The sequence below is a fragment of the Pyrgilauda ruficollis genome, unplaced genomic scaffold (genome assembly GCF_017590135.1).
Source record: "Pyrgilauda ruficollis isolate IOZ18807 unplaced genomic scaffold, ASM1759013v1 scaffold72, whole genome shotgun sequence".
NCBI lineage: Eukaryota > Metazoa > Chordata > Aves > Passeriformes > Passeridae > Pyrgilauda > Pyrgilauda ruficollis.
Genome location: NW_024529044.1, coordinates 3,833,837 through 4,103,791, shown reverse-complemented (window position 1 = coordinate 4,103,791; position 269,955 = coordinate 3,833,837). Strand labels below are relative to the sequence as shown.

At 44.1% G+C, this 269,955-nt stretch overlaps 8 protein-coding genes and 1 non-coding gene across 9 annotated transcripts; 6 read left to right on the top strand and 3 right to left on the bottom strand.

The window, feature by feature from the left end:
* Positions 1-23: 23 nt before the first annotated feature.
* On the top strand, positions 24-695 carry NOG (noggin). Its single transcript, XM_041485810.1, has one exon. The coding sequence runs from the start codon at positions 24-26 to the stop codon at positions 693-695; it is 672 nt and encodes a 223-aa protein (XP_041341744.1).
* Positions 696-69,557: 68,862 nt separating this feature from the next.
* CUNH17orf67 (chromosome unknown C17orf67 homolog) lies at positions 69,558-75,447 on the bottom strand. Its single transcript, XM_041485706.1, has 4 exons — positions 75,140-75,447; positions 74,355-74,455; positions 71,044-71,183; positions 69,558-70,053 (listed from the first exon to the last, which is right to left on the bottom strand). Exons 1-3 carry the CDS (start codon positions 75,192-75,194, stop codon positions 71,067-71,069), a joined length of 273 nt encoding a protein of 90 aa, XP_041341640.1. The 5' UTR covers positions 75,195-75,447; the 3' UTR covers positions 69,558-70,053; positions 71,044-71,066.
* Positions 75,448-77,177: 1,730 nt separating this feature from the next.
* DGKE (diacylglycerol kinase epsilon) lies at positions 77,178-88,420 on the top strand. Its single transcript, XM_041485705.1, has 11 exons — positions 77,178-77,772; positions 79,333-79,492; positions 79,964-80,083; positions 81,004-81,147; positions 82,883-83,040; positions 83,331-83,382; positions 83,516-83,629; positions 84,119-84,190; positions 84,717-84,844; positions 85,745-85,856; positions 86,197-88,420. Exons 1-11 carry the CDS (start codon positions 77,327-77,329, stop codon positions 86,353-86,355), a joined length of 1,665 nt encoding a protein of 554 aa, XP_041341639.1. The 5' UTR covers positions 77,178-77,326; the 3' UTR covers positions 86,356-88,420.
* A 3,721-nt stretch (positions 88,421-92,141) lies between these two features.
* On the top strand, positions 92,142-94,406 carry LOC121363395 (meteorin-like protein). The gene is made up of 3 exons (XM_041485680.1): positions 92,142-92,152; positions 92,575-92,685; positions 93,031-94,406. Exons 1-3 carry the CDS (start codon positions 92,142-92,144, stop codon positions 93,401-93,403), a joined length of 495 nt encoding a protein of 164 aa, XP_041341614.1. The 3' UTR covers positions 93,404-94,406.
* Positions 94,407-95,570: 1,164 nt separating this feature from the next.
* On the bottom strand, positions 95,571-105,946 carry TRIM25 (tripartite motif containing 25). The gene is made up of 9 exons (XM_041485771.1): positions 105,267-105,946; positions 104,014-104,109; positions 103,346-103,579; positions 102,709-102,865; positions 102,143-102,220; positions 101,685-101,753; positions 101,009-101,035; positions 100,587-100,679; positions 95,571-99,918 (listed from the first exon to the last, which is right to left on the bottom strand). Exons 1-9 carry the CDS (start codon positions 105,891-105,893, stop codon positions 99,386-99,388), a joined length of 1,914 nt encoding a protein of 637 aa, XP_041341705.1. The 5' UTR covers positions 105,894-105,946; the 3' UTR covers positions 95,571-99,385.
* A 3,166-nt stretch (positions 105,947-109,112) lies between these two features.
* COIL (coilin) lies at positions 109,113-115,456 on the bottom strand. The gene is made up of 7 exons (XM_041485823.1): positions 115,202-115,456; positions 113,205-114,375; positions 112,797-112,883; positions 112,200-112,247; positions 111,426-111,501; positions 110,649-110,737; positions 109,113-110,150 (listed from the first exon to the last, which is right to left on the bottom strand). Exons 1-7 carry the CDS (start codon positions 115,450-115,452, stop codon positions 110,055-110,057), a joined length of 1,818 nt encoding a protein of 605 aa, XP_041341757.1. The 5' UTR covers positions 115,453-115,456; the 3' UTR covers positions 109,113-110,054.
* A 75-nt stretch (positions 115,457-115,531) lies between these two features.
* SCPEP1 (serine carboxypeptidase 1) lies at positions 115,532-127,072 on the top strand. Its single transcript, XM_041485824.1, has 13 exons — positions 115,532-115,613; positions 116,578-116,723; positions 117,602-117,691; positions 118,392-118,547; positions 119,009-119,083; positions 119,282-119,354; positions 120,277-120,314; positions 120,491-120,619; positions 122,068-122,152; positions 122,916-123,029; positions 123,682-123,819; positions 125,144-125,307; positions 125,417-127,072. The coding sequence occupies exons 1-13, from the start codon at positions 115,562-115,564 to the stop codon at positions 125,480-125,482; spliced, it is 1,326 nt and encodes a 441-aa protein (XP_041341758.1). The 5' UTR covers positions 115,532-115,561; the 3' UTR covers positions 125,483-127,072.
* An 8,481-nt stretch (positions 127,073-135,553) lies between these two features.
* On the top strand, positions 135,554-253,799 carry RAB11FIP4 (RAB11 family interacting protein 4). Its single transcript, XM_041485820.1, has 15 exons — positions 135,554-135,697; positions 171,853-171,940; positions 181,436-181,524; positions 233,102-233,325; positions 236,618-236,809; positions 238,328-238,462; positions 239,882-239,917; positions 240,806-240,905; positions 241,322-241,425; positions 241,994-242,134; positions 242,674-242,755; positions 243,016-243,153; positions 243,619-243,777; positions 244,096-244,239; positions 246,035-253,799. Exons 1-15 carry the CDS (start codon positions 135,554-135,556, stop codon positions 246,149-246,151), a joined length of 1,893 nt encoding a protein of 630 aa, XP_041341754.1. The 3' UTR covers positions 246,152-253,799.
* A 4,961-nt stretch (positions 253,800-258,760) lies between these two features.
* Positions 258,761-258,832, top strand: TRNAT-CGU. The gene has a single exon. It is a non-coding gene; the product is annotated as a tRNA-Thr (tRNA).
* Positions 258,833-269,955: the final 11,123 nt, after the last annotated feature.

The following is a 269,955-nucleotide window of genomic DNA, read 5'->3' as shown; positions in this document are numbered from 1 at the left end:
CCCCCCCCACCGGTCTCCCAAGGATGGATCATTCCCAGTGCCTTGTGACTATATACGCCTTGGTGGTTCTGCTGGGTCTCCGGCTACAGCAGGGCGCCTGCCAGCACTATCTGCACATCCGACCGGCTCCCAGCGACAACTTGCCCTTGGTGGATCTAATCGAGCACCCGGATCCTATATTTGACCCCAAGGAGAAGGATCTTAACGAGACCTTGCTAAGGAACCTCATGGGCGGACACTTCGACCCCAACTTTATGGCTGTTTCTTTGCCCGAGGACCGGCTCGGAGTGGACGATCTAGCTGAGCTGGATTTGCTGCTCAGGCAGAGACCCTCGGGAGCGATGCCCAGCGAAATCAAAGGGCTGGAGTTTTACGACGGGCTGCAGCCGGGCAAGAAGCACAGGCTGAGCAAGAAGCTGCGCAGGAAGCTGCAGATGTGGCTTTGGTCCCAGACCTTCTGCCCGGTCCTATACACGTGGAACGATCTCGGCAGCCGCTTTTGGCCCCGGTATGTCAAAGTGGGCAGCTGCTACAGTAAAAGGTCTTGTTCAGTCCCCGAAGGCATGGTTTGCAAACCTGCCAAGTCCGTGCATTTAACGATCCTGAGGTGGAGGTGCCAGCGCCGGGGCGGGCAGAGATGCACATGGATACCCATCCAGTACCCCATCATTTCGGAGTGTAAGTGCTCCTGCTAGGGCTGGCACTTCACTTCGCGCCCTTCTCCAGCGGACTCACGTGGACCTTTGCTGCAACAGAAATAAAAGACATTTGCTTTCTGGTTAACGTTGTAATGCACTGTAACGTGTAGGAGAATGTATATTATGTGTATATATGGCACCGGTTTAATATACTATTAAAAGGTCAGTATTATACGTGAAATAATCAGCGTCTACTGTATTTTCAAGACTATTACCCTGATCGTTGCTAATGTATTCTTTTTTTTTTTTTTTTTTTTTTTTTTTTTTTTTTTTTTTTTTTAATTTATATTCCAGAGAGAAGTTGCTTCGCTTTGGCGAAGTAGGTTTTTTGTTGGGTGTTTTTTTTTTTAATAAAAGGATTAAAAAATAAAAACCAAACTTTTTTGATAAGAAAACTTTGATAATATTTTCCATTATTCGGAAAGCGTGTGTGTGAGAGTTGTTTTTTTTTTCCTTACGGACTTCAGATTTAAAATAAAAATGAATAAACGCCTAGAGCACAATGTTATTGTAAATAGAGAGAACAGTTCGAATGACTTAATCCTATGTAAATGAAGAGTATCTGCTATTTATTCTTTATATCCTTGTAGTAAAAGTGCAGTGCAGAATTAAAGTCAACCACTAAAACATGAGCCGTTTGGATTCTGTTTGCTTTTTGGTTTGGCCGCCGTCGGGGGGGCTTTCTTCTCTCTCCTCCTCGTTCTCCACGCTCAGCAGGACGTTTCGTGGTGTCAGGGGGAGGTGGGAACCTGCTCACGACTCTGTTAGAGGAGCTCTGCGGCACCTACACCGCCGGAGTGCCGCGGGCTGGGGGCGGCCGGCGGGGGGGTCCCTCTGTCCCTCCTCTCCGCGCCGCGCTGTCCCCCGCGGCCGCGCAGCCCCGGCGAGCTCGGTGGCAGCTGCTCGGGGATTTTTCTTTTAACCGCTTGACATTTCATTTACAACGGGACACGTGTCTTTCACACCTACCATTGTGGTGGGACACTGCTGAAACTTGACCCCTGGGCTTTGGGGGGTTTCAGCGCAGACACGTTATTAGCCTGATCCTGTGACAGCCCCGCACACCGCCCGCACCGGCCCGGTTAACTCTTTGGGCTCCCACCAGCGCCGGGCCATCGCCACCCTGACGGGCTGCCCGGGGCTGCGGGGCTCGGGGACTGCACCCCCTCCCTCGAGCCTCCTGTCTCCAGGCAGCCCGGGGAGCACCGTGCCCCGCGGCCGCGGAACAGCGAGCTCTGCAGCCCGTGCTGCCGCGGGTGCCCCAGCCCGCCCGCTGCCCGCTGCCCGCTGCCCTCGGCGCTGCGGAACCGCCCGGCCCGGCCCGGCCCGCGGGGCTCCGCGGACACGCAGCTGTCCCGCGGCTCCGGCGGGACCCGGCCCAATTAGGGACGTGTTTGACTTTTACGTGCTGGGAGAGCCGACGGTTCGTATCTCATAGATACCAACTGCGAAAACAAACTCTCCACGTGTTCTTCAAAGGCTCCCTGACAGTGCGGAAAGCCTTTTCCTTATTTATCTTGGAGCCAAAAAGCTCTTTTTTTTTTTTTTTTTTTTTTTTTTTTTTTTTTTTTTTTTTTTTAATTTCTCCTCGAAAACTCGGAGGGAATCTACGGTAATCATTTTAAACCCGTGGGTCTTTCAGTGAGACGAGCCAGCCGTGCTTTCTCTAACGCTCGGTTCGGTATCTCCGAATGCATATTCATTCCCTCGCTCAGTCTCTCGGTGCGTTTTACCGCCCGTCTCTTTGCTCTAATTTCAATAGTTTTGGGAGGGGGGAAGAAAATCAGATCTTGGGACATTTAGGGTATTCATTAACCTAGTGAAGAGGAACAGAGGCATTATTACTCACATAGAAGGCACCCTGCCCCCATGTCTATCTAAGGGTTCATTGTAAAAGGATTAAAAGTTAAAGACCTTCATCTTATGATTCTTTCATTTAATCTTCGTGGCGCCTGAAAGACATGCTGGATGGATGATCACATTTAAAATATTCCTAATGTCGGCTACCTTAGGACTCCAGGCAGGGCAAACAAACGTAATTTATTTCCAGAAGAAAGGGTATATTGAGATGTTTAAGTTTATGAACCACCATTACCATGTATATTTGTTAGGTTCTGACAAATACCCAAATAACATTAAAATCAGCCATTCATCACATATGAATTTATGCAAAACCTTGTATGCCTGGGGCCAATATTTTTTTAGACAGAGTTTCACTTGCAAAAAAAAAAAAAAAAAAAAAAAAAGTTTATTTAAAAAAAAAAAAGCAAGAGTTTTTCATGACTGGTAAACATGAGAATTATGTGAACAGAAACTATTTCATGCTGGGATGGCAGCCAGGGACTCGGGAATGTCAACAAAAGTTCTCCGAAGGTTGAAAATGTCACTGGATTACAATACAAGGTCCTTTGCCCCATTAGCAAACTTTGCTAAAGTCATATTCCCACTACTTAGCGAGGGGGCTCACCCAGTGATTTATCTGCCTGTGATCCCAGCAATGGGGCAAACAGGGACTTCATCTGGAAACCACCTCTGACTGCTGCCTTCAAGATTTAAAAATTTTTATGCGTGCAGAGCTGAGTGTGTATCGGTGACTGTTATGTGAGTGTAAAAGAAGTATGCTGTTAATGTAGCCTAAATATTTATCACCATATCTGTCTTAATATTAATCCGAGGGTCATTGTCATCAGAGAGTCGTGTATGTACATGCTTTCTCAACCAATAACACCCTGTTAAAAAATTTATGAGAATATTTTGCGTTTTAAAAAAATCAAGTTTCACCATCCATTTTGTCAGCTGGTAGATCAAAAGTAAACTAGTAGTCTTCACTGTTGTTTCTGGTCAGGTCCACTTTCTGGTCCTCCTGCCCTAGTGTTGAAATGTTTGGCTTGTAGTGGAAGAGTTTCAAGCCAAACAAATAAAATATCTTTCTGATGAATGTTTCTATGCAAATCTATTTAATATTAGATTTTGTAATATGTTTTTATAGCAAAATTGAATTATAGCTCTTTTAAATAGAAATCAGTTCATAACACAGCCAGTTTTCCTTTGCTGATCTTTGTAGTGGCATCAAAAGACTGCACAAAGACCACTGTAGGGAAGAATTAAGGGAAAAGTTTAAAGTTTGCTTTTAGATACTCTGCACTTTCTTATTTTGCAATTTTAGTGTCTTAAAGCATAATAGTGGAAATGCCAATTCATTTCTGTGTCTGCTGTAGGCTCAGCTGAGTCTTTTAACCTGTGTGCTGCAGTTCCTTGTGAGGAGCACAGGACTTTGTCTTCTTTGCCAGTGTAGTCAGTCGTTGTCAGAATAATCTGTTCTCTCACACCACGTGTTTATTCAAAATCTAATGAAGCTGAGGCCTGGTGTTCAAGAGAGGTTCCTCTATGACATTGCATTTAGCATCCAAGCCATTGTTTTTGTCAGTGCAGAGCAGTATTCTGTGTATCATTCTCCAATGCTTTATACTTCTGATTATCAGGGGAAAACATGTGGCTTTTAATCAAAGTTGTGATGATGGCTACTTTGAAAGTGCCAAGAGGAACACAGGCAATAAAAGCACAAAAAAGTCAACCAGAGTAACTTGTCCAAATTAACTCATTCAAAATTAGTTCAGATAGTGTGAAGAAAATAAACCAGTTGGGAAACATTACACATTAAAGTGTTGTCTCCTCACATACATACTTAATTGAAAAATCTGTTTGATTTCATTTATAATTTTCAAAATACCACCACAAAGATGAGTTCTTGAGATTGCATGAGGGCACTGTGGAGTCATCACCAAAATAACCACAGGTAGAAATTGCAGCGGTAGTATTTGGGTAAATACTGACAAGGTTTTCTTCTTCCATAGTTTTATTAGAGAAATAATCTTAATTTAGTTACATCAACACCTGGAAAAAAATTCCCAGCAGTTCAATTTACTGGGCTGTGTAATATAAATGTAATTTGCACCACATTGGCTGGATCTTGGACACATTAAAGAGAAGATATTCCAGCTTGGAGATTCGCCAGGAATCTTCATTGAAAGCTGAAATAAATATAATGACGTCATCATATAATGTAACATCATAGCTTTCAAGGTGAGCCAAACCAAAGGTATGCTGGCAGGGGAATGTTACCACCTGGTAGATCCATGCTAGGAATAGATATGATACTCTCATCCAGCAGGGAGGAGAACAGCCACGCTCTTCCTGGAGTGCCCACAAGGATCCTGCAGTCTCTCTGTGCCTGCAGGTCCAGTGGGAGCCTTGCTGCACGTGGGAGCTGCAGGATCTGTGTCAATGCTCTCTTTTAAGAGAGCAGCTCCAGCAAATTTGAAGAGACCTTTTCATTCCCTCTTCCCTGCTCCCAGACCAAGCAAGAAGCTCCAATGGTTAAAAGGAAGGGAATGAATACAGTCACTTGAAACAACTGTTGGAATGGTTCAGACGGGAACAGAAATATTCAGCAATCAACATTAAAGACTCTAAATCCTTGAGGTGTTATTGCAGGATCAGCAGCTTACAGCCCTCTTCATGAAGCCTGGGTACCAGTGTATTACTGCTAAGTCCCCTGCAGCCTGTTCCCTGGGGGGAAAGCAGCTGCCCTGTGTGATGTGCTTTTGAAGAGTCTGGGAGAAAAGCTACTGCAGAGAAATCTTCACGGGTGTAACGTCACAGTGAGTCCTTTTTCCCTGCTGATCTGTGGGACAGCAGTGCAGAGATGTCACAATTTAGCTTCTCACTCTGTTGGGTGGATGTCTTAATGGAAACCAGCTGAGAGCTGATGCCATGGGAGCTCACTGGTTGTAGTTCTGCCCTCTCCAGGGGTATATTCATGTGCCTTCAAGCATCCTTCTGAGTCAGCACTCAACGGCAGACCAACTTGTGCATGCACTGAGGTCCTGTCAGCCTGTAGATGTCCTGGAAAGCTTTGGAGCCATCCCTGTGGGGGCCTCTGGCTGTGTGTGGATGCTCCCATCCCAGAGCCCAGCTGAAGGCAGAGGCACATAGATCCTGGCACTGACTGGTCTGGAGTCTGCTCTTCGCTCAGGACAGACATCACCCAGCACTCAGGTCTCTCCCCTGGAGAATCCCAGAGTAGTCACTGCATCAGATAATCATAACAGAGTTTGAAAATAGGTTTCACACTCCCTCCTCGTTGTTTTCTTTCCCTCATGAGAGGGGGAGTGGCAAGGCTCCCATCACAAAGAACGTTACTCAGAACCAGAACAGATCTTAAGGCACAACACTAAAAACCTGTATGCAATGGAGAAGGACTGGGTGGCTCGAGGGATTGGTAATGGTATAAAGAGCTTTTCACCACTAGGCTTCTGGCTCTGATCCAGAGGTAGTAACTGAAAGCCACAGTCATCTGATGCCTGCAGAGTGGGCTCTGTAGAATGAGTTGTTGGTCTCAGCATAGATCCTACCAAGCAGGATCCAGATCAGAAAGCCACCACCAGAACTGTCATGTTTGCAGGGATTCTCAATCCAAAGTGCAAAATGAAACAGAAATGAAGATGTTTGATCTGTGTTTGTGGTTAGTAGCTTAGCAGTTTGTTATTTTGATTGTGATTGTGATTGTGAAGAGTATATTGTTGGGTATTTTTTGTATTGTGGGGGAGGGATTAAATTAGGATCATGTAACCAATATAGCCCCTTGTATTGATACAACCCTGACAGCATTTTCCTTCTGGTATAGCAATGCCTTTATTTTTGGCCAACACCTGGTAACTTATACCTGGCTTGGATGCAAACGCGTGGTCCAGAGGAAGACAGAGCAAACAGAAGGGCCAGGCACTGCTGCATTAATTGAAGTGCCTCCTGCACTGGGTGGTGTAAATAACTTCATAATAAGTGCATCTTACACCTACGGGTGCAAATACCTTATTTACAGCAGTGCAGCTTTCCAGGGCTCAGGTTAGAGGTTACCCTTCCATAGGATTCCAAATCACACAGCTCTGAGCACACACTTCACTCTGAACAATTTCAGAATATCCTTGCCAGGCCGCTGTGTTTTACCTCTGCAATAAAAAAAAATCCAGTACCTTTCTCAGCAATAAATAAGCTGAGTTTAACTTGAAGTATTAGGAAAAACAAGTACATAAAACCAATATATATTTATATAAGGGCCAGTGTAAACATAAGTCCTCTGTTTTAAAATGAACCTTCTGGTATTTCAGGCACTTCATAATATTGTCTGGGAGTGAAAAATGGACAAAAAATAATTTTCCCTCATTCCCTCTCCTAGTTTGCTTTGGACATTTAGGCACTGCATATCTAGCCAGGTTTATTTTGCTTTTTGCGTGGATTTGGTCCTCTAAGGGCATTCCATTTTTCACACAGCAACAGAATGTTGAATAATATTGAACAGATATTATTGTAAACATGCATAAATTACTAGAGAGATTTTATAGCCCAGCGAGACGAGCTGAAATACTATCTTTTAAAATCCACTTGGAGTGGACTTCCAAGTTCATCATGTCCTTTTGGAATAAGTGGGTAAATTTTTGTTTTGTAGGTAATATTTGCACAATAAATGAGGTCATTGACCTGAACCTTGAAGCTCTTGTAAATAAGCCTCAGTTAGAACCAATGCTAAATTAAGTCTCAGTGCTACATCCCCTGGCCTTAGAAACACCCAGGTATCTCTCATTGTATCTGCTCCTGGCTTCATGAGGGTGTGAAGAGCCCTTTGCACCCAGCAATTTACTGGGTCTGTGGGGGGTTCACCCTGGCAGGACTCCAGGTGCCCACCAACGCTGCTCTATCATTCCTCATCTGGACAGGGATAGGGGGGAGAAAATACAAGTGATTTTGGGGTCAAAATAAAGGCAGGGGAAAATCCCTCACCAATTACCATAACAGGCAAAACAGACTTAGCTTGGGGAAATTTATTTATTACCAGTCAAATCAGAGTACTGAGAAACAAAACCAAATCTTAAAAACACCTCCCCTCCACCCCTCCCTTCTTTCCAGGCTTAAATGCACTCCTGATTTTCTCTGCTTCCTTCTCACCAGCAGCACAGACTTGGAAATGGGGGCTGGGGTCAGATCATCATGTGCCATTGTGTTGTTCCTCCCTGCAGAGCGAGAGAATTCCTCACACTCTTCCCTGCTCCAGGGTGAGCTCCTCTCTCCATGGGGCCACAGGTCCTGCCAGCTCCAGCATAGGCTTCCCATAGGGTGACTTGGAGTGGCTCCTCCAGGGCTGCAGGTGGATGTCTGCTCCACAGGGGACCCAGGGACAGCCTTCCTGACCAGAGTCTTCTCCAGGGGCTGCAGGGAATTCTCTGCTCCTGGACGTGCCTGGAGCAACTCCTCCTCCTCCTCCTCCTTCTGCACTGACCTGCTGTCTGCAGCGTTGTTTCTCTCCAGTGTTGTCACTCCTCTCTGTGGCTGAAGTAGCTGGATTTTTTGTTTCCATTTCTAAATACCTTTGCCCAGAGGCTCTCCCGGCACGGCTGATGGGCTCAGCCTTGGTCCACCTTGGAGCAGGCTGGAATGGGCTCTGTGGGACACGGGGGAAGCTCTTCAGTGAGGGCATCCCTGTAGCCCCCCAAAGCTGGCCACACAAAGCCAGCACCGTTGTGTGTGTGCACCGTGGAGTTTCTGGTGAGCTGGGAAGTCTAATAAAGCTCCCTGAGCACTACATGAAGAAGGCATTAAAGCTGGACCACCAGGTTGGGAATAGTTACACTGTATTTAAGCTGTCTTCAGAAGCGCACAGCATTCTGCTCTGAGCCAGCAAAACCTCGAGCACAACTCAGCCAAGGTTTCACGAGCACATCCGCAGAAGAACTCACTGCTCGACTCACAAGTCCAAACGTTCTCCCTTGGAGCGGCTGAAACCTCAGCACCCCGTGGTGGAGTCCCGAGGGAACCGGGAGCAGCTTGGGTGTTCAGGGGAGGGCTGTTCTACCTAACCAGGAACAGCTGAGTGTTGTGGTTTGTATAAACTGTTTGCCATGTATGTGTGGCATGTGGCAGTAAATGAAACACTTACTTTAGAACTTATTGAAGTTCTTTCAGCAAAAAAATTAATGTGGGGTTGGCTTTTATGCGTTGTTTCAAATGAAGCAGAGATTTATACACCTTATTATCCTAATTTTTTTCCAGACACTGCCCTGAATATCTCTCATATCTTATGGGAAATCAAATATCAGAGATCACTGTTAATTTCCCATCTATGGTAAGAACAAAAAAATGAGTAAGTCTAATGAAGTGGCATGTAGTCAAATGTTCAGACTGTAATCATCCACGAAATGTTTAAAGCAATCTGAAAGAAACTTTTCCGACCAGGCAGACTAGGTTCCTCTTATTCCTAAGCTTCTGAGAGATGCCAACACAATTTAAGGTTAACATTTTCAGTCCTGGGTGCCTGAGATTAGGTATCTTGTTCAATAAGATGACATCTATGGCAGGAAAAACCTTTGGTTTGAATTTTTGGATGCAGAAATTCACCACTCTCAGTAGGGCACAACAGTAATACACCACACTGTGAAAAAACAGCAGATGTTGCTTTACTGCTATGTACAGGACTCTGTCTGATATGGTGAATTTTGTAATTTGTTATAGTAAGCTGTTTTGTTTTGTTTTGTTTTCAAAAGAGCTAATAGATGCACATGTTTTAAAATGGGGCATTTAGGTATATAACGTTCTTAGGAGCTGCAGAAAACCCCATTTCCAAATCTTCTCACTCTAAAGTAATGAGAAAAAGAGGTGGACTTGGAGTTTCTCACAGACAAGAGAAATCCTAAAGCAAAATAATTGGATTCTAATCCGTATCTTCTGCCAGGGTGGATTTATAGGGGCAAAGGGGGGATGGGGGAAGAAGAGCTAAAGCAGCATTACCCTCTTTTCACTTTTTTCCCTCCTCCTGCTTTCCACCAACGTGGGTGATGGTGTCACATGCTGAAGGAGTGGTTGAGTCCCCTCCCTCCTTGATTTCAGCTCTAAAACAGCCCCTGAAGATGTGATGGATAAATATACTGATTCAATACAGTTATTTTATGCCAATCAAAGATCTTCATCTGCTTTTAAAAAATACGAAGTATTTTCAGAGATCTCTTTTCTATTTCTTATTGCCTAGAATCTTTCTGTCTTTGGTACAGTAATTACTTGTCACTGAAGTTTCTCTTTGCCACTTATATTTTCCCTGAAGGTTATCGTAATATTGTGATTAAATTTATTTTTTTTAACAAATAGTAGGTGTTCTGTGAAATTGCACATTTTGTCTTGCAAGTTTAGCTTGTGGAATTTCTTTCACTTTCTGTAAAACCAGAGCAAAACATGGACTTTAATATTCATAACTGGGAGACCATAGAGATTAATACAGTCTACCATATAGACAGCATGCTCCAACCACCCTTATTTCAATTGAAAACAAAATATGTTTAAAAAATTGCTGTGGCACTGAATGATAGATCTGACTCATGAGTAGCTCTACTGTAAGTATTAAATAGCCCCATTACAAATCATCCCCAAATCTCCTCCTTCCTCAGATGCTCTTGAGCATCATTTCTGCGATGCCACTTGAAATGTGTGAGTCAATATGTTATTTATTTCAAAGTATGCCTTCCAGCCTTACTGAGCAATTCTAGCATTTGTTCTGTAACCCTTGTCCTCTTCTTAGTATTTTGGATTCATATGAATATCTCTGCTGTAAATTGCTCAAAATAGTTTAGGTTCTGTAAGACACTAAATGTTCCTGGTCCTACCTGTGCAAATTGTCTTACTCAGGTAAATAAATTTTGCCACTGGTACAGTCTGAAGAAAATATTTTAACAGTTTTTCTGGGGCAAAAATGGTGACTCATTGGCAGCGTAACATTTTATAGATTCCCACCAGCTGAAAAATCTGGCCACTTTGATCTTTGAAAACAACAAACTATTTTTTTTATTTAAAAAAAAAAATTGGTTCTGATCTTTTCAGGGTAATACTTGTTGATTTTTTTAACTTAGTGTGTTTTTTCATTTTAGAAGTCCTCAATCAATTCTGTTACAAAAATCCATTCCTTTTTAGCCTGCATAAACTGAAATCCCATTTCAATCAAAATTATACTCAGTAAGATGGAACATGGGGTGAAGATGGAACAGAGCATTCCATGTGATTCTGAGACAGTATTTCTTATTTTTCAGCTCACCAAAAAAATTGAAAATGTATTATTTTTGAGCTCAAAGCATGTATTTAAATTATTCACCAGAGCTGTGAGGAATGGAAAATTTAGATTGTCTCAGAGCTCAAACCAGATGCCAGATCCATGGCTGCAGTAAATCAGCATAGCTGTGCTGATGTCGGGTGAGCTGGGTGGTTTTATGCCAGCAAGGAATCCATCTCCATTTAAATATTTGGCTCAGTAGGAATGTGTAGATGGACTCTTCAGGTGGCTATGGCTTGGAGCTGAGATCTTGAGAGGAAAGACTTGCAAGATAAAAGTGCTGTCTGACTTCTCTGTGGCAGTAACGTGTGATGTTTGAGTACTAAGTGTGTGCGTGGCCAGTATCACATGAATTCCCTTCCACGCTCCTCCACTAGGAATATTAAAAGTTGCATAACTTCCAAGTCTTTCTGTGAGCTGTTGATTAGCATTCCACCAGGATCACTAACCTATTGGAGTGTCTGTCACTACTGGTGGAAAAGAGTCTTTTATTTCCTTCTCAAATGATTTTGCTTTTCTTCAGTGGTGTCCATAGCAACCCATACTGGTAGTGATGAGCCCCTGATTCTGTTGCAGGCTTTCCACAGCAGTGCCTTGCCAGGAACAGCAGCTGAGCCGGCCTTGTGAGGCTGCTGGGGGACGAAGCCACACTGGTTCTCCTGAGCAATGGGAGGGGTCTTCCCACACGTGGCAGGTCAGTTCCAGTAAGTGGCATGGCCGACTTCTGGTCACACTGCCATCTTCCCTTATTCTGAACACAGTGATGGGAATCTTACCCTGGAAGGTCTTTTGCCTGAAATGCCTTTTCTGAATGTGTCAATGCACAGATGTTTCTCTGCGTGTCTGTAACTATTTCCATGAGTATGAGTTTGCTGAAAGTTAGTTCTGGTAGCAAATAGTCTGTGGAAGAGGTTGTCCAGAATATGGCCAGGGGACCAGGAAAGCAGTTTGTCCCTTAATCTTTTCAGTCATCTCTCCTTGTTTTAACCTTTTTATCTAAGCAAAAGACATCTCAAGAAACGAGTAATCTGCAATACAGACTATTTCTGCTGCAGACTTCAAATCAGAACCAACAATCTAATGTCCTGCTCAAATAAGAATTACTTCATTACCTAGACTGAAACTGGCAAGGAAGACAAAATGCTCTGTTGTGCTCTCTTGTGCCTTAACCTAACAAGTCTTGGACTTAGTAAGAATTGGCTTTATATCACAGCATGCATAAAGCAGGGACTAGATCCAGTGACCTTTCTTCATGCGAGCAATTCTTGCTCACATATGCAATCAATAGGATGGTTTGCTTAGGTAAAGTTTCTCTGCATGTGTAAAAGTGGAAAGGACCTGGACAAAATTCCACAGTTTTTCTTTCTCTGACTCATACTTGTCTCTGGATTTGCTTTGTGTGTGTATTGGCACTGCCATTGCATCCAAGCCCCAAGTACATCTCTGCAGCTCTTTAGGTTGGGTTTTGAGTGCCAAACAGACATCCTGCATTTCTCATGCACCCATAGAAGGATCTGCCTTTTGGAAGCAAGAAGTCCTGACCAAATGCCTGTTGCATGAAAGGAAAATGATTTGTGCCGTCTGAAATGCCCCTGGCATCTCCATTTGTGCTGGTGGTGTGTCAGTTCTGGTGTTCAGAGTAATTTCTTCCAGGCCAGCTTCGCCCCGAAGCCCTGGAGCGAGGGTCCCAGCTGAGCTGGGGCCAAGCACAAGGAAGGTTGTGTGAACAGATGGACAGCCAGCAGTCAATAGAGCGTGCCTGAGTGTGAGAGCAGAGCTCACAGGTGGGAAGGGCCAAATGTCTGTATGTACTGTGGTTAGGGGGACATACCATTGCTAATTCTGCTCTGGGCTGACTTAACTGCAAAAAGGAATTCTTCCCTCACCACATGAGGAGAGGTTTTGGCCTGTTGGAATTGCCTGGGTGGTGCAAAGGAAGGTGGGGTGTAGAGAGACATTCTAATTAAGTCTCTATCCCCTTTTGTTCATATCTTTTTAGGAGAGCCCCCGTGGAATAGACCAAAATAAGCTCCTACCCCTAGCTGAATAAGTTGTCAGGGTGCAGAACTATATTCTGCAGACTTATGCATGTGTAAGGGGTGTGTAACATTTTTGTCTGAATGGAGCCCTATGTTCTCATAATTTATAGTAAGTAATCTTATTTGCAAAGCATGCCCTTACAGTTTTAAAAAACAGGTTAATTGACTTGCATAAAAATCAAACATGTCAAAGTTTTCCATCTCAACACAAACACCACATTGAGCAGCACATTGCTACAATAGCCATGATGCAGTCTGAGCTACCTATTGAGATATTTCATAAACCAAAATGGAATCTTAAAAAGTTTGTCAGTTTTGCGTACCTCTGAGTTTCTGAATTTAGGAGTCCATTACTTGACTAATTATACAATGTTTTATTTTTTTCCTTGTGTAAATAAACAAACTTGTGTCTGAATTTTGGCAAGGGGCACTAGAAGCCAATTAGAAGGTGTTCCCAATGTATTACAGTATTACAAACAAGATGCCTTTTCTTAGAAAGGCGAACACACCATGTTTCTTTTAATGAGTGTGAAAATATACCAGTTGCTTAATCACTAGCAACTTATAGTTATAAGCATAAGTGAGTCCTTTCTCAGGAATGAAAAACATAGCTTAGGTTCTTTACTAACAGATGACATTTTAATTTAAGGCTCCAGTTTTTGTCTGGAAGGGCTAAAATATCTGAATTATTTGAGAGAGAAATAGGGGGTAGAGGGGAGGTATGGAAGAGCAGGCAGGATTTTCTTTGAGTAGACTTCACCCCATGCTCCTTTGAGTGGTGAGAGGAGTGTGTGTCCCCTCAGGCTGTGTCTGCAATGCCATCTGAGGTACTGTGCCATGTCTAGCATGAAACTGGATCCAAAACTAAAGCACCGTGACTTACTTAAGAGTAAAATATTCTTTCTACATGTTTTAGGTCTGGGTTGAAGCAGCATCCCCAGCAGTACGAGCCCTAGGAAGGATGGTGGCTCAGCTATAGTTTCTTCCCATGGTCCTCTTCTGGGTGAAAAACAGGAATACAGCCTGGAGTTACTTTGAAAGGATAAAGCATCCTCCTGTGCAGCCCAGGCAAGTCACAATATGCTCGTTGTGAAGCAACAAAAATATTAAGCTGGATAAGAGGCTGGATAGAACAAATAGCTCCATATAGAGACCCTTTATCCTTGTTTTCCTTGAAATGTTTGTCTAGAAACATAAAGATCGCTTGATTTATGACTTGTTCAACAAGCTCCAAATCAGATGGTGTTGCATTCAGAGCAGTGAATCTGTCAGCCTGGCACTGCTCCACTGCAGCCAGTGGAGTGCTGAAAATTCCACACGAGACATCCCCAGCTGCTGCTCACTGGGGTTGTGGCAGGAGTGTGGTGCTTGTCAGCACATAGAAGTGTGGAAGGATCTGGACCATCACAATTTTTAATCTTTCTCAGAAAAATAAAATAAGCCTTGGGAAAGCTCTCCAGTGTTACTTAAAAATAGGAGAAAGAGTGTTAGTGGTCTTATATGGATTATATAAATTACTAGTTTATTAGAAAAAGGGATCATTTTGAAAAGAAAAAAATTCCCTTGAAGGGAATGTTTAACCTCTTTGCATTACTTTATGGGTATTTTATTTTACATTTTAAAATAATTAAATCTTTTAAAGCAGAAATTTTCCCTTTCCTTTTTTGTTCTTTTTTTTTTTTTTCTTTTTGCCAAATAACACTGTCCTTGCCTCAGAGCACCCCAGCTTCTTGTGTGCCATCCTCAGTGCTGCTCAGCCCTGAGGCATGAGCTGGAGCTCAGTGAGTTACAGTGCCTGGCTTCAGCCAGGGTCTGTGCAGGTACTCTTAATTCAAGGCAGGGCAATGCTGACTTAGCCGGAAAACCAAGCACAGGAGGTTTAATCCAAAGCCAGCTACACTGCCCAGCTTTAGTTGTGCCAGGTACATGAGTTAGATTCCTAAGTTAGCAGTTTGTATCCCGGGTTCCAGTGGAGAGGCAGAGCACAGTTCTCAGCCTGTTTACTGCCTTATTTACTCTAAAGCACCATCAGAATTTTCACACAGGCATTATAGTAACAGCAAAAGCAGCTCAGGAGTCCTTGAAAGATAAGGAAGATGAAGAGAAAGAAAATGTAGAAAATTGCTTCTTGCGCTGCGTTTTTTTAGTGGAAAGTCGGTCTTGTAAAAAAAAATGGGTTATTTTTTCCTTTTGCTAATGCATCTCAAAATGTTCAGGTTCTGAAAAAATTGTGAGGCTTTGATTGGGTAGAAAGCCTTCTGTTAAAACCAGGAAGAAAATCAGGTTTGCTTGTAAAAATTCTTTGGATTTCAGTACTCAAAAGTAGAGGGGAAGAACTTCGTTCAAAACTAAAACATTTCAGCTTTCTGTCACTGAAAACCAAAAAGTTGTCATTGAATTTTTTGTGGTGAAAGTAATAGTTTCTAATCTAGTTCTGAGATTTTCCAGGACATTTAGGGAATAGCAAGCTATGCTCTGGATACAGAAAGTCAGTTCTCAGCTTTGTCAGAGCTTTCTGACAATCTCTTTGGGTATGTCCACATGCCCTGATAGAGGTGACTCAGGGCTCTGCTGGAGTCAGTTATGTCTAGTTTGATACAAAATAGTCAATGCTTTTCTGCCTCAGTTTTTCTTCTGTAAAATGGGAATAATATTCTTGACCTCTTTTCTCTCCTCATTGTGTTGGTGCTCTCTGACAGGGTCTGTGTCTCTTGGCAAATGAGGTCCTGTTTGTGGCTGCAGAGACATGGCTGTTAAAGGCTCCTGGTAGTACTGCTAAGGAAAGAATATATGTCTAAATACTCCCTTTTATTCAAATTTTTATAAGCATTTTGCTTTACTGGGAAAGATCCTCAACCATTTTAAATTTGGAAGGTGTCCACCAAAGTGAGAGCAGCTCTACCAAGTTACACCAACTGAAGAGCTTGGCCCCTAAGTGTGCTTGGGGGGGAAAAGTAAACTTTTGGTGTAGGAATCCTTTTGTTAATACGATTAGCATATTTTGTGTTTACAGCATTTTTAAAAGTTCTGTTAAAAATAAATTCTAGAAATCCTGGATAAATAAATACTGTACAGAAGAGTCCTCTGTAGCCACAAAGGTGCCAAAAATTATCAGTAATCCTCAGTCAGATGGAATGTACAGTTGGCAAGGGGATGGCAGGAAAAAGTCCTCACCAGTTCTGCCTCATATTCCCATACAATGAGACGTGCCAAGTTTTTCTGTTAGTGTCTGTGATGCAGTTGAAGATGGGAATGTTTGTCATTACAGAGACCTTGTTTTGGTTAAATAACCAGTGAAAGGTTCAGTTCAGTTGCATATTTTTCCATCACTAGACGTCAATTTCACATGAGCCGCTTTATTTTGTTAATGAAATTTGACCTTCATTTCTTCTCCCTCTGCATTTAACTCAGTTTAGGTCAAAACATATACTATGCAAATGAAGAACCACAAGTCCAGCCCACTAGTGATGTGGTTTTAAAGTCATGAATAAAAATAAAAATTATTTACAGGCTAGTCTGGGGCAATATACGCCTTGAAAACTGTCATCCAGGATCCTGGCAGCTGACGTATGTATTTATTTAGGCTTTTACACTGCCAGGATTTATAACTGGGGGGCTGGGGGGGTGGGGGTGTTTTTTTGGAAAGTGACTGGTGATTTTAAAGGCCTTTATTCTGAGTGACGAAATTCAGACAAATGAAACTGGCATGTGCTCCCTGCTGTCTGAAATACAGCTTTGTTTGAGCCCTGTGTAGTAAAGCTTCAAGCTCTTGAGGAACCCCCCAATCACTTGTCAATGCTGTGTATCTTGGCCCCTGGGCACCGTGCATGTAAGTGGATAATGGGCCAAGAGCTGTTTTTATTTAAAACTGTGGAATTCCCACTTGGTTCAACAGGAATTACACCTGTTCAGCCAAAGGCAAACTTTGGCCCAGGCACTGAAATGTAAAGATGCTGCTGCATCAGGGCACAGCCACCCCAAGCAATCACAGTCTCAACACTGTCTTGTCTCAGAAGTACTGCACCAACACCAGGCACACCACGAAGATGGAATCACAAATAGTAAGAAAATGGGAAATCTGCTCAATCTGAGGTTCTCCAGTCAGTTTGACTGGCTCCAGCCCTAATAAATACCCTCCCTAAATGTTCCACCATTAGATCTGTGATGGCATTGCTCTGTGCCAACAGAAAAGTTAGAAACACTTTGCTGCTGCTATGAAAAAACATCTGCTGAAAAGTTTAGTAGCTTAATTGCAAAGTGTGTAGAAATGTTTAATAGCCAGAACAGTAGAGCTGTAGGAGTGACTGTGCCTGCATAGCACTTGAATCTTTTCAATTAGCCCTGAAGGTAGACGTCTGACAACAGAAAAATTAAGAGACTGAAAAGATTTGCCATCAATGCCGTGATTAAGCCCCATTCATACTCAATTTCTCAGTGTTTTCCAGACCCCAAAAACATAAAGGCAAAGTCTGAACTATTTAAGGACTGATGCAGCACCAGATTAAATTAATATCTACATTATAGCAGCTACTACTGTGACTGTCAAAAATTAGTTTTACCCCAGAGAGAAGGTACAAAGGAAACAATGGAAGGTCTTCTGCATGAAACCCTGAAACCAGATCCTAATAGGCACACAGAGCTGTGCAGATGTAACACAATCTAACCTTTTCATGTTTAGACTAAAGCACTTTCATTTAACATTACACTTAACGGAACAGCTTTAAACCAGCCACAAAGAAGTGACCTGGCATGTTTTGACTATAATAAGCATTGATTCCATGCCTATAAATTTTATAGTTGAATCAATTATACTCTTTCTTTATAGGATTAAGGAAAATGTTCCATTTCAAATGGAATTTTTCTTTTTTATTCTCATGACAGAGAGGAATTGAAGAGAGAAAAAAGAAAAATGAGTGAGCAATGCTAAAATTATTAAGAAAATGTCTATAGAGTATTTTCTGCTAGAATAAAAACTGTCTAGATAGACTAGCTCAGCCTGTGGAAAGATCTACAAGCACTTAAAATATTTCTTGTTTCCCATAAAAAGAGAAAATCATCAGCTGTGGTCTATCAGTTCCCAGAGCAGTGAGGAGCTGACACTCAGATCCCAGAGCAGATGGGCTTGTGCTATCAGACTCAGCACTGATGAGAAGGGACACGCTTTTCCATCAGAAATAGGACCTGGGCTTTGGGGAGAGCCCAGTTAAATTTTCATCTCTGCCAGAAGCTTCCTTGGGCAACTCTTCCTTCATTGGAAATGGTCAGGCCTGGTACTGTGTTTCCATAAAGTGCCCAGTCAAATGGGACTTTGAGTCTTTGGTGGGTACTGAACACAGAGCCTATTGATCACTAACTCATATAATTAAATTATCTCTATGGAATGCAGCGTTCTCAATACTTGTGGCATGTTGAGTGGTGAAGTTGCAAAGTCAAGTAGCAGGGAAAAGCTCTGAAAATCTTTGGTTGAACTTGTATGGAGGTTTTGAAGCACTTTTCAAACTCCTGATCATGTTGCTATTATAAAGCAGACATAATTCTAGACATTTGCAGAAGATTCACTAAGATACCAAAGCCTGTTGTTAGTCAGAGGTCACAGAGCAAGGAAAGGCCAGAATAGAAGCTCTTCCCATTGAGCCACATCCCAGTCTGGAGTGGAAATATCCACTTCACCATGCTGAAGAGAGATTATGAAGCAGTTTGTGACAGATTATCAACAACACAAACCAGAACTCTTCAGTGTCTCCAAAACTCAGACAAACTTGTGTATTGCAAGTCTTTATTTACAAGAACTCTGAGTGAGGTGCCAATCCAGAAGTGCTAAAAACTACATCATATGGAAGGATTGAAATCATATCCTTAATTTTTTAAAAAGCAACTAGGACAAAAGTTTGGGATACATGTTACAATATGTGTTCCTATGTATCCACACAGAACTTTGCTGCAAGCCAGTAAAATGTAATGTGTGATCCAAAAAAAGCAGCACAGTGAGCTGTAAATTTTCTGGGTAAATCCTGATCTGGGGAGACACCTCAGAAAAGCTGTACCAAGAGCAGAGAAACCCTTGGCTTTGCCATGTAGGATGCAGTGCAGCGCAACATTGTCCAGTGAAAACGGGGGTGGCACAGACCCTGCTGTCAAAGGACAGCAAAGCATCCTGACCCAGAGCACATCACCACCATGGGAGGGATCCTCTGGATCAACAGGGATCACACAGGGAAAGAGAAGAGTCTCTGGCTGTTCCTTTGCACTTCCTGAAGGCCAAAGCCTGGAGCAAATGGCTTTGTTTGCCATTTGCAAATACTAAGTGATGAAATGCAGATCAAGGTGTACTAATTTATGATATTTGATTTTATAGCTCTAAATTGCACCTTTTTTCTCATCACAATTACTCTAAGTACCTGACAAAACAGTGCCCAAGCAAATTTCCTTAAAATGGGGATGGGGGGAGGGGGTTGGGTAGCCAGCTTCCCTTGAAGGATACACCAGGACTTCTACATCAGAAGCAGTAAAATATCCTTGAGGCTTCTACAAACATTGCTAATGTCTTTCCAGTCAGCTGGACTGTGGTTTAAAATAGATGAGATTTTTAATAATCTTCTGCCCTAAAAATCTGAAAAAAATACTGATCTCTCTTTGCTTCCTTTGTTGGGGAAGGTATAGTGCAGACATTACTGAAAAATAGCAGATATTCCATTTAGTCAGTGAATTTTTGCAAATGTATAACCTTTAAGACCTGTTGATACAACCAGCATGTATTTAAAGATGCCCTTCAAAGACTTCCTATACTCAGGTAGGTAGTTCTGAGCAGGTAAGGATGGATTCTTTTTTTAAAAGAAGATTATTTCACCCATGAATAGCCTGCCCTGGTTTGCCATCATTAGTAGCCTGATATGGGGAGTGATAATGTAACATTTCCCTGATTATTTGGGGGGTTATTTTTAGAATAGTAGCATTTATATAACAGTCTTGGTAGAGATTTAGGGTACAAAAACCCCCTAACCCAGGCTACAGCTATTAACCTCATGTGTTGTGTTTATAAAAAGCCACTTTAATACAGTGCTGTATAAAGTACGTATAAAAAGAAAAATCCATTACAACCAAGGGGATTTTCAATTAAGTATTAGGCTGGTAAGAGGGTTAACAATTTTGGTGCTTTGCTTCCCTTCCTTTCTTTTTTTTTTTTTTTTTTTTTTAATCAAGGCACAGGTTGTTATAAGCAGTTAATGTGCAATTTTGGTGCCACAGATTAAATTGTGCAGGCACAAGTACTGCGGGTTTTGTAAAGACATATATTCAGTACATTGATACATATAAATAAGATTATAGCCTTTCCCCTGTATTTGCATTAGCCAAGACAAGTATTAGACATCATAATACAGAATGGTTATTCAGAGCTCACTAATTATCGCTTCGTATCTTTAAATGAGATTATAATATGGCCAGCTCTGGATCCTGGTACAGCCTGACTGAGTTATGCTGTGACACTTAGAGGCAGCAGAAAAACAGCCTGGAAAAAAAAAAAAACTTCACAAAATATTTCATATCAAGTTGGTAAAAGTGTGTGTGTGTGTGTGCATGTGCAGGGTAGGAAAGAAAATGGACCTTCACGTCCAGGTTACAAAGGGCTGTTCCAGAGCTGGGATTCCTGACAGTCCAGCTGGCTCTGCAGGTGCTCAGGGGAAATCTCAGCAGGCTGCACTAAACCTGTGGTGACCATCAGGGGTAGCTGCCTCCCAAACACTCCCACGCTGCTCCCATAACAAGGAGCTTCCAAGGACTATCCCAGAGATTTCCAGTCCAGCTGAAGATGGGGCTGTGCAGTTGTTGCATTTGCTCTGGGGTCAGTAGACCTTTCCCAGTTCTGGCCTTCAGATGTTTGAAAAAGAGGATGCAGGCTGGGTGAATTTTTATTTTGTATGGGACTTTGTGATACTGATATCTATGTTCCATCTTTTTTTTGGGAGCCTGTTAAGTCACTGCTGCTCTCCCCCTCTTCCACCTCTTACAGTTTCTAATGCAGTCACATCCCTGGCTTTCAGGATGGCAAGGGGGGCAGGTGGCTGAGTTTTCCTTCTGCTCTCTATTGAGCTACAGCCTAGAATGCTTAGCATCATGTGTAAATCACAAATGACCATACAGAATTCCCGGTAACTGCAGTAAGATAGGGAGGAAAATAATCAGGCTCTGCATGCTCCCTACTGGAAGCTGCTCTATGGTGTTGCTCTGGGCTGCTGCTGCTGCTGAACACACTTCACCCAGGGCTGGCCACATTTCCCTGATGAATGAAACCACCCTGTGTCCAACATGTCTGTTTTGTTTTAATTCTGCAGAGCTTTTTGGAATCTTCTAGGAAGAAAGGCACAATATAAGTGTGACAACAATATAAGTTGTTTTTATTTGAATTGGGAAATAGCCTTTCTGAAAATAGTAAGTTGTAGATTAAATGCCAAACCAGGATGAGGCAATGCAGCTTTGTACACAGAGAGGATTATTAGAAATATTTCTTTAGAATGATACCCAGAATGTGAATTACTCAACTTGCCAGGTTACTTATGAAACAGAAAAAGTTACAGAAGTGCTTATGTAACATTGTTTTTCCAGAAAAAATAGGTGATTTTTCTCAGCAGTTCCATCTGCTAAATGGACTAACATCTTGCAAAACCCCCTGACTGCTTTCCCTCCCAGAACTCCTGCAAGGGGACACACACAAAAGCAGATCTATGCGTTACAAAGAGCAATCTCAGATGGTTTAAGTAGGCAATCGGATACAAGAACAAGCTTGGACTATTTGATGGGTGAGAAAGGTCAGTTTGTTTTTAGCTTCTCTGCATATAAATCATCTATGAAAAAGTTTATTTTGCAAACGTCTTGAGCAGTACAAACAAGCAATACAAAGTTCAGTGATTTGGGGGTGGGCAGCAAGTTGGCCAAAAAGGTCTCTTAACGTGCTTCATCCTTGTCACAGCAGCACTCCGTTACACCCCTGTGACACAATCCCAAATTATTCCCTTTCTGCCAGCAGTGATTTGCAGAGGGTTGGCATCAATGCAGAGTGACTCTTGCAGGGCTCACCTCTGCTGAGTGCAGCAGTATTTATAGATTAACAACTGCTCCCTCTGCTTTTGGAATGACTGGCAGGAATGCTTAATATTTGGGGCTGAATTCTTCTAGAAATGTAATTATTGTTTAGCACAGAAGGAAAAAGGCTAAGTCAATGCAGAGTATTCCCTTCTAGGCAAATGTATGGGAGGTCTCCAGTGATCCAAAGTTATGTTGTGCTACTGTTTTATCTGCTAATAGCATGTGCAATTTTGGGTACTGAGTTGACAGAGATCTCGTCCAGAGGGTGTATAATGCACCCCCTTCAAAACAATGCTTCTTGATGCTTATTTTTTTATTGTATTTTAAAACTTACTACAGAACAAAAACAACAAGAAAGAAACCATCCTCCATGTCTCCCCAGTAAAGCACCAAGTGGGTGTCCATGTCACTCCTTTAATGGGCATTTCTATTTTATGCCATATTTTAAAAATGCATTTACAGATCTATTTCTAATTAAATTTTGTGGATTAATTTACTGCTCATGAAAGTGAATGATTAATAATAGTGGCTCAGGCCAGACATAGTGGGGTAGGCATTGTGCAAACTTCCCTGCATGGCTCTGCCAGAGCATCTGTGGACCACTTTTCCCCTGGAGAGTGGGGCTGGCCAGTTGTGTGATAGTTGGGGCACATGGTGTGGCTTTTTCATCACGTGCCACCAAGGAAGAATTTCCTTCTAGAGTATCAGTGGCTGGCATGGTCCTGCAGTTTCTGCTGCTGCCATCCATGGTGCTAGCACTGCTAACTGCAGGAGAACCTGGCTTTGTGCTTGGCTCCCATGGAAGCACAGAGGAAATCAAAATCCCTGTCCCTTGCAGAGGGGCTGAAACTTCAGGACCTGAATAATGTCAAGGATGTAAATATTTAGTGTCTTTAAGGGAGAGTCATCTTTTTGAAGTCAAGCACATGCTGAAGCCATTTCTTGCCTGTGGAGGTCTAAAAGCAGCAGAAGCCGTAAGACGGGGGAGGTAAGCATGACAAAGGCTTGAGTTCAAGTCATTACAAACCAGAAATCAGCATGTCACTAATCTGTCTATATTAAAGCATAACTGAGAAAGGCAGTTAATAAACAATATTCCCTTGTTAGTCCTTACCTGCTGTTCCTTGAGAGTCCCATATTTTTTGTGTGTTCAGAGCAACTCAAGCAAGTGTTAGGCATTTATGGCCACACAGCCTGAAGTAACTACAGGAATTGCTCCATTTCCAAAAGCTTGTGGTGCCTAGTGGGTTTCCCAGAGAATCCTCCCCAGTCCTGAAATGCACATTGATTTTCACGGCTGTAATACAATTCTGAGTTCACACTTTGGCATCTCCACAAATCCTGTTGATGCTGAAACATGAAGTTATACCAGCTTTGAAAGGTACAGGTCTGAGCTTTACTCAGCAGGATTTTTGAGAACATAGTCTTGAGTATAACTTGTGCTTTGACACTTGCTGTCTCACAGAAATCCCTTTTATTCCTCTGGAAAGGAATCTTATCTTTACAATGACTGTCACAACAGAGCACTTCTAGAAAGCAGAATTCCCTGTGACAGCTGTTCCAGGCTTTCTCTTCCTATTTTTAGACAGTGGGTACATCCCTCATCTGATATAATCCAAGTAGCACTGTGAGTTAAATGTAAATTTTCAGTAGCAAGAGTTTAGTCCCAATGCTTTAAACATTTCTTTCACATACACTTTAACTCTGACAGTCTTTACCATATTCTCTTTACATTTGTATGGAATAGACCCTCTCTTCACCACATACTTTCTATTAACAGTTTTCCCAGCCCACTGAATACTTAGAATAACAGAAGACATTGGAATAACAATTTTCAAGTTTTATACTTAAAAATATCTCTCTCACTGCTGTGGGTATGAAGCTTGGACACTTTTTTTAGGACAAGAAGGCAAACAGAGCAAAATAAATATTTAAAAACTGTATTAAGAGGTTATTTGTTTCCTAAAAAAAAAAAATATATATATATATATATAATTCTGAGTCTGCTACATCATTTCTTCAAACACTTTGTAATGTTGTAATAGATATGAATTACCATCTGGAGGCAACAAGGGCTCTGCACAGAATGAAATGATGCTACAGTTATATGAAGAGTAATTCACTGCAGTGTGTAAATAATATGTGTGCTGCTTGACCAGAATTAGCCCAGCCTCACACAACTCATCTGATAATGCTATTTGTGGTTTTAATTTTTCTCCCAGAGAGAGTTCTGGCAGTCCAGAAGAGTCCAATGAAAAGTCTAATGTAAGACTAATGAGAGTCAGTGGAGATTTAAAGTAATACTGGTTAATGCTGTGGGGTGAGACCAAGGATGGTTGCTGAGAAGTTTTTAGAAAACAGCAGTTGACCCAATAACATTGGAATAATTGATAGGTATTCCCTGGACAAAGAATCAAGCTGGAGGTTGCACATGGAATCAGGTTCTGCAGGGTGATAATGGAATCTGACATATGGACCACACCTACACTCCTAAAACTGAGCAGAGGCTCTTGGATTGCAAGACCCCATTGGGCCCCTGGTGCACTCTGGGATCTGCTTCCTGCATTATTTTCAGCACAGATTTTAGGTTATTTCATAGGTTAGTGGCTACTTAAATGTGGAAAATCCAGCAATGTCTTCCTGACCATAAACAGTTTATGTTAGGTCAAGTAGGTATCTACAGTAAGGAGTGGCAGAGTGGCTACCAAAACTGCATATTTTATAAATAAATAAATATTTATACATTGCACATTTTCTTTCCCCTTTCAAAAATTTAGCCATATAAACCCAGGATGCCAAGCAGGATTTTTATTTCTAGGACCTTATATAAATTATTTTCATATACTGCTTCAAATAACCTATCTCATTATGATGAAACTTCATTACACATTGTCTTTAATTTATTCACACCATGTTCTGCAAGACTGTCATTATGGAAATTGCTTATGAAGAATGTTCCATTAGGAAAACAAAATGCTACTTGAATATATTATGTAAAAAGTCTGATCAAATCAAATCAAATCTTGATTGATCATAGAATGGGGTTTTTCCTGGTTAAAATCACACTGTCTCCATTGAATTGTAGGTACACTTTTTGCAGCGCTCCATAAAGAACTTTCCATCTCTCCTCCTCCTGGCTTTCACTGCTGTAAATCCAATCTAAAACCTGGTAAATGAAGAAGGATCTTCACAAAGGAATTTAACACTTGTTCCTTGGGAAAGTGTAAAGAGAGACCATCAGATAGGACTTTGCAGAGAAAATATTTACCTGCATTGATGTCTCAGTAACTGTGAAGAGCATTTTCCAATGAATAGTCAATGTTTGGCTTAAACTCAAGTGGCCCAACACCTAATTCAAGCTGGCAGGTTTTGTTGACCTGCAGACCTAATTATTTACACTCTCCAGGTATTGTGACCTTTAAGAAGCACATTTTAGATTGAAGTGAATGGGTTTATGCCAATTTACGCCAGCTGTAGAACCAGTTCTTAGTTTTACACCCTGTTCTTAAATATTCTGAGTCAGAACCAAAGTAGAAGGGTTCATGGAATTTAAGTAATTTCTGGATGTGCTTCTGGATCCATATCCAAGATATCCTTGTTTTAGCCTTGCCTTCCATCATTATGAGCTCCAGAACATGTGTTCAGTATGATACTTCATGCATCAGAAAGGAGTCATTGCTGTTTCAGTAACTCCTGTTTACGTACAGCATTTTTTGTCAAGGCCCAGTCTGCTGCTGGTTAACACCAGGGAAAACCAGGAGCAATGTCACCCACCTGGCTACAGAAAAATGAGAATCTTTGCTGAAGACCACATCTAAGGAAGAAAGAGGAGGAAGTAAGGAATACAGCAGCACAGAGCAAGTAAACTCTAAAGCCAGAAATAGTACTTAGGTTTTCCAGTGTTCTCGTAGTGTCCACTGGACTAAACGGATGTGTAATTCAGAGGCTGAATTCAGTTGTAAACTAAATCCATGGAAACACAGCAGAGGAGAGATAGCCAGAATATCAGGAGCAAAACTTTCCTGTTGGAATTGGAAGGGGTCTTGCACCAAATTCACAGAGCAGTTCTGGAGTCCTTTGCATGTAGAGCACCTAACTTTGAAGTGAACTGGCTCCAGCCTCCAGATACAAACAGACAATTCCTTTTTATCCCTTGAGCAATTGTGCACCTACAGAGAAAAACTCTAGACAAATACACAGCTATTAGTGTAAAGAACTGCAGCTGTCCAACACACAGCAACTGGAAGTATTCGAGAGTTGTGGTGACTGTTGGTGACTTTGTTGTTGAACGTCACCAGATTCTGGTCAGGAGAATTTAATCCATCTTCTTACAAGTAGTTGCAGTGGGGCAGATGAGAGCATTCCAAATCTGCTTATTTTAAAACCAAATTTCGAGAGTTCAGTTCTTAACTTTGCCCAAGCATTGCTATGATAAGGATCTCTATCTACACTTAAGGTGTGTTTAGCCCATGGAAAGGGACACAACCACAGAGTGAGCTACAGTCAGTGGAAAGATTTCAGGGGTTCCTGACTTAGAGTGTGACACTGGTGCTTTGAAAAATAGCCAATGATGAGCACAAACTGCAACTGTCCTATTATTTTTCCACAGAAAAATACCAGCTTATCATAACAGATTTTGAATTTTAATTCAACACTCTGATATTAAGGAAGAAATTTGGATCAAAATCAGAGAAAAATGAAGAGTGAAAGGAACTGCTACTTCCACCCATTTCAAAATAGAGAAGAAGGTGGTAACTGGGACAGTTACTTAGAACATGAGTTGACTGGCTTCTAATCCCTCTGATTCAGAAATTTAAAGCTTATACAGCAACTGTACACTAATTATTACTGTGGAATTTTTACCTTTTTGGCTTCTTCTCTGATTTTTGGGCATGAGAATTCAGACAAAAGGTTTTTTGTTCTTTTGGAAAGGCTTGAGACTAAGTGCTAAAATTTAGCAATTCCTACAAAGTACAGTTCTTATTTCCTAGCCTGGATTTATCTCTGAAGCTCTCACAAAGCTGTCAAGGAGGATTTCTGCACTCTGCCATCCCAGTTTCAGCTTTGAGTCTGTGTCGGGCCAGGGAGCTCTACTCCTATGGACTGAGATTTCTTAGCAAACACAGACGTTACACTGTACAGGAAAGACTAGACAATATATAAACGTTCTTACTCTTTCAAAGTCTTATTTTATCTGTTGACTTTAAACTCACAACCATGTGTATGAGGAATTGGGTGTGCCAATCCCATTAAGAATAATGGGAGCAGAAGGCTTAATTCTCCACCGACTATGCTGAAAATGTGCCCCCTAAAGAATGCTGCGTGTGTAATTGATTTGGGCTATTTGTTTGAACTTGCCAAATGGATTTCTTGAATATTTGTAGCTAGTTTTGAAAGCACTCCCATCCTCAACCAGACACACAGGTTATTAAAGGATTTGATTTGACATTTAACAATTTTGTATATTAATATTCCCCACTTTTTCCTGGATCGACATAATCCTTCTAAATCCCAGCATCAACAGTCATTACACCAAAAGAACAAGATGTTGCTGCTGTCGCTGTGTTCCAGTATTGAATTCTATAGGAGCTTGGTTAATTTGGACAGATTTATATTCTGCCATTTCCTGAACTGTGAGCAGGACCTTGCAGGTTCAGCTCTTTGAAAACATTCACATAAACAATCTCACTTCATTACTTTGAAGGAAATAGATTCAGTGGCATCTGCTAAAGTGATGATGTTCTGTGACATAGAAAGATGTATTTTTGCTCTCAGTCCTGGCTGAATAAGACTAAATCCTAGGTACCAAGAGACTGGTACCTGATGGAGATCTGATCTCAGATCTAGTGACGATTCCTGTCATTCTGAACTACTCTGGATTTCAGCTGTTTTAGGAGAGAATGACAGCAGGAAGCTTATTTTCAATTGATGTAATGATTGATAGTTCTTTCTATAGCCAATGTGAACTGCAAACAAAGGCTTCAACGGGTTTTTTTACCCAACTCTTCCTAGGACTATTTCTGTGATAGGCCCTCATTCTGTCTGGCAACACTAAAGTGCTTTTCCTGTCATCTCATTCCATGATCCCAAGCTATAAACTGTGTTTTGCCAACCTGCCTCAGACTGGGTATTGCATCACTCAACAGATAATTCCATTGCAGTGAATTGGGCTACTCAGAAAATTTACCCTTCAGCTTCAGATCTGGGTGTGATGGGATGAAGAGTCACTCATCAAGTGACTTCCTTATTCCAGCAGGTGGAGTGAGGAAGGAATGTTGGCTCTGTTTGAAGGGTCAGGACCCAAAACAGCAAGGTCAGCATAGCAGGAAGATGTAGTTTGCTGCTGGTGTAAACCAGCAGTAACTTTCTACCCCCAAGAGAAAGTAATGAGAGTAGTGACTCAGAAGTGTGTCTGTCAGTCACAAGCAGCCTGGGGTTTATCTTCAAGACACTGTGATTAACACTCAACCCCTCGTTGGGGGCTGTGCCTAAGGGTACAATATTCCCTACGTGATGAGCATGGATCTGAGCTGGGATTGGTGCTGGATTGAGTAACATCAGTGTTGATCCCAGAGTCTGGATGGTGAATGAGAGTAGTACAAGTCAGCCTTTAGCAGAGGACACTTTTGAGAAATAAAGATACCTGAAACTTTTGGTGGAAGATGCTTAATTTATTTTTTTTTTTAACTCTTGTCAGACATGCTTCAAACCCAGGCTAAGGAGCTTGGTTATGTTAATTTAGGTACAGCTGAGTGCAAGCTATGGCAGAAACCCCCAATGAGTGAATGAAGAGCTATGTTTAGTGCCATCCCTTTATCAGCAGAGGTTTGTTCCCATGTATCAGCCTAACGCTGACACTGTTGTGTTCTCCAGGCCTGACTTCATCCCTCCAGGCTGGATGTATGGCAAAAGGGAGAGAACAGCTCTCACTCTAGAGAAAGACCTGTCTGACAACCCCTTCCTGTGGTCCTGCTGCTCCATGCACCACACTGAGCACCACAGGAAATCTTTCTGACCCCTTTTGCCTTTAGGTGTTAGTTCTGGATTGAGACATTGGGACCTTCTAAAGTTTATTTGTCATATAAACCAGCAGTAACTAAAAATATACCTCTTCTTTTATATACCTCTTCTTTTTCTTTTTTTGTTCTAATATGTGATCTCACTCTTCATATTTCTGTTGTGATTCATGGAAAGACCTTGAGTCTATGATTCATGTATTTTAAAAATCACCAATGTTATGACCTTTATTTCCTAATGTGCTGACAGAAGTTGTGATCTTGGTTGTATTTTGTAGTTTCCCCCTGGTAAAACATCTTGAGAGAAGTTGTGGTTGATGTTGTTATGCAAAAGAGGACTCTCACAATGAGGATGATGAGGTGTAGCTTATTTGCTGGGCTCAGCAGGACTGAAGGGCTGCATTAGCAGCACAGGCATTGGCTTTTCTAAGCCTGCTTAGGACACACAATCCAAGTCTCAGTAGCATCTCCTTAACCTTTTCTGCTTTCAAAGCAAATTAAGTAGCAGAGAGAAATGGGGTGAGAGCTTAAAATCTTCTCTAGCTGTTCAACAGCATATTATACTTGGTCAACAACACGTACTTTTAACAAAACAGATATATTTTTTTAGTAAAATGCTCTTGCTCATGTGTTGGCTGCTTGCTGTTAGTGTTGGAACCTCGTGGATCCCTAAAAGAATGAGAATGGCAATCTAGCCATTGACTGTGAGCCCTCGGCATTGCCTTGCCCATGGTGGAGGGGCTGAAATGGTGCAGTGCCTCCAGCCTTCATCTTCACAGCACAGTTACCTAATCCATTTTCTGCCCTCAGCAGCTACAGCTCAGCATAAAAATCACATTACCAACTTCAGGAGGAATCCAGAGAATGGCTCCAGTGTTGTTCTTAGGTAGGTCCCTGCCCCTGTTTCTGTCAGCTGCCACTGGCTCAGCCACTGCTGTGGAGAAAAAGGATTTCCCCTGAAAGCTGCTTCTCCCGAGGCCAAAGCATTTTTGTGACACTGCTGGACTGTGAAAGACTGATGCACAGCCATCATATTTGTGCCTTACTGAGAAGACCATTTGGGGGTTCCTGTACTGTAAATGTTGAAGAGACAGAACTTCTGGGGAGGTGACATTCCGTGATCTTGTCATATTCCACTCCACCCTCTCCAGGTTAAGATGCAGAATTGCAGTCTCAAAGGAAATTATTTCCCCTCCACAGTCTTAAACTTTTCATCTGGGCTTGCATGTTTGACTTACAAAAATCTTGAATTAGGCAGGAAAATAAAAAACTCCAAAACAAGGAGTCCATAGCTCATCTTTATTTGAGCTGAGCTTATTTACTCTGATAACAGCCAGTCTTTGGCAACAGCACTAAAAACCTGTCCCAGCTCCTGGGAGAACAGGCATTCACCCACCCAAACCCACCTCATCTCGAGCTCTGGCTGTGCAGTCCTACAGCAACACATCCAGCTCGGACTCACCTCCTGGAGCAGGAGATGTGCACAGGGAAGGGGTCCAGCCCTCTGCCTCCTGGCCCCACAGGGCTGCTCCTGCTGCCCCAAAACCTGATACAATCCCACCCCAGGAAGGAGAGACACCTTGCTCACACAGCAGGAAGAGAAACTGCCGGGGTCAGGCCCATTGTGTGAAAAGGGGTGAGTAGAGCAGCAACATTGATGTTTGTGCTTTTGATCAGTGGGGTTATTTTAAGATTTTCATGTCCCTAAAACCAGTATATATGTTCTGTAATAAATGGCACAACAGCCCACGACTTAGGTCTGTCAGCTCCACTGAGCTCCATGCATGTTCCATAAATATGAATCATATAGTGAAAAAAAAAAGGGGGGGTGATTTATGCTTATTTCCTCTGTACAACTACAAACATCTGTGTAGAAAACAAATATGGACACTGAAGGAAAAAAAAAATTCCACCCTTTTCCTTTCTCCCCCCCTTATTTTGAAGCCTTACAAAGACAAGCCATGTGGTCAACATCTGGAATGTATGTGGGAATTATTCAAATGAGCCTTAGTGGTAGTTGCCTTGTGCCAGGCTCCTGAAGTGGCAAGGAGGAGTGACAGCCACCACACTGTGTACATGCCACAGTCTTGTGCACCACATCCACATTCCAGTCATCTTCTGGCTGGGTTTGCCAGTGGTGGCCAACAGGGCTGGTGGAACATGACCCCACCTATTTCATGTCAAGTATATTTTGCATGTGTCTGGCCATGTCTGTTCCAGGATCTGTTTCACAGTGCCTTTCTTTGGGAGGGAGGGAATGGATGTTACTGGCTTTAGTTTGGCAGGATAACCTTGAGCCACCTGAGCAGGCAGAGGACGGTCAGTCACATGCTCTGTGCTGGAGCATACAATGAATTGAATTCTCATTAACTGAATTTAGGGATCAGCACCGGGAGAGAACATGGGCCACAGCAGAGACACAGTCCAGTCACTGCTACAGCTCCCTAGGCAGTGTCTGGGAGACTGGCACTGCACGGCCACCAGGTGAGGTCTGTGGCCCTTGTGCTTGGGCTCAGGCTCTGCTTGCCTAAAGTGCACAGCCCTGGCTCCAGGCTGCCCTTTGCTGTGCAGCCAAGTTTGTAACAGCCCACCATGCTCTGACTGGCTTCGCTGAACTTGAATATGCATTTGTGAATATATGGATCTAAAATACTGCACTTAGTATCAGATAGTTTGGGGTTGGTTTTTCTTTTCTCTTGACTATCAGCTAAAAGTCACTGACGATACTAGGGAAGATTGGCAAAATCTTTGTCTTCTTTGCCACTCTGTGAAGAATGGCAGAAAACACCCTGGAAGTAAGGACTTTCCCTGCTGACCAGACAAATCATCTTTGTCTTCTTTGCCACTCTGTGAGGAATGGCAGAAAACACCCTGGAAGTAAGCAGACTTTCCCTGCTGACCAGACAAATCTTGCTCCTTTTCTTCCCAAGTAACCAAGCATCTTCTAATTCGACGCTGGATCGTGAATGCCTTATTCACATCAGCGGCTCAGTACATCAGTCATCCCGGCACTTACGCCGGCTGCGGGCTGATTCTCTCCGAGTTATCTCCGATGGGATAGGCGTGCGTAAGCGGCCAGGAGCCAGCGGGAGCGTAGCGATTCCTTCCGTGAGATCAGCAGTGACCGAAGCGCTGCGCTTTCATCCGCGGAGCTCGGGGGTGGGAAGGAGGCGCTGAGCCCGCACCGCCACCGCGACAGCAGCGGCAGCGCGGGACTCGCCGACACCGCGCGGTGTCCCGCGGCAGCGGAGCCCTCGGACAGCCCGTGGGCGAGGCGCTCCGTGGCAGCCCGGGGCTGAGCCGTGCCGTGCCGTGACGAACCAACCCGAGCCGGGCTGGTCTGGTCCCACCAGAGCCGGGCCGAGCAGGGCAGCCCTTCTTTGGTTAGAGCCAATGAGTGGAAGTGCCTAACCTGTATTTCCAGTCTGGGTACGTTCATAATGTCTTAAAACTGGTTAAATCATAGTGTTCCAACTCAAGCCATTGTACAACTCTGTTTTCCTCACACCTCAGTTCTCATATATGCTTATAAAGTGTTTCCTAGCCTTGTGAGGGATCAAGGTCTTGCTAAAAGGAATGGTATTTAGCTGGGCAGGAGCTTCAGTCAGCCATGCTGGGGGTTTTGTGTATTCTCCATAGTTGCAAGAGGCAAGATAACCTCCCACTTGTGCTCTGAGTGTGCACATGGAACTCCAGAGACCACACCCAAAGTGAGGTTCCCACTGTGGTGAGGCAGCAGACTCTGCAGTGACGTGTTTTTAGTGATTTCCACTGACGTGTCTCTTCTCAGATGTTTGGGATACTGAATCACTTTGTATATTGACTGAGTATCTCACAGAGCAGCCAAGATGGAAAATGTTACTTGAATTCTTTTGCACACTGAAAAACACAACATTCATTCTTGGATGGTTCAGATCTTCTCACTCTTCATATTCTGTGTGTGTTGATGTTTTTACATTGAAGCTTTATTATCTTCATTCACAATTTCTCTGTTTTAGGACTTGTTATGCCTTCACTTCATGCTCTTCTCTTATTCTCAACCAGTTTTTTGAGGAACCAGTTGAGGAACTGAACTGTAAATTCAGGACAATTCCCAATCTTGCAGGAGCTACACAAGAAGCCCCACATCAAGTTCAGAGGCCACTGACCAAAGCATGCCTTTTATCACAGGAGCTGGTACAATTCTCCTTTCTCACTTCAGAAAGAGATTGTTTTAAAAATACAGTTTCAGTGATGTTAGTGATTTATTTTTAATTCTGAATAATTGGTTATGCAGTCCTTACCACTTTAATACCAGGAGGTTTTTTATGAGCAACTTGAGGTTTTGTTGTTTTGGGTTTTTTTTTCTGTTCTGTAGCCACTTGTGGAGTTGAAAAATATCACTAAATTTTAAGGGAAAAAAAAAACCATACCTTTTTTTCACCAACACAAAACTTCTGGTATTGTTTTTCTTTGATCTCTAATTTGTGTTTCTTCCCACAGCAAAAAAAAAAAATGACAGATGTTCCTTGTTTTAGGGCCCTGTGGGCACTAATGGCCTTGACTGCCTTCACCTGCGGCCTCCCCACGCTGCGCCCATGGCTCCAGGAGCTCTGTTTAAGCTCAGTCTGGGCTCTGAGCTCTTGTTTGGTCAAAGCTGTTGAGGTGCCTCTTTGCAGCTCTGTTGTGGCTCTCTTTGGCTGTGGCTCCCACACTGCAGCCTTGCCTTGCAGACTGTTCTCTCTGCTTGGTCTAGGACTTGCTGCCATGGGCAGGACAGCGCCTGGCCCTGGTTACTGTCACCAGAGCTGACCCTGACATGACTCCTCAACTCGACCTTGTCAGCAGGGACTCCCCTGATGTGGGTGCTTGGTGCTGCCTGAGGCCTGCTCTGCTCTCCTGGCTCAGGCAGGACAAGGACAAGGGCAGTGCCTGTTGAGGTCACAGCCCCATATTCCTTGTGGAGCAGCCAGCCCAGTTGTTTCAAACACATGGAAGCTGGGCAAGTGTTCATCTGGCTCTTCTACTGCACAGTTCTTTTTTCTTCACAGTGGGGAGATAGAAAGAGTGATCAGCTAATGCTGATCTTGTTCTTTTCCTCCTCTGTCTGAAACATAGGCTGTTGGAATGTTCAGAATTAAATCTATATCAGTGGGAGATTTGGAGACATACAGACAGAAGCTAGTTATGCAGTAGCCTGACAGAAAGCCTAAAAATTAAACTCACTTCTTGAAACAGTGATCTCCTCCCCAGTGAACTAAATTAAAACTTTTTAAATGCATATTCCCTTATGTGGAAAAGGGATTAGTAATTCAGTTTTTATGGCCTTCCTCTACTCTGTTAAGGAGTAGCCAGATAAATTGACTCCTCCTAGTCCCTGGTGCTTATGCTGTTTTGAATCACAGAGTTCATGTTGGTGCCACCTACTTTGCCCCTCATATGAGAGGTTTGTGAGATTTTATTGTACTGAAATCGCTTTTATTACTAAGTCAGTTCAAATTCAGTAATTTGCAGTTCTAGTTGAGACCCAGAATTGAAAACTGGAACCATTGGATCTTCCTGAATGGTGACAGCACAGCATTATACCATCAGCCCCAAGAGGTGATGGCCCAAAATAAAAGATTTAATAGCTGAAAGGGGACTGAAGGGCTCATCTCAGCCCTTCTTTGGTTAGAGCCAATGAGTGGAAGTGCCTAACCTGTATTTCCAGTTTGGGTACTTCCATAGTGTCTAAAACTGGTTAAATCATACCATTTCAACTCAAGCCATTCTACAACTCTGTTTTTCCTCATACCTCAGTTCAAATTTTTCTATTTTGCAACTCAGACAGCAGGTGACCATCTTAGTCTAGATACACCTGTAGATGAACCTGTGACAGGTATCTAACCATCCACTTTAGTGATGTTTAGGCAGTGTAATATGTGTCCTATACATAATGTAACAATTCCTAGAAAAGCCCATGCCATTCCTTTCATTAATTGTTAAAAATTAACATAATCAGCCAAGAAGCATAGGGTTTCTGCCTAAAACTGAGGAAACACAGGCACCTGGAGTCACAGCAGTGTGAAGTGGTGAGTTGGTGGAAAGTCACACATCGTGTACTAGTGTCCATCACTGAAATACTCCATGAACATTAGTCCTCATAATCCCTCTTTCAAAGGCACACAGAGACAGAGCTGGTTTAAAATAGCCTGTGCTGTGCCTTGTCCAAGAGCCTGTATTAAGCCACTGGCAGATGCAACATGAGGCCAGGCTCTTGAGTCCTGTTACTGTGCACCCAGTTCCCCCTCTGGCATGGTGACCCTGTCCTGTGCTCCTCGTCCTGGGCAGGTGCTGCCAGCTTGACCTGGAAACCTCCATACGGAGAGGAACTGGGAAAAAAAACCCTAAATTGGGAATTGGTGACCTGGATTGTTCCCATTCTTTGACATATGATTTCTTCAATCCCTGATAAAATGACTCTTGACATCTCACACCAACACAAATAGAAGGAAAATTATGTTCAGTGTATTTGAGGGAGAGGGCAATGAGGAGCACTTCCCCAAAATATTGCTTCAGAAGTTTTATGGGAGTTCAGGCTCTGGAGTCAGGAAAAAACAATTCAGCTAGGCTTTCAATTTCCTTTTTTTGTTGTTGTTTTTTTGTTTTTAGCATGCTTTATCATAATTTATTATTGCTGAGGTCTAAAATGAAGTTGTGTAAGTGGCCAGGACTTTCTCTGGTGAAAACTGCTAAAATTCCCTGTAATCTGAGCAGTGCATTGGCATGGCCTGGGCATGGTCTCTCTGGAATTCAGTGGACTTCTACTAGTATCCAAAGCAATTTTGGTTGGAGATGCACTCTGATTTGTGTATGAGGTGCCTGGCAACATGGTAATGAGCAGCTTTATAAATAACTCTGTATTATTATCTTTATGTCTTAGTACTAGTATTGTTATTTTTATGGTACTGTAATGTTTATTATGGCTATTTTATGGTGTAATTTGATTAGTGTGTTACCGTAATATCACATAGAAAAGGGGAGGGCATTCCTGTCATACTTCTGAACACTACCCCTTCTGTTTCCATCTGAGGAACCCAGAGCCCTTTGGTGATCATTAATTGTCCCACACCATATAAGTGAACTCAAGCACAGAGAACTTAAATAATTCCCCCAAGCCCACACAACAAGTCCATGGCAAAGCTGAGAGTTAGACCTCAAGAATCCTGACTCCCTGATGTCTGTGTTAACCACTAGGAAACAATCCCATCACAGGAACAGCAGGTATAATAGAAATGAAGATTGCCACGATTCAGGGTTTTTTTAGGTTAGTTGTAATTAGAACACTCAACGTTTTACAAACCCTTTAGGTTTCCTGTTTAGGACTTGATCAAACCATAAACTGCTCGTTTAAATAAGCTCCAAAAACAAAACGTACTAGGAAGCTGAGGAGCAAGAAGACAACATTTAACAGCAAACTTATGTTTATTGCTCATTTGCTTTCCTTGCTGGGATGATGCCGTGTACTCAGATTAAATATGCAGAGCCAAATTTATCCCTAGGGTGTAGTTTTTTTGGACTCTGAATGACACCAGGGTGAATTTGGCACATTTACACTTAAAATTATTACGGGTTTTACGAATATTTGGAATGGTGTCAAAATGTTGTGGGTTAAATTCTGTTCTCAGTTCCACCAGTGCTAACACAGGTTAACACCGTTCTGATCTGACGCTGGATTTACAGCAATGTAATTCCACTGGCCCAGCCTTCAGCTGGTGTGAATTAGTTTATCTGCACTGGAATGCAGGCAGCTCAGCTGCTTTACACCAGCTAAGAATCTGACCCACATTTAAACAGAATTACTCCTAAAATACACAATAGCAAATGCAATGTGAATTAGGTCCCCTGTGCCCCTGATTTGCTGTGGGGAAACACAGCTGAAGCTGGTTCTGCTGCTCTGGTGTGCAACAAGCCAAGCTGGTGTCACAAACCTGAACCTGACCCCCACTCGCTCTTGTGATGCTTTGTAAGTTTTAAAATAACACTGGAGTGTTACACATGCTGTGTGTGTGTAAATCATCTCAAACTGCTGCAAATCATTGTCCGTTCTCCTGTTTCAAAGCAGAGATTGGGAAGTGCTTGGTGATATTTGGGCTCGGTTCAGATATTCCAAAGCTTGGATGGATGGATTGTTTTGATTCTTTCTTTGAACTCCTTTCCCACCCCTGCTAAAAGAAACAGATCCACTCAGTTTAGCGACAGACAAGTTGGAGACAACACGCCAGTGCCCTCCCAGTACCAGCCCCCACATGCCAAATTTGCAGACATCTGCGAGCTGGAGCACGGCGCTGCGGCAGGAAAGAAGGGCTGGTATTCCTGGGATGTGCTGCCTTTAGCAGTCACAAATGACTGAAATTAACCTCTCTTCTATGGGCCTTAACTCGCTTTATGACTGGGGGTCTTTGGTTTTATACCACTCTACAGAGGTGCCTTTGCCATGCTAAAGATTTAACTAAATTATAATGAATGATCCTCACCAGCACTGTGCCCCTAATTAGAACAAGTCGCACAGACATATTGTCTCCTTGATTTCCTCTGTTACATTTCTCTCACTCTCTTTCTCTGCCTGAGACACATGGGTCCCATTAAACATTTAGCATTTAATGTGGTTCCCTTAAATGACTTCTCAAGTTTTCAAGTTCCATTTAGAATTGTATGTTACTCTCCTGACTGTGGTTTTGATTTTGTTATGTTTCATGCATTTAGCCAAAGCAACTGCTCTTCTCTCCCCTCTAGTGGGGAGCAGCTTGGGTCAGTGGAAGCTTGTGTTTTAGTGCATTTCATAGTCATCCATACAAATCTTTATGTTTGTATATACAATGAGATTGGGGAAAACAGCTCCTCATGGTTGGTAAACACGAGTGTGGTGATTGTGTGATGCTCTTTCAGTGCAGCGCAGTTGATTTGTCAATGACAACAAAGCATCTTTTAGTTTACTGTTGTATTTCTATCAAGCTCTGCTTGTAAGTGGTTCTGCAATACACAGAGTTTCTTATTAATCTTTATATATTTCCAGTCTAAATCAGAACTATTGACAAAAAGCTTTCATAACACATGGTGAGATGTACAATGTGTGTTATCCCCACTGAGTACCCCTGTTGTACATCTGGAGTGCTGAAGGACAGAGATTTTGTTATTGACTGCATTGTCTCTGATATACTTCCTCAGTAGCTGTTACAATGAGAATTCCAAATTGTCCTTTCCAAGAATATTGAGTCAAGTTCAAGGTCTGGACCCTATTCCTCAAGGTATTTTGTGGCCTGTGCCCAAGGTGTTTCATAAATCTTGTCTGTGCTTGACTTAAAGCTTGTCTGTACCACTGTAGTCATCCCGATTCAGATCTATGCCTGGATAATTATTTTGGAATAAGAATTCCTTATTTCCCCCACTCTTTCCCCATTTACCTTATGCTTCTCTGAAAATGGGACATACTTATTTGAGGGAAAAGGGCAAGATAATCCAAGATAAGCATCTCTTTCCAAACAGTGTCATTAACAGTAAAGAATACTATAATAGCATAACTTTGCAACAGATTTCTGTGCTTCTGGTTACGTAAGTGGTGCTGTATGAAGGACCCATGTCTCTAAAGCTGTTGACTTTCTCAGCACTAGATTAATCCTGGCTGCTGTGCTGGGGTTGTGAATCCAGAATCATATTCCTTCTCATTAAAGGCATTGATACCCTAGTCCTGATCCCATTGTTGCAGTATTTTAATGGTGAATTGTGAGAAGCTGCAACAAAAACACAAGATGTAGTTTCAATGACCATGTCTTGCTGCTTAGAGACCTCAGATGAAAAATCAGCTAAGATTTACTTATGGTGATTTACCAACACTGCTTGTTCTTTTGGTAACTCTTAAAAGTTTCTGTGATGTATTGGGTTCCAGGGTTAAGCCACAAGAAGTTTGAAATTTATCTCTGCTGCTGAGGTTTAGGTTTCATTAACAGTTAAGCCTCCGTCTGGACTGCTGATAGGTTCTGCAGTGGGGAACTCGGCTTGTTAGTAACATTAGCAGATTTGTGAGTCCTCCAACATGTCCATGGATAATTGTGTTTCAGCCTTGTGTTCTTTACTATAATCTGCTGTCTGATAATGGATGAGAGGGGAGATAAGAGGAAGAAACGTGCCAGGAAGATTTCATTCAGTCTTGTACACTCTACCTGCAGCTGCTGTTTCCTCTGGGGTGATGGCTGGCTTGGCATCTTCTGCTTTAAAGCAGAGAAAGCCAGGACTGATGACAGGTTCTTTAAGGCCTTTCTTACCAGCCCCTCATGGAAACTTTGCTGCAATGAGATATCACAGGTCTAGGGGCTGTTTCTGGAATCATTCTTCTTGCCATAATGCAAATGGGCAGCTTTTGTTTCTATCACAGCAAAGATCACTGTTTATATTAAATAGAGCTCTTTGAAATTCTTTTTGACAGAGCAGTTTTCTATTGATAAATGCAGTTCAACTAAAATTGAAGTGTTTCTCCAGGGAGAGCATCAGTTTTGGAAAAATTTTCTATGGGAAAGTTAAAAAGAAGCATCTTGGCTTTTTTGAGAGGAATGTTATGAAGTTGAAGTAGTTTGGTTTGACTCCATAATTTTAATTGCTGTCTAGATTTCCATTTTTATACTAAGCTTACAAAGATAGGTATTTAATACCATAAAGTTGCATTGGTAGATTTCCTTGTTTCTACATGATTATAATAAAAAGGTTCAGCTAATTCTGAAACTTGGAAAGTCTTAGAAATGCTGGGTTGTGGGGGAAAACTGAAATTTCAATTCAGAATGAAAACAGATTCTAAATGCTGACATTTCCTATTAGAAGAAATGCTGATTTCCGAATAGTTTGTGTAGTAATGCAGACATTAATTTCTCTAGCTGTTCTTTTAATTCTTCATAGCTCCGCAGCCTCTGAAAAAGCTTGTATTACATGAGAGCAGTTCCTCAGAAAACATTATGATAAATATTTGCCTTTCTAAACAATAGAGTTGCATTTCTTCATCTTCCCAGAAAGGTAGCCCTGTTTCCTACAGGTCTTTTCTCACAATACCGATCCCTTAATTTATATAAATACCTCATGACTCCTGCTACTGTCTTTGCAATATATCATAATCACAGCTGTGATTATAAGCACTGATGTTGGGGTAGAGATCAGTTTTCTTCTATGAATTAAAAGAGGTGACTTTTTAATTTATTAATTTTACAAGGTGAGAAGCCAATATCCAGGCTCTCAAAGACTCTCACACTGTTTTGGTTCTGACTTGCTCTGTCATGGTACTCCTGTATGATCTCTAGTGAGGAATTAACAGTCCTAATTTCCCTGAGCTCTTTGTGGTGGCTTTCTAGCAGAAGCTCTGTGCCTCTCACCAACAACAGCCAGTGCTGAAAAATCCTGACATGTGTAATTTAAAGGGTTAAAAATCAAGGAGGCAAAGCACAACCAACAAAATGCCATGCCTTTGATTTAATAAAGAGATAATCCTCTTTCTATTAGCTACGATAATAATGACTCACCAGTAGTAAATGAAGGAATATACACAGAATGACATCATGTGAACAGCACAGTGTCTGTGGGACTTAAAACGAAAAGGATTATTCCAATATATCAGTTCTGAGCCTAAGACTGGCAAGGATGGATCTGGAGTAAAATTTAACATAAGAAATGTTTATTGAAGCACTAACATGAGAAAGGAATTACATAACTGAAGTTATTAAAAACAATAAGCTCCTATTTCAAAAGCTTTAATTTCGGTAGAATAATATACACCCAGCTCGACATAAGGCTGTAATTCTATTGAGTCATTCCAATGACATCAGGAACCACAAGAGGGGATGTGCTGTGGCTCATTGATGTCTGCAAACCACACCCCATCCCCCGGATGGAATTACAACCTCCATCTTTCCATCTTATGCTGGAGACCGGAGTCTCATCTGGCTCTTCATGCAGAAGAAATTGCCCTGAAGGCCATGAAGTTGTTCTGGACTGGCACTGTGGAAGAAAGAGGAGTTACAGCACTGGTGGCTCATAGTTTTCAATTTCCAGGCCTCCTGCCTCTAGGCAGCCCATCGATGTGCTTTATCACACAATAGTTTCCAAGTCCTTCACACAGATCACAGATTATTCAAAACAAATTGCAAACTGGAGCAAAATAATATTTTGCTTATAAGGCCTTCATCTGATTTTTACAGACAAATATCTTGTTTAAGTTGATTTTTTTGGTCTGGATTGTCCTTGATCATCCCAAAGATTGCCTTGCTTGCGTGGAGAGGGAGCTGGGGAGTGGCTGGAAGTAACCACTTTGTCTAACTTAGGACTAAAATGGTTGTTTAACTGTACTCTGAGCAGAGAGAGGTTCCTAAAGAGAACAATACAGAACAAAAGCTGAGTAAAATGCAGATGAGATGGTCAAGCTATGAGCTGCATACCAGGAACAGGCTACACAACTGGCTCCTGTGCCCCTGGTGCAGCTGTGGGGAGGTTTCTCTGCAGCTCTGGTGGCCCCTTGGGGGTACAGCTATGTAGGATGCACACCTGAACCTGGGCCCACAAAACGCTTCTGCAGAATCTTGTAACCCACCTATTCCTCTGTCGGAAAGTGCAGATGGTGTCACTTGTGTGTTCCTTAGATAACTGCACTAGATACCACTTAAGGGTTTACTCATGCTAGGCTTAGATTTAATATTTTATTATAACAAGTAAGGAAACACCATTTAGATCTAACAGGCCAAAGCTCCTTCTATTTATTATTCTGGTATTTGGATACTAAATCCTGAATATCTGTTTCTGATGAACTGAATTGCAGTGGCGAGCAGAAGAATAACTGGGAGGTCAATGGGATTCACAGTGGTGCCACCAGGGACGTGTCCAGTGAGCCCTGCTGTTGTCACAGCACTGCTGGGGGAAGGACCTGCCCTGCTCCATGACACAGAGGGTGCTAGTAGGGTGTCTTTTGTGAGGCATTGGAAATATTCTGGAATCTGCTTCACACCCCAGTCCAAAGGAGCCCAGATTTGGTGACTTTCCAGGCACGTTGCAGAAGATATCCATTGTCAGATCCCCAGAGGGGGCAAGGACACAGCTCTGCTGCTCTGCCCTGGAGTGGGGTTCAAATGCTGGGGAGTTGATTTCTGGTTATTTAGTCTGTGCTGGTACTCCTGGGCAGAAAACTTCATTACCTGAAAACTAAATAGCAAATGTATATAGACCCATTAGGGAAACTGTAATAGGGACTTCTGTCTATGGTTTGGGATAGGAACAATTTTTACACTTGGGACAGAAGGAATTGTTTTTAAAATCTTATGTAAAATATAAGAGTCTGTATTTTCCCTTTGTTTCTCTTGTCTTCTCATTGACTATAGAAATTTTTTTTTTATCATTCAAAGAGCTGATTTCTTGGTTTGGATGTTGGTCTTTGATAACAAATTTCTAAATGCCTGCTTAAATTTACTCTGCTGCAGATTGCAGGAGAAAGGCAGTTACTAGATGAAGCCACATCAGTAAAAAGGTGGATAAATAAATGGACAGGGAAGATGATGTTTTGGAGCAGAGCTGTAAAACTTCTAAGTAGGGTCATTTTTCTAATTATAGGATAGTGAGGCCGAAGACTCCAGTGCCCAGGCAAAGGATGAAAAAAACTATCCAACTGAATAAATAAATCTCTTAAAGAAAAAGATAGTTGTCTGCCAAGAAACCTAATATGAAATGTTGAGAGTGCAGTTCTGAAAAAGATTTAATTGGAAATATACTCCTAAGAATATGTAAATAGTCTTTCCATTTCTTAACTAAAAGGAGAAACAGATGCCAGTTCTAAGATCTGAGATCAAATATGAAAAGTACTGAGGCCTCTAAATGTCACTTTAAAAGTATATAATTAGATTCTTATCTTGCTAAGAGGTTGGCCAGTAGTTTTTCAGTGAAAGGTATAAACTCTTTGGATATATTTTACAGCAAATGGTTCAGTCGTCTGCTCTAAGTGCAGTGAAATTCAAACATCTAGATTTTAAAATGTAATTTAAAATTTTAAGTGGCCTTATGACAAAACAGTGATGTGTCAGTTTTGACTAGCCAGTGTTCTGGTGCTCTTTAGTTGGGACCTGCTGATTTGGGATCCAGTGTCTTTTTAGTGTTTGGCTGCCCCAACAATAAAAATTTCAGTGATGGTTTGTGGACTTGATTATGATGTCAGTTGCAGATAGATCAGTGAATTTGGGCAAAATAAGTAAACCCATTTTTATTCATCCAAAGGTCTGTTACTCAACAGAATGTTAGCCTTACAAACAATGGACAACAGTTCCATAGGACTGGGGGTCAGTCATTCAATTCCATCTGGTTTTCCCCTCCCTGACTTTGGTAAGGACCACCCAGGAAAACAATGAACCACAGAGTAGGAATTAATGTAGACAGAAGGGATGGCTCAGTCACTGCCTGACATTGCAATTTTTCATTCGCATGAGGATATTATATAATTTTTTAAAAATTAATAGAGTGTACTATGCCTTCCTGAGCCACCAACAGACTGAGACACAGGGGTTTATTTTGTTTGTCTGGGGCAACCACTCTGATTGCAATTCTACTGAAAGCCAAGACATAAAATGATTGTGACATTTCTGATCCAGCAGGAATTTGTAAGTACCAGAAAATTCAAGCAACTTTCATTCCACAAGTCACAGGTTCAGGTAGGAGACTTGGTCCTGGGCTGATTTTGTTCAGTTTTGATTACTGCAATAAATCTGAAATTAAACTGAGCTTTCCAACACTGAGTTTCCAGTGATGCCAGGCCAGATTTATGGTTCTGGGAACAAACCATACAGTTTTGTAGAGATTGTGGTGTTGCCATAGAATCATAGACCTAAAGGGTCTGGTTCAGTCCCTCTGCTTGCTCTAAACAAAATGAACTCCACCTAAATCCCTTCTAATCAGATGCTTGTCTGGCTTGTTTTAGAGACCAATAATGGTGAATTTCCCTCAATGTTCATAGAAAAATACCTAGAAAATGGAAACTCCTCAGACCAGCTCCTTTGGTTCACCCATATGTAGCTCATGTGTACACCACAGTGTCTGTGGCCCATGCACAATGAAACCAGATCTTTCTTGGATTAAATGTTTCCATTTTGCTGTTCAAAAAAACTTAAATGAAAGAGTTTATACAAAATGATGGAGGTAAAAAATGGTTTCAATAAGCTTCTTTCCCTTATCTTGGGGAAAATCTTGGTTTAAAGCTCGGAAAAGTCAGTACTTTCTAGTTTTTCCAAAGAAATGTCCTTCAGTTATTAAATTGTGACAAAATGCAGAATTCCTCAAAACTGAAGTTATCCAAGCATTCCTAGCAGGAGGTCAGCATGGTGCTAGAAGGGAATTTTATACAGTTTCTTCTGCCCATCCCTGTTCTACTTGATGTGCTTCTGTTTCAAAGCTGCTTCAGAAGGACAAGGAAAGAAATGGTGAGCGAATGTCACTGTCAGTAAAGCTGGCAGGAAACCTTCCCATGGCCTTCCGTTCACTCTGTAGCAGACACGAACAGAAAAATCTACGGAAGATTAGGGGTGCTTCATTCTCATGGGTTCTCCTTTGTGGCCTTGTTACCCCCAAAGCCAGACTGAAGCCTTGCCCTGAGCCACTCTTGCCTCCACTCACCCCCCTCTGTGCTGAACTTCTGTAAATCCTCACCATCATCCCAGCGTGGTGCTCCGCTGCTGACTGTCCTCTTTGGAATTAACAACAAATGCTTAGCCTGGCCAGGAGAATATCTGGGAGGGGTTTTTATTTCTGTGGGGACAGTAGCCCTGGCCCTGCTTCGGCGGCGCCGGGGCCAGCACAGACGGGTTGGCATCCCTGCAAAAGCATCACCTTTGCCTTTGCTGTCTGCCTCCACACTCAGATCTCCCACACGGTCCTGGAATGTGCCTCTTGTCTGCTACTCTGCTGGCTTGGGAGGTTTTGAAAAGGTTTAATTTAGCTCTCATTTGAGTCTCTTTGCACTGCCAAAAACTCTGAACTTTGGTTCCAAGCAGAGTTTGAGAATCCTGATTCCCAGGAGAAAAGAAGAGGGGAGGACGGGGAGAAGTTGAGCATTAGAAAAGGGCAAGAAAGAGATGATGATGATACCACACTGATTTTTTTTTTCTTTTTTCTTTTTTTTTTTTTCCTCTCTCCTCCTGTTTAAAGGGACGGGGTGTTTGTGTTCCCACCCTCGTCGCGCCGTGACGGAAGGTGCGTGCCCCGCTCCAAAGTTGGGGTAACAGCGGCACCCCGTGGCCAGGCCTCGCTGCCTCCTGTGCCGCGTGGGTGACAGTGGTCTGGCTTGTGCCGTGTAGGTGACAATGCTCTGGCTTGTCCCTCTCTGCCGTGTGGGATGTGTCAGGCTGAGCTCTGAGGAGCCCCTGTGTGAGGCTCACAGCGGCCTCTGCTTCGCGGCGTCCCCGAGAGCTCTGGCTCTGGCCGGGCATGGAGGATTCCCAGGTTATTCCCAGAGCTGGCACAGTGTCTGTGTTACACTGCAGCCTCGCCCCGGGAGCACAGGCTGTGACACTGGGAGAGAGAGCTGGCACAGGTGGGATCCCGAGGCCCAGGTGGGCAGTGAGGGCCTGAGGCCATCAGGAGAGTGAGGGCCGTTCCCCTGTGCCACAGCAGCTGTGGGCGCACTCGAACAGAGCAGCGGTGAGCGGGGCCTGGCCTGCGCGACTGCAGAGCAGAACCAAACTTACAGACACAGCAGGGAGCACTGTCCGGCCTGGTGTAAATCACCATCACTCAGCCGAAATCAATACAGTGCTGGGATATCTTGTGGTGCTATTGGAAGTCTGGCAATATTTGGTGCATTGCTTAGAGCCCCGAGTCTTATCTCATGTGGACGCATAAAAATCTCAGTTTTCGTTTCCAAAAAGCTTTGTAGTTGTGGGGGAAAGCTTGATAATGTGACCCAGCACTCTGTGAGGACCTAAATATCTGGAGGCAGATGGAACAAAAAAAAATAATGTAAAAAGAGGAAGAAATCCACATGAGTTCTCTGCTATACTTTCAAACTTTCAAAATAGCCTCATTATTCTGGAGACCCTGGTGGCTTCTCTATTAGCTCGGTTGAAATGAAATTTAACCATCTTCAGTGTCTTAGGATTTGACCTAAATTTCCTTAATTCAATAGCATGAGTATGGCAATAAATTCTTCCCATTTCCTATTAATCATCCCTTTTAGACTCTTTTCCCCCTTTCCAGTGATGTTAATGTATTTCCAACTAAAACACAGCAGCTATGATCTCACTAGCTCAGAAAGAGTCAAGGTTTGTAAGTTTGTAGCTATTGATAGTTTTTCATGCCATCCCAATAATTAGACAAACAAGGCTCTTCATGTTCATATGTAAGGAACAATTACACAAAGTGGCAGTCACAGGAACCACCTTTTTGGGAAGATGTTTCTTTCCTGTCTGGTTATGGCATCTGTGGCAGGCACTTTAGCAGCTGTCAGAGAGAACTCAGAGGATCCTCAGAAGATCAGCAATGGGGCATTTCCGATGATCTTGTTGACCTCACATGTCAAACACAATCAGGCTGACACACCAAGCAGTGAGCTGCAGGGAGCTGTCAGCTTGTTCCAAACTAACAGCCACAGGGTGAGTTCTGCAGCCTGTTCAGCAGCCAGCAGGACTCCTGAGACAGGAGTGGCTGCTAGGGACGATGCACAGGAGGATTTCTCCTAAAAGAGTTCTGTATTGCTGCTCATGAGTCTACTCAGCTGCAGGCCAAGTTATGTTGGAAAGAGCAAGAATAAAGGCATTTGTGTTCTAGAGAGAGAAGTGGCTTCACTGTGAAGTTATTCAGGGACAGCAGTGGCCAGGACTGTCAGGTTTTCAAGCTGACTGCACTGAAAGATGTGGAGGTGTCATTCATGCTTAGCCTGGAGATGTCAAAAGATCTTGGGCAGCTGGGGACCCAAATGCCAGGCACATCTGAACGGTGGTTGAGTAGAAAATGCAAAAATCTCAACTTGCCCCAGAGAGCTGTTAATTATCATGAAGATCTCTCCCACCATGCAATGTAGATTGCAAGGATCCAATTTACAGATGAATATTGGAACTGTACTTCAAATTTTAGACTATCTGATATAAACCATACTATGCAAAATTTAAGTTTATGCTTTCCTGAGAATTGTATCCCTGTCATTGACCATTTCCAGATGTGAGAAATGTTACTGATCTTTTGCAAGTGGTATAAACTCAGACTATGTGACATATACTGTAGGAAGGTGAAGTGCTGCAACAATCTGGATGAAAAAGGGAGCGGAGCAAATATCTGGGGGGGAAGGGAAAAGGGGTGCAATAACCAGCCAAGGAAACACCCTGTGTGTTTAAGCTAAAATTGAGCTATCCTCAAAGATCTTTACTTGGTTCTGAAATACCTCAGCCTGAATCTGTTCTATTACAACAATGTAAATAATTACTTTGGAGACCTGTAGTGATATAAGGTGGAAGTAATTAAAAGGAGAATTGGACCTGCTTGATGGATAAAGAAGAGCCCCGAAGTTTCAAAGGAACAGGCAACAATACTTTGTATTTCCATGTCACTTTTCATTTGAAATTCTTGTGTGCTTAAAAATAGTAATTAAGCTTCAGAATCACTCCTTTACAGATTACCAGAATAAGGTGTAAAGAGATTGAACATTTTTTCTGGATTGACAGAGTGAATGAAAGCAGAAGGAAAAGCAGGAAAATGTCCTGCAGGAATGCAGGGACCAAAGTGCTGCTCAACACTGAAAATCCATTAGTTGTTGAAGCAGCATCCCACGGGATTGACAGACTGGTACTATTTCTGCATATATCTTATGCATTAAATTAGTTATAGATTTCATCTTCAAGGACTTTATTAAGATTGGCAAATAGGCCATTAGAGACTTGAAATGCTTGCATTGTTACACTCAGCTGTTGCACATCCCTAACAGCTCTCAACAGTGCCCAGTGCCTTCAGCTGGGTGACCTCAATTCATGTTTTATGAAGAGGAGAGTAGGAAAAGAATATTCTGAGAAGGGGGCCAAGCTACCACAGTTTTAGCTCCATAGCCCTGATGCTGCATAAATACCACTCACAGCTCATGCTTCACTAACTTTTGTAGATGAATCCATGTTTGTGTGGAATGCTTTAAGCCTGTCCACACTGATCCCGTGGATTCCCCACACACCGTGCAGCTGAGGGCTGCATGATCCCATCCCATCAGCAGTTCTGGGACCCATAGGATGGGAGCTGGCCAGCAGGTTCATGCACATGGATGTGGAAAGGGCACAGATGTGACTTCCCTGTTGCCTTATTCATGAGAGATCAATTTCTGCAAAGTCATTGTAAATCACCATCATTCTGCTCTGGTTTGATATCCCACTTCATTCCTGCTGCCCTGAACATCCTGACCTGGAGTGCTGTCACACCTAATTAAAGCTATGTGGGTAAAAAAAGATTGGGCTTCAAGGGTAGCTAAACATCTTAAATGCATGCTGGGGCCAGATCTTGAGCTGCTGTATTTCAGCAAGGATGTTATTCTATATCTGCTGAAGACATAGCTTCTGCTTTCTGATTAGCCAGAAAATAGCTTCCAAAAAAGCCTGGGAATATAATATGCTGGGAATTCTTCACAGACTGTTTTTCCATTAGAACTGGCTGCCAGCCTGCTTAGGAGGCTGTCTGACATCAGGTATATCTTTCCTAGGAAGTCTCTATTATCTGATACTGCTATTATTTTTGTGCCAATTAAACTATTCTGTTCTTATTTCAAAATGAAACCATTCTAATGTAAAAGCCCTAGATGGATAATATCCTTTAATTCAACTGGCCCAAGGCACTCTTTTGTTTTAAACAAATTAACCTAAAATGGAAACAAAACTTTTGACAGTCAAGAAAGCATAGTCTAAAATAGCTCACAATTTACAGAGAGCTAATCAGGCAGATGTCTGAGACAGTGGAAGTAAATACTGATCTCATTCACACTGCTCTGCACTGAGAGCTACATGATGAAAGTCCTAGGAACCCCTTCGATCAGCTCCAGGCTGAGCTCATAACCACCAGTTATGGAACAGAAGCATTTGGCTGCAAATTAAATTTCACATCTTCCCTGCAAGAAAGCACCCTGTCCAACTGCAGCAAGGACTTCAGCAGCAAGGAGTATTTGGGGATTGTTTTCTGTCACTGACCAAAGTTGAGGGGAGAGTGATGAGGTGTTAGGCTGAGACACCTCAAAGGAACTGATTTTTGGAAATCCTCAAACTATCAGGCTGTTCTCAGGGCTGGCTCGAGTCAGGCACCCCAGAACAGGCATGCAAAATCACTAGCCTCTTTTAAAAACCATCGGTCTTCATCTGCCTAGCAGGCAGATTGAAAAATCAGGCTAATGTGGAAATATTAACTATGGAAAGCCTTGAAAGTTCTGCAAATCTGAAGAAAGTACTTATTAGTGGTTGTAAAATCTGTGTGTATAGTGCAGGATTTCTTCTTCCACTGAGCAGTAGAACATGCTGTCCTTAGCTCCCATGCCCATGAAACTGTTAATATGCTGTATTTATGAATAGCCATTAGAAAAAGCGAACTGTCTTTGCAGTTTTGGTGCTCAGCCAGCCTGCCCACTTGCCCTTCTTCTCCTAGAACTGCTGCTGGCTGTGCTGTGTTGAGGATGAATTAAGGCAGAGAAGGAAATATTTCTGATAATGATGCAAACTGAAAGGGGCTTGGTTTGCTTTAGAACTCTAGTCTAGGTTGTTTGGGAACCAGCCCAAATGGGCTACAGCCACTCACACAGATCAGTTTACACACTTTGCTCTCAGTGGCACCTCCTAACAGGCCTAATTAACATCAGAGAGATAATTTATTAGATATTTGACTTCACTTTGCAGTTACAGACCATGTAAATAAGAGTTACCCTGGAAACATGTTAAGAATGACTGTGGCATGTTAATACGACCCCACTGTACTTTCAGATGGATTCTAGGAACGTGTAAAAAGGTGTTGGAAAATCCAGTGCTGGAACTGAATACACTGTGATACATTTATTCAGGAGTTGGATTTTGTTCATTTCGGGCTCTTTTACCTCCTCCCACTCGTTCTACCTGTGACTCTCATCCTGGCATTCTGGTGAGCACTGTAAAAATTCATGTGTTGGCTTTGAAAGGCAAAATGATTCTACCCATCTGTGATGATATTAACATCTACCAGAAGCTAATGAAATGGGTGGCATTATGATGTCAGGAGGAACAGAGCCAAAGGTGGTTTTCTGAACGGAGACTCTGCATGAATCTCCCCAGACTGCCCAGCAGTCAAGGAGATTATATTCTCAACTGTTAAAGCTGTTTACACATACCAACCAGCACTGACTGCCTCTTTGTGGCAAGTTGTTTACATGAATTTATTTTGGGAAAATTCCATTAGACGGGACCAAGATTTCTTCATAAATCATTGAATTTAACTTGTGTACTGATAAAATCTGGTTAGTCATTTATTCTTCTGAGCAGCATTTAGTTATGAGTGTTCGTTATTTGTAAGGAGCAGCTTACATGGGTAATATAAAAATAATGGATTGCCTATGGCTGTTTTCACTGGTGGATATTTTACTCTGCTGGGAAAGATGTATTAGAAAATCACCCTCCTTACCAATTCAGCTAATAAAACAAAGGACTCATTAACTGGAGTCACAGACCTAATGTATGCTCTGAATTTTGCAAATTTAGCCAGCAAAAATCTCCCAGCGAGACACTGAAACTGCTTTGAAAGTGGTCCTGCAGATCTGTTTGCTGTAGTCTGTGGCTGTGTCCTCTGGAGCAGTGGGGATCTGGGGGGGATACTGCTGCTGCTGCTGCAGTGCTTTGAGTCAAAGGAGTCAGTGCTGTTGGATGGGGCTGCAGCACCCTAATTTCATGCACCAGCACAGAGTTTTCACAAAGTACTATTTACCACATCGCAGGCATATACAGGGTTTGGGAGAACACAAAATCCATTCCTTAGTTTTGAACAGAAACTTGCTCTGCAATTTCAGGTGAATCCACAAAATGTCTGAAAAAACAACTCTCTCAAAATTCTGTAATTCACAAAGCATCTTTTCTGCTGATTTAAAACTTCTTTACTAGCATTTGCTGCTTTTATAGCCATAGATCATCACTACGCCTTTTAAAAAGGCCCAAAAAGCAAAGTCAGGATCTAGACATCAGTTTTCATACAAACTTATGGCAGGACCTGCCAGGATTCTGATTTCTTCATTTCAAGCAAAGGGACCAAGGTCAGATTCTTTGTCAGTACAACTGGAATAACTTTTTTATAACTGTCTGCATCAGTTTACACTAACATGGAATTTGACACATTGCCATCAAATGGAAGGTGACTTTTCATCCTCCAAATTCACACAGACATATTAATCCAACACTGAGGTTTGGCATAATCTTTAATTTTATATAGCACATTTCTTCTCCAAGTGCCTGACAAATATCACCCAAACACAGCCATGTCTGGTAGGGAAGTTAGAAGCATTCCTCACTGCTCACCAAAGAAGGCAACTTAACGCCTCCTTTTATTAAAAATAACATTAATTACCAGAACCACAGTTTCAATTGTGTTGGAAATATTCAGTCACTCAGACTGAACGGCATGAAGCTCAGTTAATGAGGTGTTTAGCTGCTCCTTCCAGAGCAGTTCCTTCTTTACCTTTGCTTCAGGCAGTCTCTGTGTCTCTTGGATGATTCTAGATCTTTACCTTGAGTTAATAATTTGCAGGTCATCTCCAGAAGTTTGCTTATTGTAATGTCCATTTTCCATAAGGACAAATGAGTTACACCTCCTGCAAACAAGGCTGTTGCCACTAAATGATAGTAAACTATTGGCAGTAATGCCCAAGGGCAAGTAATATTTTGTTATGGAAGAAATATTTCTTGTGAATATTTGATATTTTCTATATCATCCAGAGAATGTCTTCTTCCATAAATTTGTATCTTCACCTTCACCAGGAAACCTGATAGGCAAGTTATTGTGTCCACTTGTATGTCTGAGTCCTAAAGCAGGACCTCTGAGATCTTTCTGTGTGCACATAACTCAGGTGGAGGTTCAAGTCATCCTGAGACACAGGAATAAACACAAAATCTTGCTGTCTAGACAAAAGGAAAAGGTTAGGACAACACAAGTGGTTTATAAGTTAGTCTCTGGACTACTTCAGCCAAATAAGGGGAATTAAGACAGACTAGCAGAGCTGGAGTCTGGATGTTTGTTGCCTGTGCACGTGAGGGAAAAATGCATGAACAACCCCTGAGTTCCCATAAGCTCCTTCCTCACACGTTAGGCTGTGGATGCTGATTTTGGAGTTGCACTTTTCCTTTGCAGAGGCAGTGGCATCAGTGGCTATTAGGAAATGGAACATGAGTGAAGACATTCCCCTTGCTGGACTGCAAGCTGCTGATGTTCAGAAGGACTTTCCATTGCAAACAACAGCTTTATTTACCAGCTTGGGGTCCTGAAGGACTCTCTTAGCAACCTTTCCCTAAGAAATACACAGGATCAGCATATCTCCCAGCCAGCTCAGCCCTAAACTCTGCTTGTTTGGACCAACCAACTTTTGGAGCTCACCAGCCACACGTTGGAGCATCCCTGGAAAAACAGATGTGGCTGAGGCTGAGCTTGGGTGTGAATTGGACTCCAAAGGAGAAACTTCTCACTTGTGAGAGCACAGTGTGGGAAGTCCTTGAACAGCAACAAACTTCAGGCCAAGCAGTTACTTAATTTTTTTTAAATCCCCTTATTGATTCTTTGCTTTTTAAAAAAGAGTCTCTGACCCAGTCCTCCTGAAAGCACTGGAGGGATCCAGGGCAGTGTGGGCAGGATTTACATGAGTGCCTCCACAGAGCTTTGCCAATGCACTTTTGTCCTGGCCAATGCCTTCTCTTCCAAGCCTTGGCCTCTCCAAGTCAGACACTACCAAGTCAGGAGGAACTGAGACCTATTATTAGGTGGTTTGGAGCTGTGGATCCTGGCCTGCAGAAAATGCTGTGCTTGCCTTCTCCCTGACCTGAGGCAGCACTTCCTGCTGGGCTTCCAGAGGCAGAAAGTGGAGTGAGGCTAAGTGTGACTAATAGGGAAAGGAAATGGTGAGGAAGGGCCGTGTTCACACCCCTCACCAAAATCCACCCTGTGGCAAGGATCCTGCCTATGACTTCCAAGGGATGTTCTGCTTTCTGCAGTGTTAGGAAATTACGTGGCTCCAGCCTGTCGTGGGGATAAGGATTCCCCTTGCTCGCTGAACGTGGGGACCTGTGTCTTTATTTCAGTTGCTGTGCTGTGCTCTGCAGTGCCCAAACCCATCCCAAAGGGCAAGAAGGAGCACTGTGACCTTCCCTAGGGCTGAAAGGTCGAGGAGGTCCTGGCTGTTCTTCCCGTGGCGATGCAGATGTGCAAGGGCCTGCTCTCTCCAGGTGCTGGGCAGGGGCCCAGAGGCAGCATGTCCAGTGACCCCAAATGGAGAACTCTGGGTTCTGCCTGATTTTCTGTATGACTTTGGGAAAACTCCTTGGCATGTCCACTTCTCTTCACCTTTTTTGCCTTTTACACAATCCTTAGGGATATAATTGTTTGTACTAGAGAGGGGCTACATCGTTAGGAATGCTGAGGCATTAAACGTCATGTTCTTCAAGCTGGAAAATCTCACACTGAAATGAGTAAATCCAGAAACTGGGACAGTTTGACGTTTCACTCAATAGATCACTTTTAACTGATTAAAATTATAAGATTAGGGAAAACAGATTAGGGAAAACTTCAGCTTCCTATAAAACAACCAGAGTAAAGATAAGTAACTAGAGAAATTTGTGATAAATAGAAAAAAAAAAAAAAAAAAAAAGACATTACCAAACCAGAACTCAGAGAAACACAGTTTCCCCTATGGCTAAAGGCACATGCTATAAAATAGATTTTTTTTTTTCCCCCTTCACAAATCATTTAAACATAAGTAAGAAATCAGTAGCTCCCTCTTCAGAGGCACCCTAAGGAATAAAAGTGCAGTGAATCATGGGTATTTTATTACTAGTCTGTGTGTCTATCTGATGGCAAGCATCAATGGCTTCCCTTACACAGGGTGCCCAGGGGGATAGAAGAATGCAGGGAATAGCTTACTAGTTTCTGTGTCTGTCTGGTGGCAGAAATCCATGTTTTCTTATAGAAGACACTGTGGTAATGCACGGGCAGCCTTTCAGTGTGTCTGTGTGTGCCTGGCTTTCTGGTGGCCAGGCACAAAGTGGGATTGAAATGTTGCCATTCAGTCATGGCTGCTGTGCCAGCAAGGCACAATTTTGGGCTCAGCCCCTTGCAGCAGAGGCAGAAATGTTTGCCAGGCAGATCTGTAAGGGGAGCCAAGGACAAGCAATAGGAGAATGCTGGGGGCAATATCCAGAGTTTAATAATAGAAACAGATATTGATACAGGAGTTTGTTCTGAGGTGTGGGATGGGAATACAGGTAGAAAGAATCTTCTCAGGCACTGGTGGATGCTCTGGGTTTGAGTGGCAGTGCAATAAAGCACCAAACACCTGTGTTAGTGCAGCTTACTGGTTTCTAAGCTGCTTCTGGGTGAATGTTGACAGCATTGCAAACCAGCAGGTCCCAATATTTGACTCCCCATGTAGCTTGAACCTCACAGACAAGAACAGGGGGTCAGAGAGGGCCAGAGCCAGCCAATCCCAGAGGAATAAATTTTTTATCCATAAAGCTGAGCGATCTGTTAAAGGACTTATCTCTGAAAATGGGTTTATTTTATCTGAACACGCTTTCAAGAGGGGCTGTCTGCCAGGCCATGAGCATCATCCTGGGATCGCTCCATAAATTCTATATCAGCTTTAATGCTTTGTACAGAAAGGTAACCATGTTATATCTACACTGAGGTGTAAATATACACACCTGAGTATCTACACAGTGAAGGGTAATGATATACAGGGTAATTTTAAATAGCTGGGGAGGGGCAGAAATCAGTCCAGCTACACTCAGCATGGGATCATTTGCCCTACCAGCATTACTTTGCCTTTTTCCTGCTGGAATCCTGTTGCTCTGTGAGCTCAGTGATTTCCAAAGGGGGCTCCTGTCTCTGCTTTACATCTCAGTGCAACACCCAGACATGCACCAAGTCTTGATTTAAAGACTGTAAGCAACAGGAATCTTGTTCAGTCCTAGATAAGATACCACAGTGATGAACTGCCCTCATTGTTAAATTTGTGCCTGTTATGTCTTGGTATAGATACAGTCCCTAATGTTGACATTCTGATCTTAAAGGAAGGGGTTTCTAAAGACCGTGGCTGGTGCTCTTAAACCTCTTGCCTGTTCTGCCAAAGACTGATGATTTTTTCTGATAATAGCAGCAGTCCAAAGTCTAGGCAAGAATAGCTTTTTTTCTCCTTTTTTTGCATGCTTCTATTCATCACTTCCTTATAATTAAAAAAAACCAAGCCATATACAATTTTGTTTCTCTAGTGATTTATTTTATTTTCATGGTGTCTGGAGACATGATGTACCCTCATCCTCTCAAAGTGGTTATTAGCATCTGGCCTGGCTGTTTCTTATGGAAAATTATAAAAATGTTTGGTGAGCAAAAGAGAGATGCTAAGTGCTTTGGTGGTCTGATCAGGGAGGGTATTTAGGAAAACTGCATATTTGGTTTTGAATGAAATGACTGAGCTGTAGCCTTTTCTGGTGGCAGAGACACATAAACTGCAGCAGAGTTTTGTATTTTTCTTCTCAATCATTCTTTTCACTTATAATGTCCGAATGTTTTGCATGAAACTCCTCACTGGAATGTTTTCAGTTTTAAACAACTTGTGGTGTTTTGGTGAAGGGTAAATAAGCATCCTGACAAGGCAACCATTGGAGCAGCCAAGGGCAGCTGAAATTTCATAAGAGTTGGAGGGTAAATAATTTCCAGTATCACAGAAGATCAGGAGACATGGATAGTGGGTCTGAGTCAAAGGACTGGAAATCAGCCTCAGCAGGCTCTGGATCAGGCAAGTAAGAGAAGAACTGGCCAGCTGGGAGAGGACAGCTTTCCACAGGACATTGTAATGCTTCACATGTAATTTCTTGGGCAAAAAAACAGCTGTAATCAAACCCTATTAGTACCAGAAATGTTCTTTTTTCCCAGTGTAATAATAAACATTGAGCTTATAGTGAATTAGAGGTACCACTTTAGTGAAAACATGCTTCATTCATTCAGTTTTAACAAGAAAACCACATTTTCCTCTTTTTTTCAGTGGTTTTTGTTTATGCAATTTTTGAAAGAAAAACAGCTTAGAATTTTCATGAATGCATTGGAATTAGTAAATGTGAAAAAACAAACTCAAGTTACCACTGAAATTATACTAATGTAAGACAATTGAAGCCTGAAGTATTCAGTTGTTCAATATCAAATTAACACTTATAAATTAAACCCAGGAATTATAACAGATTATTAGAAAAACAAAATAATTTCATTGAACCTGCAGATAAACTATACAAATTCTAAAAAAATATTTAAGAAAATGGCAAAAAATAATGCTCACTGTAAACACTCTGGGACGTGATTATTTTCGTGGTTGTGTATGGAGAGTTTTATAAATAGCCATAAATCACTTGTGGACCAGACATGGAATTACTATCACCAGCACTGGAATTGGTGTTGTTATTGCAGTGGCCTAAAATAACATGATGCAGCTCTTGGACACCCTGTAAGAGACATTGGATCTCAACATACCCTGATTTATTCTGCCTCTATAATTTCTGCAATGATATTGGCTGAAGAGCTCAATTCTTGAACTGCAGGCTTTCAGCTGATTCAGGGTAGCACTGGCTCACAATTTTGTGACTCTTTCCCTAGCTCTGTGCAGGGAATTGCTAAGGGAAGATGAAATTCCATGTTGGAGGCTCAGACCTTCCTGTATCTTCCAGTTGTAACCCAGAGAGAAGATACCTCAGAGAGACTACAAAACTTGCAGCACGCAGTCAATATTTTGTGCATATTGTGTATCAGACAATATTTTGTTCATATTCTGTATTTGTCCATGTTCTGCATCAGTCAATGTTCCACATCAACCCCTTTCCACTGCAGTCCCCATTTTCTATCTGTAACTAATGTATATGCATACACATGCATGTTTTGATTTGCCACTTCATTTAACTCCTCTGTGCTAAGAGAAACACTAATATTTATTTCAGAGCACTGTAAAGCTTTTTTTTCCTACAGTGTCTGCTCTCTGATTCCAGGAGAACACTGTCATGTGAAAGAACCTATTCAAAATCCATTGCATTCCCGTCCTTTTAATTTATGCAGTCAGATTTATACTCTGACTTCACATATCAGTTCTTGTCTGCTCTTGAGTTCATTTGCTTTCACAGCAGACAGAGCTGCTAAAGTAGCTGCACACATACCAGCCTTCTTACACTGGAATGATATTGTCCCTAGGTGGGTTTCCCTATAATTGCCACCGATCGTCCCAGAAATTCTGGCAGAGCACATCACAAGTTCAGCAAATGTGAGAGGATTGGATGATAAAAGCCTGTTTGTGCTGCTCTTAACTCAGTAGGAGCAAAAGCTGATTCTTCACGTGCCCAAAATGAAATTAAGGGGTCTACTCAAAGAGGTCGTGGTTGCACGGTCACTTTAATCTGGCATAAATCTGACTGCTGCTGGAAGGGGCTGTTCCACCCCTCTCCCCCTTCCTCTGCACCCAGTCACTTCTTTCACCCACTCCTGTCTGGCACCAGTGCCTGCCTGGCTGTGCAATGTGCTGGACCCCTAGATCCAGCTGAGTATTAACTCAATTACTTGAATACTTTTTTTAAAGTCAGTTTCTTGGGGTAGTAGAGGCACATGAATGCTCGTGTGCATTCACGAAGGAACAGCTTCTCCATTTGATACCTCAGGTTCAGCTTTTCTATTTTTCAGATTCTGTGCTGCTTTAGTGTGTGGGTCTGGGCTTCATATGAGGGGATGGTGAGCTCTCTGCACAGAGCAGGGAGACAAAACAATTCCTTCTCCAGCTGGGGACCAAGAACAAATGATCCAAATCTCTGGCCCAAGAGCACAAACAATGTGGGCTGAAGAGAGAAAAACAAGAAGGATGGGACTGCATGGGCTAAAGCTGTAAGTGGACAATGAGCTCCAATATGCAAATGGACCAGAACTTATAAAAGTGTGAGACCACATGACATGTTGTCCATTTTTGTGACCATTTTGGAGTGTGCTGCCCAAGGTGGATCTATTGAGCCTCTTAATAAATCCCTGCTTTATTCTTTAGCTCCATTCTCTGTTCTAAGTCAGCCTTCACATGGCATCACAGTAGCAGCCCAAAAAGCCATTGAATGATGGCCTGATTAGACCAGCAGCATCCAACCCACAAAAATTAAACTACCCAGGCAAGGCTGTGAACTTCCCACACTTCTTGGCAACTCCTCGTCTCTTTTCTCATAAGCACCTTCCCATTTCTCAGTAGCCACTGGGCACTGAGGTTTGCAAGCACTTTTTGTCCTTGGAATCTCTTTAGCAGTAAACACAGTTATCTGTGTTGCCTTCTTTTTTCCATTTGTAATGTCTACTATCCCCCACCAGCACTACTCCCAGCATGTCAAATGAATTCAAATTTCTTGTTGTTCTCTTTTTTATTTTCCTTTTACCACAATGTGCATGCCATCCTAAACTTTTCCAGAGACCGGTCAACCAAAGAAAAACAAGGTATTTTTCCAAATTATCCAAACAATGAGCATTTCATTTCTGAGACACATCCCAAAGCTCATTTCCCAGTTCAGTGAAATACTGTCCTAGTTCTGTTGGACTCAGGGGCAGCGCACAGTTGAGTTGTCCCAAGAGCAAAGCAGTGCTTTGGTTGTGGCTCCTGGGTTTCCTCCTTTCCAAAAGCAGCAATCCATGTTGGCACTGTGCTCGGCTGCAGCCTCGTTCCCCTCCTAGCTGCCTCGCTGTGCGAGGGGAGCCAAACCAAAATTCCTCAGCTCCCCTTCCCAGCCCACCCCGGCCCCACCCGTCTGTGTGGGAACAGGCAGGCCACTGCTGGACCTGCCACACCAGCAGCCACGGCAGGAGAAGAGAGGGGAAATTCCCACTGCCAAACTCTGCCACAAGAGAGAAATTCCTGCATCCACTGCTGGGGCTGGGCAGGTTCAAACCTGCAATGGGAACCCTTGTAGCATCTGTGGCTTTTTTTTACCGTGATGGAAAAAGTCCCTGTGTGTGGCACATTTGCACAAGACTTGACACCAGAATGTGCTGGAAAAGGGAAGCATTAAACCTAGTAACAGAACAAGAAAAAATCTAGGATCATCCTGGAAAGAGAGAAATCTTCCAGGTCAGTGTTTTGCATTTCTCCATCCTTGTTTCAGTTTTATCACAAAGCTGGTGGTAATTAGTGCTGGTTGCACCTTCTGAATCAAGTTGTCTGGTGCAAAAACACCCTAAACTCCACAAGCTTCATCCTGTGCCACTGTTTCAATTGTACTGGGGAGAGTCTGGGACTTGTATCCCACAAAATCTGCCCATTCCAAAGAGTAGCAGGATTTGGGTGTGAATTGTTACACTGGTGTGTCACAGTTTTTCCCCTGCCACAGTGCAGGGTGCTATGCAGTGATTTCCATGGAGTCAGTGATCTGTCCAGCTTACAACAAATGAGGGTCTGCCCATTAAAATCCTTTGCTGGAGGAAAAAAACTGCTGAAACAAGGTTTTATTTTTAGGTGGAACCTGCAAAGTCTGCTTGCCACGAGGAGTTCTGCTACTTGTTTGAAATACTTGCACTGTGAGGATAAAACTGAAAATGACAGTAAGGCTTAAAGCTTTATGTAACTATCCTCTGAGATGAATTATATACAATTTAACAAGAGGTTCGATGAAACAAACTGGAGTTTTCTGCAGAGAATTGTATTTGTTGTTTTAGTAAAAACACAAGGGAAACATTCTTAGCTTCATTTTTATTTTACAACTTCTGGCATTTGTATGTAACCCTGAGAGACTCATTTTAGGGACAGAAAAAAAAAAGTTTCTATTGAGAGAGAATTTTCATTGGTCTCTCATTTTTCATGATATGGACTAAAGCAGGGGTTGCTACATTACCTGTTATTTGTAGGTCATTTCTCAGGGACCCTTGAACCTGGGACTTCAGGAGAGGGACAACATGTCCTGTAGGTGACAGAGGCAGTGGAGATGCCTTCAGCATCCTCTGCCCCTTCTCTGTCAGTTCATCTCTCCTCTTGGGAGATGGGAGAGTCTTTCTCGGTCAGCACAGAACAATAGCTCTGGATCAGAGTGAAAGGACTGAGCCAACAATCATCCCTGAGGCACCACCACTACAGGGCAGGAGATGCTCAGAGCAAGGGAGAAAGAAGCACTTTATGCTGCCTTGGGCTCCTCTGGCTCTGGCAGAGTCTCACTGCAGAAAGTGTTTGTCCCATAGGCAGGTTTGGTTTGGCTGGCAGCAGCAGCTGCAGCTTTCTAGGGGTTCATCTGCAAGTTTGAACAGATCTACTCAGACCTGCTCAGTGTTTCAGACTTCTGCAGCAGCACAAGCCAGGCAGGGCTGCGGCCACGGCTGGCTGAGGTGAGCTGACACATTTCTGGGGCGGGCAGGCAATGCTGGGGGACTGACGGACTGGCTGACAGCCCGAGGGATGGGCTGCCTGGCTGACAGCCAGCAGACCCTGCTGGGCAGCTCCAGAGCAAGCAGCTTCCTGAGGGACTGCAGTGTGCAGCCCCTTGTGAGTCTGCAACCTCACAAGGTGATCTGGCAGCCCAAAGATCAGCTCTTGTAACTGAAATTTCTGCTTCTATAAACTCTTGGGTTTAGGGGAAAAATAAAAAACAAAAAAAAAGGCCCTCTGAGTGTCAGACCTGGGCCCTGGAAAGGGATGACAGGAATGGGAGCTCGTCCAGGTGCTGCAGGGATGGTACATGCTGGGAAGGGCAGCACCAATTGCCCATTGTCTCCATCCTTCCACCCTCCATCCCCCAAACCTACGTGCACACCTGCATCTCACACACCCAGTTCTGCTCTGATCTGCCCCTGGATTGAATTAAGCTGAAGGATCAAAGAGCAAAGCTGGGACAGTTTCCACACAGGATGTAGACTGGGGCTCCCTGCTCTGGGAGACCAGTCCTGTGTTTGTCCCTGCTGGCCTCACCTGATTCAATCAAAACACAGCCCAAGGTCTGCTGTCCCAGCCCCAGAGCGCTCCCGTCACACCCCCCATCAGCTTTATTCCCACTCAGACTTCTTCCAACTTTGCCCAATATGCTCCAAAATGCCAGGAATTTCAATTTATTTTTTTCCCCCTCTGGAATTGGCATTAAAGCTGGAAGGAAAGACATTTCTGTCTGGTCAGAGAGAGGGAATATCTGTTCCAAATGCTTTTAAAATAGGCACATCAAACTTTATGATACTGCCTCTAAAACAGTGGATTCTATTTTCCTTATATAAAATTTGGAGCAATTTTCCATGCCCACATCCATGCAGCCTGTCTTATTCCTGGGATTGGGGAAGCTGGGTCTCCATTAACCAAGCAATGCACAGTTTCTTAAGGCAATCTTGTATTTTTGCAACCATTAAATCTTCAGTTTTAGAGTGAGATTCTATTGAAAGTGTGGCTCTTAGTAAATAATACACAGTTACAGAGTTAAATGCAAATTCTTAAGCAGAATTAAGCTACTTTATTTAAAGATTTCCTCAGAGCATGCAGTCCATTATTCCACCTCAAAATTTTTAGGACAGTCAAGGTGATGTATTTATTGTTCCTAAGTGCCCCACCCTAATACCAATCAATTTGGGCAGTGGCTGCATTGTCCATGTGATGGAGACCAGGAGGTGAGGTCTGTAGGCAGTAAACTCTGCTCATGAGGCAAATGAAGTGAACAATGTCTGAGTGATAGCGTTATGCTAAATGCTGATCTCCCTGATTTTCTGTAACCACTACAGCTCTTTTCAACATCAATCAGCTCTGTCACCACGGGGTGGACACAGCCATTGCAGCCCAACTTTAGTGAGTTTGTCTACATAACATCCACAACGCTGTATGGGGAGGTGTTTGCACTCTGTGTGCCATGGGAGTCGAGTTTTGACAGGGAACACTAGGCATTCTGTAACCGAATTCCAAAATTAAAAGGAAGCTACCAAAAAGCGCATAGGCTAATAAAAACTTGGTATCTTTTGTAGTCCTTCTTCACTGATAATGCCTGTATCCATCTCCTGCAGGATAGAGATAGCAGACAAGCACAGCTGAAAACAAATGAGACACATGTGTGGGAATAAATTGGGGCAACAGTTAAGGAAAAAGTGACCTTGCTGTCATTTCGTATATTTTCTTGTCTTGTTTAATTTAAGGAGTTATGTTCTAAAAAAGCACGTTTTGGTGTTTCTGTTGTCCCTGAGCTTCTCTCTGTGTGCTGGTGATTTACTGTGTGCAGCCCAGAGCTGGAATCCACTTTTCCTTCTGCCCAGGCAAATCCTTCTGGGCACACGTGTGTCCATCAGACCTGCTCGTGTGGGAGTGTGGCTTGTGATTTAGCAGCAAAGATGCTGATGAACATGGAGGAGAATTTAAAGTTTGGGAATAAATTAGCTAGGTGGCTTGAACATTTGTCCTCCCTGGTAATCAGGAAATAGATGGGCAATTGAATTGATGGAAGTAGCATCCTCCTAGCCCCTGGCAGCCATCAATTTCACACCATGCAGGATGATTCCTTTCCTAAGCAGAGCTGAAGATGTTTCAGCAGTCTCAGGGTGTAAATAATGCTGCAGGCCTCAGTTAGCCCAGTCAATTCATCATCCATGCTCCTGGGGATGGATCCCAGCCAGAGTTACAGCAATGCCCTCTGTTCAGGGCATTCTGAAATCCACTGTCAGACCAGTTGGTTTGAGGGAAATTCCTCTTTGTTTCCTGGGTGGGTGTGCTGCCATGAGCTCCTTTGGGGTGAGTCAGCCCTAGGTGCTGCTGGAATGATGAATTTGGGGCTGGCCAGGGGCAGAGCTAAATGAGACAGCCACAATATTCACCCACAGACACATCAGTGGCAGTGGGTAAGAAAGCTTTAACCTCCCCGGGCAGCTTGGGCACAGCTGCTGGGGGGGCTGTGCAGCTGAGAAAAGCAGCCTAAAGTGCACAGAATTATCCTCAGTTCACCAAAGCTGGTGGGGAGAAGACCTGAGCAGGTCCAATTTCCACTGAAAGCCTGGGGTGGGAAAAGGAAGACTTGTGACTCCAGAGGTCATGGTCTCTCACATCCATGAGCAATTCTTTCCTGAGTCTGGGCTGGAAAGCTGTAGCTGGTGCAATCACACAGATGAGTTCTGTAAGCACACACCAATAAATAAATAAATTGGCTTCTTATCAGCTGATAAGGGATTTTGGTCTTTGACTCTATTTTTGTGATTGTTCACTTGACTGAAATTCATTGCATCGAAATGTCTCTTAAGAAAAGCTTTTAGCCCCAAAGTCATATTAATATTTAAACTGTTGTTCTCAAGCAGTGCAACAGCTGTGTGATGTGAAATAAAGACATTTTTCTGTCTTTCAAATGTCTCTTAAGAAAAGCTTTTAGCCCCAAAGTCATATTAATATTTAAACTGTGTTCTCAAGCAGTGCAACAGCTATGTGATGTGAAATAAAGGCATTTTTCTGTCTTTTCCTGAGCAGCTCTAAAGTATCAAATGGTAAATGAAGAGGAAGGGGATATTTCTTTTTCTGCTATGACTCTTATATAAAATACTAAATACTAACAACTCACCCCCAACCCTCCTCTGGTGCTATAGATTTGATCTTAGCAAAACTTTGTGTATCACTGAAATGCACTCAAATATTAAGAACTTAAAAATAAATTACTCTGGGCAGAAATTGTTTCTCAAAACCTTAATTTCTGCAGTTGGAATGCTGAAATGCAGTTCAGATCCATCCACGGTTGAAACCCAAGCTACATTTTTATAACTTAGAGCACTTTAAAATATTCATAAATATATATGCATGTAAAAATAAATAGAGACACAGATCCACTTCATTTATTTGTTTTCCTTGTGTGTATAAATGAGCCTAAAATCATGGTTTTCACAAGTGGGAAATGAATAAATGTATTTGCATGGTTGGCAGAGCTGAATGAAGGCACAGCTATGGCTCTGCCATGAGGCTCCTGCTCAGACTTGAACTTGGCCCACCTGAGAATGGCCAGTAAATGTCAGAATTGGGAAGAACAAGATGTCACACACCTTAGAACTGCTCCCTCCCTAAATGGCATAGAATCTGCTGTACACAATTTGTATTTCAAGCTTTTCTTCATACCCAGTGGAGTAGAACCACATTTTCTAAGAGAAAAATGAAATTCCAGTTCCTTCATGGGACTCTAGGAGGTGACCAGTAGCAATTCAGCCTGGATCCATCCCTGCTTCCAGGATGAATTTGCTCTGTGAACATGAAATTTGAAAAAGATGCATTTTATCTCTTTTAAGTCATTGTAGTTGCATTTTTGGCAAGGTGAGGAATCAACACACCCTACTCTGAGTAGGACTCTGACAGGTTGGGATGGTCCATGAAAGGTAACTACATCTGCAGCCTCAGGGCAGATGTTGAGCAGCAAGCAACTAAGAAATGAAGGAGTCAATTTTATACAGGTTGGCCTCAGATGCGTTGTCATTTCCCAGTAAATTAAAGTCTTCCACTGGACCTTTGAATTTACTGTCCCAGTATTATTCTATGATTGCAGAAGCAGCCTGACCCTGTTTTGCTGGAGTGTTCCATTCCCTACAGGGGAGAGCCCAGTGCTGCTCCTGTGTGGACCGTGGCACCAATAAATTGAGCACAAACCCCTTTTTGTGGCTTTTCCTGGGGCTGCCACTCAGTGTTGCTCTTTCTTTTTTACTGTTGCTTTACTTTTTTACTGTTTTTTGGGGGTTTTATTCCCAGAATCTTAATCAAAGTATTTTTCCCAGAATCTTAATCAAAGTATTTCCCAGAATCTTAATCAGGGAAGAGAGGGGGGAAAAAAAAAAAAAAAGTGCTCTGCTAATTAGTTGTGTGCTTATAAACCTTATTTTGGTAATAGAAGCACAGGAGTTTATTACTGATGCTGGAACTAATCCTGTACAGGGCATGGGAAGTAGATAGAAGTGTATCCTGCCCTGATGGAATATTGAGCTCTGTTGGTATCTGAACAGGAGAAGTGCTGTGAATCAGATATTCCAGTCCATTTTGAGGTCTCATTTTTGTGGACACTACAGGCACGTATTCAGAGTCACACCAAAGGTTCTTTGCAAACTCTAAGCCAGGTACATTCTGAACATCTGAACACCAGCATTTTGCTGAATTCATTTCCTGAAATCATTTAGTAGTTGCTGTTTATTCTGACAAATACAAAATACAAAATGAAGCAATGTTCTGCCTCACTTTGGTCTAAGATCTCCTGTATTCAAGGTTGGCTCACTCAATTTAATAAATGTATGTGCATGATGCTTGTGTTGTATAGAAAGATGCCCAAATGGATCTTTAGATCCAAATCTCCCCAGATGTGGAAACTGCACTTCAGCTGATCATCTCCTACTGAAAAAAAACCCAAAATATAAAGATGAGCTTGAGATTTGGAATAACACTAGTGCTCCAAACTTTTGGTTTCATGTTGAGCTGACACTGGCCCTGCTGCTTTGATAGAATAAGGAGAATTTTATTAACTCAGGGTTCATTGAACATTTTCTGCTTTTTAATGTTTTTCATTTTAGTGCACATCTCTACCCCCAGATCTGAAAAAGGATTAAAATGCCAGCTAGGAGACAGACCACTCAGCATTTCTAATCACACATCAGAAATCTCAAGGTACATCATTCTCACAAGATTTTCTACTCTTTGTAGACCATAAAAGGCTCAGATAACCTTCTAAAATCCACTCTGATCTCTTTAGTCATTAAAAAATAAGTTCTCACTGAGAATCTAAAGTAGGCTCCTACTGCAGTGATCACATTCAATCAATCCAATTTCACTCCACTGCTTCTGAAATTATTTATGCATTCATTCACTGGGAGTAAGAGAAGTCTTCATTCAAAACAATATTCTGACAATTGAAACAGGGCTGGAACTATTGAAAAAGGGGATGGGGAAAAGCCCTGGAGTACTGCAGGAAAATATTTTCATACACATTATATCATAATTTCAGACGGTTACAGGCATTTTCTTTGTAACTCTTTTTCATATTCATGTTTCAGTAACGTTCCAGAGCAGCTGTCCTCTTATTGAGTGGAACAATGTGCTCACCTGCTCAGCCTCCCTGAGAAGCAGACAAATACTGAATCATCTAAACTGCAAATTGGTAAGTTTAGTTTTGCATTTTCCATTACCTTCATCACTGTGAAAGTGAATTTCAAATAAAGCAAGTGACTGACTTGCTTTCAGGGAGCTTTCTGGACATTCCAGTCTTGGTAAATAAGAACTTCTGGTGCATGTTTTCCTGCAAGGTAAGTCTGGTAGAAAGAGCCAATTAATTGAACTGCCAAAGTGCTTAGTGGCATTAGTGTAACTATTTCATGTCCTGTTTATCTGTCTGTGATAAAATCTTTTGGCCTTGCTGAAGAAGTTGATGCTTTCAAAAATCCCAGCCTTTGCCTTTTTTCAATGCATTCTTGTGTATTTAAAATTAGAGCAGATGTTGTGTATCTGCTCTTTATAGAGAGACACTACATTTCTGGCCCTGGACACAGTCTGCCTTTTCAGTACACTTTGTACAGCACTAACACATAGCTCCCTATGCTGCTGAAGATAATAAATGTAGGAAGATAATGTCATGCCTCGAAGAGTGATGCTTTTACCAATTGATCCGTCTGCAGCTTAATTTGGGGAAACTGAACAGGGATCAAATTATCTACTTTGAGAGGGAACAGCTTCTGCAAAGACACAAAATCTTCTGTTAGCATCTGTGTGTGCATAGCAGGCAGTAAAATGCCACAAACCACTACAATGTGCTTGTAGGAACTTTCAACCATTTCTTGCTGTGGCATAAAGAAACAACCAAACCTACACCCACACCCAGAGCAGTCTGCAACCCAGAGGGGGAAAATCAGCCATTTGCTGAAGGTCTTTATTTTATGGGATAGAGGTGACTTTTGATTTTGATCATTTGAGCTGAACATTTTAAGAAAAGGAGTAAAAAAACAAGCAGCAGGAAGAGGGATGTGGTGCCTTCAGTCCTTGTGGGCTGGACCCTGGTTGAATGCAGAAACAGTGGCATCTAGTGGGCAGCTGCTCAGCTCGGGACAGGCACTGGATGTAAAACAGGTCAATGATTGGAGCTTATGATCTTGCTTATCATGGATGAAAGGTTTTCCCAGGTCTGTTTTAATCCTTCTCTTTAAAAGCATTTGGAAAATAACTATTTTTCCAGCTTTCCCACCTTCAGTATACAACTTTCAGAATGCTTGTTCTTCTGGTTGGCAGGCATGTAGGAAAGTCCAGCATTTTTCCCCAAGATATTAGACATGGAAAAAAACAAACTTGCAACTAATCCTTGAACACATTTGATCTAGTTTAACTATAGAGGAATTCAAGCTCAGCAGAGCTTTGAAGGAAAGATCTGTGTAGAGGAAGAGAATTAAAAGAAACCTGAAGGACTCTGAAAAAAAAAGCTTAATTACATAATTCTATAGTATAAGTGAGTATATTTATGCAGTGTTTATTTTTTACGCTAATTATAAGTTTTTTCACTACTGAGTCACAATAAATGCTTGAGCTAATTTATTTATACCTGATCCTCAGATCTTGTTCTCTTGTTAGTTCACTGGATTCTGTGTAAAACATTGTGCATATTTTATGGACATACAGAAAAACACAATTAGCAGGATGAGGGGTTGCTGCATCCATGGCAATAGTCTAAAGCAGTCACATGCCTTCACTCTCCCTTCAGCTTTCAGTGTTCACCAGTGATGAGCAAACTTATGAAAGTCTGCTGTGCTGTGCTGGCCTCCTCTTCTCTGGCTGCCTCTCCCATAGGCTGGAGGGTGTTTCTGTGTTTACTTGCAAAATTAATTTGTATAAAGGGATGACTTGGCTTCTTAAATCTGGCAGAAGAGCTGAATGTCTTAAAAAGCAGTAACTTGGCTATATTCTTCATGATCACAGGATTCTAGAGACACTCATAGGCTTTAGTCTAGGCTTCTTTTGTTATTTTTAACTTCAACGTTTTTAGTTCTTTCTCCTTTCCTTCATTTTTTTCCCCTCCCTTTATTCCCTATGTTTCAAACTTTCCTATATGGTGTCTGCTGCTTTTCTTGCCTTGAGGGACCAGGATGTTCTTCAGTGGTCAGTTCTAGCCCAGAACAGAGGTGTAGATACTTATAAGAGAGATGGGTTTGGTATGAACACGAGTGCAAATAAGAGTTGGCTCCTTTGCCCATCAGCCTGACACCAACGTGGGCTACAGGCTCTTGGCACTACACCATAATTCCTTCCCTTATGAAGTGGGAGGGAATGTGGATCAGTGAGCAGGAAGTACTTCACCTTTCTATGTTTCTAGATTTCTCCTTGTTAATTAGACTGAATAATACTTCACTTTTGTTTGGAGATACCTACATGAGATCCTTCGGCCCTCATGTGGAAAAGCAAACTGCAAAGCAATGAACAATATTCCATGTTTGCCTTAGGATTAGCTCAGTGTTACTGAGAACTGAGCAGAACCCTCTGCTTAACCTTCTCCTTAACCTTCAAAATGACAGACTATAACCATGTGGGAGTTCTTTCATTTCAAAAAAGTATTTGAAAAACGACTTTCACAGGGTGACAGTTGACATAATTGTCATTAAATGAATTTTTCACTGTGCAAATAAAAACAGAGCCAAGATTTCACCTAGTGACTTTAGCTCAAAGAGATATGCAAATTTAGATGTCTGTATTGAGAGGGTTATGAATGAAGCACACAATAGCAGCCTGATTATACTTTTTCACACTCCCAGATTTAATCTGTGATTTATCTTGGCAGTAGGGGAAAGCAAGCCTTTGATGCTTTGAGATTTAAATTATTTCCTTGGAGTCATCTAGGAGAGCTGTTTTACTGGAAGAAAAGTATACCAGAAAAACTGTTGATCTAGTCCAGCCTGTCAAGAGCTCTGTAGCACTAATTACCTTATAGATATTGATAAAATTGTGTTTTATTTTGCTCCCAGTCCTCAGGCTTCCAGTGTGACAGCAGTGAGGAGCTCGGAAAGTTACCATTCATAACTAATTCTGTTGCCATTACAGATCACAGCAGTCATTTAAGAGCCATCAAGCAATTTTTTATGTTGTTTTACAGGTATCATATGTTCCCCATCTGACTGTACAAGATATTATTTTCCAAGGTATAAGTCATAAAGGCACACAGGCAGGAAAGGGCTGGCTGGATTCATTTGCCCCTCCTGGCAGAATTACAAGGGAAAGGGATAATTGTGCAGAGAAACTACACAATTATTAGTCTGCACCACAGGGCTTCCCAGCTGCTGCTCCTAGAAAGTCTTCTGATGTTGCCTTAGTACTTCACAACACTGAGCATCACTTCCAGTGAGTTTTGTCAGAATATAGTATGGGAGACTAAGGGAACAAAATCATCTGCAAATGGAATTAAGTCAAGCTTTTATTATGAAACAATACATGAAATACTCATCAGGCAGTAGGAAATAGTGTTACATAAATGTTGTGTCCTCATGAAATATTGTTATTTAACCTAGAAAACTGTAATTAAGGATTCCTCCAAAGCCCAGAAAGCTGGCCTTCTGTTCATGTTGGTATTCTGCAATTTTCTATTGACCTCTCCCTCCAAGTTCCTTTTGCTTCAGACAGTCTAAACCTGTGCCTTTGAAAGGACACTCTAGGACTAACAAGTTGCCCATAGCTCAGAAACTGTGGAAACCCTCAATTCAGTTATTTATGCATACAATCATTGCTGGTAGAAAATACATGGTGGTCTAGAACTCATCAAGCCACTTAGAGCTGGAAGTTCTGCTGTACCACGAGGATTGCACTGTACTGCAGAGAGGTTCTGCTCTACAGGGAGCATGTAGCCAATGCAGGAATAATCTTGTCTTCCTTAACACAATCATGTATAAATCCATGTGGAGATCTGCAGAAAAAAGAACCCCAAATATCAAAATCCATGCTGACATTGACCACTAATAACATTTTAAGGGCTTCAAATCATTTAAACACTTTTATAACATTAATTCTTCACAGTGGCCTGGGAGCAGCTGTTGGAAAGAATTCCTGTAGCTAAGTGAGCCAGCTTTCAACTGTGTCTCAGCTGGAAGATTTTTTTGAAAATTGCCAACTTACCTCCTAAGGCTGAAGTTTGGGAATGTTATGTTTTTGTTTTTAAATGAGTTTCAGACCTTTGCTTTATTGTGGATTAATAGAGCCCCACTGAAGTCTACCACAATGTCCCAATTTTTAAAGGTATTCAGAGATGTACAAATAGATAAAAGAATGTTAAGCAGATGAAGCTTCTGTCTTTTGAAACAGATCAGCTGTGACAGATACCATCTCTGTATTCTACTGCTTAAAACTTTTGAAAATATGAAGCTAAATCTGCAACTCTTATACTGAAAAGTTAAGTGGGAGTGATATAGCTTCACTTTTATGGTGATTATTCAAACTTATCTCAGTTGGCAAATTTCATGTCTGTTTAAAAAACCTCCTTGCAGGTCAGCCTGCATACTGAGTATCTCCAGGATGACAACTGAGTTTAATCCTGCCCCAGTCCCACTGAGAGCTAAGAGAACAAGTATAAGACTTAAACACAACAGCTGGGAAAAGAATAGAAGCAGACAGGAGAGAAACAGGAGCAATTAATAAGAATGTTCTGCACTCACCAGCTTACACCCACACAGCAGAGAAATGCATAACCAGATTTTTATTAATGTGAACAGAACAGAGTGACAGAGTTGATGCCTGGACACTTCTGTTCCCTGCCCCTGCTCAGCTGCCCGACACCTTTCAGCACAAGGTGCTTCCCCCAGCCTTTGGTAATTCCCTTCTCTCCCAGTATGTGGCTCTGCCTTTCATTATAGAGAAAAAATATGCATTGTAGAAGAAATACATATATATGTATATATACCAGTTGCAGGGTAGGCAAACCCATTAGATTGGATGCACCAGATCCCTGTTGCAGTGTGGCAGGCAATGAGGATTCAGCCAGTGTTCAAGGAATTGCTCTTCTGATCTCTGCTCCAAGCGCTGGAGGTAAAGCATATACTCCTATTTAAAGAAAAGCAAAAGTAATTTAATTGTGTAATCACTCAATTCTAGTGTCAGGCCAGGGACCCAGGATAATTTCACAGCTGATGTAAGAGCCATTAATTTATCCCTTAAAATAATCAACTATAGTGAAATGGTGTTGCTGGTCAGCTTGCCCCAGCCTAGCAATATTTAGTGAATGACATCATCTGCAGACCAGCAAAGGTCTTGAGCAAGAATTATACAACAATATTCATAAATTAGGAACTCTGTATACACATTTCTTATTTGCATATCAACACAGGAGCCTTTCTTGTGCCTGAGGGTACAAAGGATTCTCACAAATAGATTTGTTATAGCCCCTTTTGAAAACTGGTTCCTGCTGCTTAAAGAACATTAACCCCTTGCAGGATCATGTGGCAGGACTGAAGGGTTCAGTAGGTAGCTCACACTACCTACACATTTCCCAAGGCACAAGCTATTCTAGTGCTGCAGACGGTTTATTTCCATTACTCTAAAAATTTATAAATCTAAAAATATTTGCAGCAATCAAATTTAAGCTCTTATTTATGCCAAATCTACATCTTATAAAATTCCAACAGCTTTATCAAACCCCATTTGTAATTCCTTCAACAAAATCATTCTGGTTTTATTTGAAGCACAGGTAGTTTGAATTTTCAATACCTTTTGTGCTCATAATATCAAAATAAGTTAAAATGTTTATATTTATTTTATTTATCACCAGTGCTGACTGGTGATAAATAAAATAATGTGAATTTCCTACACCAATTGATAGAGAGAGGCTTTGGTCTCAGCAAAAAATGTATTGAAATAAAGCAGGCTGTGTACCAAAAACTTGACCTCCATCAGGGACAAAATTTACTTTTAAAAAGTGCCAATCCTAGTGGGCTTATAAGCTTTGTGAACACCAAATACATTCATTCAAAATAATCCCCCACTGCTTTGCAGAGTGGGCACTGCTGGAATGGAAGCTGTAGCCTAAACCCTTTGCACTGGCCAAGTATTGCAGCACCAGGATCCTGCCTTTCACTGGGCTCTCTGCTCACAGCACCAGGAGACTTGGCTGAGATCTCTGGGGAGAGACTGCTTGAGGAACTGGCAGGGAACAGAACTATGTGACTGAGAAGATGCCACATTATCAAAAGGAGGATCTCAATCAAATTAAGTTTAAAACATGCTGATAAGATAAATTACATTTTCTTTTAATAATGAAATGGGGCTGATCTTTCTTTCTGTAACTGAAAAGGTTTTTGACTCAGGCAGCACTGTGGAAGTCAAAGAGTATCACAAAGAATTGCAAATTACATTCCCCAGCTCAGCATGATCTGGCCCAGTACAAACAGCTTTTGCTTCAAACAGATGAACAGAGGTGGGTTCACCCCAGCATTCATTTCATTCTGCTACAAAGCATCCATACAAAATCAGTTTTCCTCCTTGAGTCCATGTGCACAAGCTGTGCACAGGGATGCAGCAGCCATGCACCTTCATTCACATGGAAAATCTCCACGTCCCACAGGGCAATGAGGGTTAGGGTTTTTTTGTTTTTTTAAACCTTAGCTTTAGGGAGCAAAACAAATACTCTTATGTTTGGATTTTCTTGCAGAGGGTCAGCCTTGCTTTCTAGATAAAAAAAATACAAAAGAAAATAAATAAGACAGTAGGAATTTCTCAAAAGTATTTGTTCCTAATCAGGACAGAAAGTGGCAAGGACAGAGCAGCAGAGTCAGAAATCCAATATTTCTTTAGCCCTGGATCCCTCCCCTCCCCATACAGAGTCATAGAATTCATGAGGATCACCAAGTCCAAGTCCTGCTCCTCACAGGACCAGCTAAAACTAAACCATAGGTTAAATGTTGCATGCATGCATGTAGCTTCTTGCCATACAGGAATTACCTCAATCCACCTGTTCTGCTGCTTCATTTATTCTGTATTCAATATTTGTTGCATTTACCACATAACCTTAATCGTGGTTATACAGCAGATGGGAGCTGTATTCCTGCTCATTTGCAAAAACTACAAGGCTCATTTAACAACTCAGAAATAACCCAGTCCTGAGTGCTGTGGGCAGCAGTGCAGCCTTCTGGGTTTTGGCTGTGCTGTGCAATTTTCAGTGTACGAGGCTGTCAACAAGCACAGAGCAATATCTGTGCCAGCTTTGGTTTGTTGTGCGTCCCCCTTGACAAGCAGTGAGTTCACCCAGGGTTGGGCAGGTGGATTCTTTCTGGCTGGTGTACATTACCCACTGGAAAGGGAAAACCAGAAGCTGTTTCTACAATCCTGCAAGAGGATTGTAGAAACGTAGTGCTCTTCATGTCCTGTGGAGTCCAGAAGTGTTCAGCACCTCGCTGAACTGAGCCCCCGTGCTCATCATGTGCACAATCCCTTGTGTGCTCCTGGCTTCTCTGGGCTTTGCCTCTTCAGAACCATGTGATTTTAGCTCCGTTTATTTACTTTGGAAAGAAATAGGCAGTATTTTAAAATACCTTAAGTACCCTTGATGAGTGCAGGATTAGGTGTTAGGTCTTCTCAAAGCAAGGAAAACAGAAGGCTCTTTAATTCTTTTACTTTGTCTTTTGTTGTAATAGGGTTTAGAAAGAAATAAATTTAGATATTGCATGAAAACCCAAAACTGTTGCATTAAGCCAGCAACTAAAAACTCTTACAATATCATAAAAAAAACCATTCTATCTGTAGCATCCATAAATAAGTGAATGAAAGTGATTTTACCTCAGCCTCCACACTGACCACTGACACCTCCATCTCCTCTCTCCCTGCACAATGCAGGCAGAATGTACTGCAAGCAGAAGACCTTTCCTGTTACTTAGTTTTTCAGGAACAAGCTGATGAAATCCACATCTCTATAAATTAAAAGCCACTTTCTTTTCAATAATTTGACTGGTAGTTTTGAAGCATGATAAATAATCTCCTCATTCTGCAAGTGAACATTTCGTGAGCAATACTCAGCAGTTACAGAATGTTTTTAACTGTAATTAAAGAATTTAAAGGGTTTTTTTTAATATTTCATTGAAGAACTCAGCTGCTTTAAACAGTGATAATCATAACATATTGCCTGGAAGCAATAGAAATTTAATACTAAGCACAAACATTTTGGGGGATTTGGTGTTGGGTTTTTTCAGTTAGTGTAATTTAATAGTAAATGTTATAAATCACCCTCATTGGTTCATCAGGGAAACCAGCTTTTCTTGGCCTGTCTTCACGACGAGTCCTCAGCATCTGCTTGGCATCTTTTTCAGACAAAATTGGTGAAGTGTCTAAAGACAGAAGAGCAGAAATTAATTCTGAAATTATCAAAAGTTAGTATTTTATCTATCAGTTGTGAAATGAAATGTCTCCAAACCTGATTTTTTTCCTATAAACAAAGTGTTCTTTCATTACAGCCCCTTCCCAGGAGTTATTGCATTCCCAGAGATAGGAATGGAATTTTAAACCATTTTTATACTTGTGTTTTCTCTTGTCCTACTAGTATGAAGCAAAGCCCACATATTCATGGTACTATAAAATGAGCAAATACAACAGCACCTTCAAACCACTGGCATTAGTTGCTCTTCAACTTTTTGTTCTTTTCTGTGTTGCTTTATAGGATTTTTTTCAAAGTAATGAGTTAGATACATTGCAAAGAAGAGATTGCATTGAACATTCCACTTGCAGGACCTTGGTAAAATAATATTAAAATAGTAAGCAAGTAAAACTAAAATTTTGGGGTTTACAACAAATGACTACAGTGTGGTAATGCAGAGAGTTAAATATCAAATACAACATCACAATTGTTAAAAATCAAATCATGGAAAGCCTGCAATATAAAAATAGTTGAGTGTTAAAAATTAAATATATTAAAATATATGAAAAATTAATACTAAAGTAGAAGATTGACAGACTAATACTACTTATATGCTCTGCAGATCTACACACATATGCAGGTTTGTTGATATCCCTACCTGTAACAGCGGTCAGCAGGACCAAAAAGGAGACAACCACAAGAAACTTCTTCATTTTGATTCTGCTTTCCCTCAGTCTGTTCCAAAATGAGCAACCCTGACCGAGGCAATCGCCTATTTGAAGGAGCTACGTCAGTCCCAAATGTTTGTTTATGCTTTAATTTGAGTGATAGTATGATTCTGAAGACATCTGGTCTGAAGGTTTGAATCAGTCTATTATCTGCTCACACATTCTCTGCATAACTCTTTTCCTGAGGGAAAGAAAATAGAAGGCCTTTTTTTCCACCTCAGGCTTCAGAGGTACACTGGGTATTTTAAACTTGTGAAAATAAAGCCTATCCCCTTATATTTAGCATGGCAAGCAAAGGTTTTTGGTGCCCAAGGTAAACTATTGTTTTTTAAAAGAAACAACTGCCCAGTACTGTTAATCTCAGAGGCAGCTGCGAAGGCGCCCGTTTTTCAAAGATTGTCTCTAACTTTGCTCCAGCAGAGAAGTACTTACTGATGGGGTTTAACTCTAGCAAAGCCAAACTATGACTACTGAGAAACACAGCAGAGTTTTCTATCAAATTAATGGAACCATACAAATGAAAACCCACATCATTCTCCTCCTTTCAGGACAAGTTAGTAGAAAACAGGATTATAAAGCATATTAAGCATAGTGTTAAGTAAGGACGTAGGTTAGCAAATGTCACTGCAAACAGGTAGTTTTGGCCTTGAGAAATGTCTAGAGCTCTTCTGGGCAGTGCCATGCTGAACACATGGTACCAGCATCACCAATTTGTAGGGCAGGAAATGCATGCCTTCAACTACAATATATAAAATAGGTAGTCGTAGTTCATCATTGCCTCTTACACGAGGGAAGTGAGGAATTTCCTTGGAAATCTGGGTGTTGCCCAATTGTGCAGTATGTGCATTTTTCAGTGTTTTCTTAAAGATACCAAGACCCTAGAATCCAATCAATTTTGTATACGCTGTATGGACTTACATCAGAGCTCACTATACTGTTTTGAAACTGCAAAAACCTGTAGGTTCTAATGGCAGCCACTATTTTTAGAACTACTCCAGGGAAACAATTGGACACGTAATGACAGAATGAAATTATGAGGGGAAGGCATTTATGGTTGGGCAATATAGCAAAACCACGGGGAGGACAAAAACAGGCACAGAGGTGCGACTTGGGGGAACCTCCCTGCTCTCCACATCCACCTGGAATGTTGTAGGGAGGCGGGGACTGGGCTTTTCTGCTGGGCCTACAGAGGACCAGGGGAAATGGCCTCAAGCTGGGACGGGGGAGATTCAGATTGAAGGTTATCATCACTCGGTGTGGTCAGGCTTTGGGAAGGGCTGCCCAGGGAGGTGGAGCAGTCTCCATCGCTGGAGCTGCTCCAGAGGATCTGGACCTGGTGCTGCGGTTTAGTGGTTACAGTGGCAGTGCCAGTCGGACCGAGTGATCCTAAAGGCCTCTTCCAACTCTGATGACTCCATGATTCTAGGGCAGAACGAAATTATGGGGGAAAACATTTATGGTTGGGCAATAAAGACACAAACAACGCCATCACTCGGCCCCAAGCCAGCGCGGCCTTCTCCTCGGGTCTGGGCCCGGCGGAGCTGGAGCCGGAGCTGGAGCCGGAGCTGGAGCCGGAGCCGGAGCCGGAGCGGAGCCGCTCCGCCAGGCACTGTCGCGGCCGCTGAGCGCCGCTGGCGACATCCCGGCTGTCGCGACAGACGGGGGCGGGCGGCGCCCGTGTCCTGGCAACGGCCCCGGGCCGCTTCCGCTTCCGCCGCCCCGCGCATCCCGCGGCGCCGCTCCGAGCCCGCCGTGCGCCCCGGCCCCGGCTCCGCCGGCAGCTCCGGCCGGGCCGAGGGCCGGAGCTCGCTGTCCGCTCCGCGTGCCCCGCGGAGGGGCCCGGGGCAGCGGCGAGGGGCACACGGGGCCGTGCGGCCGCGTCCGCCCGGCGCCGGGGACAGCGGCAGGAGGAGCCCGGGGGCGGCCGGGCAGCGGAGGAGCCCCGGCCGGAACCCTGCCGTCGGCCCGATGTGGCGCAGGTCGGTGCCGAGCCCTGAGGAGGGATTAGGAGATGGTGCGTGAAGCTGCGCCTTGGCTCCCTGAGCGAAGGGGCCGTTCCGGGGCTCGCCCCGCCGCCTGCCCGAGAGGTGCGAGGGCTTAGGCCGGGAGGCGCAGGGATGGAGGGCTCGGGCGATGCCTCCCGGGCCGGGGCCGACTGGCGCCTGGCCGTGTGGACCCTGTGCTCCGTGCTGCTGCCCGTGCTCATCACGGCGTGGTGCAGCTTCCAGCGGTCGCGGCGGCAGCTGCTGATCCGGGACATCTTCCGCAAGAGCAAACACGACTGGCGCTACACGGACCTCTTCGGGCAGCCCTCGTACTGCTGCGTGTGCGCCCAGCACATCCTCCGCGGCGCCTTCTGCGGCTGCTGCGGGCTGCGCGTCTGCGAGGCCTGCCTGAAGAAGGCGGACCAGCGCTTCCTCTGCAAGGAGATCATGATGAGGGGCACCGCGGGAGCCCCCAGCTCCATGCCGCACCACTGGATCAGGGGCAATGTCCCTCTCTGCAGCTGCTGCATGGTCTGCAAACAACAGTGCGGCACGCAGCCCAAGCTCTGCGACTACAGGTACTGCAAGGCGGTCTGACTGTAGGAGCACTACAGTGCCATGGCAGTGTTGTGTTTTCCACAGGGTTGTTGGGAGACCACACCCCAAAAGAGATCCTGCAGTAGTCAGATAAGATACTGTTAAACCAACTTCAAAGAACCTGAAATTAAAATGGATGCTTGTGAGTCATAGATTAAGTGTGGTGTTGCATCTCACGTCCACTCGTTCTCTTAATTGCATTGCTCCAGCATGATGTGCAGGCTCCTGTATAATTATATGTAAGAGACTCTCATTGTCCAAGGGAGTTTGTATTTCAGGGGATGATATTAGGAAGTTTCTAATGAATTTATTGGTTGTACAGTGGATAGCCTGAGCAGTTTGACTGGCACAGCTTACAGTTCAGAGAACCAAAGTGCATCTCAAAATTGGCATCTGCTCAGTGTAAGTAGAGCAAACAATGTTCTGTAGAGGTTTCAGGTTCATTTTTAAGGATGCTCAAAAAAGCTAAAGAGAAGTATTGTAAGCTGATGCAATATATTGGTAAAGATTGCGATTGAGAGTGTTTTAAAAATACAGTGAACCATTAAATGGATTTGCACTGTCATTAGTAAGGCTGCTTGCAAAGTTATCAGTGCCAAAATGCAATGGCAGGTACCCCAGTGTGTTTCTTCAGACTACTTAGAGGATCTTCTCAGCCTAGATTCTGCCAGCTTTTGCTTTGCTTCTATGTGATACTGCTTGATAAGTAAGCAGAGTTACAGAGAAAAAGAGCACATTATCAGAAACAAAACCTTGAGAGTGTGTGTAGGAGAGGGAGGGGCAGGAATTCGGAGGCAAAGGGGAGAGGAAGGAAGAAAAGGAAAGGAGAGAGTATAGGGCAAGTGTCATTGATACTCTAGTTGTGTTTTGGATTAGTCAGGAGGACTCCAAAAATAGCTTTCCCAGCTGCTTAAATCAAGGCTTTGGATGTAGTAAATGAGGATTAACATTCTGCAGAGGCTGGAAGTGGATATTGCAGTATTTCCTCTTGTTCTGGTCTTGTTTTCCAGGACAGCTTTTAGAATAGGTCATACAGCAGAGCAGTTTTGCATAACTAAATCCCATCAGCCTTGTACAGTTCTGTGTAACCTTTTAGATTTCAGGCTTAAAGGAGTATTATCAATCTTAAGGAATGCATTAATTCATTACTTGTCTCACTGTATTGAGTTGAGCTCCAGTGTTTTATCTGTGCTCTTGAAGGATGGACAGGGGTTCAGGTTCTTTTACAGGCTTTCAGTGTAACTGTTAATATTACAAACAGGAGCATATTTATAGCACATATTTTTTTAATTAAAAAGAACTGAATTAATTTAAAACTGTTGGATTTTTTTCCCAGCAGAATTCAAATGCTTTCCTAGACCTGCAAGCACATGACCACTTTATGTAATTTTCTATAGCCAATACATAAGCTTCCAGGGAATGAAAATATTGCTTATAATGGTGCATGTAAGCATAAATATTTTGACAAAAGTCTAAAATAAATGAGCAAAATCAATGTGCCTGTTTGAAGATTGTTCTCACGTGTTTTGGTCTTTTTTCAGGTGTGTGTGGTGTCAGTACACTGTGCATGATGAATGCATGGTGGATTGTTTGAGGACTGAGGATTGTACATTTGGAGAATTCAGAGATTTAATTATTCCACCCTACTATTTGTCTGCAATCAACCAGATGCGTAAAGAGAAAAGAACCAACTATGAAAAGGTAATGGCCTGCTGCTTCTTGGGTTTAGGATATACCAAAAAAACCACCAAACAAGCCCACAGACAGACCTTGAAATTTGAACCCAATACATTGTGACAGTAGTAACTGTCAGGTAAATGTTTCAAGATCTATTAAGTACTTGCTGTGTTAATCCAGAGGTGTTTGTCATTTTACTAATGTCGTTGTTGAAATATAGGCAGATGTGGATTTTTTTATTCCAAAATACTGAGATTTGTCTGCCTTACTTCCTTGAATTTTTGTGAGTTTTTTTAGTGCATTGTAGTATTCATTGTCCTGAGCACTGCAGAATCTTCAGCCTTTATGTGTCAGAAGTATTTGTGTGTTGTCTCCTTCAGACTGACTGGTAACTTTCTCATTTCAGCCCTTGCAGGGGCTGGGGCTCGGAGCAGGGCTGTAAGCAATTTCAAACGTGCAGTATTTGTGTGACGGGCTGGTTTTTACCTTTTGCAGGTGGGCCCTTACTGCAGGAAACACTGGATGCCAGTAATGGTGCTGGCCAATACTCGTAGTGGAAACAACATGGGTGAAACTTTACTGGGAGAATTTAAAATGCTGCTGAACCCCGTTCAGGTATTTACAGTGCAAAGCCACCATAATAAAACCAAGGTTTAGATCAGAATAGATAGCATCTTGCTTACACAATGGCAATAGGGTCTTGTGGAAGATCAGCAAAGAGAACAAATTCATGCAGTTTGTTCTTTTAGCAAGGTACAGCTTCACAGAGGGCAACAAAATGTGCAGAGGCTTCTCCCAGCCCCAAGTTTGTTAGGATTCTAGTACCAGTCCATTTTTTTTGCTTACAGTAATACATGCATTCGTAATAATTCGGTCAGAAGTATCTGACTTTTGAAATAGTGTACACTTTTTAGAAAGTGAACCATTTAAATCTTCTTTATAGGAAACCTGTATTTGAATCCTCACTTTATTTGTGGAAATGTCAGCCTTGACAGTTTTGCTTTGTGTAGTTGCTTTCCCCTTAAAATCCACTGGGATGGCTCAGGATGTTGCGTAAGGCAGGCAGTTGTTCTTGGATTTCCTGGCTGCACCTTAATACTCTTCCTTTGAAGTTCAAAACCCAGCTGTAAAATACAGCCCAAGAGAAATCACTGTGTTTTTGTTTCAAATGCATCCCAATAAGGCTTTAAAGAATAAACCTCTTTGTGTGCTGAGTATTTTAAAATTACTTTTATCTGAAGCCTTTCATCTTTACAGAATTCATCATCATGCTTCTAGATAGAGACTTTTCCAAGGGTTCTGTCAGCTCAGTTTATCAATGCAATTTAATCCTAGGGAGGCAGCTGGTGCTCTGTTGTGAATTTGGGAAACAAATTGCTCATGAAAGTCAAGACAACTCATTTGCTAGCGTAATATTACAAATGGAGAATCTTTGTTTTGCATTAGAGTTAACTTCTTGAAATTGTTTATCTGTGAGACAAATCCTGAGTCCTGTTCTGTGAACTTACAGAATTCCTTATTTTCCTTTTTTCTAGGTTTTTGATCTCAGCAAAATTGCACCTGCTAAAGCTCTCCAGCTCTGCACTTGGCTGCCTTGCAATGCTGTCAGGGTTCTGGTCTGTGGTGGGGATGGCACAGTGGGCTGGGTCCTGGATGCAATTGATGAAATGAAGATAAAGGTATTGTGTTTTAAATTAAAAGGTGAAATGCGTTTTGATGTTGCCAAAGATCTATCTCTCATCTCTTACCTGCATTTTTTGCCTTCATCTTCCTGAATAGGCTTACAGAAGAATATTTGCCTAATTGCTTATTCATATTGGGAAAGGGTATGGGAAATGCATCTTATTATTCCGTGTAGTTCAGGGAAAATATTAACACTTTAGATTTTAAATTATATTGATAGTAGTTCTTTACTGCAAAACAAGGAGAGAACAAGCTGCTGGATATTTTCTGCCTTGTTATTTCCTCTTTGTCTGAACAGATTTATATTGTCCTAAATGGTATTGCTGATATTGGCTAGTGTGCTCTGAGTGCTCCCTTCTCTCCCAGCACACTCAATCTTTGATAATAACCTCGTAATTTTGCCAGCTGTTCTGGTTATGTTGCCAGTGCATGAGTGAGTGCAGCCATTTGCTTCTGCTCCTTGCCATATGTTCTGAAGAGTCTGTCTGTCTGCAGCCTTGCCTATTAGCTGCAAGTAGAGGAGAAAAAAATTAATTCTGTTTATTGTGGATTTGAAATGGAAGATATTCTCATTTATGGGATGCTCCTAAGAACTCCTGCGAAAATTAAGAATGGAAAATAATTTTAATAAGCTTTAGTGCTTTACCTAATAAACTGTTCCTCTAGTTTTGAAAGAAAGTTTTTAAAGTTTTTTATTGCAGCTTTCTTGTTAATACATAAAATGTTGTAGCTGAAGGCCATGATTACAACTTCATGCATAGTCCAACAACCTCTTTGAGAATTACTGTGTGCTGATAAAGTAGAAATAAAGTACCTATTAAGGTTAATGAATATGAGTATATGGTTGTGTGGTCCTGCACACTTGATATATTGTCGCTCAGTGCTGATACAGTTGATGAAATCTGGGTTTTTCTTTGTTCTGTTCAAATTGAGTCATTGGTGTTAGGTAAACTGTAGAGATTTATCAGCAAAACCTTTTTTCTTATCAGCAGTAGGTTATTTTCTCCCTTCATTTATCTTGACTCTCAAATACAGGTTGATACCTGGCTGATAACCTTTCTGGATAAAACAGTAACCAAAATGCCAGTTTACTACAAGTGCTTTTCACAGCTGAATTGCAGAGGCCATAGTACAGCTGAAATAGTTGTTCACTCTTCTGTGGTCAGGAGAGCCAAGTCTTTTGCTGAGGTGGCTGTTCAGAACAGCTCCTGTCACTGTGCTCTGCAGAGCTGATCATCACCTGCTCCATCTGTGGGTGACAGTCTGAAACTGAGACACTGACTTTGCTCCTTTGAGCATCTGTATTTCTGTATGTGCTTGAACACTGGTACTCTGTGCATCTGTTGTTTAGACCTAACCTCACCTCAGTCTTGTAGGAGCCTTTTGGTGTCTTGTTGCAGTTCACAGCCCTGTGTGTTACATCTCTCAGTGTTCGTGTCACTTCCCAGATCCAAAGCATCATTCCTGGGAAGGAATACTCTGCTCAGTATTCATAATGTGTTGTTCCCGTATTGTGTTTGTATTCTCTTTCCTTCAAAGCTTTAACATTTCCTTCCTTCACCTTATGTCTGGGTAAGTAGCTCAGTGTGCCACCTGCTCTGCCAGCCCCAGAGCTCTGCTCTGTGTAACAGGCTGCTGGGAAGGTGAACTGATCTAATCTGAGCTTTGGGGATGGAAGGGAGACAATGAGTGCTGAAGCAGGAGCTAATATGCAGTGGTTTTGTATCCTAGGGGCAAGAACGATATATTCCACAAGTTGCAATTTTACCTCTGGGAACAGGGAATGACCTGTCTAATACACTGGGCTGGGGTGCAGGTTATGCTGGAGAAGTCCCTGTAGAGCAGATCTTACGAAATGTCATGGAGGCAGATGGAATCAAACTAGACAGGTAAGGAACAGTGAAAAGACAAAATGCATAGCACCAAACACTGCTGTAGCTCTACTGATAGTCCATGGCAGCAGTTTCTTTACATAAACACAAGTGTTGCCAGAAGGAACTACAACCTAACTGAGGTCTGAATTTAGTCTTTTAGTTGTTCTACAGGGCTTAACTCTTTCATAATTTAACTAAATTTGAGTATTTTGCCTTAATCCCAGTATAGATGTGAGATTCCTAGCTACAGCTTTGATAGTGAGGACTGTCTGTCTCAAGTCTAAGTACCAACTGTTGTTTTTCAGATGGAAGGTTCAAGTAACAAACAAAGGATACTACAACTTAAGGAAACCAAAGGTATGGTTTGCAAGTGTGAATATGAATTCTATGGAATACCTGTATGTAATTTTGTTGTTGTTATCAACTTGCCATTAAACACTCTGAATTTTAAACCTTAATAACGTTTTTTAATGGAAGTTCTGTCTTACAGGTATTCACAATGAACAACTACTTCTCTGTAGGACCTGATGCTCTTATGGCTTTGAATTTCCATGCCCATCGTGAGAAAACTCCCTCTCTGTTTTCCAGCAGAATCATCAATAAGGTGTGTTTGCTAAAGGGACATTTCCTCCTTGGAGTTGTTGATTTGACTTCAGGCTATTTTTAGGTTCACGTTCCTTTACCACTACTTCCTTCTTGCCATTTTAATAAGAGTTTGAATTAACTTCTTAGGGAAGGGGATTCCATGGTAAAACATGTTGGCAAGCCTACTCATGAGTGTTCTGCCTGGCTGTGTTTGCTTACGAAATTTGCTGTTTGCTCACTTTTTGCTCAGAATTTCTCATTTGCTTTGAAACTTCATGAGTTAAGTGCTTATTCCCTTTTCAAGTGGAAATCTAGTTTCTTATGCAAGTTGTAGCTCATCTCATGGGGAAGGCTTAGTTCAAGGATGTGCAAATATATTATGTGTATGTTTTAGATAAGGTTTGCACGGCCCTAACTATACATAAATATTTCAAATAGTCTTCCTATGTATTATCTTTTTCTAAAAATATTTTCCTTTCTCCCTGTTTTGTTTGGGTTTTTTTTGTAGGCTGTTTATTTTTTTTATGGAACCAAAGACTGCTTGGTACAACAATGTAAAGATCTTAACAAAAAGGTTGAGGTAAGTTTTTTAACTTGCTTATTCTCTGGACAGTCAGTGAAGTGTAAAATCTTACCTTGTGAAAGAAAAGGAGAGAAGCTTTGCTCTTCACAATATTTGCACTTAATGATATTTGTGTGAGGGTGGCTGTGACCTTGGAGTATTTTTGTATTTCTTTTGCTATCTGCAGCTTACTTCATGGAATTCATGTCTTTGGGTTTACTGAAAATTCCTGATTGTTTTTTTTTTTACTGGCGTTGACTCAGTTCAATGAGTACAAGCACTGATATTCAGCTATAATTTGCCATAGCACTCGAGGCTTACATAAGTGAGAGTTCCTTTTTTCTTTTCTCTACTAATAGAAATTTATTATCTGATTTCTTGTGAAATCAGAAGGATTTTTTTCAAAGAAAAAAGAAAACACATTTTCTTAGTGCAGGGCCAATTTTTATTTTAAGTGGAAGCCTATTAAATGCATAAAGTGAATAAGTTCTATTTAAGTACTGAATTTGATCCACAGTAATTAACTTCTGCTTGTCTTTTAAAGCTAGAGTTGGATGGTGAGAGGATTGAGTTGCCCAATTTGGAAGGCATCATTGTGCTGAATATTGGATACTGGGGAGGTGGCTGCAGGCTCTGGGAAGGAATGGGGGATGAACCTTATCCTTTGGCAAGGTACAGAGGGCATTTTTTGCTTTGTTTTTTCCTTTAACAGTTCTTGCAGTGTAAGGAGTTCCCTCAGCAGGCTGTGCTTATCTGCAGGCTGGAAGGGTTCCTTGGGACAGGCTATCTCACATTTGTTTATTTTCCTTGAATTGGAGACTTGGTGTAAAGGCATCCTACACATCAAGGGGGTTTTAAGACTTACTCAAAATGTCTGGCATGACAGACAGCAGAAACATTGGAGAGGCTCTTAACAATAAAGTGAGCCTTCAAAAAGTAGAAGGTAGATCCATTTCAGAATCTAAAATACCACATCTCATTAGAAGTTAAAATGGAAAGTAAAAACAAAACACGTCCAAAATGTTGACTCCCATGTTGGGAGCAATACCAAAGAGAAAAAGAATTTCAAACATTGATTATTCCCTGTTGTGACTTCCTTCTTCAGAAGGCATCTATATAAATATACCCATAGTTTTGTTACAAGGCTTACAGTCCTGAATTTCTAAAAAATACTTGGGCAAGGTACTTTACCCAGACCTAAAAAATTAAGCCATTAAAAAATTTTCCTTTTCATGAATATCTGAGTAAAAAGACAGAATATTGTACAAGTTTATGGAAGAGAAATCCACTGTGAGCCTTAAATGTGCACAATGAGCCTTGGAAAGTCATATATCCATGATTTCCAGAGGCCAGCTCGGTTGTGCTGACTGGTGAATTGCTCCATAGCTGTGGGGTTTGATGGCTTTCTTTGCTGTTCAGTGGGATTTGTTCTCCAGCACAAATACATAAATGTGTTGGCAGCACAACATTTGCCTTCTCTCTGGGAATAGCAACAAGAGGATGTAATATTTGGGCAGATATGCTGGAGCTCATCAGCATCACTGAAAGAAGTCTCATTTTTTTATTTCATAGACATGATGATGGACTTCTGGAAGTTGTTGGTGTTCATGGTTCTTTCCACTGTGCCCAGATCCAGGTGAAACTGGCAAATCCTGTTCGCCTGGGGCAGGCACACACAGTGAGGGTAAGTGCTGCTTAGAGACCTGTTCTCCTAAATTGTTTTTAACACACAATACAGAATCTCAAGCACTCAGCTGCTTGAATCAGATCTGAAGTTGCTGTTTGCAGTTGAGATGTATATTTCTCTTGCTTAGTTAAAATTTATTATGTTATAATACACAGACCTCTGTTGCTGTGGTTGGTGGCCTGTGAGTGCCGCTCACAGTTTCTCCCTGGCCAGGCTGTGAATGTGTATTGCAGTTGTAAAAGGTGATTTCAGTCCCTTTGAGCTGCTGTGATTGTTTTGCTGTGTTTGGTAGCAGCTGTTTTGATTGCTGTGGTTGTGTTGTTGTGTTTGGCACCAGCTGATCCTGAAGAGCTCCAAGATGCCGATGCAGGTGGATGGGGAGCCCTGGGCGCAGGGGCCCTGCACTGTCACCATCACTCACAAGACCCATGCTCTGATGTTGTACCACTCTGGGGAGCAGACAGATGATGATGATGCCTCCAGCCTGTCAGAGTGACACCAGGGCAGGGAGCAGGTGGATCCAGACCTGGAGATTTTGTGGAATTGGAATTTCACGTGCGGCAGCGAGGAACTTCAGCTCGTTAAAACATCAATGTCTGATCTGGACTGAGGTTTATGAACTAAGGTTCATACTTGTGAATGAACTAGACCTGACGAAAAAGCCATGCTTCTGCACTCATGGAAACTTTCACAGCTGAATTACTACAACTGGTTTGCTTTTAGGTTGGTGGGGATGCCCTCCAGCCTTTCCAGCTGGAGCGTGTTCCTCTAATGGCTGGAAAGGGACAGATGCTGCAACCCTTCCTTGCTGTGCAGTCAGGTCTTCTGCACATCACAGCACCGTGTTTCAGAGAGATGTTTCATACCCTTGGAAAGGGGAACAGCTGGGGGTTTGACCTGCTTCCACCTGCCCCAGAGCAGTTCCAGAGAAGAAAAACCAGACCAAGCAGAATATGGGTTGATGTTCTGACAGCAGCCTGCTCCTGGCTGCCATCTCTGCTTGGGAGCAAGAGCAGTAACTCTATGCACCTGCTTGTGCAGTCATTTCTAATAAGCTTCACTGGGAGAGTAGAGGATCTGGGAGCTCTGGGGAAGGTACTCAGCAAGAAAATTGCTTTTGGACCAAAGGTTTCTGGAAATGTTATTTAAGACATGACTTTTTTTCAGTGGCTTTGTAAGCCAAAGAGTCCCCAACATACAATTCAAAATACTTGTACCATGACTTGCACTGATTGATCCTGTAACTTGACTTTGCTTCAGTTCAGTGAGAGACTAATTCTAGTTTTTGTTAATAGCAACATCACAGTTTTTGGGCAGGCTTTTTGGAGGAAAACTTGGACAAAGGAGCATCTTTTTTAGCTGTTTAGAGAGAAGGGTTTAAAAGAAATAATGATGATTGGCACATGTGGGGTGTTTTTTAAAAACTTGTTGAAGAATGTGGCTCATAATTACCTGGGAATGATCAGTAGTAAGTCAGTCTGTTAACTTTCAATTCTAAGTGTGGAGGTTGAGAGCTAAGTTTGTATAGGTGACATTTATGTGTATGATTTGATTGTGGGAAAAAAACATGGAATCATTTTTTCTGACTGGCTCCTAGGGGGTAAAAGATACCTTGCTGGTTACCCTCATTTCCCTTATGGATATAAAGTGGGGAAAAAGATGAGTGGTTGATCCTGGTAGTGGAGGTTCAGAACACCTACAGCAGTACACAGGGACTGTCAGCTTGGCCTGTCTGAAGCTTCTCAGGTTAAAAGCTTCTCAGGTGAAAACATCTTCATGGTTAACAAAAGTAAAAGGTCTTATTCCTGCTCTTTTTATTGTAAGAATTTTAAGCCTGCAGCAGGTGAGGACTGAGTTGAGGTTTAAAATATCTCACTGAATAAATTCAGTTTAGTTACTGAAGGTGCTCTTCCAAGTAGGAAGAGAATTTATCCTGTGTAAGCCAAGATTATAAGAAGGTGAGAGCTTTGGTCTAAACTTGGAATGTTGCTGCTTTTGTCATGATCCCCCAGTTTTTAATTTCTTTTTCTTTATGCTTACTGAAAATGAGACCATTGGGTAAAGTAGGCTGTGTTTCTAGGGTTTTTTAGATGAAACCGTTTTTCTGAAATCTGTAAAATGATGTTTGCATTAACAGTGAACAATCTATTTATATTTTAAAATAATTTATTGAAACTTGGCAAAGTCAGTATTTTTAAAACCTTCAACTGTAATCCTCTTTGGAAAGCATTTTTAACTTGATGGTATTCCTTGTAGAAAGTGTATGTACTAGAACTTCAATACTACTGATTCTCAGTGAACTTATAGCAGTCTGAAAATGTGATTAGAGTGTAATGAACTGTAAAGCAGAAGCCATTTGTAAATTCCATATTCATTAGCCTTGTACACATAACTTTAATTATTTTATTGTATGTAAATATAGATGAAAAATAATAGTAAAATATATGTAAAAAGTGTTTAAAATACCCTAAGTATGCTATGCTAGATGAATCCATTACCTTTTTTTTAGTTATGAGCTTCAATTTGTATTAGCTTCAAAAATCTTACCAGTTAAGTTATTATTTTTTTAATAACTTGTAACCATCAGGACCCTAAAAGTATTTAAGTTCTACACTGTACTTCTTATGTGACTGTTGTTTACAAACAAATGAGGAATCTCTGGAAAAGCAGGGTATGTGCTCTGAAAAGCAGTATCTGAAATGACACCACTGGCTACTTTAAACTATTCATAATGCAGTTTAGACTTCCCTGAAGTCGATCAGATGACTGTTCAAATTGGTTTATAGCCCAAGAACCTTTAACTGTTGAAAAACTTTACTCTTTTGACTCCTGACGTCTAGAAAAGAAATAATTGATGCCAAGGTTGGAAGTTCCCTGTGTTCCCACAGGGAATGGGCTTCTCCACCTGTGCCCCAGTGGGGGCTGTGTGTGCTCCCCACTGCAGCTTGCCATGAGTTCAGTCCAACATGTGTGAAATCCTCTGGAAAGGGTAAATCCATCGTTCCTGCTGGAGAAACAAAGTGAAAGTAGTGTCTAACGGGGTGCTTGTTTAGGAAAACCCCTGCTAAATGATCCTGGTTTTGGAGGTGAAGAAGTTTGTGTCTCACCAATGGACTGAAAGTGATGGCAGCAAATGTGGCTGTGGGGAAGCCTCTTGTGAAGCTGTACTCATGGTTTAGAGAGCATTCTGTGGGGCTGAAGTGTCCATTGTGACTCTGTAGCTGTCATTTGTGTGGCAAAAATGGTCTTGTAAAAAACAGTTAGTTAGCCCTGGAGCCTGTGGGAAGCCTTGCTGTTTCCAGCTGTTCTTTGGTTTCAATGTTTCCTCCTTTCTGGTGTGTTGCAAATTGGGTTAAAGCCTGTCTGGAATGACTTCGTGGAGCCGTTTCCAGTTTTAGCCCCAGTTTGGCCTCAGAGTGGGCTCCCAGATTGTCTGGCAGCAGCAGTGGGCTTGGCTGATTTGTAACAGAGCTGGAGCTGCCCAGAGCTGTGGTGTGCGTTGTGACTGTGAACTGCTCCATGCTTTCTGAACGTTGTAGGTGCACAGAGCCCCATTTCAAACAGCTCCTCCATCCAAGGAGTTACTCCTTGTAGGCTGGGACCCTGGGAATCCCTGCAGCATATTCTGTCTGGGAGAGGGGGCTCTGCAGCTGGAGCTCCTGTCCTGCACTGGAGAGTTTTCCCTTCTCCCGTTAATCATAAACGTTGGAAAAATAGAGAAAACGATATTTTAAAAAGCCAAATAACAAACTGTTTCTTCTGCCAGTCTGTATTTTATAGCTTTGTGTAAAATGTAGGGGGTAAACAATAACACTGATTGTCAAGCAGTTTGAAGTGAGTTCATGAAGTTTAAGTTGTATTGATGCATCCAGTAGCAAGTTTGGAAAAAAAATTAAGTTTTCAGTTGGAATTAAATTAGACTGTCTTCTAAAATGCTAGGACGTAACTGATTCTTTTGAATGTCAACCTCTTCATTAAAAATGCTGGTTTCTTCTGAGAAATGAGAGGTGCTTCTTGAACACAGGCAGCAGAAACCACTTCTTCCTGTGCTAATTAAGAACATGGAGAGAATTTACACATTCTTTATTTCAGCAATGTTGAGGCCACAGTTCTCAAGCACGACATGATCATGATTTATCATCTAAGAGTGCTGAATACCCAATTCAGGCTTTGGGCATCTCAGGGAGATACTTCAAGCTGGAATAAAGCCACATGCCTTGACTAAACCTGGTTGTGTTGTGCAGACTGACCTTAGCTGACGATCTGGCCCTTAACTGTTCAAAAGTGTGAATGTGCTCAAAATTGTACTTTTTAATACTGCCCTGTGTCCTGTGCTGTGTCCCCCTACTGCTGTATGTAATTAATTCTTTGCATTGTTTAATTTGCAACTTGTTTGTAGATTTCAGCATAAAAATAGTTTTCTTTTTAAGATTATGTAGGAACTTATATTGTATATGAGTTTATTGCATTCTGTACCTTCAGGGTTTACATCCCTCAAAAGCCATTTTGTCTGCTACAAACTGCTGTAATCCTTTGAGTACCTCCAGCCATCCTCTCTTTCTAGGATTTTTGTAGTTAAACAGAATGGATTTTTATTTTTGTAGCTTGTAACTTCAGTATGTATAGTAATTGTTTAGTAAGTAGTGATCAGAATACTGTAAAATGTTGCTTTTAAGAGCTGTAACTTTTAATTAGTAATTGCTACTTACAAGGAAATGTCAGCATGTTAACAGTTTAAAAAATATATTCTTTAGCTACAAATGCTGTGATGCTGCCACATGGGATTTATATTGAGTGTTTGTCTATATGTTATAAAGTGGCACTAAACAAGGAAAATATGAGCCTAAAGTGCAAGACATAGCTCAAAAAATAGAATTCATAACATTTTAGGCAGTTTTCAATTGAGAAAGGTGACATCTGGGATTCAGTATTTTATTTCCCACAGAGCAGTGAGGAGTGATCCGTGGACTCTTGGCAGATCAGTTGTTTCCTTATGGTGTAGTTGGAGATCTGTATTTATCTGTGCCCAGATGGGAGCAGACACTGCACCATTCCTGCCCCTCAGAGAGCAGAACCCCAGAGCAACCCCAGGGCTTGCAGCTGTACTGGGTGTGAGGCTTGCTTGCCATGAAAGAACCAGTTAGCATGATCTTGGACCTCCAGAATAAATGTTTAAATCAAAATTGGCAGGTTTTTCCTTGGCATCAAGCCACGTTTTCAAACCTCAAACTGGTTTTCCTTTGGTTTTGAAGAGAGGGCAGGCTGAAATGGAAGGATAAGGAGGTAATAATCCCTTAAAAGCCAGTTATAAAAGCAGAGGCAGTGAGTGTGCTTTTGTCTCATACAAATCTGTGATTTGTGCAGTGGTTAGATGGGCACAGTGTGTGGTTTGGGCCAGCTTCAGCCTGACAAGCTGCAGCTTCAGTGGAGCCACAGAGCTGCCCCGTTCTGTGGGTTCTGCACATTATGGGGGAAACTGAAAACTTCAGTTGGTTGTACCATGGCCTCTCTCTGTGACTTACACTCCCTAAATTTCTCTGTGGAGAAACATCTGCTCCATGTTCTTCATAAAAATTTGTAAATACAGATTTTTCACAGCACTGGCTCTGTTACTGATTTTCCTAATGCATCTGTTTGTCTTGTTATTTGTACTGTATTTCTCTGTAGATTTAAGGGCGTGGATTAAAGTATTTAAACTCAGCTTTTCCTTTTCCTTGTTATGCATAAAAACAAATGTGAGTCTTCAACTCTGCAGCAGCCCCGGGATGAGGATGACTGCCTGGCTCTGGGAGGGCTGCAGCCGCATGAGCTTAGGCTTATTTCTGAGAACAAAGTTGTATTTTGTTTAACTCTGTGGCCGTGCTACTGCCCGAAATTCCTGCTGCAAAATTTGAGCATCTCAAACCTCAACACATGGGAAAAATTCTAGACAGCACAGTAATGTGTCTGGAGGTAAAACTAACACCGGTAACCTGCAAAGATCTCTCAGCAGCTGTTTGCCTGCTCCTGGTTCATTCTGCTCCAGCTCGGGGAGGAGCTGAGGTTGGGTGGCTTTTCAGTAGGTGTGGTTGAAGTGGTTTGAATTCCCAGGCTTCAACAGTAATGTGAAATGTCCATATTGCTCCTTCTTACCTCTGTTGCCACTTGGGGATCTTAAAACAGCTTCTGCTGCTGCACATTATTTACTCGAAGAGGGGAAGGAGCCCTACAAATGCCTTACCTGTGACGAGCAGTTTCAAGTAAGAGGTTTAACAGATGTTTTGGTGTCAGTAGAAACTGGAGATGGGCCAGAGGTGCTGCTGAGAGCAAGTCAGCAAAACTCCCACGGGGCTTTCCCCGGCGGGGGGAAACGCTGCTGCGGGAGACCTTCAGGGATGGATGGCTCAGTGCTTTCCCCTGATGGCAGCAGATGGGTTCATTTGGGCCTTTGGAAGAGAATAAATCCTCCTGTGGGGCCACTTTATCATAGTGTCAGTTCCCTCCCCGAGTCCTCTCCTCTGTTCCCTGGTCTCGTTTGCACAAAAGAGAGAAGGGCTCTGGCCTCTCAGCTCCTGTATTATGCCACAATCAAACCCTTTAAAGACTATTTGTGTGTTGTTTTCCACTCAGGATCGGGTCAGAGCATAGATATTCAGCAGGTTTTTTCTTAGATGGGTAAGACAATGGTTTCGCAGAGCTTTCAGGATCACTGGCACTAATGCTGATAACCATCAAGGTTTAATGCATCTCTAAATGTTTTTAGAATTGCTGGAGTGAGCCCTGCAGAGCACCCACTTGAGCCAGACTTTAGCCAAAAGTTGTGCAAGGAGTCACAGCGCAGGTATGTGTGAGGAAGAACACAGAACATTAGCAAAGTGCAAGTCAAGGGTGAGATTCTGTTTTATTTTTTTGATAATAACAGTAAAAATACAAAGAAGAAAATTAATCCCTGAGCTGACCTCTTGTCATGTGCTTATTTATCCTCCACTACTTTGCATTATCAAGCTTTTCCCCCTGGTGTAGCTGTTTGAGCAGTCATAAAGCACAATTCCACGGAGGTAGCAGAGCTTGCGTGGGGATCCCCTGTGCAAAGGATGCAATGTAAGCTCAGAAATGTGTCCATGTGCAGGTGGTAGGTGTAAAATCTGCACAGCAAAGCTGCTCTCAGTTATTTCATTCTGTGAGCTTGTAGTACCTGCACTGTTCTCCTGCTGCTCCATAACCACCTCCTGTCTTCTTCACATCCAGTGGTGAAAGGATCCATCCAAAGTGTCTCCCATGACTCGGAGAACCACATGTCCCAGGTTGATGTCAGAGTCCAGAAGGTCTACAGGCAGAAAAACGGGATTTTCCAGCAGGAGGAGGGGAGTGGGGAGTGGCGAGGCCCCATCCGAACCCTTCTTCAGTGCAGGGTGAAGAAGGGAGGGGGAGATTTCCTCTTCACTGGGCATGAACACTTTGGGGAAGCCTGGCTGGGCTGTGCCCCTCGGTTTAAGGATTTCATGCTGGTTTACCAGGCTGCCAGAGCAAGGGGAGCCAACCCCTGTGAGGTTGAGCTCAACTGACATGAGAGACACTCCTGCTGAGAGCTGAAAAATTTCAGCCCAGTCTTTGGATTCTGAATCTGGAGTTAAAACCAAGAGTTAAAACCAAGGACTAAAGTTAACAATTCCACCCAAACTGGACCTGGAGGATTTCCTGAAGATAATGGCTCTGTGAGCCCTGTAAAGTGACTTTTAACTCACAATAATTTCTTTTTCATCACATTTTCTTTGCCTCACAAAATAACTCTTGATTTTGGAAAGACAGTATTTTGGGGAAGGTTAGAAGCAGCCTGTGCTCAGGATTAGAAAAGTCTAACATCTCTTGGTCTGTGTAAATGTTATGTGCTTTTTCTCTAGATATTTTTCTCCCCTCCCCAATCTCTGCTTGATTTCTCTTCCTTTAAAGGCAAATGTGAAAACTCCCTCTAACCTGGGAGGAAAAAACTACCTCTAAAGTAAAAAAAGCCCTTTCTTCATCAAGAATTACTTGATTTTTAAAATGGAATGTAGGTGCTGTAAAAAGTACGTGCTTTTTTCTGACATTGAAAAAACATTAAGGAGTTTAATACAAGCACAAACAAAATGCAAACTACATTGCCTCCTTCAAGTTCTGTTGAACTAATTTAGGATCAAGAATTGCTCATGATGGTATTTTCACCTAAATTATCTGCCTCTTTTCAATTAGCCTTTATTATTTGATTGGTGGCTCCTCCCACTCTCCCTTAGTGCTTTAGCCAGACTCACACAATTGCCTGTATTTTATGTAAATGGAATTGCTACACCGTAAAATGATATACAAATGTGCCTACCACCCAGAACCCAATAAATGGTGTGAATAAACCCATTATTTCCCATGTAATGGCATCTGGCTGCAGCCTGGGCAACACGGGGCTGACAGATGTGAGCCCATGGCAGGGCCTGGAGAAAACTGAACGAGGAGAACTCTGACAGGCCACAATTAATTGACTTTTGGAATGACTCCTCTTTTCCACAGTTCTACTTGGCTGAGCAAGATTCACAAATTGCTGTCTTGAACTTTTTTATGGGACAAAATAGCTGCCAATGAAAGTCTAAATGACATGAGCTTTGAATAGAAGTCATGCAATGACCACACTGTGACACGTTTTTAACTGACATTGATTATTTGAGAAGTAGCAGCCACTTAATTGGAAGGGAATTAGGAAGGGGGGAAGAAATGGGAGGGAGTCAGAGGCCTGCGTACAGAAATACATTGTTAAACCCTAACCAACACAATTTTACTAAAATAGGGAATGTCTTGATAAACATTTTTACATGTATTCACAGAAAGTATGATTTGGAGTCTAAGTCAGTTTTCTTTTTGCTGTGAAAAAGTGTTCACAAAGCTAAATCAAGAGGAAATGCCATTAGCAAGGAAGAAAACAGAATATGAATGTGATGATGCTGACTTCCCTGGGGCCTCAGTACCTGTTCAGGCCTCTGGCTGTAGTCACAGTCAAGCTTACACAGGCTTAAAATACCTCCTTGTCTGTCTTTGGAAACTGAGGCAAAGCTCTGGCAGACCTAACTGACCTCCTAATCCCAGGGACAGCATGGGACAAGCAGTGAAGATGAGGATTTTACCCCCCCTTGATTTTTGTAGTACCTATCACACTCCTCAAGCAACACTGTATGAGTCTACAAACTCTACTACTGTTTGTATGAGTCTACAAACTCTTCAGAGATTTCCTTCCCCAAAACCTTCTTCAGCCCAACTCACTTGGAGAACTTTAGGTGGAAATGTTTGACTTGTTTCATGGATGCTTTGTTTGGGCTGATTTTTAAATCTGCTGAGGCACCAGAGCAGCTCCCTGCTGAATTGTTTTCCACTGGCCACATGGGGAGGCAGCAGCTTGCAATTTCACTGGGTGAAATCATCAGGAATCACCACCTATTGCTGCTTCCAGGTGTAACTTGGGCTGGCAGATGCTGGATCTCACCTAAGGCTTTTTAGAGCAATCCCACACTGTGTCTTCAATTGTCCATCTTCCTCCAGCATGGAGGACCATGGTTGTGCTTACCCAAGAAGATCTCCAGTTTTGTTTCCTGGGAAAGATGATCTCCTCATCCTCAGTGAGGAGGAGCATTACTGACAATGGGTGTGTGGCTCAGTGTCACTCTTGCACTGAGAATGACACAGGGACAGGCGGGAGGCAGGATTGTAGAAGGATCCAAGAAGGATTTATTGCAGAGACCCGCGCGGTTTAAATAGAGTGATGCGATGGATTCTGTTTGATTGGCTAACTAACAAAAACACCTTCCTCACACACCGTCCTTGAGAAGAACAGAAAGATGAAACAGAAAAACACCACCTACAGATTGTTTATACTTAACAAGTTATCACATCCTTACAACTCCCTGAAAATTCTCACAAGCCGCTGTGAGAAACGCTTGCTGTTTGCCTCTCTCTCTCTGTCCCACGGCATGCACAGCCCAGGGGAAGGAGGCAGTTCAGGACCAGTCCAGAGAACACCACAGCTCTGCCTGCCCCTTCCCCAGCTCCCCCCAGCCCAGCGAGTGAGGCACCACCAGAGCTGTCCTTTGTTGTGTCTTCACCGCTGCCTCCCTCCCTGCTTCGAGCCTGAGCAGAGAACAAAACATTCAGAGTTAGGGTTTACTGTGAGTTTTTATTGAATTCAAGCCATCACCAGTCACCAGCCACCCCTGGAGTGGGCACAGGCACAGGGACCTGGTGGCACAAACCCCATGGTGGTGGCCCTGCCTGTGTGTGGCTGGCACAGCTACAAACAATAACACACCGTATACAGAATGAAGAACAGGGCTGATATATCAGTGTAATCAACAGGTTTATAACTGCATAAGCATATATTTTTCTAAATACACTGCTTTACTGATGTCTTTAATTGAAGAAAAGATTAAACATTCATTTATTTTCATTCAGCAACTGTTTTTTTTTATTTACTCTCACTTGTATAATAAAATGCAAATCAATGCACATTCTCATGGTGTTAACACCAGAATTAGTTCTTTTTCTAGACTAAGTTGCTTTCTTTGTAATACTAAAAAGAGAATTACAATTAAAATATATGCTCCTATATATGTCTTCTTTAAATTCAGTGCAGTTCTTACAGGTGCCTCCCAAGTAAAACCAATCCATTTGTGTTGAAAAGGCTTTAAAATGATCATTTATCGTGCAGTAACTAGTATTTCTCCTAAACACACTAATATTTACTATTAGTTATAAAAGTTATATCACACTAATGTTTCAAAATATGCAAGATACCTGAAGCTAACCAAAACATTTCTCAGATGCCCAGAGATTGGTCCTAGTAATGCCAAGGTCCCCATTTCCATCCCCATATGGATCATTCACTCAAGAGCTGGACTCAGTGATCCTTGTGAGTCCCTTCCAACTCAGAACATTCTGTGATTCTGTGAATTCCAAATTAACAGAACTTTACTCTATGACTTCTAGTCATTCATAGCACAAAAGAAAGCAAAACAGAGGTTCAGGAGCCCAGCAGAAGGCTTGTTTCACTGCCTGGTAACGCAGGACACCTTATGTGTCCCACATGCTTGGTCCTGCCCCAGTGTCCCATGTCAAGAATTCCACTTCGTCCAACGAGGCAGAATAAAAGCTGCTCTTTACTTTGTTTGGGTGTCCCTCCAGACCATGGCCACAGAAGCCCACAGACTCAGAGGCCAGTACTGACACCTCTTTGAAGTCAAGAAGCAAGGAACAGAGGATGGGGACTTCCTCCACTGCACAGACTGCTGGAGCACGTTTTTGCCCACAGCCAAGGGGACAGAGTACTCCTTCAGCACCCTGCTGAGTGCATCTGCAGCCCTGTGCACAGCCAAGGAGCAAAAGGATTTCTCAGAGGGAACTGCTCTTATCTTTCACTGCTGAAAGGAAGGGCAGAAAACTGGAAGGGCAGAAAACCCAGTCTGTCACCCATTGCTGGCTCCCAGCAGGACACAGCCTCCTTCTGCACCTTTTGCATGTTCTGCCCAGGCTGGGAGTTTTAGTGCTGACTGTGCTTTGGAAAGTGGAGACCCTTCAGGGAGTAGAACTGCTCCAAAGACAGCCATGGCACTTTTAGATCCATCATCGATTCCATATCCTATTCTGACCAAAACATTGGAAGAAATGAGACTTGTGCTATCTTTGACAAAGTACTAAGAGTTTACAAGCCAAGTAAAAACAGACACCAAGCCTGAATTCCTGAAAGCCTCTCTCCAGAGCACTTTGGCTAATGTAGTCACAGAGGTTCTTTTAAGCCTTCTAAGAATTCCCTGCAAAACTGCCAGCAGTGGCTTTGTGTTCTATTTCACCAAGTCCTGTAAGGGCAGTTTTAGAAATCCAAGTCCAGGAAGGCTCTCATGTGAGCTTCCCATGGGCTACAAGAAATAAAAGCTGGCACAGTAAGTCCAGGTTTATATGGACGCAATAACTATGAGATCCAAATACCTTGATTGCCTACAGATGGTTTTAAAGTTGTAAGGAAGAAGTACAGATTTCTCTGTACCTGGTGAGAACTTCTGAAGACATACCACAACCCAAAGAACACCAGGAGAATTAAAAATCCATCCCAGAAGAATGGATGTATATTCTCCTTTGTGCTAATTCTCTGTATGTCAAAAGACTCACCATGTCTGCCCACAGGCTTCACACAGAGAGGAACCAGCATTTTCCAAGTACTTGCACTCTGTCTTGAGACTCCTCAAATTGGAGTCCCAAAAACATGCAAGAAATCCAGTTTCTACCACCTGAACAACAAAAGGTACACCAGGAGAGAATATCCCACCTCATACAGAGGAAAAGCTTTATGACAGGAGGCCCTTCTTTAAGCTAAAGATACACCAGCAGAGAATATCCCACCTCATAAAGAGGGAAACATTAGAATGGGAGAACCTGAGAGCAGGAATGCACCCCCTGAACTCCCCAGCACACACAAAAAAACCCAGCACTGAAGAGCCTTCAGTGTGAAGATGTGAAGCATGTTCTGGGTCAGAAGATGACACAGAATGCTTCATCCCACAATCTTCATCACAGGATGCACACCACTGCTCTGCAGGATGTCTTCCTGACAACTCTCTGGTGTATTCCCAGTGTCTGGGCTGATGTCATTTGTTTCCTGGTGATTCTAATACAATTTATTTCCCATCAATTCTAGAAGTCTCCGCAGTTCCATTCTGATTAGATTTGTCACAGTGGCTTTTATAACTTACAGCCATAAGACCTGAACTTAGGGATTTCAGCAGCTCTTTCTGTAGCATCTGGTGGAGTCCTATGTCGCCCTGATTTTTTAAGATGTTCTAAGCCTTCTGAGGTTTGCATTCTTGTAGCAAACTTTCTCACACACTTTCTGTAAACTGATTGTTTTGCGTTCTTCTATGGAGGAGGAGAAACTTGATGGACTTTGGTTTGTCCAGTGTCATTGGAGAGGTGGCACTTTCACCCTCCAATCCACTGTCACCTTTGGAAACCTATAAATGTTGGGAGTCAGAAAATAAACTTCTCTTTTTCCCACCTTGAGAGCAGCAGTATGTCTGCGTCGTGTTGTCTCGTGTCCTATAGTGACAGTCCTACACTGAGAACACCTGTATGGACAACAGCCTCTGCACAGGCCAAAAGGCAACAGTGAGACCTCCCTCAAAGCCTGAATTTGTCAAGGAATTCTTCCTGTTTCTTTCTCAAAGGGATTATTGTTACCCATGAACACATTAATTCTGTTGCTCCTTTACAGGAAACCACAGAAGCCACAGGCGCCACTGAAGACATTTAACAAGGATTTGCACCATAACTTTGATTTCAGGGCAACCAAGACCTTTGCAAACCACTGTAGTTTGTACCATCACCAACATTTTGCTAAATCACTATCTAAAGGCTTTAGCAATTCAGTCCAAAGAACTGGCAGATTTCCTAAACTGCTTAAAAGAGATGATAATTTCTATATCAAACAATCAATCTTTGAGACAGATTATCTGTGCTGTAAATGAACTAAACTGAGATACAAGACCTTACTCTTTCATGTGACAGAGAGAGAGAACAGCATCACTGGAAAACAGCCAGAAGGCTGGGTACAAGGCTTCAGTGAACTGGGTTTTGAATTTATAGATCAGGTTATTCTTCTCCCCCACCGCCATGAAAATCACAAAGCCCCCCTCGCAGTGGAGCAGCACCCCAATCTTGGTCGCCTTTGTGTTGGGCAGGCACTTTTCCACGTCGTTGTGCCAGGACGATATTTTGGAGTTGAGCCACTCGATGCACCAGGACTTGCTGTTCCTGCCCAGGCGGCTCTCGGGGCCCTGGCGCTCCATGCTGCCGTAGCAGACGCCGATGCCGCAGAAGCTGCCCTGCTGCAGCTCCACCTCCCAGTAGTGGATGCCTCTCTTGAAGCACTGGAAGCCCAGCACCTGGCGGTAATCGGTGAAGCGCTGAGGGTGGTACCTGTGGCCTGGGAAGGTGTCTGAGATGGACATCCTGGTGTAGTTCTCAGCCAGAACCACGGTGTTGTGAGCCGTGTTGTAATCCAGCGTGATGTTGGCAGCATCTGCAATGACACGAGTCACTCGAAGGTGCTGGAGAACAAAGCACTTTTGTTTATCCTGTCCTGCCTCAGCACTTGTTGCTATGTTTATCTGCCAGCTCTGCTCTGCTCCTCAGTGCAGCCAGTTCTTAGGGCCACAGTACAAGCTGCTGGGTTCAACTGCAGCTCTATGTCACACAACAGGCAAATGGAGGATGAGTTTTCTTCCTTCCTGCAGCCTCACAGGATCTCTTTAGCACCCTAATACCCCAAAAGAAGGTGATGGCTGATCTGGCAGCAAAAGGTATGCCATGTTGTATAGCATCTTAACAAGCCATCATGGGCTCACATAAAAGCCTGCATTCCATTTAAAAAGAATCCAGTACCTTACAGTGTGTTTCTAGGCTACCCTAATGCTGTCTTTTTTGGAGAAACCAAAATCCTTACTTGAAAAACTTCCTTTATCTTCATTCAGAAGATTCACAGATGCTGAAGATTAATTTGATACAAAAGAACCACTTAGGAACCTCCTGGCCCCCTTTTTCTCCAGAAATTTGCTTCATTTTTAACAACCTATTAAGCTAACAAAACTCTCTCAGATGTATTTTTGTCAGGTCACTACAGACGACACATAACATCAGTACAACAAGAGCAAAGTTCATCTTTAAGGAGTGTAATGTTGGGTGTCTTACACTGCAAGAGCTCCTCTCTGGGTTTCTTCAGGAAGCTGTCAAGCAGCTCTTTAGCAGCAGCAGCAGCTGTGGCGGTTGGTGTGGTGGTTGGTGCTGTGTCAACAGAAGAACAGAGAGTCTGGCCAGCTGGGAAGAGACCTCACATGTTTAATACCCCATCACAGACACACTCAGGCTGAAGCTGATCTGGTTTAGCCTCCTGCTCCATGCAGGGTTAACTTCAATATTAGCTCACGCTGTTCACTGTCATGTCAAGTTTTGAAAATCCCACTCTCTGGACAACTTCTCTCAGTGTTTGATTGCTCCCACAGTGGCCAGCAAGAGCTGAACTTTTGTTCAATATACCAACACTAATGACCATCTTATCATTTTAAGAGCAGTCAATGAAAATTAGAATACCCATGATGAAAGTTTGGACTCACCAACTTTAGCAGCTTTCTTTTTCTCTTCTGGAGGGGGGAAAAGAAAAAAGTAAACTGTGAGTTCTACTTGGAGGCAAAAGCCATTGGTAAGACTGTGTCAGGTGTAATACCATCACCATGGCTCTTCTGAAACTGCAGCAGTAAAGAGCTGACAGTCCAGCAGGCTGAAGCCATGTACAAATACCCTCACACTGGAAAGCTGCACATCAAGCACAGCCTTCCATTTGCTTCCTATTTCACAGGGTCATAAGCCTGGAAGGAGCTTGATCTCCCCTCCAGGAGCAGTGTTTTCAGGCACATGGAATGCTCCTGTTCCCATGAGGAACACTGACTATTCCTTTCCTCTTTACAACAGAGCTTTTAGTGCAGCAACAGGAGCTGCAGTTCCATTCCAGTCCTGCTTCCCCAGCACAGCCCCTGATTGCTCCACACCCAGCACTTGGACCACGTGTCAAGAGCTCCCTGGAAGTAACAGAAGCTGTTTCTTAACGCTTACATTTATTTCAAAAAGAAAACATGGAAGATCATCCAAACAGGCTACAATGCCCATTAATTCTGGTATCTGGACAAAACAGCACTGACAGGCCCCAGTATAACCTGCCACGAAGACCATCACCCCAGCCCTAGACTGGAGGCAGCAAAATGTTTGAGTAAGGCTCCTCTAATCAACACTTACTGGTGGTATCTGTCTCTCCCTGTGAAGTGGTTTGAGCCTGAGGAATGGTTTTCTCTTTGTGGGTCTGCTCTGTGAGGGAGGAAGAAAACAATCAGAACATGAACAGAACTCAACTAAGCAGAACTCTACACATACGAATCTATCAAACAAACCAAAAAGTGTTTGGCACAAATTAAAAAAACCTGCACCAACAAGAGGGTGGGGAGGCTCTGCTTTGCTTTACAGCCCACACTGACACCACTACAGGCTGATGCACCCGTGTACCTGTGCAGTTCCCCATCCAGCTCACAAGGCATGCATCCCCAAATTCCACAAAGCACCCTCCCACCTGTGCCAAGGTGCTCACTGCAGTTCATCACTGCATCACCACCACAGCAAACAGCTCTTGGGTAACTGCCTCAACTCTTATTTAACAGTAAAGCCACAGGTAGGGCAGGATGGTGTTCTGCAGTACTTACGTGGTCCGTGGGGCTTTTTTCCAACAGTGGCTTTGTTTGGATGAGCTGCTACAGGGGCCTTAATTTTCACAGGTTTGGCTGCAATGGTGATAATTTACATTATGGTTTGTATGGCCAGGAACAGTCATGCATTAGTGAGGACATTTTTCCATCTTCTCCATCTTTCCTGCCTTATGGCAGGCAGAGTCCTGCCACTCTCTTTCAAATCTCCCCTCAAATCCACATCCTAACCACATCCACCCCTGCTACATAGTAACACCATAAATTACTCCAAAGAAGAAAGGCTGAGCTGTGCCAGTAGGGTGTAGTATCATGATACTTATCAGCTTATCCAAGTATAGATAACAGTGAAGAAACACTGGCACGTTTTGTCTCCCAATTTAGCCCAGACTGTAATATTTTTGTGTGGAAATGGAACACTGCAGAGATTGGAAGGCACAATTTCTATTAACCAACTGTATTTGTTGCACCTTTAAAAAAAATTGTATTTGGATTGGAGAGGAAAGATCCCTCATTTCAGCTCAAAGCAAAAGTAGAAAATGCCAATTTCCCCAGAGATACAGTACCTTCTTCTTTTTTCTCCCGACTCTGAACGACTGACATTTTCACTATGTCTTTGAGTGTAATGGCAGACTGGTAAGTGGAATGCATCACATTTTGGTCCATTTCAACTACAGGAACAAAAGCCTCTTTTGTTGATGTCCGTTGCAGTGCTGATGCTCTCTGAAACAACAAATGAGAGACCACCTTGTGTAGCACACAGAGAAAAATACAACCAGCTTACTTTAACTGGGATGCAGTTTGTGCATTCATCTCAAATTCAAGGGAACAAAGGCCACAGTCAGACACAGCTCATGGCAAAACTCCAGCAGCAGCTCAGACACCTTAATTCCCACTGGTAACCAAGGAGCAGCCACGTCACAGCACAGAGCTGCCACACCTCAGGGAGGTGACTCCTGCCCAGTGACCCCTCTCTGCTTGTGGCAGAGGCAGTGGCTGAACTGGCAGAGTTACCAGACTCCCTTCAGCATTCTTTCACTGATATTTGTGTACTTTTTAGGACATCCTTTGACAGCAGGTTCTTGCACACCACTGCATTTCCATTTGACTGGAAGTCTCTGGAGAGTATGATGACTACAGCAGGTTTTTGTTATTCTGCATTCTAGAATGAAGAACTGGATTCACACTTAAATGACACATTACCTTCAAAAACAGGACATCATCACTTTCAGTCAGTGCCATCTCAATCTGATCTTTGAGAGACTGAATTTCATTCTTCTTATTTCCCAGAACACTGTAAATATAATCAAACTTATTCCAAACTCTCTTTTCTTCCTCTGTAATTGCTTTCATGATCTCATTTTCTCTTTCTTCAATTACAGCTTTAACTTCTGAAAACTCATTTCTGATCAATTCCTTCTTTCTTGAAGCTGTCTCCTGGGGCAGACAAGAGCAGATAGGTACTGATTTCAAAAGAACAGTTTGTAAACAAAATACTCTAAGTGCTACTGCATGAAAGCCTCTGAGGAACATGTGGGCTTCTCTTCCTTGAAACAAGCAAGAGAAGAGCTGTCGATTTCTATGTGGTTTGGAAAGAAAATTCCTTCACTCACAAGGAATGGAGCCCATTCTCAGTGTCACCCTCATGGGAGAGTATAAAACCTTGCACAGTGCCAGGTTTACTCCCATCTCCCACAGAGCTGCCTGGCCCTGCCAAAACTCCTCTTTTTTGTTCTCTCCTAGTAACACCTTCTCCTGCCAATGCAGCCTCAGCACTACAGCCCTTGTCACAAGGGTACAATCACTAACACCATGCAGTGGCCAGTGGGTGCCAGGCAACCTGAGAGCACTCTGAGCAGTTCCCCACTTACAGCAGATTGGTTCTGTTTTGTTTTCACCGTGCTCATTGCCCGGGCAGTTCTTTCACTCTGGTTATGCAGCTCCGCAAGTTTTTTCTTCAGCAGCGACTGCAACAGGAGAGACCAGAAAGTATTTCAGAGAGGCAGTTGTCATGTCTGCTCTCAGTTTTAAATACTCTTGTAAGCATTTAGTACTCTCAGCTTAAAATCTACCTCCCCTTGAAGCTTAGGGGGTGTAAAAGTACCGTCCTGCACGTGTGTGGCTTGTGGCACCCCCACCCTCCCCACCTCTCCCAAGAGCAAGATGCCATTGCTGACACTCTTCACAAAGGACACGGTGCCTTCATCAGCACAGCAGTTCTCATGCTACGAATAAATGTTACATTAACTCCCAGGTTGGACTTCCAGCACAAAGTTGATGCTACTGTTCACCCCACTCCTTTTGAGAACGTTCTCCCTCAGATGTGATTTACCTGTTCCTTTAGCTCAAGATTCTGCTAAGCTCAATCAGGGCTAAGCTCTGCAGCTAAGCTGTATACACACCCACTGAACAGATGGGAGTTTGACCACCTAAACTTTTTCAGCATACTTTACTCATCCACACTGATTTTCAGCTGTGCTGGAAAATATAAAGGCCAGGTTTCCTTCCCTTCTACTCCGTGACCCTCCTTCTGCCTTTCATCTACATACCTGAGATCTCCCTAGGATACCTTTGTAATTCTTCTTCTTAAGAACATCTGCAGCAGAATGTGGGCCCCTCAGGCAGTGAGAAGCCTGGCAGGGAGCAGAGCAGCAGAGGAGGCTCAGAGCTCTGGGTGACGCCACAGAGTGTGGGAGGCCTCACTGGAGAGCCCAGCCAGGACAGCCCAGCCCTGCCAGTGCAGCTCCCTGACAGCGCCTTCCCAGCCCCCTGCTCTTGAGCAACATCTTGGAGAGATGAGGAAAACGCAAGGAATGGCTCCGGGGACATGCCTGAGCACATGTTGGAGGGCAGATAACAGTTCATCAATGCCAGACACCAGATTTACAGTCGACGTCTTGTTCCAGCCTCCTCCCCGCACTCCAGAGCAGTTCCGACGGCACCGAGGGAGCCAAGGGGTGCTCCGGGGAGCCCTTGGGAGGGTGTTCCAGCCCCGGGGAGCCCTTGGGAGGATGCTCCAGTCCCGGGGAGCCCTTGGGAGGATGTTCCAGCCCCGGGGAGCCCTTGGGAGGGTGTTCCAGCCCCGGGGACCACCGGTCACCTCCGTCCAGCCCCGGCTGCTCACCTGGGCAGAGGCTTTTGCCTGCTCCAAGGGGCTGGTGGGGCACAGCTTGTGCCCGAGCAGGCAGAGGGAGCAGATGCAGACGCCGTGCTTGCTGCAGAAGAACTCGAAGAGCCTGTTGTGCTGGGGGCACTTGCGCAGCTGCAGGTCGCGCAGGGGCGGGCAGAGCTGGTGGTCGCGGAAGGCCGGGCTGTCGCGGTGCGGCCGCAGGTGCTCGGCGCAGAAGGACGCGGTGCAGGTCAGGCAGGTCTGCACGGCCGGCGCCTCCTGGCAGCTGTCGCAGGACACGGGGGGCTCCCCCGCGCAGCACCCCTCCGCATCCCCATCCTCATCCTCATCCTCATTCTCCTCCTCTTCCTCGCCCTTGGCCCCGGAGCGGCCCTGGAGCTGCTCCACCACCCGGCACAGCACCGTGTTCTTCTGCAGCTGCGGGCGGCCCGCGAAGGTGGCCCGGCACTGCGGGCAGCTGAAGCCCCCCGAGAGGCCGGCCCAGCTGAGATCCAGGCAGGAGGCGCAGAAGTTGTGCCCGCAGGGCACCGTCACGGGGCTGCTGAAGAGGCAGAGGCAGATGGAGCAGGTGAGCTCCTCCTCCAGCCCCGACAGGCCCGGCTCCGACTCCAGCGCCGCCATCGCCCCGTCCGCAGCTGCCCCGAGAACCCGAAACAAACCTCGGCTCGGAGAAACGAAACTATGGCCCGGGCTTTCCGGAAAACTACGTGTCACATCCCCGCCCCGACGGGAGGGGCGGCGGCCGGGGGACGAACCCTGCGGCGCCCTCCCATGAGGGGAGGCAGGCAGCCCCGGGACGCCGGGGGCTCTGCCCTGAGGAGCGGCTGCCCGGGGCTGCGGCCGGGCCGGGCCGGGGGTCCGAGCCGGGGTCGGGGCAGCGTCACCCGGAGGTGCCCGGAGGCCTCGGGGTCGGTTCTGAACCGCAGCGGGGCGTTTGGAGGAGGTGCCCACCCGCGCTGCCCGCCCCGCTCCCGGCCGGGCCCCGGCTCGAGGGGGCTCGGGCCGGCCCAGCGCTGTCCGGAGCTGCCGCCATCACCGCGCCCGCCGGCTCGGGGAGGGGGTGAACCCCAAATCCCCCCGAGCACCGCCCCAGCTGCTCCGAGCTGCGGGTAACCTGGATGCTACCGACTCATAGGACTTATAGGTTTGGGCTGGAAAGGACCTTAAAAATCATCTGTCTGCAACAGCTGATGTCAGTGCAATGTTTTTAAAGCACACAGGTTACTGCTTTGTGATTGTTTTGTGATCTCAACAGAAAATGCTTCCTTGAATTTCTTTTTCTCAGTCTAACTGTTCAATAATCACTGTTTCTAACAGGAACATTGATGCTGAATAGCAACATGGCAAGTACTCCTGTCTTGACTAACTCCTGTCTTAACTAACCGCAAGTCGTTCCAGTGGTCTCTTCCTCCTCCCTCTTCTGCCCTGCCTGCTGGTGTCCCAGGAACTTCCTTGGATCCTTCTATATTTCTCCACCCATGCTGGCAGCAGGGATAAAAGGAGCAGCCTGGCACAAAGTCTGTGACCCCCCAATAATTTAAACAGAACCTCATGGGCTGCGACAGCCGGAGCCGTGTGCTCTCAACTCTTGTCCAGTGGGCAAAGAACACCTTGTGTGGAGAACTGCTGAGGTTCCCTTTAATGTAATTTAAAAGTACTAGCAGGCAATCTTATTGGCGTTAGTCCTTGGGGACTTCCAAGAACGTTCAGGAGTTACACAGAATCGCAGAACGAACTAGGTTGAAAAAGACCTTTAAGATCATCTAGTCCAACCTATGACCTAAACTAGCATCTCCTCAACTAAACCATGGCACTGACTGCCACATCTGGTCTGTTTTTTAAACTACAGGGGTGGTGATTCCACCACCTCACTGGGCAGACAACTCCAGTGCCCAACCACTCTTTCAGTGAAGAATTTCTTTCTAGCATCTAACCAAAACTTGCCTTGGCACAGCTTAGGATTGTGTCCTCTCAATCTGTCAGTTGCTGGCTGGGAGCCCAACGCCACCTGGCCACAGCCACTTCCAGGTGTGCCCTCACCAGTGCCAGGTACAGGGGAAGGATCACCTCCCTGTCCTCTGGCCACTGTTCCTGATCCAGGCCAGGGGCTGTTGGCCTTTTTGGCCATCTGGGCACACTGCTGGCTCATGTTCATGCTCATTTTATAAAGCACTCAAAAGAAGCCATGTTGGGTGGTCTGTTACAAGTGAAATCAGCTCCTGGCCAGTTCTTTTGGACTATTAAATTAAATCTGGAGAATCATTGTAAAGCTATGTTGCACAGATAACGTGAACTTGTACCTACATCAGTTATCCCTCCAGCCTTTTAACACTCCTTCAGGATAAGCTGTGGAGGGGTTGTGTGTCACAGGGCTCTGAGTCACTGCTCAGGAACAGATACAGGTGCAGAAAGTACAAGGGAGGCATTTGGAGCTGCAGGGCTGTGACAGAAGCAAAAGTTCAGGGATCAGCTCTGTCATGTGCTGGAGGGTGGAGGAGTTTCTAGGAAATGGGCACCGTGCCACAGGTTTACAGCGTGGCTGGGATGTGCTGACCAGGACTTTGTAACTGCTGTCAGAGGAAATGCAAACACCTGACAGGGGGTGGCTGATAGTGACTGCAAAGGAACAGTCAGAGAGCTGTGCATGAGCTGGGACAAAAGAACAGCTCTTAATGTTTGCATTTTTTATTTTTCCATAGGTGAATGAACACCCTGGACTTATCTGGACTAAGCCCCTGTCACCTTTCAAAGACTCAGCACCTTCACTGTATTTTTCTGTGGCACTCATGTGGTATCAACTGATACAGACAAAGGTATGCAAATAAAAAGGGTAAATATAAACCCTCACAATTGTAGCTTCTGCTTCTGGAGCACAGCAGAGGATGTTTAGAGCTCAGAAGAGCAATTTAAGATCCACATTGTCAAAGAGGGCTTGAAATTCTCTTTTGGAGGAAGCCCAACCACTCCTGCTGTCTATGAGACAATAAAGTTTTAACATAAAAAAAAATTACTGCTACCATTTAAATAGCTACTTAAGTTCTTACTCACTTTTGCTTGCAAATACTTGAGAACTTCCTGTGATTCTGAACTAAATCTAACCCTTTGCCCAGACACTGCACATTCAAAAAGCCCCACAGAGCCCAAGCAGGGCTTTAGAAGCTCAGTGGGATAAATTGTACCTGGGGCTGGCGAGAGATGGGAGGGCCCCAGGGACAGAAAGGCAGCAGTGAGGGTTTGTTCAGTGTTTCACCACCTCCTTGTGGGATTCACGTCACATTGTCCCATCCCAGATTCCTCAGAGCAGGAGTGGATGGCACAGGGAGGGCTCCTGCAGTTCCCTCAGGCTGCCTGCCCTTGGTCCGATTTGAATGAGCAGTGAAGCAGTAGCTTCATGCAAACTTGGTAACAATGGGTAAATAAAACTCAAGATTTTACCTTCAAAACAGCCTCTCTCAGGGGTGTATTTGTTTTCCAGCATCTCCTGTTTGGCACAGCCAGAGTGACTCTGCATCCATTTAATTCATGCCAAAAATGCACAGTAGGCAATGGAACAAGAAACACTTGCATTTAGCTTTTGCAACTTCCTAAGAATTAACAAGGAACAATTTCCCTTAGGAAAACAATCCTTCCATTAATCCCCATTGTCTGAGCATGACTGTGCTCATGTCTGGCATCTTCTTTTCATCCAGTCTGCAAGAACAGCTACATGAATCTAACTGAACTTTTCTCTAAAAAAACAAATCCTAGCATGAAATACTGGTATTTGAAGTGAACCAAAACACAAATTCATTTTACTTGTATAAAAACAATTCCTTCACAAACAAGACATTTTACTAGGGCTGACAAAAGAATGCACAGTACTTTAATGGATTATGCACTAGGTCAGAGTACATGACAGCTAAATCATAATGTACAAATTTTCAGGTGTTTGTATCTAGGGTTTGTTTTTTCCCATGTCTTCTCTGTAGGGGTCAACTGTCTAGCACAGGGATTATCTGAAAGTGTAAGACTTGCCAAAACTCCAGAGGTACAAGGTGCCCCTTCAATGCTCATAATTATTAGAGCTGTCAGTGCAGTGCCTTGCCAGCACCTGGTGACCCATTCTGCTGCTGGAAAGGGAAGAAAGGCAGCACAGAAACTTCAGCACTTAAAGGGCAAGATGGTTTGCTCTAAAACCAACAATAAAGGCTTTCAGAGCCTACATGGATTAACACAGTGGGACACAATTGTGCCAGGGGTTCATGTTATATTCCACTGGCTCTAAGCAGAGTTGACAGTTACCAGTGCCATTTATCTGCCTCAAAATCACAGAAGCTTGAAATTCACAGGTTTTCTGAGTATGTTTAGGTGAACTCTTTAAGTAATTGCAAAGTCACAACATTTGTATGCTGTGGCAGCAGCAAAGGGACAGTTCTGCTATCAACAATATTTATAATAAATTTTTAAATAAAAATGACCTCTGGCAGTTATACAGCTCTAGCCAAACCCAGACATTTAAACAGTTACTCACAGTACAGGGTTGTGTTTTGTTTTTAATCAAACCATTCCAGTTCTGCAGCTTGCTACAGTAGGATATAAATATTCAAACCCAACAGATCTATATTAGACTTCCCATAATAAACAAAGTTTTCATGTATTACATAAAAACATAGCCTAAGGGAAAAAACTTTTTCTTTTGGCCTACTTCTTTCTAAGACAGTAACATCCACCAGTGCACCTGCCACCCTCAGAACCAGAAGGCATCATTTCACAGAACAGATCTGTACAATTGCTCACATCTTTTCACATCCTAGATGTTCCATTTTCAACGTTGGATCCATTAACTGGAGGCTCCACAATCAGTCTCGGCTCTATCAGCGCATCCCAGCTTTCAGTTATCTGAAAACAAACCACAGGCAGCACTTGGCAGGGGCCAGCAGCACCAGCAGATGCAATTTCTGTGCTGTTATGCTTTTGCCTAGACCTGAACAATGGCACCACTGAACTGAGATCACAGCTCCTCCTGTGAGTCACTGATCCTACTGGTGAACCTCAACCTGCCTGATACCCTGGGTAAGGAAAGGTGCAGGTTAGAACAACAGTGAGGAAAGGAAAAGCTGGAAAGAAAGGATCTCTATGAGACATGATGTTGTTTATTAGCCAAAACAAGAACTTTGATGAGTGACTGTGACCCCAGTTAATTGAGAACCAAGAACTGATTATTATGATGTAAACATGCACGTTCTTGCTAGCAAGAAACAATTGTTTTTGCTTCCATTGATTCAAATCACATGCATGACTCCAAAGGGAATGTCCCTGAGGTGAAGAGAGGCAGGGAGCAGGGCAGGTGCCAGCTCTGCAGAGCTGGTGGCAGGACTCAGAGCAGGCCCCACGTACCTTGGTGTCCTGAGGCACCGCGTACTCGATCAGCTCCACTCCGTCTGCAGACTGGTACACCAGGTCGAACTTCCCTGGCTCCTTAGCAACTGAAAGCCAAACAAACAGCTCAACCAGCTACAAACCAAAGAAACTGAAATGTTTGCCACAAAAGCTGACCAAAATCAGTTTGGTTTTGGGTTTGTTCTGTTGGGGTTTTTTTTTGTGCTCAGTGTCTGGGTTCATAATTGTAACAGAAAATCTTGAGGAAAAACTGAATACTACACACCAAAATTAAGGTAATTATCTGACTACTCACATGAGAAAGTCAACAATATGTTGCTGAAATTTGAGAAAAAGGCTCATATGACAATTCACTAATTCTGGCTTAAATGGCAACTGCAGGATACACGGTTTAAAAACCATTAAACATTTCAGGTCTCAGGAACTTGTCATTGCAGGGACTCACTTCCACACCCACTGAAGGTACACTATTATGACTTCACACTTTCTCTCAAAATAATAATATAAAATATTTTCTTTCTTTCTGAAATAATTTCTTTCAGAAAATGAAATCACAGTAGAGGTGAGTTACTGACCACTCAAATTACTGAAAAAAATTATTTTGTAAATACCCATGAGCATCCTTCAGCTCAACTAGCAAGGGTTAGAACTTGTTAGAACTTCTCAATTTAAATAGATTTTTGGGGAAGGAATGAGGAGGGGAGGGGTGTGTTGAGAATGATCCCAAGGTAATTGGGAATACTCCTGAAAGTTGAAGTGTCCCCAGGTACGTACATTGTCCTGCTGATGTTGAAAGGATCTCAAGTTCAATCTGCTTTTTTTCATCATTCCAACTGAGTATTTTTGCCTCCTTCACAAAGCAACAACAAAAGAATCAGGTAAGACACACTTCAGCACTGGTTAAGTATTCCATATTTACAACCAGTGCACTACTTGATTGCTGCCAGAGGAAATAAGTATATTTAGCTATCAAATTTTCTAGCCTCCATGTATAAAATCTGCAAAGAATTAATGCTCAGCAATCTGTAACTACTGGCATCAATAAACCAAAGTTACTCATTGTCACTAACTTTGCAGTTTAAATCAGTACTTACCCAGAAACCAAGATATCTGAAGTAGCAACAAAATTTTACTTGCACCAGTTTTAAGAATTTGCCCTAACTTCCAATAGCAGTAGACTCAAATACAGCTACATTTTTCTACTTGAGGACCTGCATTTTTTGTCATCTCTAAAACATTTATTATTAATAATCCTTGTAGTTGGTGGTTTGTTGTTTTGTTGGGGTTTTTTTTGGTTTTTTTTTTTTTTTTTTTTTTGGTTTTTTTTTTTTTTTTTTTTTTTTTTTTTTTTTTTTTAATAACAGCTACACCTTTCAAATTTAAAATTAGTTTCAGCTTCTAGAGTTTTGATTTTTACTGCTGCACTAGGAATAGCCTGTGGAGTCAACTGGACGCAAGGAAAAACACTGCACAGCATCAAAATATTTACACCACACCTCATCTACCATAGTTCTGTGAGTGAACGAAGGGAGAAAAGAAAACCAGTACCTTATAGTCTGAAACTTCAGGACTGTAATTTTCAGTTAGTTCCAGGCGCTGTTGAAAGAAATACAAGTCACAAATTGTAACTTTTCCCAATCTTTGATGATTCCACCTACATCCAGACACAGTTTCTTCAGCAACAGAGAAGTGCAAGAGCCAAGTCTCCTATTCCTGGAACCCAATGATAATCATGGTCCCAGGTAGACTTCCAGGACTTGCTGCTCCAAAGGATTTATGTTCTGGTCAGGCTGTGTGAGGAGATCAGGGAGATGGATCCCAACCTCCTCAGCTGCAGGGATTTCATTTGCATTTACTTTTTTATTTTGCAGTGCAGTGTAATTATTTGTATGGTAAGATTTGCAATAACATTTACATGGAAAATTACATTGAAATGGCAGCAGAGGCAGCATTTATTGTGTTCTACAAATACAGAAAGTCTAAAGAAATGCACTTAACTTCTGTATATGCTCCAAACTTTGACAAAAATCAAAGCCAGGCTTTACAACAAGTGAATTTTTCAGAGAAACTGTTAGCTCAGAAACTTAAAAGTGGCCCAAATGAAGCAATCTTAACCTACTAACATTTAGCATTTCCAGAGTTTACCTTAAAGGCAATTCTTTCTCCCACTTGGGGTGGAGCAGCTAGAAGAGGTAACACACTATAGTCTCTCCTGGGAATCTCCACCGGATTCTGTGAAACAAAGAGTAACCCACTGATTTAATTACTGTATCAGTGAAAACACAAGACAATGTTCATGCTGTATGAATTGCAAGAATCACTGAGAAGAGCAAGGTACATGCTTTGTTTTTAGATACAGAATACAATCACTTTATTGTTGTTTCATAAACATGTCCTCAGGCTGACAAATGGAATTACAGTAAATGAAAGCTCAGCCTTTATCCCACTAATCTATTTCTGCTGTTATTCTGCTGAATTACTCTCATCCTGTAGGTTCTTTGTACAGTTCAAGCTGCCAGAGAAAGGTGACCTCTGCCTGTGTGAGTCACTCACCTGGACAAGGACAGAAGTGTTTGTCGCAGCTTCATTTAACTGCCTCTGTTTCTGGCCTTCACTGCTGTAGTTATAGAAGAAGCCAGGGTTTGCTCCTCTCCCATGGCCCCTCATCATCCCACGAAACCCACGGCCCCTAGGTCCTCTCCAGAAGTTATCCTCTCCCGTTCCACGCCCCCTTCCACGGCTCGGGCTGGCAAACGGTCCTTGGGCACTGGCTGGAAACTGTGTAGTGCAGTTCCTTACTATGGAATTACCCAGTCCAGCACCTGCTGCAGATTTTTTAATGACAAGTGTGTCTGAATCTGAACTATCAGAGTCTGAAGAGGAGCTCTGTGCTTTGGGAGCCTTGGTGCTGGCTTTTACAGCCACCACATGGTTTGGCACTGATTTTTCCTTTGCAGTGCTGTCTTGTGCTGGTGTCACCTTCTCCTCCTCTGTACTCGAGTCAGAATCTGAACTAGATGACTGAGGTTTTTTAGCATTTTTACTAATTGCAGTCTTAGTCTTTTCAGTGTTAGACTTTACAGTCACTTTATTAGTTTTCACATCAGAATCTGAAGCAGCTTGGGATTTGTCTTTGGGAAGTGTCACCACTACAGGTTTATGGGAAGAGTTATTTTCCTTTACATTTAATTCACTGCTGTCACTGTCAGACGATGTGCTGGAGGAATCTGAAGCTCCCACCCTCTTTTTCCTGGACTGTGTTGTGATCTTTTTGGTGCTATTTTTACCAGAATTTAGAGAAAAGCTCTCATTTGCCCGTTCTAAAGCCATCTTTGCTGCAGCAACCTTTGTCTGATTTTCATCCTTCTTTTTTGTTGCCAACTGCTTCTCCCTCTCTGTTTTTTTCATCTTTTTAGAATGGGAAGTAGAGCTCTCTTCCTTACCTTCTGTGAGTCTATTTCTTCCCCTAACTTCTTCCTTTCTTTTTCTTTTCGTGTACCTTTTCTGAGAGTCCCGAGTATCTACAGAGGTCTCTTCCCTACAAGAGGAATACTCAAGGTTATGCTTCTCCTTTTTCTTTTTCCTTTTATGCTTGCCTTCATTCCTGGACAATTCTTCCTCATCCTCCTTCTGTCTGTGCCTTTTTTTGTCTTCTTTTGTTGTGCAAATAAAGCCATCATCTATCTCTTCATAATCATCTGCAACGATCTCTTCCAATTTTACTCTGTTAAAAAAACCAAACAAAAGCCACCATTCAGCATAATGAACACTTTTCCCCACATGTGAGCAGCTCAGGCAAGTTCCCCTAGAGTGAAGATGCTGCAGCTCTTCCCTGGACAGTCTGGACCCTCTCCTGCAGGCACAGGCTCCCGTTCCATCCTCGGGAACATTTCCAACTGCTTGGCTCCCTCCCTCCCTCTGGCCGTGCTGGGGTGTCTCAGGTGCCGGGAGTCAGTGCCCGCGGGCACCCGGCTCCTGCTGCACTGCCCAGGGAAGGCAGAGCTCAGAGCCCCGGGAACCCATCCCTGTCCCACCAAAACCACGTGGAGATCCAGAGAATCCCAGAATGGGTCAGGAAGGGACCACAGTGGGGTCACCTGGTCCCATTTCCCTGACTAACAAGGGTCATCCCAGAGCACGGGGCTGTGTCCAGAGGGCGCTGGAATATCCCCAGTGAGGGAAACTCCGCATCTCGTCTATCCCAGCGTGCGGGCCCTGCACCTCAGTGCGAGAAACAATTTCATCTGTAACATCACGGTCAGGTGGAACTTCCTGGGCACCAGTTCCTGCCTTTTGTCCCACGGCTCGGCACCATCCCGGTCCGGCCTCTTGGCACCGCCTTTAGATACTGATAGACACTGATGGGGTGCGTGTGTGGGAATGACGCCCGATCCCGCTGTCGCGGTCCGGCAGTCCTGATCCCGGTCCGGATCCCGCTCTCTGTGTCCGATCCCGCTGTCCCTATCCTGGTCCCAGTCCCGATCCCGCTGTCCCGATCCCGCTGTCCCGGTCCGGCTGTCCCGGTCCCGCTGTCCCGGTCCCGTCCCTACCGCAGCGAGTCGTTGTCCCGCACGAGGCGCGCGCTCTCGGCGGGAGGCAGCAGCGCCCCCTCGAGGAAGAGGCTGAGGCGGGCGCGGCGGCTGAAGCCGAAGCGATGGCGGATGAGGCTGAGCAGGTCGGTGACGAGCCGCGCCTGGCCCGGCTCCAGCAGCAGCCAGCACAGCGCGCAGCCCGGGCTGGCCGGCGGAGGGTGGTCGAACACCAGCCGCAGCCGCACCGGGCCGCCGCCGGCCGCCATCATGGACACGGAGGAGGAGGCGGAGGAAGAGGCGGAGGAGGCGGGCGCGGGGGGCGGTGCCTCAGGGCAGGCCGGGCCGGCAGGTCCCGTGACCGCGGGAGCTGAGGGAGCGATGGGGCTGCTCCGGGCTGTGACCGCGCTGTCCGTGCTGCTGCTGGCGGCAGGTACGGGCCGGGCCGGGATGGGATGGGGACGGGACGGGACGGGACGGGACGAGACGAGACGAGAGGGGAGCAGAGCGGCGCCGCGCCGCGTCTCGTCTCCGGGCACGGCGCCTCTGGGCACGGCGCTCCTGTGTCCCGCAGCTGCTGCCGGGCAGGGCCCGGGCTAAGCCGCGTGAAATTCCGCTTGCTCGGTTGGTAGTCCCGGCGAGAGCAGCAAAGCCTGGCCACCGTGGCCGTGGAAAAGCCTTATTGCTCCTGCTCCAGTGCGCTGTTGCCTTCTGCCCTGATCCCTGAGATTAAGGGATGGAGTGTCAAAGGTCTGTTCCGTGTTTGAGATGGACGGTAGTTTGACTGCGTAAGTGACCAGATTTTACTGACTTAAATTATATTTGGATTCCTTCAGAAGTGACCCTCTGTCTGTCTGCATGTGCTCTCCTTGGGGACTGTGAAGTGGTGCGGTCCCCGCACACACCCGGCTCAAAGCGCTGCGATGAGTTCAGCTCCTCGGCTCATGGAGCCAATGGCCCTAAAGCTGCGGGTTCGATCCCCGCCCGGGCCCTTCGCTAAACTCGATCTTTTTAGGTCCCTTTCAACTCAGAATATTCTGTGATCCTTGTCGAAATTGCAGCTGGTTATGGGAGTTATTTCACTGCGGCTGTGCCTTCAGCCCAGGTCACTTCAAGAACAAATTATTCCAGCAATTGGGCAGTTATTCCGGCGGCAGCTCTAACGCCAGGCTCTGATAAGGCAGCACTTAATTACACACTTCATTCATTGACAATAACTCAGCTGTGGGTGGGGGTGTAAGTATAGGCAGGTTTCTTATAGTAATTTCTTTTAATAGTAGTAGTACTTCTCATTATCACACCCAAGACTGAAATGTCATGTTTTGGAACAATTCTGGTGGAAAGTCCAAAGCTGAGTCTTTTTACCTAGTTGCTTATTATTGTTATTTCCTCTCAAGGTGTAGTTCTGAGGCAGCCCCAAGAGCCCAAAGAGGTGTGGGGATATGTGGAGGTTCGGAGCAAGGCCCACATGTTCTGGTGGCTCTACTATGCAAATAACCCAACCAAAGACTTCACAGAGTTACCTCTTGTCTTGTGGCTTCAGGTAAGGTTTGGTGAGAGACACCTAAGTGATAATTCTTTCCATCTGTGGCTGGTTCAGTCTGATATCTGATATTGTGCAGCTCTACAGAAACAGAATTTAAAACTGCCTTGTTCTAAATGCCTTGCCTTGTGACTGAGGTGTTGGGGTTGGGAAAAAAAAAAGCGGGATTTCATTCTGCAGTTGTGAGGTGTCCTCAAGTGCTCACCTTCCATCAGGTTTGATTGTAATACAGAGGTTGTTCTTATCTTCATACAACAGTAGTGATTTTTGTGCATTGCAATTTCACAGCTCCTTTCCTGGAGAGTTTGAAGTCTAAACAGTGTTCAGAGAGAGAGAGAGTAAATAAAATAATCAGAGATTGAGGTTGATTTCTAAATGGAAACAATCCTGGTTTGATAAAAGTGGTGGCATTTACATACATTTCAGAAGTTAATGTTGAATAGAATCACTTGAGGACTTGTTCTTATTCTTTCTGGGTTATTTCATCAGTGTGAAACCCACAAGCTGTACATGCTGATTGAGCCAATGACTTGCAAGGCCCCCGTTAGAAGAGAGTTAACTTTTGCACTCCATATTTGGGGAATAAGGTATTAAAACCGGGCTCATATAGCAGGCAGCTCACCAGAAGCTCTCACAAGAGGGTGATGCTTCCCTGTTGAATTCTTGCTTTCAGAAATGGCATGTGTGTGCATAGCCCAAGACCATGAGGAACAGAGCCTGCTCTGCAAATTAACATGTAGTGCAAAAGCCATTTCTAAAAATTTACAGTCTGTCTTTCTACTTACTGGCTGCTTTTCTTACTGGCTACTTTTCTTCCATCTGTCATGTCTATGCCATGCTGCCTTTTAACATCTGTGTCATTTGATATTTCCCTGCAGGGAGGTCCAGGATCTTCAGGCTGTGGATATGGGAACTTCGAAGAGATTGGTCCATTAGACAGAGAAATGAAGCCAAGAAATACAACCTGGGTACAGTAGAGTTCAGCTTCTAACTACTGATTACAAATGTTTGTTTGCTTGTGTAAGCAGATGATTACTACACAAAAAAACACAGAACAATTTTTCATTTAAAGTTCAGTAGAACTATAATATTTCAAGTTAAAATATTGTGATTATTAAATTAGCTTATAGGAATGGCCTTGTTTAGAACTGAGGGGTAGATATTAATTTGATTTAATGAAGTATGTCTGTTCCATGGAACTGTGAAATGCACATGTCTGGGACAGAGCAGGGAAATTGTAGAAAATGTTATTTCAGATCACAGCTTCATTGTGTGCAGTCACAGAGCTTTGTCTGGGTGGCTGGCAGTGTAAAACCTATGCTTATAATTACAGGTCCAGTGTGGCCTTCAAGGGAAAACAAATTACAGCTGCCTGTGAAGGTGGAAGTTTAATTGGAGCAATGTATTTGTGCTCTGAGTTACCAATAGTCTGAAGTACTCCAGAGTTCCCCCTAGGCGACTTCCCTCTGTATCACTGGCAGTTTTTGGGTGTATTTCTCATTACAGATTTGGCAAATTGAAGGACTTTATGTTGCACCTAATTTTTCTGCAAGTTTTTTCAGGTCCAGGGATTTGCTGGCTCAGTTAATAATTTGTGCTATCAGAACTAAGTTTTTTTTGCTGGTGCTGAACTGAGGGTTTATACAAACCTTCTTTCTGCTTCTACAGTTGCAGGCAGCCAGTATCTTGTTTGTGGATAATCCTGTGGGCACTGGATTCAGTTATGTGGATGATTGTAGCTTATTTGCCCAAAACCTTACCACAGTAGTTTCTGATATGATGGTTTTTCTTGGAGAATTCTTCAAGCGTAGAACAGAATTCCAGGTAAGTGAATTGAATTCTTGTTTAATGTTGTATTTTTCTCTGCTTTTAAATAGAATTAAAAAAGAATTAGGGAACAGACTTCCAGATGAGCAGTGTTTTGCTGCTAGATAGTGTGTGGTGCAAGTATAACTGCCGTCTCTTCTTTTCCACATTTCAGAAGTTGTATCTTGATTTTGGGGTTAGTGAGATAAGCATTGGGGTGGATTATTGTCTGTTGAGTGATCCAAACAGCATATATGGGATCACAGCTGCTTATAGTTCCAAAATACTTTAGAACCAACCCCAGCAAGTCACCAGGATGTTATGGAAACCTAGTGTGCAGCTTAAAATAAGAAAAACATTAAATGTTTGATGGGGAGAGGTGAACAGCCAGTGCTGGGTCCTGTGGGATGTGAGAGATGGTTGGAGGTGTCTTCTGCCCCCCATGCAATGAATTCCTTGTGTGGTTTTTCTCTCCCCAGACCATCCCATTCTACATATTTTCTGAATCTTATGGAGGTAAAATGGCTGCTGGGGTTGCTTTAGAGCTGCACAAGGTAAGTACTTGGAGGATACAGTTCACTTTTCACTTTAAAAGTTCTACAAGTACTTTTATTTTCTGGAATACACCATCCCTATTTCCTAATTCACAGTGCTACTTACTTTTTTCACTTAAAGAAAACTGATTCTAGAGTCATGAATAGCTAAAATTTAATTCTTGGTGTTTTGTTTTGTTTTTCCTCTTATTCACGAAGGCTGTTCAAAAAGGGACCATAAAGTGCAATTTTATGGGGACTGCTCTTGGAGACTCATGGATTTCTCCTTTGGGTATGTTTAAACTCTTCAGACTGTTGATGATTTGTTGTTGTCATTTTGTTTTGTTGGGTGTTGTAATCACTCCATGAGTGCCTGAACTCAAAAAGGCCATCCCTGCCTGAAGTGAATTAACTCTCTAGTGAGTCTGGTAAATCAAAAATAAATACTGCAGCCTTGCAAGTCTTCTTGTGACTGAAGGCTCTCTTTTTAGAATGTATCTAGATTAGGAAAAATCAGAGAGCAAAGGCAACAAGGAGCCCACTTGTATCTGAAGTGGAAGGATGGCAAAATGTCCCTGCCCATCTCCACAGCCTGTGAGGTGTTTTGTAAGAGTCCTGTGCTGAAATGTGGCTGCCAAGTGATTCACAAGGCTGCAAGTGAGATTTGTGTCTGGTGGAGGATAAAAAGCAAATTAAAGGGCTCTTGGTCCTTCAGTGGTATTGGCAAGGGCAGGCTTCACAGATTCTCTGCAGCACAGAACAATACCAAGCAAACTCTTATCTGTCTGCCATCAGCTGATCCTTGAGAATTTGCAAACAAAGCTGTTATAAAACAGATTTGTTTTATAACTTAGTTTTTCCCTCGTGACTTTTCAAACAGATCAGTTTAGATAATTCCCATCCTCTTGTTAGACATCTGGTAATGTGCTGCAGTGCTGGGGGGAGAACATTTTGGTAAAAACATGTTGGTTGCTTTAAATAAATTTCACTGGTTAACTCCTAAGGGGTTAATGATGTTGCAGGATTTGTAAAGAACCTGCTCTGTGGTACATAACCTTAGGATTAAAGAGAGCTTACTGTACCTTTTTACTGATTAATTCATCTCCATTAATTTTTCTCATAAATATTGTTTCCCCAGTAAAAGAGAAGTAAGTTAAATCTTAGTCAATAATTGATTGCCAGTTTGATGTTTGAAATCTGTTCTGTTTGTTTAGACTCTGTGCTGTCCTGGGGACCCTACCTTTACAGCACTGTAAGTACTTTCTTAAACTCTCACCTGATCCCTTGTGCTGCCATACAGTACAAATGAATGTTGAATTTTAAGATTACATCTTGGCCTGAATAAAACCTCGAAAGCATGGAGGCTGTTAGCAATAAATGGATGTGGAATTGTAATTGAAGCTGTCCTTCTTTGTGTTTGTCTTCCAGTCTCTCCTTGATGATAATGGTCTAGCAGAGGTGACTGCTGTTGCCAAAGAAATAATGGATGCAATAAACAAAAATCAATATGGGCTGGCTACTGAGCTCTGGGGCAAGGCTGAAGGTATCATTGAAGAGGTGAGATCTTTGACCAACATTAAGAACTAACTGCTGTCTGGGGAGGCACATGATTTCAAGTTATCCTTTCTGTGAGTGCTGAGCTGGCATGAATTCTTCAACCCTCTGCCCAGTCATTTTTGCCAGGATTTGTTGATCCCAGTGCTGATATAAAGGAATGTTTGCTATGCCCTGTTGGGGGAGTGACAGAGAAAGTGGGCAGGACAGCCTTTGTGGTCTTCCAGTATTGCACTGAGGTTTCAGCAGACAACTAGTCCTCTTGATTCCACAGTTTCAATTTAAATAAACTCTATCTCCTGGAAAGCTTTGAATATTGAAAACTGCATCCACCAAGACACAAACCTGAAGTTAAGCACACATCTCTATTTGAAGAACTACAGTAGGTGCACAGGATGGAAAGGAACCTCAAATTATGGTCTGTTACTGTGGGTCACTGCATCTCCTCACTTAGAAAGTTCCAGCATAAAAGACTGGTAAAGTTTTGCTTTGGTTTCTCCTGTTAAAAGGTTGCTTCAAAATCTCATTCTTGGTTGCATCTCATTCTTTAATACACATAAGGCTCTGGCTTTCTTGGACAGAAAGGCTAATCTGGAGCCACTTCCTTTTTTTCTTTTTTTGGATATTTTTTGGGTTTTTTTTGCTATTATTCATAACTGACAGTGCCTTGCACATAGTTGGTTTCACTTCTTGCTGTTCAGGAGGAGCTTTTGTTTCCTGTTTTACTTTTCAAATCTACTTGGCTTCCCCTCTCAGTTGTGATGGTGCTGGCAGGTGAAGGCACTGCAGTTCTTGTGCAGTTGCTGTTGTGAGCTGATTTCTGACCTAAACATCAGAACTTTAAAAACTCAAAAATCAAGTAAAGCAGGGCTTCAAGATTCTGGAGTAACTTCTCTAATGGCAGCACTGCTCACATTTGTCCTTGGATTCAGACAGCCTCTGTCAGCTGCATCAGAGCTGCCAATCTGCAGTGCCTGGGCACATCCAGCTGTCAGCAGCTCCAGAAGGGGGTGGCTCATACCCAGCACCATGTTCTCGAGGAAGCATTTTAGATTTTGGAGGATTGTAGGTTGGAAGGATGTTGAGCAAGAGCAGCACCAGACCTGACGTGGCAGAAGAGGCTGTCTAAAAGCATCACCTGGCACTGCAGCTCTCTGCCATGAGTAATGCAGGGTAAGACTTCCTGTAGCTTCACATCTGCATCAGAGGAAATAACATCTCTGGCACAACCCATGTGTGAACAATACAGTCTTGAGGAATCTCTTTCTCACTTCTCAAAGCAAATGTAGAAATGAAGTTTTTCCACAAGTATCTTCCTGGTGTAAAGTAAAGTAACAGGGTCCTTTATTTAGCATTTTCTTTTTTTTTTTTTGTCTTTTTTCAGGAAGGATTGTTCTTCATCTCTGAGAAATGTTTTTATTAGCGTTACTGAAATTATCTTGTGTTTTCAGAACACAGACAATGTGAACTTTTATAACATCTTGACTAAGGAGGTTCCAGAAGTGAAATCAGATGAACAGGAAAATTTCCATCTCAGTAAGTTGTGTTTCAATACTTGAACTTCTGAGGCCCTGTGTTTCCATTCACATACCTTCAACCCTGACAGTGGAAAGAGTCTGAGTGTAGCACATCCTTAAAATGGATGTTGATATTCTCTCGAGCAGAACTTGTTTGCCGTTGCATAAGTAGAGACAGATAGGAATGTGGAACAACCCTATAGATGGCACCTCCACCTATACATCCTGCACAAATTACAGCAAGGAAGCAGTCAGCATAATTGCAACATTGTTTCATGACCTTTTAAGTTACTTCCTCTTACTGTCTTTCATTTCTGTCTTTAAGACAGGACGCCAGTGTCTCATCAGTAGAAACAGTCTGATTAAATTATTGCTCCATTATTTTTGTGCATCAATGTGAAAAACACATGTGTAGAACTTCTTTCAAGCTCTTTTTCTGTTGGTTTCATAAGGGAAGGTGAAATTAACTCCTGAAAGTAAAACATTGCAGCTCAAAAATAACTGGTCTGTTGAGAAGAGCCAAGTGGTTAAAGCAGAAGCTGATGCCCAGAAAAAGTGCAGTGTTAGCTAAAAGTAGGAATGGATGGAGTCTTCCTGTATCATCCTGCCCTAAATAAGGGTTGACTTCAGTGGTTTCTAGTAAAAGTAAGCAAATCTGTCTCTGTGGTGCTGCATTTTCATTAGAAAAGGGTTGTTGGCCATGACTGACAGTGAAGAGTGTTGTCTGTGCAGGATGGTGTCTTAAGTGTGCCACTGATCAAAGGGTGTTCGCTGTTTTTCAGTGCGGCTTTACCAGCGCCATGTCAGAAAAATGCATCAGAGCAGCCTTGATGAGCTGATGAATGGGCCCATCAGAAAGAAGCTGATGATCATTCCTGACTGTGTGAAGTGGGGAGGTACTTTCCTGTGTGCTAGTGTGCACCTGATGAGTTCATTACCACTGTTTTACAGTATTGCATCCTGTAGGAAAATACTCTGGCAACTCAGACCAGTTGCCAGGAAAATACTCTGGCAACTGGTGACACTCAATTGTCCTTGTCCATGGGGCTAAGGAGGGGATTTGTTCTCAGAAATGAAGATGTCGGGGGGCAGGTCTGTGGGAGCAGGTGTGGTTCTGATTCTGCTGTATCTATCTTTAGCCAAGTAACTAAAAATACAGGAGGAGGGAGGAAGATCCTCGGTATTTCAGGAACTGCTGTCTTTCATGCAGTCTTGCTGAAATTCCTGTTAGTTTTTCTCTGCCAGAAGTCTGGTATCATCTGGCATTTTATGGAGGAGGGGGTGTAAAACAGGCTTAAATGCTGATGTCAGCACTCTGTGTGTGTAAATAGGAGCCAGCAACTACAGCACTGTCTGTGAGCTCCAGTGGGAGCACAGCTGCTGTCTGGTCCTCGTGTTCCTCAGACTGATAAATCACTGCCACTTTTGGCTAGGATTGTTTTTTGTGCAGCTGTGAACTACATTTTAAAGCCTTTAGCCCATGCTTCTGTCCCAACTTGGGGATGACATCCTTCATGACTTAAAATTTGTCTTTCTGGTTCCAACCAGGTCAGTCCAGACAGGTCTTTGAGAACATGGCTGAGGACTTCATGAAACCTGTCATCGATATCGTTGATCAGCTTTTGGCAGCCAATATCAGTGTTACAGTCTATAATGGGCAGCTGGACCTCATTGTTGACACCATGGGTGAGGAACTTCTTCACTGGGGGTGGAAACAGAACATGTGATGAATAGAATGTGGAGCTGTCAGTATATTGCTACCCAGATTTCTCCAATCTTCTGTGCAAACCTCTTACCTAACTAGCAGTGCTTAAATACTACAGTCATAAATGAGCAGCACTTAGGATGTTTTGCTTATATCCCTCTGAGAGAGGCAAATCCTTTACCTGCATTATACTGTTGAGAAATGGATCTGCAACATCAGTAATTGCTTGTTTCAGTGAAGCCAATAATTCACTTAATCCTCCTGGATAGGCACATAGATGTGTATGTGTGTATGCTCATTCATAGGCAAAGAATGCTGGTAATTAATGAGGGAGGGTGCAGTGGAAGAGTGATCACACCTGCTCTCATTGTAGGCTCCTGCACACCCTGGGCTTTGTTTGCTGCTTTCAAGATGCTGGTTTGGTGCAGGGGTAGTTTGGGAGCCAGGCCAAGTGCTGCTGAAATGCTGAACAAGGGTGCTGTGTGCCCTTCTGCTCGTCTTTTCTCACAGAGTTAAAGAATCCGCAGTCACAGGCTCCACAAACACCTTTCTATGTTGTGAAAGGCTTTATTCCTTGTATGTCGCTGTCCACTTAGATATTCAAATGCCCTTCATGAACAACACAGCAATCAGTAAATCCAGGAAGCATGGTATTTAGGCTGTCAAAACAGATTGGCAGTTAGTGATGCTCCAGTTTATCACATTTTCGTCTAAAATTGAGCTGTAGTTAACATGTAAATTCTTCCAGCAGTTCCCAGGTAGGCTAAAGCTTTGTCCTCCTTCGAGTCTTAGAATTGATCTTGTTGCTGTCTTGACCTCCACCTTCTCTAGCAGCACCTGGAAACAGAAAGCCTTTTCAGCCTCCTCTCAATGAGTGTCCAACAAAGAGAGAAACAGTACCTCTTCTGATTTCCAGGAGGGAGACTTGGTATGGCTGATCCTTCTCCATGGCAGGACATTCAAGGTGTTTGAGGTGCAAAGTGAAATATGTTGGAATTTCTAGGGCTGCAGAGCCTCCAAGAAGCACATGTTCAACTTGTGCAATCCTAAATCCATTTCATACACACCTTCACTGTTTACTTATTCCCTTCTCCCCTCCATTGGTTTGTTTCAGTTTGTCCTGAATTTTCCTAGGCCTAAGAAAATTGGTTTTAGGAGCTGAACACACAGACTCTGTGCTAACTCTGCTGTACTGGTATCTGGTTCAGGGGGTGTCCAGCTGAACTGGACTCCCAAGCTGCTGTGGAACCAAGTATTGGTAATTTCCAAGTATTGGTAGTCAATGCTATCTCTTATTTCCAACAGGCCAGGAGGCATGGATCCGGAAACTGAAGTGGCCTGATTTGGAGCAGTTCAGCCAGAAAAGGTGGAAGGCACTGTATGTGTCTCCAGAATCTACTGAGACAGCTGCTTTCCACAAGGCCTATGAGAACTTTGCTTTCTTCTGGATTCTCAAGGCTGGGCACATGGTAAATAATGAAGTTCTTAGGGTGGAATCAGCAAGAAGACTGAAGATGTGTGTGGCTGCTGTCTGCTTCCTTATAGCAGCTGCTTATCCTGTGCTTTTCTCCGTGCTAGGTACCAGCTGACCAAGGAGAGATGGCACTCAAAATGCTCAGGATGGTAACTCAACAGCAGCACTAGGGGAAGGGAGGACATCTGGTCTGACTTCCTGTCCAGCAGCAGGGCTCTGGAGGAGTGTGAATCTGGATCCTAAGCCAAAGGAGGCACAGTGGCTGTTTGGGCACACAGCCTCCTTCATCTTGCTGATACTGTGCACAAGTGCTTGTGGAAAGGTGTTTTTTTCCTTGAATGAGTTATTGCTTTTGGATTTTTTAAGCTGTGATTTGCTGCCTTAACACTGTTGATAAATGACTCTTCCAGAGGGAAGTCCCCTGTCATAAAGAACAAGCCTTGAACCTTTGCCTTGGAAGGATTTTGTGCTCTTGCCCTTCCCTGAATGCTCCTTTATCTGTTTGCACACCAAGAGTAAAACTGATTTGACTTCATTTGCTCTGTGTTCCTCTGGGAGAGTTGATCTGCTTCATGAGGCTGTGGAATGTTCCTTCCTTTGTCCTCAGGCTTGAGTCACCTGGCTGGATTCAAGATGAAGACAGAGGACCTGCCCTAGAGGAATCACAGTCCATCTCATCTTGCTGAGGTGCCTGAATTAGGATCCAAGATTCTTCAGACTTCCTGTGCTCTGGAGAGAGAAAAACATCCCACAGAGGAGGATTTGTCCCTTTTCATCTGAGCATTTGTTTCTTGTTTCCATTCTTCTTAATGCCTACTGCTCAAACTTTGCCTTTAACACCTAAAGCACATCCAGCAGGAATTCCTGCTATTCTGTATCCTGAAGCAGAAGGCCTGTTAATACCCTCTTGTACCAAAGAGTCCCAACAGACAGAAGCTTCTTAAAACCTTCTGGGTTTAGCCAGAAAGAAAGGAGCATTATTTAAGCAATAACAGCATAATTCTGAAATACTATAGGGCTGTTAAAAAGAAGGATACACAAAATCTTAATCCATGTCTTTTGGAGATAAGTCTTGCAGAGACCTATTATTTTGAAACATTTCTTTTTTTATAATACATAGTCAAGAAGAGACTTGGTCAGACATCATTTGACTTTTGCTATGGAGCATGAAGTAGTTGTTTTTTATTGGTGTCTGATAGGAGGCACAACAGCTCCTTCCAGCTCTCAGAATCCTAAATAAATAACAACCTCTCACTTACTCCAGCCACTGAAACTGTCATGAAATACCTGGTAGCATTGTCTTAGCAAGAACTGAGGCACTGTCCTGGTTAGGGCAAATTGGTGAGGAAACTCCAAAAGGGGTCCCTCTAGAAAGGAGATTCAAGCCCTTCCCTCTACTGGTTTGGGAAAAAATTCCTTGGAGAAAAGTGGGGAAAAAACTGTTTATTTAACAAGCAAAGTATTCACAAGCATAAAAAAAAATACTTAAACAATAACACCTCTCTCTGTTCTGAAGAGATGGCAAATTCAGGAAGTCCTTGTTGTGGGGTGTAGCTTGGTTTGCTCAGTCTCTTATCAGTCCCTCTGAGGCTGGAAAAGGCTGTGTCCCAGGCCCAGGTGGGCCACAGATGTGAGCTCCCAGTGTTTTCTGGATTTTCAGTCCAGAGCAGGTTTGAACAGTTCCAAGAAAAAAAAAAAATTGCACACAGTCCAGGGAACTTCACTGCCTCAGCTAGCTAAAAAATTAACTAAAAAGCAAAGGAGAGCTCTCTCCTGCTGTCTGTCCGTGCTGCAGACAACACAGTCCAGGAGAGAAAAATGCTGAAGCTCTCTGTCTCTGTTTTGAAAACAACTGCCTCAGACATTTCACTGCTTCTCCTTCTCCCCCCACTTCACTCTCAGATCTAGTTTTAAAGGTGCAAAACTTATTTCTGGGCCGAATAGACAAATGGGGATACAATTCAGCATCATAAAGTAACCCTAGGACAGGAACAAGGCTGTGTGAGCACACATGCAATCAGCCAGCAGCTGCACTATTGGTACCTAATAATTGCTTTCCTCTTGAGAACTTTAGCAATGCAGATCCAGATTTGTTTTTTGAAATACTTTTTTCAATAAATAGGTCCAATTCATCTCTCTTCAGCATCACATTGATTTCACTGCTTGAAAACGACATTATTTTCTGTTTTGGCTTTTAGGTGAACAGAAGGAGGTTGCTACCAGTGTGTAAATTTGCATATCTGCATTCTTTTAATGTTTTTAAATAATTTCCCTAGCAAATCAGTATGTTTTTGCCTGGGTAATGTGTGGTTTGGGCTGGGATGGAGTTAATTTTCTTTCTAGTAGATAATATGGGCTATGTTTTGGATTTGTGCTGGAGATTGTTGATAACACAGTTGTGTTCTAGTTGTGGCTGAGCAGTTCTCACGAGGCCTTTTCTGCCCTCACCAGACCCCACCAGTGGGGAGCACAAGGAGTTGGAGGGGACACAGCCAGGACAGCTGGCCCTAACTGACTCAAGGGACGTCCCAGGCCTGGTGGTGTCATGCTCAGCTGGGGGAGAAGAAGGAATGGGGGACACTGGGGGTGATGCTGTTTGTCTTCCCAAGTAACTGCTGCATGTGGTGGAGCTCTGCTCCTTGGAGACAGCTGCACACCTGCCTGCCCATGGGAAGTGGTGAATGAGCTCCTTATTTTGATTTGCTTGTTGCCTATTAAACTCTCCTTATTTCAACACAAGAGTTTTCTCACTTTTACCTTTCAGTCTTTCCCCCATCTGTCGTGGGGGGAAGCAAGTGGGCAGCTCTGTGGTGTTTGTTTGCTGGCTGGGGTTAGACCATGACAGCAGTTTCAGTTGGCTGGTCCTCAGTCCTGTTATGTACAACATTCTGCATTAATCCTAAATTAATACTATAGGGCCTGAGAGAGAAAAATAATTGAGAAGGTGGTCTCTTCAGAAAGCAGCATTTAGTGCTGTTCTCACCTCTCTTTATCAAATAGGACATTGATTCAATTGCCCTGTGCTGGTGCTCAGTCACAGGCTTGAGGCATCTGTTCCTTTTTATGCTTTGTTTTAGCTTCAGCAGGTTTTTCTGTTGGCAGAGACAGCTTGTGAGGAAAAAAGATAGTGTCAAGAAGGCTGGTGGTAACGATTTGTTGGTTATAGGGGCTATGCCAAATCTAAATGTGCTAGAATAAAAACACTTGCTTATTGAGTCAGGCTTTTAACTAGGGTTCATTTAAATGCAAACAACAAAGCAGCAATCCATTAGCATCAAGGAAGATTCGTTTTACTCCAGTAAAGGCTTTGTCACGGGTGTGTCACAGCTCTGGATCATCACAAAGGTAGGTCACCTGTCCAGCAGATGCTGTAAGAAATCAGTTGCTTTGAAAGGAGTTCAAGTCCCGCTGTGTATCTGATTGGCAGTGACATCATTTGTGCACTTTGATTTCATGCACTGTGCCTTTTCCAGATGAGGGCAGTCACTTGGCAAACCCATTAGAGTGATTCATTCTAAATATTAATAAGATATTTTACAGATGCTGGATCAGTCAGAAGAAAACAGCCCAGTGTTTGTATTTCATCCTCTGCAGCTGCAGGCTCTGATTGCATAGGTAGCCTGACAGCCACTGACTTATTTTGCTCACCATCAGTTTAAGTTAATTTTCACAGAAACAGATCTCTGTTAAAAATCAGTAATTCAGCATGCTGCTTCAGCATGAACAGTTTTGGCTTTCTATAACAATCTACCTTCTCCAAGCCAGAGAAAGAAACCTAGAAGTTTCTTTCAAAGCCACAGCAAAAGAAGAATGTCTGTGTACTGAATCAAGATGGAAATCTTGGAGCACGTCTTTATTGTCATGTTGTGTCTATTACCCTGTAAATATTCTTGTGTATGGCAGCACAATTTTTATGTGTCACTTCTGAACTCTGAGATATATTAATAATTTTCCAGAAGGGATTCAGGAATCGAGTAGCAATTTATCTGGCCCACAAACTGATGCAGAAACAGTAAGAACTTCAATAGAACAGAGTTTGCCCTCACAAAGTTTCTCTGAACCTGCTTTTAGCATTTGCTGTATGATAGATTTGATAGTTAAGGAGTAGTTACAGGTCTTGTGGAGGAACAATGAACCATTTGGTCATTGCTTGGAGAGGATTTTTTTCCTTTGTGGTGGGTGTTTGAGGTAGGAGAGAACTGTGTTGGCAGGAGAAGGGGTGTGTTAGCATGAACAGCCTAATGCAGCAGTTTTCAACCAGTCACTTCAAACATTACCAAGGAAAGCAAAGCATCCTTACATATTTCATATATTGGCCATTACTCTTCATTGTGTTTAGGTAATTCAGTGGCAAGCATTAGCATAATTGATTTTTGAATTAACTATAGCAATGGTCTAAACCAGTTGGGAATACTGCTAAGCCATGTCCCACCCATAGGGGACTTCAGAACTTCCAGCATTGGTCTGAAATGCTCCTAAAGTGGTAATCTTCAGGACATGCCTTTTTTATTCCCTCCTCCTAACCTACTTGAGGCTGGAAAATAAGGCACTATAAGGGCACAGCACTGTGTCTCAGGAGACCAAAAACATATAGATTCCAGCTAATGTGTCAGCTCTGCTGTTCAGTATTTTCATCTCATTATTGCACAATTCTGGATGCAAACAACACTTGTGCTAAGGAAGGTTTAGGATGTAGGACTTCCAAATTTCACTTGGATGTCATGTAGGCAAACACAAGTACAGATTCACAAGCGACTTGAAAAAACAAGGCCAGAGTGACTGTACAGCAGAGAGGCAAACATCACACTTTTACTGAAGCTGGTTCAAATCCAAGAGCCATTTCTCTTCTCCCCTAGTTTATCCTCCAGTTTCAACACCAACATGTATAGGTAGATACTGTTCTGAATAGGGCTGTGTCAGTTTTTAAATGCTGTGAATCCTCTAAGAGACAGCTGGAATAATTCCATCTGCAAGCTGTAGTGCCTAGACTTGACAATGCCCCCTGTCATTTTTGAAGGCAGCTATAAAGATATGAAGTTCATCTATAAAGGCATAAAGGTGCTAGAATCAGCCTGGTTAAGCTGCTTTCCTATTGCTTCTCTGGTCCTGAAGTGTCCTTTTTAGGGCTATTTCTCTACGAGCTGGTTGCAGAGTGTCTTTGAACCAGACTCTGCTCATCAGCATTAGCCCCACTTGGCCGGTGGATGGTCACAGCAATAATGATGCTGCACCTACATTCTCCTGTATAAATAGTTTTGTTCTGTTCTTTATCTCCCATTATCAGCCAGCTTGGACTCATCTCCCTCAATCTGTTTGGAGACAACACAAGTGACAACTGACAGTAATATCAGTATGGTATACCATGTTCTAATTTTATTATTCTCTCCCATTTCTGTTTGCTGAATACAGCAATATCTGGGAATAAAATTCCTGTAGTCAGCTCTACTAAAACTGCAGATGGAACATATGTATTCAGATGTTGGATAGGACAAAATAAACAAAATTATAGAAACTTAATTTAAAGCAGTAAAAGATGACTTTCAACTGTTTATATGTTGTGTTATGGGTGAGTTAGGCTAAAAAAAATAGACTGGCTGGTGCATCCTCAGTCTGTTACAGCTGCTAGATGATTTTCTAGATGATTCATTCATTTTTTAACAAATTGAGGGAAGGAAAGGAGGAAAAAAAAGTCTTTGGGAATCTGGGGCTTAGTTCTATTAATGTGATTAATGTCGTTTTCTTGTTAGAGCCAGAGAGGAATGTCTGTGTCACTTGACAGCCCTCTTTTGGGGCAGAAGTTGAAAATACCTTGTCTGCTGCTACTACACTGGGTCTGCTTTTCAGTTTTCCTGGAGCTTTAAACATTTTATTGCTTTCAAGAGGTTGCCAGATGCAATTGTATGTTATAATCTGAGGGAAATGTAAGCCTGCCCAATTACTTGGAGCTGGTCAGAGAAAAGTGGGCAGGCGCTGTCCTTTCCCTGAGGCAGCAGAGAGGTTTCTGGAACGTACCGAGAGGTTTGGCTCCAGGGCATCTGGAGGACTGTGGCATGTGGAAGAGGAGCAAATCTTGTCCATTCACCTCGGCTTTACATTTTATTCTTCTTGCCAGCCTTCGCAGGGGGATGCCTTGGGCTGGTGACAGACGTGCAGTGGAGTGACCGGCCACTCGGTGGAGTAAGGAGACCTCGGAATGCCAGGGGAACACTGGCATTGGCATCTGCAGCCCTGGTGCTGTCCCTGGGAACACCAGGGAATATTCGTTTGACCCTATGGATTCCCGGTGGAATCGGCTTTATGGGAACCTCGACAGAGGATTGTTTATTTTAGCCCTAACTTCGGGAGAACGGGTAGTTTGGTCTTTGTGTAGTATGTGTGCTGTAAGAAACAAATAAGGCATTAATGTGTTTGAATTGAGTGCAGTTGCTCTCTAGCTGGGCTCATCTCACAGAGTTTTGCTCATGCCTAATTCATAATCTGGTAAGAATGCTGTCGAAATCAAGCAAGAGAATTCATACTGTGTAAAATTAATCCAGTAAAACTTTTACAAGGTGAGGTCCTATAGCATTAAGAAAATTTCAAAGGAAGATCCTTGCTTGTAGAAACATTTCTCCAAAATTTTTAAGTTTTGTTCTTGCTGTTTAACTTTTTATAATAGAAAAATAGATTAGAGGAAAGGCAGTAAAAAAAAAATCAAGCATCTTGCTTCTGTTTCAAACTTAATTAAGCTAGTCTGAGAAAAAGCCATTACTTCTTAAGTAATATTTTTAAGTTCTCAGGGGCAAGGGTGTTAATAAGCTGATTATTTCTGCCTGTTACCTGTTGTTTGTGACATTGAAAGAGAATGTCCAGTTGAGAAAGTACATCTATTATCTGTGGTTAACCAGAGCAGTCAATGGGAAACAGGATTTGATTCAAAATACAGTAAAACTATGAGAAGCCAAATATTCAAGGAGGGCTATATTGTGTGTACTGTAAAGAGAAATTGTACTGTGAAGCTCTTCTTAGGGGCTGGGTCTCTGGATGTGACTGGAACACAACCAGAATTGTAGATAGGGCCATCAGCCCTGGGGAGTGCCCTCCTTAGACAGTGTTTCTGACACCAGATTACAATTTGCTCTCTGAGTGGAACTGACATTGATGGAAAAGCAGCTGATTGTACAGAAATCCTGCAAATGACAGCCATGGTGTGTGGTATGCAATGAAATATTTCCTCTTGAACTATTTATTCTTAGCATGCAAATATGGTAGCACTACCACTAGTCCTATTTCAAATTCTAGAAGGAAACTAGAGTGGCAGTATGTAAAATACTTATTTCACATAGTTCATGAGTCAAATGGAGAAGTTGCCAATTATCTCTGATTAAACAGGTAGTTAGATATACCAGCAAGGAAAAATAGCCCACTGGTGCATGTCCTACTTCAAAGTGGAGAAGCAGGGATGAGCAAGGAGCAATGCCAGCTACACACCTGGAAATAAAAAACATCCTCCTGGATTCAGCCCTAAAAACTTCACCTTGGCAGAGCAGCTGCCCAGCAAGTGGGTGGCAAGTTTTTGGTTCATTGTTCTGATTTTAGTCCCCATAAGACACCCCCAGCTTTAAGATCACAGACCCTTACTGACAGCATCTCTCATCCCAATTCTCCCGTGTTCAGTGCTATCAAATCATCTCCCAGCTGTCAGGTATTTGCTCCACATATTCAGCTGTCTGTAATGACAGCTTCTACAACCTTTCCACCTCTCTTATCAGCTTCATTCCAGTGCTTGCTGGCACTCAGGCTGTCTGTGGCAGTTTTTGGACTTCAGCACTAATTCCTCAAGCCACAGTGTCTAAACCCAAATCTTCTTCTGCATCCACCCCTTCCAAATTAGTGCAAGATTGACACAGATTTTAATGATGACAGTTTTTGATCTAAATCCATGTTGCCCCTTACTTGCATATCTAGACCAAGTTCCTTCATCTTCCAGCAGAAGATAAAGGAGAGTCAGTGGAAATTAACCGGATTTCATTAAACTGAGCACAGCCCCTCTGAGGTGTGAGAACTCTTCCTCTGGTCATGACAAACAGGAATATTATTTTTTAAATTTTTTTCCTACCACCATATTTATTGTGACTCCACTTCCCAGTGTGGGCCTGCACAGCTGCCCACCTGCACACAGAGAGGGGAGTCAGAGCAAGGAGTCACTGAGATAACCTCAGCAAGCGAGGTGGGACAGTGACACAGATGTGCTCTGAGCCTTTGAAGAGGTTGAACTGACTTCAGAGCAGTTAGACTAACAGGACCTGATTCCACACAGGTGTCTTCCCACAACTCCAAGGGCTACCACCTCACATATTTCTGAATAGGTGTCCCCAAGGGGTGTGCTGAGCTCAGTCCCCATATAAACTGAAGAGTTCAAGGGTCTCAAGATAAAAGCTAAACATCCCCACAACTCAAGAATCCTGCTCTAACTAGAAAGCTTCAGAGAAGATTGCTGATCAAATATTCTGCTTCCCTTTTTCCTTTCACATCTCCTCATACCTCTTCAGAAATTCGTTGCTCCCCAAGGTTCATATCTGATCTCTGCACTTTGATTTTTTTTTTTTCTTCCAGACTGGAAAGACCGTTTAGTACATCACTGGGGGAAAGGAGAACTCTTCTGTGATTTTTTTTTGGTAAAAAATAAAGGAAGATCAAAGTGGCAGAGGCTCTGGAAAGAGGTTCCTTATCTCTCTGAGGTGGATATGTGGGGAATTGTATTGCTGTCAGTGTGTTGTTGATTGACAACTGATTTGCAGGCTACAGGGCTGTCAAGCCAGCCTCTTTCCAAACCCTGAATTTGCACATAAAAGTGATGAGACTTGTGCTCAAAGAAATAAAACTTCCTGAGAACACACTGGTTTCCACAAAAGAGATAAATTTGAGCAGATTGCTCTAATCATGGAATTTTCAGGGTTGTTAAGGGCCATATGGACCTCTCCTACTGCAAGAAGCAAATGAATGGATACTGTCTCGATTCAAAACCTGCTGCACTTACATGGTCATTTTAGTTGGACAGCTTTATCAATCACCTACAGGACGTCACTCAGTGATTGATGTCACCTGCACGTAGCATCCACGGCAGGAAAGGAGTGCTGGCAGAGGCAGTGAGTACCTGAGCCTGACTCAGCCGGAGCTCCTTCCTCCCCAAGAGCTGGAGTCATCATGCCTGGTCTGAGTGCAGAACCCAGAACCATCCCGTCTCCCCTCTGTCAGCTCACAGCTGTGGGCTTCAAAGGCAGTCCAAAACACTCTTGAAAGAAAGAAAAGGGGCAGAGCAGAGAGATCACATTAAAACCCAGCCATGGAGCACGGCAGTTGCGGGCGGATTTAACGAGGAATCCTGCAAAGGCAGGGACCCCCTTTCGCGACCCGCTCTGTGAGATTAAAGCGGGGCCGGGCAGAGCCAGTGCCCAGCCAGGCGGGGATCCTTCCCATGGCTCTGCCTGAGCGCACCGCAGCGCGGGGGCTGCGCTTGTCCTGCTTTGCCTCAATTGCCCCTTAACTCTCTACACTCGGCTTTTCCCCTCTACCCTGGAACTATTCAGACCAGGTTTCTTCTAAGAAAAAATATTGCAGCGTGACTGGTGTTTTATTGGGGTATCGGACTGAGGTATAGAGCAGTGAAGGGGCTGCAAACGGGTCCGGGGGATGCCCGGCCAGCAGCGTCCCGGGCTGCTGCCCTCCTGTCCACCCTGCCCCGCTACCCGGGCGGCTTCCCTGCCACCGCCGCTGTCCCCCCGGTCCCGCTGTCCCCAGTCCCCCCGTCCCTGGTCCCCCTGTCCCCGCTCTCCATGTCCCCGGTCCCGCTGTCCCGACTTCCCCTGTCCCCAGTCCCGCTGTCTCCCCGGTCTCTGTGTCCCCGCTCCCGCTGTCCCTCCGGTCTCTGTCCTCCCCGGTCTCTGTCCCCCCGGTCTCTGTGTCCCCGTCCCGCCCGGCCCCGCCGGGGCCTCCCTGCTGCCCGCGGCGCCCCCTGGCGGCGGCCGCGCCTCCCTCAGCGCCATCCTCCAGCTCTGCCCTATTGTTCTCCCGCCCGTCGCTCCCTCCCTCCGCCGGGGCTCGCGTCCTCCCTCCGCTCTCCTCCATCCCTCCCTCCATCCCTTCCTCCTCCTTCTCGCCGTCGCTCCCGCCCCGCTCCCCGGAGCTGATGTCACGCACCCGCTGAAGGCGCGGGCGATCATGGCTGCTGCGGCCGCGGCCGTGCCGCCGGCCTCCAGCTAATGCCCGCGATGGAGCCGGCCAGCCTGCTGCGGTTCCTGCGGAAGCTCAAGGAGGTTTTCGATGTGTGCGATGAGGATGCGGACGGGTTCATCCGAGTGGAGCACTTCGTCGCCCTGGGGCTGCAGTTCGGCCAGGGGGATGAGGTGAGTGCGGCGACTGCCGGCCCCCGCGCAACTTTCACCTGCTGTGTCTGGCCAGACCCCGCCCGTCACGCACCTCTCCTCACCGCGGCTCCCGTCCCTTCGGGAGCCCCGGGTTCGTGCCTCAGGGCGGCCCGGTGCCGCTCCTTTCGGGGTGGCTCGGGCTCCCTCCGTTCCTCGGGGGGTGCCGGAGCCCTGCCCTTGGCGGCCTGGAGCCCCCTGCCCTCAGGGCCATCAGCCGCCTTCCCCCTTTCCCGTGGAGCCCTCCCCAAAGACAGCCCCGCTCCCTCTTTCCCCGGGGGTCCCGGAGCATCCCCCATCCCTCGGGGCAGCCTAGACCCCTCGGGTACAGGGACAGGTCGCGGTTCCTTTCGAGGGCTGTTTTTATTCCGCTTTTTGTCCGTCGTGGCTGAGCTGAGCTCGGTGGGGCACTGGGAGCGGAGCCGGTGCGGTGCCGGCAGTGTCTGGATAGTCAGGGAAGCACCTGTCCAGGAGCCCCGAAACCGCCCGGGGATGGCTTGGGAGCGAGGGCTCCGCTCATCCCTGCCTCCCTCCAGCCCTTCGGTGACACAGCGTAAATCTGGAGTCGCGCCACCGGTCTCGGCAGAGCGTTGCGTCAGTGGGACCGCTTAAATCGTGACATCAGTGGAGACGGGAGTGGGATTCGGGCCAGAGGCAATGAGGGCAACGCCGTGCGCTGGCTGGAAACAGTTCCCTTCGGTGGTTCAGTCAGGGGCTGCAGCTCCAGCGAAATGAACCAGCGAGAAACGCTTTCCTAGGAGAGCTCTTGGGATGTTGCACTTTACTGTTCAATGCTTCACGATGCGCCCCAGCAACTTCGGGTGCCCGGGAGGAGGAGTGAAGTTGGGCCTATGATGAGGTTCAGAAAACCGCTGTCAAACAACCTTTTGGAGTACAATAAAACAAATTAATGTGTGGAGCTAATAAAACAGTGGTTTATAGAGGGATGCCAAAGAGGAAGCAAAGCCAGAGTGAATTCAAGTAATTGTTGGAGCAAATTCTTATTTCTAGCTTGCCACTCGTAGTGAAACACAGCTTGTGAATTAAATCAGGAAATCAGGAGACAGAAGGCTTATCACTTACAGATAGTCACAGGTCTTAAACATTTTCTTAATGAGAAGCTGCAGTTTGTGGTTTTAACAAGCAAAATAAGGAGAAATTAGAAATTGTAACAAGTGTTATTGATTTTGGGTTTATTTCTCTCTTGTATAATTTTATACAAACTAATAGAAGTATTTTTAAATCCTTATTGCAGATAAACTGCATCCAAATTGCTTTTTGCACTACTGTGTTTATTTGGAGTCAGATTCAGTGGCTTTCTTGTGCAGCACTGAGGAAGACTGACAAAATTCCACTGGCTGCTCTGCAGCAGGATGACACTGATGGTCATAACAATCATTTTTGGTTTTAGAAATCTTTCCGGTTGTGAGAGTGGAGTGGGTGTTCTCTAAGATGTGACAGAGGGTTCAGGTGATACTCTCGTCAGCTTAGAGTGAATTGGAGTATATTAGTAGAAAAATATTTAAATAGAGAGAAAGAGAAAACTGGAAATCCCAGTAAAGACAGGTCTGGAAAAGTACCAGTTGTCAGTGATAGTTTCAGGATGGGCTGCCTTGCTGGGCAGGCACGGGAGAGAGTGCCAGTGCTGAGAAATGCTTGCTTTGTATTTTGTTCAGTTGTAACTGGCAGTGTTTGATAAGATATTTGTAAAAATGGGACAGAGAAGTCTTATCTATATATCATACTTCTTCATCTATCAGCATTGTAATATAACTTGTTCTGGTTTAGTTCCCCGTGCCTGGTATGGTTGGTGTTGGAAGTCCCTTGACTTCAAAGGAGCAGCTGAGGGATTTTACAAATGGGATTTGTAAATCACCCAAAGAGGTTTGCTAGTGAAATACACAATCAATTTTCCAAGTGCAAATTTACTCCAGGGCAACCACTGTAGGTGAACTACTCTAGTTTAAAGGCTTGTTAAAAGCGAACTTTTTGTGTGATGAATCACGGTTGATATTTGGAGATGGTGAGAATCTACTCTCCCAAGAAACACAGTACTTCCTACCTTGCATGTGCAGGAACATACCAAGTTCTGTGTGGAAATGCATCTCATGAAATTAAACTGAGGAGACACTATTAGGGAGCAGTTCCTTTTAACACATTAGAACATATTTACTGTCAGTGACAGTTATATTTTTGATTATGCTAGCTGAACTTCTTGGGCCTCATCCATCTGGGCTCCCCTTACATTCAAAAGAAATCTTTCCATGAGCATCAGTGAAAGATTGATTTGCCCTCATGTGCAATGAAATATAAACAGAATATTATTCTGTTTATAGAGTTCATCTGGCCACAGGAAGGGTCCTGTTTTGTAGCACTGAGTAATTCTGATACTTTCCAACAGTAGCCTGGGGTCATGTCTATGAAATGAGAGAGTATCTATGAAGGGCATACAGATTTCCATCTCTTCTCTACTTCCACAAAGCCGCCACCATCCAAAGTTTGGAGTGTACAGCTAACTTCAGTAGGTTTTGTAGGGCATTTAGCCTTTTCTGGGTTTTTTATTCCTCTTTCTGTTTTTTTTTTTTCTTTCTTGTGTGTGGTGTGTAGTCAACATGCTGAATTTTATTATTCCTGAAAGATAACAACTCTCTGAAAATTGCCCCAAGGCAAAATTGTTGCAGCAAAGCAGCAGCTTTCCCTTCAAGCAAAGCACTCCTTACCTGCACAGTCAAAATAATAAACTGTAATGTTTCTGGTTAACGTTTTTTTCTCTTTTATTTTAATGGGTTTTTGAAACCTCTGCTTCTAATAGCTTCTAGCAAGTTTGCTTGCAAGCTTTTGCTCTGCCCTGCAAAGCGTGTGGTTCAACTAGAGGAAAAAAGGATTTGGTTGTGTTGATTTGGCAGAGCCAGGAACAGAACCAAGTCTCTAAATTCCTGAATTTAGAGCAGACCTGACTGGCTGTCAAGCACTGCTTGCATATACAAACAGTTGTGGAACTCTGTACTTTTAGGCAGTTGAGCATTCTGGCCTCTGCTCATCCCATCTGACTGTGGGCATTTAATTGAGTTGTCTCCATCAATCTTTCTCCATGGCCACTGATGAGCAATTGAACACTCAGAGGCTGTAGCAGGACCAAAGGATGAAATAATTCCCTCAGAGATGCTTCTTTGTCGCCAGGACAACAGAGACTCCTAGCTGAGACTTTTGGTTCCATGCTTGGGTCTGACTTTCCTCATGAATGGGGTGTTTGCCGTTTGTGTAGAAATCTGAAGAAAGACACCAAGGGCTGTTTCCAAAGCGACTTGACTGGATGGCATGTGCTCACTAGCTAAAGAAACACTTCACATAACACTGAGAAATGCCAAGAGTCGCTCACCATCTGGTTCCCTTTCACTGGGAAAAGAGTTGCAGTACAGCCAAGTGTCTGGGAGCGCCGTGAGTGACACGTTCAGCAAGCCCCAGTTCTGGCAGCGGATTGTGTGAATGTGTATTTCAGGGTAGTGCCAGTTGATGTTTCATTATGCCAGATTCTACTTAAACTCCACTCTCAGTTTTTAGCAACAAGTGAAGTAAGCTGAGCGTGTTGACAACTTCTTTCTGAGGCAGGTAAACACCTTTTGGAGGTGCAAACCATGCAGGTGCTCACACAGTCATCTCTGTCATGGTGAGATCTGCTCATCAGCTTGAAGCAGTGTCACAATTGAAAGGGAACTTCAGCAGCTAATAAAATGTATAGGCCAATATCAATTATTCACGTGAGTGGACAGTAATTCACTAAAAGCCAATGGTTTACTAGTGGTGTAGAACAGAAATAGCTAAAAATGAGTGCACTTATTTCTCATGAACAGATGAAAATTTTTGGCCAAAAGAAACTGTTATAGGGAAATGCTTGTTGCTAATTTCAATAATCAGCCCCATTCAGGGCTGAAGTTTAAGGCATCAACCTCAAGTGCTTCCCCAGCAGTGGATTGTAGCTGTGGCTGAGTTTAATAGCACTCCTTGGTGCTTCCTTTTGACATGCTGTCAAATGTCTCCCAGGAGCTCAGGTTGTCATACTCCAAACAGCCCTTCTGCTGTAACTACACCAGAAGGAGCTTTTCCTGTAACTTCAGGACTGTGATTTCGCTGCCTGACAATCCAGAGTCTTTCTGAGGAGTCTGGGTGAATTTCAGTTGTGAATTCACTACTCCTGGCTGTAGTGTTGCAGCTCAGAGTTGCACCCAGAAATTAAAGAAAACAAAATTCCTGTCAGTGTGCACAATGACAGAATAGCTCATACCTTCTTGGTAATATGAGTCTGCAGCCATGAGAAAAAGAGACTTTGGCACTGAAAGATGGAAACAAAAGAGTGTTATCAAGTGATACTGCCATTGTTATAAGGCCATACTTCTTCTTTGCTTTTCCTGGAAATAATTATTGAAAGAAACAATAGAATATTTGCCTAGACAGTATCAAGGATACAAAGAGCAGTCCCACGTGACAGTGTTTTCTAGGCAGCAGCAAGGCTGCTGTGCATTCAGATTCCTTAGAACTCTATTTGCTAATGACCCAGATGTTTAATATAACTTACAATGACTGGAAAAAATAGAATTCTAAAGTGGAACAGTGGGATACTCAGTTTATGTATTAGTAGAGGTACAGCCACTGCAGCCTCCCTAATTCAATTTGAACTAGCAGTGAATATGTTTAAAATAGCCTTTTGAAAAATGCTGAAACTAAGCATGTATTCCTAAACAGCTGACATAAAGCAAGCTTGGTACTTAGTGTTAATGAAACGTTTGCCAAGCACTGTGGTGGAGAGAGGAGCTGTAGGTTGGCTGTGCACTCATGAGTTTAATTTGTTATGTAATGTTTGCATTTCAAAGGTAGAGCTCTGAGGGGTACAGCTAAGAACTGATGCATGTACAGCTAAGAATTGATTATTGCTGTGTTTTGCAATACAAGTCAGTGATCTGAAACAGTAAATTCTTAATGCCTGAAGGAAAGGCAATCAATTTTGATAGCAATTCTTGATATTTAAATGACTGTATTTTATCACTACCTCAGTGTTTGCATTTAGCACAGGTACAGTGATATTGTGTTGACATAATCATTAAATGCAAAAGTAAAAAAATGCATGAATGAAGCATAGAAGACAGTACAGTATGGAAAGTAGCACATGTAAGTGATGTGTTAAAACATTTAGCTGCCAGAAGGGCCAGATATTTTCTATGTAAATTTTTCTCCCTCCATCCTGATTGAGTCCGTGCTGTTAAGTTGTAAAATTGGTGTTCTTTGTCTGTGATACGCCTGCATGTTCTCCAGAAATTTGCTCTTGCAAATCCTACAGAGGATTTTGGATTTCTTACATGTATTGATTTTATTCCTCTAATATGATTAAGCTCTGAGAAGCAAATTAAACCAAATAGCTGGAAGGGAAGGTAAGTCTTGGAAGGAGAAAAAGCCACTGCTGTCTAATATTGGTGGGGGTGACCCCCAATACAAAATTTTTTTTGGCTTCTAAATTGCATTGTTACCTGCAGTTTAGCACAATTGACTCATACTCAGCAGCAGTGCTTTTGTAGCAATGAAGTGGAAACAAATAAAAGGCCTTATAGTGTTTAATGTTTTTATTCTCTGTGCAGTTGACAGTATGGTCTCCTATTAATTTTATCTGATTTTAACGCTGGTGTTTACAAACATTTTTAAATCCTTGATCTGATTTTTGCATCAGACTGTCTGCTCAGGAGTTCTAGCAGTTCTTAAAATAAGCAGTATTTGGGAACACACGTGATCTCAGACCTAGATCCTGGCACAGGCTGCTGAGTAAACACCCATCCCTGAACGTGGTTAACTCAGTGCAGGGTGTGATTAAGCACATGAACGATAAAAGAGAGTGTCAGACACAATCACTACTACTCCAACATATGGTTTTACAACAGCAGTGTGAGTGTAAACCAAGCACTGTATGATACCCTTCTACTCAAGATACAGTTGAAGGGCCTCACGTGGAGAGAATGCAGATGTTTCTGTGGAGTTGTGTGTGCTGGTTTCATGTTTTATGTGCAGTTAAAATCATAAATAGCAGGGCTCCTTCCTAAGCCTTGAATCCATTTCAGTTCTGAAGGATGTTCAGCCTCAGAGAGCAGTGGGCTCCAAGTACAAGGGAAACAGGGTCAATGCACAGGGCACAAAATGCAGGCACTGGAAAAACTGCAGTGTACTCCTTGGATTTTAAAGCTGCTTTGACTGTTTAGTTTGGGTGAAGCATTATGGTTTTAGGGGTCAAGTGAAAAACTTAGAAACAGGTGAGACTTTTCTCTGTTAGGATTCCTGAAATTAGAAGGAAGGGAACTGGAATGGTGTGCTCTGGAATATGGAGGATATTGGCCTGGTGAAATGAGGGGTGTTTCAGAATGATCTACTTCATCAATTTCAGAACTTATATATGTGTTTTTTCAAGTATTCCATAACATCACATATATATCTGCATTACCAAACTTGGTTTTTTTTCTCCTTTGAGGGACATTCTGGTGGTGTTCCATCACCTCCAGCTGAGCTGACCCTCCCTCATGGGATCCAGATGGCTTCTGGAACATGGGATATTATTTTCCAGTGGCACTTCTGTTGTTATGATAGAATAGCCAAACAAACATGCAAACAGCTTTGTCCATGTGTTTGCATGGTATTAAGAGATTTGAGAAACTGTCCTAAAGTGTTGGTGACTTTGCTAGTTTAGTCGTAAATGACTATAGGGGCAGTTTTAAGCCTGAAATACAGGATGTGTATGTTGGGATATGTTGCTAAGGCCACTTTTCTCAGTGTTGTAACCTACAGGGAACAGGAGAAACCTGTAGGATAATTTTGCTGCACACTTTATGCAGATTCTTTAACAATTGCTTTATGAGTCTGGCACATTATTCTTGCCTTAAAGAGGTAGGAATGTAATTAACTTCAGCTTTTGACATTTTTTATGAGTACGATATCTTGATAGATTTCATTTGAAGCTAGCTTTTTATTGACAAAATTTAAATCGGAATATTTGGTAAACAACAATGCTCCAAAAATGCTCCAAAACATAAAATTTTGCTCAACACAAAGCATTTTTCTGTTTTCTTCTGAGAAACATGAAAAAGAATAAATGGGTTTGATTTGCTTTACTTGGTAAGAAAGCTGAAAAATCAATTTTTTACCAAGTTATGTCTTGAGCAAGTGCAGAGACTTTATGGATGTTGGAGGAAGGGAAAATATGTTGTTCAGTTCTCTGCCTAATGGAGTTGTGTTCAGGTTGCAGTTATCCAGAGCTTGGGGAAAATAAAGCAACAGGTAAAGCAAAACCATGAATAATGCCAAGCCATGTAAAAGACTAGACAATGAAATCTGCATGAAAAGAAAATCAGTGAGTTTGTGCAGGAAGTAGGAACAGCTTTAAAATGTGGTACAAGAGAATTTAGGATTATGGTCCATGAATGTTTGTTTGGCTATGATTCATTTATTGCAGCCAGATATGGAGGAAATTTTTGAATTTTAGCCTCCAGCGTGATGAGTGAATTGTGTGTTTCATTCTTCAGTTCTCTCTGGGATTGCTTGAAAATAAAGAATTGAGGAGTGCTTTGGGACACATCTTCAAAGGAGCTTTGATAATGTCAGTTTTGCTTTTCCTGCTGAGCAATTACAAGGCCTGGAAGTTTCCACTGAGGAAAACTGCATCTTGCTTCCTCACCTGGGAGATGAGTGCTCTTTGCCAAACACAAACTCCTCTGCACGGTCGGCTGCATTTCACTGGGAAGGGCTGTGATATTTGCTTCCAATCAGACAGTCAAATGTGTTTAGAGAGAGAATGGAATTGGTTTGAGCAGTCTGCTGTTGACAGCTGTCATTTGGGAAGGTCTAAATTTGAAGGTCAATGCATCTGTAACTGCCAGTGTGACTTTGGGGGTGGCAGATTATGATCTTTATCAATAACCTACCACCTCTCTTGTGTCCTGTAGTCACCTTGACTGGTGACTCTGCTCGTACTGGAGAGGATTTCTGGACATCTTTCAGCAGGATTGGAAGCTTTGGCTCTAACCAAGCTCACAATATCTTCCAATGTGTGAAAAGACAATTTGCTATGTACAGAGAATTTGGCACAGGTCAAGTTACTGTTGTGGTGCAAATGCTGGCAGATGCAGATAATTTGTTTCTTGATTTAGATAGTCACCCAGATAACCTCTGGAAAAGGTCAAATATTCACAAATTACTTGCATTTTGCCAAAGACCATGGCACAGATTGCTTTTTCTCTGTTCCTAAGCCCATGTGATTTCTCTTACTGTATTTTTCTTGTACACTTGGCCTCACTACTGCCAACTGCACTTCTTTTCCGAGAAATAAATTTTTTTCCCCTGTGGCATTCTAAATACGTTTTCAGAAGCCTGACAGCCCTGGTGTGTGGAAGCATCCTCATGGTACTCCTGTCTGGTTCTCCCTGAGTGGGTGGTGGAGGTGGGTGATGCTCTGTATCAGCTGTTTCTTTGGGGTGGGCACTGAATATTCAGTGCATTGGCACAGCAGGGCCAAACTGCTGCTCTCAGTCTGCTGCCTGGGGCCACAGAATGGTTTGAGGAGGAGGAGGGCACCAGGCAGCAGGGATATTTAATGCAGGAGGATTGATGGTGCCTCAAGGGAGGCATCATGAACAGACTGCAATCCCCCCGTCACTCTGCAGCATCACAGCTCTGCCTGGGCACTGCTTCTGCTGGAGACTGTCTAATGTCATGTGTGATGTTCTGGCCCCACTGTGTTATTCTCTGGATTTATTCCTTCCATCTTCAGGGACAGCTTCAGTTCTGAACTCACCATGGCTTGTGTGTTTTGGTGGGTGCTCCTGTTTAAGTGAGGGTGATTGTTAAGCTCTGGTTGTTACAGCAAAATATCACCTGTTTGGAAGGGAAGGGAGCATTGGAGGGATTGGTCCAAGTGCTCATAAACACAAATGATTTACACAGCATTTCAGGTGAAATGCTTGCTTGATTGAGTTGGCGGCATAATGTGGCTATAAATTACCTTTGGGTTTATTGCAGTTGGCTGCTGCAGTGGGTCTTTAGCAATACATTCTGTTTGGTGGCACTGCTCCTAATTCAGTGCCTGACACTGCTTGCGTTTTGTAGATGTTGCACTGTTCTGTAGAGCTGCTTCCCTGGATTTGTGGTACAGGGTGAAGAGAGTAGGAGGGTAGACTCCTCCCATAGCAAGAAATTGCTGTTGTCTCTATTTTAGGGAAGAAGTGTAAAGAGGCACATTTCAAATACCTTTTTACAGGGGGAAGGGTTGTCATGGATAAAAGTTGTGAAACATTAGCATCACACCACACCTGCCACCCCCTGCCCTGTTTGACTTTGTTCTGGAATGACCATGAGCATCAGGTTCATCTTCCAGACTTCTGGATGGCAGAGGATGGCTAAAGAGACACTGGCAGTTACTTTTGTTGGCTTCCAGAGATGTTTCCTGAGCCCACAGGGATGCCAGGCTGAGCACCCTCTGCAGAGCAAAGCTGCAGAAGTGGCCTTTTGGGAGCGGTGATTTTGGATAGAGGTGTGTTCTCGGAGTCCTTTGAAGTGCCAGTGAAGTGGAACCTCACTGAGCTGGTACCTCCCTTCCCTTTTCACACTGTGTAACTGCTTTACTGCTCACAGTGCCTTAGAAGGTTGTGTCATTCATTGAATAACACGTGTGCCAGTCACAGAAGGTACTTCTTTAATTAACCAAATACTATTTCGACTTTAATTTCTCTTCTTTTTCCCCTGTGTTCTCTCTCCCACTATTGCTGCTGATAGAAATGTACCCATTTTACAATCAGTCTGTTAGTCATCACTCATTAACTTTGGTGAACCTGCTGTCAGTAGCACTGTGCCACCATCAGCTCCAGCCTGTGGTTTCCCTAAATCAGTTGGGCAGAAGGATCTCATTGGGAAGGGGGAAGAAGGATCCCTTGAAAAGGATTGCAAACGTATGGACAGCAGTGAACGAATGCAAAGGAAGTACTGGTGAAGTGCACCATATGAAACAGGATGTCACTGTTTGAGGGAGTACCTGTGTGTATCTTAATACCCACAAGCAAGAATTGATTTCTAGGAGTAAGCTGCCAGCCTGGAATGGAAATAGATTTTCAGACCCAAAGCATGTGCTCAGTGCACACTGTAATTAGATTGTGATTGCAATTTCAGCACAGTACTGAACTTCAACCTTTTAAAAACTCCATCTTTCTTCAGAAGCTTTTGGGGCTATTTATGATACCAGCAATGGACTCAAGGAATATCACAGCTATCAGATGGGGAGGAAAGGAGAGGCTGTCAAAAGATTAAATATTGACAGCATTTTAAATGTTACCCCCTACACTGTATTTAATGTTTCTCTAGTCCTACTAAAAATCAGTGGCTCTGAAATACTCCAGTCAGTTTTGAAAATGTGATTTTATTTCCCCAAGTACATCAGAGACTTAGTAGAATTTTGCTTTGGCCCTAGGAAAAGATTCAGGAGGTGCTAGACACAATAACGCATTGCCCTCCACAGAGCAATTTTCCCCTCTGTCAGAACTGGCTGTTGTGCTTTCTGTTATTAATGAGGGAGTTATAGTTCTCTTTAGGAGAGGTTTCCTCTCTATCTGTGTGTTATCTGGTGCTTGGCACTTCAGAGACTCTTACTAAAAAGCTGATGTGATTCCCATGAAGATTTTATGCACTCTGTTAAATGGGTCACTCCATGCCAGATAACATGAGCAATGTCTGCACCACATTTTGGGACCAGCAAGGAAAGCAGGCTCAGTACAGGCTGTGTGTTAGCACTGCTTGAAAGGAAAACCCCACACAATTTAAAAATATTCATCTTTGCTCAACTAATATGACCAAAATAAAATAATAAAATAGAATGGGGTTTTTTGGTGCCAGATTAATAGATTTAGGTCACAGACTGTAAATGAGTGTGACTCAGCTGTGTGAATAAATCAGTTCACTTGATTGTGGGATGAATTTACACTTTCAAAGCTTTTAATAGGTAATGAATATTCAGGGTCTACCACATGGTAGGAGATCTGAAAAAAGGCTTAGATTCCAGCAGGCCTGGCTCTCAGTCAGCAAGCGGTACAAAAAGAGTGTATTGGAGTGCTAGAGAGCAGTGGTGCTCTCATCCCTGCTTTTTTCCCTCTTTGCTGTTGGTAATAGGAAGGCAACAGTGTGATACACCAAATGTGCAACTGGTGGCTTTAGAAGACAGGTTTTGCCATGCTGTATTGATGCTCAGAGCTTGTTGTCCTGTTACCACCGTTTGTGGACATCAGATGGAGTTGAACGGGTGTTAGATGGGGATTTGAAATCTCCCAGTAGCTTCCAGAGCACTCTGGGAGCAGTTGCTCACCTCAGCCCTGTAAGCAGGGAGGCAGCACCAGGCTCCATTTTAATTTAGGGTAAAAGGCTCAAATCTGAGCAGTAACAGAAGTGTTTGATGGAGCACTTACCAACTAATTTCATGCTGAAGAAAGTGGTTCCCCTGGGTTCTTCTGAACCAGCACAAGGTTTGAGGTGGTAAAAACCTGTTTCAGTGAGAGTCATGGCACTGATTTGCACTGCAGAGCCCGTGCTCATGCAGGAACAGACAATAAATGCACGACTTTCCTCTTGAGAAACTCAGCATCCTGTAATAATTCCTATTTTCTTAGGTTTTTTTAATACTATCACAAGAGTGATGGGGAAGGGAAATAAAGCTGCTGGTGCAAAGTTACCCAAGTTAAGAATAGCCTACAACATGACTATGAAGTGTTTTACATTTGATATTTTTGCTTACAGTAGAGATTTCTTGCCAGAGCTCTCTGTGGAATTAGTTTGAAAATCTGAGTTCAAGGTAGCTGGATAAGAAAAAAGGATTTGGCAGTTCTGTGAAAATCTTTAATCAGGAAGGGTCTATACAGCACCTCAGCAAAGTTCTCCTGGGCACAGCCTTTCACTGCTTTGCATGTGCCAAGACTGAATCACAGCTGATGACGAAGTGGGAGAGGTGACAGGGCTGATGTTCAGTGTGTCTGGTTTAGGTGTGGTGTTGTATTAACCTGCCCAGGAACTTTGTGTATGGACAACCCTAGGGATGGTCAGCACTTCCTGAAGTGGGGAAAAAGGAGGAACACATTTCTTACCAAAGCTGAGCTTATGATCCATGTGCAACCAGAACCTTTTGGTGTTCCACTGAAATTACAGTGTGCAGTTCCAGAGCTTGTGATGCTGACAAGCCTGATAAACTTCCTTACTTCTGCAGAAAATTGATCAACTCAAAGACAACCAAACAAAACAAAATAAAAGGTGTCAGGTTTCTGAAAGGCAGGGGAAGATCTTAAAAACAGCATTGAGCATTGTTGCAAGGAAGTCTGATATAACCTGCACAGCTTCTCCTCTGCCTGAGTGTAGCCAGGCACTGAGGGATAGTCTGAAACAGGTGACAGAATTTATACCATTGGTAAAGACAATGAAGGAGAGGAAAAAACAGGGCTCAGCTGTGCCCAGCACTGAGATGGGTGCTCCTAGGGATGTTAGTGGAGTTTGTGTGTGTTAAGATAAAAGCATTGATGGTTTCTGTTGAATAGGAGTGGGGTTGAGTAAAAGGCTCAAATTGAATGCATATAGCTGTGATTTGTTAAACTTAAACAGTATTTCTTTCTCCTCAAATGTCTTGTATGATTTGGGGCATCCATTTTAACAGGATTGACTGGAAATTAATCTGAAAGCATGAGAGATGTAAAAATGGACAGTTTTCTGGGTTTTAACCACATATAGAATTCTACAGCAAAAGTACATTTCATTCTTAACTTCCACAAGCAGAATAAAAATCTGCCATTTCCATTCAGTACCACAGGTTTTCTTCAATAGGGTGGTTAATTTACTCTTTGATTCTGTTGTCTGTAAGAGCTAAGCAGTGGAAGAAGCTACTGAGACTAGGTGTAAAACGTTTAAGATATTTGAGTGGAATGCCAGGGTATTATTGAATCAGTCCTCCCAAGCTATAGCATAATATTCCTGGTGAGACAATGGCCACATCTTTGAGAGACAGCTCTAAGGGCATAAGGCTAGCAAACAGAAAAGGGAGAACCAGGAAGTTTTTTTGACAGACAGAGGGTTTGAACTTGCAGAATTCTGAACTGGCAATTCAGCTTTGCGGCTGTGCTGAACTGGAGGTCAGGTGGGAGTCTGAATAGTGAGCAGGGCTGGGAAGGAAATGAGCTTGCTGATCAAGATGTTCCAAAGTGCATCTTCAAGACAGGTCTGAGTCAACATTTTGAGATAATGCTGTCAGACTAGATGGTAACACAAAATATTCTGACAACCTGCTTGGTCTGGAAGCAAACACTGTTCCTTTGCAGTGTTTTCTGATTAAACTGGGGACTCTGGTTGCCAACAGTCCTGTGCTAGCCACTGTGACTCAAGCCTTTGACTCCTGTTTGGCATAAAATATGCAAATGTTTAAATAAAATTGTGTGAATTATAAGAATCATCTTTTTATTTGGAAAATTAAACTGCTCTAACACTTTATTAAGGCTCTCTAGGCTCTACCCGAGGCACAGACAGCAGTGAGAAAGCTCACATACACATGCCACAAAATAAAATGCTCGAGAGAAGGTTTTTGATATAGGTGCCTTCCATCTATACTTTGCAATTGTATCTGACCTTTTAAAATAAGCCAGGTGCAGAAAACATGCTGGAATACATCACACCTAAGGTGATCTTCAAATACACTTCCTGGTTTCCAGAGAGCCCTGCTGTTTGCAGTGAAGAGCAATCAGGTTAGTCAGAATAACTGAGAAACAGGAAATGATATGCAGCAAATTCTCCAGGTGTACAGATTGTATGCACTACCTATGTAGTGAAGTCTGCATCTTGGGTAATCTGTGCATTGGGAACAAAGGGATTTATCTGAGTCCATGAAGCTGATTTAGAGTAGGAGGATTAACAATAAATAAACAGGTTCCTCTTTACCAGGGAAGGTCTGTCAACACATTGTGACAGTTTGGTGCATTAGTCAGCACAGCAGATATCATGTGAAAGTGTCATATCTGTATGGAAATATCTGTCAGGAAATCAGCCAAATTACTCATAATTCTCAGGACTTTTGTTTGTCTCTAAATGGCTTTTTCCTTGTATGACTTTTCCCCATCCCATCTTCTTCCTAAATCAAAGGTGGGGTGTTGTCAGAAGCTGCCACCTGAAACGTGGCATCTCACTTTCTCCTGGTGTAAAAAGACTGAATGTGCATTGATGAAGCTGACATAAGCTGCTTTTCCATTTCACTCTCTGCCATGAGTGTTCATGAGCAGAGCTTGACCAACTGGAAACCAGTCTGTAAAGTTAGAGAAAGATGCTGTGGTCATCTGCCACAGTCTTTGTGGAGCTCCTCTGACTTTAGGAGGGTTCCCTGTGTCCACAGAGGGTGGCCAGAGCAGAGATTAATCCATTTGTCACAAATACCTTAGAATGGGAAGAGGATCAGCTATGTATTTAGAAGAGCATCCTTTACCAAGGACTGTGGTGGTTAGGACAGAGCTAAAAATAGATGCGAGGAAAATTAATAAGTGTCAGAATCATTGAGACAGAGTGGAAGAAAATAAGGTACCTCTCCTGGTGCCTGTTTGGTATGTTTAAATTGTGCTTGGATTTTAAAATTACAGGACAGACTCAGCAAACAATCAGTCCTGGCACTTTCAAATCAACTAAAGGGCACTCAGCTGAAATGTTAATGGATGAGCTGTAGTGAATGCAGAAGGGAGAAGGATGGAAATAGTCTCAAAGGGTATCAGCAGATTTCTCTGCATTGCTAAATGCAAAAGACTGAAGAGCAGTGGCTGAACACTGTGACCATTGCACTTACTGTGCATCCTTCTGCAGTGTTTACCTTTTCTTACCAGTGACAGCTGTGATCTGGAACCTCTACTGACAGCTTAAAGACAGATCTTGTTCTTGCTCAGGAAGAGCAAAAACTTACAGCTAGCTCAAGTCTGCATCTTTACAGACAGGGTTGCCCTGTCCATGGCAGTGAAGGAAGGTACAGTTCTGAGTGTATGCAAGATTCATAATTTTGCCTGAACTGGGCTTAGCCAAACCTAGACCTTTGAATTAAAAGTTTTCAATGAAAGCAGAGCACTTGCTTAAGTGTTTTCCATGTCTTTGTCCTTGTGGTAAGATTGATCTTTTCAAATAAAAACAAAGGTGTTTCATCTTAGACTGACTAGCTTTGGTCTTTGCTGCTGGAAACCCCAGAAGCCTCATACTCTGTTTTTTACTGGCATGAAAGAGATAACAAGAGGGAGAACCTATGTGTGCTCTGTCACTCTTGAAAACACTGGAACACGAACAAAAGAAAACAGAGCCTTTAGTGACCTAGTGGAAAACCACTTAGAAAAATATAAGAATTTCTTCTTTCCTATTAATAGATGAGTGAATTCTCTTTAGGAATTTTATTCTTTCAGATTGAAGGACATTTCAAGGGTCTAACTCTGTTCTCCATTACTTTAGCATTGGTGTAACTGAGCATTAATAAAGTGCTGATTGATGGAACAGACCTGTAATGGTTCTCCTACAGAAGCAGCAGCTGTACCAGTCTCTACTTTAAACTCAGGAGCCCTATTCCCAAAGCAGTTAAGTAGCATTTATACAGAAGAAACAAGGAAGTGATTAATAAGTGCTATTTTAAATATTTACAGGTCTCTTTGTCTTACTTCTTAGAGATGTGGTATGAACAGCTGTTGTGGAAAAACTGCTCAATCTCTCTGCCTGACCAGGATTTTCCCTATTTTTGTCCACAGGATGCAGTCAAAGGGGTAGATGCCTGACAGCAGTGCTGTGCAGGAGTCTTTAACCCCAGCCCCACAGCCCTGCACAGGGGAAAGCTGTGTCTGTGTCAGTCATCCTTTGGAAACCTGCAGTGATCCCTGTTATTTTGGTCACATCCTGGCCTACCTTCTCCCTAACGGGGAGCTTTACTTCACTCACATTCTTGCTTTTCTGGTTGCACATGAAAGCAGCAGCTCCTGGGAATTTCTTCCCAGGTATGGTCAGAGTGGTTCCTGCCATTGTTTGTGATCCCCTCCCTTTGCTACTACCAAGGGGTTAGGGCTCCATGCCAGAGGGGGGAGGCTGATGAATTCCCATTCTAGCATCACTTCTGACAGACCTTTTCCATGCACATTGCAGCTCCCTGGCTGCTCACAGGCTTCTAGACTTGAATATTATGGTATGCTTCTCAGCACTGCCGTGGAGAGTGGGGGTGCTGGTGGGATCAGCAGGAGCAAAAACATCTCAATAAGGGACAGTGGCAGGCAGTGTTCAGTGCTCGCTCAGTATTCAGACTGCATCAGCAATCCAGGGCTTTAGAAATATACAGCACTTTCAAAGCTCTATTTGTAATATTTTTCCACTTCTGAAAGTAAATACTTTAGGTTAGTTCCATGATTTTAGTGTTACTGATCCCTGTTTGTGACTGACTTCAGCAGCTCATCCTTGAGGTGTTTTCTCTCATTCCAAATCTTTATTGGTGAGTTATTTGCACAGAATTCGCTGCTGCCTTTTTTCTGCTGTTGGAATTTGAGCTTGCTGGCTGTGTGCTGGATGGTGATTTCTTTGGCATATTTCCTTTCTTCTTTTGGCAGGTCCTAAGTTTATTCCATTATCTTTATGAAGCGAAAAATGCCAAGCAGAATTTCCAGTGACTTTCACTTTTATTTAATTAGTGCTTTATCTTGACATTGTCTAGTGTGTAAATCTTGCCCTTTTGAAGACCAGGAGCAGTTGATGTATGGTGGTTTTGGCCCTGGCTGCAGATACCTCTCTGCTCAGCAATTGGTGTGTGACACAAACTTATTTCTTAGGTGAGTAGGTGGAACCACTGTTTCAGTTTACTGAGAGTATCTGATAAAGTGTTCTGTTCAATAGTAATGGAGAATGTGATGTTTTATTGCTGCCACATGACAGCATGTGAATATTCATACACATTCAGCACTCTGAATATTCCATTCTCCTCGGTTTCTTACACTGCACCCCTCATTACCTGCTCTAAACAGGCCATGAGTTTGCAATATCCTGTGCCTCTGCTTCCCTCTCTTAATTCCAAAAGCTGTAAAGGACAAAATCCACACATATGGGCTCAGTGCTGAGCCCATATTCAGGGCTTGCACTGGTCAGTCCAGACGCTGCCTGTGGATGTTGGTCTAATGTTTTGGATAAATATGGAGCATTAATCTGCCATGCAGTGTGATACTCTGGAGAGCACTAAGTGACATCTAAGCCCAAGGGGACTTTTTAGGAGCTCATGAAATGACAGCACAGATCTGATGAGCTGCAGCAGCAGAGATTGTGTTTGTTATATCAAATAAGCCAAATTATGCTCATTGTATGCTGTAGTGAGGTGAAGTTAAATGAAATTCTGTAATGCCAGCATGTCTGACTGCAGGATTCCAAGCTTTTCTGTGTGCTTGAAAGCGTTTCTTCTTGTGAATGGGGTGCTGCAAACCTGTGAGTCTGACTGGACCATGCACACGTTGGATATGGGAGAAGCAGTTTACCTACCAGGCTGAAGTGTGTGCAAACAGCATCCACAGAGCAGGACACAGAGCTGCAGCACTAACCACGGTCTGAGGCTGTAGGATAACAACTGATTTTCCATACAAATCAATGACAGTGCAGTGAAGGACTGAGACTAATACTGAGGTAAAAATGGTTGGAGCCATTCCCAGGTTTGAACTGAGAGCAGTTTTGTCATGTGTTTGCTGGGAGAAAGAGGAGCCTCCAAGCCCTCTCACTCATGCAGTGCCCTTCCTAGAGAAGAACAAGTTAATTCTACATCTGACTCACCAGGAGCCTTACTGGGTGTCGTTCAGATGAGTTGACAACTGATAATTATATGAGAACTACAGGCTGTCTGTCCTCTATTACTTTCACTAGGGGAAAGCAGCACAAGGAATGCGAGAAAACCTTTGATTATAGGGAAGGAAGTAAGATTTGTACTTGTTGTTGTGTGCTCTTAACATCTCCAGCCAATCTTAAATCTTACAGCTGGTATAGTTGCACAGTGTTGGGTGTGTTGCTGTTGTGTTCCAGATTTTACTCTAGTGGGTGACTGGGGAAGATCTGCACATCTAGGCAGACTTCTCTTTCTGGTTTTAGCTCTCAGGACACACTTCCAGTTTGCAAGAGCAGAATTTGGGATGTAGCACATCCCAAATGTGGGATCTCATGCCTAATCTCCTGCTCTCACCATATCTGCCCATCTCTCAGCAGTAACCATGTCAATGTCAGTGATAAAATAAAAGTTGTTGAAAGTGTTAGTTGAAATCTGGGTGTTATGTCTCCTTGCACACAGTTCCCAGGTACTGTATAAGCTTAGCTCTGTGACTGAATGAAATGGGCTGTATGTGCTGGGACATTAACCTGCATAAACAATTACAGCATTTTCACTCTTCCCAGCACCAGTTATGCAGCACCAGTTGTGCAAGAATTGGAACGTGCTGTAGTCAAATGAGAATGGGATTGGAAAGTGGGGAGGAACAGTGTTTCTTCCAGCTTGCCATAAACTTGTGACAGGATGCTGTGACTCGAATCTGAGCTCTGGAGTAGTCCAGCAAAGGAGGAAACCTTACATACAAGAGCATGGTTTTGGATTGGCTTGGTGGTCTATTCTGGGGAACCAGAGGATTTTTTGGGTTTAATTGTTCCAATTGTGCAGCTCATATAAGAGAGCTCAAACCACCCAGGCTGGGGATTAGATTCCTGTTACTGAATTAAAGCTCTGTGTGTTTGACTTAGCATTAGGGTGATGTCCTACATCAGTTCACTGACAACTAAATTTTGTCTTATATCAGAGCTCTCTTTTGGCTGATTTGAGAATTTGACAATTTCTGGCTTGTCCTCAGACTTTAAAAATCCCTTCTTGTATGTCTTATGTATGTATTTGGGCCATGTTCAGATTCCAGAAATGGTCTGCCACTGGGATATTAGGGAGTGCAGGGCTGCTCACAGAGCAGGACTGCAAGCAGGTGTTCCTTGGGCACTGGGAGCTGCTGCCCAGTCTGTCATCCAGGCCAAAGAAACATTTTCCTCCTCATGCTTCTGTCCCTCTCCCTGCACTGGTTATTTTTAGAATCTCTCCACCTCTGCATGTCAGTTGTGGAGCTGTGTTGCAGTAGATGAGAGCAGAGGCCAAGTAGGTTCAAACCAGCTAGCCTTGGTGTTTCTGATGTTTTTTATATAACAGTGGTTGTGTACATGGTTTTATATAGATGTTTGCTTCTTTTCATATGTCCATGCTATATGCCAGCTCCCCACTGTAGCATTGTTCCAGTGCCTGAAGTGGAATAACTTTCTGTTTTTCAGTAATGAGATTCCTTCACATAGGACTTATTTCAAGAACAAATGTATGGGTAGAGGAGCATGTACTTGGCCCCTTAGAGTTCTTGGAGTGCTGTAATTGGCACAAGTACTTGCTTTAATGTATACAAAGCTATGTATGCACACAGGTTTGGGGTCACTGCTGTGTGTTTGAGTGTCTCAGTGTGTACTTACTGTCACTGTTGTGGGGTTTAGAGTGGACACAATAAGAAACTGATGACCTGTCCATGTCCAAAACACTGAATCTGTGACTGAGTTGGTGATTTAACCTATGTCTGCTCAAAGCTGAGCTACTCTTTCAAGAGCTGAGGCTTATTTTGTATGGAAGGTGGTGCTGGGGTGAGTTTTGCATGCCATCCAGACCATTTCAGCAGAGAATTAGCCTTACTAATTACTTGCCCTCCTTCCTTAATTGAGTATTTACTTAATATCTGACCTCTTTTAACATACTCAAACAGTCTGAAATGGCTTTCCCAAGGAGTTCAGTCTTCAGCTCTTTATTCAGGCAGAATTATTTTTATACCAGTTATGCTCATTCTGGAGCAGGGTCAGCAGCTCCTGCCCAGGCTAAAACATGGCCTTTCAGACAAGGCACAGTTTCCCCCCAAACTTGCCATTAGATGCTTTAAAAGCACTTGGAGAGTTCTGCTTTCAGTGAGGACAAGAGCAGAATCCAGGAAAAAGATAAAAAATCTGTTTCTGTAAAACATGGAGGTTTGTTGTAAGTTCAGCAGGGACTAGAGAAAACCACATTAAAACTGTACAGAAAACACTTATTGTCTGGAGATATTTTTCCAGTGACACAGACTGAATAATCTTGGAGCACTCTGCTGCATGGATACTTGCTTGGTGCAGAGTACAGATGAGATCTGACTGCACTTTGTGTCGCTGTGTCTTTTAGAACAGGAAATCCCCTCTCCTCTTCTCACTTCTATTTTCCATCCTTTTGCTCTTAATGCTTCCGAGTGTCACCTTCTCTCCAGAGGCAGCTTTGTGGCATTATGGCTTGAGTCATGCTTCTTGTCTCTTGTGTGAGAAGGTGCTGGTGTTTGAATGGTAAAGAAGGAAGACCCTGGGGCAGTGAATGCCTCAGCTGTGTTTGCAAACTTCCACAGGTGAGCCGTCGGTGGATGCAGCTTAAAGTACCATGGAAGTGCAACAGAAAAAGAGTGATTTTTTTGAGAATAGCATTGTATTACATTCTTCTTTGAGCAGATAATTTATTCAAGGGGTGACAGATTGTCTTGTCCATCTGAGGCACTAGCCTGCAACCCAGATTTAGCTGTGGTTTCCACAGATTCCCTTTGCTGTCAATATACAGTGTATCCAAGCATAAAATGAGCCATCAGACCACAGCTCAGGTTCTGTCTTAAGTTTGAATGGCCAGGGTTAGAAACCTTGAAAAGCTGCTGCCTGCACCTGATTCACATGTCCTCTTAAAGGCTTTGGTCTGCAAGGCTTTAATTCAGCACACTGTATTAGCACTGAATTTATATCTTTATTAAATGTTCAGTAGGATATTAATAGCCTGCATAACGAGTGTCTTTTGGAGCAAATGGACGGTTTCCCATTTGAATCAGCCAAGAAATTGATCCTGGTATACAAGCACAGGAAAATGCTTCAGAACCAGATGAGAAAGGCTAGAGATAACTCTGAAAGGTCAAGAATTAAAAACTTACTTAGAGATGTAGTGCAGAAAGGAAATGTCCTAGAAAAAGAGTATCTCATGTTACATGGAAAGTTTTTTCTGCTACCAAGAGAAACAACAGAAAATGGTGAACAGAGAAAAGATTTTCCAGGAGTCTGACACTTGCAATTTGCAGCTTTTCCCTGATATGCTTCTGGCAGAGCTCCAAAAAGCTGCTGATCTCTGTCAAATCTCATGGTAAGTCTCACTTCTTCTGCTGAGTGCTGCTGCTTGTGGGAGGTTTGACCAGGGGTGAGAAGGACTTGCTGGTAATTGTCTTATCCTCGCTGCCAGTTCTGCACCCTGACCAGGAGGTGTTCGGGTCAGTGGAAAGGGTCCTGTGCACTTCTCTGAGCTTTGGCCCCACACCACAGTTGGCTCAGGGTTCCATTTGTGTTACAGTGACTGTCCTGGCTGTTGGCCTCTCATAATGTCTCAGGACTCAGAGCTATCCCTGAAACATGCCCTGTCTGCTGTAGAGCCCCTCAGCAAGGTGGTCAAGGCTTGGTGGGGATCTCAGCCCACAGGAGGTTTGGCCATCTGACACCAAAACACAGGTCAGGTGGGCAGCACCTGCTTTGTTTCAGCCAATGCCAACCTCCCCAGTGAGCTCTTGTGCAGCTTTAGGCTGAGGTCTGTTGGTGGAAGGCTGTCAGAGTAAAACTCTGCAGCTTCCCCTGAGCTCAGCACTTGCCGTTCATCTTCCCAAGTCCTTTGTACACCCACATTCCATAAAACTGACAGCAACAAGGACAGAAACATCACCTCCTGATATTTCATCCCTTTGTATGAGTGTTGCCTTCTGTTTCCTTGGCAGACTGACCTCTGGCTGGAGCTGATGCTGCCATTCCCTGGTGCATCATTCAATGGGCACTATGCTCTTAGATTCTTTTGTTTAATTATTATTATTTATTCATTTTCATCCCAGACAAAACATGTGCAGCCTTTATAAGGCCTTGCCATTGTTATCTGCGAGTGCAGCAGTAATTCAGTTATTGTACCTTTCCCTAATTCTCACCAGTGCAGCAGCATAAATACACAGCGAGCAGAGAGACATGTGGTGAGAGCCAGAAGCAATTTAGCCACAAGAGTTTATCATCAAGAGGCAAAGCACCCTGGTGCAGGGAAATTGCCTCCTTTGCCAGCTCATGGCCTGACTGTTGGCCAAATACATGAAGCCCTTTTTTTTTTTTCACTGACAAAATATTCCTTTTTGTGGAGCCTTGGTGCTTTCCCTGATCTCACTGCTGGATGCAAACTACATGAAAGAGCTGTTCTGTGCTGTTCAAAGAGACATGGAGCCTCCCTGTAGGCTCCATTCAATAGGAGACCAAGGATATCTTCACAGAGCTCTGTTGGGCAGGCTCTGGTTTGGTTGCAGTCTTGAGAGGCATTTGCAAGGCAGGTGGTCCCTGGTGGTCTTGAAAGGGACCGCCTATTCCTATTTCCTATTACAGTGAAGAGAAAAATCATTCTGTAAACTCTGGGCAAGAAGTAATGTATTCTGTTCTGTGGTTCTTCACCACGTCAGTCTGCAAAGCAATGGAAGTGATGAATTCCTGTGATGAATTCCCTGCATGAGACGTATGGAAAGCTACCCTTTGTGTGCAGGTTTGGAGCAAGAGTCTGTACCAGCATTTCTGAACTATATCATGATAGACAGCCCAAACCCAAGAGTGCACTGGCCAAAACCCCACAGCTGCTGAGACCAGCAGGCATGTAGATTCAAAACTCTCCTTGTTTGTAATCCTCAACACTTCACACTTGCACTGATCCAGCCTAATGAGGCTTTTACAGACCTGGCTATGAAGAGATTTGTTCTGGACCCATGAAAGTGGAGGATGTGCTGTGCTGTAGAGAGTCCTGACTGCTGGACCATTTCTGAGTTATGGTGGCTGCTGGAAAGTGACATCCACCTGAATAAGGTCAAAGTCTTGGGCTGAGACAAATCTGATTTAAGTCCACACCATAATTATGCCTTCCAGCATCTCTCGAATAGGGGGGTGTTTGCCAAGGTTTAGAAATTTATTGCAAAAGCATTTTTAGAGTTAAAAATCTCCCAGTGGTTTTGGTGATTTATAGATTTTATGGTCATTAAGTTCTTCTAGCATGACTTTCATTGTATAATACAGTAGAAGTGGTTCCTGCATCAAGTTCCTTGCTTCTGGCTTTGGTCAAGCTCGAGATTAGACTGGTGCTAAGGGAGTTGTTTCCCCCTCCTGTCTTCTTCCCCCTCTTGTGAACCCTGTCCTGTGAGCTTTTGATGATGTGATGGTTCTTTGGCTGCCTCACTACCTCGATACCCACCTCACTGCTTCTCTGTCTGGACAGGGCTCGGTCATTTAATAAAAATGCATCGACCTTTATTTGTGAGAAATGTGAACGCACACCTGGAAGGAGCAGCAAGGGCGAGCTGCCATCAGGTGTAACATTTCACTGTAACTCAGCTTAGGTGTGTGTATTGGAATGGCAGTTGTCCTGTTCCAGGTCACATTCATCCAGGTGGCTCCCAGAGCATGACAAAGCATCTTCAGGACCACTTCCACCTTCTCCATCCTTGGCAGGCTGTGCAGCTCCAGCCCACTGCAGGCACACAGGGACCTGCAGAGAGCTGTCCAGCTGAGGGGAACATGGTGCCATCCAGCTAGGACATTGTGTTTGTCTCTGGTCCATCCCAGAGTCGCTTTGGCAGGGTGCCCATCTCCATAATAGCTGTAACCTTGCCCGTGAGGTTGTTATTCCTAATTGTGCAGGAAGTGCATGGATCCTGTCCAGACCAGGACAATCAAGAGATATGGGAGCTGCTGGCTTTTTAGGGCGAGCAGGGTCTGGTTTGTAGTGGGGAGAGAGCATCTCTCTCCTGCTGCTGAGGCACCTGCATTTTGTTTGGCACCAGCTCGTTTTTCCTCAGCATTTCCCCCTATGCACTGACCAAGCTGCAGCCCTGAGGTTCATCTCCTCCCCCAGGCAGACTCTTCATAGAGAGATTTTAAAAAAACATGGACAAATAGGCACCTGGTCCATGAACACATTAGGCAGACTCAGTCCATCAGCCCTCTCTGTGGGGAACCCTCCAGGCTGAGACCGCAGTTGGCAGTGGCAGAGAGACAGATGTAAAAATGTCAGTTCAACTGAAGATGGTTACAAACCATGAAACTTCTTTAGTCCATGGTGAGGAAACCTCACCATGCCCAGTGCGAATTCCTTTGTTGAACTGGTCCAGTGAAAGGTGCTCTCAGAAGGCTTCTTTTGTTGTATCAGGCTCTCAGCATTCCACCTCATGTTTCATACATGTGCCCTTGCTACAGAGCTTTGCTGAGCCTTATCACTAAAGGGTGAATTACATCCTTGTTACTGTACCAAGTATCTTCTGAGCAGGTAACACGCAGCAGAGACTGGAACAGTACAAAAACCTGTGGTTTTTGGGGGGCTTGTACATGTTCAGCTATTAGCAGTGAATTGGCTTCTCTGATCCGGCACTGCAGTGAAATGCAGCTGGGTGAGGGCCTTGCAGCATAAATCTATTGTGATTTCTGCATGCTCTCACCTCTTGATTGTAACTCCTACAAGACACCTTCATGTTGGAGGAAAATAGATGCAAGCTCACTTTTGGCAGGCTGGGAGAGGCATCAGCAGCAGAAGCTCTGAGTATTTGAGAGAAGTTGCACTGTGGAAGGTCTGGCAAACACACAGTAATCAGTTTTTACCTGTTTAGGGATTTCACAGGCAATCAATAAATTGTCAAGGGTGTTTAAACTGGTAGCTGAAGTGAAGAAGAGCCTGTGAACGGAAAGAACAAAACTGGGGTCAAAGTTCCTTCTCTGACTTTTAAAGGGACTCATCTAGTATAGAAATAGTATTTTACTCTATATGTTGTACCTGGAATTGGGGTGAGGTGCAATGGGAAGGATAAACCAGTCCACTCACCTCTTGTACAGATTGTACCTCTTGTACCTCCCTCCAAAGCAGAGCTGCACATAATCTGATTGGCATTTGTAGGGGATGTTCTACACCAGAGATAATAATTTGAGGTCCAGTGACCATTTCTTACGTTATTTCTAGGGTCCATCTAGGAGAAGCTCTCCTGATTCCCTTAAACACTGCCTGTTTGTTTTTACACTGAAAGGTTGGTTGGTTTTGCTTTCCAAGCAATTCATTTTCACTGTCTGTGACCCTGTGGTGACATGTTGTCATAATAACTACAGGGAACTTATATTCGCTGGAAAAATCAAAATGACAATTTTTTTGGTCAGGCTGTTTGGTTTGATTTTAATGTGGGAAAAAACAAATTCACATACTGATACACAAAGCATCAACAGATATCAAAATAAATTAGCATATACCACTGGGAGATGATAAATATACACATGTTGACAGAGAAGGCAAGCTACATCCCTGCTAAAAGGCAGAAATGAGCAAGATCAAAACAGTAACTTCTTAAAAGGCTTTAGAAGGAAACAATTTCTCAGAACAGGAACAGCCCTGTGGACCTCTGTGCTGTACGTACAGGCATGAACAGTCCAGTCCCACACACCTGGACAGAAATGCCTCTCAAGTGACTGTTATCCTGAGTGACAGCTGGGCTGGGAACAGTGACCTGCTTACCTGAGCCTGAGAGATGTGATTTTCCAGCTGATGGAGGTCACCACATCATTACCCAAATCTCTTTTTCAAAATCTGCCTTTTCCTACTTAATCCCCAGGCCCAGCACACTTTGCAGTCCATCTGTTTCTGGATAAGAAGAGAAGGTGAAATCACATGTCAGTTCAGAAAATTACCTTTGTGTCAGATACTATCTTTCCAATAGTGTGTGCAGTGACCCAAGAATGCTGGGTCCAGTCCCTCACAGGGTTTCTTACAATATCAAGACTAATTGATAGCAGATTCATTGGGCACACTGCTGAAACACAAAAGTACAGTCCCATCATAGCTGTTCACCTTCATCTCTTCTTGGGATTTTTCTATTGCATTTTGGATTTTTCTTCCATTCAGCCTTGTAACAATTTAGAAGTACTAATGTGATGGCTGATGAGGATGCACAGTGCAGGCAGTCCTGGAACATGAAGCACCCTTGTACAGCTTCTAAGGCTGTAAAGAGCATTCCTTTTTAATGCACTCAGGCTTTGTATTTCTGACCCTTTCTACACAAAAATGCTGGCTGATTATCATTCCGTCTAATGGCTTTCCCTGGTGTAGCTCAAAGAGCAGTGTGGATTTCTATGTGTGATTTTATACAAAGTTTCCTCCACTGCAGTTTGAGTGACACATTTCTCTACGGGGGGATTGCTCATGGCATGGGAACGTGAGGTCTGCAGTGGCTTCTGGGCTGTTGCATTGCCTGGAGCTGGCAGCTGCAGCAAGGCACAGGGGGAATCAGAAAAGATTAACACAGTGTGAGTGCTCTGGTCAGCAATCTGGCTGCTCGTGCGAGCTGGGCAGGAAGGGCTCCCTGCTTCCCTCAGCCCCGGGTAGTTTTGCTGTTGGTTGGGGGGTTCCTTGCTACCCCCTCTGAGCACTGACAGTCCGGACTCATGCTCACCCCCGGCTGTCACAGCCTGCTTATCCTGCTTCCCTGGTCTTAACGTCAGAGGAGTCAGCTGCTGCTCAAACCTGTCACCCTCATTCCAGAAGTGGTAATTATCCCACCATAATGAGTGGGACTTACTGCTCATTTCCTTCTCTGGTCCTCGGGGAAGGACGGGAAGGACATTATCTCCCAGCCACACTTTTCTAAAGGTTAAGATCTTTCCCTTCAGCTACGTGTAATATTGTTCATTTAATCATACCTTTCTGCCTGATGTTTGTCATCTTAACTTATGTGTGTCTCCCTGAGCTGGATTCATCCCATCCTCATTCCTCCCATACTCATTTTTGTGTCAAAGCATTAATTTGCCATGAAATTTCTTTCATTCAGTTCAATTTCAGGACTGCTGCTCAGGCTTTTTCATTTGAGATCATATCTCAAGGCCTGTATTTCATGCTCTGTATCTGTGAGCATGCCAAAGCCAGCCACGTTCCTTTTAAACAGTTCAAAACTGATTTCAGGAGACCAGGCTGAAAGACCTGAGGATGCCCAAATTATGCTGCTCTGGGTGGGCCTCTGGCTGGCTTTCAGACCAAAATCTAAATTTTTTTTTGAAGGTAGATGTGTGTGAAGCATAGCACTGTGTGCTGGTTGAATATGGTTGGGTTAGCTTTGTGTGTTAAGGAGAGAATATAACAATAAAGCACACAGTCAAGAGAAGTGGCTGTCTGAAGTGTAACACTTGCTTTGTAACTTTGGGGTTAGAAACCCAGCCTTGTGAGGAGTTGCTGACAGAACGGGGTGATACACTATCTTGTGAGTGCCGTTGCACTTAGCCGTGTTCTTGACCTGTGAATCAGAGGTGAACAAGTGAAGTGCCATCGCACGGCTGGCAAATAAGTGCCTTGTTCTGATTTTGTGTCAGCTGTGTAGTCTGGAGCCGCTGCCTGGATTTCGGCACTGGCTTTTGGCTCTGGTTTGATGAATTTTCTGAAGCTCCCGTTTGGCTCTGAGCTCTGTGTCTTCACTGGGGTATCCCTGGAGACCCCCTGATGGCTGAACTGCTCCCTGTGACCAACCTACCTGACTTGATTTGCTCTGCTCTCCCCATCCTCTCCAACTCCTTCCTGCTGGCCTTTGGTACTTGGTTTGTTCTTTGCAAACCGTTATACTTCAATTAAAATGCAGATGTGTCATCAAGGAAGGCACCAAGAAAGTGTTTTCTGGCACTATGGGCCCCACCTCTCTCCCCAATTTTACTACAAAACACGATAATTATTCTGAGAGTAGATCCTGCTTGGCTGATGTCTTGCAACTAAAAGCCATGAAAAACATTATTCTGTGTCAGTTCCCTTTATGTACTGACGAGGACAATCACACACACTACAAGCTGCAGAGAGGAAGAATATTTTCACTGAAAATCAATCCATGCTGCAGCACTTGTAGATAAGCCCTGACGATATGCAAACATTTTCCTGCTCCTTGTTTAAAGGAAAACATGCTGCACCCACATGACCAATTGCCTCATGTGTCTCTTGTGATCTGACTGTTTTCTGCTGTATTTGACTTATGCTAATGGGGACGATAATGGGCTGTGCCTCGCTTCAGCTTGTCGCAGCTTTTGCTAATGGCCTCGTTTTCCCACGCAGCCTTGGCTTCAGCTCTGATAGCTGTGGAAGAGAAGGTGTTAATGTAGCTCTGCTTATTTTAGCAAGTGAGTGAATCAGTGATTTTAGGAAAACAGTTCAACACATTAACCCTTTGTTTCCAGAACAACACAAAAAAATCACTGTAGAGTGAGCAGATGGCTCGGCATATTTTTAGCCTTGCTCTCTGTTCCCATGGTATTCCAGACTGTGTGGGATTCCCCATAGACTGTTGTAAGATTGGTGGGCCCAGCCAAATGTCTTGTTTTGCAACACAGCATCAGAGGGAAGGAGAGAAATGGAATCCTGTTTAAATCAGCTGTTTAAATAACGAAATGAAAGGTTCTCAGTTCTCACATATCCATAGATTGTGGGGGAGCCTGGAGAGGGAGGTTGGTCTTATGATTCTGGCACTTGCTCATTGTCAGCTGCTATGTTGCATTAAGAGGGATAAAATAAATGTGAATTACTCTTCTAGGGCTGTTGTGTGTATAAACAATTGATACATCCAAAGGTGTAGATTGGCAGAGGAAAAGCTCACCAGGATTTTGCTGGTTTCTGGCTTGAAGATAAAATGGGGGAAGGTAGTTTTTGTATCTGTGATCGGTCTCTTTGGAATGTGTACTCTGAGGAAGTTCTGAAAACTTTAATTCCAGGCAATGATCTTTTCTCAAGTGAGGTCAGATTCAGAGCTATTCACATGCACTCTGTTTCAAACTTCTTTGGTGATTGTAAAACGTTTTGTTGTGTAAGAGAGGTTAACCAGGAAGGTATGTGATGTGAGAGAAGGGCTTCCTTAAGAGTAAAGACTTTTGGATCTCAGCTATGGTTAGACATTCTAACTGTAAGGATGATACCTAGAAAATTTGGGTATGTATGGCAAGAATTGTATTTGTTGTTATCCCAAATTAGGTTTGTGTCATTGTGTGTTAAAGACTGCAAGTGTTTCCTCAACGTGGAACAGACATCATAGCATCAATTTTCCTAACACTGCCTGTATTTATGTTATACACAAACATTTATTGAGGTTCATAGAGTATTATGTTCTCTTAATAGCTCATTTGCATATTAGAATGTTTTGAACAAGTCCATCCGTAATACTGTGTGGCTCAGTCTTTTACCATCAGAAGATAATAAAATGCTATTAACATAACAGAATGCTGAAAACGAGATGATGACAAGGGTTTGCCCAGTGGGGAAGATTTCATTGCAGCAGAACACAGTTTAGAAATACCTGTGTATTGTGCCGGATCACCAGCATGCCTGGTGTTCCATTGTCCAGTGAAGCAGATGCATTCAGAGATGACAGACACCTGCCCACGAGCAAGTGAGACAGGGTAAGAAACCCTGCAGACTACAGCAGGACCAGCTCCAGGCAGGTTCCACTGCTGCCTGCAGCATCACTGCCTTTATGGTGCACTCTGAGCGTTGGGTCAATATTGCCACCACCATTTTAAAGAAGGGGAAGCCAAGGCAGATGAAATAATTTGCTGGTAACATCATGCCACTGGAAGACTTGCTGCTCTGCCGCCGGTGCCACAGCCCCATGGCCACTGGATGCTGCATCCTTCCCCTACAGCAGGGATCTCCCAGGCAGGATAAACCCTCCTGCCCTGGGGGCTGTGATATGGATCCTACAGCTCCTGCCCTCCTCCCTCCAGAAGGTGAGACCAGGCAGTTCCTGCCCTGCTCTGCTCCTTGTCTCTCTGTGCAGCGCTGCCCAGCCCAGCTCAGCAGGTTGGAGCGTGTGTCCCTGCCTTGGGGAAGGGCAGCAGCTGCCCTGCCGTGTGCTGCGGCTCCGCTGCGCTCGCCATCTGTCACCCACCTGAGCCCAGGTGGTGCTTGAACAGAGCATTCATAACACATCAGCACTGGAAGCTTCCTTTTGCCTCTGAGTGCACTCAGCCGCCTGCAGTGTTTCTGGAGCCACCTCTTTCTTTCTATGCCTTTGTGATTCACTGACTTCACATGCCCCACATGGTGGACGTTTTCTCCCTCTGGATAACTGTTGGATATTTTTCTCCCCTTGGACCGAGGCCCCATGCACTCAGGTCATATTTGAAAGAAGATGCAATTCCATGTATTATGCTAACACAAGACAAGGGAAGACAAGGGAGACAAGTGAATGGACTCCCTTGAATTTGATTAGACTTTTTGCATTGCAGCCATTAGTAAATGATGGATTTGACAGATTGCTCAAAGTTGAGGCCAAGATTACTCAACAGATTTGCTTATGCCATTTATGACACAGTCCCAAGATCTGCCTTCTAGCTGGTAAATTGCGTGTGCATAGTTAAAGCAGAAACTGAAACAATCCTTTCTGTTTACAGAGAGCTCAGAGCGAAACCATCAGGCTTGAAGCCTGCAGATAAAGGGGCAATGAGTGATGCTTGAAATCAACATTCAAAGCAAATTCAAAGCCATTGTTTCCAGCAATGATGTATGTCCCTGCATGCTTTGGGATCAGACAGCGGCTGATAGAAATTCATGATGCTGTTTGCAGTGGTATGAATTATTTACAATGCACAGTCTGCAAGGACTGAGTGGGCTGGCAGTTTGCTGGACTCATGACTCTGAAATGCTGGCCTTCCACTCCTTACATGTGTGACTGGGAACATGGTCCTGTGTGCTGTGGGGTCAGGCTCAGGGAGAGCGTCAGGTGATCTCATGTGACGTCCTGAAATGGTGACAGCTCAGATTGTAACCCACTTATTCTAGCCTAGGTAAATTTTCTAGGTGTGTCTCACCTTCTCAAAAGGCCTCAGATGAGGGACTCCAGTTGCTTTTTATAGTTCCAGACCCTTCCTAATGTATAGTTCTAGTGGGTAAACAATGGTGCTGATAAAACAATTGTGCTTTGTTTTTAATTGGAGTCTATTCAGTTTTATTTTGCAGATAATGGTTCTTTATGTCTTCCCTCTGCTACGGTCTTTTTGAACCTGTAGTTCCCAGCTTGCAGAAGTCTTTATACCTAGTAACAAATCATCATTTGCTCTCCCTTTTGCCAAATTAAACAGAAGAAAACTCTCTTTTTGGTTGCATAAGATGTTTTAATTGTATGTCGGTTCTCTGCAACGTCTGTGTTTTCAGCATCTCATATGATAGTGGGTACCACAGCTGTGTGAGTGCTAGTTTCTCCAATGCAATGTAAAATTACTTCCCTCTTGTTGTGTTGCTTCCCTGAAATGCCACAATATCAGAGAGAAATCTCATTACTTTCCCCTCCATCTATAAATCCCATCTCATCAAAGACAGCCCTTCTGACTGAAGAGCTCCAACATCTGGGACCACATCAGTGCCAAGAACACCTGAACCCAGGGGCTGGTGAAGAGGACAGGGGTGGCTCTCACACACGTGGTGGCCTCATTGCCCAGCCCTGCAGCCAGAGCAGCATTTCCAACTGTCCAGGTGTAAACTTACACCCTTTCCCAATGTGGGAAAGGCCAGTCTGTTGAAACCAGGGCAAGTGCAGTTCTGCTGCTCCTTTTATAAATCATGTGGGAAGCTCTCTAATTCCACCCTGCGGCATTTACATGTTTAATCCACTTTTACTGTTTTTTTGAGGTTTCTCACAAATGCTTCTGCCTCAGGAGATCCTGCCCAAATGTCGCTGCCACAGTACAGCCTGACCTTTTCCTGAAAATGTTGTGTTGCCTTTGTCACAGCTCCCAGGTGTTCCCTGCTCACACTTCAGGGTGAGACGTGCTCACAGACTCCTGCAGTATGAAGGCAAATTACCGAGACAAGTTGTTTATTTCAAATGGCATCTTCTGGCTGTGATTTGGATCCTGCTGCAAGATTTCAGTGGATAGAACTGGTGTAGGGTCCCTCTGAACTCAATTACTTCTAAATCTTACAAATGTTTTTTGTGTTAACAAAATCTCTTATTTTTTGAAGAAAATTAAGTGAGGTCACTAGAGGTCTGAGTTTCTTCTTGCCTGCGAATGGAAGCAGGATTCAGTTCCAAACAGAAAATCTTTGCTGGAAAAAGTACTGATGCTGTCTTGGCAGCCTCAGTACAAAAGCTGGCCAGGGGTCTGGAGAGGGTTCCTTGGCTGTTCAGTACAGGTGCCCCTGTATTGAACTCAAATGCAAGAAAAGATCCGTTTCAATAAATCTCTTCTAAGGTCTGTCAGTGATTTGTCCTCTTTCCTCCCCTTTCTCCTCTCCCTCTGCTACAAACATCCTTTCCATTCTGCTTTTTCAAGTGTTCCCAGCCTCTTCTTGTGTGTCAGGAAGCAGCATGGGGGAAGCACCCCTTTGCAGGGCAGTCAGGGTGGCTGGGCCACCCAAGGGACAGGAGGCAGCACCTTGGCTGAAGTGAGCAGTTATTCCAGTGGAGAAACATGTTTGCATTGAAAGGGTAATCAGCCATTCGTCCAGGAGAGTTAAACAATAGGGACAGAGATTTGGTTTTCTCCAGTTGTTTCCCAAAGAAAAATGATTTATTTCTTCTCTCTCAGATTTATGTCTTCTCTCTGACTATTGGATGGCTACTGAAGAGTTCATTAGAGACACCCTTGCAGCTGCCAAAAGAACCAGCTGGATTATTGAGCCTGCAGCTCATTTTTTCTGCCTTTGTTCACTTCCTACAGTGAAGAACTAGTTTGCAATCCTTGTTTGTGCTGTCTATCCCACATGGTGGGGGACTGCTCTGTGCAGAGTGTCTGTCCCCAGCCCAAAACACTGTCCCTACTCATTGTGATGACTTCTGATGTTAAACTCTGGAGCACACCTTGCTCCCTGTGCTGCCTGTAGGTACCACAACAATCACACACTCATTTCACACTGAATTTTGGCAGCAGTTGGTTTTGTGGTCCTGTGTCCCTTGCCAGGGGATGTGCAAAGCCCAGCACAGCCCAGAGATGTGGGGCCCAAGAGTCTGAGTGTGCCCAGGACTGGCCCATCCTGCGTGTCCCACGTGTGCAGACCAAGGACAGAGCTGCTGTTCCCTCATTGCCTGGCAGGGGCTGTGGACTCCCCCAGTCCCAGGAGGTTGTTGACTGCAAAAAGGATTCAATGTCACGCAGCTTGCCAGGTAGGCTGACAAATCCATAAGTTTCCCGAGGCAGTGAATAAATAAAACAACTTCTGATTCATTGTGGGGAGCCAACCCTTTCTGAGAAGGAGGAGGAGAGGACTTTATTTCTTTACAAAGTGAAGCAGAAGGGTGGTTATAGAGTGTGAACACCAGAGAAGATTTCGGGGTAGCTGTAGTTTATTTGGCCACAGATTGAAATTTAACTTAAAGCAATGCCTTCAGTCTAGAATTAACTAGGAAGAGCTTCTTGCCTTATTCCAGAAAGCTATTGGTAAAAACGCATGATCAAGTGCACTGCAGGCGCTTGAAAACCATGTGCAAGTATGCAGGGATTTATGTACCAAATATGTGTGTGTATTAATGCACAAACCCTATGCAAGTATCCACCCAAACTCAGTCCCTGGTGATCAAAATCCTTTTATCCCCTGACCTGTGATGGGAGCTGTGTTTATTCCTGGCTGAAGATGTGAGCACTGCTGGCATTAATTCCATCAGGCTGTTCTGTAAATTCTTCATCATCTCCTGCACTGCTGTCAGTTATTTGCATTGTAATATCTGACTGAAAACCTGAAAATTAGATTTAGGGGGAACTGGACACTGAAGCACTTTGCTCAGGTGATAATTTCATTTACTCTTAAGACATTGCTTACACCTAAATGTGAACATATCCTCTGTTCCTCCATAATACACACTCCCAGGGACATCTCATTTAATTTGATTTTAAAAGTGTAATTTTAAATGTCTGAGCAGCTGGTGGACAAAAATCATTGGATCAACTTTGAGAAATAAAGTGCCAGATTCCCTGGGAACACCCAGTGACACCACTGTGTTACAGCACAATATTAAATAGACTAGAGGTTTCCCAACTGGCTGCAGGAATCTGTGCATTAAAATTTAAAACACAATTGTTATTTGTGAAGGTGACAGGGATAACACTGACCTGGATTTTCTGTATCAAGCATGTCTCTACTTAATTGGTTTCAGTCAGGATTTTCAGCTAGTCTGGTATGCATTAACCACAAACTGTGGTGTCTGGTGAAGCAGCTTTTCTTTTTGGAAACACAGATGTGTGTTCTGGTGCTCTGAATTAGTGGGGTTACAGTAATTCCTTGTGATGCCAGGGTGGAAGTTTCACCATGAGTCACACCATAGTTGACATCTGGGCTCTGTTGCCCAGCTGGCAGGACTGGAGCTGTGGAAGCCTTCTGCAATATGAAAGTTTTAAAAAAATGTCTAACTTGTCATGGGCTCTGAACTCATCATACAGCTCCTTATTTGCCCTCCCCATACAAGCTGATTTTTTTATTTTCCCTAAGAAAATGAGAGGGGAAAGGATTCAATTTAAGGATCAAATTGTACCTTTCTCATTCAATATAGAATTTTGCATATGAGTACATTTTTTTTCCTTTTTTTATCCAGATTTGCATGTTCTAAATGAGCCCTTTGGATTATCATGGCAGTTATTGGTACAGAGGGAATTTATAGGCACTGAGAAATGCCTGTAAGAAGAAGTGTCATGCGCACACATGAGTGCATTATCTGCAGGGCTTTGGGAACCTGCTGGGGTTTGCTAGCACGTGGGAAAAAAACACACCAGAAAATTGAGAAACTAGGTCATCTGGATTCATTTGCTGCATCTTTGCAGCTGGGCTTTTGTTGCTGCTCAGACTGACATATCCGAGCTCGCACAGACTGTGCTGCAGCAGGATTCTGTGGCCTCCTCCACGCCTGCTGTCCCTGCACTCAGCGTGTTCAAACGCCTGGGTGTCTGGAGGGCCCAGCCAAGGGCAGGGTTGTGTGGAGCGGGCTGTGAGCTCTTAGGAGCAGTAAGAGGCTGCCTCTGCCTCAGTGAGGGTCCCTGCAAGGTGCTACAGGGAAAGGCACTGGCACACAAGGGGATGTACTCAAGCTCCGGCAGAGCGGTTGTCAGAAAGAACAGCCAGCTGTGGGTCCAGGTGTGCATTCACCTCCCTGCACTGGTCTGCCTCTCACTTCATGCTTCTTTGGCTACTTGTTCCTCCATTCCTTTTTCTTCTAGACAGCACAAGAGCCTCTCCAGTCTAGGCTGCTTTTCTTCCTCCATCCCAAAACCTTCCTGAAAAATTTGCCAGACCGTTTTTGGGGCAAGTACTAATTTGGTGGCTGGGCTTAAATTCAGTATAATCTCATTCTATTGGTAAATAATGAGCAGAAAGACTAAACTGTGAAGCTGAGATTATAAGGAATAAGTACATTGCTTGTTTGCACAATGCCAACAATGGTTGTGTGCTAGAAACAACCATTCTCTCATCACATGAATATATTTTCGTACTGTTAATTTTCCTGTACAAAAATTTTATTTTCTCCTGTGTCAAGGAAGTTTGGTTTCATTCCAAGTGCCCAATGGGTTTTCTCTCCTGTAATTGGATTATTTAGGGAATGAGACTGTTATGGGCTGTGCACATCTTGGTCTGTCCTTTCCCCTTCCCTGAGAACTTGTGATAGGAGGGGTGGAGAGCCACTAAGGTTTAAAGTTCCTCTGAGCTGAATGTACATCAAGAGCTCCCAGAGAAGAGATTCTGTTAGCACCCTGCTCTATGGTGAGAGCATAAGTCACAGATTCTCCCCTTACTAAGCTCTTGAGATCCCCACAGGGCAGGATTGTTGTGTCCCAGCTGAAGAAGTTTTGGTCAGGCCTGTGCTTTGGTTAGCACCAGGGTCATACAAGACATGATTTCTCCTTGCAGACCCATTTTATTGGCTGGTTCAAGTGAACAGTGTGAGTATTCTTCAACTTGTAGTCTTCTGTAGAAGATGCAGACTGTATCAGAGCAACAGACGATATACCAAGCACAACACATATTTTATCATCTTTTATTTTAGGTGGAAAAACTGGCAAAGTACTTGGACCCGAATGATTTGGGAAGAATCAATTTTAAGGACTTCTGTCACGGAGTTTTTGCTATCAAAGGTATGTGCATATTTCTTAAAAATAATCCAGTTCAGTTCCACTAATGTTTCTCTGGTTGCAGAAAATGTAATGATCAAAGACATCCTCTCTTTTAACTCTGGTTATTTGTAGTGACAGTAGAGCAGCTCTGGGAACAGAGCCAGGATATTTTTCCATTTTCCATACATGCATCTCATGTATTAATGGTGAGCAGTGCTAGAGTTCCTGCATCCATAGGTGCTTGGGCATTGGTTTACTGCTAATTTTTGTCAGAATAAATGTGTTGTGGTTTAAAGACAAATACAGCAGAAGAAAGAGTAGCTTTGTGGTTGACAGGGCCCAGGTTTGATACTTCCAGATTCTGATGGGGTTCTGCCACTGATTTACCTCAGGGAGTTAGGGAGCCCTTGGGCTTTCAGTTCTCTACTAGGAAATTTAAGACTATTAAATTGGCCTTGAGGTATCTGAAAGGTATAATTAATTCATGTTGTTAGGGTACTTGGGTTCATGTATTGGAAGGAAGAAAGTTAATTACAGGTTGGTGATGAAAACCCTGAAGATTGAGATCAGGTGGATCCAACCACCTCCTTTCCGAGGAAACAGTCCTTGACAGAAGACACAGATGTGGTTATGCTTTAGAGCTTAGCCTAAAGGCAACAAAAAACCAGTGAGGAGGGACTTCAGCTGATTTGCTGCTGATTGCTTTTCCCATAGTGAAATAATCCATCTATTCTGGACATGTAGTGTGTCCTTTCTAAAGTGTTGGAGTGAAGTCATAGCCCAGAGGCTTCACTCAGGGACAGGGTGAATGTCACAGTGATCGTGGTATGGTTCCAGGAGAAGCCTCTGGAGAGTCTTCTCTGATGAGATTATTATGAAGCTATAATGATGCAAAAAACGTAAAACCACGGTACTGTTAATTAAAGTTTATGGCTGCCAAAGACAGTGTATAATTAGGTAAAATTACATTGAGAGGCTGCTCTTATCAATGTTTTTGGAGACACCGTCCAAGGTGACACTGATGTGTTTGAAGAGAAGGCAAGAGAAAGCCCAGGAGGAAAGTTATTACATTTGTGCACAGACCTAAAGTCTTTTATTACATTTGTGCACAGACCCTAAAGTCTCTGCTTGGGGTTTTCCTTGAGCAGAAAATGCTGTAGCAAACTGACTTCTAGTTTAGGTAAGATACAAGCTCTGTAAATCATCTGGTGTCTTCTGTAATTCACAGTCTAAAGATTGCACAAATGCACAAAATATGATCAGGAAGGGATAGAAATGACCCAGAACATCTCTTCTGTGGTAATTGTGCCCTTCTCCATGTACCAGCAGTGATGGAGTGGGCAGCTGCATCTCCTTTACTGTGGGGACAGCGTGAGAATATTGAGTTATCAGTCATAAGGCCTTGGGGGTTTTCATGCTTGCTCACCTTGTGGGAGCTAATTCTCGTGTTCATATCCTAAGGTTTAATCCTGCAAAGATATGACCAGGACAAACTGGTGTACCTTGCACTCCAAGTTTATGAATAGCTTAAAGCCCAGCTGTGGAGCATGTAGGGTCCAAATCATTTGTGTGATGGTTGTTAGGATGTATCTGTGAACAGATGTAGAGAAATCATCCAGTTCTGCAGCATCACCTAGAGCTCCCTTAGCACATCATTAGCATTTCAACACTTTCACAGACTCAGTGCTAAGTGTTTATCATCCAAGCAGCAGCAGCTGTATCTATTTCTGATAAGACACTGTGCTGCATGTTTTCACAGCTTCTCTTTAGAAAAACTGTTTCTATTGCTCGCCTCATAGCATGGAAATTTTATTCATCTTTGGCTACCTGCCATTTTTTCTTTAAAAATTAAATTGGTTATGTTAAAGTTCAGAAAGGGCATGTCTGCCTTTCAGAATGGAAAGCCTCCACCATGTTGTTTTAGTGCAGCCACATCCCAAGGGGAGTAGCAGGCTTATTATCAAACAAAAGCAATTTGTTTTGGCAGCAACAGATTATAAATATGATTCTTTGACATCTCAGCCTATTACAATTGCTTGGGGCAGTCAGATTAATAGAGCAAAATGAGATGCTACTATAAATCCACTGGGGTTTTCAGTAATAGAGTATGAAGTTATGCTATTCTTAGCAATGGAAGCCAAATGTTTAAATTCAAGCTTTACAATCTTAATGCCTTACTATATTTCTTATTTATGAGATTTCAAATTAATTTGTCTTAAAAATGCTTGCCTTTATATTATGGTGATGAAATTGTTTGCTGCACAGAGGTGATATAATGTCAAGGTTTTTTGGTGGATCAGGGCCTTGAATTTATTTAAATCATGAGACATCTAAGAGCAACAGATTCAAATCAGAGTTGACCTCTGATGATGTTGGTTTGAGCATTTCATATCCAGGGTTGGATTTCTGTGAAAAGCTAAATACTGGAACTTGAAAAAATCCCAAACACCTAAGTGTTTAATACTCTGTAATTGGTTGATAGAGAAACTCTTACCCCTGGATCTAAAATTTGCAGCTTGGCCTCTTTTCTCTGTAAACCAGTGCATTGTTTACTCTTGCATGTATACATGAAAAGTGTTGTGTTCCTCCACAAAAGGACACCGAGCCTTGTTTCCTCCTGGAGCTGCATAAACCTCATGACATATGGGTCATGTAGCTCTGCAGCAGCTGCTGGGACTGTCAGGTGGAAAACAGTTGATTTCCTTCAGCTGCTGAGTAGCAGGAGGTGTGGGTAAGGATGAGCAATCTCACTGACAGTACAGGACCTTGGGAAGGGGTGGAGAAGATGTGTTCAAGTGGAGGTAAGTATGCTAGAGGGCAGAAAGTGTTGAAGGAGCTCCTTCCCACTTTGTCTCTGGGGTGGAATATTGGACAGGTATAGTGCTTGCTATTTATGGAAAGCTTTGCTTCTTTTGCTGATCTTTTGTGGATTAAAGGAATTTGCCTCAGCATCTGTGCTGAGTCCTGCTGTCCAGGCTGCTTTCCCTATACAATTAGGCTTTGCCAGAGCCAGGGATAGGCTTGCCATCAAATTTAAAGCTTTGCAGCAATTTCATTGGAATGCCAGAGTATGAAGGTTTTACTTGTGCTCAAGCTGCTCTCTCTATCTGCTGCCTGCAGGGCTTTAATAACTGTCTGCCTGTAGAGCAATTGCCATGAAATAACACCTGTAGCCTCTTACCTAAGTGCTTTGTGGCACTGCTTAGAGACACTGAGAGCAGCCAGAATATCACTCAAAGGCTGAATTCCCATTAATTTCAGCTAGGTCAGCATGGGAACCATTACTGTTTGCTCAGCAGAGCCAATGAATGTTTTTGCTGTTCTGAATTTATATTGTACTGATCCAGTAAATATTTTCTGCCACTTGTAATACTTAAAAGCTTGAGTGGAGCTGTTAATTCCCTGTGCTCTGCAGGCTGGTGGATTCCACAGTCAGATATGTTTGCAGGAACAGGCTCTAATTGAGTCTGACCTGTTCCTTATATTTTAAGATTTCTATTGTCTTTCCAATAGTCTCTTTACTTTGATAGTCTGCTTAAAAGTACCCAAACCCTGACAAATAAAGGGGGAGCTCCCCCTGCTGCCCTCGGTGTTACAGCTCACAGTGATAAGAGGGTACTGTATGAACACAGAATAATACAGAATTAAAATACAAAGACAGGTGTATTCTGACTTTATAGCGTATTTTAACCATGAAAACAGTGCTGACTGCTGTGTAGTGTTTGGAGGGTCATGGCTTTTATAACATGAGAGACTGAGCCATGTCAGCACAGAGCATTTCTGCATTTATGAATCTGTGTGCTTTAGCAGAATCACTGTTTTTTGATTAAATCATACAGCCTGTTGTTCTCCTGCATCAAGGGAGTCTTCATGTTGTAGAAGTTTTAAGGACATTTTAGTTGTGCTTGGCTATGGAATTTGAAAATGAAGAGTTGTAGGGGCTCCTTCATATTCATTAACAGTGTGGAAGAAGCACAGCTGTGAATTTATACACTTCCCCACCTGCAGCAATAGCAACCTTTGAATCTTCAAAATAGTAACCCAGACCATTATGTGCCTTCAAAAATCCATTTCTGTGCTTCCCTAGATCCTGAGGCATCTAATTACTGCAGTTGGTTGCAAAGCTTCTAGAAGCAAGCTAATATATAAGCACCTAAAAGTTAAAAAGTAGATATGTTTCTCTGTGAGTTCCTAGCACTTTTTAATGAAAATTCCAAGAATACAAATTTACCCAGTGTTTCAAAGAAATGTTCCAAAAGGGGTGTTGGCTGTTCTGCTAGCTCAGACTATGACAGGTTATTTGGACTGTGAAATAATATGAATATAATACAGTATGAAATTTGATGGTGTTTTTTCAAAACAAATTGTTCTAAAGCAGAGTATTTCTGGCCGTCTGTTTCACTGGAGAGTATGTTTTTCTTAATAGCTTTTATAGTTTCATTCAAATGCTCCAAGCACACGTATTTCTCACAAAACCAGTGCCAAGTTTTGGCCATCTCCTCCAGTTAATTATAAAATCTAATTTGCAGTCCCATAGCTGAGAAAAGAGTTTTATCAGCTGTGACCTGAAGATCCAGGACTAAGAGATGGGTATGTTGCAGTCATGTAAAAGGGAGTTTATTTGCCTGTAATATCTAGGACCAGGACAGCTGCACCAGCATGGGAATTTCAGTAAAGCACATCAGAAAACCCCAAAGTCTACATGAACCCATTTTGGTTCGTAGCTGTAGATCTCAAGCTTCAATGAGGCTGTGACTGGAAATGATCTGATGGATCTATCTGTTCTGGTAAGAATAACTTACTGACAGGGGTGGTGCTTGGGATGGCTCCAGGGACAAGGACTGTCAGTGAGTGTGAAGAGCTGAGCTCTCCTGGAATTAATTACTTTTAGCTGCTCAATGAACTGAAATTGGCTACTCCTGAAAGTACTTGTAAGTTTTCTAAGACTTCACTAAATTTCACTAAATACACCCTGAAACCATAAATGAGTCTAATACACCACTAAAGATCCAAAGGCAGATAAAGTAAGGACTCTCGCTGTTAGGAAAAATGCCAGAAACCAATGACATTCAATTAGGTATCCAGATTTGATTTCCTATTGTATTAAAATTGCCTAATTGCCTGTGAAAATTGTCTGATGTGTTATGGGTTAAATCTCCTTCTTGGAGAAACAGCTTTGCGAAAATTGAGTTTGTGGCCAGAATCTTTGTTTGCAAATTGAATGTTTGTTAGGGTGGAAAAACCATTTTAAAATAGAACTGATTGTAAACTCATAAAATTATCTCATAAGAGATATCATGTCTAGCACCTGAGTGAACTGAAAAAGTTAAAGGTTGTTGTCTTCCCCCTCAGTGACTTGTAAAGGACTTTCATCCTCTTTGCTTAGGACTGAAAATGAGCCTGTTCTGGCCAAATGAATTGTGTTTGCTTTAGCATTTGTAGTATTAGGATAAATATTTTTAACTCAGATAATTTTGACAGACCAGGCTAAAAAATGACTCAGTGCTTTGTTAAACTAGAACTCGTACACATCCACGTTTCAAAGAGCCTCTTGAGTGGACAGAGATGCTGCTTCTGTGCTGGCTCATCAGGTGTTTTTAGCCAGGAAAGAAAATTCAGCAGCTTCTGGCTACTCTCATTTTGTGATCTGATTGTTTAGTGCTTTCTCCAGACACAAGCTTGCTGCCAGTCTGTGTCACAGTGACTTACACTGAGCACAGCCTTTCACAGTGTTTCTCCATAAAGGGCACCCTTCAGTGGGGCTGCAGCAATGGGTGCACAAGGACCTGAAGCTATTCCTGGCTTACTCTTTCCTCTCTCTGCTTCCTCACTGTTATTGCAGTGCAGCTAGGTCTTCTTGCCAAGTGCTGCCCAGAAATGTAGATGAAATTTTCCCAACTGCAGCAAAGGAGAGAGAACATTGAGCACATTAATATCTTATGATACAGGTAGACGTCCAAATGAAATGTCTCTAATCAGCCATGTAAGTGGCTTTCAGTTCTACTTTTTCTGGGAAAATGAATTTATAGCAATAATAGGACATCTCTAGTGCAGGAGGCCCTTAAAGTAGCCAGGAATTATTTCTTTCCTTCATTGCAATGGGTTATTTTTGGACAGATTCTAGCCTTGGGTGCACACTGCTGCACAGCTTGAAATATCCACCATGGCAGTTCTGCAGATCTCAGCACATGGGGTTCTGCTCAGGAGTGGTTCTGCTAACAAAGAACAGATCTTTGTCCAGTACCTTCCTATTTCCATGTTGAGATTTGCCAGATTTGATTTGTTGTTGTTTTCTGTCTGGAGTGTGACACACTAATTTAGCTCACTGCACTTCCCAGGCTGCAAGCCAGGATGTGTTCTAATAAGAACATGTCCTAGGTAATAAAAGCACACATGGTGCAGCATTTGAGACACTCCAATGTTCTCTCTTTATGTTACACCATTGTGTAACCCTCCTTGAGTACCTGAAAAATTCAAATTAGATATTTAGATGAGGGGAGCAGAAGGTGAGATTGTATTGGCACTGCTGTAGAAAAACACTGAATAAGAAAGCTGATTCATCACCTGACTTGCTTCCTGGTGAAAAGGGATGAAGGAAGGACCAAGGAGAAGACCAGCATCAGTCCTCCAGAGTGAAGAGATTCCAATTTGTGTCCTCACAGAGAAGAGGAGAACGGAGAACTTGTTCTTAAAACTCAGTTCTTAACAGGGATAAAAAAAGTGGCACAATTTAAAGCCAGTGGCCATTTTTTCATTGATTTGCTGGATGTTGGAACAGGTTCACATGTCTGCAAGGTAGTGATGATGTGGTTTAGTAATCTCAGAGGAAAATGGTCTCTCAGCATTTCCTTCTCTTCTTCCCTTTCTAATGGAGTATGACATGCAGATCTTAATGACATGCAGATCTTCCCAGGAGGATGAAGAGAGCCAGGCTGTCATGCCAGCTTGCATGCAGAGCAGTGCACAGGGGATGCTGCCTGCTGCACACCCAGACATCTCCCCACTAAAAACTCCCCTTGGCAGAAGGAGAATGGCTCAGATGAACTTATGCCCTGAATCTGCCAGCACCGATGGAAACTTGGCCTGTGACTACACTAAAAGCAAGATTTGGCTTTGTTTGCCATTTTAAGCTATGCAGTTTGGTGATCACATTGGATCAAATGGCTGCTGATGATCTGGAAATGGGTTTGGTGCTAGGCCAGGTTCTGGATCAGGCGTAAAAGCCTGGGCCAGGTGGCTCTGGTGAAGTGGTGAGGGCTGCACCGAGTCAGCTGGATGCAAAGGAGGCAATGCTTTTCTCCCCAGTGTTTTTACTGAATAAATCAAGAGCTACCATGAAGTGGTTCTCCCTAATGGACAAGTGAAATGAAAGAATGTGATCAGGAGGAATCTTAGATGAGAAATTAAAAGCAAAGAGGGGGCACAGAAGACTCTACATTTCAGACCCTGGAGATGTGGGAGCTGTTTGTGACTCTAGCTCTTAACAGACCAGACTGGCTGACCTTTTGAAACGAGGCAAGGTAGAAATATTTCTCACACCCTTGTTTTGGGCAGTTAAATCCTTATTTGAAGACCCACAACTTTTGTGACTTTTCCCCACTAAAAAAAAAGAAAATTGGGAGAGAATTGTTGTTAGCACAACTGTATTAGGAAAGTAAAGCTTGGAATTATGGTGTAAACTACTGTTGTTGAGAAATTTTAGAACACTGTCAACATACTCTGTTCATTACACTAATCTGCATCCATTACTGTGTAGCACTTGGTATTTATTTTCCTTTTTTGCTGGAGGTAACTCACTTTAAGGAGTAGTTGCTCCATCTCGTGCAGAGACCTTTTAGCAAAGCAGTTCATAGCGTGATGAGTCTCACTGTGGGTGCTGGCACAAGGCAGTCTGATGAGCAATAAGCTTTAGTTGTTAATGTCAAAAGGTAGAAACAATAATTGAATTTTCCTCTGTGAGAGGACTAGCAAATAACCTTAGGCAAGCACAGAGCACTTGAAGAGAAAGAAAAGGATTATGGCTGGGTGGGAAATGTGACAGTTACAGGTAGGGCAAGTTATGTAGAAAGATGCTCTCTCCAGGCAAACAAGTTTAACATCTTTCCCCTGTCAGCCAGTAGATTATGTTTTTGATTGTTAATCCCAGATAAACTCCTCTTTGGGAAGTGACCCTACCACACATTCTTGCCCACGTACTTCTCCAGCAAAGTGGGTATTTAACAACCTCATTTATTCTCATTTGCCTGCTCAGTAAGACCTGAGACTCTCACTTCGCTGCAGAAGCTGAAAAAGGAAGAAAAAAGTCTTGCTGCCTTTGTCCATGTGACATTTCTGAAGTCTTAATGATGTCTCCATTCAGCAGGTGCTACCTCGACATGTGCCTGTGTGTGGCGGACAGGGACAGCCCTGCGATCCCTCTATTAGGCTTCTCCATCTGGTCATTTTTCTGGTTTCTAAAGTACTCCTTTCCTTTGCAAGGGACTCCTCTCCGTAACCACAACATGTCTTCATCCCTACCGATGTTATTCCTTCATGTAAAACCAGGAGAAAAGGTCAGCTAATGGTATAAACCCGTTCAGTTCACACTTCCTTCCATCGCCCTGTTTCCTCTGGCTCGCTGCTTTGGGAGTGGTATCCATGTGTAATGTCACAGCCAAATATATTGCATTAGTGCTGGGATGGAAGGGAGGAATAACTGCTGGGCAATTGCAGCTTCCAAGTAGTATAGTGCACAACACATGCTGAGAAGGTTCACACAGTCTGGGTCCAAGGCTGTGTGTGAGCTGGGTGCTCTAAAATAACCTGGCCTGTCATTACTGCCTTCTGCAGCTCTCCCTGCCAATTGGAGTCGCTGGTAATTAATGGGAAACGAGGCATCTGGTGATTTCAGTGTTTCTATATTTGTCTCAGGTTTTCAGATGAGAGAAGGACTGAGGGAAACACAGACATTGATTTTTCCAGCTCTTAATGTGGTTGTTAACAAAAGCAAACACACAAGCTTCAAATCTCTGGTTACAGTGCAGAGATATTTGCTTGTGAAACACTCTGTGACAGAGCTTTTTTTGAAGGTGGATTTGTGACACTGAGGCATTGCCTCTTTGTCATTTTGACCAGAGAAAATTAGAAGCAGCTCCACCTGACACTGATGTGCAGTAGTTGGTAGCTCATGCCAAGCCTGCAAATCCAATGTTTGACTCCAGAGCCTGGGTTTGATTAGAGGTGGGTTTGTACCCCACAGGGTAGTTTACCAAGCCAAGCAATGCTCAGCTTTCAGTTTCATTGCAGGCTAGTGTATCCATGCTGAGATAATTGAACTTTTCAAGTTCCACATGTTGAATGTGTGCTGGGCAGAATTCTGAAGGCAGAGTCGTGTTACAGCTATTTAAATAAATCCCAAAGCTGCCTTCCAGTTTTGTGCATGCAGATTGGCTAGAAACCAGTGTTTCTTCCTCCGTTGTCCATGTAATGGAAGATAAGCTTTTGGTCTGACCATTTCCTCTTGTTTCTCTTTGCCAGGCTGTGAAGAGTTACTAAAAGATGTCCTGTCTCCTGAAAACTCTGAGCCCCAGCACTACCAGCCACAATATGTTGATTACTATTACCAGGTAAGAGAAGCATTATTCGGTCTCATGTTAGTGGGCTGAGGAAGCCTCTGGAGTGATGTGTAGTTGGATCATTGTAAATGTAGTTGTTTTACTTGGCCTATTGACTCTTCCTTCCTAGGTTCATGGTTGTTAGCAAGCCAGCCATACTGTTTAACTGCATTTAATACGGGTTAACTGGTGGGAAAGTATTTAGCATTTAGGTAATGTTCCTCTTACAAGCCTGAGCATTCACCTGGCTGTGAAGGGAGATCCCTGTACAAGCTCGCTGGCACCTCACAAGTGGAAAACACTGATTTGTATGTAATTAAATCAGTCAAACTTTGTAGGTGAACAAGTCCTTTGGGACCTTCTGCAGATAATAAACAGGGCCTCAACACCTGTTGGGAAGCAGAAACAATACACCATTGGAAACCTTTGCTATTATTTTGGCTGGTGGGTGTAGCATATTTTAAACCATTAAAGGTCCTCATTTGTATCCTTAATATGTCAGTGTCTGTGCAGCCTAAGAAGTAGAGCGCTGCTAAGTTTTCCTTTTAGCATCTCTTTGTCCCTTCTTCACTTTACTTTGGTTTTAATCACCTCCACCCAGTAAAGATTAAAGGTGCAGTTAGCATCGTGCTTTCAGAGAAGGATTGTGTGTCAGTGGTGTTACAGACTGCAAATGATACAGAAATCAACAGGAAAAGCATTTTACCTTCACAGGTAGTGAAGTGTGAGGACAATTCTCACGTACTGAGGAAGGATGTGATAAGTGTGCTGGTGAGCTGCAGTTACACAGAAGGGTTTCACTGGCCGTACAAAAAATACAGAGACATTTCCTGCACCTCAGTGCCCATCGCCACTCTGCTTGTTTCTAAACCCCTGGTTTTTGTAACTGATGACACAGATACCCACCATGCTGTTGCTTGGTTACCTTAATGGATGCCATAAACCAAACTCCTTGGTTTGCAGTGGCTGATAGAGGCTATAAAATGCGAACAGGCTCTGCACACAGTCGATGTTCCCCTGTTGCTATGCAGACTGGTTCTGACACTCTTTAAATGCAGGTGACAGTTGGGTCTGTTATAAGTTGTATTCCTTAGAGATTTCACATCTGCTGTCATGCAGAGATGTGCTGGGAAGAGCTCTTGAAGACAAACTGCAAAACTCTGCAAACTGCACCTCTTCTGCCATTCGTCCTCTTGGAGAGCCTGAGGGTTGGAATTGCAGTTGCTAATCCTGGTAACAGCTGCTGAGTTTCCCATTTGAGTGCTGGATTTGTGCGTCTGGGAGAGGGAGGGGGCAGAGGGCGACCCTCCCTGTTCAGAAAGAGCTGATGTGACCCTGCTGTGCTGGAAGCCTTGCTGGTCACTCCTGATGTCCACCAGCCCCCTGGATGGTCCCTGCAGGGGGTGGCGTCACTGCAGTGGGGTCCTGCAGCAGTGTTTGTCAACTTTAATGGACCAAGTGTGGGATTTGTGCAGCCTGGGAGCAGAACCAGGTCCTTCCACACCTGCCCAGGCCAGGTGAGCTGTCGTGGTGGGAGAGAACAGGGAATGGTGCGCACTGTTGTACATCCCACGCTTCTCCCACGGCTCTTCTGCACCGCTGCTCTCCAGAGGGGCTGGTTCCATCTCCCATGGCCAGGTCCTCCAGGTGCAGTTTGGAAACTGTTCGCTAGATGTCAGCTAAAGACAGGGAAAAGGCGTGAACAGCCTCTGCTCGTGCCTTAAGGATCCTCTGCTATGGCAGGAAGCTGGAATTTTCTAGCTGATGAAGCTGAGGAAACCTGAGGGTTTGAGGCTATCACCATTCATGGCGTTTGTTCCCCCTTCCCAAAGAAAAACATACGGCAAACGTATAAGCTGTCCTTGCATCTCCCAGACCTTAATGAGTGTAAATTCCGGGTGCTGTAATCAAGTTAGTGAGCAGCTCCCATTGGCACAAATGGTAGTTGCCTGTCTAATCTGATTTTCAGTCCTTTGCATGTCTCTCTAATTCTGAGGTGCACTCAGATTCCCAGGCAGCAGGAGGACACAACTGCTGTGATGGTACAAATAGATACTTTAAAAGGGAATGCAGCTTTTTTATTCCACCCAAGGGGCTGTGCTTGCACAAAGGCAGGTACTGAGCTGGTTCATTGTTATGCTGTCTCTGCACTGAAGACTTGAAAGGAAGTTTTCCGTCCTCTCTTTCACTTTTGCTTCCCCTCCCAAGAGCCCCCTCCCTGTATCGTATCTTTCTGAAGCCCAGAGGCAGCAAACAGAAGAGGTAAAGGTGATTCCAAGAGGTGGGATGAAGTGGCAGGAGCCACTGTGAAGTGCTGAACTGGTCCAGCTGTTTGCATATGTTGAGTCAAATGGGGAAGAAACTGCCAAGCCTCCAGCCTTTAATTAAAATCAACTGAGTGCAATTAATTTAAAGGGATTTTAATATAAAAATCCCTTTAAATTATTTTTTTTTATATAAAACCCCCTGATACCAGGAGCGTGGGGCATTTCATTTGACATTTTTTTAAATTGTCTGATTTTACTTTTTGTTTTTCTTTGGTGTAAACAAAGAGCAAAAGCCAACAACCTTTTAATGGCTGAAGACTTTGTCAAAAAAAAAAAAAAGGCAGAAAAAAAATCGTATTGTGCATGCAATTCAAAATGTAAGGGCCATTCCATGGAAGGTTCTTAATGGCCTGTATTGAGAGGCTGTGTGAGTGATACCACAGGCAAACAGAGAGCTCTGCCTTTGAGCTCAAGGCTGTTAAGGTGTGATATACAGAACATAAGGAGTGTAACTTTTGTGGGTTGCTGCAGGATGTCCCACTGACTTCCATCAGCGTTGATTCTGGCTGCAGAGTGTGTTTTCTCTTTGGACCAGAGACAGCTGGTCCAAAGAAACTTAGGAGGATGGGATTGCAGTTAGGAGATAGCAGTTCTAGAGCCCTTCAGCTTTGGGACCTAGAAATAAACCTTTTCTGTCTGTGAGTTGAGTCTGTTGATCTGGTTAAAGTCTGAATTGTGCTCCATTTGAGGCACTGCTTCAGTCAAGTGCTGTTCATTAGTATAATTTCTGTCTCTCACAGCCTTTAGAGAGGTAATAGAAATACTCAGAATTTGCCAGAAGCCATTTTGTCAATCCCAAATTCCTTTCCCAGTGATTGCTGCTATGGCCTCAGCTCTTGTTTTGGCTTCGGTTTGAAGCGAGACAAAAGTCTCCCTAGTCCAGTTTGCTTTGTGACGGGCATCTAGTAGCACTTCAGAGCCCTTGGATAGCCTTTTGGAGATGGTAACCAACACAACGTCCACAGCTGAAGTTCGTGTGTGAAAAGCCAGGCCCAGACTGAGCCAGCTCAAACAAAGGCGAGTGCCTGTGTCTCGAATTTCCAAATGGCTGGCTGCGGGCCTGGCCGGGCGCCCAGCCAGCCGGGAGCAGTAGCCACGGGGCTCGCGGGGAGCTGGGCTGCCTGCATCTGCGGCTCGCTGGCCAAGATCTGCAGCGCAGGCCCTGAGAAGCATGGGCTGGGTCTGCGTGCTCTTCTGTCTGAGCACCTAAGCTTAGGGAAATGGGAATCAGAGCAGGAGCTCCTTTGTCAGCTCTTCACCTGGTGTATTTTGGCTGCTCAGATTTGAAGGGAGCCTGACTCTAGACCACCCCAGTAGGTGACAGAAGAGGGGGCTGAGTGACAGAGCCTCTCACCACCAGCTAGCAGGGCACTTCTGAGTGTTCCTTGTGAAGGGACAGGCTGTTTTTACATGTGAGTTGTTGCCTTTTCATCTGGAATCAATGGCCAAAAGCCGTATGTGCAAACCCAGTGGAAGAGCATATTGTAAGGAACAATAATGGCAGGTCCTTGTTTCAATCAAAGCTGTTTGTTTCTTATTAATTGTTGCTGTATTGACTTGCCACGTACCTTTTTTTTTTCTGTTCCCATCTGTAAATAAGAGTGAATCTGTCTCTTCCCAAAGTACAGGACAATCACTGCATATCAAAGAATGAGCTGTCTTTTCAGTCCTCCGTGTGTTCCCCTGCCTGCCAAGTGATTAATTACACTGTATGAACAGCAGAAAAATTGTTGAAACATGACAAATAAATTGTGTTTGCCTCTGGGATGGAGCTGGGACTGCTGGCTGCTCTGCTGCTTTGAAAATATTTTCAGTAGCAATTAGGAGTCCCTCACCAGCTTCTGAAAAAAGTTTTTTTTTCCCACTAGCTGCTTGAGGATATCTCCAGACACCTGTGTCAGAGCAGAGGGGACCTTCTGCACTATGAAGACACTGAGATGCAAATGGGTTTTTCACTAGGCTGTGGAAGAAGGTAGCAGGAGAGCCTGTAACCAGAATATTTTGAATTTTAATCTCATATATTCTGTGTTTAGAAGCAATGACTCCACCATTGGAGAGAATAACTGACCTCATTTGTTAGAAGTGTTTTTTTCTTGAGTGTTTTTCCTAACATCAAACACAGATGTTGCTTATCTTAATGTGAAATACATCTTTCCTTCCATCTTCTGTGGCAGCAGTAGTGGAGACACTCCTATCTTAAAAAAAAGTACACAAGTGGTTAAGGTGGAAATACCTTTTCAACCAATGGCCAAGAGAAGAAATCGGTCAGTGTGGTAAGGACAAGCAGTATTAAATACATCAAACTGAAGCTTTTTTCCCCTGTTTCTTATCATCCTCCAGTTTTCTCCACCACCCACACACTCTCAGTCACTGCTGGCTCCCATTGTGTTTTCAGCCCTGCAGATGTTCAGTGTGAAGATTCCTCTCCCTGTGCCTGGGACATGGGGTGTTTCTGCCCCCCGGCATCACACAGTGCGCAGCCCTGCAGATGTTCAGTGTGAAGATTCCTCTCCCTGTGCCTGGGGTGTTTCTGCCCCCCTGGCATCACACAGTGCATGTTTGCAAGTTGCTGCCCTTGCCAAGCTGCTGGGGGGCTCCTGTGTCCTGCTGCCACCATGGGACCTGTTGCATCCAGAAGTCTGTGTTAGACCTAGCACTCCTAAATATGCCAGGTTCTCCTTCCCCTCAGCTTCTGCTGCATTCCCTGAGAAATAAATATGTTCAGCATCTCCAGAGATGGCCTTTTGGGAGGCCCAGCCTCAGGATTGGTGCCAGCCCCTGCTGAAATTGGTAGAAACACTTCTTAGACCCTGGCAGGTGTTAGATCTACATCTGGAGTTGTTCCCAAGGTCGTTGTCTGAATCCTTGCTGGAGGGATAAGGTGGGAGAAAAGCTTGGTAAAGTACAGCCATGCAGTTATAGAGAGAAAAAAGTGCCTGTTCCAAGGCAGGATTTTACACAGGCAGTGTGCACTGTCTGCATCAGTGAAAAGTTTATTGTAACCTCTACAGGCAATACTCTCAGCAATTCATTTTTCCTATTTTTTTCAAGCATCAAAAAGCAATATTAACTACAACTGCTGAGAAACCCCCAGTGAGCAATTACCAAGAGCAATGAAGAGCACGGTGTGCCCCCATTTGGAATTAATTTACATGGAAATTGCCTGCTTTCACCTGGTGATAGTCGGAATTTTATTTTTTAGGTTTGTGCATACATGCAAAAATAACTGTCCTTGGTCAAAACACCTGCATAAAAATAACCTGCCTCTCTGGCTGCTCAAGCTGATTCTGAAATGTTGCCCTGAAGAACTGCTGTACTGAGAATGAGCAGTTCTGCACTTGGGGCAAGGCAGGCACCTTTCAACAAAATAAATGCCAGCTCCTCCAAACACAGCCATAAAACAGGTTGAAGATTATTTTCTTTTTTAAACCAGCTTGCATTTTTGATTTGGTGGAACATCACACATTAACATTTTTAAAGGGGAAATTACTTTGCCCCTGACTCATTTTTGCTCAGTTGTGGTATAAAATACACATAAAATAACTCAAAAGAAATAACACACTCTAGCCTGGTCAAAAATAATTCTTATCTTTCTCAAAATGTGTTTTGAGTTTTCTTTAGAGAGAAATCTGAGTTTTTGACTTTCTCATCTGAGTGGGTCAACAAAATACTCTTGAGATCTTCGAGCCTGTAGGCTGGAGAAATCTTTTGCCGTGCAGTTCTTGGCACAACACCCCAAATGCAATCCCACTGGGGCCAGCAGGGCTGGGGGGTGGCCTGGCAGAGAAGCCACAGCCCTCAACATGGAGTGTCTCAGTGCAAAGTGTTGAGTCCAGCATCTGGGCTGAATTTGTGACTGTGTTTTTGCACAAATTCTACCAGTTAGCTGGTTTAAATTTTAAGCACCTGCTCTTGCAGGTGAACCACTGTTCTCCTGTAATAGAAGCATAAATCAGTGAGGGGCCAGAGACTGTTTGCTTCCCCTCAGGGTTGTGTCTCAGTTAAAATTTACTGTTTCTTAGGGCTTAATTTGGCTGGGTGGTTTGAGACGGGGAAGTGTGACTGCCTGGTTCAGACGTCACAGCTGTGACGTGGCAGCACAGATGAAGCTCCAACTGGGGCATCCTTCCAAACATCCATAGCAAAGTAATTTTGTACACTTATTGTTATCTATTTTTTTTTTTTTTGAGTATTTCTTTTCTATGGCCCAGGTGGAGTTTTGTGTAGCATTCAGAGCTTTACCATTTTGAAGGCTGCCACCCCTCTCTTTGGCAGAACCACTTAATAGACATTTTCTGTCTCAACCTGAATTTTCTTTCTGAGTCATTATCTTCAACCTTTTAATCTGCTGATTTTCTGACAGAGCACAGTTTTGGGGGTGTTTTTTCTGAAATTGTCAGTTGCTATGGCAAAATATTCCTCCCATCCTTGGATAAACCAATTTAGGCTGTGGCATAAATTGTCTTTAGGTAGAAGCTGTGAAATGACTGAAAGCTAAAAGTTGGTGTCTTTTATTGAGGAAGTCACATCCCTATTGATTTAGTCCTTCAGGTAAGTATGGCTTTGTGGTTTAGTGCCTTTTGTTTGATGTACTGAAAATCTGTCCACTTCAATTTGTGGTGTGTCCTGAGTACAGCATTCTTAGCAACAAAAGCAAAGAAATATTATGACAGCACTCGCCTTGCTTTGTGTTCCTGTGAAAGAAATGCAACTGCTCGGTCAGAGGGTGGTGAGCAAGTCCTGACTGATACACGGATACCAAAATATCTGTAATAAAAGTAGCTCTATGAGGGCAGGGCACACAGCATTCACTGGCTTTCTTGACACTTGCTTGACAAGGAAACCTTTGTTCTCCAGTTCATAAATTGACTTCATAAAGTTCTTTCTTTCTTGATTTTTTAAAAATTTCTTATTCTACTTTGTATCATTTCTTCTTGCTGCTTGGGGAAATTTCTGCTTCATTTATGGTAGATTGTGGACAGTGCACAATTGTCTTTCTTCTTGGAGGATTTACAGTGATAAGGCTGTGAAATTGAAGTATAGTTTGTATTTTTTTAGTAAATAACATTGGTTTAAATTGGTTGGTGTATTTTTTTGTTTGTGGGTTTGGTTGTCGGTTTTTTTCAGAAGAAGAAATTTCTATGTAAACGTGTGAAAGCTGGTTGATAAAACCAAGATTCCAGATTACTATGAAACTGTAAAGTCAACCACAGAGGGATGTTCTAGCTGATAAAACCAGCAAAATCCCTCATTGCACAAGCAAACAAAAAGGATCTGACTGCTTCTTTTCTGCCTTTTAACTTCTCTGATGACCCTGAGAGCAGTGTGATTTTTTAAGGTAGCTTATTTAATTTTTCAAAACAATAGCTGCACATACTGCTAGAAACTTTCCCAGTAAAATAAAAACATTCTTCCATAGGTGAAATCTTACAGGAGTCATTTCTGTCACACAGCTGTTGCTGTGCTGAGACATTATTGTAGGGTTCAAATACATTATTTCAGTAGCCTCAAGAATTGCCACCAGAGTGACCCAGACAGTTCAAGAAATTGCCCAATTCTTTTCCCAGTTATGAAAGCTCCAGGACACCTTTCCCACGTCCACTGTCTCTCATGTCAGTCCCAGCTCTTGCCACATCCAAAGTCCCCACAAAAACACGTGGTCTTTGTCCTGCTCTCTCAGGTGTCCCTGCAGGTTGTCCTGGCGTGGCTGTGACCTGGTCCTGCTGTGGGACTCTGCCGCAGCAAAGTGTCACAGAGGTGCTGCAGGGGGACCATGGCAATGTCCTGTGTCAGAGGCAACAGAACTGTTTAAAATTAAGCCAGTACTCAGCTGGGCTGATAGAGCCAAAATGAGATCTTGATTGTCCTGTCTGTTTTCAGAAACTGGAGAAGAATCAAAAGGTGATTTTTAAAATTTTTAATTTTTTTTTTACATGCTGCAGTGTAGAATGTCTTTGTCTGGGTGGAGGCAGGCTTTGCCAGCACTGTCACACATCTGGGCTCAGAGAAGCAATTTGTAACCGAAAAGAAAGAGAAAGTAGGCCAGCCTACAAGAGAGTATCTAGGAATTACTCCTGAGGGATTTGTGCTACACTGCCTCCAGCAGCTGAAATAACAGCATGAAACTGCGATTAAAAATTAAGAAGAGATATGGGCTATTTGACCTTCTTTCAGTCAGGGACACAGAGGCCCTGTCTAGGATGGGGATGCAGAGAAATGCAGCTTCTGTTGAGCAATTATGTGCCAGCGAGAGGCTGCTGAGGTTCATCCTAAGCTCCATGGAACAGGGAGATAATTTCTTTCCTTGCAGAACCTAAACCAGTTTCAGCACTGGTTAAAGTGGAGAGAAACTGTCCTTGCTCCAACAGCTATAGATGAGAACTAGGAAATAAACTATCAATTGTTACATTTTCTGAGTTTACAAAAATGTAGGCAAGATTAATTAGGCCCCTGAGAGGCCATGTTAATTAGGATTTAATTTGCCAAACTTGCTATTTGGCTCACCTTTTAACCCAGGCTGTTAGTGTAAATGCCCAGCTGACTCCAGCATCAGCTGGGGAACAGGCCATGAGACAGAGCAGCCTGTTTGGGTGGATGCATACCCTGATCCCAGGCTTGTTTTGGAACTCAGTTATGATAAGCTGCTGGGAAGTGTAAGTTATAATAATAATATAACCACGGCAGTGTTGATACAGAGCTGACGCAAATGCTGATGAGCATTTTGGGCTGACAGTGTGAATCTGGTGGCTCAGTCAGAACCACCAGGACTGGGAAGGGTTTGGAAATGGAATGCAGAAAGTAGAAAAGGCGTATCAAAAAGGGTGATTCCTTGGAGCTTGTGCCAGCATGTGTAAATAAGACTGTGATAACAAAGTGTTTGACTTCGCAAGTTTTGATCTGTCCTGAGCTGTGGAGCCTGAGAGTCAGTGAGGGGACAGCCCTGGTGTGAATCCTGCCTTTGTTACCTTTGAGCATCAGTCTCTGGTCACTCCACATATTGTTTGGGGAAGAGGCTTTCTCAGTGTGTTTGTGCAACGCCACTAGAGCCAAGCAGGATAATGACTGGAGGAGAGAAGGTTTGCATGCTCTGCACCCTTTAATAGGTAGAGCAAATACATAAATATGGTATAAATACATTATAGAGTTTTGACTACCCGTTTGTATAGAATATTGCAATACTTAGGTAAATTGTCTTGCCCACGGTAGAAATTTATTCATAGCACTCTAACAAAGCCTGACCTCATTTAAAATGGGGGGAGCTTCTCAACTGACTTGACTGTGCTGCCACCTTCTTCATCTGACAGAGAGGATGTTGGTCATGTTTTGGTGACAGAGTAACAGACAGAACCTTGTGTATTTTTGTATGTTCTCCACAAGAAGTTTCCTATATCTGTTCTGTATTTATTACCGTTATATGCATGTTGAAAAAATTATTGGAGTTTGTTGCTTCAATGAGTTCTTAATTATTGTGTCCTTGAAGGCTAATGCCATTGGGGAACATTTTTGTGGGTAAGTGGGGCATGTGTCTTTCATCAGGAGATGGACCATATGGTTACAATGCCCTAAGGCACAATCACGGAAAGGTCTAGTGCATGGAAGGTGGGAACTGTCCAGAATGGAGAGGGGTATTGAAGAGCCATGAAGAACTGCTTGTCAGATTCTTAGATGATAAAATTCAATTTAAGAACATGAGAGAAACAAGCTTGTGTTCCTGCTGAGCTGGTTGGGAGTTTTTTTCTCACCTTGTAAGCTTTTGAGACTGTTACAGTAGGAGCTTTACCCATATATATCCCTTCTTCCAACTCTTACAGCTTCACCTTCGACAGGGTTCTCTTTGGGTTTTCAGAGTTTCAGAATTTAAAATGGCTTGTCACTCCTCGGAATATTTCACAGACTAGTTATTATTGTGAAAAAGTGAGGAGACCTGAATAATGAATGAAGTCAGTATTTCACTGCATCTCTGAGATTTGATTTTTATGGAAATCACTAATACAAAATATTTTATGAGACTAATAGATAAATATTGCCTTTCACAGATATTTGTTTTCCTCTGAACTGTTCAGCATGAGGATCAACAGCCATCCCACTATGAATCACACTTTGCAGGGTTATCTGGCTGTGGGAGCTGCCACAGGTTTGTCACATGGGAAGTTGTTAGTCAAGTGGCAGAGTAAATCATCAACTTTCTCGTTCCACTGTGTTTTGAAACTGCACTTAAATGTTTCTGTTTGTCTCACTGCCAAGCAATGGTGAGATATCATGGGGAATTATAAAAGGGAGTTTTGTGCAGTAAATTCAGAGTTCAGCTGTTCTCTAGTACAATTCCTTGCCTATAAAGAAACTCTGAAGAAGCCTTCTCAGATTACTGCACCCTGACAAAACACTGCCATCAGGAGACATCCTGTGTCATGTTGTGGTTCTCAAATCAAAGGGGAGAGTTTGTGCTCAGATATTGTAGAAGGTGCCCTGCCAAGAGTGACTGATACCCTGCTGGTTTACAAAGAAAAGTTTTAGCAGTGAAACGTACTGAATAACACTGCCCCATGTGCTTCATGAGGCAAGGTCCTAGAGCTAGGGAAGGTCCTGGAGCACTTTCTCTGCACTTATTGAAGGTCACTAATTTTTCCCCATAAAAAAAAAAAAAAATCAGATATTTCCTTACTTAGAGCCAGGGCATTACTTGCTGTACTGTTGAGGGACATGCTTTTCCTCTAGGTTGTGTGTAGTCTTACTAGATCAAAAACTTTCACAGGAAAAGACAGTCTCTCTTGATTCTATTTTTACAGTGCTTGTCTTGTGTTCCTTTGCCTCTCTCCTGGGAGGACAGGATCACTTCTTTTTAGAAGGAAGACATTGGAAAGGGAAGAAACCAGCACTAGTAGGAGTATTTCAAGATTTACTGAGTGAAATTGTCATATTTAGTTTGACTTAGATATTTGCATTGTGCATGCACTCACCTTCCTATGCAATGTCTTCTCTCCTGTGGGGGATCTGATACCCAAGAGAGGAAGGACTCTCTTGAATAAGCTTCCAGGAGTTCAGACTGGGTTAGGACATCCCCTCTCACCTCGGTTAGCATGGCTCCCTGAGGCTGACATGTGCAGGTCTGCTTGGCGAGGCACCACATGCCACTTCCCAGGAGGCTGGGGCTGCCCTGGCGCTCCTGGGGCTTCCACCAGAGCCCCTGGCTAACAAGAACCACGTGGACCACACACCTTCCTGCCTCCTGAGGCACTTCACCATCTGTAACTGCTCCTTGCATGACTCAGGGGGTCTCAAAGTTTCCCCTGTGCTGACAACTCACTGCCTCTGTTCTCATGGCATCTGAACACTTCCATACTGAACGTGATTAATTAGAAGGGAGAGGTGAGTGTCAAGGGCAGGGATCAGTGTTCAAGAGTAGTTCAGTGTTTTAATTTGAGCAGATTATGGAAATAGAATGTGAAAGGTAAGTAGAGGTGTTTTGCTGCCTGCTGAAATGGTAAAGAAGATCATATTTAGCACAGGGAGGGCCCTTTCCATAACCTGTTCTTTACAGAACGTGGGGCACTGCAGGCCCTTGGCTGGACTCACCCCACAGCCACGGGTGTCTTGGTTTTCAGTGGATGTTTCCAGTCTGCACTGTAGGTCATGGTGCAGATGCTGGGTGGGAATCTTCTTCATTAGCTTCATTTCCCTCTAATATTGTATATTCAGAAGTATCTGTGCAGCACCAGGCCATTGACAATACTGCTGATTACTTCACATCACTATTTAATTAGGATGAAAGACATGGAATGAGCAAATGGAAATTTTACACTTGGGAAAGAAATGGATTTATGGAACAATCAGACTGTTAGCTCCAGCAGGCTTTTCTTTAAAAAGTCACTTTGGGGTTGATTTAAATCAGGGAATTTGTACAAAATTATTCTTCTCAGCCTGTGATTGCAGAGATCTAACAATGGGGCAGAAGTGGATCCTCTGTTGCATTCTGTACTGTACCTCAGGAGTGAGGAGCTCAAGCCTTCTGCAAGCCTGGACTTAGCAATGCCTCTGTGGGACCCCATTGAAAGGCTTGCCTGGTCCATACCTGTTCAGTCACAGAGCTCTGCTCTTGCTACAGCAAGGAATTTCTGTCCTTTGGCCAGTGTAGAATCAGCTGGGAATTAAAACTGATCTAATCAAAAGGCAGCTAGCAGATGTACCTAGGTGCTGCCCTTCCTCATGCTTTGTATAAATGCAAATATCACCCAAAAGGCACAAATCAGTCTGAAAGGTCTGGATGGTGCTAATATTGTCACAGCCTTGCCCACACTCGTGAGCTTCATTGGGCAGCTGTACATTTCTGCTGAAGCTGGGAGTTTTCCCTGAGGCATCCTGAAATAAATGTTGTATGAATTGAAGGTGTCGTGCCTCCTACAGCAGATCTGCACCTGCTGTTCCCTGCTCCAGGCTCAGCCCAGCAGCACCCAGTCTGGCATCATCACACCCTGCTCTTGCCAGGCTGCCAACAGCCCATGTGAAGGCCTTGCTGTCTGACACCAAATGTCTCCCAGTTCCTGTTCATAGTGAAGCTGAACCAGAGGTTATGTTTTTCCTGGTATGTCTTTGTTTGTCAAGGAAACTTCGCTCTGCTGATATTTATAGTCTTAGTGCCTGTGAAGGGACCATAATAGAAACAAAAGGCTGTTTTCTGTCGTTCACTCAGGCTGCTGCAGCACTTGTTGCCCCAGAGTTCCTGTGGGGAACTGTGGATTTGGCTGAGCTATAGCTGAGTTCTTTTTTCTTCCAATTTCTGTAGCTAGAAAGGGGAGTATTTCTGTGACCAGGACAGAGAAGTTGTACAGATACTTGGCTAATGAACATTTGTCAGCCAAGAAAAATGAATTATACCTTCCCTGTTAATGAAAGGTGTATTTTGAGGGACTCTAATGCTAAACACAGGACCAGGAGAGAAAACAGTTCAATTAATTTTCCTGTTGCTACAAACCTCCCATGATTTTTGAGAAGGGCAGCAGAATCATGCCCTCCATATACCATGCTGTTCTCCCTATCAGTAAAATAAGTATAAAACTCTAAGTTCTGACTGTCTGGATGGCAGGGCATATTCACCTGACTGTAGCTGCCAGCTCTACTGAGCAGAGTAGCCCCCTCCTCTTATCTCTTGTCCAACTCTAAAGAACTGCCATGGAATTAACATTTCCTGCCCCAAGTCAGAGAACAGCAGCCACATCCCTCAACAAACAACTCCAAAAGGGCTTGACAGTTAAATAATTGCCTCTGCTGCCTGGCTTTTAAGAAATTAAGTGAAACTTAAATGGGAGTTCTTCTAAGTTTGATAGTCCGTCCACTCGTCCACTCGGCTGCCATCATTCATGGTGGGTGTTCAAGCTTCCAGCCTAATGGGGATTTGTGAGGAGGCATCAACTCAGAAAAAGTGTCAACAGCACCACAGGTCAGACAAGGACATATTATTATGCACCTTTGAAAACACAGCCAGACTCCACATCTCAGCCCAGCATGCAGCAATCATTAGTCACCCTGCATAATCCCCTTGACCTATTTTTTTTTTTTCCTTTCACAGTGGTCACATTTGAAAATATTGTCTAGAGCTGGTTGGGCCCACACAAGGTTGTTAATTGGGAGCTGTCTAGCTCAGGGGTGACGCAGAGGCCAAGTTCAGCTCAGTGTGCTCAGCACCCCGGTGGCAATGCTGAGGGCTCCCAGGGAGGTGGTGGCCGGGAGGCCTTGTGTCACCAGTGTGCACAGGGACTTTATTCCTGATGCTTCTGGAGGGGCTGGTTCTGAAGCACCTGTGTGCTTTGGTTTATCTGGAATTAAGAATTTGCCAGGAGCTGCCCCAGCAGGAGGGTTGGAATGTGAGAAGTGCTGATGACATTTACTTAGAGGAGTGGGAAGACCCCAGCTGGAACAATGGAGCAGCCAGGAAAAGCTGCCCACACACCTCCATCCCAGAGAGCTGGGTGGGCATGGCCTTAGTCATTAGGGGATTTTAAAGGGGTTGCCATCCTTCTTGTTTCCCCTGAAGGCTGGTGCCAAAGCTGAGGAAAGCAGCACAATTCCCAGTGCTCTGGGGCTATCACTCATTATCATCTCACAGAAGCTGCTTTCCCTTATCCAGCAGGGACAACTGTGGGGTGGCCCTGCATGGGTGGAGAGGTGTGGAAATGATCTGCAAGCTTGGTACAGAGGCTTGTAACTTCAGAGAGATTTATTCCACATCCCATATATCAGTTAAATTCCTGGAGGCTGAGGCCAGAGTTATGTAGATGAAGGAATTAGCATAAAAACTATTTACAATACTTATTCCATTATTATGCTATCAAAGTGCTTCACAGGCTCTAATGAATTCCTGTTGCAGCTTCTCTGGGAGCTAGAAAATTGTTATTCATCCAAGTCTGAAGATAAATTGAGCTGTTCAGGGATAAGCTGCCCAGGTTGGTGGCAGAGTCAGTTCTGTTTCCAGATAAGCCAGGTTCCTGCATACCACTGAGGTCACAGAAGATGTCCATCATGGAGTGAGAACCTGGGTCTCAGCTGGTGCCCTGTCTGCTGGACCAGCTTTTCTATCTGAGCATCTATAATAGCAGTACTTCTGTGCATGTAGGTGGAATTTGATACTGAATCTCAAAGGCTAATAATTTTCCAGAGTGCTTTTCCTTGTTCCTCTGTCTGCAGAGCCTGCCCAAATTAAAGGCAGAGCAAAGCAGGGCTCCTTTGCCTCAGCCAGGGAAAGGATCAAAGTTCTGGGTGGTGCTGAAGGCACATGCCTGTCTTGCTCACCTGCAGTAGTTTATGAAGTGCTGGTCTAGGGAGATTGGTAGGTGTCAAATCTACTTTACAAAACTGCACAATGGTGGCATTATAAGTTTGCTGCACCCTTGTACAAAAGGCATGTTCAGTTGATTAGGTCAATCTGTGTTTTGTTAGAAGCAGCCAGTTTTGGAAATCTTGCTTCTCCCTATCACATCAGCCTTCCTGCCTTTCCCTGGTGTCTCAGGAAACACAGATGAATGTGCTGTTTATCCTCCAGTCCCTAGAGGCATTTTTAAAATTTACAAGGCTGAAAAAAATTTGTAATGCTAAAATTTGGAGCTGATGGTCTTGAAGCCTGATGCCTACATGGCCAAACAGAGGTGGTCAGAAATTGCTTCTCTCCTGCTGTGAGGCTGCACACTTGATGTCAGGAGTGGTGCATTGAGTGCATTTGAAGTATGGTGCAGGTGCCTTTGTGAAGCTGTTTTCTTATCTGTTTTGACCTACCATGACAGGACAGAGCTGTGTCAGTCTTGCATATTCCTACCTTCATTAAAGCCCTGGATACTGAGTGCTACTGCCTGTGCTCTTGTGCTGTTCATTCAGGGATTTAGGGCAGAAGTGCTGTATGTAGCCATTGCCATCTTGTAAGGAGCAAAGAACAAATGTTCTGTATTCCCTAGATCCAGGATAATCATATCTGACAGCATACTAATTAATCACCAGGTAATTCTTTCCCATGTAGCTATCTAATTACTGTTTAGTAGCCCAGACTTCATTGTGCAAATAACTCATATTTTCAAACAGGGGTTTCAAGGAGAAGAGCACAGTGAGCCATGACTCCTGGTGTAACTCCTCCATCTTCTTTGAATTACTCCTGGGATAAATTGGGTCTCTCAAATCTTTTAGTCTACTGAACCACAGAGCAGTCCTAATTATTACCATATTGGTCACAAGGAAAGTGTGCCCAGCTCCACTGCTCAGTGCAATGGAGCTGCTGATAATGTGCTCACAGTGCATCCACATGTTTGCTCCCCAGGAGCTCTTCCTAACCTAGCAGATTATAAAATAAGAAGCTTGAGCCATACTTTGGGGATCAATATAGAGGATGCTCTTAAAAGATGGGGTTGCATATTAGAGTGTGCTGAATGTCTCCATGGTAGAGATTTACTTGTAAACCAGGGAAGACAGTAAAGATAAAAATTAAAATTGCTTAACATGCTTACCTTGAAAAGGCTTTTTGCCTCTGCCTCCAGCTCATTCCCTTCTGGTTTAGTTGGGTTTCCCAATGTTTGTGATGTGTCCTGACTGTGTGTGTGCATGCATGGATCCAAATTCTATTCAGCCAAAAATTTAGACTAATTCAAAAATTTTAACCACACTTGGAAGAGCAACAGAATCTTTACAATATTAATATTTTGTGTGTCATAAAAATAGCCTTTTTTTATGGGTCTCATTAAAGCAAGACAGACCTTCATCCGTGGGGCTCGACCAGTGCAAAAATTATTTCATACTTCAGCACTATTCCCATATGTGAAAGAAATCAGTGAAAGCTGATACAAGGCAGTTTCCCACTTGCAGAGCTGCTTCTTGGGCTAGAAACATTATTTAGGTGTGTATGATTTGGATTGTTGCTAGCCAGATCCCATAATATCTATGTCAACACTATAAAACTAATCCCTAAGACATCAGTGTCCAACTCGAACAGCATATGTACACTGACCTTGATGTTGGCTGTGGACCCACTGATAATTTAATATCTCCCATTTTTTCCAAGCTCTGTGACCCTAACAAAGAGGTGACTTCTTGTCCTGGTGTCAGGTTTACCCCAGACATATTGCAGCAATTTTCTCATGGTTTTTATTGCTCAGTTGTACGCTACTGCCTCTGTATTTGCTGCATGATTACGCCTTCAGTGTCCAGATCATCAGACCTTTGCCCAAACCAGCCTGAGAATGGCCTTGCAAACATTCTGAGGAGCTGGAGTGTGTTTGATTTTCCTTGGCTTATTTGCTTTCCATTATCTGTCTTCATGGTGATGAAAACTGCTGCTGCCAGCCTCAGGAGTGCTGCAGCTCTGCTGTGTGGAACACACAAAGGGAGGAATGATGTGCAGGCTGTGCTCCCAAAAACTGCCTCGTGGAGCTTCTCCCCAGAGGAGCCAAGAGGAGGGAAATGTCGACCACATAAATAGCAGGGGCCCTCCAAGAACGTGTGCTGAAATAAAAGCAGCTAAAAATAGTGTCTAGGACTAAATGTGAATCATCTGGAGAGCAACTCGCAAAATTTTCTGCAGGAAAATCCTGAAAGGAGGAAGCCATGCTTTCAGAAGCAATCATGCAAGCTGGAAACAAATAAAGTCTTCCTATGAAAAACTGCAACTTCCAACATGTGCTCTTGGAGAGAGCTCACACCATGCCCTGGGTCTGCCTTCTCTTATGCGGGGGCTCAGTCTCATTCTTACTGGTGCAGGTTTTGGTTAAGTCTCCTAAGGGCTGGGATATTTTTTTTCCCCCCCAAATTTTGATCCTAAAGAACTGGAACTCCAGCAAGTGGAATCAGGCTTTGTTACAACAGCCAGTCCACAGAATTTCTCTCTCCTCCAGGCAGTTTGCAGGTGCCAGAACCATGGGAAGGTGGTAAAACTTTTAAAAAACTAGTGGGTTTGGTTGCACCCCTTCTTCCAGTGCAAATGCTTATCCCCACTGACTTCCCTCAGCCATTCATTTGTTCCTCTTTGCCAGTTGTAATCTGCTGCTGAGGTTTACCAGAGCTATTTCCAGTGCAACACGTTTAATCCGAAACTGAAAAGTCTTTGTGCGCTGGGGCCTGGTGTCATGTGGTGAATATCTTAGATGCAGAGAGGGATCAAGGTGGCTTCTTAGTTACCAGTAGTTAACACAACCCATTGTGGTTGATGGAATTGCCGTTTATCCGTGTCTTTGTGTGCCCTGCTCGGAAGGAGTGCGATCTGGGAGTAAGGCAGCGGGGAAAGAGCCGCGGTTCTGCCGTGGCACCAGCGAGAGCCCGGCTGTGGGGCAGGCACTGCGGGGCAGCCAAGCCTTTCTGCCGGACAGTGCTGGGCCACAAAAGCAGCATTAGGGCCAGCAGCCCTGGCCAGGCGGGAGTGCTGGTTGCAGAGGGAGCCCAGGCTGTCCGGAGCCGCCCAGCAGAGCCTGGGGACGGGAGAGCGGTGCCGCGGGCACGGTGCTGCTGTGCCGGAGGGCACGGAGCGGGCACGGAGCAGCCCTGGACACACAGACACTGCCCCCGCTGCTTCTCCTGGGCCTTGCAGCTTCTCTTTTTGTGTTGGCATTTCTGGCTGAGGTGCTGGATGTGCCAAATTCACTGGTAAAGCTGTTTCCTCTCAGAGTTGAAATGTCCATAAAACGCTGATTTTGACAACATTTTGGCTTGGGAAAAAGGAAATTATTTGTGAATTTCAGAGTTTCTCGTTTTGATGTCTTTCAAGAGTAGAAGCTTCAGTTTTTCATTTTGACTTGATTTTTATTTGTTTAATCTTTAAGAACACTTTAAGAAACTGATTGGCACCAGTCTTTACAAAATTCTTCTAGTGAGAACTTTCACATTTTCTTTTAATTCTTTTCAGTAGTACCAAAATTTCTCTTTCAGAATCCCTATTTTCAGCCTGAGGCTTGTGAAAGACAGGGCAGCTACCCAGCAAAGCAATCTAGGAATATAATGGGAACGATATTTCATGAGAAATTGTTCTTTTCCATTCAGGAGAAGAATGACTAATGTGTAGTGCTTTTCTACTAGCTGTTAACAATGCATTTCGTTTTTCCTGACGTGTTTAGAAGAATGCGACAAGAGCCCCGAGGCATCTTCTAACAAAGAAACGTATCACTTGGCGTTTTTACAGCGAGCTGAGGCTTTTCTGGGTTACACACGTCAAAGTGAAGTGGTGGGTGTACCTTCCATTACCCACCAGAAAGGAAACAGAAGGAAACAGCCTGATAAAGCCATAGTTTTATTAAGCAAATATTCCTGTGTAAGGTCAAGACATTGCTGCCTGCTGAATTTATTCCAGACTTCAGGCCTGCTTTTTAAAAAGCTTTAAGTGTGAACAGATAAGGAGTTAATTTACCTTTTCAGAATTAGACCTTCTTAGACCTTCTGAAAAATTCATGGAAGTTGTGAATGGGAGAGATACATTTTTAAACATGCTTGGTTTATTTAAGTGTAATATTTGCCAGTCTTTGCTGTGATGTGTGGAGCCCTTCCCTCTCAGTTCATATCCCAGGACATCCTAACTCTGCTGGAAAACTGTCTTCACCCTCTGCCCTGAACCCTTGGCTCTGTATTCCTAAATTTTACAGACACCAGCCCCAGCTTTGCAGTGGTTTGACCTAGAAACAGGGCCTTGCCTGCTTGAGAGTGATGTGCCTTCAGCATCTGTGCGTAAAGAGCATGAGCTGTCTCAGGTGCCTCTCTCCCTGGGGTGTCCAGAACTAGTTCCATTAACAGATGATCATCCTTTTGGCAGAACTATTCACGCTTAATCTCTTTTGGGCTGAGTGATGAAACTGGCTGGGGGCAGAACACTCCAGGGCTCAGTGTAAATGCAGTGCCAGGAGCTGGCAGAAGAGCAGTTCATTCTTCTTCCAGAATGTGTCTGGGAGTACAGTGAAGTGTAAAAACTCAGATGCAAAACCAGAGTTACCTTCCTGCGATACTTTCTTGACCTCATTGTCTCCTTTTGCTTCCCACTCTCCTTTACCACCCTGTTATTTGAAGTCAGGAACTGAGGCCCTTCGCGGAGGGGACCTTTAACTGGGTTACTCCAGCCATACTACACGTGGTCTTGTACAAGGAGTTCATTTTGAGTTACTTATGCACCCATAATGGTAACTGTAGGAGGAAAGAAGAGGATTAAAGTGTATCCTCCCTGAAAACTTAATTATTGGGAATGTTTGATTCTTTCCACTTTGAGCAACCCCTATCAGTGAAATTCAGCATTCAAAAATTTCCATTGTTGCAGAAATCTGAATTTTGGTAGTTGGTCTAGTTTATGATTAAATTATAGAAAAGGGCAGGAAGTATGTTTTCTATACAATTAAATTTTGAAAGATACTGAAAAATGTTGCCTACCCTAACTCAAGAAGTAATTTTCAGACCTGTTTGTAAGCAGTAGGGAAAAAAGGAAAAAAAAAACATGTCAGATCCATCATACTGATAGTTTTGAAATGCTTTGATCTGACTTCCATAATGTAAACATTCTTATTGTAGTCAACGCACCTGTAGAAACACATATGAATGTTGAACAAGGAAGCTGGAGTGCATTTAGGATCAGCTGTAACACTGGAAAATGGGATTTTTGAATGTCTGTTCACCTCTTCTGGTTTTGCACAGGCTTCCATGAGCTCTGTGAACCTTTTCCATCTTAGCCACCACTAAGATATGGAACAGCCATTTGCACAATTAACACGTTATGAAGGGACAACAAATTCAAAAGGATGAGAGCCCAAAATACCCCGTAATACTCTGAATTTTAAAGACCACATGTAATACGATTTGAGAGGTAGCAGAGAGGTTGTATTTTTTTCAGATAGACAAGTTTGGCTTCTGCTGCACTTGAGACGTCTGTCTTCCTCTTATCTGACTGTTTCTTGCTCTGAAACTTCACACATCTTTTATTTTGGACTGTGATATCTTTGAGAAAAACCTTGGCATCATGAGAACTGAGTGTCCAGGACCAATTGCCATAATGCAAAAGTTTAATTGTGTGTTGCTGCAGTAGTTGATGTTATGGATTCAGTGTTTCCACCTGCAGATCCTGACATTTTGGCATGGCACATTTTTACAGTTGTTCAGAAATAGCTGATTCCACTGCAGATTTTAGCATCAAACCTGGGGGCAGACTTCAATCCTGCCATTGTTTCTGAGATCTCGGAGCAGCTCAAAGCAGGGGGGTGAGGCAGAAAGGTTATTTATTTGAAAAAAAAATTAACATAGTTTTTAACATCGGTTACAATTCCAGATAGAAAATGTTTCGCTAATAAGCATTATTTCAAACTGATGAGAGCACTTAGTGGAAGTTTATATTTACCTGAATCAAAGAAAACGATGCTGTTCCCAGCCCTGTGTGATGCCCGTGGCCGTGCTGAAAGGAGCATTTGATTAGGAATGCCTTGGCCAGGGCGAGATCTGGAAGCTTTGGAGTCTGCCCCGGGTGTCTTGGCAACGATACACAGTGGAGAGCCCGCAGCAGCACAGACACAGAGCGTGTCCCAGGTCTGGCTTCACATCCCGTTTGTGCAAGGCGAGAGAGAAAACTTTGCTGCTGCCGAGACGGGCTTTAGAGACACTGCAGTTCCCGTAGAGACTTTCACAGTCACTCTCAGTAAGTACAATTTTAAATTAAGGAATGTTTTTTTCCCTCTGAAGTCATCTTTGTTAAGCGTGCTGTAGTTCAGGGATAAAAATCAGGCTAAAACGCACAGTTAAAATATACAGCAGCCTGCTTTCAATTAGTGTGAAGCTGCTTTAACTAGCCATTCACTGAGTGGTGCGGGACTGAAGGAGCCGAGTCTTAGAAAACCTTAGAGATTGGGAAAGCAAATCCCCCTTGGGAAAGCTTCCCCCCTTTGTCAGCCTGTTCTTTTCAGGGTGAGCCGGTGGCATTGTGTGTGCAGTGGTACCTCCAGCAGAGCAGGGACAGCCCCCTGGGCTCTGCTCATCTCCCCCTGCACGGCTGATGCAACAGGAGCCCTGCAGTGCACAGGGAGCCATTCCCACTCCTTGGGCACTGGAGGCAGAGGGCTTGAAGAGAAGAACTGAGCTAAGCTATTCCCTATTTTCTAAGGTGTCTATTTTCTTAGGCAGAACTGGAATGCGCTGTGAGGTTTTATTCTCACCAAGCTTTTCTGCTTTCTGAAGTGTTTGTGTTTGGTTTTAGTGGAGTAAAATTGATTGTGGAAAACCTGGAGATTTATCCCAAGTCAGAGGAGAGGGTATGATTGTGGTTGTATGGCTGGTTTAGGATAGGGGTGTCTGCATCCATCTCTAGCCTCTGTCACAGCCTCATTGTGGCCTCAGGGAAGGAGCAGCTCTCCCTGAGCACTGAGAGCGAGCCCACACAGAGCCTTTCTCCCTGGCATGTGATGTCCCTGCGTGGGCTGCACTGGCGTGGGTGGGCATGACTGGCTGCTTCGGTGCTCATGGCAACCTCTCTCTGTGCCTTTGATGCAAACAGCAGTGGCTGCAGGAGTGTCTGCACTCCTGCTTGAAGCGTTTTGGGGCACAGCTGTGCACAGTGGCACATCCTGTGAAGAAGCACGTTCCTATGAGGTACGTGTCAGGGTAGAGCTGTGGGACTCACAGCACAGCACAGGGCTGGGCTGGCCCAGCTCCCTGCAGTGGTGCCTGTATTGCTCTAGAGAAAGGCCAGGGCAGTGGCACAGCTCCTCATGTGCAGTTCTCTCACATCTCAGCTGCCTAAAGCTAGATCCTGAGGAACACAGCTCCCATCAGTGCTGGGTGGTAACTCAGGCTGCTGCCAGGGAGCTGAGTGTGTCTGCTTGTCCTTCAGGGACCCTCTGTGCCACCCACCCCAAACAGCAGCACTTCACAGCAGCGCCGGGTGTGGGGACGAAGCAGATTAGTCACAGAGTACAGTGAGTGAGGGACTCAGACCTGATCCTTTGGGAATAGTGAGCACTGCAGTGAGTGGAAGGGAAGTCACGACTCAATTTATCAATGCTTTTTGATCAGGCAGTTGTACAAATGCTTTCTGTGGGGGGACTGTGAGTTTAAAGGAACTTAGTTCAAAGACTTCACACATCTGATGCTCAGGCCAAATCCCTGTAGCTTTGGTTCCCTCTTGGAATGAGTGTGTAGTTCAAGTGCAGGCTGTCATACTTGACTGGCAGCCAGATGAGGCTGCTGCACCTCATCAGCTCTCCTTGGCCCAGAACTGCTCACTGCAGTGTCTGTGGGAAGCCAGCTGTGACAGAGCCAGGGACCTCTGGGGCTGAGAGGTCACAAGGATTTGGCTGGTTCCACTGTCCTCCACTTCCAGTATCACATGGGAGATACCAGAACCTTGTCATTTAAATCAGCAGAGCTCACTGAAGTCAACACTGGGACTGTGCACCCTAATTAAGAGTCTGGCCTGTCATGTTTTCAGAAAGAATCTGACAGCCCTGCTGAGTGAAAGGTGTATCCTGTGCTCCCTTGGGCAGATGGTGGTTGGGGTGGTGTGTGGTGAACTCCTTGGGTGTAGTCTGCTGTTGATTAGATGCTTTGGGATTCCCTCCTGCCTTGGAAGAGGCAATGCACTCCACAGTGGTATCCATATGGATATTTCTGATTACTCCCCTGCAGCCTCGTGTGATGGCCTCAAGCGTTTAGTGTAGCTTTGGCATTGCTGAGCCTCTTGCTGCAGAGAACTCCTTTGTGTCACCCGAGTAACCTGTGCACATGAACTGTGCTCTGTCTGGCTCAGAGGTGCCAGTTTGCCTCTGAACTGTGCTTCTGCCATGGCTGATGGGGAATTGTCGTGGGAAAGATGCAGAATAGATCACATCCTTATCATGTTGTGGCCCAGTTCACTGTAATACCTGTTCCCTACAAGGCTGCTTAGGGATTCCTAACCCATTTTTTCCCCTTGGACAAAAAGGTGGTATTTTTGTAGCAGGAATCAGCATGGATATTAGTTAATTCCAGATCCCAACATATTGTAGTGTTTCCTGTCAGTTTCCCTCGTTCATCTCAGTGTATAAAATGTGCTCCATGAGGAGACTTTCCATGAGCATGGAGCAAGTCTCCTTTCATCTGTGCCTCCCTCCTCCCTCATGGAGTGTTTGTGTGTGTTGAATAAAGTGTCAGGCTTGGTCAGCTCCAGCTTGGACTCATCTCCTGAGTATTAAGGACTCTGTCTCTCTCACTTTAATCTTCCCCTCCTGGTTTCTTTCTGTTCCTTCCTCTGTTTTTCAGCAACAGTGCCACCTAATTAGGTCATGGATTGTTTCATACTCAGAACCTTTCAGGAGGTTTTCCAGTAGCTGTGAGTTTTGTTATTCAAGGCACTGGTTCTGCTTGCCCAGCTTTCCTGCTTTGTGCCTCTATTAGCTGCTCCTAACACTGAAATATTTCTCATTCACATGGCTGCAGCAGTAAAAGCCTTGTTAGTTCCATAACAAGCCGCTACTGACTCCTCAGGGAACTCCCAAAGAAACATTTTACTCTGAGATCAGTCTGCTTTTCTGCATTTCCTACTGTTTTATTAATAAGGATATTTTCCTGAGAAAGGAGATTCTCACATGAAGTTGCAGCTTCAGTGGCTGCTCCTCCCTGGAGCCCAGATAATGCCTCCTGCTTGCTCAGGATGTTGGGATCCCCATCTGGGTGACAACACACACGTTGCTGTTTCAGGGCGAGCAGGGCTCAGCAGCACGTCCAGACATACCTGGGAGTGTGGCTTTTAGCTCATATGAAACACACCTCGTCCAAGGTGTGGTTGGCCCCAAATTTTGTTGTATCCAGATTCAAGGACTCATTTACCAGGAGGTGTTATTTTTCCCCACAAACAAAGTTCAGGTAAGCCTTAAGGAGTAATTCCAAAGGATGTGCTGGTCAGTACAATCAAGAGTGGCAGAATTGGAGTTTTTATATCTGTAACCAAAATCTAGGAAACACTCTATACATCCAAATCAATCTGCAGGCAGAAGTCTGTGACAGAATGAGCTGGGACTACATGCAGCGCTTATAAGTGGTATTTGTAGCAGATTGCTACCTCCTTCCTCAAAATAAAATACCATTTTTCTCCTGTTCTCTAATCCTATCTTTTAAAAGGATTTAATACATGGTCCTAAATTATGGTTGTGAATTATGGTATCCCCAAATATTCTTAATAGCTGTATTAATACACAGAGGAAAAAAAACCAAACCAAACAACCCAAACAGATGAAAGAAGGGCTGATAATTCAGAAGGATTGAAAAAATTTCTACTTTTCTTCTGAGTTAATTGAGAGCAAAGGCTGTTGCCCCTTTATTGCACACATTTCAATTAGGCTGACAGCAGAGCTGGTCACAGAAGGCTGAATCTAGCCTGTAACAATTTGTCAAGGAAAATCTTTCCTGTTTCAATCATTGAACCTTATTAAATCAATTTCTTACAATGTTTTAGTCATTGCCTTTCATTCATGCCCAACTAAAGCTTTTTTGTAGCAAGCAGTGACAGCAAAGTTTGCATGCTAGCAATAACAAGACTGGCTTTGCCTGGTCATGTGTGGCATGAGAGACTGTCCAGAAATTTTCATCCTGCTGGCTAAAAAGAGGGGCAGGAGGTGCTTCCAGCTCCTTCTCCAAGCAAGGTACCTGTGCATCCAGGTGAGATGGGGGTGTCCAAGTTTTTAGCCTGAGTAAGTATTTTACTCATGATGTTTTGTAAGACTTTTCAAAGTGAAGATCACATATGGCTGTGGAGGGACCACCTTGGCTACCTTTTTTCCTGTGACATTTTTTGACGTTGCTTGCTTTGCATGGTTTAGCAAAAGAGTGGAGAGTGATGAAAGATGGGAGTTGGACAAGAAAACTACATATAAAGTAAAGGAAGTAAGAATTGGAGGGCAACTTTCGGGGCAGTTAGGATGTGAGTACCAGATCTGAGCACCACTCCTGTCTCCAGAAATCTCATAAGGTAGGTTATTCAGTAAACTTTCTGGACTAGTAGATAACATCTCTTTTGCAGTGCATTTCTGCTCAAATTTGTATCCACGGTTTGTTGTGTCACCTTTGATTTCTTTTGAGATTCACTTCTCATTCCTTAATCACGTCAAGCACTTAAACCCAGTGGGAATTTGGAGTAAGTCAAGAGTTTTGAGCTCAGCCTCTCCTGCTGTCTGAAGCTGAAATGAGCCAGCCTCAAGAGCTCCTTGAGATACCCTTTTTGAGCAGGATGTCCTGTCCTGTTTACATCAAAATTACAGCTGCCTTGATAATTTTTTTTTCCTTCATATCTCTGACACAACACGTGAGAAATCAGGGATGCAGGCTGACCTCCTGGAGGAAAAGGCATGCTGCCAGGGTAGTAGATCTCAGGTCTTTATAGAAGGAAGTGTCACATTACCAGCTGATTAAAGCCGTCTGGCAGAGCCTGAAGCGCAAAGCATTGAGCCAGAAGCAGTAATCCAATAACTGTCTTGAGAGGAGCCAGTGTACCTTTTGGGGCGTTCCCAGGTGAGTCCCTGCAGTGTCTGCAGCCTCAAAGGACAATCCCCTGGGTCTTGTGCATTCCTGAGTTTGGGGTGGAGAAAGGCACTTTGCAGAAGGGGCTGAGGGGAGGATTGGTCACACTGACCTCACACGCTCAGGGTGTGCTCAGGTGACAGAAAGGCTGATGGCTCTGACTGGAGTATCTTTAGCTCCAGCCACACAGGCAGCCTACGAAGCCCAGCAGACTGCAGCTGTGTAGTGAACTGGTGTTCACGTCCCAACACATGAGGTAAGGAGCCAGGCCCCCACGGAGGCTGTGGCTCTTCTCACCCTCTCTCCTGGGTGCCTGTGCCTGCTGTTTGTGGTGCTTCGTGTGGGCTCCTGGAGGGGCTGCCACATCCATGTGAATGCCTTGAATACCTTGAGGTTTTGGAGTGGCATTAAATGTCTGTATTCAGGCAGCTGAAGGCAATCTTCAGTCATGATGGACACCAGGTAGGAGTGACTGATGGTGCTGATCCATCCCTGGGCTGTCAGTGCTGCCTCTGCCTGCCTGGGGCTGAGCTAGCAGGAAGGAAACAGGGAGCAGACACTCCCCATCAGGGATAACTGACAGCATGGGGCCTGTGCAGACACTGCAATTATTTCCTTCATTTTCCTTTTTCCTAATTTTAATATGTGTGATTGCCATAGGGGGGACCACCTACTGTTATACTGTGATTTGAGAAAGCCTTTGAACTTGTTTCTCTTGAGCTTTGGTCAGCCAGATGTAAAACAGAAGCAATTAAAACATGGGAGAAGTGAAAAGACCTGGAAGAAGGATATGGAAGTCTGGTGTAGGAGCAGACAGTCTGGTAGGACACACTTCCTGTCCTGTCCCCGTTTAAGCTTGGTGGATGAAGGGCACCAGAAGTTTCCAACTTGTCTCCTGGCCCTGGGAAGCCTTGGCCTGCCTGGAGGCACTCATGGGATCAACACTGTCCCCAGGCAGGGCACAACAGCACCTAACAGGGGGATTAAAGCAACAGAGATGTTCATGAAGTGTGGCTGGGACCCAACACGAGTGAGTATGACTCAATGAGGGTTTTGAGGGCTAATGCCAATTGTATCTCTATTGAAATAAAGGTTTGCTACTGATGTCAGTAGCTTTCAGACCAGGCTTGGGCAAAAGTGCTGGTGCTCACCAAGTCATTGTGGCTGCCTTTATCTGGTGGCCAGCTTCTTTTAGCATAGTTGGATGTCAAAAAAACACATTGCTTTTCCCAGGAGCAGCAGCTGGAATATTGGTTTCAGCTGGGGAGCTCTGTGATGGACTTTATTCAGGGCTTGGGGAGACTTCCATTTTTGATATTAATAGTGATTTAATGATAAAATGGCAGCATGACTTGGGAAGGAGAGAGAATTGATCCAGTGAGGCAGCCTCACAGATAGCTGAGTCCAGTCTGCTGTGGAGCCAGAGCACTGCTGTCACTCCAGGCTGCTGCCCAGGGCTCCGTTGTTTGTCTGAGCACCACTGAACAAAAGCACAGATGAAGAAGGAAATGCATCCTCTCTCTCTTCCACAGCAGAAAATGAATTGTGAAATACTCTCACCCTACCCTTGCCCATTACTCAGGGAGGGAAAGAGTGGAGCCAAATATTTGAGGAAAATGTTTCCAGGATGAGGGTAATTCCAGTCCTGTGCAGCATCCATCCTAGCAGGGTACTGCACTGAGTCCTGGGGGTGGCATTGCAAGAATGGGGAAAGAAGCATCCAAGTCCTGACTTTTTCACTTTTCTTGTCTGAGCTTGGAGAAGTCACTTAAGAATAGTTTTAGGGCTGGAGACCACCTAGGCTGTAGTCCTGCTGTTCAGCAAAGCCTGTGTTTCTTTGAGCTTTTATCACACAAATATGGAACAGAAGCAATTAAAGGATGGGAAGTAGATGTCTGACCACCTTTAAAGGCACAGCCTCTCTCTGTCAGATTTCTTTGCAGTGAGATGGCAGTAGCCACTCTATCTTTTCATGCAGGTGTTAGAAAATTACACTGATTAAAATTACACAGCCGGTATCCCAGCTGTGTTGCTGTGGAACTTTCTTCCTTGTTCCGTGTCTGCCCTGCAGCACACGACAGCACCTCCAAAAGGCCAGTGAGTGAGAAAAGCTTCTCCTGGGCCATTTGGGGAAATGAGTGCAGCAGTTTGTTCACAAAACAGCAGCATTGCAGGTGAGCAGCATTGAGCCACCTGTGCAGGCTCCCTCTGTAATAACCCCAAGTTTCCTCATGTCCTTTCTGGTGCTCTCTATCTAAAAATGACCCTCTATTGGAATAAACTTGTGATATGTAGAAACTATTGCAATGATCCAGAAGAAACCGCAGACTCGAGATGTGAGTTTCTGACTGCTTCCAGTTACGCGCACACAATGGGTCCATTTTACGTCAGCTGGCATTTGTCAAACTTATCACAGTTTATGGTTAGCACAGTGTTCTTTTGGGAACCATTAAGACTGTGTGTGTCACCCAGGGAAAAGACCACAGGAATCCAATTCAAAATATTTGCATTGCTTGCAGCCAGGCTTCACAGCACGGCAAGGGCGGTTCACAGTGCTGCATTTTGGAGCTGTTGGTGTAGCTGTGCCCCAGGTATTGAGCTGGGAATTAAAGCAAGGGCAGAAGGTGACAGGGACCCTGTACATGTGCTGCTGAGGACAGATGGCTCACAGCCACCCCTTCCCTCCTCACTGCTGCCCAGTTTATACTCTGAAAAATAACAGCAAAAGAATTGACTTTATGGAAGACATTTGCATTTGTGATATTTACAGTACAGAGCCTGTTCCTCCTACTTAACTGTATCATGAGTTAATCCATTCATTTTAGCTGCAAAGCCTGATGCTGAGTTGATTTACACTGGATAATTCCAGGTTAACTAAGCTACAGTCACTGAGCAATCCCAGTTGTAAGAACGTTCTTGAGTGCTGGGAGAGAAATAAGACAAGATGGAAGCAGAGACACACCTGGCAGGCAGTCAGAGCAGTGTGAGTGTTTACAGACCTCACTGTGAAACAGGAAGGTGAGGCTGGAAAGAGCTCGTGATTGTGTGCCTGTATATTCAGGCTTACAGGTGGGGTTTGTGTGAGAGAGGAAGGTTTGACAAAAAGTGCTGATGAAGACCAGGCTACTGTCCCAGTACAGACTAAAAATACATTGCATTTGTCATTGTGAACATTTGCACTTATTAATAGCCAATATTAAAAATGCTTTCTGAGTCCATCTGTTAAAGTGTCTGGCTCAGGCAATGTATGTTCAGGGTAAGTTTTTGAAAATTCCTGCCTTGGGAAAGATTTTTTGCTGACTTTAAAATGTTAACAGCATTTTTCTGAAATTTGATAAAAACGTTTTACTTACTCAGGTTTATAAATCATGATCAAATTCTCACTGTAACACCACTGTATTGAGGTCAGAACTGGATAAGAGTGATCCAGCCTTACATTGGCATGGTCAGGACTGTAGCCACCCCTTATCAGTACATCAAGGACTTGGATAAAATAGAGAGATCATGCACCAGGTGAATGATTAATGGTGGCAGTTTTGGAGAGCCACTTAAGACAGGATAGCACATGGATACAAGATTTATGTGCTGGGAAGTCTGTAAGAAAAAAGGCCCTTACATTTTCCAGCCTGATCACAGGACATCACCATTGTGGGATATAAATCTGGAAGATATGAACATTTATCTCAGTGTGAGTGCTGGCTCAGTGTGGAATTGAAGGGGCTGAACAATTCCACACTGAGCCAGCCCCATGGTGTGACAGGGCCGAAGGGAATCTCTTCCTGTGACCCCTCCAGTCCCTTGCAGTGGAGGGACAGGACACCTCCTGCTACTTTGGCCTGGAGGAGCCTCTTGTGGTGCTAAAGCTGCCATCCCTTGTGTTGTTCCAGGCAGCAAGTGCATTTGAGGGTGAGCATCCCTTATCAGTGGTTTCCATGCTAGTGACTGGTTTGTCCTGGTGACTGACAGCTGTGATAATGAGGTTATTGTGAGGAGGCAATCAGTGCACAGAAATGTTTTTATGTCTTGTGGTCTGGGATCTTGGGTTTTTGTGCCCTGAGAGGCTCCAGCTGGCTGGGCCAGAGCAAAGGGCAAAACACGGAATGACTGTACAAGAAAAATCCCTGTTGCTTTCTCATCTGCATTAGGGGTTAGTTTGTCAAAGTCGTTGTAGGGCTGTTTGCTGTAGTATCAAGGTGGTTTTCTAAGCATTTTTATGTACCTTTGAAGTAAAAATACCTGGGGAGCAAGGCAAGTCCATTAGTCCCTATGAGCAACTGGTGGTTCACAGATGCTCCATTTCTAGGTAAATCCCCTCTGCTGCTCACTCTCTCAGTGCTCACTGAACTCTGTTGACTTTACTGCAGGTTTTTACACAGCTGGCTTATCTCTGTACAGTGCTGTGCCCCTGGGAGCCTCAAATCTGGGTCTTGGCTTAGACCAGAACAAAATACTGAGGGATCTGACTGGATCTGGCTGGGCAAGGGTGGCGTGGAGGAAGAGAGTATAATTCTGGTTGCAAGGTTTGATAAAAATTTACCTTTTTTATTCTGTGTTTTTGTCTCACTGGAGTTGTGGAAGCTTTTTCCAAAGCACCACTTTCATCATGCAAAAATCTTGTTTCCTTTCTCTCTCCCCACTGAACTTCTGCTTATTATATATCTGTGAGATGCAAAAAAGAGCTTCAAACCTGCAGTGGCTACAACAGCTCCAGTCTCTCATGGACAAGATTAAAATCCACCAAAATGAGATGTCATGGAAAGCATTGAGTTGTCATTCTCTGGTGCCACAGAAAATTGACTTCCTGTCTCTTGCTGCTGCAGTACAGAGTCCATGGAAGTACCTGGCTTGCTGGATTTCAGTATGATGGAGATGGGTGATGGATAGGAACCAAAGTAAAGGAATGTGCTAGGGATGGCCCAGGTTGGAAATGGGATGATTTTGATGTCTGTACTGAGTCGTTAAAGCTAGAATTCATGTTCCAGATGATAAGATGTCCCTGTGTAACTTTTAAATTAGAATCTGTATGTTTCTTACTGAGATTGGACTTCCCTTGGTAATATCCAACCATGCCTCTGAAATGCTTTGTAGGCAATACTTTTAGGAAGTAGTGGGGGTTTCCCATCTGAACGTTAATATTTTAATGGTTGCTATTTTTTAGCCATATCCAAGAATGAGAATTCTGTTTGTGGATAGAACTGGTGATTGAGCCCATTCCTGACATTCTGCATGATCCAAGATCCTAAACCCAAAAGTAATCCTGAGCCAGGCATGTAGGAATTTGCTGCTGTCAGCTTGGACTGAAATGATTTTATGAACATTACATACTGAAACAGGTTTGGCCTGACAGTCCAGCTCCCTGCTCACAACTGTGGCAGTGTCTCTCTGTCAGAGGAACTGGAAACATCTGGTTCCTCATTTGGTGAAGCAAAGAGCCAAAAGTGAAAGAAAAGGTGAAGCAGCCGAGTGCCACAATGTCACTGAAGTGCAGAGCCACCAGAAGCAGATGAGTTCAGGTCTCTCTTGTATCCATGGAGACCCCGGGACTGCAGGGGCTGGGGGCTGTCACACTGCTGTCACCACGTGGCCACAGGTGACAGGAGGATGGCAGGGAGGACCCTGCAGGGGTCAGTGCTGGCACTGCCAGAGGTCACAGGTCACTGTGGGACAGCAGAGCCCAGGCAGAGCCACACCATGACCTGGAGGAAATGGCCAAACACAGCAAACAGTTCAGCTGCTGCACTTTGCAACCTTCTCATGCCTCTGAAAAGAACTCTCCACTCAGCCTGGATGGAGAGGCCACAGCTGTCAGTGCCAGGGGCTGAGCCAAGGCCACCTTGTGCCCATGAGTGTTTTTTCCCTGGTGACACTGGTGTACTGGTGGCACTGGGATAGATGACCAGCTGCTTCAGGAGTCCCATTACTAGGTATGTGCTACATGAAGATGGCTCTGGATTCATAAGACAGAAAAGATTAATGGTCTCAGATGCAATTTTCCAAACAAATAAAACTTTGATCTGCAATGTAATTTAGATTATCTAAATCCACACAGTCTGGGGCCTGAGATGTATCAGGATTCCCAGCTAAAAAGCATTTCCTGTGGCACAGTTTGGTGTCTTTCAGGCGTAGAAAATTAAAAACGTTTTCTTTTAACTTCCATGTCCCTCTTCTCCCCAGGTTTTGTTGTCTTTCCTAACCTTATTCATCTGCTAAAAAACAGGGCTGGAGACAGGAGCTTTTATCAGGCAGACCTGTGAGCACTTGTGAGGCCTTCTGTGAAAGAGATCATGAGGTGAAGCAGAAACTAATGTCTATGTTGCATTAAAAGGCAATATTTTGACAGAGAAGTTTTCTTTTGAGACAGAAAACTGTCCATTTGAGGGCAGAAAAGGAAGGATCAAACATCCTGCAAGCTGTGATCTATCATCATATGGTGCATGGTCAAGTTATGAGTCTAAACACTGTCCTGGTTTGCAAATCTCCATAAGCACAGATGTGCTTTGGGAACAGTGGGCTCATTGTCCCAAAAAAAATTGAAGAGAGCTCTTGAATGATGTCTTATTATAGAAATGTTGCTGCTAAAAGCAAATTCTCCCAGAGAGTAAGTGCAGATTGTTTCTGTTATTGATTGCCACGGTCTCTGCTTCATTGAGACCACATGGCCCACTTTGTTTTTGTAGCTGTCTTTTATTAAAACTGACAAAGAGGTATCAGCATTTAAAAAGATGAGTCTTGAGAGTCCCCTGGGCAGCATTTTCATGCTGTAAAGTGATACTGGCACATTTGATCCACAGATGCTTTTAACACTGTGATAAAACAAAACCTTTCCTTACCAGGGTGGTCTTCTACACTACAGAGCTTTCTGTTTTTTCCATGCTCAATGGGCCAAGAAGTGGAGAGAACCTGCAATTCCTCCTACCTTAAACTGTGCTCTCAGGATCTGGTCTTGTGTCCTAAGCTGCTGAGGACATCCCTGTGTGTTTAGATTTTTGAGGTATACTCTGCTGCTTCATCGAAGGTTCATCATGCATTTTACATTCACATGGGTTATCTGTACTGGTTTTCAGTGTTCCTGAGACTGGTGTCAGAAAGTTTTCATCATACTTCTGGTAACCAACATTTACAGTCCCTAATCCTCTCCTGATCTTGCACCTGACTATCTAAGAAGCCAGTCAGAGTTTTATTTGAACACACAAACCTTGTTTGTTTTTATTTTTTTGGCTTTATATTTGAAGGTATCTAAAAAAAATTTAGATCTGAGACATTTCATACTAGGACCTATCATGAGTGGAAATGTTTGACCTCAATCTGTCTGCACATCAGCTCCTGATCTGTAAAATGGGAATACCATCTTCTCTCATTTTGAAGAGACTTTATGAAGATAAATTAATCGTTGCAGAGCACTCAGATGTCAGAGTGATGAACACCACAGAAAAGCTTAGGGGGAAATAAATAGTTCTGTCTGCAGAGCAAGCTGTTAGTAGTAGCCATAAATAAGACATGAAGCTGCACTTTGATCAAGAGACTAAAGCAGATATTGAATAGTTGCTGATAAGCCAAGCACCAGCCAGCCAGGGTCCTGAACACATCCAGACCAGTGGGAAGTAGTGTGTAATTGTGTGATTAAAGAGATGTGGTAATGCAAATGAGCAATAGGACCAAAGTGAAGTTGCACCCATGAGCTCAGTGCAGGTTTGTTCTTGCTTTTGGTTGTTCTGTCCTGCAGCCTTGCTGTGTGCCATGAGAGAAAATCCCTGCTGAGCATGAATTATTCTTATTCTGGCCAGCTGATTCTTTTTCTTTTCCTCTGCTAACCAGTTGTGTTGCACAGAGAAGGGACTAAAAGCTTAAAAACATGTTGTGAAAACATGCTCAAAGCTGAAACTACTAAAAAGCTCTTATGGCAGCAGCCTACAGACCATGCATAGCATAATCCAGCAGATTCATGTGTCAGAAGGGCTGTCAGAAACCCCTGCTCCATCTGCAGCTCCAGGCTCACCTGAGCCCTGGCCAGTTGCTTGCTTGGCTAGGAAAAAAGCACTGAAGCCTCCTCTCCCTACAGCCACAGTGGAGACGGGAGAGTAAATGTGATTCCATCTTTCTGGTGCAATATGGAGCCGCTTGCCTCCACCTTGGTGTAAGCCCGGAGGTGGCTGAGGAATGCTCACACTTTCCTTTCCTTTCTATGCTCTTGTCAGCAAAGTGAATGTGTCCATGCCCTTCCAGAGTCCTCCCAGCCCATTTCTAAAGGACAGGCTATGTGTTTTTCACTTGACTTTGCTCATGTAGCCTGTTTTGGTTTATTTTTTTATTATTGAGCATTTTGACAAAGGTTAAGTAGAATAGATTTTGTGTCTGCCATATTTTTGTAATGCTTTTGACAAAGGTGCTTTAATCATGGATTCACAGCTACGATTCTGAGATGCCCTTAGAGCTTGACATGAAAAACCTAATGGTACAGTTGCAGTGATGAACAAAATATAAACTGCTTTTCAGAGGGGGATATGTATCCTGTGCCATTATCTGGCCTTTGCACTCACAGCTCTTGACTACTTGTCCCTCATGAGGGGTTTTGGGGAGAACACAGAAAATCCCTCCGAACGCCTCATTAAGCAACCAAAGTATAACTTACTGATGGCAGAGAGGTTACAAGTAGCTCATCTCTGGAGAGAGCAGTGGGTGAGTCTCCTGAAATGTCTTCATGCTGTAATTGCATGTCACAGAGTCGGGCCCGAGTTCATTCCAGGCCCAAGGAACTGATGCTCGTGGGTCCTCAGCCAGCCCCGTCCTGCCTTCGGTGCTCTCTCTTGCACAGAGAGCTTCTCCAGCGAGCCCTGTGCTTGACTGGAGCTGTTTGAAGGGCCTGGCTGTTCCTGGGGACAGGACACAAGCAAGCTCTCTGCTCTGAAGGTCACGGGGAGAGCAGACCCCTGTGGTGTAGAATCTAAATTGCTGCTTCCTTACTAAAATAAGCCTCTCTGCAGGCACTTGGGGTTTTGGTTTTTGGGATGGGAGCAGGGGTTGAGCTATGCCTGCTGCACCCAGAGCAGTGTTCCCCTGCAGCTGTAGTTTGGAGCTGACCTCCTCACCCTGTTCAGGGATGAAGGGATGGGGAGGGCAGGGAAGAAACTGCAGAAAGTTCTGGAAAGGCTCTGCCAGCTGTAAATGCTGCCTGTTTCTGCCCCCTCTGCAGTCTTCAGCTCCCCTGCTCTTCACTTGTCCTGTGTTCATCCTATCTCAGCCTCCTCCTGACTTCCCCTTAAATCATGGGAACAAGTTGTAGTTGGGAGCAAGTTCCTTCTGTCCTCTTTTCCCTACCTCAAAGTGTCTTTGCCTGTTGTGATTGCAAGGTCTTTGGGGCAGGGACTGTAAGCTCCCTGTGTTTTGGCAGAAACTGCCTTAATTAGGGATTGTTCTTGGTTTGTTCTGTCATAATAAAAGGGATTCGTAATAATACTGCAGTAACTCACACCAGTCTTACTGCATTTCCTTCAAAGGAAGCACTCCAAAATAAGATGAGAGTAGATGAAATGAAGATCAGACCAGCAGTAATTACAAGTCTGAGATATCTCATTTTGGAGCAGAGCAGTTATACACAGTAGTAACTTGGCCAGCTCTTATTGTAGGGGAAAAACCTACACAAAAGGTATTTTTACATAAGTCTCTGTAAGATAGGCACCAATATTCATCAGAGAGAGCATGATTAAAGGCTTTTGAAGCATGATTGGAGTTGCCAGTTTTCATAATTAATAGATAATTAAAATGCAGGTTTGGTGTATATATATTCTGGTGATCTCATTACCTTCATTATTAATTAGTCTCTGTTCTTCACATTTCAGCTCCAGTTTCTTGTCATTAGGGTGACTCGCCTGTGAGCAGTGAGATCTCTTAGTGAGATGCAGAGGAAGGATTCTGCCTCTGGAACAGCAGAGGAGGTGCCAGCCTTTGTTCAGAACTGCTCCAGAGAAACTGCAGTGCTTTGTACCAGATCAGCAGGTTTCCCTGCCATCAGCCCTTTCAGTGATGTGCCCTGCTCGGTGTTTCCTGGCCAGGAGCCCCTGGTTTCACCAGGCACTCTGGGTGCTACTGGAAATCATGGAATCACAGAACCATAGAATGGTTCGGGTTGGAAGGAGCCTTAAAGATCATCTCATTCCAGCTGCCTGCCGTGCCTCACCACCCACAAAGGGAAGGGGACAGCAGTGATTTTGATTTAGGCACTCGGTGATATATTCAGCAATCTTTTTCTAACCACCCAAATAACGAATATTTTCCCCAGATTTTCTCTGGCATACATCTGCAAGCATCTTTTTCAGGATGCATAGTGTTTGTTTGGGAGATCTGTGGGATCTGGCAGTGCCAAGCATCCTTTTACCAATGTACCTATCTCTTTTCTTTCCTGTGGTAATGAGGATAAAATTCAGTCTCCGGTAACAGCTACATGCTCAAACCCTGGAGAGGACTCAGCACAGGTACTTTGCAGGTTCACTTAATACAAGTGGCATATGGAGGGTGGGACTTAGGAAAAAACAAGATGAATTAAGGTGGAAACTGAGTGTGAAGGGACGCCCTGCCGTTTCCAGGGTCCAGCAGTTGTGGCACTGGATGAGTGTAGGCGTTGAAGGGCTTTTCTCTGAAAGGCAGCAAGTCTGCTGCTGATGGGGTCACAGGTGCCGTGCTCAGGAGGGTCTCAGTGTGCAGAGCCTGCTCCTGCAACCACACGCAAAGCCTGGAGCATATTTCAGTGTCTCTGGTCGTCTGAGCAATCACTAACCTGCACAAATTCCTCAGCTGCCTGAAATCATGACAGGAGAATGGACTCCAGTCTCAGATGGGAAAAATGTATCACGCAAGCTCTCCTTCCGAGGCGCTGACTCAGTTGAGCTGCAGCTGCACCAAGCGGAAGCTGCTGTCCCGGGCAGACGTGCAGACACCCTTCCTCTGCACCCTTGCTGCTCTTAGGCATGAAACACTTAAAGGCCTGTGTCACTCCCAAAATTAATCCTCATTCCTTCAAGAGAAGCCAGTGATGGTCACCTGCCCTCCTTCAGCCATGACAGCGTGCTCTGCTTTTCCCTTTGTAGGAAACAAATAATAAGTCATATTAAACAGAAAATTATTACTTTACCATGAAATGTGTAAAAATAAGGTTTTTGTCTCAATGGAGATCAAAGGCAGCTTATAACAATCTCTACTTAATCAGGCTTAGCTTTAATGAAGTGAGAAATGAACCTGTGTTATAGCTAGGGTTATTACTTAATAAAGATTTTATACAGTCACTCCTTAATGAGGAGTGATTGTCTAAAGTCCATACATTTTCTAGGACCTTTATGAGAAATGCATCTATCAATGAGAGATTTGTGCCTTCTCAATTATTACTGTGTAATAAATATCAAAGCCCTGGGTAGCAAATTGAATAGTGTGTTCAGCAGGTGTACCACACAGTTGTGCATATGTTCTTAACATTTCTATTATAATATTCATTTTAACTATTGCTGCTTTATCTGTTTAATGCTTATTTTATGTTTTTCTTATCACAAGCTGTTGAAAGTAGATCTGTGTCAGGTAATGGTTCTGGAATTGTCAGGTTTCATAATGTCCATAGTAGTGCCTGATCTGTGTAGCAATACAAACACTTCTGGCTTGCATCTTTCAGGAAACAATTACAAAATGTACCACGCATGTAACTGTTTCATGTGTGATTGTTGTTTATTCTGCAGTGAGCCCCTGGCATACAACTGTCTCTCTCAAATTGATTACTGAAAGGAAAAGCAGATTTTAGAAGTGTCCTATTTAAAAAGCACTGAAGTTGTCTGTCCCCAAATGTGTCTTGTAGAAATTGCTTTGCCATTCATTTAGATCAATGAACAGGAGGATTTTGGGGAGGGGTTTTTGATTCCTGTTGTACCGTTCATTATCAGCTTCTCAGCTTCCCGGGAGAGCCCCGAACAGGAAGGGTCTGGAGCCCCACTGCCCCCGCAGGGAGCCCGGGGTCCGCCGGGTCCCCTTGCGCGGGACCTGCCCCGAGCCGTGCCCTGCCGGTCCCGGTGACCTCCTTGCACACGTGGGGACGGCAGGCTGTGCTGGCTGGAGCTGCGCTTGGCTTTCATCTGTCGCTGTTACACTCTGTTACACTGAACCTCAGGCATCCCCCGCCCTTCCAAAACTTCTGTGCTCAGCAGAGATGGAATTCTTTTCATTTTCTTTCAATGAACTGTGAAAAGGGTCAGGTTCAATGAATTGCTTTAAGCATTGCATATATATAAGAATTGGGGCTGATTAATTTCTCTTCTTTTGCTTTTTGAACAGGAATGTTTTACACTTAGGAATCACTGGCTGTGATGAAAATGAGGGTAGGTTCAGGGAATACATGGAACATGAGGTGTTATGCTGGTAGATGGGTTTGTGTTTGCCTGCTTTGCTCTGTTTTCTGAGAATTTCCTTATCCCCTGCTTCAAGTAACTTTTGGGCCTCTCTGGAAAATGCCCTGTCTTTGGACACAATAAAGTCCTAAATATTTTAGAAGTATAAAGTACTTAAGTAATCTTTCAGTGATTTACATGTACAGCATCTTTGTAACTCTGTGTATGAGCATTGTTTCAAAAAATACACCCCAAAGAGCTTTGCCCCAAACACCTGGAGGTGACGTTAAAGAGAGGCTTTGGAATATGGCCAGATCAAATGGCAGGGTAACGACTGGGGATTCTTTCCTTTTCCGAGACTTTCAGTGCTATTACAGTTGGGAGGGAGGTGTTAGTTTGCTGGCTGAATCTGCACGATGGTGTTTCCTTCCATGTGTGATGCAGCAATGACAACTGTGACAGTCAATAAGGGCAGGGTTTGGCTCCCAGATAGAAATTTTATGGAAAAATGTGGTTTTTTGTATTCCCCTTTCTGCCTTGTAGTCTAATTCTGCAACGCCACAAAAACAGATTTTATTTTTTTCTTTCTTTTTTTTTTCCTTTATTAGCACAGACAGCACAGTAAACACAGCTCTTAGGAGGTGTTGCAAAAAAGGAAGTTACACAACTTCCAAGAAGTAAAGCGAATATAAAATAACAAAGTCAATGTGACTGTTCTCAGCCTTTTTGTTTTCCTTCTCATTATCTTGTAACTAAAGGGATTAAAATCAAGGACAAAACAGACATCACTTCCTAACAGGATCTGTTTTGCTTTGAGCACACTGAGGGTGCTTTAGCCTGTCACCATCACAGGGAGGCCATACATGTGTTCAGTTGTGACTCTGTTGTAGGAATGAGGGTACACCGGGCAGGTGAGGCTGTGCCCTGTGACCCCTGATGTCCCCAGAGATTGTCCCTGCCTGGGGACCTGACAGCCCTCAGCGCCTGCTACTGCAACCCCTTCACTTAGGAAGTATCAGAAATCCAAAATCAGTCTGTAAAAATTCTTCTGTTCCATCTCAGATGTGTTCCTGCACACTTACCACCTGCAAGATTGTCCATAACCCTGGGGTGGGGAGGTCCTGTCCACCCTGGCCTTGAACACTTGTGGATGGGGCCTCTCTGGGCAAGCTGTGCCATTTACACACCCATAATTATATAAAAACATATACATTACATATAAATCTGTAAATATATAAACATATAATTACATAAATTTTTATTATATATATATAATACACAGTTATGTAATATATCATTATATAATATAGAGAGAATTAATCGGGTTTTAATCGGGTTTTAAGCCATATTTCATTCCTCAGGAACCCCAGGCATCTTCCCCTCTCACCAGCAATTGCGCATAATTTTAATTACAGATAATTTTGAGCAATACCGCATTATTTTTGAGCAAAACCGAGTGACTACGACTAAACCCAGGAGCGGGGTCGGGCGCGCGTCACTCACACCCACCGGAGCACAACACCGAACCGCACCCAGCCCGTGCGGCGGGCACCTTCCGCCGCTGTCCGCGCACCGCCCGCACCCCGCGCTGGGGCCGCGGCTCCTCGGGTACCCCGACCCCGGCCCCGGCCCCTCCGCGTCTCCCGGCAACGGCGGGGCGGGGATGCTCCGAGTGTTGCCCGCCCCCGGGGCCGCCCCCCGCGCTCCGCCCGCCCTCTCTGCGGGGCGGGGACGGGGCGTGGGCACGGCACCGACCTCCCGGCGCCGAGCCAGGTACGGGAACCCCGCAGGAGGAGGAGGAGGAGAAGGCGGGAAGCGGCCGGTGTCTCCTGCGCGGTGAGGAGGAAGTTTGCGGCGGGGGTTTGGGGGTTTTGCGCGCCGCGGCTCCGGCGCGGGCTCTCGCTCTGCCCCTCCGGGGAACCCGCGCCGGGGCTGCGGCGGGAGGAGAGGGGGATCCGTGATGGAAGGGGGATCCTTGAGGCCGCTCTGCTCGGCTGGGGATCCAGAAGCGAGGGGGGAAAGCATCGCTGGGGTTTTCGGTGCGGTATGGCGTTTTCGTGAAATGCATGAAATTGCAGGTAGAGCGAAACCTGCTGGGTTTTTTTCATGTTGGCTGAAGGAGGGGATTTTCGCTCCGGAGTTGTGTGTGCTAGAAGGTTGGGCTGTGGAAGTGAGCGGGTCCTGGGGATGTTGTTATACGGGAAAATCTAAAAGCGTATGTGTCTGTCAGCAGCTGTGTGGGGTGAAATGGGGGTGTAGGGGAAGAAGCAGATGTCTTCCTGCATAGCTGAGCCTCTTACAGCTCTCAGCTCTAACCTGGAAGTGCCCAAATACCTGGGATTTAAACCTTTAAAAGGGGAAGAGGAGGAAACACAAGCACTTTTTAAGGATGAATGCAAGCAGGGGGCTTGCTCTGTAATTATTTTCTGTGGCGCTGGCAATGTGTTTGTATTGCCGTTACTTATTGTTGAATGTTTTTAATACCCAAATGTGGTTCTGAATGCAATTGCTGGCTCCGGGATGCTAGTGACATAGGCAGAAAAAAATGATGTGTGGTTAGTGTGTGGCTGTCATGACAGCCTGTGCTGGAAGTACAGATGCTGCCTGTAGCCCTCGTGTGGGACCAGCATTGCCCTGGTGCGGTGGGTGAAGTGGTTCTGCCCCCGATGGGGCTGTGTGAGATGTGTTTGGCAGCATATGAAAGCATCGCAGCAGAGATCTTGTAGATGTGAGCAGTTCCTGGCCTGGACTTCGTCGTGTCCCTGAAATGGAGAAGGGCAATTGTGCTTTTCTGTTAGGCAGAAGTGACGTGTGGTTAGAGATCCCAGGGCAGGCAGGCGCCCTCATTGCTTTATGCTGTGCTGATTTTTGAGGTGGAATTTTAATGTTGCTGCTTTGGTAGTAGCAATATTTTCATTGCTTGTGGCACATTTTTAAGGTTGGTGGTTTTGGGGGCCGAGAGAATTATTTATTCTCATGGTATTCGGCTGATTTATCTACTGTGGATAAGGAGGAGGCACAGATGGGAGAAAACTTCTGAAATGGGTTCAGAATAGACTCCCTAAATGTGATCTCAGTGGTACCTGTATCCAGTATATTATATTATTACCTTTATACCAGTATAAATTGTGATTATTTTGATCCCTTTTGTTATGTTGTCATAACTACTTCTGTTGAAAATAGTTTTATTCCATTCAGGTGACATGCGAATGGGGGGATTGCTCCAGTGATGGGACTGGATTGCCCTTTCCCGACATAAGTTGTTTTTCTGCCTCTGATTTTTGGGGGAGGTGGGGAATGACTTGGTGTCACCACCAAATATGTGTAGTAGTGTGGAATATTGTTCTTACAACTGGGCACAGAAGGAGGGTGGTATTTCTATTGGTTGTTTGGCAGCGTCTGCCCAAACTGAGAGGAGTATGAGTTGTACCCAACACAAGATGTGGCAGCCTCCAAGCATTTTAAAATAATTTTAATGGGTTTCTTTCAAGTTTGTTATTTGAAGAATTATTGCACACAGCAGCAAGTCTCCCAGGAGCCACCTGATGTGCAGATGTTTCTCAGCTGTGATTGTCTTGACGGGGCTCTTACCACCAGGGTAGTTGGGGAATCTTTGCCATGTGCAAAACAAAACACTTCCCATGCCAGAATAGCAGGGGTAATGAAATTGCTTTGCTCTAGTTATTGATTAACCAGTGCTGTTACATCTGTCGAGCATAGCTTGATCTTAACTTTTTCTTTTAAATAGTGTCTTAGTGAAACACGTTAAGTGGTTATTAAACTAATCATAGGTTGTTTCTGAATTAACCATTATCCAAATATTAGTATCTTCAAATGCTCGCCATGTTTATGTAGCTGACCCCTTAAGATTCTGAAATGCAGCATAGTTATGTCACTCCTTTTGTACTTTCTTTACTCATTTAGGTTGATTGCTGCACCAAAGACAGGACAGGCTCTGTCAGTGCTTCCTGACAGCACAGAACAGTGCTTTGGGCACTGTGTAGCTGCTAATATTGAATAGTGTTGGTTAGTAGTAGGGGGTCTCTGCATATGTCTCTGCTTTGAATTGTGTTTTCAGTTTGCAGCCTAATCTTATAAAGGATTTTTTCTTGGTTCCCATCTGCTTTGTCTGTGCAGGTTCAAAGGTATCTCCTGCCTATGTGTATTTACTGTGCAAATCGAAAAAACGCAGCTTATTGACCAAGCCAGGGTCTATGATCAGTGGATTCTTAGTTTGTGTTTGTTATATGTGGAGCTTGATGATGTGCGTGGCAGCCTTTCTGCAATTAAATGCTTTAACTTCACTGTAGAAATGGAATAAAAGGAAAAAAAGCACTTTTTCACTGAAAAATAGAGCAGGTATGTGAGAGACTTTGTTTAAATATAAATAAAATGTCTTTTATAAATAGATGGGGAGACAAAAATTTGTTAAAATTCAGCACTTGCAGTTTTTGCTGGGTAAAGGCTGCAATTCCAGTTATTCCTGCAGCAGAAATGCCTTAGTCTGTGGTTTGCCCAGCCACCAGCTGAAGAGCAGCCAAGGTCCTGCAGCTCCTTTCTCCTCCTAATGAGGAGCACTTCAGAGCTTCTTCAGTATTTCTTTAACATGAAGTAAATTACCTTTTAGCCTTGTGTACATCAGAGTGACCAATGAGCTCTGGGAAGTGTTTTTGTATAAACTACAGCCAAGCCACATCCTTAATGCTTTCCCTTTGCTTGCCAACATAAACTACTCCTCATCAGGCATGGCTGGACTTCTTACTGTGTTGGAGAAACTCGAGATGTTTCTCTACCCCTTGGGGTCTGAAATTGCTCCCATTCCCCAAGCATCCCTCCCTGCTGGAGACTGCCCTGTAATCTAACCCGGGTGGGTGGCAAGACAGAAGTGAGAGTTGTGAGGCAAAAATATTTTTTTCTTTGTTTTTCTTTAAATGGCTTTATTTCCTTGTGTTTGCTGGAGACCAGACTTGCAGTAGTATAGAAAATAAATGCAAAAATTATAGTTTCCAAATTCTTTGGGGGAAGGGAGTTTGACCAGTGTTCCTGTGAATAATTAGCTTAGACACGGGCAGAACTGTTCCTGCCTGGGACAGCTTCTTCCTGTTCTTCACGCTCTTTGTGCCTAATGGTGCTGTGGAGGTGCCAGGAGGTGCTTCCTCCTCCTCCTCCTCCTCACCCAGGGGCTGGGGCAGCACTAAGTCAGCTCAGGGAGCTCTTCACCGATGTGCCTGCAGCACCCTCGGGCAAGTGTGATGCAAGGGTTTTGTTATTTATTGAGGCCCCTCAGGGTGACCTTGAGGCTGGTTAAGGAAAACTTGTTGGCTGTGAGCTCGGCTGTCCCCTGAGCAGCAACCACCGCTGGCAAAGAGCATCTTGTAACTTCGAGCTGGTTAATTAGGGGTCTGAGCTGAGGAGTGAGTGCTGAACTGTGCCTTAGGCATTAGGACATTTTTTTTGAAAGCAGCCTCTAGCTGTTTATCAGCATAGGTGTTCATTGTACCATTGCTTCGAAGTAAGGTAATCTGACCATTCCTGTGACCCTTGGTCTTAAGACTGGTCTGTACTGGGGGGTCTTTGGGGTGCCTTTGACCATGAGCTCTGTGTTTGCTGTGTGAGGAATGCTGTGACATCTGGCCAGGGCACCCAGGGCACAGTTCCTGCCAAAGGGAATGGTGAATGCTGCTGCCCGCAGTGTGCCAGAGCTGCCCTCATGGCCCTGCTGCCAGGTTCAGCAGGGGCTGAGCCACAGACCCAGGCAACAAACCCTGCTGAGAGTTTGACATTTTCTGTCCTCCCTCCCTATTACTGCCGTTCTGACTTTAAAAATAGAATGAGATTGTCTCATCTCAAGAGGGTTCATTATGTCACATGTATTATCTGCTCTGCAGATCTTTTTAGGCAAATATGAGTTTTTTTTTGTGGGTTTTGTTTTTTTTTTTTTTTAGTTGTATACCAGCTTTTATAAACCAGGGTGTGCAGCACTCCCACACAAGCACGAAGGTGATGCTGGGTTCCCACAGCTCGTTCCAGCACCGCTGCAGTGCCCTGTCCGGGAGGAGGGGGTGCCAGGGGTACCCGCTGGGCTGTCCCAGCAGTTCGCTCTGGCCAGGGCCGTGTTACCGCTCTGGCAGCTTGCACAGTCACAAGCATTTCACTCTGGAAATGTTACCAGAGACTTCTCAGGTAATTAGACAACGTTTCTGCTCTTACTGGAGTGGACAGTGGAAACTTGGGAGTTTCCTGAGTGATGTTTGTGACATGCTCGTGGTGTGTCAGCAACGGTGCCACTTCACGCCACTTTTTCTAGATATGTGAAAGAAAAAGGAAACTGTCTTGCAGTTCAGAAGTAAAAAGTGCCTTAAGCAATGCTGGAACAAAGTGCCAAACGATGTGGTGGGTTTAAATCTGAACTCTCTGATTGATGTGCTGGCCCCATCCTTGGTGAAAGTAATGTACTCTTGTTGCTAACACTGCAAATTAGGATTTTTTTTGCCTGCAAAGGGATTCTCCTTGCTTTGATGACCCTCCAGTGATGGCTGATGAGTGTATGATAGTCTAGTAGTGGGGAACAGCCCAGGGAGTGATGGGACACAACTTCAAAGTAAAAGGAAGAGCTTTTTATTTTTTTACTTTCTTCAGAGGATCAAATTAGCAATCTGCTAAAGCCTTTTAATGCTAAAACTTCCAGAGCATAAACAATGACCTGTGAAAAGGAGTGCTTGGATCTGGACCCTGCATCTGATGAAGCCTGGCATCTCCATTATGACCAATTAAAGTGACATCTGAGTGTAAACACTCCTGACTCCTGCGATCCCTGGCTGGCTCCTGGCTGCACATGGCCTTTCTCCTCTGCCTTGGAAAAGGCACGATGGCACTTTGAACTTCCCAGCCAGAGCACAAGCAGCCTTTCAGAACCTCTGTGCCCTCTCCTGGGGTGGTTCAGCAGGAGCAGCCCAGAAGCTGAAGCTTGGTCTTCCAGTCGAAACCTGTTGTCCTTGCATTGCACAATTGTACGAGAGACAGATGTTATCCTGCAGAGGGAGGCGAGGCTGGCAGTGCACTGCAGCGTGGGCTTGCCCTCTCTCTGGGGACTCTTCACTGCCTTTCCAGGATGCTGTCCAGCACTCAATCCAAGATCTGGATTTTAGGAATAATCTTGCCCCTAGAAGTTCCTTCCAATACCTTCACAACAATGTGTGAAGCTTTGCCTTAAACGGAGTTTCAAATATTAGCTTTGAGTAACTAAACAATCACAGGAAGCAATTGCATTGACCAAACTAACTTTTGGCCCTAAATAACTTCATATTTGAACAGATTAGTAGAATATTAGTGCTCTGCATGCTAATCTTGAACTTGGAGAGATTTTATATTCCCAGTTATACGAGGAGACTGGGTGTTCTTCCGTGTTCTGCAGCAGGAGATGGAAGTGGTTTCTGTGACTTCATCCCTCCCCCATCAGCCTGCCTGTGAACAGCCTGCTCTCCCCTGTGCACAGGCACAGCAGCCTGGGTGAGAGAGGAAGATGTGGGCAGGAGGGAGCCGGCCATGGGTGAGAGCTCACTCACGTCATGGACACAGAGGCACATGTGTGGTCTCACTTAGTGCTCCTACATTCTCCTCTTCAGTCTCTTCCTCATCTCTCCGGTTCCCTTCAGATCAAAGGGTAGATCAGCACCTCCCCACCTCTGCCTGACAACTGAAAAGGAAAGGAAATACGCTGGGGAAAATCTGTGCTTTAAAAAATGTAGCTCACTTGGTGTAAATATGCAAATGTTTGTAGAGGAGTGGCTGTTTCTAAAACACATTACTGAGAAATGCTTCACACCCTTCTTTGTCAGTCGGTAATTAAGAGAATGCTTGCCTTCCAATGCAGTGGCTGCTTAAATAAAGATGAGAGAGCCTGGATTTTCTCTTATGATGGGGTGCAACAGTAAGTAACTTTCATCTGAGACCAAGCCTGGCACACCTCCACATGGCACCTCTTCCAGTTGTGGTGAGGTGACTTTTCCTGTGCTTTTGCTGGGAAGAAAGTGGCTGGGGAAGGTGCAGAGACTCAGGCTTGTATCTGTCCCACAGCAGATTCAGCTTGTCAGAGGGGTCAGCAGCATGATCCTGGTGAAGGAAGGGCCATGGCTCTTCTGCATGTGGCATTTCTTGTTTCTGGTTGTGTGTGATGGGTCCAGCTCTTACTAATCAGATTGCAGAGTGGTGGGATACTTGGATCCTCTTTTCTTCCCTGTCTCCTCTGGTATACTGTGAGGCTGTCTAAATGTCAGGGATGCTGGTGATTTGGCTGTGATGGGAGCGAATTTTAATGAGGCTTGCTCTTCAGCATGAATGTATTGGTGTAGCATGTCATGTAGCCTGTCAGTCAGCCAAGTTTCTAGCTTTCAGCTGCTTTATATGCATATTTCAGAGATTGCTTCCAACCTGGGAAAGCCCAGTCAGGTCACTGCAGGGCAAGGCAGAGCTGTATTCCCATACCCACCTAATGCTGACACTGCTTTCCTGCCCCTCAAGGATCAGAAGGAATCCATGGGAATCGCTGTCTTCTGGCTCCTGCTTCTATTTGGGGTGGCTGTTGCAAAGGCAGGCTGGGCTTACTCATCTGCCTTCACTGCAGCCACACAAAGCCTCTTTCGAGGAAGGGAATTCATTAGTTTTGTGAAGTGGCCTTGGATCTGTGGGCAGCAGGTGCTTCTATAGAGCAAACTGTTGCTGAATATTCAACAGTTGCTATACAAGCGTCTGGCCGGCTGCCTGTGAAGCACTTGGAGTTATCTTGAGCATCCGTTTGGATAAAGTGCAAACCACTTAGGGCTTTAAAGATACCCGCAGCTATGTTGTGTTGGTGGTGTTTTAACGTTCAGGGTTGGGTTTTCTTTTTATGAGAATCTCCCAAGATCATAAGCAGCAGCTTTATCTCTTTTGACTCAGCCAACAAAGAAGGGAGCTGCCTAGGAGAATGACAACGCCAGTGATTCATATTCAAGTCGTCAGAACCTCATTCTCTTGCTGGTTTGTGCTAATGACATGTGCACTGGAAACAAATGACTCAGGCTAGAAGTGTCTATTCATCATTAAACTTCTTAAACTCTCCTTAATCTCAAGTTAGCTCTCTTGAGGCTACCTGAATAACACTTGTTCTTGCCAACCTCTAATTTGGTACATGAAATACTGTAGATATCTAAACTATGAAGGAATAATTTGAGAGGCTAATGTGTGCAATCAGCCTTTTCCTTTTTTTTTTTTTTTCCAGTTTAATTTCCTTAGGTGTGGTTTGTAAGCAGCTTGTGCTAGATGTCATCATTGGAAGTCTGGTTATGTGAGAAACTATGATCACTGAACAATTACAGCTTCAAATAACTTACAGCTTTACTCAGTAAGGTGTGGATGCCTGTATATTGTTTACCAGTGACACAGCCCGATTCTGTTGTCTTGTAATAGCTTACTTAAACCTGTATCAGTTTTTTAAAATATATTTTGTCTGTGTTCTCCTACTGATTATTTAGGCCACAGAAGGAAAAGTTTAATTAAATATGTGATTGTGACAGTTGCACTGGAGGCTGGTTTCACTCAGGGAGCTGAAGAGATACCAGAGTGGTGTTACATGAGTTCTGTGCTTTAAGGGATCTGCACGAGGGGTCCCCATGTGCCAGGAATATTGTATTTTCAGGGACAGGGATTCCACACCCCTGAGCTCTCAAAGCTCAGTGATGGAGAGCAGTTCCTGCCCACAGGGAGCAGGCATGCAGGCTGGAGCACGGTGGCTGTCGCTGATCCTGGCTGCTGTGCATTGCCTGAAATTGTGTTAGCACCGATTGGAGGTGGACCTTGAGCACTTAAACGCGGGAATTGACAGCTGCTGGAGCTGAGCCCTCCTGCTCCCGGCAAGGCCATTCGTGGTGCTGCTGGCTTTGAAAGGGCTGGGGTCTTCAGTGTGTGATTTGGCTGCCGGGTGCTCAGGGAGATGCTGAGATGTGCTTCCTAAACATCCACTTCGTTTGCATCGGGCAGTGAGGTCGGGCCAGGTTTGTCAAGGGGGGCCTTGGCAACCTGGGATGTGGCATCCGCTCTCCCTCTGCGGGCAGCTCCTCCAAGGAGCTCGGCTGGCCCGTTCTCCATTTATCCAGTCCCCATCAGTCCCTGAGCTCCCCCTGCTCGAGGATGGGATCAGCAGAAAGGAACACCTGCTTCCAGAAGGGATTCCAAGTCTGGCAGTGAGGCATTTCAGAAGCTGTAAAGCAGGTGTTGAGGCATGTAATGGACCATCACCTCCAAAAACTGATTTCTTTAATTCTTCCTCTTTTTTTTTCCCCTTCTTTTTTTTTTTTTTTTTTTTTTTTTCTTTTGTCCCCAGATGGCTTTAAAGTGCTGGAATAGAGGAATTACACTTTGGAAAAAGTCCCTGGCATTGAGCAGGCTGTGGACAGTGGCGTGTGTGCCGTAGTGTAGATCAGCTCTCCATAGAAGTAAACGTGTGAAGGTTGCCAGAGAGGAGAAGTGAGGCCTCAGCCCATAGAGATGACACTGCACATTTAATTGCTAATGGACTCTTCAAAAAGCACCTCAGCTGCTATTATTAGAACAAGTTTATGTGTGGTGTTACCTACAGGGAGGGGAGCAAAAAGGGAGTCTTTCTTGATCTTCTTGACCTTTACTTTCTTGTGTTAATTTGTTTAATACCAGAGAGATTTTCCTGCTGTAAAAACTTGCTTAAGCAGAGGCTTCTCCAAGATCTCTGAAAAAGACATGCTTATTGGGAGCTTCAGAGATCCACTGTGTACTGCTTGCCCCTCTCTTTCCCTCCTGGATCAGACTTTTACCGGCTGGTGCAATTCCATAATAGCAGTCAGGCTTCATTGTATTAAACTTGTTAAGAAAATAATGTCTGTGCCTGTGGGGCTCGGTGTGGGGGAGGAAACTTGGGGAAAATGTTAGATAAATAAACACTTCTGGGTACTTCTGAAACATGGTAATTGCTCTTAGCAATCTTTGCTTTTTCAACACCTACTAAAAAGGACTTACTGCTTGTGCTATTTGTAGGTCCCAAGGTAATTTGCAAAGAGCAGCAGTGGCGTTGTCCCTGCTGGCTTTGGGAGGGTGCAGGTCAGGTGTGCTAAAGAGGCCGGGGCTGAGGCAGGGCAGGTTCCAGGGCTGCTGTCTGACCTGCCCGAGCCGGGCTCGCTGGGGATGAGGAGCTGTGGCTCAGAGCTGTAAATGTGATTGCACGAGGCAGCGTGGCTTCAATTAGTACTATGTGGTATAGACCAAGGATAAATCCTTTGGAACACCTCTCGGAGCAATACTTCAGGAAAGTTTCAGGCATAATAAAGCTGACACAGAGAAGTGGGAAAAGGCTTTTTGAATAGTGCCAGGTGTTCCACTGATATTGCTTGTTAATCTGGAAGGCTTGTTGAAAGCTCAGCTACAAAAGCATCCAGGTGTCTGCTCTGAGTGTGTACCTGGAGTTTCAAACACAGCAGGCAGTGCTGTTCTTTTCCCTGCTGGGGTATTCATTAGTTAATGAGATTTGAGCAGGTGGGGTTGTTTGGAATTTCTTCAGCCTCCATATGCTAGGAGATTTCAGAGTTACATAAATTGGTATTTCGGGAAAAAGGCGGATGGTGAGACCTGAATTTCTAATAGGAGTTTCTGCAAATCTTGAAAAGCTGCAGTTTCTGCCTGACTCTTTTCCTGTTGAAGTGGAAAAGACAATTGGTGTCATCAGCACAGAATATCACTGTTCTGCAAAAGCGGGTTTGAGCCTCCTTGGCTCCAGCAGAAGAGTGTCCAGAGGCTGTGGGGGTGGACTTGAAGCTGAGTGGTGCCACTGGACCAGTGTCCCAGCAGATGTGCTCAGCAGCAGGGCAGGGAGTGCTTGTGATATAGTGCCAGTGCCTTGGGTGGGATGACAGTTGTGCCTAAACGTGAGGTATATCCCTGAATGAAACGCTCCATTCCTTGTGCCAGTGAACTCAGCTTTAAAAGCTTCACTTGCTAGCAGTAGCTCAATGGTCAGGCTGCCTGTGGAGCTTCCAGATGAGCTTTGGAGTAGAGCTCTGAGTCAGGACTTGCTCTGCAGCTCTGAGTTATTTGTGTCATGCTGGATGGGAATTGTCAAAGTTGCATTGTGTGGGCTGCTTATCAAAGGATAGAGTAAAATCTTAGCCTTTATTTTTTCAATTAAGATTTTTTATTTGTGCCTCAGGGACAAGCAAATAGAACCCAGCTTGTCTTGGCTGTTCTTAGTATTTGTGGGGCAGGAAGGGGAGGGAGAGGACAGACAGCAAGAGCAAGGAGTTGCAGTAATGAGAATGATGTCTTATTTTAGTTGATATTTAATCAAGACATGTGGTTCCAGGAAGCAGGAAGAGATGATTTTGCCCTTTTTTTTCATGCTCTCATATATCTTTAATTATCACCAAGACTTACCCTAAACAATTTAATGCCTGCCAATTCCTTTTTCATCTTACAAATTTTGTCCATCCTCAAAGGCAGGGTGAACTGTTGGGCTTATCTAGTTTGCTTTTGTTTAATCTGTCATATTAACTAGAGGACTAACTCTTGGTGGCTAATACATTACCATCTCTCAAAAGATGCCTAGTTTTGTTGCAAAACTTCGAGGATATTTATTACTTCAAGTACATTTTGTTAGTGAATTAGGGTAAAGCTGACTGCATTTTATAGCTGGGTGGTGTGTCCTTCTCTCCTGTGAAGTCAGAGGCAGTACACGAGCCCCTCTGGAACATACAGGCTACTTTATTGGCTTGTAGGAGCTGGCTTTGTAAAGCAGGTCAGCTTTTTGTTTCATGGCTTTTATTCAGTATCAGTCTTGCTTACCAGGGCATCAGAGAGTGTCTTGTTGCTTCTCGTGTGTCTGCTGAATTGCCTTCAGGGTTGATCTGACCTGACTCCCGATTTTCCTCGTGCCAGGGCGGTGAAATCCAGGACTGTGCCTACCTGGACAGCGAAAGCACCTACAGCGAGTCGGAGCTGTTTCCTGATGAGGACGCGATGACTCTGGCACAGCAGGAGGTTCACCATGAGTCTGACATGGATAGTGCCATTGAGAGCGCCCAGAGCTCCGAGGCCTCGGACGTCTGTCGCAGCGAGGACAAGGACGGCGTGCTCGGTGGCCTCTTCCTGCCCGGTGACAAGTGAGTGGTGCCAGCTCCGCTCCAAGGCGCGTGCCGGGGAGGAAGGAGCCTTTATGTGGCTAATCCCTACTGGGGAGGCTGAGGGTGGCTGGTGGATTTAGAAACTCTTAACATCCCTTTACAACATAAGGGGGACGGATGTCCAGGTCCTCTAAGTGGCTTAGATAGTCTCAGTCCTGGCTCCTTCTGGCATGTTCTGTGGGCACTCACAGGACTTGCATGCTGTGTGTTGAAGTGAAAGCATTGGGTCTCTCCAGAACAGGTCACTGCAATAGCATCCCCCAAAACATAGGTTCTTCTCTGTTGCCATAAGCTTTATATGCTGGAATTAAAACAGTATTTCCTGCAAAGCAGTTTAGTATGGGGAATACTGCTGCAGTCTTTTGTACATCTAGTTGTGTACCTGGTGTTGTGGGCTCTGCTGATTTGCTTTGCAAATTCATGTACCAAGTTAATTCTTTGTGTTTCTAATTTTCCATAGCCTTTATTGTGCAACAGTAAATTGTGTTTAACACGGGGTGTCCTGGCATGTGTGTGTGTAACCATAGTTTGCTGTTAACACCAGTGTCTCTCTAACCCTAACTTCACTCTTCCCAGGTGTGTACCTGGGAGCGCTGGTTAAAGATGATTGTGGGGGAAAAGAACCTAATTTGGCTTAATCCTGCTTTGAACTGAATTAATGCAGTTACCACCAGACAGAGCTCAGCTGGGCTTGCTTTGTAAGCCTCTGCCTTGTCTTCCCTATTTTTGGCCTGTCATCTTGATTTGTGCCTCTTGAGCTTTGTTCGTTGCTAAGGCAGCCTTTCTTCTCTCTCCTGGGCCTCCTCCAGTGCTCCCTGTGCTGCCTCGTTCCTGCCCTCCTCCTGAATTTCTCAGCTGGCTGAGTTTTGGCCTTCTCCCATCTGCCCAAGCAACCTCAGAGACTTTATCAAGATAATTACAGTTTCCATCAGCTCTTTATCAAGCTTGTCTCCTTTGCTTGCCATTCCCAGTTCTCCAAAGCCCCATCCTTGTGGTGACTGACTTTTTCCCATGCTGTGTTTGAAATGTTTTTCCTCCCAACTGTGCTAGTCAGGCTCTTTTGAAGGGGGTGGGCAAGGCATTGTGCCTCCTCTACCCTCCTAGGGCAGGCAGGAGCTACCAAGAGCTACTGTGCTCTGATAGACCTTGATTTATCCTCTGAGATCTCCTCAGCTTTGGTAAATCTGTGGGGGGAATGCATGAGAAGCTTCATGCTTTTGTGTTAAAAGAGGCACTAGAGCTATTCACTTTGTGCAATAGAGAGATTTACTTTGTTGCTTGCTGAAGAAGCAGGTGGGTTGTGTATCAGCCCTCTGAAATCTTGCTCTGAAGAACAGGAGATTACCTTCGAAAACAAATGAAAAAAAAAAACCCAAACAAACAAAAAAGCACCAAACACTTGAAAGTTCCCTTCAGAAAGTGTTAGAATGAGGAAAATCAGTCACTTTTAGCAACTCCTTTGCAAATGACTATGTAATTGCTAGGCCTGTAGTCTTGGTGGAAGTGTTACAAGGAGCTTTTTCCCAAACTCACTTGGTATAACTGCAGTTGAGATGCAGACAGCAGTAGGATTGTAAGATCTCCCAAAAACTTACCAATACAAGTATGTCTGTGGCACAGCAGCACTTAATGAATAAATGTTAGTGTGATATGTTGAGCTTCTCACTAATCCCTCAGCCAAGGAGCCTTGTTAGATAAGTTTCATCTATTTCTTGTATGAGTATTCCTATCTTTATCCTTCAATAGTGTGCCTGGCTTGACTTGCCCTAATTTCTGTTAATGTGAATTAGATAAATGAGTTGCAGGTTATAAATGGATCTCATCAAAACAGGGGAAACAAAAGAGCATACATCTGAAATGTTGGCAGGCTTCCTCTTCTACTAATTGCTTTTGGAGGGAAGGGATATGCAAATGACGCTTGCACCATCCACCGAAGGAACACGGGTGCATCTCTTGTTTACAGCTCACAAGTGGAGTATTACAGGAAGAGGACTCTCCCTGTAGAGAGGTTGAGAGGCTCAAGGTACACTCAGAAGAAGTTTAGGAGGAAATATTGTTGAGCTGCTGGAGAGCAATGTCACCTGGGAGTTACTGTCCCATGGCGCAGCTGGTGGAGCTGGAGATACAAGCACTGTGCACTGAAGTAGAGGGAGAGAAAAACTTAACCCAATCTGCATAAAGTGCCAGCAGATTCCATTAGTGCTTGGTCTGTGCTACTGAGGCCTTGGGTTCTGCTGCAGAGGGAACAGTTGGGCAATGCCAGGGCCTCAAAATTGAAGCATCTATTTCACGTCTTCCAGGTGTGTCTTCTGTAGAGAGAAGTTTGTTTGTAAGAACTTTTTTGTGAATTTACTGGTTTGTCTGTTTGACTGCCTCACCAAGGTGGGAGCTGAGCAAACTTGTGTGAAACACCTGCACTCTGCAGGTGCACTGCACAGAGCAGTCTGGAGTCTGGGCAGGTGAACCCTGTGCACCCTCTGCAGCCACCTTGCTCTGTTTTATTAGATTTGATGTGGTCAAAACTGCTCTGCCAGCTGCTTTCCTGTGGTGCCTGACTCTGCTGGTCTGTTTACTTACGTGCCCTCTTTCTCTGAAGTCACTGGGTCCTGCTACTCCCTACCCATTTAACATCATTTTAGGTACTTTTCTGGTAGTTAGACAGCCTTTTCTTGTGGTCCATATCTCATCTGCAAGACAGAATTTGTCCTGATGGAAGGAAGGGCAGGACCCCAGCCTCCATTAGTCGCATCAGTAGCTTTAGTGACTCTCTAGTAAATGGTGAGCAGAGGTTTCTTTCTGACCACACAGAGGAGAGTGGCTGGAATTCCTGGGGTGTGGGAGAGGGTGTATCTGGATTACTGGGAAACTCTCTGATTGTGGAATAGAGTGACAGCCTCTGTCTTATACATGTTCCTCTCACTATCCCATGCATTTCAGAGCTGTCTGCATGGTTCCTGCATTCTGAGCAGAAATCCCCATGTGGTCTTCACATGGAAGTGGTGGCTGAGGATCATCAAAGTGTGCTCTTTAAAGCAAAATGGTTTGTGTTGATCCAAACTTGTCACACAGGTACCTTGTTCATAGATTCTCATGCTCTTGTCTCTCAAGGCTCTCTGGCAGATGCATATCAGGTACATTTAGCACTTCAGGGCTTTAACACAAAGGTGGTTTACAGCTTCAAAGAGGGGACAGCCTGTGAAGGTGGAAGGTTCCATGTGAGGTGAGGTGCTATCCAAGTCGGCCTTCGAGATGTTTTGACCTCTTGTTTCAGGTCAAGTCCTCACAACCCTTCTGCAGCATCTGACCTCTCCACTTATTCCACCGCCTCCCTGATCAGTAATGAAGAACAGTTTGAAGACTATGGGGAAGGAGATGATGTCGATTTTACTCCCAGTAGCCCATGTCCTGATGATGAGACCAGAACCAACGCCTACTCTGACCTTGGCTCATCTGTATCTTCCAGGTTGCTTCTTATTCATTAACAAACAATTTTTCATTTTTATTCTTCTCTGACCATAGCAGAGTTTACACTGGTTAGATAGACTCACCTTAAAAGCAAAATATTATCAGTTCATTTCCTGCCTTCTAATAGACAGACTGCATGTAATAATAAGAGCTATAGCAAATATGTTGTTTCTGGTGACCTCTGTTGGGTTCTGTTGAAATAACTGGGCTATTTTGCTTGTAGAGATTTCTTTCTATTGCAGACAATAATTCCTCAGTTCAGGGCTAGTATTGGAAGGGATTTGCTGCAAAGGAAACCAACGTCTCATTATGTACCCACCCTGGTATAGTGAAGACTTACAAGAGAGCTGTTTCCATTTAGCATTCTGATACTACAAATCCTTAGCACTAATCTGTGAGGGGAACTGCTGCAATATGTTCAGGGGGTTATTTGAAACAAGCATCCTATTGACTTGGACTGTCTTGGGAAACATAAGCAAGTAGCTGCTGTCTGTTAGGGGCTACAAATCCACAGCGGTGCACTTGCCTCTTGCATGTATCCTCAGTCTCTGCAGCTCTTATGTCTTGTGGCCAAGGCAGGTCCAGATTGTCCAGTCATTCCCCCAGGCAAGGGAATGTGTGAGCAGGGTTGGGAAGAGCTGAGCATGGAGATTCTCTAGGATTAGGATCTGCTTGGATCAATAGCCCACGGAGGTCTTGTCTTCATTGCTAGTGCGGGACAAGCTCACTGCATCCTTCTGTTCCGCATGCAGCCCCCACGTGCTCCCTGTGCTTCCAGCATTTCTGCAATCCAGCCTGGCCATGTCTCATGCATGCAGAGCCAGACCCCTCTCCACTGTCCCTTCATGATGATGGCTCATGTCTTTCATCCCCTCTTTCCTCAGATTTATGCAGCACTTTCCATTCTCATTCCTGGGGCTCAGTGCACATCATGCCATGATTGCTGTATTTTATTTGAGTTTATTTTCTCTTTATCATGCCAAGAGGTACTGTTATCTCCTCTATAGACCTGTGTCCACTTCTCCCTTCCTCCTCATTCCAGGGTTCCTATCATCCTATCATCTGAGGGGGTTCATGTGACTTCCTACCAGACCACTCTGTTCTTCATATTCCTGCCTTTCTCTTGGAGAGAAGACTCTTCAGGTTGCATGCCAGGCTCTAGTGGGAAGATGGGCAAGATGAGAGGGGGACATTGCTGAGGTTGAATATACTCATGTAGCTGCCTTTGCTATGTGCATCACAGTGGACCACATGTACCTTTTGCTGTTCTTTTGGTCACCCAGACTGATTCTTTCCACTGCCACCCAGAAACATCCACATCCTCTGGAAGGCCTCAGCTCAGACAGGTGGACTTGCCCTAAGAGTAGCAGTGGCCATCATCAGCTCTGACATAGATGAGCTGTGATTAGAGATGGTTCTTCAAGTCCCTCATCTGTGATTCTGACACACAGTCACGAGGAAACCTGTTGTGGGTTGGTTACTACAGCCAGTAACATCTCTCCTTTCCTGCAAACAGTGCTGGCCAAACCCCCCGAAAAATGAGACATGTTTATAACAGCGAGTTACTGGATGTTTACTGCTCACAGTGCTGCAAAAAGATAAATCTCCTCAACGATTTGGAAGCCAGGCTGAAAAACTTGAAAGCAAACAGGTAAGCAGCATATTGCACTGCTTTTGGCAATGCCTCCTTGACATGGGACTGGCTAATAGCAGGAGGAGAGGGAGAGCAAGCCCTCTCCCTTCTGTGTCCCATTCCATCTTACACGTGTTCTTCCAAATCAGTAAGAAATTTAGACTTGCATATGTAGCCTAAACCAAAATGCTGTTCTTCATCAGCTGTTAAATATTTTTCTGATTTAAGGTGCAGACATCATTGCTAAACTCAGATATTTTAACCAATGAGCTCTTTGATTGCAGAGTGAGAATGATATTTCAAGGATTTTTTCCCAGGAAGTGGGATCTGCTGTGCTGCTTAGTGCAAATCTACAGTTAGCTCCTGCTTTCTCCAGGTGGGAAGGAGGGATCTCCAGATCCTTGGCTAATGCACATAACCTTACATACACCTCTCCTAAAGCTACTGGTCAGCAGAGGTACTTGGCTTCTCTGGGATTTTTTTTGTGATGTCAGCGGAACTTTGAAAAATGATAAATCCTATGGCAGAAGTTATTTTTGGAGTTCTTCGCAATTTCAGCCTTTTCCTTACGTTTCTCTCTCTGCCACTCCATTGCTCCTAAACTGTGCTGAGCACTTAGAAAGTGCTCTAACAATCACCTAGGGTATTTGAAGGGAATTATTTGGTGGGATTTTAGCTCCCCCTAGAAACTGGATGTGAGTCCTGCCTGTCGGCATAATCCCTGGGACGGAGCACGCTGCCCTGCTGCTTCTCGTGAGGCACAGCAGTGTGGATAGAACTTGCCATGAACAATGTTCCTGCCCTAGCAAGGAGTCTGCCAACATCCAGACCATGACCAGCCAGGGCTTTGGGAATTTTCTAAGGGAGGTTGGATATGCCTGACCAAGAGCTGTGTGTGTGCACACAGAGATGTGACATCCTCTTACTGAGAGATGCAGCAGGATATTTTGGTCTGGTTCCAGTGCTGTCTGCAGCAAGGGGTCTTCATTTAGATAGCACCAGTCTCTGGCTGCACAGGAGAGCTGTAAAAATGGAAAGACCTCAGTTCCTGTGCTGAACTGGGAAGCATTATGGGGAAGGATAAACTAACTGTTCATAAAATCATCTAAAAACTGGAAATCCAGAATGAATGTCCATCACTAACTTGGTGTCCCTTTGTGGTGTTTCTAATGTTAGTTTCTCTCTGATTTACACTGACAAATCTCTGCTACATGTAACAGTATTTGCAAATTGACTTATTAATGATCACAGTAATTTGTGGCTTCACTCATCTTTGCGTTCTTAGTAATTGCAGCTTTTGATTCAGTTGTTAAAGAATATTGTTTCACAGAATCATCTTTTGAGTAGGCTAAAAAAGTCCATTATGTTTCATTGTGCAATTGAAATTGAATCAAATAAGTGTTTAATTCCTATATCATTCCTTCTGTATCCATGTAGCCCTAACAGGAAAATATCAAGCACAGCTTTTGGAAGGTAAGAGTCTACAAGTTTTGTATGAATATTTGTGGAATCAGCCATAACAATTCCATAAGTGGGAGTGGGAGACGAAAGTAGGAATAATTTCAGAAAAACAAAAATGTACCAAAATAAGTTTTTAAGGGAAGGGGCCTGTGTTTGGGTATGAATGTTGCCCCTGTTACTCTTGGAGCAGGCTCCTGAACTGGAAACAGCTCTGTTAAAAATATGGATAGTTTTTGCTTCCTTGTCTGCCAAAGGTATTCCTTTGTACTGCTATTTCATCAGTCCAGCTACTGCTTCTTTAACCCTCATAATGTGGGCCTTGTTGCCAAAATGTGAAGGAAAGCAAGAGCACCCCTTTAAAAAGGACATACAGAATTGTCATCTTCCTTTAACTGAGTGAACCAGCCCTGCTCTGGGGAGGGCTGTAAGGTTCAAGGACGTTTTAGATAATCTCCAGTGTTACATATTCTGACTCTATTCTGCAGTGGGAACTGCTTGATATTTCATTTTTTCTGTTTTTTTTGAAGTTCTTACTGTATGGAATTTTCTAGCTTAACTGTACCAACCTATGTGCAGTGGTGACCTTATTTTAAATTTGTAATAAGCAAATATGATTCAGTGCATAGTGTGAATAAGGCTTAAGTATTTTTAAAATTATGTTAATGCTAGTGGCAGATCCTATCAAATGCAACAAAGAGCTCACTTCATAGAACTAATGTCATTGACTGTGCTCAGTATGACTTCATTTAGCTACCAGTCTCTTGTAAGACTTGGGCTTAAACAGTTGTAATTGTCACTGAAATGATTGCACAGATTTTACTATGGATGTTCAAAGTCTGAAGCCAGACTCTTTGTCCTCCCTCCTCATCAAGCAAAATAATGATCCCTCTGATCTTTCAGACAACTCTTCCACAACAGTAACTTCAGCAGCAGTAATGGCAGCACAGAAGACTTGTTCAGAGACAGTATAGACTCCTGTGATAATGATATCACTGAAAAGGTGAGAATCTCTGTGAGTAATGCCCTGTGAGTAATGTACCCAGCCAAATGCTGCTGGAGCCCAGCATCAGGGGATCAAGATCTTGCTCAGAATTACCCATGATCTGAAGAAGTTTATTTCAAAATGTCCTTGATGTTCCATTACTATTACAACTTTGCTTGGCAGTAGCACAAGAACTGAGCAAGCACTGATCTAGGCATTGTGTTAGGACTTCTTTATGGTGTATTTGCAGTGATCACCTTCAAGGAACATGCAGGGTCTGGGGAACTCAGAATTGTGGAGCTTCATTTTGTTGCTGGCTTTGCTGAGAAATATACCCCCTTTTAAAATGGTAGAGTGGCTAAATGCCAGTTAGGAACAGTTAAAGGGTGTTTGAAGAGAGATTCAAACTCAGTCTTTTTTGCTTGTCCTTCCAGGTAACGTACCTAGAGAAGAAGGTGACAGAACTGGAGAACGATAGCCTGACAAATGGTGACCTGAAGAGCAAACTGAAACAAGAGAACACACAGCTGGTTCACAGGTAACAAAGCACAGAGCCAGGTCTCCTCACCAGCACAGTTGTGGGGAAGGAATATTTCTACCTCTAGAGTATTATCAAGTCTTCTTCCTTAATGCTGACAGATGAAATAAGGCTTCATCTGAGAAGTCCAGGTGGAATAGGGCTGCATTGCTGAATTTTCAGCAAGAAGAGGCCTGCAGACAAGTGTTTTTGACAGAATGTTACTGACTTGAACAGAAAAAACTCTTCTGCTGTAAGAGAGGTTATCCCTGGTGGTTGGGGTTTTTTCCTTGCATGTAGCAAGAGCAGAAGGCTGGGTCTTAGTCTCAGCTTCATGAGACTGAAGGAATACTAGATGAACTGATACTACTTAATTCTGTGTTTGTTAGTCTCAGCTTCATGAGACTGAAGGAATACTAGATGAACTGATACTTAATTCTGTGTTTATTAGTAAATATGAGAGATGCTGGGAGAGGTTAAATGCCAAAATAGATGGTGAATTAGAATGAAACAAAGGAGTAGGCAGGAAAGAGAGAGGCAATGAATTTGCTTCTGAAGCTGTTACTGAAATGAGATCATATTTCCTTAGAGTTCATGAGCTAGAGGAATTACTGAAAGACCAAGAAACTTCAGCAGAACAGACTCTGGAAGAAGAGATAAAGAGACATAGAGAAGCTTACAGCAAGTATGAAAAAGAGAAAGGCACTGAAATTGAACTGCTAAATACAAGGTAACAAACATCTTGGTGTCCCTCTGAACAGGGCAAAAGGTCTTCTTTTCTTCGTTTTTACTTTGCTTGTAAATGTAGGCTGTTCTCCAGCAGGCAGTGCACAGATGGTGGCAGGTTGGCAGCTCTGTGGAGTAGCTCTGCAGTCACATGTCTAATGCCCAAAAGCTTGGAGGATGCTTTACATTAATGCTTTAATCCACGTGGCCCATGTACACAGCTTAACTGGATATTTGGCACAGATTCAAGGAAGGAATTGTGACCAGTTCTAGCAAACGTTTGTGCCTGCATTTGTTTTTTACAACTTATGTTTTTTCATCTACCTGTTGTTAGGAGCACAAGAATGTGGGGGTCAGTGTAGCATTTTGGGCCTTAGAACTGAACAAGCAAAAATGCATGTTAAAAAGTACTATGATTAGAAAGATTTTCCCTGTTTGGTCTTTGTATCAAGTTGCAAGTGGGATGGCTTTTTAGAGCATGCTATTGTGCATGTCTATGTTCTTGAAGAGGTATTTGCTGTAAGATTTTTGTTATTAACACAGGGTTCAGCAACTGGAAGAAGAAAATGGTGATCTGAAAAGCACTGTCACACGGCTGAAATCCCAAACAGAGAGATTGGATGAGGTAACAAAACTCCTGAGTCCTTGAGCAATTTAACAGCAGTTTATGTAAAAGCAAACTCTTACGGTGCTTGGCCCAGCTTCTTAATTTTTCCTTCCCTAAAGAAGATTATTAATGAAATTGGAGCATTGGTCACCTTTAGGGGCAGGAACATCCTGAGACACAAGGCAGTTCATGGCCAGCTGTGTCTGTAGGTTCCTGTTGTGAAGCTGAGCTGTGTCCTGCTCTTGGCAGCCTGTTCTGAAGTCCCCCGTTCGTTCCAGGAGAGGCAGCGCATGTCAGATAGACTGGAGGACACAAGTCTGCGACTGAAGGATGAGATGGATTTGTACAAGAGGATGATGGACAAGCTGCGGCAGAACAGGCTGGAATTCAACAAGGAGAGGGAAGCCACACAGGAGGTAAGTGTGAAGAGGGATCTAAGACCAGGCAGTTTCATATCACCTGTATGGAAGCCCTGGAGAGAAGGAATGGGCAGACAGGATGAGCACTGAGAACACCATATCCAGTGAAGCTGTTGCTGGTTTGTGTTTCTGTGGGAAGGGTGCCCACAGAGCAATGAATGCTGCAAGAATACTTAAAAAGTGCCAATCTCTGACCCAAAGGGCTTACAGCTCTTGGAGAGGTGTGTGCCCTAATGTTTCCCTCTGTTTGCAAGAGAAATTGTGCTTCTCGTGCATGAAGCTTAGTGACCACAGCCATTGCCAGCTCTGGGGCTGTTTAGGGGACCTGTGCTTGCAAAGGAAGAGGAAGAGGCTGTGGTGTAGGACTGTGGCCTCAGCCAGGCTCAGGGAGTGCTTCTGCTGGAGTAGAGGGGGCTGTTTGCAGGGAGGGCTGCACAGACAGGGCCTGTTTGCTGCCCACAGCTCATCGAAGACCTGCGGAAGGAGCTGGAGCACCTGCAGCTCTACAAGCTGGAATGTGAACGTCCTGGACGCGGGAGAAGCTCTTCCTCCAGCCTGAGTGAATTCAATGCCAAAACCAGAGAGGTGGAAATGGAGCATGAAATAAAACGGCTGAAGCAGGTGAGCAGGGAAGGCCTCTCAATCCACATCAAATGTACAGGAATACCTTGAAAAATGCAAGCCCCAGTACTCTGCCTTGAGATTTTGTCCCCCCTTTCTCACACAAGCACAAGAACCTCGTTGCATCCGTGCAGAACTTCTTTGCACTGGTGATGTAAATTGTGCCCCAGGACAATTCAGGCAGGGAGGCCTTGTCACTGGAGGTAAGAGTTGCTGTCAGCTTCACCCTCGCTGTGTCATCCAAGGTACCTCTGATGTTAAAATACTTTTTTAATGAAAAAAAAATTTAAAAAACAATGTCTTTTCATCCTTGAATAGGAGAATCAGAAACTTCGTGACCAAAATGATGATCTTAATGGACAGATTCTAAGCCTCAGTCTTTATGAAGCTAAAAATCTCTTTGCAACGCAAACAAAAGCCCAGTCACTGGCTGCTGAAATCGATTCTGCATCGAGAGATGAGGTAATGTGCTTTTCTAATCAGATACTACATCCAAGAATATGCAATTTTCAATGTAATTGACTGTTGAGGTTGAACTATCTGTAGTTGACAAATGAACAGCAGAAAATTCTGCTTTGCGAAGAGTTCAAGGCTGTTAGAAGATTACCTTAAATCTAACACTATTTTGGTATCCTTATATTATAACTCTCCCATTTTTCTCTCAAAAGAATTTGAATTATTAGGATCACAGTGAACTGTTTTGCAGTTCTGGCATCTTGTACCTTGCAGAGTAATGTGAAAGTATGATATTAATTTCATACAAAAATGGCTATTGCTCATTACTTTAATTTTTACTTTCTGTTCTAGATTTAGGTCTATGTTACTTCAGTAACAAGGTCTCACTTATATATTTGAGCTATATATTCCCTGTAGCAGAGCTGAATTCTTGGAGAAAGTAACTTCTGTGCAAATAATAACTTGGTAATGTTTGAAAGATATTCTGGGAAACCCGTTTGTATGTGGGCTGAGTCCAGCTGGTGCAGCTTCCTCTGAGCTCCAGGACAGATTGTGAGATCAGGCCAGCAGATACATGAGAGCTCCCAGGGAAGAAGACAGGTTAGTGGTGAAGGAGATCAAAGGAATTGTTTGTCCTTGATGCTCTATCTTTTCCAGACAGAACTTCCCATTTCTTCATCAAGAAAAGTTGTGAGACAGAAAAGTCCTTTTTACCCAGTCTGTACTAAGACCTGTCAGTCTTAGCTCCTGGGCAGGCCCTTGAAGTGAAGGCCCTTGAATTATATATTTGAGAACTTCATTTCTTGCTGAACCAGAGTACTGTGAAGAAAGGCTGTTTACTTGTAGAGCTCTAATTAGGTAAAAGCAAACTGGCTTTTGCTATTGTCAAGAAAAATCTGACTTTGTCCCTCTAAATCTCGTGGCTCTGGCTCATGTGAGGAGTATCCAGCACTCTCCCTTTTTAAAGGAAGAAAGTACCTGAAAGCTGTGGCCCAGACTCAGCAAAACCTCACAGACCTGCACAAACTGTTCCCATTGTGCCATTTTTCCTGCATGATCAGAACAAAGGTAACAATCTGCAGATTCAGGGTGGGACTTCTGTGAAGCCCTATGAAAATGGACAGGCAAGTAACATGAGCTTTAGGAGGATCAGGGGCTCTGACATGCCTTGACAGCTTTTTCAGTTTGGCATTAAACATTGAGATAAAAAGCAAAGCAGTCTTCATCTGTAGAGAGGTTGAGGGGCCTTCTACAGCCCAAAAATCTGGTGAAACACATGTATTTAGTACAGAACATGGAATAGCAGGTGGGTTGTTTTTGTGGAGTATGTAGTGGGTTTTTTTTGAGAGAGAGTATGCACATGATCCAGAGGAAGCACATAATTTTCCTGGTGCAAAACACTGAAATATTTGTTCTGTTCATCAGCCTTTCATGCAAACACTTTTAGATTTCAGTAGTTATGAAAAAAAATTGAGTGTCATGAAGCTCTTGCTCTGAGATGAAGCAGTTGATCCATGGTATGATGCAGGATGGATTGGCATGTTAGGTGGGGAACTTGTTTCAAATGACCTGCCAGAAGATCCCTGGAGATGACTGTTCACCACCTTCTTTGATAGCAAAGATCTGTAACATACAGAATTGTTTCTAATACAGATACAGGGAGGAGCTGGAGTTAGAAAACCTGTCACAAAAGGAATTGGTGATCCTGAGCAGGCACTGGTCTCTCACTTGTCTCAGTTTCAGGCTGCTACATAAACTACTGAGAATATTTCAGGAGTAACTTGGAAATGTTGTGTTTTAGCTCATGGAAGCCCTCAAAGAACAGGAAGAGATAAATTACAGATTGCGACAGTATATGGACAAGATAATTTTGGCAATCCTGGACCACAATCCATCTATCTTGGAAATAAAGAATTGAAGAGAATATGAGAAGGAAAAGCAGCAACTGCCTGATATTTCTGCACATGCCACTGGATCTGAGCAGCACTCTGATACTGTAAATGAATCTATAAATTATATAATACACACTAGGTGTGAGTGTGGGTGCACGGGTGTGTTTATATGATGTTTGGTACACTGTTATTTGTCATTGAATTGGCTTGGTTAGACTTTTTCCATGCACTTTCAATACCTGTGATGAGATGGATACTGTATATTAATGTAATAACAATATAACTGGATCATGCTGTTTTAGATACTGGACAAAATGACTCTACCTCTAGTTGTAAAGGTAAAAATAGACAATGGAAACATATGGATGTGGCCCTAACTTTAGGAGCAAGAATGTTTTTCTTTGTTCTTCCCAGAATTTGGGTACCACCAGCCAATTGACATACCCAGGTTCAGTTCCTGACTGGTGCTGACTGTGTAATTTCCTATTTGATTTAGTTTTAGTACTTAAACCACACATCAGATTAAAAAAAAACCAAACAAAAACACAACAAAAACCCACAAAATTTGGGAAAAGACACAAAGTAAATGGGAAGGAAAGGAAGATACTGCAGAGTTTTTGCTGCTTATGAAAAATCACCATCCATTTGTTTGCCACTGTCAACACAAAGTGTTTTTCATGTAAGATCACTTTGGAGCCTGCTTTCAGATGCTCTGAGCCTGCTCTCTATCTAGTGTGTGTGCATGTGTGTTTTTTTATGCCAGGGTTCCTGTAGCATTGAGGCAAAGAGGTTTCAAATCTGTTCCCCTATTTTCAGGGGTATATTATGGGCCATTAAGATGAATTCTGGGATTCTTCCCCTTCCCCTCACCCTGATTTTAAAGATTTCACTGAAGGAACACATTCCAGTTCTTAAAAAAAAAAAAAAAAGAAAAAAGAAACAGAACAAAAAATATTTGCATGAAATATCTCACCTTAGGGGGAGGAGGAGGACCAGCCCTCGACATGACGTGCTGAGTTGCTTTCCCACCCCAGACAGCTGCACTCCTTTGAGAATGGCATTTTCTGGGTAGGCTGTGCAGAGGAACAGCTGGTTCCTGGCGCAGCAGTGGAGGACAGTCTGATACAGAGTGGCTTCTACCTATGGGGCAGGAAAAAGAAAAAGCTTCATCTTGCAGGAGTTGCCAGTCCAGACTGAGCACACACGTGCATATCCAAAGCTCTGAGTAGGGAGCACATCCCAATTTAGATGAGCAGTTGTGCAGGTGCTTAACTTTAAGCGTGTGCTGCATCTGCTCATGGATGTCAGTGGGACAGAACATTAAGCTTTAAAGCTGAGCCTATGCTTAAATGCTGCCTTAAATAGGGGTGACTTCAACATGTGCCTGTGTTCTCCAGAGCTGGATCTATACTGTAGGGCTAGGATGTTTTTAATTAATAATGTAGCTTATATAAGGAGCTTATGGAATTGTTTGGATAGTTGAATGCTAAAAGTAAATTTTATTCCATGCACTTTTTTTAAAAGTAAAAATTTCACACTTTTGATTCACACCAACTGGCACAGAAAAATCAGCCGGAGTATCTGGCTTTCCCCAGTGCATAGAGATGTTTCCTCTATTGAATACACTTCCCAGAAGAATGTTACAGTAGCAATGACTGTGCTTTTCTGTGTATTTCTTGCTGTTGGCAGTGTCTTGCCCCTAGTATTCTCTTGATGTATCTCGGTATGTATATGTGATGCATTTTTCCTGAATTTGAATACATAAAACTGTATTCATTTAGGGATGTAAATATATATTTTTTTTCTGCAATCTCTGTGCTCTTGCCTTCAGTGATGTGTTACTGGAGTGATGGGAAGCAGGGGATGTACTGAAGTCAGGCTTTCTTGAAGGCAAGAAAATAAAACCAGTTTGTTTCTATGTATCTGCATAGGCAGGTGTAAAGTAAGTGGAAAGAGAGAGGAACCAGAGGAATGACTGAGGGACACAACACCCCGGTGCACAAAGGTTGCAGTGCTCTGGGAGAAATGGGACGCTCTGGTTCAAACAGTCATGTCACAGGGCTGGCTTCCTGAGGCTCTGGAGTAATCTGGAGGATTTAAAGACCACTCCTTTGCCACCTGGGAATGGTGTAGGATGCAACACTGCAGCAGCTTCTGCTTGTTTAGAAAGTAGGTGGAACCCCATGGAAACCCCACACATCCACCTTTCCCACCTGCTGCTGCTTCTGGATGTGCTGCCCAGAAGGTGGGAGAGAAACAGTTCAGCGAGCTCGGTGCTTCCTGCCTGCAGGACTCCTCACTTGCACTTTAGTGATGGCATTTCCCTTTGCCTGGTGCTGTTTGTGGGTAGTGCCAGAGACTTTATTCTTTTTGCAGGCCACAGAGAACTCTTCTACACTGTCAGGAGGCTGTTGCAAACCTGTTGTGACCAGCAGGGCTGGGTGACACAGCAGCCCTGCTTCTGGAGCTGACTGTGTTGCACTGCTGTCCTGCTCTCAGGCAGTGGATTTCAGTTAGAGTGAAGCTGTTGCATCTGAGGCTGGTGACTGAATGTTTTCCCCTAATTATTTTTAAGTAAACTGGACTCGGCTTCAAAATTTCTATGATCTAAAGCCCATTCCCATTAGGCTGGAACATCAGCAAATGTTGAGGACTGTTGCACTGGAAGCAAAGCTTGTAGACTTGAACAGAAGACGTTACTATAATGAGAGCCAAGTTTTTTGCAATTTCTGTGATTATTATATGTAGGAGGTGAACAGTCACTAGTAGTGACATGTAGTCACCGAATCTGGCTGATATCCCAAAAGGAATGTTCTAGCCAAGGTTACTCAGCAGTGGAAATGTCTTAAAACTTGCAGGACTTCTTGTTCAGCTCTGTACCCAGTTGTGTGAGTATTTAGAAACTCTTCCTTGCTCCAGTGTTTGCATTTGAAGAGATGTCTTACCACCATGTTGGTGGTGTTTGTAGCTGTGTTTTATTGTGTAAAGGAGGTGTCCTTCTGCTCCTGTGGGGCCCTTGGTGTGATACTGCCATCTGTTACTGTGGAAGTCATATCCAGATAATTACTGTGTTTGACAAATAATGTGAGTTGGAGGTGGGAGAGGCATTTCACTGGCAGATATATTTTCCTCTAAGGTATCCACCTCTAAAAATACTAATTAGCAATTGCATTCTTAGACTGAGTAACTGCAGATATTAGACCAACTCATCTTGCAACTCAAGCCCTGGAGAACCCTTTTATCCCAGAAAAGAAGTCTGTGTTTTATGACATACAGGTAATTTGGTAATAAAGGATCACTTGATGGCTCACTGGGGCAGGGAGAAGAGTAATCTGATAGCAGTGTTGCAGAGAGTGCATATTTTGATCAAGTGTCAGGCACTGGCAGAACAGACAGGAGATAGTGTCTCCCCATTTGCAACAACTTTGCTGTCTGTTCTCTGATAAATTTCTTACTTCTTTGCTGTGGACATCCTTTGTGCTCTCAGGCTGGCCAGGAAAGTACAGCCTGCCTCTGTCAGTGTTACTGTTGGTGGAACAAGGGCCTCCCTTCCCTGGGTAGATCACTTCAGACACAGAAATGGGGTATCATCTCCTTCTAGCAATACACAGATGCAGTAAACACTCCAGTGTCAAACCCAAGGTTATATTTAACCTTTGGGAAAGCACACAGTCCCAGTTACTGTCTCCTGATCTGTTCCTTGGTTCATTTGACCTTAGATTCTGAAAAGCTAAATGATATTCTGGTCAAACCTGTTGCAAACCACTACAGGTATTTCTGGACAGTGGAAAAAAAAAAAGACTGGCTTTTGGCTAGAAGCTGCCCTTGGTCAGGCTAATTCTACACAAGGTTCTGCAGAAAAATAACCTCTTTCAAAACTTGCACTTAAAGAGTACCTGAAATGTAGTCTCTCACAATTTTTCTGGTATTGGCTGCTTCCCTCCAGACTTCAGTCTTCAGCTGCTGCCTAGTTTTCATTTCAGAATGATGCTGATTCAAAACCGCTTTGATATCAAAAGACGATTTTTCAGCTTTTTGAATGGCTTCTATTTAAGACTGAAGCTGTTAAAGAATTTTTCTTTAAGTGCAACATTGATGAACTGTAACTATCCCATCTATTTTTAAGGAATTTTAAATATGCAAATATGTAGGAAGTTTCAAAGAAACCCAGCATCCAACAGAACTTTTGTTGCCAACTTTCCTTTCACGGTCTTTGGGAAAAATTCAGATAGTTCTCAGCCAGCTCTGTAGGGAGTTGAGCACAGCATTATTAATTCTCAAAGATGTGTATCAACAAATATTTTGCTGTCTGAGTGCAGCAATGCTCCATTTACTTTGGTAGGACTGCATTGCTCTCCAGAGAGGATCTAGACCGACAGTATTTAGGCTCCCTAATCTGGCTTGTAAATGAGGGCTTGGAAGCTGATATATAAACACACACTGCGGGCTGCTACATGAGGCACTGCTCACTGCTCTGTGCAGCATAGTGCCCGTGACATGCGATGAGTCTAAGAACTAGAATTTACAAATAAAAGAATGGGTTTTTTACATTCTTTAATGGTAGTGAATATGCAGTGGTTTTCTCTTAAAACAAATACTGTATGGTGTGGTCTGAGGGATTTTTTTCCAAGGAAGGAAGGAAGTAGCAGCTGATCAAACACTTGCCAAATCAGTGGCTTGGCTTATACTGATTTAAGTGAAAACTTGACTCAGACTTTAACTGAGCAGCTCCTACTGTAAGCAGCAATGCTCATATTCTTGTCATTTGTTACTCAAGAAACATTGTCAAGAAGTCATGACTCGTTGGTTTTAGACGACATAATACGACAGGTCTGACATTTTGTTCCTTTGCATCTCAGTATTTTTGAATTCAAAATAATGATCCTAGGAGCAGTTTGCTGTTTAGTCATGCATGGGTTTCTAGTTAATGAAGCTCTGCATGTAGCTTTAGAGTTTGATGAAGATTGCAGTCAGTGCTGGGTCTGAATCCTGTCATTCTGCATAATGCACTGGGAGTTGGTCTGGTGTGCAAGAGAGTTGTTTCTTTCTGGCGCCTCAGCATTCTGTTGACATTTACATTCTTGGTCTTGTCCCCAGCCACCATTAGGTGTCTGTGTGCCTTGGGGCAGCACTTTGAGCAGATGGGAGGGACAAATTCAATATTCTTGGCTTCAGTGTGACCTTAGCTACCAAGGCAGAATTTCAGTCCTGTCTTTATACCAGGCCAGTCCTGTCCTTGCCTTTTTTGTGGTTGTGTCTCATGTACGTGACAAAACGTCGTATCTGGTTCTCATGGCATACAAGCAGGTACTGTGAGTAAAGCTGAAGGTGATCCAGGTGAGGGATCCCTGGGATGTGTCTGTTCTGTGCAGGTGTCCCACTGCACGCTCTGCTGACACTCTGCGGGCTCAGGGCTGCAGCTCAGCGTGGCCAGCACGTCGCAGAGGGCACAGCACAGCCCGTGGGGATCCGCAGGCACGGTCTGCAGGCAGGGCCACGCTGCCGCAGCTTGCCACAGCGTGGAGCCAGCTGACGGTCCCGGTGCTCTCGGCACCTGCGCTTCAGCTTGCTGGCTTCAGTCTGGGGCTTTCCTTCGGCTGCAAGAGTAGTACCTGCTCAAACATACTGTTAGACAGATTCGTTTTTACTTAAACTTTAAACCTGGTGAAAACATTAACAAACACGGGCTTCTGCAGTGTAATTTGGACACCTTAGCCCTGGAATGGAGGTGCTGTGACACCTGAGCTGTCAGCTTTGCTGTCACTGTTCTGGCACAGTGATACCCTGGAAGCCCCTCGGAGCCCCCGGGAGGGGTGGCAGGTGACTGTTCTGGGGGACATCTGTGCAGGGGCAAGGGGGCTGCAGACACCCCTCCTCCCAGCGGTGAACTCACACTCCCCAGCATCAGCCCTGATTTATTTACTACCTTATCCATAGCTAAATTATTCTGACTTTGGAGAAAGGACATCAGAAGGAGAACCAAGAATTTAGTATCCTGTGAATACTTCAGTACACTACAGGGCAGTAAATGTTGCACTGATATATATTTAAATGCTGAGACATTTTGAGAATTACTGTAAAATCAGTTGTGAGAGCCATTTGTTTTTCTCTGTTGCACAGACTAGTCACTTTTTTGCATGGTTACATATTTTAGTACTTGTGCCTTTTACTTCTCTGTTGTGAGGATACATTTTATTTTCACATTTTATCATCTGGTTTTGGACACTTTTTATATACACTTCTTTAATCATCTGGTTTCTTGTAATGTACATGTGTATATATAAAATAGATCAGATTTGTATTCATGTGCCTCTGAGATGTAAAAAATATTCATTTTGTACAGGTTTTTTTAGAAGCACTAGGTCATGGTCTAAACTACGTAGCAAATGAAATTTAACATAATTAGCAGTTCTTTGTCTTCTTTTAGGAATGTTGTGTCAGATGGTTGGTCTCTTGTAAGGCAATGTCACACACACTCTGCAGATTTATTGTTTTAGTATTGTTTTGAGACCAATTCTATCCACTTGTTGGCTTAAGTTAATTCAAAATAATAAAACACTTAATTAAATGTTACAGTTCTGACTTGGTGATTATAGTTTTTATTTCCATTAAAGCAAATTTGCTTCCTTTTATACTTGAAATGGGCACCAGACCAAAACCTCATTTGAACACATTGCCCATTTCAGGTTAATTTCTGTTCTGGGATTATTTTTGTGGGATCAGGCAGGTGATTTACTTTGACCGTTGAAATGGAAAAAGAAATAGCATTACCAATTGATAGACTCTCCATCTTAGAGTGCCTAAAATGCTTTAGTTACTCCTTGTCTTCCCTGCCTGGCTTCTGTGGCAGTGTTTCCTAAGGACAGACCTGGGTCTGCATTCCTCTTGCGGATGTGAGAGATTGGGTGTCTTGCTCTTCACATTTTGGCAGATGCTGAACAAACTCTTTCCCTTGGGGTTTGTAGCACAGCACTCTCCCACAGCATTTGGGAAGCTGTGCAGATGCTTTGTGAGCCTGAACATCTGTAAGTGGCAGCGAGAGCCCTGGTGCTAGAAGTGTCCTTCCCTCCTTCCAACCTCTTCTCAAGCTGGTGGTTTCATTTCTGGAGTGTTGACCCTGCTCATGTGATGAGATCCTACAATTGTTCCCTCTCTCACACCTTGTTTATCAATACCCCACTCACCAGCCCCCAGAGAGTGAGATAATAAACTGTGGTAAGTCTCAAGGAAAAAATCATCAATATCCCCTAAATCTTTCAAAAACCAAAGTTTTTATCTATAAAAGAATATGTTCCACTCTCACAGAGCAGAAATTTTTTGACTGAATTTGACACCCATTTCACAGAATAGGAAGCTGCCTTAGAAGCCAGGAGTGGTTTTATTTTTTATTTCAAAGGCTGCTTGGTATGAAAATGAGCAAAGTTCTCTTGCTCCATTGTTACTGAAAAAAAAGCAGCCAGCAGAAGTGGCATATGACTATTTTAAATCTCATTCTGTAATTTATAACATCAGTGAAGTGATGTCAGTACTGTTGCAATGTGCCATTACACTATTTTCTCTGTATTTTCTTGAAATACTTTTTGGGGACAATAAAGCTGTCCTTGCTGATGTGAATCCTTCAGGTAGCTGTAATGTACAATCAGATATGTAAATAAATTATTTGCTTTCCCTGCATGACTAAAGCATTGTCTGTGATGGGTGACTGATTTAGTGTCCCTACTTACCTTCCTCCCTGGTCCATGTCTCTTTCTGTGCTTCATTTAAAGAAGGATTGCCCAGTTCTGTTCTCACCTGCCCAAACACCAGCTTCATTAACTTTGCATAAGTTACACAGATGGCACGGGGAAGATGCTTGCTCAGTACATGCCTTACCTGACATCCCCATTGTGTTAAATTTCCAAGCCCAAACTTCCCAGGACCAACCCATTAATGTCTCCACCAACAGCGCTGCCCTTCTCAATCGATGGGAACTCCAGCTGGGAGCTCTTTGCAGCTTTTTGACACCAACCTTTTTATGTGACTTAAATACAATTATTTACTGACCCATGTAGCTAATGAGCACTGCTGTGGCTCCTTCCTTGAGGAGCAGCGAGCTGTTGTGGGGAGGGCCCAGCCTGGAGCTGTGTCCTGGGGGATCTGCTGCTGGGGCAGTCTGACCTGGCATGGCCAGCAGCGACCACCCCAGGGCACGTGCTGAGGGGAGTTTCACACCTAAACCGAAGGCAGCAGCTTCCCCGGGAGAGTCCTGAGGGAAAACTCTGCCGTGGGCGGCCCCCGGAGAGGCCGAGGCTCCCGGCTGTACCTGGGGGCCATCCTGGGAGCAGCACCGCAGGCTCTGTCCGTGAGGGACCGGGACAGTGCTGGGACACTCTGGCCGTGACTGGGAGCCAGGACCTGTCACAGGTGCCAGGTGTGCGGACCAGAGGAGACCCTCAGCCTGATGTGGGCTCAGGCCAGGACTCGCCACGGCCCGCGCTGGCGGAACAGGCTCTGCGTGAGGTGCGAGGGTGGAGGGCACACCCAGGGCCTGCTCGACCGACACTCTGAGGTAACGTTTTCTTTTAACCTCCAGTTAGAGCCACCGGACCTCCTGGCTTCTTCTCTGGGCTTTTATTTTAACTGCTGGAGTCAAAACAATAACAAGTGAGGAGCAGCTTAGGTTCCAGGCTGCTTTTTGCAAGATCCGTGTGGAGGGAGGGGAGTGCGCCATGGGCAGGTCCCCATGGGCAGCCAGTCCTGAGCTGGTGTCTGTGGGCACGTTGCCCAACAGAGGGGTCCAGTGCTCTGGGAAAACGCTGCTGACAGAGGGGCAGACACTGTCAGCCCAGAGAAATGCTGGATGCTCATTACTTGGGAAAAATGGAGCCTTTTTGTTATGTGTTGGGGACACTCCAGGGTGAGGTGTCCCCTCAAGCAGCCCAGTGCAATTCCCTACCCTGTCCTAGCTGCCCGACAGCATCTCGGATTAAACCATCAGGGTTGGCCTGGGAATGTCAGTAAAGCCCACCCTGACAGAGCCACAGGGTGCAGGTGGTTCAGGGATGTGTTTCCACAGGGAATTTCATGGGTTTGAAGTTTGACTCCTGAGAAGATGCTGCTCCCACACCCAGCCTGCACCTCCAGAGTCACCTCATGTCCTTGGGCTAACAAAATGTGACCATTTTGCACCTGTGTGAAAGATAGTGAAGGGTGCCAGGGAACCAAGCCTATGGCATATAATTTAAAATACAAAGCAGAGTTTAAGGTGGTAAGATCTCTGCCTCCAGCTGGGCTTGGAGCAAGGCAGAAGAGGAAAGGGAATTTTGAAAAGACTTCACTAGTCAGTTCAGCCTTGCAGGGCAAATATTTTCCTTTCAAAAACATTTTGATGGTCTTCAAGTGATCATACTATACCAAATAGCTTTCATTTGACTGACAGTAGTCTCTAAACCTGGTATATGTCTTTTAGAGTACCATTCCATTAGGCTGTGAGGTAGCTTTTCTCACAGTGGGTACAGATATTTGGGGAATCAGAGCAGATACTGTACAAATAATCCATGGAGCAACGTACCATGTGTTATCTTCTCAGGCTCCCTGTTCCCAGATTCCTCCCAGCAATAACATGTTGGATATTCAGATTTATAACAGCATGCTCAAAGAAAACTCCCTACTGTGTATGCTAAACCACTTCACAGAGAGACAGGGAGCAGTTTTGTTCCCAAACCTCAGCAGCTCAGTCTAATGTGCTGTACTACTGACCTACTTGCACAGCAGTCACTTGCTAGTACATGAGAATGACACAGTGGGAAAGCAAATCCCGTGATACTCTGGGGGCAGGAATCACCCCCACCACGTATCACAAAGTCTGTAATAGTTTCTAGCAAGTTATGCTGTTCTCACCGGGCTGGAGAGACGCAAGGCCCTTCGGTCATTTTGCAATTGGGAATTAAAGCTCAGAACTCCTGGGAGGTGACAGTTGCCTTGCTCTGATCATCAGGGGGGAAAAGTGGGTTTGGAGGCAGACAGAGGCTAACTGGGGTAGTAGCAGAGTAGGAAAGAGATTGCAAGAGAATTGGGGAGTGACAAAGAGAACTGTTACAAAGAGGAAATACATCACATGGGAGCACCAAAGGAGTACATCTCCCAACTCCTGCAGTCTGGCAGCAGGCTCTGATCTGCTCAGGTTGTCTTGGCTGACACATTTTCTTCAGCATAGCAGTCTCAAAGCCCTGACTTTGGTGTTTTCCCTTGCTCTGTTCACTGTTCATGATGGCCCATGTTTCAGTGTTGTCCTGAGTCTCTGATGGCAGACTGGGATTTGGGATGTGTCACTCCATTCTAAATGCCTTTTGACATATGCAGTGCAGCAGGGACTCTCGTAGCTTGCGTAACTCAGGGTGAAATTCGTCCTTAGAGCCAACTGCTTTTTGGATGCATATGACCAGTAAATTGAAGATTGTCCCAGATGTATAACTATTTGGGTTAATGGTGATCTTTAAATGACTTTGCAATGATCATATGTCAGTATGTCCTCCGGCATGGTGCTTAAATCTGAATTTCCATCACATGGGGATCTTTGTGCCTTAGCAGACAAGGATGCAGTTTGTATTTTGATGTGATAGTGCGTAACAGGGGTTACGACTCAAGTACAAACTGTTGCTGATAAGACAGAGGAGTTGGGCTGTGGCACCAACAGAGGTAATGGAACTCAGCTGCTGAAAGGCTGTGCTTGCTCTCTCCCTGCTGTACTGGAGAAAATTGCTGGTTGTGTTTTGTGAAGCACCGTCTCTCTTGGCCACCCTGTGGCTTTTCTCAACGTGCTCAGGCTTTTATTTGAAACCGGAGCGGTCACTGGGCAGAGCTGCTCTCAGCCCTTTAGGAATCCTCTGGTCAGCCTGAGCACTTGCCCCACACAACAGAGAAATGACCCCTGTCCAAGCCTGTCCCTCAGCTCTGGCTGTGCTCAGCAGTGAATGGGGGGATGCCCTGAAGAAAAGCAGCAGAGGGGCTTGCTTTCGTTCTTGGAAATACTGTGTAAATCTGGATTAAAGGTGCAGCCCTGAAGCCCCTTCTCAGGGCTGCATTCCAGGGAGCAGCAGGGCTGGGCCATGGGCACAGCAGAGCTTCCCTGCAGCAGAAAACAGCCAGGCTCTTCCCATCACTCTGCCAGAGCTGGGGAGGGAGGAGGAGCCTTGCCAGGGCTGTCCTGTGCCCAGGGATGTTTCACTGCCCTGAAATGCAAAGTCCAGGGCCAGAGGGTGCAGGATGTGGCTGAAAAACCTCTGTGAGTTCTGCAACCCCAGCAGCTCCTGCCGTCCTGCTGTTTTCAGGATCTGAATATCACTGGGATCCTGACTTCCCAAATTACCATAGCCTCAAAAAGTAAACCTTACTTTTTTGGATAGGTTCACTGCGGTATTTATATGAACCCTAAAAATGGGACCCTCGGGAAAGCAACTGTTTCTCTTTGGAATGAGTTGATCAGACCTCATATGGTTGGTTTATTTGAGCAAGGAGCACATTGTGAACACAGGATGCATCCCTGTAATAAAGGTTGTGTAACTCAGATCTGATTCAGCAGAGAGTGGGGCCTGGTTACAAATTCATAAAGTGAAAATAGTGATTCTGTGTCAGATTGGTTCTAACTGTGCCTGGATTTTTTTGCTTTTTGTTTGTTTCGTTTGGCTTGTAGTTTCAGGAGGAGTGTGTATACCAGATTACTTTCTGCTGCCCAACATTGGTTCAAAACTAAAAACCAGGATGAAAAATTTCAGTTCAAAGCTAAATAATAGTTCAAAACCACAACCTTCAAATTCTTCCCTCCTGTCCTACAGCTAGTGGTGATAAAAATGAGAGCTGATTCATTTCTTGGGCTTTAACCAAGTGTTAGCCATAAGACTAAATATTTGGTAGCTGGAAACCCAAAGGAGGAAATATTAATAATGCAGTATTGTATTTATGATTTATGCTATTATGATTTGACTATGTAAACAGAACATAATGGGTTTGAAGTAAAAAGTGAAAATTCAGTTTGAATATCAGGAAACATCGACTGCCTGATACTGTCCCAAGGGAAGGGGTGGAAACGCCGCTGTTTGGCTCTCAGGGAGGCGGGTGGCAGTGCCGGAAGGGAACTGCGCCGTGCCGGGCCAGTCCCCGCCGTTCCCGTGTGCGTGCCCCGGGAGATGTGTCCCACCGGGCCGGGGCCGCAGGGCTGCCTCCTGCCCCGGGGGACCCTCCCCGGCCCCAAACCGGGAGCAGGTGCCGGAGCACGGCCGAGCGGCAGCGCTGGAGGTGTGCGTGAGCTTGGCAGGACTTGCCTCGTTCCGAACAGCTGCTGTTTGTTTCCCGAGGCAGCCCTGTGATTTCGCAGTGATGCTCCGCGTTCCTCTGCCGTGAGAAATACCGAGAGGAAGGAAAGCAAAGCTTCACCGGGGATTCCGCGGCGTCGGAGCAGCGGCGCTCGGGGACACCGGGGACACGGCGGGGGTGGCGGCGCCGGGAAGGGCTTTCCGAGGAGCGCCGCTGCAGCGACACGGGGCAGGGGATGCCGAGCTCTGCAGGCGGGGCAGGGCTCGCCCGCGCTCCCGTTCCCGGCGCTCCGCCCCGCGGCCGCACGTGTCCGCGGGAGCCCCCCGGGTGCAGCCAGCCCGTCGGGCGCGGTGGCCAAGTGGTAAGGCGTCGGTCTCGTAAACCGAAGATCGCGGGTTCGAACCCCGTCCGTGCCTGCCGAAGCAGCGCGGTGCGCTGACAGTTCAGCCGCGGGGAGGCCGCGGACGCCGCCTCGTTTGCGGCTCGTTTTTGCTATCAGTGTCGGTGATCCGGCCCCGGACCCCGCGAGGAAGCTGCGGATCACGACGGAAGTTCCAGCGTGCGGCCGGCCGGGTGTCCCCGAGTCCCGCGTGTCTGTGCCGCAGAACAGATTGGGTGGTACGTGCAGCCCGTGGGTGAGCATCCCCCGGAGCCCCGGTGTCACCCCCAGCTCCCCAGATGCAGAAAGCACTTGCAGACGACACTTCTCGGCGTTTTGCCTCAGGACCTGTGTCCTGAACTGGGTGAATCACAGCTGGAACAAAGCAGATGTTTGCGCTGTGATGCTGCGCTCGGTGTGAGGAATCCTCCTGCTGGTGCTTCCTCTGTACGTGCTGGGTTTGATGTACTCCTCACAGATAGACAGGCCGAATCCTGGAATAAGCAAGTGCTTAGTGCAGTTAAAATCATGCGATTGGTAAGGTTGGACAAGCCCAGTAAGATCATCGAGTCAAACCATTACCCAGCACTGCCCTGTTCACCGCTAAACTGTGTCCTCAACTGCCACATCCACAGCTTTTAACCTTTTCAGAGATGGCGATTCCACCACTTCTCAGGGCAGCCTGTTCCAATGTCTGACCCCCCTTTCCCTGAGATTGTACCGTTTATACCAGAATTTACCCTAATTGCTTGGTTCTTGATCAGTCTCTGCAAAGCATGACACATGTTCAAGAGCATTTCTGCTGCCTCTGTATAACATCACTTTGGTTATTGCTGCTTTCAGAGAGCTTGCAATATGTAAAGAGTCGAGTCACTGTATTGCAAAGTCAGCAATAGCCAGATATCTGGGCAGAGCAGAGGAGCCTCTTTGAAACAATTTGCTGCTTCCTTTGATGCTTAAGAAAAAGCTGGATTTGCTGTTTCCCGTGCCACACTTGGCCTGGACCTGACTGGGCAGGAGCCTGTTTGCCTTTCTCAGCAGGGACTGGAAGTGTGTGTGCATGAGGTGTTTGGGGAGGTCTGTACAAAATGGTGTGCAGGATGTTATTAGCAAGCCACAAAGCAAGCCGTAGTATGTTTTGATATAAAAGCAGGAAATGCAGTTTAGAACTTGTTTAGAAAAATGCAGACACTATTTTACTTGCAAAATAGAGCGCTGTCAAATCCCATCACCTTTGTTGGAGGCTTTTGAGGACGAAAGTTCCAGCTTTGAAACTCCCTCTTTTGATTTTTTTTTTTTTTTCCCTACATCATTTCACAGTGGAATGTCAAACCGAAATGTTTCTATTGGTTCAAAAGCCATCTTGCAGCTTTTGCAGAGATTTTCAGAATTCTGTGGGTTTGTTTCTGGTCGAAACCAGTTGTGAAACTGAGGTTCTCCCTGCAGCAGGTTTCCCATCCTGTAAACTCGAGCAGTCAGGTCCTGCCCAAACGTGTGCCATGAACCCAGGACTGTGAACCAGGTATTTTAATAAAGCTCTGGCATCGCTCTTGTCTGTGGCCATAACACATCCAGGCAGCTCACCATTGCTTAACTTCAGTCTCTGCAGAACTGGAATAGTCCCTCTAGCTCCTGGGTGTCTGTGAGGAAGGTCCTCACAGGCTCCTGCTGAATTCCCAGGGAGAGGCCCACGGGAAAGCCTTGGCCCAGGATTGCTGTTGTGATTCTTCACCTCTGGAACAACACCACGACGGGGTCCTTTCTGCTCAGGACAGGCAGTTCTGTGTGTGCCATCCTGCCCTTGTTGGGCAGGGTTGTGTGGGGCAGGTCACATGTTTGCTCACCTCCCAAATTCCCGCCCCCTCTTCTTACTCACTCAGGCAATAAATTTGATTTTGGCTTTAATTAGTAGCTAAAGTCCTGAAATGCCAGCCAATGAACTTTAATCAAGGCATTTATGATCTGATCATAGCTGTGCTGTGCTTGGGGTTTTTGGTGGATTGAGAAAAGATATGTTTATTTTGGACACAAGTCCTGACTGAAAATGTAATTTTTTTTAGGTGGCCCTTTTGAGTTGCTTTAAGATCTTTGATTTTTTTTTTTTCCCCAGAAAATACTGGGCTGCCTTTCTCTGAATATAACACGTCTATGAAATGAGGAGCTGTTAAATGAGGATTAAAACGAGGCTCCTGTTAATTACCTAATAAAACCATATTACAATTAAAGTACTTAAAAGATGTGTTACTGCTGGAAATCTTGGCCATATTTAAATACAGAATTCCCTGTCCTGTCTTGCTTGACAAACCAGTTATTCAGAATGCAGACATTTTCCTGACTGCTTTAAAATAAGTGTAAAAATTAATCCATTTTAACAGTATTTCTTGTAAACTTTCAATTTTAGCAGCATTTCTCAGTTATGTGTTTTTAAGAGGCTGACAGAAAATGTTTGCTTTTGAAAGGTAAGGTGTGAATGGGCACTGAAAATAATGGAGTTTGTTTGGATTATATGAACATTTTCAGTACTTTGCAACTCTCCTGAGTGTCTGTTGCATCCTCCCTTGGGTCAAACTTCACCAACCAAAAAGCAGGGTGTTGGGAACACGGCGGGAGCTGTGTCTGGTCAGAAATAGCAGTGAGATCATTGGAAAGCCTTGCTCGGACCTTGCTGCATGGAGCCAGGCAGGGGGATTGGCCCAAAAGCTGGGCAGATCCGCTTCTCCCATTAATAATGCGTTGGATTGATTTCCTACCTCTCTGCTTGTTGGGTTATACTTCCATGGGATGGCTGACACCTTAAAAAAAAAGGTGGGGTGGGAGGAGAGAGAGGAAAAAACCCAGCCACCCCAGCCCTGAAACCTTGACCTTGGAAAGAAAAGGGCTGTGCTGGGTTGTGCAAACAGAGCGTGGTGTGCCAGGGGTGACCAGGCTGAGCCAGCTGGGCCACGGGCTGGGCACAGTTGCCCTCCCATTGTGGGGGGCTGTCCCAGCAGCCCAGACCCCTCTTTGTAAGCTGAACAGCATGGCCAGGGTGGGAGCATGCTCATGTGCTCAGTCCTAAATCTCAACAAGATTTCCTGCAGGTTGGACAACTAAACATACAAAGGGTTTTATAAAGCTGCCAGTGCCAGTGAGACCACCCCAAACTGGGCAGAAAGCAGTGAGCTCAGATGAGGCACAGAAGAGTATTTGCAGCATTGTCTGGGTCCCAAATATATGGCAGAGTAAATTAACCCATGAGTAAATAAACCCCAAACTGTGGAAATCTTCGCATGGCTACAGCAATGTGATTCCTATTTCTATTATGCCTGGAATTTAATGGACTGCTGAAGTTTGACCAAAAGGCATTTCTTGTGTCAAAATGAAAAATTACAGATCAAAAGGGTGACTTTGCAGACAAACATATCGATCTAAAGCCTGGGTGACACAGACTTCCTGGAAGAGAGCCCAGAAGCATGTCTGTGTTTAAAGTCAAATGGCTGTAGCCTTTTACCACTGATGAATAAAAAATGTTTTTGTCTGCATGCTAAAGGCTCCAGCAGAAACAGAAATTACTCGATTTGTTCTGCCAGAGGAGCAGGTACGTGTTTGTGAATAGTAATCCATTGAATGCTGCAGCATTCAGTAATTTTAAAAATGACAGTGAGATAGGAAATAAGAATTATTTTTTCCCCTTGAAAACTCTGTTTATGTCACTGTAGGAAAGACAGAGTGAGAATCCTTATTCTGTGTTCAAGAGACAGAGTTATTGGTGTCCAGTAACACCCTTCTCCAGAAGCGTGAGGGGAGCAGTTGGGAAGTTCCCCTGTGAGGAACCCAGCTGTACTTTTGCTTTGCTGTAGGAGTAGCAACTCTTACACAGATCCCCAAGGTTGCTACTGTCATCTGTAATTAGATATTAATGCACAGGTCAGGGTGTTCCTACCTGACCAGGAAGGATGGAGGGCCCAGCACAGCAATGCTGCTGCTCCTCTGAGAGCCAGGGGTACCAGTGGGAATGACAGCTGCAGGATTTTGTGAATGAGCTCCGAGGGCACCCACGAGAGGCAGTGGGAGTCCTCACTGCTGTGCTGATGTAGTGCAGAGCAGCACTCAGCTTCCCGAGAGAACCTGTGAAACAGATTTCAGATTAAGAAAGTGGTGCTGAATGGCAGCTACTGCTTGTGGGGAACCCAGAAGATGCCAGCTGACACTCCAGGCAGTGTGTTTCAAATGAGCTGCAATTATGCAGGGAAGGAGGAGCAAGAGGGATGGGTGGGAGATTACCAATCCCTTCTTCACCGCCTGTTTAACCTCAGCAGCACAGGGCCTGCTGCTCACAGAAGCCCTTCTCCCTGACTCCCTCTCAGGTACTTTCCTATGTTCCTGGCTGTAAACTATATGAAAAAAAAATTAGAAAGAGTATCAGAGCCTAGGCCTGGAAGGTTTGTGTGCAGGGTTCTTTATCTGTGTACACTCTTGCTTTTACCAATGAATGAAGTTCATTGCAGTGAGCAAGCTGTTGCAGGATGAAGAGCAGTAACATGAGTATAGCTTTTATTGTGATGATCTTTCTGTAAATTGGAAAAAAATATATTTGAGCTGATGAAATTATATGTTTGTAAATGCAGTGCCATGGGAGCAGAGTCAGGTGTTGGATTAATATAGCAATAGGACAAGAGGAAATGGCCTCAAGTTGCACCAGGGAGGGCTTAGGTTGGATAGCAGGAAAAATTTCTTCACCAAAAGGATGCCAAGCCTTGGAAAGAGCTGCCCAGGGAAATGGTTGAGTCACCCTCCCTGAAGGAATTTAAAAGATGTGTTGCTTAGGGACATGGCTTAGTGGGGGACTCAATAGTGCTGGGTTAATGTTGGACTCTGAAAGGTCTTTTCCAACCTAAGTGATTCTCTGAATCTCATGGAGAGGAATTGCCTTTGCATTCTGCACAGTACAGCTGCACAGGCCTGGTGATTACAGTGACAAAGCCCGGCTCAGAGGCCAGCCTGAGATATCAGGTCACTGCAAAAGCTTCAGCAATGAACAGGACAAGAGACAAAGAGCCCACACTGAAGCACAGGAGGTTCCATTCAAATATAAGGAAAGAGTTTTTCAAGTGAGCAGGACTGATGTTGGAAGAGGATGTGCAGTCTCCATCCTTGGAGAAATTCAAAAGCTATCCAGACACAGCCCCAAGCAGCCTTCTTTAGGTGACCCTGCTTGAGCAGGGGGTGGGACCAGATGACCTCCAGAGGTTCAGCCTCAGCTATTCTGTGAAACTCCTTTGCCTCTGAAGTTTTACTGTTTGCTGTGCCTGCAGGACATGGGGCCACACCATCCCCTGCACTAAGAGCAGTGGCTGCCTCAGAAGGTGCTCTCTGGGGCTCTGCCTTGCCAGCTCATTTGTGGCAGCAGTGCTTCAAACTAGTGCTGAGTTGGTACAATCACCCAAGTTAAAGAATTTAAACTGTATATGAATTCAAGGCAAGGACAGCCTAATATAGAATGTAATGTTTACTGTCTTTGAAGGAGCTGTAATAAACTTGGATGGGAAGCTTAAGCAAGAGATGGAGCAATCAGCTGGCCTTGCAAGTATGTCAGAGGGTCCTTGGGAGCCTGAATCTTGTCTGTGCTATTGCTGGGCATTGTGGCCATCAATTGAACCCAGATGGTTACAAGAGTTCAATGGCGTGCAGTTTGCACTGTCACAGCCTTATTGGGATTGTGAGGATTATGCATCTGGATTGGGGGAATCCCTGTTCCTAATTTCACTGGGATTGTACCCAAATTTGAGCACAGATTTCATCATAGAAAAAGGAAAGTGGGAGGTGTGTGAGGCTCTACTGCTGTATCAGGGTTTAAAGCCTCATTTCATATGTCCAGAGTATAGATAGGAGGACTTATACTGTGGCAGCATCTTTAATTTTAGGGAAGCATCTTGTAGAGTCCTGTGATTACTGTCCCCTCTCAGCAGTCACTGCAATGCCTCAGTGCCTGTGCAAGACCTGCACAGGGAGAAATGAGCTCCAAGACTGAGCCTGGTCCCTTTGAGACTTGCTTGGGCTGAATTCCTGACTCCTGTCCTTTCATCACTCTGGGCCCAACTGAAAGAGTACTTGTGAGCTACCAAATATAGAACGTGCACAGCCTATTTCACAACTGGAACTTGCAAATGCTGGAGTGGATTTCATGGACTGAAGCCCCCCAGGGAGGGAGCATTACAGTAAATAATGTTAGTGCATTTGTTTAATCCCTGGGGATTGTGGAACGTAGGATTAAAGTGGGCTAAGGGGATTTCCCCATTGACAGCTGCTCCACAGTGCACAAACACACACACCCAATTTTTTTTATGTAACTTGTTCAGGCCCAAAGAATTTAAACTGCATATGGCACTGACCGTTATTTCCACATCTGGTTACACATATCTGTCTCCCCCAGTAATTGTCTTTAATAGACACAATTGGGGATGAGGTAGTTGTCCTAAGAAGAGACAGAGCTCTGTGTTTGAACAGGAAACCATTATTTCTGAGCTTAATCAGAGCTCATTAGTTCTGTGATTTTCTCCTTTCTCCAATATATGCACACATGCTTTAAATGTGAAGGCCCAATTTTTGGTAGGGCATTTCTCTTGTATGGATGATTTGCCAGAGGTTCTTTGGACAGGCAGAGCCTTGGCCACTGAGCAGAGAACCAGAGCATGTCTGTGACTGGAGTGACTGGAGGCTGCAGCTCACTGGTGTTACATGGGTGCTCTGAGGTGAGCCACCAGGTTCTAGAAAGGATCTCAGAGGAGGGACTGCAGTTTCCTGTGTATCCTTAATGAACCTGGCTGCTTGGTGTTCCTGCACAGGTACATGGGGTCAGGCAGCTCCTTGCAGTACATCGTGTTTGCACATTTCTGAACTTTTAATCACAAACTTGTTATTCCTACTGTTCTGGCTAAAAAAAAAAAAAAAAAAAAAAAAGATGGAGAGAGAGATCTGACCCTTGTCTCTGGCATGGATTCACATTCGCGGGTGAAAACCAGAATTTCATCCTGTGCCATCAGTGGATTTAAACTGTTTCTATCGTTACACTGTGTTCAAGTTTAACATCTTTGACAATCCAGTCTCTTTCTCAACAAGGTCAGATGCCGAAATACCAAACTGTTGGCTACAAGCCGTTCTTGCTCACGTGCTGCTCAGTACCGCACACAAGAGTTAACAAATCAGTGGATCTACTGGCAGAGAAAGGTACTGCATAAGCACAGGCAGGATTGAGAAAGACAGACTCAGATTAATGCATGTATTCATTCAGCTGGACCAAGCACTGTCCACAGGGTCCATGTCCCACTCAGCAGCAGGCAGGGCGCTCTCCCACCCACAGAAGATCCCTCCTGACTTTGGAGGTTTCACACCTGGCTTCCACTTCGTGAACACCTCTAAAGAAGCTACTCCATCTGGTTTGTGGCTCTTGTGAAAGTGTTTTCTTTTTCCCAAAGAGGGCTATTTTCAGAAGTGACAGAACCTGTTGTTCCATAGTTATTGTTCTGGGCTATTGCTAGTCAAACATTATTAATATATTAACCTTTTGCCTGCCAAACAGCTTGAAAGAAACTGGTTATGTTTATTTTCAGAATTGTGTAAGTTGTGATGCTTTGCAATTTGATACGCTTGTGATGACATCTGAATTCTATGCGGACCTAGTCCTCTTCCCAGCTCCCATCCAGACAGGGGGTGTACTTATGCACTCCCTGTGCATGGATTCTGCACACCATGAAGGGCAGCCAGCAGGTATTTGTGAGAGTAGATGAAGTCCCAAGACCTGACCTTCTCAGGTAAAGAAGTACCTCCTGCCAAGTGAAGACTTGCCTGAAATATGCCTTATCCTGTTACTACCACAGGGCTGCCAGGGGCATCAGTGGAAGTGGGAATGGGATCCCATGGGATCAGGCTCCCTGCAAAAGAGCTCCTGCTGGGCAAAAATGTTGTGTGAAAGTCTTGCTCTGCTCTCATGAAAATTAAGTGGCGCTTCACATCTGCACTAGTGGGGGCCCGGTCAAGACAAGAGGCAACATGTTTTGAGGCTGCTGAAAATAGCAAATTAAGCAGTTGGTCAGGACATCAGAGAAGCAATGTGCCATCAGCTCACTTAGGCAGGAACTCCATTCCCTGGCTCGTGCTCTACCTTCCATACACATAGGTACATTTTTTTGCTGTGAATTTGTTGTTCTCAGAATTATTCTGTGGTGTTTCAAGCAGCTACATGATTGAGACTGGGGAAAAAAAAGTATTAAAAAACCCTAAAAAATGAGAGTGAAGTTGGCAGATGTAACTTGCATTCTGTAAGAGTAGCAGTCTCTTATTTCCTAAAAGCTGATGAGGCCTTTTCTTGTTCAACCCAAGTGATTTCTACAGCAGCTATTCCCTTCACCAGAGAAAAGGTGAGTGTCTTTTACACCTTTTTGGGAAGTCTTAATTTCTGCTGTACTCTCTAGGCATCATCTCTGCAGAACCCTTCCAGATGGTCAAGAAATTCTTTATTTTTCTACCTTCTGCCAGAATGTCTTATTTTCAAAAGGCTCACAGAGCTCTGTCCCTCTTCCAACCTTTTTGTCCATGGTCCATGATTCACTTTGCATTCTACTATCTGTTTTATACAACATGTTCCTTGGCTCTACATATTCATCAGGCCTCTAGCCAAGGAACACGTTCTACTGTGTAGAGGATGGCTTCACAGTGTTGATCGAGAGCAGTTCCGTGGCAGATCAGTTCAAGTTCTCTCTCTGGCATTCTATCCACGCAGGCCAGGTAGTGTCACTTGCCACATCCATAACGATGCATACACAGGCCTGCCTTGTCCTCAGTATAGACACAGGAAAAAAATGTGGTGTAGATGACAGAGAGGCACATTGGGTGCTGAAACCAAAGATTTAAAAGATGAGGCCTCTGGCTGTTAGCTTTGATTTTTTCACACATGAGCACACAATTATATAGTGCATGAACACAAAATTACCACATGCATGAGGGCACAATAATGTCATGCATGAGTACACAATTACTTAATGCATGAACACACAATTGCCTCATGCATGAGTACACAATTATTTAATGCATGAACACACAATTACCTCATGCATGAGCACATAACTACGTCACGCGTAAGTGCACAATTATGTCACACATGAGCACACCATTACATAATGCGTGAGCACAAAAGTCACCCAAAAGAATCCAAAACCTTTTCAGGTCCTTGTGGCATTTTCTTAAAAAACATTTACAACTAAGTGTAGTGTAAAGAAACTCCACAATTTATTTATACATGGTACAGCTGTGCTTTGTGCCCAGATTTTCTCAGTCATAGAGATATACTCACCCAGCTTTACTGGAGATGTAAATGAAGAGACTTGGCACATATGGAAGGACAGAGTATGTCCTCTGACATACCTGGGATACACACAAGGTGTCCATGCCCACTTCAAAGTGTGCAGGGGAAGGCTGGACATATAGGGAACAGTGCAGGGAACAGTGCAGGGAGACGGAGACGTGTGGGGAGATACCCATAGAGCAGTACGGGGACATATACAGGGAGCAGTATAGGGAGATGCTGGCTGCGAGCAGCCCCGGTGCGTGCGGGGTGCGGAGCGGGTGTCGCCGCCGGGAGATGCCGGGGTGTCCGCAGGGTTTGTCCGCAGGGTTTGTCCACAAGGTCTGTCCGCGGGGTCTGTCCCGGGGTCTGTCCCCCCCGGGCCCGGCTCGACCCTCGCCCCGCTCCGCGCAGCGCCGGGAGCGGCCGGCAGGGGGCGCGCCGCCCCCTCGGTGCGCGGGGCCGCGGGGCTGCCCCGGCGGGAGGAGCACGGGGAAGGGCGGGAGCGGCTCCGGACCGCGGACCCGCCGCCTGCCCCGTGCGGGGCCGGCCGTGCGGCGCGGCATCGCGGAGGGCAGCGGGTGGGGAGGGCAGCCCGGGAGAGCTGCCGAAGCCGCCGGGCCGGGCTGCGGCGGGAGCTGCCCGGCGCAGGGGTGGGGACTGGCCGCTTCCTTAAACGGCGCGGGACTGGCAGAGCGAGCCCGCACCGCCCCGGTGCGCCGGGCCGCGCCGACCCTCCCGGGACGCGGCCGCAACACGTGGAGCCAACTTTTGAGGGACGCGTGTCTGCGCCGGACGGGAGCCCCGCCGCCCGGGACCGCAACGCTGCACGGAGCAAGCTCGTCTCTCTCCGGTTTGATGGCTTTGGGTGTTGGATTTTGGCTTTTTTTTTTTTTTTTCTTTCTGCTTTTGGGTGGTTTTAGTATTTTTCCCCTCTTTCCCCTACTTCTCTGGTGCTCATGTGTTGGGACACTTCAATCTCGCTGGGGCAAACGCCGCGTTTGAAAAGCCGAGAGAAATGTTGCAACGTCCCTTGTGGCAACGCATTTTATTTATTTATTTTTATTTTTTGCCTTTTGCAAGGGCAAAGAGGAAGGGTAGGAAAAAACCCACCGTGATCAATACCGGTTTAAATACCCATCTGCGAGTCCCTCGGCTGCGGGAGGCAGGAGAGGGGAGCGCAGCCGCCCGCCCGCAGCCGCTGCTCCCCGCTCGGCTGTAGCTCAGCCCGAGCCCTTCCCGTGCGGATTCCCGAGGACCTGCGGCTCTGGGCGGGCAGGCGGCGGCGGGGGCCAACGAGCCCCTTTCCCGTGCCCCCCTCCCCCCACTCAGAGCAGGTAACGGAGGGGCTCGGGATTTTCTGTCCGTTTGGTGTTTTCGCTCCCGCCTCTCCGCGCACGAAGTTCCCGCAGGAGCGGGAGCGGGATCAGCGGTGCCGAGTCACGATGGGCGTCGGGGCCCGGCCCGAGGTGCGGGACCGGCTCCGGGAGCCGGGACCGAGACAGCTCTCAAGTTCGGGGAGGGAGCGGCGCGGATCGCTGCCTCCCTCGGCCGGGGGAATGATCCCGCTCCGGCGGGGTCCCCGATGGCCCCGGGGCGGGGGCTCTGCGCTGGCGGGGGTTTCGTTAAAGATAGCGGTGAGTAGTGGTCGCCTGCGCCTGATGGGCGAGCTGAGGGCTGGGTCTTTGCGGGCGAGATGAGAGGTTCGTGTCTTCAACTGGCCTACAAAGTCCCAGTTCTCGGCTCCCGGGACCTGCCGGGCGCGCAGCGGGCGAAGACGGAGCGCGGCGGCGCCGCTGGCGCTGCCCGGGGCCGCTCGGGCGGGACGCGGGGCCCGGCCC

Coding starts and splice junctions, on each gene's coding strand:
- COIL (XM_041485823.1), bottom strand. CDS start 115,452: ATGATGGCGGCCGGCGGCGGCCCGGTGCGGCTGCGGCTGGTGTTCGAC. Junction 111,502..112,199: donor CTGAAGTTTCAGACTATAAG/GTACTGGTTTTC, acceptor TGCTTTGTGAAG/GAGGCAAAAATACTCAGTTG. Junction 110,151..110,648: donor CGGTGCCTCAGGACACCAAG/GTACGTGGGGCC, acceptor GTTTGTTTTCAG/ATAACTGAAAGCTGGGATGC.
- NOG (XM_041485810.1), top strand. CDS start 24: ATGGATCATTCCCAGTGCCTTGTGACTATATACGCCTTGGTGGTTCTG.
- RAB11FIP4 (XM_041485820.1), top strand. CDS start 135,554: ATGCCCGCGATGGAGCCGGCCAGCCTGCTGCGGTTCCTGCGGAAGCTC. Junction 242,135..242,673: donor ATTGAACTGCTAAATACAAG/GTAACAAACATC, acceptor TTATTAACACAG/GGTTCAGCAACTGGAAGAAG. Junction 242,756..243,015: donor AAACAGAGAGATTGGATGAG/GTAACAAAACTC, acceptor CGTTCGTTCCAG/GAGAGGCAGCGCATGTCAGA.
- CUNH17orf67 (XM_041485706.1), bottom strand. CDS start 75,194: ATGAAGAAGTTTCTTGTGGTTGTCTCCTTTTTGGTCCTGCTGACCGCT. Junction 74,456..75,139: donor CCTGCTGACCGCTGTTACAG/GTAGGGATATCA, acceptor TTCTGTCTTTAG/ACACTTCACCAATTTTGTCT. Junction 71,184..74,354: donor TCCCTGATGAACCAATGAGG/GTGATTTATAAC, acceptor TTCTTTAAATAG/GAGTATATGCTTTACCTCCA.
- SCPEP1 (XM_041485824.1), top strand. CDS start 115,562: ATGGGGCTGCTCCGGGCTGTGACCGCGCTGTCCGTGCTGCTGCTGGCG. Junction 115,614..116,577: donor CGTGCTGCTGCTGGCGGCAG/GTACGGGCCGGG, acceptor TTTCCTCTCAAG/GTGTAGTTCTGAGGCAGCCC. Junction 118,548..119,008: donor AGCGTAGAACAGAATTCCAG/GTAAGTGAATTG, acceptor TTCTCTCCCCAG/ACCATCCCATTCTACATATT.
- TRIM25 (XM_041485771.1), bottom strand. CDS start 105,893: ATGGCGGCGCTGGAGTCGGAGCCGGGCCTGTCGGGGCTGGAGGAGGAG. Junction 104,110..105,266: donor AGGCAAAAGCCTCTGCCCAG/GTGAGCAGCCGG, acceptor CTCCTGTTGCAG/TCGCTGCTGAAGAAAAAACT. Junction 99,919..100,586: donor CAGAGAGGAGCTCTTGCAGT/GTAAGACACCCA, acceptor GTGTCATTGCAG/ATGCTGCCAACATCACGCTG.
- LOC121363395 (XM_041485680.1), top strand. Junction 92,686..93,030: donor GAGTCACAGCGCAGGTATGT/GTGAGGAAGAAC, acceptor GTGAGCTTGTAG/TACCTGCACTGTTCTCCTGC.
- DGKE (XM_041485705.1), top strand. CDS start 77,327: ATGGAGGGCTCGGGCGATGCCTCCCGGGCCGGGGCCGACTGGCGCCTG. Junction 83,630..84,118: donor CCAGCAGAATCATCAATAAG/GTGTGTTTGCTA, acceptor TTTTTTTTGTAG/GCTGTTTATTTTTTTTATGG. Junction 84,845..85,744: donor GAACCTTATCCTTTGGCAAG/GTACAGAGGGCA, acceptor TTTATTTCATAG/ACATGATGATGGACTTCTGG.